The sequence below is a fragment of the Marmota flaviventris genome, chromosome 15 (genome assembly GCF_047511675.1).
Source record: "Marmota flaviventris isolate mMarFla1 chromosome 15, mMarFla1.hap1, whole genome shotgun sequence".
Taxonomy (NCBI): Eukaryota; Metazoa; Chordata; class Mammalia; order Rodentia; family Sciuridae; genus Marmota; species Marmota flaviventris.
This window is the reverse complement of record NC_092512.1, coordinates 13167166-13453804: the sequence shown is the minus strand read 5'-3', so window position 1 is coordinate 13453804 and position 286639 is coordinate 13167166. Positions and strand designations below refer to the sequence as shown.

The following is a 286639-nucleotide window of genomic DNA, read 5'->3' as shown; positions in this document are numbered from 1 at the left end:
ATAGTGGTAGTAACTGCACAACCTTGTCCTGCCTCCTAAGGGAGCCGGCACACGTCCTGCATTTATTTAGCACAGTGGCTGTTACGTACGCTCAGCTCTGTTAACCAGCCACCCCCATCCCCTCTGTTCTTTCCTTTGGGTGGCGTGGAAGGTGCTGTTCCTGACTCCTTGCCCGCTGCCCTCTGCTCCCCACAGTGCTGCTGGATGCTCCCTCCTAACTAAGTCCAGTCCTGCTCCTCATTTGAATAAAATCCCTCCATCAGTCTCCAGTACCTACAGGACAAAGCCCATGTTCATTGGCCTGGGGCATAACGCCCTTCCAAGACAGCTGTGTCACGGTCATGATCAGTGCCCACCCCATCCCACTCCACCTCTCTTGCAGCCTGTCTCCCACACTGTTCACCAGGTCCCCAGTGCCTACCACACCATAAGCACCTGGAATGTCTTAGTCATATGCTTTCAAAGTCAATTTCCTTGTCATATCTTAGAGTCTACTGGAAGGAGTTTAAAATATTGGGGAAAATATAAATCCAAATCTCAATTCCGCTGTGTGGCATTGGGCAAGCTCCTAACCACTCTGAGCTTCCGTGGCCTTAGTAGTAACATTATTTGTTGCTGAATAATGATGAAGAGCAAATGGAATTGCCCGCATGTTCCCTCCTATTACAACACCTGGCACACAGTAGGAGCCCCACACCCTTGGCTGCCTCCCCTCTCGTTATCTTCCTAGAAGCAGTGAGTAGAATTACACAGGAAGACCCAGAGGCCCGTGGCATGACTCCCTCAGCTACAGATTGAACCACACAAGTATTCACTGGGCAACTACGGAGCCCGGGCACTGTTGCTGGATACAAACGAGGAACACAGGCAAGTTCCCACTTTGGGGACTTCGGTCTCACTTGAGAACCTGCAGCTCCTCAAGCCAGACCTCAGGCCAGTCACTTAGAGAGGCGGGTTGTAGGGTGAGGGGGAAGAGCAGGGCCAGGGGCTCTGCGAGGTCTGAGAATCCAGCCCCTTCCCAGTTGAGGGAAATGAGTCAAGCTTGTCGTTTCCCTATTGAAAGGCAGTCAAGGTTAAGTGGACCATCTGACCCTGTGGCCGACTCTTAGACGCAGGAGAACACAAGGCCACAGTGACAGAGACCAAGTTTCAGGGCTTCGCCGTCCACGCCACCCTCCCAGCTGTGATATTCAAATATGGACCAACCACAGCGTCATGAAAAGGCTTCCCATCACTCTAGGCTGGTGGAAGCCAAGAGTGACAAGCTCTCGGGGTACATCATTAGTCACAACCTCCCCCCACCACCCACCCCCTCCCCCCACTGCATTCTAGGAAGATGTTTTTTTTTTTTGTTTTTGTTTTTGTTTTGTCTTCAGGGTGGATTTTTACACACATTTTATTTCACCTGCCAATAAATATTATAGCGGGGAAAAATGAGGAACATTTGTTTATCCATGTCACCATACCCAGCCGTGGGGAGTGTCAGAAACCCCCTTCCACAGCCTTTCCTGAGAAGAGCCTGACATTCGGAGAACAAGAGGGAGGGAGGAGGGAGAGAGAGCCAAGAAGAAAGAAGAATGGTGTGAAGAAGGGGAAAGGAGACAGGAAGGAAGGAGTTGGGAGTCTTTTATTATTATTATAAGCATTATTATCCATGAATTGTACAAAGGAATGAGGATTCTTTGAGGCATTTCATACATGCTACTATGGTCTGCATTTGAGAATGTTTCCCAAAGAGCTTGTGTGTTATTCACTGTAGCAATGTTCAGAGGTGAAATGATGATATTACGAGCTCTAACCACGTCAGTGGATTAATCCACTTGATGGATTAATAATTTAAATGTACTACTGGGTGGCAACTGGAGGCAGGTGGGGCGGGGCTGGAGCAGGGAGCTCACTGCAGGTGTCTCCTTAGAGATTCTATCTTGCCCCTGGCTCCTCATTCTCCCTCTCTGCTTCCTGGGTGCCATGAACTGAGCAGCTTCTCTCTGCCACACATTCCCACCATGATGCTCCACTTCATCTTGGGCCCAGAGCAACGCAGCCAGCCAGCCATGAGCCAAAACCACAAGCCCAAAAGAAACTTTACATCCTCTAAGTTGTTCTTGTCAGGTATTTTGGTCACAGTAATGAAAAATTGACTAACACACACACACGTAAACCATACTTTGATCATATCCACTCTCTGTCTTCCCCTCTCTTCCCCTCTCTTCTCCCCCAGTCTCCTTCCCAGGAAGAAGTTTTTGTAAAAGTTAAAAATATACCTACCATAAGAGCCAGCTATTCTTCTAGGCATTTACCCAAGAAAAGTGAAAAGACTTCTACATAAATATTTACAAAGGCTTTGTTCATAATACATACCCCAAAACTAAAGCAAACATGTCCATCCATAATAGATAAAGAAATCATGGTACATCTGTATAATGAAATGCTACTCGATGATAAAAATAAATAAACCCACAACAACATGGATAATTTTTAAAAATTACATGGGCGTGGTGGCACATACCTGTAAATCAGGAGGCCAAGGCAGGAGGACTGAAAATTCAAAGCTAGCCTCAGAAACTTAGTGAGATCCTGTCTCAATTTTTAAAAATAAAATAGAAGGGGCTGGGGACAAGGCTCAGTGGTTAAGCATCCCTGAGTTTGATTCTTACTATATTAAAAAAATATATATATATGCTGAGTAAGATACCAGACCAAAAAGGGTTCACACTGCATGATTTGATTCCATTTATATAAAAGTCTACAAACTTCAAACCACAGTGAGGAAGGGAGCAGGGAAGGGAAAAGAGATTACGAAGGGACACAGGGCACTTTGGAAGGCACTGAATGTGTTCATTACCCTGACGGATTCCTAGAAGCATACCTATGTAAAAACTTGTCAACTTGTCCACTTTCAACGTCACTTTATAGAGTGTCGATTTCATTTCAAAAAGTCGATTTAAAAAGAAGACACCTGATATCCTGAAAAAGTGTCAAGTCAGGAAAGAAATGTGAGGGATGAGATAAAGAAGGGGGGACAGGGGAGCCCGGATCCCAGGTGCCCTTCTCAGGGCAGAGAAATGGCTTCCCAGTTACTTTATTGCCCAAGACTGGACTCTGACCTGCCAGAGTTGAGGCAGATGGAAAGCAGACTGAGAAAAATGCTGAGAACAAACTGATACACTGTAGCCCTAGATAAAACCTGCAGGGTTCATGCCAAGCTAATCTGCTCAGAGAGGAATATGATTAAAAACTTGTAGTGACTTACATAGAAAGGAGCACACACACACACACACACACACACACACACACACACAGGCACTGAAATCCATGCCAGCAACTGGAAAGACAAGATGTGAACACATTTGAAGCCAACTGAATGCTTGGTCGGAAGCGTTCGTGCTGAACCTCTGATACTGCGAACGTGTCAGACGGCGGCAGCTGGAGGATTCCACAGGGAGCCCAAGGGTGGGACCTCCAAGGACCAGAGATGAGACCCAGCAGAGCTGTAGCAGGGACAAAGGCCGGGCCACCAGGTGTAAGACTGAGACACCGCACAGCACCACAGCTGGATGACCCACGGTGGCACTCGCTGCTGTGGGGCAGGGCCCAATGCGCACACCTGGGTGCAGCCCTCATCTTGAAAATGAAGAGGTCAAAGTCCTAAGAAAAGGGATTTTCCCAAACAGATCAAGTTTTCATGACTCACTGCTAAGTGAGTCCCTCTTAGAAGATCCTGAAAGGCAGCCGCAGGCAGACTCCTCAGGGCTGACTCCTGTTCCCCACTTCCAGGAGCATGGCCTCGGGCATGTTATGAAGCCCCTCATGTTCCTCCTCTGCCGGTGGACAACTAGTAATGCCACCTGGCTGTGGTTGTGTGGTCACGGTTCTCCAGACACGCGGAATCAATAGGACGTATAGGGAGATGGCGGATGGGGGGCTGCCTATTTTAAGGAACCGGTTCATGAGATTGTGGCAGCTGACAAGTCAAAATCTATAGGGTAGACCAGCACGCTGGAGAGCCAAGGAAAAGTTGCTGTTCAAATCTAAAAGTCTTCTCCCTTTGGGGAGGTCAGTCTTTGTCCCTTAAGGCCCACCCACATTATGGCTGGTAATGTACTTTGCTCACATCCACTGATTTCAATATTCCTGTCATCTAACAGATAGCTTCATAGAACATGTAGTAGTGGGGGTTGAATCCAGGGGTGACTAACCACTGAATCACATCCCCAACCCAGTTGCTTTTTCTTTTTATTTTTGAGACAGGGTCTAAATAAGTTGCTAGGGCTGGCCTTGAATTTGTGATCCTCCTGCCTCAGCCTCCCTGGTCACTGGGATTATAGGTGTACAATTCCACATCTGGAACAAATATCTGGGTATTCTGGCCTAACTAATTTGTTACGTAAAATGAACCATCACAGGGTGCTATGAGAAAAACCTTCACCCTCTGCCCTCTCATCCCTTCGTCCTGACTAATTTCACAATAGTTCTTACACTTAGATTCGGCCTGGGAGAAACTGTCTTCTCCATCTTCTCCCTTTTCTTTCCCTTCATGTTCTCTCTTTGGAAAGCCTTCCTAGAGACCTGGCACTTCTTCACCTGCTCTTCACCTACACTTCACCCTTGTCTGACCTGGGTCCCCTCGGACTTCCCCAAACAGACCCTTCCTAATAGTGCCCCATGCTCTACACCAGAGCCAGTCAACTTTGGCTGCACATGAGAGTTGTCTATGGAGCTCTTAAACATCCGTAAAACCAGGCCACATGAGGAGAAATTAAAACAGACAGGTCCCAAGCTTCAGGATTTTTTTAACAGCTGGGGTGATTCCAGTTATCACCACGCAGCCACATTTGTCCTGTGTCCCATTCTTTCAAAGTCCCATCCCACAGCAGATGAGTTATTATATCTCCCCTGCTTCTACCTAACGATGAGTTAAAGGTTTGCTTTCTCAAGCTTCTTCTGAGAGCAATGCCTTAATGGATACCTGACTTAGGGCACAAAGACCAGAATCCCAAACAGACCACGTGGGAGGCACGTAATTTGGGGCAGTATTCCTCTAACATTACGTGTGGCAAGAGGCTGCCTGCTTGAAGGACCAGCTTTGTTCTGCCATAGCTCCTGGGAGAGCACATTTCATGAGCCTAGAACACGCATGTGAAGCCAACTGAATGCCTGGTTGGAAGCAACCGTGCTGGACCTCTGGAGCATAGGGCAGCAAGAAAGAAGGGGAAGTAAACACACAACCGAGGTCAGCTGAATCAGTCTGGGAGGCCAAGTGTACAGCCAGTAGTGACAGGAACCGCCGTCTAGCCAGACCCGAGTGTCATGCTCAGTGCCACCACCTCTAATCCTCAGTGCTCTGAGAGGTGTCTGTTCACCTTCATGCTCAAGGGGAGGAAGCCTGGACTCAGAAGTGGTAAGGGACATGGCCAGGACCACACAACAAGAAGCCCAGAGTGCCTTGCAAAGCCTTTTCACATCCGTTGTCAAATTTGACCCTCAAATATTCTTGAATATTTCTCAGCAAGCTCCACTTCTTTCTGGCTGCCATTTTATTAAATATCCTTTTCACAGATAAGGAAACCCAAGTCAGAGAGACTTTGAAGGGTTCTTCCAGCCATAGCCCCAGTACTCACAGAAGCAGCCACGCCTCTGCTTACCCATGCAGCTCTCCCTTGCTCTCCTGCCTACAGAGGCTGTCTATCCACTCAGCTCCATATTCACAAGTTCCGCACCAGTGAGTTCAACCAGTCACGGATCAAAAGTATTCCTGGGGGAAAACCACATCTCTACTGAACACTCGTGGAGGCTCCAGATCCTCGTGTAAAAGTGTACAGTATTTGCACATAACCTGCACACATGCTCCTACATTCATGTTCACCTGCATGCTTTGAAGCCTCTCTAGATAATTTGCAATACCTAATACAATGTTGACGCTGTGTCAAGAGTGGTTGTACTGTATTCCTTAGGGGGCAATGACAAGAGAGGTCTGGAAATGTTTGATACAAATGTGATTTTTTTCTTGAATATTTTCAATCCAAGGTTGGTTGAATCCACAGATGTGGAACCCACAGCTTTGGAGGGCTGACTGTAATAACGGGGCACCCCATTTCCCTGGCTTAGGGAAGGGTGGGTCTGTGGAGCGCCATCTTTTCTAGCCCCTCCCCCACTCTCACCCTAGGAAGCACAACTGCTCTGGCCAGTTTGGGAGAAGTGAGCCCCTTTTCTTTCTTGGAGGCAGATAAATAGTACTAGTAGTTCATACTCTGGCTCCAGGCCTGGATTTGGCAGGCCTTTCCCTATGGGGGCAGTGACGTCTACTGACATTCTGACGCTCCGTCCAAACCAGCAGTAAAGAGAGTGGACGGGCCCTGTGCAGGACACTGAGAGCTGGGAGGCCCTTCAAAAGCTGAGGCGCTGGAGGATAGGGCTGAAGCAAGGGACCCTCACTCAAACCATAGCACTGGCTTTGCCACCTGGCTGCCTGCCCACTGACTGGCTCCCTCTCGGCCTCAGCTCGGTTTATAGGCAAACCATTTCCTGCTACTGACTGTGATTGTGCAAGGAAGAGGGTATGGGAGTCAGAGCTAGGGCTTTGATGGGGGGTGGGGGTAGGGGTGGAGCCTCAAAAATACCTGAAAGTATATTCAGCGAGAATTTGGTAGTGATGGTAAAGGGGTGGAAGGAATCCAAACGTAACTTGGAGAAATTGGGTAGATGTCAATTTCAATTATTTGAGTTAAACTCAGGGAGAGGAAAGGGGAAAGCATCAATTCAATTTGAGACATGTGGACCTGAGGTGTCCAAGGACTTCCAGGTAAATATGCCCAGCACTCAGGTACATCTCTGGGTCTGAGGTTTAGGGAATGAGGACAGGCTCCTGATAGCAACCTGACGCATCTCCACTGTGGTGTCACCATGGTTTCGTTGTAATGTTAGGTGGTCTATTTTCATGTAGTCATCCCCCTCCCAAATTTGATTTTATTGTCTTCATGATGTTACATCAAGGTGCTGTGTATTTTGCCTGGCATTTATCTCTTGCCTGTCTCCAGTGTGAACTGTAACCTTCATGAGGGTGAAGATAGCCACCTACTTTGATCACTGCTGCATCCCCAGTGTCTACAGTAGTTGCACTTCATAGGTGCTCAAATAAATAAATAAACGGTCCTACAATTGAAGGTCACCATTATTTTAGTTCAGGTATATAATAATGCCAGTTGCGGTAGTAAAGACATTTAAAATCTTGGAGGGACTGTGAACATTTGGGACCACATGCTATGTTTGTGCTTGAAGCTATCCCATGTGCTGCAGGATGCTCGGCCATCTCTCTGATCTCTACACACCAGATGCCAGGAGTACATCCCGCTCCCCAATTGCAACACCCCAAACTGGCTCCAGTTTGCCAAATGAGTGTCACCAGCACAGCCCAAACTTTGTTTTTCCCCATGTTACAGTTCATTGTGTGCAATCAAGAATTTAAGCCGTCTCCATCTGAGCCTTGACATCCCTAGGGCCTCAGCCTCCCTGTGAACCCCTCAGCCTCCACCAAAGAGAAGGAGGAGGACTGTGTGAGAGCCAAGCCTAGAAGTGGCATTCATCTTCTCCCCAATAACAAACCAACGAGGTCGAGGAATGTGGCCAGGCTCAGTGCCAAGAAGAAAAGGGACTTGGTTTAGGTGAAGCCTGCAAATAACCATTGAAAATCATTTCAGGGAAAGGGGAGGTACTGGGGAATAGAATTGACCAAATTATGTAGTTCCATTATGTGCACGTACAAACAGGTAACCATGAATCTCACTATTATGTATAATAATAATGCACCAATAGAAAAAGAGAAGAAAGCCACCTCAGGTTGTGAAGGAAATCAGTCCTCTAATAGGGCTATTAGAATGGTCCTTGCCTACTTCATTTTTAATGTTAAAATGTCTTAAACCAGGGCCCTGCTGGGTAGTACCAACTTTTACATTATTTCTTTTTAATTTTTTAAATTTTTTAGTGATGCATTCTGTATAATCCTACATGACAGTAGGGTTGATTACACCTTATCTGTACATACACAAAACAGCATTTGATCAGTCTCTTTCCCCAGAATAATCTTCTCTCTCCTTCCCCTTCTTCCTCTCCCAACCTAAAACTCTGCTCTATTGATCTCCCTTCCATTATTATGTCAATTAGTGCATTAAAATTATATATAAATAAAAGCAGGTTTCATTACATACTATATTACATTATATATAATATGCATAATATATTATATGTATTGCATTATATATTATATAATAATATGTTATATATATATATATATATATATATATATATATATATATATATATATATATATATATATATATAAGCAGGTTTCACTATTGTTTATTCAAACATGGACATTGTGCAATTTCCAACCCATATTTTATTTAGTAACCAAAACATCCCACTAAGTCAATGGGTGAGGGATATAAGTTATTTTACAAAATATGATAACATCAGCCTATAAACTGCAATGGCAAAGGATCAAACTTTTGCTCATTGCTCTAACTCCAGAGCCTATACCTAGCACATGGTAGGCACTCTGATGAGTTTCATAAAGATAGAAGCTTTGTTTTATTTATTGCTATATTCCCAAGGCCTAGCACACATAGTAGGTTCTCAATAAGTAATTGATGCTGGAAGAACTTAGTAAACACAATTCAAAGTCAACCCCCAGTATCCTGAGGTCCTGCCTCTGAACATTCAACTAACTGTGGATTTAAAAAAAAAAAATTCAAAAAACTGTGTCTGTATTGAACATACAACAGTCTTTGTATTCTTGTCATCACCCCCTAAAGAATACCATATGATGATAATTCAGATAGCATCCACGCTATGTTAGGCATTATAAGTAATCGAGAGATGGTTTAAAGTATCAGGCACATGTGAGTCGGTGGTGTGTGAACACTATACCATTTTCATTGTACATCAGGGATTTGCACGGTGGTGGGCTTTGCTATCTTTGAGGGGGTCCTGAAACCAATCCCCTGGAATGCTGAAGTCAGACATTGTGCAGGGCTCTGGAGGCCATACACTCAAAGTGTCCATTCTTATCTTCCATAATTCCACACGCTATAGTCGGATCAAGGAGAGCCATAAAACAAGACCTGTCCAGAGCTTCATTGCTACATTAGCACCCAGGGCAAAAGGAGGACCCACACTGGTTAACAAGATGCAGTGTGTTCTGCTCCAGCGTCTCTGGCCTTCACAGTTCAGCACTCACAGTATCCTTCCACCACCCAAGATCATGACCTGTCTTCAGAACCCTGGTGCCTTCTTCCCCACATGACTTTACCCCTTTCACCTGCTGTGTCTCTTGCCCCCTCTGAACATGGCAATGCCTGGTGTGGGGCAGGTGTGATGCCTGGTGTGGGGCAGGTGTAGAGCGGGGCCTATTTGTGCATTAAGATGTGATACAGTAGGAGGATCCTGGGCTCTGGAGCAGCCTGCTTGGGCCAAACCTGGCCCCACCACTTTTCTTTTTGTATTATTGTTTTTGTGTGTGCTGCGGTTTGAGCTCAAAACCTCGCTCATGCTAAGTACATGCTCTACCATTACTGACCTTCACTCCAAGCACCGACCCCATTGCTTGCCATTATATTGGATATTAGCAACTATTTCACAGACTCTCGAAGTTAAATGAATTCATTCAGCACTGGCACTTGGCACAATTCATGCCTGGCACTTGTTACGAGGCATTAGCCTTAATAATAAAAACCACAACCCTGAAAACAGATATGGGTATCTTCATGTACCAAATGAGACCATTCATACTGCTACATCATCCAATACATAGTAGAGGCTCAGTAAATATTTATTGAATAAGTGAGTATTTATTGTTCTCAGACCTGATTCTGGCTTCTAGGAATTTTGCTAGGGGGCATCTCCTACTTCTCCCCAAAATAAACACCTAAACATCTTCACATTCTTCTTTGGCCAAATAAATGAAGGTGAGCAATTCCCTCTGCAGCCATTTCCAATGCTGTGGTGGTAGGAAGGAGCTCGTTCCGCTAACTATGGTGGCGCTTGCTGTCATTTTTTAGCAAGAGATATTGTGAATTCCAGGGAAAAGGTGTTATATAAAAAGTCAACTGTATCATGAACTTCCTCCGCTGTTATCTATTTACTTTTAAATTGCACTCAGGTGTGTTTGAACTTGCCCCTGAACTCTTAGTCACTCAAAACACAAACACGCACTTTGCAAAGCAAGTTTGCCTGCAGTGAGATCCAGGGCAGAGGCATTTGATTTTGTTGTTGTTGAGACACACTTTCCCTTCTGTCACCCCTCAGCTCAGCTTAGCCGTACCTGTGCCTCCTTTTGAAATACTATCTCTATAAATCTCATCTTGCTCATTCTTTTAAGCTGCTGTCTTTCAAGAAGTATTTCAAGGGAAGTAAACCTTGAACTACATCGTGGAGCTTTGGTAATGTCTTTGATTAGGACGTTTGATCAGGAAGGACTCCATCTCTCTCCTCCACTGCCTCAGCACAATCACTGTAGTCTCTTCCAGTTCACAGCAACATCCAGCCTGACAGGGCCACAAGGAGCAGCACCTTTCTTGAGATTAGACCCCACATCTCTAATTGCTCTGAATCTCATTTCAAGCAGCAGAAGAAAAGAAGGAGGCAGGAGGGTCTCTGACCCACGCCCAGTGTCCTGACAGAGCTCACTTGCTTACAGATGAAGTTTGAAATTCAGCCTGGGTCCTTGCTAGGAACAGAGGAAGGGTAACCAGAGAGTACAGCATCCTAAGAAGCACAATCTCCATTACTGTCTCTTCTAAATCTGCTTCCCTAGGTAATTCTCAAAGATCAGCTGAGAAGCTAAGATTCTAAAATCTCCTTTTCTTGGTAATCCACCTTTCAGTTCTCGTGCTCCAACCAAAATGACTTTTTTTTAAGGCTTCTGTTACTAGTTAAATAGTGTCTCCCCAAAAGACACGTGGAAGCCTTCACCCCCAGGTCACCTGTAGACGTGACCTTATTTTCAATGAAGGCCTTTGTGGATAGAATCAAGTGAAGATTAAGTTATGCAGAATTAGGATGGGCTCTAATCCAACATGACAGCTGTCCATATGAAAAAAGATGCAGAGGCAGACAGACAGGGGAGAAGGTCATGCAAAGACACAGGCAGAGACTGAAGTAAGGCATCCACAAGCCAAGGAAGGTCAAAAATTGCCCGTAACACCAGAAACTGAGAAAGGCACTGAACCCTCAGAGCCTTCAGAGGGAGCGGGCCCTGAGAGCTTAGTCTTGAACTTCTACTCCAAAGCTGATAGAAACTAAGAAGTCTCCTGTAGTTGAAGCCTTTCTGGCTGTGGATCTTTGTTACAGCAGCCCTAGGAACCCAGGATAGTCTCAGACCTCTCTCCTGGCTCTGTTCCTCTGCCTGGGGTAGCTCACCGTCTTTTCTCCAATTTATCCTGGGTTCTGGGACAGCGGCCTGGGTCTCCCATAATCTCTGTCTTCCCCAACCTAACACTCTCCAGGGTGCATTCTGATTGTCTTTCTCCACTCACAAGATGATGCTGAGTCCTTTTCAAATGCTCTGCACAGAGCCTTGGTTTTGTAGTCATGATGAGAAAAGTGAAGGAGGCAGTAGTCAGATGGGTGGCTTCTGAAGATGAAGATATGGATAAGAAACAGCCCATGCCCTGGAGGGAAAGAGCAATTTTAAAAGAGAATAGTCAGTAAGATGACATAGCTTGACATCTTAACTCCACACCCAGTGTCCTGACACAGCTCACCTGCTTACAGATGTTATTTATGCAGGGTCTCTCAAGTTTTCACACCGCGAAGCACTTCATCAAGGGCAAAGACCATGTACCCCATCAGCAGAGGGTGTAGCAGTGGAAGTTATCTAGAGGCGTGGGGTCGGCTGGCTTGCAATGCTAGTGCATTCTTTTTACCAAATGTTGTGCATCAACTAATCATCTCTACTCATACCCAATATAACAGGAGGCTGAACTCAAGAGGACCAAGTAAATCACAGCTGGACAGTATTCATTCTTAAGTATCCTTCTAGACTCTTCTAAGATTTTTCTTCCTTGGTAAAGCCTTCTGTGATTCCCTGCTTTATCCAACAGGTGGAATTCCTTCTTTCCTGGGTTTTTCAGCGTGCCATGCCATGTCATCATACCCATACGTCTATGACTGAGCTTAGTCCTGCACCCTAAGCTAACTCCCCAAGGATGAGGATGGAGGCTTGGTCCTTGCCAAGTCTCCAGGGCTTATCACACTGACTGGCACATATAGACCCCCTCCCCCGAAGATCTGTTGAATCAAATTTGACTTGAATCCAGGAGAGGAAACTGCTTACCGGGACTCCAAGATGAAGCATAAGAAAGGCTTCCTCTGGCCTCAGCAGAAGTCAATCTGCTTTGAAAACGCCAGTCACCCTGAAAGTCATGGGTCAGCTAAAGGGATGCATTTTCTTTGTCTGAGCCATCAGACAAAAATGACAGCCAGCTTTCACTCGTCTGGAGTTACCCACCTGTGTGAAATTAAGTTCCCCACCAAAGGTAAAAATTAACTGAGTCATTCTTGACCAAACCATGGTTTCCAGTTACTTAAACTTCTCCCACAAAAAGATGGCCCATCATATGCAGGTTCCTAATTTAATAGATTGGCTATTGACCAGATAAATCATCCCTTAAGCCCTCCTGCTGGGCCTTGGCCCAGATCTCTTGCCTTCCTGCAGGGGACTGATTCATGCCCTATGACACCTGCCAGCAGGGCTCTTGACCTGGTTCCCAGGGAAGTACAGGGCAGCCTAAGAGAGCAAGTCAGAGGGGCAGGGTGGAGGCAAGCCCAGAAGCCAGCGGGGAGGGAGGCTTCCCTGGAAGACGGACGTAAGCACAGCTCTGGGCATACACACCGGCTGTTTACCTGGAGCCTGGAACTGCGTGTTGCAAGAGCTCCTTCATGGAGAGATTGCAGCCCTGCATTACTCAGCAACAGGGAGGCTGAGCCGGAGGCTGAGCCTGCCCAAGGAAGCCTGCCGCACCCAGGTTGCACCTTTTACCCCGGGAACTTGCCGGCGGGCTATTCCTATGGCAGCTGCCAAGAGAGGCCTTCTGGAAGCTGTGCGGGGAGGCAGCCTTGCCTGCCAACCTGGGAGCTGCTGAAGGCTCTGGGACTGGCTTCCATCCTGTTTCCTGAATTTTCCAGGGCATGCTGGGTGGGGTGTGTCCCAAAAGGGCTTCACACAGGGAAGATCCCAGGGGACTTCTGCAACAGTCTTCTCCCTGGGAGGCTGTCTCGCCCCGTTTGTTCCTTCTTCCTCCACATTCCACAGAGAGCTCTTGCTTGGCTCATTGGAATCTTTTGCTCACTTTCAGGAACCCTTTCAAGGGCTCCTGCTGGCCCCAGTGCAGCCGCAGCAGGAGGGACTCCTCCAGCCCAACCTGAACCTCCACACACTTTCCTCCACACTGCAGATGGGGCCGGGAGCAACAGGGGAGAGGTGATCCCCAACGCCTCCTCCAGCCGCACCCTCACTCTGATGTGCACTCTTGACCTTCTCCAAATTTTATGCAGAGGGCTGTGTTCAAGGTCCCTCAAACCTTCTCCACCAAGTCCCTGCAAAAGAATGTGGGGACACCATGCCACACTCTCGCCATATTTTAGGCTCCACATTAGAAGCTGACTTGCAGTTCCTCAAATATGCCGTGCTATTTTGTCCCCATCAAAGAATGATGCTTCTGGAGCCAGTCACTGGTAATCCCACCAGGGACCATGGTCAGATCTAGTGTCCTCAGATTTCCCAGAGGGGACGAAGCTACTGAGCAAGCAGGTGTGCCTCTCTGGGATACTCCCTCGGTCAGGAATGCCCTTCCTCTTCGGCTTCTTACCCATGAAGCCAACTTCCTCCCCAAGACTCACCCAACGGCTGTTGGCCTAGGGAGATCACTCCTGGCTCTGCTCTGGTGACACGGCCTCAGGGCTCTCATTGTATCTTGAGGGAGTTACATGCATCTGTTTTGCTGAGTGTCTCCCCCCACCCAAGAATGTAAACTTTGGGGGGACAAGAATCACACAGTGTCATCTCCACATCCTGCTGGCGTGAGCACAATGATGTGGGATGTAACACCCCACCTCAAAAGGACTTTGGAATTGCTTCACCCCAGTTCAAAATTTTCCCCACTTAGAGGGACACCCCAAGACCCCAACACAGCCCACAAGACCCCAGATGACTCAGAGCCTGCCCTGTCCTTCCCCACCTCCAGTTCCTCACACCGCCCTGCTGTCCTCGCAGCCCCACCTCCCCCACGTGGGCCCCGCTGTCCCCTCTGCACAGGCATGGCTCCCTCCACGGCGCCACGCCTGTCTCATCCCTTCTTCAGCTCTCCGCAGGTTTCCCAGGCCCTGGATCAGGCAGCTTCCTCCATCACTACCTCTGCTTTGGGCCATTTTTCTAGCCCCCTCATTGTTCAAGAGCACTGGGGCTGCCAGACACTCTCATCCAGTTACTGCTGTCTGTTGCCCCCGCTCTGTGTCTCAGGGTCTCTGGCTCGTTCCAGGACAGATGTGCAGCAAGAACTCCTGAGTAAGTCGCTCTGAAAGCCCCAGGTTTCTGTGCGACCAGCAGGCCCTGAGGGATCCTGGGCTAGTGCAGGGAGAGGGGACCACCTTCCTTTCTATCCCAGTCCTGACCGCTGCCTGGGTACAGAGAAATAGTCATGGGGCTGCCGGGATCACGACTGGCCTGCAGGAGCCCACACAAGGCTCATCTGGCACCTAATGGGAGCCTCATTCCTTTGCCCTGTATCAGCACCGAGGGTGGCTCACGAGGGAGGTGCTGCAGACAGACAGCCTCATGTTTTGGCAAAATCCCACTCCGTAAACCATTTCCCAGCAGAACATGGGGCAACAGGAAGGGCAAGACCTGTGCAGATTAACCCTTGTCTACACTGCAGCCATGAGCTACTCTGATTACAACCTTCCTCGGCTTGACATCCCTCAGAGTCCCCATTGCCTCTTTCCTGGGCTTTCTGAGATATACAAAAGCTTTCCAGACATGGGTCCTGGGTCCGCCTTAAAAGGACAGAGTCTGTCCTGCTGCAGCCCCACTGAACAGGGCTGTCACCCCCAGTCTGCCATGTCCTTCCGGGCTCCACACCTTTGCTGCTGCAGGTCCTTCTGCCTGGACTGCCTCTCTCGGTTCCTTGATAAATAGGGTCCATTTATCTTTCAAGCCTCATTTCAAAAGACACCACCTGTACGAGGTGTTTCCTACACTCCTCAGAGTCACCCCGAGCCAGGCACAAGGGCTCTCCTTGATGCCCCAGCCAGGGACACACATGCCCCAGCATCTGGAGCATTTCACTCCATTTCATGAACAGTTACAGGTCTTTCTCTCCCACTAGAAGCTGTTCACCCTGCTCACAGCAGCAGAGACGTTGGTCAACTGCAAGTCAGTGGGTGTCACTTTCTTGCTCACAGGCTTCCGCTGGCTCCCACACCCCCCAAAATCAAGGTCAAAGCCCTCCCCCTGGGCTACCAGACTGTACACAAGGGCCCCTCCAGTGGCTCTCCGGCTCTGCCTCCTGCTGCCTGTCCTTTTGGCTCTCCTCTGGCAACACCAGCGTCCCCGCCATGATTTCAACACGTAAGGCACACACAGTCCCTACTCGGGGCCTTTGCACCTCCGTGCTTGCCTCCAAGCTCTCTTCCTTCAGTTATTTACATACACACCTGCCTTGTCCCTTCAGGTCTTCGTTAGAATGCTGCACCCTTCCCCCGGCACCCCGTGATCTCAGCACCCTGGCATTTCCTGTGCCCTTCTCCACCTCACCTCTCTGTAGATCACTGGACATACTCTGCATTTCACCTATTTCTCTTGTTCTCCTCTCCCCACTGCAGTAAAAGAAGGCAGGGAGTTTTGTCCGTTTCGTTCATTATTATAGACTCAGTGCCTTGACCATGACTTGAGTAGTTGGGACTGAATATTTTATGAATAAATGAAGGGTGTCCTTAATATTTCATCTGTTTCCAGACACAGGATAGACTCTTCCCCTGTGAATAACTGTTGGATGAATCAAGGGAAAGAAAGTCAAAGAAAAATGGAAACAGATAAGGAGAGAACAGAGGAAGAAAAGAAGAGCACAAGGGACGGAGGGAGAAAAAATCAGGAAAGAAGAGAGAGAGGGAAAAAGGAAGGGACCAAGGGAGGAGCAAGAAAGAGCCACAGAGAAGCAGCCCTCAGGTAGCCGGAGTCCTCAGACACCTGTGTGTGTGCTGGGCTTAGGTAGCAGAATTTTGCAACCTAGAACTATCCATCTTAGCTGTCCTGGGAAGTCTACCTTTGGCTTCTTCCAACAAGACCTGGCCAGAGAAGAAAGCGGATGTTCTACTGGAGCACTTGGTCTTCAGTTTGTGACTCATCCTGGCAAATTACAAATTCAGACTGTCTACCTGTGATGTCTGTGTGTGGGGGGTTCATCAGAGACGTTGGTCAAAAGCTCTTCACTGAATATTTTTGCAGAGTTTTTTTTTTTTTAATACATTTCTAGCCAGGCACTGTGGCACATGCCTGTAATCCCAGCAGCGCAGGAGGCTGAGGCAGGAAGATCACAAGTTCAAAGCCAGCCTCAGCAATGCAGAGGCACTAAGCAACTCCGTGAGACCCTGTCTCTACAGAAAATACAAAATAGGGCTGGGGATGTGGCTCAGTGGGTGAGTTCCTGAGTTCAATCTCTGGTATGCTCTCCTCCAAAAAAAATACATTTCTGCAGAGTGCAGTGGCACACACCTACAATCTCAGCTACCCCAGAGGCTGAGACAGGACGATTACTAGTTCAAGGCCACTTAGCAAGAGCCTGTCTCAAAATTTAAAAAAAAAAAAAAATGCTGGGGATGTGACTCAGTGGTGGAACTTCCCTGGGTCCAATTCCCAGTACCATCCCTCCCCCAAAAAAGTACATTTCTTTATCAATATAAAAGTTACATATATGACTTGGGAAGCTGAGGCAGGAGGACTGTGAGTTCAAAGCCAGCCTCAGCAATTTAGTAAGGCCTAAGTAACTTAGGAAAACAATATCTCTAAATAAAATATAAAAAGGGCTGGGGTTAAACACCCCTAGGTTCAATCCCTGGTACAAAAAAAAAAAAAAGAAAAGTAACACACACAAAGGGGAAAAAGAAGAAAATAACCCAGCTTTACTTTATGTGTGTGTGTGAGATCTGGGTTCACAGATCATAATTGGATCATAATTTCTATCTGCCTTCCCACCGCTCCTGAGCTTGTGCTTGGGAAGTAGCCAGGGAGGCAGGTAGAGATGGTGAAAGGTACAGACTTTGGAAATGAACACATCCCAGACAGGTCCTGGCTCTGATATTGTGGCCAGGAGACCCCCAGTCAGGCCACTTAACTGACGTGAGTGATCACTCCTCGTTTTTTGGTGGGGCCCGGGATGCTGTCGCAGTTCACATCTGCTGTGCCCCGGCAGTAAATACAAATGGCCCTTGCAGGCTCCCGTGTAAACAGTATGCTCTGTGGTCCCACCATACTTAACCCTGTGGTCTTTGGTTCCTCACCTATAAAATAGAAAAAGCAATATTTGTCTCCAGCAAACTATTCTGGGAATTGCATTGGATGCCTTTGCTATGTTTAAAAACATTATCTCATAAAAACAGTAGCTGAAAACAACAAACACTTTTTATCTCACATGGTTTTGCAAAGATGGTGAGTCTGAGTGTAGCTTGGCAGGGTGGGTTCTGGCTGCTGGCTGTTGGGTCTTCCCTGGGGCTAGAGTCCAGGCCTGAGCTGGGCTGTAGAATCTGCTTCCAAGCTCACTCCCCAGGTACAGAGAGGCCTCCCTTCCTCTCCGCGTGCCCTTCTCCCTGAGGCTGCTTGTGACATGACTCTAAGTGTCCCACCGAGTGAATGATCCAGGAGAGAAGAGGAGGGGACAACACGGACACTGCAGAGACTGTAATTTCAAAAGTGACAAGCCATCGCTTCTGACCCAGACCCACCTTAGTGCAATGCAGGAGGGGCCCTCACGAGTGACTACAGGAGGCAGGATGCCGGGGGACGTCTTGAGGACTGGCTGCCACAGCACTTAAATACTGTTTTAAAAGTCCCTGGCCTATGGGGGCATGTAGTAAGCATAGGCTACTTCAGAGCAGGATCAGACAGGAAAGCGGCAAGCTGCCAAAGATGTCACTGGCCACTTTTCCACACTGAGGATTAAAATGTTGTGGGGTTTTTTGTTTTGTTTTGTTTGTCTATTTTCACTTAATTCTTGATGTTTTGTTTTGTGATACTGGGGTGCTCTACCACTAAGTTATACCCTCAGCCCTTTTTATTTTTTCTTTTGAGACAGGGTCTTGTTAAGTTGAGCAGGCTGACCTTGAACTTGGGATCCTCCTGCCTCAGCCTCCTCAGTACCTGAGATGACAGATGTGAGCCACCACACAGGGCTGCTGCATTTTGGAGGCGGAGGTGGGGGTGGTATATATAAGCAGATTTAATTCAGTTCAGCAGACATGTAGCACATAGCTATTGCTTGCTGTTATGTCCTAAAGCCAAGTACATTTACAGATAACTGCTGAATTGTGGTGGATCCCTAAACTCAGTACCCAAATAATCAAAAAATAGACTATTTTTAGAGTCAAGAATTTTCTTTATGTTCTTCATCTTCTGCAATCTTAGTATGTCTTTTGAGTCAGTCTGTCTCTCAGAAGCATTTGACATTTACTCCTAGAAAGTAAGTCTGACTGGTGGCTGGAGGTACTTGGTGGCAAAGTACATGCTTAGCATGCATAAGGCCCTGAGTTCAGTCTCTAGAATTAAAAAAAAAAAAAATTAAATGTAAGACTAACAGAGTTCTCCAAAGTCCAGGCACAAACAAGCTCATCTGCATGCTGCTTGAATATCTGTAGGTATTTAGGTGTTAAATTCAAGACTGCAATGCTAAGCATGTAAGAAGATGGAATGAGTTAGGAATCCATCTAGCATTACAGTGGGCACATTCTTATGACACTTAAAAACTCTGGCTTTTCATGGAGCATACAGAACCCACCCATAATGTGAGCTAAACGTGTTACCTCCACCATCTCCACCCTAAACCCAGTTATCATTTTATGAATTATTGTCATAATTTTTCAGCTGCCCCAACCCCGGCAGCTTCTTCCCTTGCCCCCATGTATTCTCGGCACACCATCCAGAGCCCATTTCAGTATATCCACTACATCGTTCCAGGAGTGTTACAGAGACCTTGGCACCTGGACATATGTATTCTGCATCCACCTTTACGAGTTTAAAAGGCCCTAGCACTCTGCCTCCAACCCCTTTTGCTTTTCTTTCTTTCTTTTGTTAATTTAAATTAAGTTTCTTTTTTAAACTGATGCATAAAAATTGTAGACATTAGGGGCTGGGGTTGTGGCTCAGAGGCAGAGCGCTCGCCTGGCATGCGTGAAGCACTGGGTTTGATCCTCGGCACCACATAAAAGTAAAATGAAGATGTTGTGTCCACCTAGAACTAAAAAATAAATATTTTTTAAAGTGTACACATTAATGGATACCACGTGAAGTTTCTCAGCATGTATGCAGTGTACAACCAGGTTAAACATACCTGTTTTCTCAAACATTTACCTCTACTTTATGGTGAGAACATTCTAAATCCTTCCTTGTAGCTCTTTGAGTTGCATAGTCCACAGCACTATCTGCAGTCACCCGACTACACAAGAGCACACCACAACTCCTTCTCCTGACTGAGACTTCAGAGGCTTCTTCTGCTGGGGACAAACAGGTAGCCAAGCACAGGGCAAACAAGCTGTGGCAGGTGGGTATTGCCCTTGGACATGGCCCTTGACCATCAAAGGTTGGATAGTGTTGATCAGCTTCCCCGGATGCTCAGCACTGGGCAGTGACACTGAAGACACTGTCCACACTGCCTCCCAGGGAGCCTGCTCTCAGTCCTGGTTTCAGGATATGTTGGGGGTGAACCTCACCCTAGACAAATGGCTTCCCCTTTGGGGAGAAGACCAACATCTGTGCAGTGATCCCCAAGACCCTGCACATTCTGCCTCCATGTTCTCTTATTCACTCCATTCCAGCTTGGTGGCTTCCTAGCTGTTTCCGGAACATTCTAAGCATGATTTCCACTCAGCACCTTTGTTCCTGCTCATCCTGGAAGAAACTTGCTTGTGTTTAAATGTTATATGGGTACGTGTTTATGGCCACCACAGCCACCACCAGCCCTCCAATCAGGACATAAACTCAGGGAAGTGACTTTGCTCAGTTTACTTGTTATGCTGCCTCCAGTAACTAAAATAGTACTGAGTACTTTGTAGCTGCTGAATAGACACTTGCTAAATTATTGAATTAACGATGACATGATTAAACCTGATCAGGTCTAGTAAAAACATTTGTGAAACACCTGCCAGGCCTTGGAACTGTATTAAAGTCCCTGTAAAAAACATTTTATTTCATTGTGATAATCCAATTATTTCACTTCCTACATGATAATGACCAGAAAGGGTAAAGCTGTTGCCTAACATCACACAGCTTTCTAGCTGCAGAGCCAGAAGCAAATAAATGCTAGCTCCATGTGGGTTGTAGAGGGAGGGAAATCAGCCAGACTAGGTTTACCCTCAGGTGGAAACCTGTAACTCTGAAAGAACTAGGGCAAACGTCTTAACCTTTCTGAATGGCAGTTTTATCATCAGTAGCATAGGAAAACACGTCTACTTCAATAAATTCTGATTATGTAAAATTATGTCTGTAAAAGAGCTTGGCATACCATGAGTATTCAGTAGGTGCTCATTGAATCCCAGGAAGCACCAACTTGAAGATGTTCAGAAAAGAGTAGCACCTGCAGTAGTAACAGCAATCCTTTGTTAAGCCTAACAATGTCCCATGATGAGACATTCCACAGGACTTCTCCATTTCATCCTGACCACACCCTCTGAGTTTGGTTCTAAGTTTATCCCTTTCTACAGACAAAATGACTGAGACTCTCCGAGGTTTCCCAACTTGCCCAGTATCACTAAGATGAGCTGCCATTGCTCTGACTCCAAACTCCGAGCCCATGACACTGAGTTAGACTGCTGTTTTTGTCCCTGGGGACGTTTTAATTCCAAAGGCTGTGAAATATACAGGGCACATCTGCTTCCCAGCAGGGTCAGGCTGAAGGTATTTCCAAAGTCTTACAATAACAAGCCCCTTTGAAATATCTGTTAAAGGAAGCTCTTGGGGCTTCATTCATGGGATAGTATAGGGTCTCACCATCCTAAAATGTAGAATCCAACTCACTATTATTGAAGCCCATCTTTACCCTAAGCTTCCCTTCAGAGGGAAAAGTCAGTGATGGGGAGGGAGTACCTCCTTCTCTCTCTCTCTCTCTCTCTCTCTCTCTCTCTCTCTCTCTCTCTCTCTCACACACACACACACACACACACACACACACACACACACACATGCAATCCCTCCCCTTCCTTCACTGCTTTCCCTAGCCCAGAGCTTCTCAGTGTGGTCTTTGACCCACAGCCTCAGCATTTCCTGGAAATTCTTTAGAAATGCAGAATCCCAGGTCCTACCCAGGACCTCCAAGTCAGCCTCTGAGGGGTGAGGCCCATTTTGAGCAGCCCTCCAGGGTGTCCTTAAGTCCCTGTTTGAGCTTGCAAAAGCCATCTTGCTCTTCCCCACCCTCAGCCTCTCATTCTCCCCACCCCTTTCTCCAAATCCAGCTCTAGAATAAATCACGGCTCCTGTTGGCCTTTAAATGTCAAGGATCCTGAGCTCCGAGACCGAGGACCCCCACTGGAGATGCTGCGCTGAAGCTTTGGCCCTGGGAGTAGGAAAGGCCCAGCCCTGGCCAGGCCCCGGCCAGGCCTCAGCAGCCCACTGCAAAATCACAGCTTCTCGGAAAGGCCCCTCCCTTTCCCTCAGAAGCACAATAAAATTCACGTTTGGAAAGGAAAAAAAAAAAAAAATAGAAAAATGGGCCTAATAGGGAAGCAGAGCTTCCAGCAGGACGTGCTGGCTTGGGGGGGGGGGGGGGGTGCATGGTGAGGGGACTCTTGGGGCCTCCTTGCCTCGCCAAAGTTGGGCCATAAACACTCCCTCTGCTCGGCAACCGGGATGGCCTCATTTGGTGCTGCTCACCCACTTCAGTCATATAAAGAGCGATAAAGGAAGACAAGGGCGAAATAACCTCTAAATAAAAGATGAGGTAATTTTGAAGGCACATTAGGATTTTATGCGTATTATGGCTTGTGGTTTTTTATTCAAACCCGGGGAGGGCCGGCCACCCGCCTGCGAGAAACTGTCACCCTCATAAAGCCCCAAGCCCACAGTGCAGATGGTCCAGGGTGGGGCTCAGCCACTTAGAGAAGGGGGGGCGGGTTTCACTGTCCCCTTGGCCTGGGTTTCATTGCCCCAGACATTGCCATCACCAGAATAAAAATGAAGCATCTGCCCATCCTCTCGGGCTGTGACCTCCAGAAGGGGAAGGTTGGATAGGCCCTCAAGAGGACAACAGAGACCAGTCCTGAAATGAAAGACTGACTGGTTGTGCTACTGCGGCCTGGGAGCTGCGCTGAGCGGGGGAGGCACTTTACAAGGCCCCTGCAGCTCAAAAACCTCTAAAGGGCACGGGACTGGGCGCACAGGAGAGGACTTAGGGTAAAGATGACCCACTGTGGTTTCTTTTCACAATTTATTTTTAGGCAGCTCAAGACAGTAAGGAAGTCCAACTGTCCTGAAAGACGACTGTCCTGAAACTAAGCAAGCCTCTCCACTGCCTTTGTATCTCATGCACAAATCAAGATTGTGCCGTGGACATCAGCAAGGCCACCAGCCTCCCCTGGGCACTTACTACCCTGCAGGATGACATCTACCCCCACGTCCCAGATGTGAAAATCAAGGCATAACAGCAGACACAGTAAAGGAGTCAGGATTCAGAGTGAGGCTGTCTGACTCCAGAATTCCCCTAGTATGGGGCAAATGTTTTGGCAATATTAAACATGTCTTCATAATACCAGAAACAGTTAACATTCACAGACTACTTTCCATGGACTAGGTATTGATCTACAGGCTGTAGTATCTCAGTTCTTACAAAAGTAGGTAATATAATGACTCTATTTGAACGATGAGGAAATCAAGGTCCAGTGAGACAAAATAAATGGCCAAAATCACCCAACTAGGAAGCAGAGCCACAAACCACAAGGAGAAGTACTGGGAGCCACACTGCATTCGGAAGTTTCCGCAGTCTTTATTTTATTGATGTGTACAGAGAACTATGGAAGGGACAGAAGCCTGCACACATACATGCCATCTGGTCCTTGCCTTCAGAGCTGCCTAGAGTCTAGTAAGGGAGTCAGGGAGGCAGATACATCAGGAAGCATTTACAGTCTTCGGCTGACAGTGGACTCTCCAGAAGCCTGTCTCCGGGGAGGTTTCACTGGCTTGTTCCCGTAAATGCATAGAGACACAAGCAAACTTCTGGAATGCACAGAGCAGACTAATTCCCTGAGTCAGCAGCAGCAAAGCACACATACTTCCTAAATCCTCTCAAGGACCAGGTAGCGCAACATTTTCTGTTTTGTTCTGTTGCAGTGCTAGTGTTAGGGATCCAGCCCAGGACCTTGTGCTTACTGCAAGTGCTCTGTCCCTGAGCTCCCTCCCCAGCCCAAGCCAAGTGGTTTTCAAATCCAAGAAAGGCCATCCCAGGTCTCCACCTCAACCCTGGAAAGCAATGAAGTTGCTTCAAGGTTGCTTGTCCATCTGTGAGTACCCACACCCCAGCCTGAATTACTTCACCACTCAGAAAAGGGCATGAAAAAATAAAAATAAAAAAAGGCCAAACTAGAAAGCAAATGTGTAGAATTGCAGAAGGAGAAAGACTATATGATCTGTAATTTTAACCACTCTGGACCTGTGTTTTCTCTTCAATAAAAGGAAAGGCTAAAGAGTGCTGGGGGTGTAGCTTGGTGGTAGAGTATTTGCCCAGCCCAGCTAGTGCAAGGCCCTGGATTCAATTCCTGGCAATCCCCCCCCCCCCAAAAAAAAAGAGAGAGATAAGGTGTAATGAGTGCACTGGCCCACTGTGTGGTCATAAGGGATAAGTAGATCAACACAAGCAAAGCTCTTAAAATAGTGCCTAGCATCTAATCAGCACTCCACAGATACTGCACACAGCTATTCAATTAACAGATATTTATGGAGGACCAGCCAGGATTAGGATCATTGGCAGAGACATGGTCCATACAAAGCACACCCCAGGGATCTGCAGCTTTGGATGGAGCATCCCCGGATCCTGATAAGATGGGCTTCCAGCATAAAGATGCCAATGTCCTCTTGGTAGAGCTTAGTGGCACAACAGGCCCTGGATCAAATCCAGATCAAATCCTGGGATCAAATCCTGACTCTTCTCTTAATAGCTATGAAACCTCACACAAGCTTATTATCTGTTTGAAACCTCAGATTCTTTGCCTGTAAGAGGGGGAATAATGATAGTACCCATTTCCTGAGGTTTGTTGCAAACAGATAAAATCTCCAGAAAGGATGGAGAACAGGGCACATAGAAAATGCTCAAATTTGGGGAGCTATTATTATTATTAATATTATTATTCTTATTAATTATATTACTTACCTCTTCTAAACCAGCTTTTATGTATCTCTTTCAGGTAGCCTTCAAAAAGGCTCCTGCCAAAAGTACTAATGCCTTCTGTTTATTTCTACCTCCCTCAGGGAACTCGTCCCTTTCCATTTTACTTAGATTATGTGTCTTTCTGTTGTATCCTCCCCACTGCACTGCGGGCCTCTGGTGGGCAGGGACTTGGCTATTTGTGATAGAATGTTCTCAGCAACTTCTGGCAAGCAGTAGTTACCCAAGAGTGTTTGCTGAAGGAAGGAAGGAATGCATGCTGAGGTGATTGGCTGAGCCGGGGGACAGTAGGTAAAGGTAGATGGAAACTAGAAAAAGGTGAAAGTGTGCCCAGCAACACAGAGCATGCTGGGAAATGGCGATATGGAACATGTCTTCTCAGTACCAGCAACAGTTAACTTTCACAGACTGCTCTCCGTGGACCAGGTCTTGGTCTACAGGCTGTAATATCTCACTTGATTCTTACAATAGTAGGTAATGTAATCACCCTACTTGACTGATGTGGAAATCAAGGTCCAGTGAGGCAAGATAAATAGCCAAAGTCACCCAACTAGGAAGCAGAGCATCCGGGCCACAAACCACAAGGAGAAGTACCTGGGAGCCACACTGCATTCAGAAGTTCCCGCAGTCTTTATTTTATTGACGTGTACAGAGCACCGTGGAGGGGTCAGGAGCCTGCACACACACATACCATCCGGTCCTTGCCTTTGGAGTAGCCTAGAGTCCAGTAAGGGCGTCAGGGGGTTGTTTTGCTTGTATCTCACACTTTATTCCAGGAATTGCTCTGAGGGCTTTACTTGCCCTAGGTCCCTGTGAGATGGTTCTGTCGTTCTCCCAGGAGACTGAGAAATCCAGGTTAAGTAATCTGCTGTCAGTGGCTGGGCCAGTGGGAGGTGGAGCTGCCCATGGGGCAGGTGGGCTGCAGGTACCACTCAACTGAGTGTCACAGAGTCCGACCTTCACTGACCCCCTTCTTCTCTGGCTCTGAGGCCCAGGCCTCCCATCACCCACCTGCCACCCCCTGCCAGACCCAGGGGTCCTCTCCACAGACCTACACGAGCCCATCCAGGCCATTCACTGGTCCAGACCCACAGTGCACTAGCAGCCCACCCTGGGCCCAGCTGGAAGGGCTTGGGAAATACCAAGCTTGGGCCTGCTGGACAAAGGTATGAGGGGAGTAGTACCGCGTGACACCTGGTTACTAGCTGCCCCCGTCATTTCTCATTGGGACATCTGAAATCCTGGAAGTGGAGCCTCACTTTAATCTGTGTGGGAAATCCTCCTTCTTGTTTGATCTCTCTGCTTGGCAAGGCCCACTGATGGATAGGACAGATGGCGTTGCGGGGGGTCGGGGAGGCAGTCACAAAGCCACCACCCTTACCTGAAAGACTCAAGAAAGACATCCAGGAGCAGGTGCATTTCATTCTTTCTCCTTAGCCAGACTGTCCTTTGGACATCCCACTCAACAAGTATCTCCTACTCATCAGCCTCAGGTGGGTGGGCCTCTCTCCATGCCCGGGCACACCCCCTCGTTCACCCAGGCCGCTCACTTCTCCAGGCTGCTCATCGGAGACGTCCGCTGCCCTGGGCCTGAAGTCAATTAGTCCACAAGCAAATATTTGTTAAAAGACTTCCAGGAGCCAGGGCCCCTGCTCGACATGAAGGACAGCCCACCTTCTTGTTTGGTGAGAATTAAACCAATGCTTACAAATGATTAATGACGAATGTGACGAGTGCTACAAGATGCAGAAAGAAGCCCGGGGAAGGGAAAAGGCAGCCGAGGCCCCCCAGGAGCCATGAGCCGAGCACTGCCGTGCTCCAGGAGGGATTGCTCTGCCTTTATGGATGGTTTCCTGAAGATCCCCACGGACCCCTGCGTACCCCCTCAGGCCTCCAGGAACATGTCCTTTCATTCCTCATTAACAGATGTGAAGGTGGCAAATGAAAGCCACTGGAGACTGTGTCAGCTTAGCAGGGGAGTCTGTCGTTGCTCTGGGAAGGAGTCCTGGATCGTGCTTCCTTGACAGCCCAGCACCAAGAATAGAGAGGCCTGGCAAAGAGCTGTCCAATAACTGAATGAGCAAATGACCAGAAGAACATCAGGACAGAAGTAGGGCTCTGAAGTGGATTAGCGAGAAGGATGACTCCTGGGGAGGGTGACAGAATGCCCTAGTTTGCCAGGGCTCTTCTCCATGTAAGGCCATGATCCCCGTGGGGTTAGGAATCATACCCCACTTACAGTTTTCAAGAGTCCCCCGTTAGATGATGCATTATGTGCCCACCTGCTCAGAGTGCATTTGGTAAAGAAATGCAGCTGTGATTCTTCAGATCACACGTGGATAGAGGTCAACTCCATTTGCTCCAGGTGGACTGGCAGCTCCAGGGACTGGGGGGTGCCCCCAAACCTGACCTTCAGCTATCAGCTTTCAGGAGCCCCACTAAGGATGGAGATGCAGGGAAACCAATGCACAGAAACCAAATTCAAACTAGACAGAACAAAAATGAAGTCAATATGTGTACTACTTCTCATAAAAACTAACTCATTTAATCAATTTATCTTTTCTGAACTTTGAGTCTTTAAAATGTGGACAGAAAGACTATTCCACTTCCTTGCTGAGCTATTATATTACCCAGCAAGCTAATGTACGTGCCTTCCGAGCTGTTAGATGTACCGACTCAAGGTCTCGTGAAGGAGTGTTAATCATTCCGCTGTGTCAGGTTGGGATGCATCTGGCTTCCTACCTGCCCCTCTCCCACTGTGTTCTGGAGACACACAGGAAAACTAGGTCACGCCCTCTTTGTATTTTTCTGCAAACACCTGAACCTTTATCTCCCCTAGTCCACAGGAGCTTCCTTTAGGACAGGGAACTTCTGCAGTCCCTCCTTCACCAGCCTGGAGCCTGGGGCTTGGCATCTTGTGGCTTTTCAGAAACAAAAGAAAGAATCCTCAGCTCCTTGCTGCCTCTGGGAAGCCTACCTCAACTTCGCCAGGAGGAGCCTCTTGGCAAAGCTTCTGGAATATTCTAGCTCTTTCTCCATGGGTTATATCAATGTCGATGTTCTTGTCGTCTGATGTTGATGGAATGTCACCTCCCACTTCTCAGCGCCAGTTTTTCATCTGGAGCCCCTCTCTCCTCCTGATACCTGACATCCGTTCTAAACAAGGGGTTCACAGGTGGTTGCTGAAAGAACCATGCTGCACCCCCTCCAGGTGGAGTGTTCGGCTCTGCTGTCCCCTCTGCTGTCATCCTCCTCCCTTTTCCCCACCTGCTATCCTCCTACCATCCTTTGGGTCCCAGATAGCATGTCACTACCTACAGGAGCCCCAGCTGGCCTCCCTGACCTATGGGGATTCCTTCTTCATGCCTCTCAGAGAATCACAGACCTCTTATTTCTACTGCTCAGCTCAGACAGAATTTTTGTGAGGGCATTTTCTTTTTTGGTGGCTGGTTCCTTGGACTATAATCCAAGGCGGAATTAGAGAACGGAGTCCTCGCCTGCCTTGTGCATCGCTGTCTTTCCCAAACTTAGCACGGCGCCTGGAGGACAATAAATATTGGTCAAATAAATGAGTCAAGGGGATGGATGGCAGGTCATTCAAGAGAAAATGTCAGGAGCCACTCAGAAGATCAGAGCGGCAGTTGCTCTGCTGGCCCCACTCCACTTATCAATACAACCCCCCTTCTCATGTGCTTCCCCCAGCCCTAGGGTCAGCCCCTGAGCTGTGTCCTTGTGTGCAGAGTGACTCATTTAATCCTCTCAAGCCCGCCAAGGGAGAGATGAAGAATAGGAAGCACAGATTTTTAAATCTGAACACATCTAAGAAACACTCAGCTAAACAATTTTCCCCATCACTTTGCCACGAGTCCCAGGAAACCATGAAAAGAGGTGTGTGCTTAAGAATATGTGGTGGGGGGTAGGTTTTAAAATAATTCAAAAGATTTTTTTATATAGAGAGAGGATTGAATCCAGGGGCATTTTACCACTAAGCTACATCCTGAGCCATTTTATTTTGAGAAAGGGCCTCATTCAGTTGCAGAGGCTGGACTCAAACTTGTAATCCTCCTGCCTCAGCCTCCCCAGTCACTGGGATTATAGTCTTGCACCACCGCACCCACCTAAGAAATCATTTTGGGGTGAGGCCCTAATTTTTCTTTCTTGTATGTATGAGGTTACAGACAAAAAGAGGGAAGGAGGCAAAGGGACCTAATTCTTTTTTTCTGCTTTCTCCTAAAACCAAATGTTTTGGCGATTCTAGAGCCAGCATGGAAATGGGCTCTCACAGCGAGGCATTGCCCTGGGAAAATCACCTCTCTTGGCGCCAGGATCTCCTCACCTAGGAAAAGTGGGTAAATGAGATTCACCTCACTAGGGGTGTGGAGGTTTAATTAACACTCGCAGAGCACTTTGAGATGGGAAGTGAAAGGGCTGTGAAAAGGACTATTAGTGTCAGCCACTGGCTCACTGCTGGGCTCCGAGGAAATTTAATCAGGATGGGGAAGTCAGCCCAAGCCCCGGGTTCTTCACTCCTCCCCCAGAGGCTTTCCTTGTTCCCCAGGCCTGGAACCCCGCCGTCCTGCTGCCGCCCAGCTCCGGGAAACTACCCCAACGCCTCCCTCCTCGATGTCACATATTAAATCCCCCAGGACGGCCCCAGGATGTTCTGCTCTGCAGTCTTCCCCAATCACTTCCTCTCACTCCCATTCATTCATTTATTTATTTATTCACTCACTCATTCAACAAGGCTTTGCAGAGTGTCCACCTTGTCCCAGGCTCTTTGCAGAGACAAGGGACACTCTGAATTAAGTGTTCTTGATCTCATGTGACAGAAGAGGAGTCGGGGCATGCAGACAGTTTACACAACATGCCCAGGATCACACAGATCATTAGAGACTGAATCCGAATGGAAACCCACATGTCCCAAGCTCCAAAGCCCAGAGTGCTCCTTCTCCTCTGTGCTACCTCCACCACAATCCAAGGCACCAGGTCCTACAGGCTAAGCATTCCTCTGAGTCACCTGATTGGAACTCACGAGCTCGGCACAGACTTGTGACGCCGTCTGACACACAGGTTGTCCATGAAATTCTTTTCCAAACCAATTTCCTCTCAATATTGTCACCCAGGAGTCCTTTGGGGGTGGGGTGGGGTGAGGGGTAAGAAAGTAAGCACTTCATTCTAAGTGGGAAAAAAAAAGAAAAAAGAAAAATTGTGCTTGTTGTGTAAACTGTCTGCAAGTCCAATAACCTGTACACCTGCCTAGATTTTTGCCCAGATTGCTCTCAAATACAATCTCAAACCCAACATCCAGGAAGAGAATCACAGAAGAGTGGGTAGAAGCATGGGCTCTGAGAAGATCCTGACCTGCCTCAATTTCCCTGTTGTTCAATTTCCTCATCTGCAAAATGGGAATGATGATAGCTTCAATCTCTTAGGGCTGCGCAAGGATTAAATAAGTGCCCTTATGTTCAGCCTCATGCCCGATGCACAGTCAGGGCTCTGTAATCTTACTCGCCTCTCTAAGATATGGACGTCCTGCAGTCATGTACCAGAATCTTTTTTTTTTTCTTTTGTAGTTATAAATAGACAGAATGTCTTTATGTGGTGCTGAGGATCAAACCCAATGCCTCACACATGCTAGGCAAGCCCTCTGCTATTGAGCTACATCCCCAGCCCACATGCCAGAATCTTGAACTAGGATAGCCAATGCTGGACACTGTCTGTACAGTTATGGCCTCAGAACTGCACACTGGGCTCACTGTCCACATGATTGACCTCATTACATTCTGCCATCTTGCTTGGACACCTTGTCCATAACAGCATTAGCCTGAGGCATTCTGCACGTATTAGCACTCACGTCCTCTGCTCTCAGGAACTCAGCACAACTCTGCTATGTGCCACCGTTTAGCAAATCACCAAGCCAGTTAATCATTGCACTGGTCATATGAGATTCGGGTGAACCAAGAGGCAGGGGACAAAGGTTTGTGGAAAGGAAAGCCGAAGTCTCCAGTAGCTAACCCACAAGGAGACCCTGAGAAAGGGGCTGAAAAGCAGGGACTTTGAACTCTATGAGGTTTGGATTGGCTGCCCTTTGAAAACTAGCAGATTGTATATTAAAAACATTTATCGGGCTGGGGTTGTGGCTTAGCGGTAAAGCACTTGCCTAGCACCTGCGAGGTCCTGGGTTCCATCCTAAACACCACATTAAATAAATAAAATAAAGGTATTGTGTCCAACTACAACTAAAAAAAAAAAAAATTGTCATCTACAACCCGAGCTGCTTGGGAGGCTGAGGCAGGAGGATCTCAAGTTCAAGGCCAGCCTGGGCAACTTAGCAGCTATATTCTGTCTCAAAGTAAAATAAAAGGGGCTGTGGCTGGAGCTCAATGATGGAGTTATCTAGTATACACAAAGTTCAATTCCCAGGACCTAAAAAAGAAAAGAAAAAATGCAAATTTCTGGATTCTCTTGATAAATTAAAAGATGTGGCAAATTTAGGCCTAGCCACTGATACAGAGCAGACTCTGCTGGCCCTGAGGGATGGCAGCCCCCGTGTGAAGAAATGGGCGCTCTGCTTCTCACTGTCTGCACAGTCCACAGCAGGCCTCCTGCGGCTGCTTCACTTCTCTGCACCACTTGCCTGGCCCCCGCTGGCTTTTGAGTTTTCTGCCCCTAACAGACCAGTCTCCAAATCCTGGAAAACACTGTTCCTTCTGCCTGGAAAGCCCCACCACCTGGCACTCTCTGCCGCACTGACTCCTGCTCAGGACTCCTCCTTTCCCTTCAGGACACAGCTCCGTTCTCACCTCCTTCAGGAAGTGTTTCCTGATTCCCATCTCCATTATCCCCTGACTGTGCAGAGTTCCAGTATGTTCTGCTGCATCATAATTTAACTCAAAACTTAAGTGGCTTGAGGCAACAATAAGCCATGATTACTTCCTGGTTTCTATAGATCAGGAGTTTGAGAGCAGTGTCCCTCGCTGGCTCTGGCTTGGGGTCTCCCCTGAGGTAGGATTCATCTGCTTCCAAGATGAGCTGCTTGCATACTAGGCAAGTTGGTTCTGGCCATTGGTAGGAGGTGTCAGTACCTCGCCTCATGGAGCTCTGCACTGGGGCCATCTCCATTACTGTTGTCTGGCAGCATGGCGGCTGGCTTCTTCTAGACGGTGTGATCAAAAAAAAACAGAGGAAGAGGTTGCAAAGCCCCTTATGATCCAGCCTTGGAAGTCATCACATCACCACTTCTGCAATATCCCATTTGCTGCACAGTCAGGGGACTGACTCTACAAGGGCGTAAGGAGACACAGGTGAAGACCATGGGTGCCATCTTGGAAGCTAAGTTCCGTGGCCTCCTGCCTCTCTCACAGTTCCTCTCGTGCTAGACCGTAGCTCTTCCTTTCTAGCTCTCTCCCAGTAAAACTGATTTATTGAAGGACTGTTTCTTTAATCCTGATCTCCCAATACTGGCAAATAGTAACCGTTCAAAAAAAGTATGTAATGTCACTCCCTGTTTTCAAAATCTTCCACTTTATCCCTATTTCACTCAAGTTCTTAAAATGGTCTGGAAAGCCCTGGGCCACCTGAACTGCATCATCTCTCCCGCCTCCTCTGGTGTTTCCCTCCTCACTCATCCTACTCCAGCCACCTGTGGTTCTCAATCCCCCCCAAGCAAACTCCTCCCTTAGGCCTTGACTGGCAACTCCCTTTTTTTGGAATGCTTTTCCCTGGATATCCTTAAGATTCATCCCATCACCTCTTCCAAATACTGACAAGGATCATATTCAGAGAGACCCATCCAAAGGTGCCTGCACCCCCAGGACTTCTGACTCCTTTTGACTTCCTTGATTTTTTATATAGCACTTAGCACCTTGTTTACTGATGATTCTCTGTCTCCTTACCACAGTACATAATCTCCCTGAGAGGAGAAATCTTTGTCTGCCTTGGTTAGCTGATGATGCTCTAGTTCCTAAATCAGAGAAGGTACTCCAAAACACAGTTCATCACCCCAAAACTAGCATTTCACATGCAGAACAGATGAATAAACCAACTAATTTATTGGCAACCCCTAAGACAAATATTAGAAAAAAAAAGTCACCATATTATTTAAAAGTATTAGTTAATTCAAGATTCTCTTTTGGTTTAGAGAGAAGGTTCTAGAGATGCCCAGAAGTTCATTGAGCATTTGTTCTGGTTATAAAATAAGATCGTGCAGGAAAAGTTCTACCCCAGGGCTCAGCAAGCACCTGCTAAGGAAGAACATGCCACGTGATGACTCTCCCCTATCACTTGCAGGACGGCATCCCCATCATTCAGCACAGTGTGACAACCAAGTGCTTAACCTCACAGAGGACAACCTGGCTTCCATCCCCAGTGACTCCAGCAAATCGCAGCACTTCTCCGTGCCTCAAGGTTTTCATCTGTAAAATGGGAGTTGAAATAGATGTCTTCTCATGCTTTCATGGAGAGAATTTATGTGTCACTTAGCACAGTGTCTAGCACCATCCTGATAAGCATTTAATAAATGCTAAATATTCAACACTTATTTCACAAGGTCTCAATGAAATATATTAAAAATGTCAAAAAGATAAATTTAATAAACAGTGTTTTCAATGCACCATTAGTGTTGTTTAGAGGATTATGTGTATTCCAATTCCTGATTCTAGGTAACACGCCAGCCAGGAGTCTACACATATAAAATGGCTTCATCTACCTTTCATTTAAGGAGGAAAAAAAAAAAAGAAAAACTCAATGCAGTTTCATTCTCATTCTCCTCTCTTCTCCTCTGCTTATTTATATGCCCAAATAAGGTTACTGTACAAAACACATCGTGTGGACTATAAATAATGAACAGCTCCGCTGTGCAGTCGGCATCAACACGGGAAAGTTCTAAATGGATTTCTTTTTGCCTGAGTCTTTTTTCTGCCCTAGACCTGACCCTAAACGTAAATATAAGCAGCCTGGTTGGCATATAAAAGGCCCAATTGACCTGTTGACCCAGTTTGTAGAGACGGCTCCTTGCAGAACCACATTAGCAGCTGCTGTAGGGAAACATTTGGCCACACAAGCCAAAGTCATTTGTCCTTGAGCCCCCACTGGGTACCAGGCACAGAACTCAGGAGCTTGGAGGCCACGTAGAGCGGGCAACTCCCCGACTTTCTTGCTGTCCCTAAGACTAGCGGCTGAAAATAACGTAGCAAGATTCTGTGAGAAAGTCCACCTTCATCTCCTGCAGCCCCGGCTCTTTCTAGTAACTGAGAAGATCTCTGTGTAGCAAATGCCCACCATCTGGTTTGTCTTTCTGTGGCCCTCATTTGCCACGTTGTTCCTGCTGAGTGGCACAGAAAGACAAAGCGGTCCTCCTGGGCATGGTTACAGGACACAGGGACAGGAGGCTGGGAAATAACAGGGATGGCGCATCACCCCACAACTAGCACTTCACACACAGAACTTGGGTGGAAACTGGTGGTCAGGTAACAGCTTTTCTCTCCACCCCCACTGAAACTAGAGTCCCCCAGTCAGGGAAGGAAATGACAGCCCATCCTGCACCTAGCATTTTCCAGTAGACAAAGAGCTAGCCAATGTCATGACGAGATGGAAGGCTGTGAAGTGCTTTCCCTGAGGGACTGAGAGCCACCCTCCCAGGTCAGACACCCCCGGCTTAGCACATGAGTGAACTTGGGCGATGAGCCTCTGACCTCGCTGGCCTTCATCTCCCTAGTCTACAAATTGGCAATCTTTAGCAGGAATTAGATAAGGACTCCAATACCGAGTCATTATTAGTAATAATGCTGAGGTTGCTCGTGTTGTTTGTCTTAAGCCTGAACTCCCCAAGTAGCCCCCGCATTTGGAGACTACAGACAATTTCAGGACGAGGTAGGAGGCATAGGATGAAAGGACAGGGAAGCAGCAGCCTTGAACTCTGCGGTAGGTGAAGGTTATCATGAAGGCTTCCAAGAAGAGGGGGTCCTCCAGCTTCAACTTGAGGTCGAGGAGGAATTTGATGACAAGGACAATGGAGAAACCTGCACTGTGCCTGAGGCTGGAAAGGGCAGGCCACCTGGCTGGGAAAGGGGGCATGATGGAAGAGGCCAGACCCCCTGGGGCAGAAATTGGGCCACCTCAGAGGCTGGAGAGAAAGTCACTGAGTTTCCAGGTTAGGGGACGCATGGACATGCTGGGGAGTCAGTGCACCCACAAAGGGCAGAGGAGGCCCAGAAACCACCCCATGCCTCCTTGTGCAGCTCCTCCATTTGGCAGTTCCTGGGGTTGATCCTTTAGAATCAAGAGGTAAATAAATAGAAGAAGGAAAGGAAGGAAGAAAAGGAGGAAGGGAGGAAAGAAGGAAGGCCAGCAACATGGGTGAAAGGGAGGGAGGGAGGAAAGAGGGAGCATCCTACTGAGGTAAAGGGTATCCTTACAACATTGTATCAGTCATAATATGCTGAGAACCAATTATATTTCAGGACTCTCACATCCACTCATTACTTCATTGACTCTTCTCCTCCATCCTATAGATCTTAGAGCCCCCCATTTGATAGGTGAGAACCCCACAGACAGCTCAGCATCCTGCAGCTAGAGGCAGACAGGGCCTGGCTTCACACTTTGGTCTTTCTCACGCTCTCCAAAAATCGTTAGCTGATAACCACCTGGCATTGACCTGAGGGCTTGAATCTGTATTTCTGCACTTCAAAGGATCCCCGGAGATTGGTCAAGGCCTCGAATTTCTTCACAGGATTCCTCCTAGCATTACTTCCTAAATGTTTCCCCCACCTTAACAGGCTGACAGTTTCATTAAGATACGAGACAGTATCCACTCATTATCAAATTGCCAAATTACCGTGCAATTTCTATAGAATTAAATTATATATTCAATGAATAAGCAAATAATCCATCAAGACTGATGTTGCTTCCATGAATGCCAAAGTGAAATTTGGACCATATACTCATCAAATGCTGATTTAAAAAAAAAAAAAAAAAAAACTCCCAATGAAATAATAAATAAATCATCAACTCAAAAGTTTAATTTGGTATTCTGACTCAATCAGGATATGCATAGTACCAGGTACCCTCCTAAGTTTCCAGATAAGGTAGCACTTTAAAAAAATAAGTCTATCGTTTTCATCCAACTGTGTGATCCCCTGCCAAGGCAATATGGCTCACACACACACACACACACACACACACACACACAGCCAAGAAACACATCTGTACTACTTGAAAGCAACCATATTCCAGGACAATTAAGAAAAAATTCAGTATTGTATTGAACTCAGGGATGCTCTACCACACAGCTACATCTCCAGCCTTCTTTTAATTTTTGTTTTGAGACGGGATTTCACTAAATTGCCCAGGCTGGCCTCGAACTTGTGATCCTTCTGCCTCAGCCTCCTGAGTAGCTGGGATTACAGGCAGGTGCTATGACACCTTGCAAAACCAGTAAAAAAATAAATAAATAAATAAGGCAAATATGCTGTTTTAAAGTATCTGTTTGTCCCTGGAAACAAGTAGATAGGTAAGGTTTTGGATCACCTTGCTGCTCTAGGGCTCTCAAAATGCAGTACTCGAGCCAGGCACAAGTACACCTATAATCCTATGACTCAGAACGCTGAGGCAGGAAGATTATAAGTTCAAAGCCAGCCTCAGCAACTTGGCAAAGCCCTAAGCAACTTAGTGAGATCCTGTCTCAAAAATAAAAAGTGTTGGCAATATTGTTCAGTGGTTAGGCAACCCTGGGTTCAATCCCTGGTATCCAAAAATTTATATATATATATTTCTAATAAAATAAAAGAAGTGCAGTACTTGGACTGTCTGTCTCATCATCACCTTGGAACTTATTAAAAATGAAATCTTGGTTCCCTCTCATCAGACCTGCTGACTTAGAAACGCTGGGACTGGAGTGATTTTTTTCCAGGTGATTCTGATAAATCTAAAGTAGGAACCACAATTTTAGATATATAAAATACCAAAAGAGCCCCTTATATAGACCCAAGTTTAAATCCTAGTGGCTAAATACTGTTGTAAGATTCTAGACAAGTTATTTAATGCTCTTTCTCACTTGTATGACTAACAAGAAAAAGCTGGAAGATGGATGCTCCCTCCTTCCTGGCTAAGCTGAGCTAACCCAGTGATGCTTCGTGGGCCGGTGCAGAGAGCTCCCTGGGCGGCCTGTGCTCATGTGCGTCATCCCCTCCCTTGACAATTCTCCTGCACAGGGCTCCTTCTCCAGCACCCCTTTCCCTGAGTGGTTCCCAGGGCAAATCTGCCCATGAGAACACTCAGGCCAGATGGGTAGGCTCAGAGGCAGTAGGACATGGGCTTGAGAGGCAGGCGCTGGCAGGCCTACAGGATCACGGCACCTTCCAGAACCTCAGACCCACCAGCTTGCCCTGGATGATCTGAGAACCATCAGTGGGGAGTCCAGGGCATACTGGAGAGTTAGAACCTCTGTGTGGGGCTGAGATCAGCTGGGGTAGTGTCTCTGATCTTCATTTAGCTGTCCCATAAGTCCCGCATGGCCCTAATTAATTCCTTGGAATAAAACCCCTGTTTCCCATAATCAATACAGTCACTCTGTCCTCCAACTAAACCTTATCTGCTTGTCTTCTTACCTCTTATTTAGAAAATCTTACTCCTGTATTAAACAACAGGGTTCCACTTCCCTCAGACTTGGATTCATCCTTGGCACCTGAGGGCCCCCTCCCCTTCCTTCAGAGACCTTCCTTCAAAGCATACAATATATTCGCTGTCAGGTTCCATGAATACCCATGACCTATTTTGGTATTTTTAATGATTGTTAAAGATTTTCTACACTTCAGAGTGTGATTTTGCTTCGTTGCAAGCCACCTGCCCCCATGGAAACCAATCATCATTTTTTATGCAAATCAATGGGGAAATATGATTCAATTAACAGAAACTTACTTAACAGTCTTCATGCATCGGCTTGTTTTTAATTTGACTTTTAATGTTTTTATAATGTCATATAAGCCGTTTTTCTCCCCTCTTCCAGAAAATGACTAAATATAAAAGACAAAAATAATAGTGAAACCTCAAACAGGTAAAGCATTTACAGCACTTCAAAGCCCTCTGATATTTTATCTCTGGTCAACAGATATTCTCAGACTCATTCAGAGGAAAAGAATGAGGCATAGAGAGGTCGTATATGTTACATCGGGCACGTAAGTTGTTAGAGAAAATTAATAACTAGTACCCTAGCTCCCCAAATGCTCTAGCAAACCCCAGGTCTTTCTTGGGTGGAAATAAGTCTGTGATTAAATGCTAAATAAATTATCTAGTCCTTAGTAATAAATTCCTTATTAGCAGAATTAGGTCAGCTACAAAAGTGGATCTCTCTCTCTCTCCTTCTCCCTCCCTCTCCTTCTCCTTCTCCCTCCCTCTGCTGAGAAGAGACTGTTTTTGGAATTTTACCCATGCAAATCTGAACAGGGATTTGAATTCTTTGGCTAAAAGGTTTTTCTCAGAGCATGGCAGCTTTCCAAACTTCTGTTTTATAATGAATATTCCTACTATTTTTGACTCCTCAGTTCTCCAAGGCCATGACTACCCAATCTGGCTGTGGTAAGGATGTCACTACATTAAATCAATTGAGTTCTGCACTGCAGAATTTTTCTCAGAACCAATTCACAGAGATGGTATCACTGAGGTTACAGAGGAGGGGAATGTCCTGACCAAGACACTGGTGCCATTGACTTGAAGTTGGGTAAAAAATATATATATATAACTGTGAGAAGGAAAGTTGAGGCATATTTTTAAATGAGCTCTTAGAACAAGATGCAGAAAAAGAAAAAAAAAATAGGTGGGAAAGATCTATATCAGTTTTTTTTTAAATTTCTCATGCCAAATTGAGGATATGAAAAGGGAATGAGTGCCACCCAGAAATCAGCAGCTTTTCTCTTCCAGAGTTGGTTGGTTGGTCCCTTCAGGAAGCCCTGTTGGTCAGGACCTAACATGACCCCCCCGAAGCAGATTCTCTCCAGAGTTGACCATGCACATCTGGTCCATGGGAAGTCCGAAAATCTAAAGATGAGACACTTGAAGATTCTTTGAAGAGATCTATTTCTCACCCAAAAAAGGCATGTTTCCTAGTACTGTATTACTTACCCTTTGCTGCATAATGTACCACATCACAACTCAGTGACTCAAAATAATAGCACTCTATAATTCCTCCTGTTTCTGTGCCTGAGGGATCCAAGAGCAGTTGGCTGTACAGTTCGTGTTTGAGACGGCAGTCCAACCTTTTCCACGACTGCAGTTATTCAAAGGTTGACCTGGGCTGAGGACACACTCCACAGTATGTGCACACCTGGTGAATTGCTGCTGACTTTTGGCTATGTCTCTCTCATGTTGTCTCCATAGTGCTACTTGAGTATCCTGACAACATGGTAGCTGGCTCCCCCAGAGCAAGTAAACCAACAGCCACAGCCAAAGCCAGAGTGCCTCTTATGACCTACTTCCAGAAGTTGTACACTGTCATTTCTGCAGCATTCTGCACAGGTCAGCCCTAACTCTTAACTCTATAGAGCTGAGTAAGTACTCTTCTGCCCATGTCCTCCCTGAACCCTAGACCTGGAGGGTTCTGAAGCCTAGGGGCATGACATGGGGGAGAAATAGCTAGCAAAGATAAAAGAAGCCAGCTCTACCCTTTCCCCCACCACAGGCTTCCCTCTTGAGCTATAGAGAGGCAAAAGGCTCATCCTCAATCCTTTTAAAATGATATAGCACCAGATGGGTTAATTTCTCCATGAAATGCTGTGTTGTGATAAAAAAGGAACTAGAAAAGTCTGGGGACCTGTCCAGTTTTCTTATAGGGCCCTGGGGATTAATAGGTCCCTATAGTGGTGTTAAAAGGATTGGACAGTGATGAGTCAAGTAAAAACACCTCATGATTATCTCCTGTGAGTCATGTTTGCTCAACAAGACATTGGAAACATCCTGAATGTACTTGGTAGAACAAGAAGACAATGTCACAGGGGGAAATGTGTCAATATATGAATTTCTCTTGTGACACTGAAATTGAAGCCAGAGCTCAGGTCCAACTCACAATTTTTTTGCTTTCATATATATGCTGTTTACTCTGCCTGGAAAACCTTGCAACACCATCTGATTCACCTCCCCGTTATCACTTGACTCCTTCTGAGATAGGGAGGGGAATACACACACACACACACACACACACACTCACACACATTCTGCCTTATACCAGAAATACTCAAGGAGATGAAAAATAGAGCAAAAATGACATAAGTTAAAAGGCACTAAGAAGGAAAGAAAATTAAAAATAAGGACAGGAGATTACAGCAGAAGGTAGAATGAGATTCAGTCTATAGCTCTCTTCATTCCTTCAGTTACTGACAGGTGCTCTGGGTGGACCACAGTTGGGGCTCTAAATTCACCAGCAACCGATGTGAAAAAGGAAACCTGATCCATACTCAATGAACATCCATATGGCAAAAATTCACCACTGGTCAGGAAAAGCAGTCACTCTGATTCTCAGGCCAATAGACATTTGCTTTAGGGTCCTCCTAAAGAGATGCACAACGTGCAGACAGTCAACAACATGCCCCAAAACATCTTTTCAGGAGACACTCAACCTGGAACCAAGATGTCACAACCAGGCAAGAACCACCAAGGCCCGGGTTTATCCCCAACCCCTTGGGCCACCATGCACTCTTCACCTGCCATTTCTTTTTGCACTCAGTTCTTCTTGTGTCTTTCTCCCTTTCAGGCTGTGAGTGTCTTGAGAACTATGAACCATGCCTCATTCATCTCCGTGCCACCATTGCCAAGCATTGGCTTGGTCTGTAAGCCAGACATGTGAACGCATTTTCTGCATAAGTGGGGAATTACAGTAAATGCTACTGTATTATGGGAGCTGTCATACAGGGATGGAGACAAATGGGTGAGTGTCATTTAGCCTGGACCTCTCACATATGCAAATAATACACAAACCAGATCAGCTAGCCTCTAAGGTGAAGCAAAGCAGGATAGAATACTCTTGGCTTCCTAACAACCTGTAGGAAGCATCAAAATACATAGTGCAAAGATAGATCCTAGCTACAAAATATCTCTAAACTTGTCTGCAACACCCATGTTGGTTATTTATTTGTCCTTGCCAGTATCCCATAGGGATGAGTGTCAGAATTCTTTCAAAATAAAAATAGCTTTTGTGTTCATCTTGAGGCAATGAGCAAGAACAAACCACTTGAGGCAGACATCCCTGTAAGCCTCTGGGGTAGATGCTGTGCATGAGGGTGGTGTCTTATCTCATTCCTTCAATGGTCACCAATTGAACACTATAGTACTTGGTACAAAAGAAAACTGGCAAACAAACAGAGAGTTCATCTCACTCCCGTTAGACTAGCAGCCATCAAGAATACAACAATAAGCTGAACAGACACTTCTCAGAAGAGTATATACATTTGATCAACAAATATATGAAAAAATGTTCAACATATCCAGTAATTAGATAAATGCAAATCAAAACTACTCTAAGATTTCATCTCATGTCAATCAATCAGAATGGCAGTTATCAAGAATCAGACAACAATAAATGTTGACGGGGATGTATGGGAAAAGGCACACTCATACATTGCTGGTGGGACTGCAAATTGGTGCAACCAATATGAAAAGCAGTATGGAGAGTCCTTTGAAAACTTGGAATGAAACCACCATTTGACTCAGCTATCCCACTCCTCCATCTATACCCAAAGGACTTAAAAACAGCACACTACAGTGACATATCCATATTGATGTTTATAGCAGCTCAATTCATAATAGCTAAACTGTGGAACCAAATTAGGTACCCTTCAATAGATGAATGGATAAAGAAACTGTGGTATTTATATACACAATGGAATATTACTCAGCATTAAAAGAGAATAAAATCATAGCATTTTCAGGTAAATGGATGGAGTTGGAGAATATCATGCTAAGCAAAGTAAGCCAAAAACCAAAGGTCAAATGTTTTCTCTGGTAAGAGGATGCTGATTCATAATAGGAAGAGAGGCATGGGGAAAAAGGAGGAACTTTGATGGGGCAAAGGGAAGGGAGAGATGGGAAGGAGCAATGGGGGCAGGAAAGATGGTGGAATGAGATGGACATCACTGCCCTAGGTACATGTGTGACTGCACATATGGTGTGATGCTACATCGTGAATAACCAGAGAAATGAAAAGTTGTGCTGCAATTGTGTACAATGAATCAAAATGCATTCTGCTGTGATATATACCTAATTAAAATTATTTAATTAATTTTTTAAAGAATACAAATAATAATAAATGCTGGAGAGAATGTGGAGTAAAGGGAACACTTTTACACTTTTGGTGGGATTCAAAATTAGTTCAACCACTATGGAAATCAGTATGGAGGTTCCTCAAAAGACTAGGCATGAAACCACCATGGGACCTAGTTATACCACTACTTTATATTTATCCAAAAGAATTCAAGTCATCATTCCATAGCAATAGATGCATACTCATGTTTATAGCAGCACAATTCACAATAGCCAAACTATAAAACCAGCCTTGTGTCCATCAATGGATGAATAGAAAAAGAAAAAGAGGTTTATATACACACTGGAGTTTTATTCAGCCACAAAGAATAATGAAATTATGTCATTTGCAGGAAAATGGTTGGAACTTGAGAAAATCATAATAAGCAAAACAAGCCAGATTCCAAAAGTTGAGGGTAGTATGTTTTCTCTCAAATGTGGAAGCTAGAGAGGTAAAAGGAAAAGAAAGGGTGGGGGTGTCTCATGAAAATTGAAGGGAGGTCAGTAGGGTACGGGAAAGGGACCAGGAAGAGGAGGAGAAATACTGAAGAATGATATTGGCCAAATCAGATTGTTATATTGTATGCATGTGCCAATCTGTAGCAATGAATCCCACCACAGTACAACTATAATGCACCAATAAAATTTTTTTTTAAATAATGAAAAAGAAAGACACAGGCTTGACATGTTTTTTTAAAGATGATCTAATTATGTTCAAATTTTAATTATTTCTTTTGGCAAAAAAAAAAGAAGAAGAATACTATCTACTACACACCTAGGTCAAAGCCCCACCAAGCCCTATTACACTCGCTTTACCACAAGACCAGTCAGGGTGAACATCAGGGATGGCAGGAATTCCCAGAGGAAAAGCAAGCCTCCTGCAGGCTGCTAACTCCAGGATAGGGGTCCACAAACCGGGCTTCCCCAGTACATCCATGGGATGAGCCTTCTGTACTCTCTGACAGCGTGTTGAATGACTCCTGAGACATAGAATGAAAGACCTGGCAACAAGTTTCAACAGGTTGCTCACACTTAACTTTAATTAGGGGAAAAAGCACAAGTCCCTTGCTCTTGTCACTCATACAGGACCAGACCCTTTTTCCATGAGACTACAATGTTATTCCTTACTCCTGCAAAGGTGAAGTGCAGGTTTTCAGAGCCAAAGTGGGCAAGCCTGCCCATCTCAATTCAATGTGTTTTATTAAGTATTCACTGTGCAGAACCCAAAACACATCTAAATGTGATTAAAAAAAAAAATCACTAGGCTGGCTTAAAATATTCACAGAGTCAAAGCAAAATCCCCTCTGGAACACTGGAGACAGACTGCCAGACAAGGCCCATTGCTGGCCAGTGGGTATCTGAACACACATCTTACTGCACGTATTAACATAATTTGAGAAGAGTGGGTCCCTTCTAACTCTTGTTTTTTATTCACTCAGAAGAAAATGTTCCTTTCAACCTTAAATCTCTCTGCGTTGGTCTCCAGTCTGAAGACCACATCCTCTTTGAAGACTTCGGCAATTTCTGTGGAGCCACATTTAAACCAGGAGAGTGAAAAACTAACTCCCTTTAATAAGAGTGGCCTTGTTCCGCAGTCAGGTGATTCCCAGTGGGTTCACTTTTTACTTTCCGTGGGAAGAGTCCTTGAGGAAGAAAGAGCCTTTGTTGAGTTTTGTTTTGTTTTGAGAACAGCCAATTGGTTCTTTCTACCTTTCCTTTTGGGGTGCCAATCTTTCTGAAGACAACCACCAAGTTCAAGCAGAAGTTGGGAAAAAAAGAAAAGAAAGAAAGAATCGGCACACAACCCAATTTGTCACTATCTGGGGCTCTTCAGTGTCATGTTTTCCCTCCCCTGTCCTCCAGTCTGGTGCAAAGAAGACTCTTGCATAAAAGTTTCTCTTATCCAAGCCCAACTTGTGTGCACCAGAGACAGGAGCAGAGGGGAGGCCTCTTTCTCCAGTGCTGCACTAAGAACTTAGGTGACTTCTCACCTTCAGACTCTCTGAACTTGTTCTTATTTGGCTCCAGATAAGTCACAGAGATTGTTCCTAGTTGGTCTGTTTATCAGTGCAACTGTTCAGTTTTCTTCAGAGCAAATGATTAGGCCCTCCAGGCTTTATCAGGAGATTGCCGTGTGTTCTTCAGGTGTGGACTTAACTTTGTCCTCCACTTCCGGTGGCCGTTGCCTTTCTATAACTAGGGCATCAATCGCATGAACACACACGGGCACACACACACACACAAACAAATGCACTCACACAGTCGCAAATGTGCTCAGAGTTGTATTTGGAAGTTTCTTCTTTATGTACCAGTGACACCAAGCCGACCACAGAAAGAGTATGTGGTTAAGAAGATATCCACTGGCCTTAAGAAGGAGGAGAAGAGCTGTACTGAAATGATTTGGGAAAGAAAGAGAAGGAAAGAAAGGAATATAGGGCTGGGGTTGGGGCTCAGTGGCAGAGCGCTTGCCTCGCATGTGTGAGGCACTGGGTTCGATCCTCAATACCACGTAAAAATAAATAAACAAAAATAAAGACATTGTGTCCATGTATAAATGAGAGATATTTTCAAAGAAAGGAAAGGAATGAAGCAGAGAGTGGTAGGAAAAGAGGTGATCCCAGTGGGTTAGAAATACAGGAAAGGAATAAAATATATTAAGGGTCTACAGTGGGCCAAGCACAAGGACAGGTTCTTTATATTTTGTTATTTTATTCTTTGGACAGCTTTGAGAAGAGGAGCATAATTTTTCTCTTTTAACAGATGAGGAAGTTAAAGTTTAAGCTTGCCTCAGGTTGCAGACAGGCAATGAGTGGTAGAATCTCCCAGTCATTTTTCAGTCTTTGACCAATGAAGTACTGGAGTTGGGAGATGTAAAGCCATGTGCCCAAGGATAACAAGAGAATCAATAGCAGAGCTGCGATTAATCCAGGCCTCCTGCACCAAAGGAATTTCAAGGTAATACCCAAAACACAGAAAGTGAAACATGAATAAATACACACAATGACAATATCTTGTCTTAGTTTAAGTACATCTCAACCAGAAACCATTCAGGGAGTGTAGTGGAAGAGAAATCAGGCTTCTAACAGTCAAGATAGGCTAAGCTATGCTGCAGTAATAAATAAACTCTGAAGTCTCAGTGGCTTAACATAAAAAAAAATTGATCCTTATTTACTCCATATCCATCGAAGGTCAAGCAACTCCCTAACTCCCTAGTACAGCTTTCTTTGGAGACACCAATATCTAAGGCTCTTCTATCCTGTGGTCCTACCATCTCCATAGGTCAATTCCATGATGATCCTAAAGAAGAAGAAAAAAAATAGGAAAAGCACAATATCCTAGTCTTGGAAGTGACACAAATCATCGCCACTCACAGTGCATTGGCCAGAACAAATCACTGAGGCCAGTCTTCCTGCCAGAGAAGCCAGAAGACCTGGGAAGTCCCTGGATGTGGTGAGCAGTAATGGTCCATGCAACATGTCCCAACTTTCGTCGGCACCACTGCTGAACTTTTAGAATTTCTATGAAAATTGAATACTACTGAATTTTTCTGCACACCTCTCAGGGTTAAAGCAATTGCAAAATACTTCCCACAACCCAGCATCTGAAAGCTGAGTCACGGTGGGAATCTTGAGAAGGTATTCCTGAGAAAGAAATTCAATGGCCCTCCCACCTTCCAAAGCTGATCATCCTCAGAAAGGGAAATTCTAATGTAAGCTGTTGAAAACAAACTGAGCATACACCACATAAGGCCTTCCCATAGGAGGCGCTATCCTGTCAGCGCATGTTGCTGGGTAAGATGTGACCAGGGAGCACTCAGGTCTTTGGACCTGAGCTTAGGACGAAGGTGACAGGTGAGCAGGATCCAATAGAACCCTCATCATGTTGATTCATCGTGTTGATTCGTCCCAACTATGCATCCTTTCAGGCTCTGAGAAAGAGTATTAGTGCTTTCTATTTTAGCAAGGGACAGCAACCCAACTCAAACTGGCTTCAGCAAAATAGGGAATGCTTTGGTTCAAGTAACCAAAAGGTACCATATGGACAAGAGCCTGCCTAGGAAGGATGCCAACCCAGAGGAAATAGGTCAGAAAGAAGGAAAAGGCAGAGTTTGGTATTGGGGTCTTTTTGTTTGGTTGGTTTTGAGGGGGTTTCCTGGTAGGAGGATGGTGAGATGCAGTCTCACTACCTTGCCCAGGCTGGCCTTTAACTCCTGGAATCAAACAATCCTCCTACCTCAGTCTTCTGATTAGCTCAGACTGCAGGCACCAGCCACCACATCCAGCTGAGAGGGCAGAGTTTGGAAGACTTGGCCATCTCCTTGATCAGCTGTTCCTGAAGGAAATATGCAATTGGACAAATACATTTGAGAGATTTTTCTAGTGTGTTGTCTAATGTTTTATTTCCTTAGGTTGGTGGGGTCTTAGGTTCTATTGTGCACAGCTGAAAGAGCCCAGACCAACGAACATGCTGAAGAACTTGGTTTACAGACAAGGAGGATCAGTTCAAAGATGAGATTTTGAAGCAGAGGAGAAAATCTCATTTTCCTGTGAAAGAGGTCACTGATCTTGGTTTCTTGGTCCTTCCTGAATCAGTGTTCACTCACTCATTTCATTAACTCACTCATTCCATTTTGTACTAAGTGCCTACAAAATAACCAGCAATGTCCTAGGTGCTGAAGATATGTAAGATGTCTGCCATTGTGGAGTTGATATTGTGAAGGAAAACAGACACCAAAAAATGGATAGAAACGCCGATCGTGGGTCAAATGAGAAAGTTTGGTGAGTGCTGGTTTAATTTGGGGAGATCTGAGTCCAAGGGAGACGACTTGATCCCCATATCTCCCATTCTCCCATCCAACCCTGAGACAATAGCTTTCTTCTTGCCTTTGAGTTTAGTGGGCCATTCATTTTCATTAGCTGAGACAGTAGCAGACAGAGTGAGGTGTGTGGACCCAGGTGGGAGTCCAGCTCTGCTCTGGATTCATAGTTTAGCAATAGAATGGATTAGATGAGCAGCACTTTCATCATTCCAAGAGCTGCCCGAGAGATCCCATCACAGATGTCCATTATAATTCCTGGTGGTGGTACATGCACAATATATATCCACTGAGTTCATTCTTAACTGATGGGTTAACGGAGATGCTTGGGAAATTATAATTCAATATCTCTGGCACATGAGTGTGGTTATCAGAGAAGGCTGATTTTTTTTTTCTTTTTTCTTTTTTTCTTTTTTTTTGGTACTGGGAAGCAAACTCAGGATCACTTGACCACTGAGCCACATTCCCAGCCCTATTATGTATTTTATTTGGTGACAGGGTCTCATTGAGTTGCTTAGTGCCTTGCCATTGCTGAGGCTGGCTTTGAACTCGCAATTTTCCTATCTCGCCTCCCCAGCCACTGGGATTACCAGCGTGCACCACCATGCCGGGTTAAGGCTAATTATTTTTTAAACTATTTGACTACGGGTTTGTTGAGCATATTCTACAGACTGGCTTTACAAGAGAAGGAATTTTACTCGGTTCACCTCTGTAGCCCAGGGTCATATTGGGCTCACTAAAATGTCGAATGAGTAAATGATTTTGTAGCATGATCCAGGGAAGGTTTATGAATGTAGGAGCATTTGACCAGAACCTAAATGCCAGAGATCTGCTGGAGAGGTCAACTGTGAACAGCTTCCAGTTCCCCCTGGGCTTCCAAAGGACCAGAGTATCTTCTGAAGGGTCTGCATTGGACGTCATTAACTAGGCCCCGGGCACCACCTCTTTTTCTTCTTGAGACACTCAGTGGCCAGTCTAGCTGCATGGAGAACCAGGCCTGGGGAGCTATTGAATTCCAAAGCTATGGAGTGAGAGAACAGGGATTACAATCACGCTGTTGGACCCCAAGCCCAAGTTGGACTACAGCGTATTGCCCCTACTCTTGCCAATGTTATCCTCTGTTACCAGCCCCCATTTAGTAACAGGTTCGATTCCTAAACACTATAGTCCTAGATGGGGATTTGGTTGCCTGAGGGACAAACTCTGTGCAGCGTTTGGTCACTGAGGTTCTAAATTAAAAACTCCAAATGCCTTTCACCCTCCCCAGTGGAACTATTTCCAGTGTTGCCACTCTAACCCCCTCCTCCAAGAACTACAGTTGTTTAGAAGCAGAACCTTAGGGAATAAGATAATGAGGCTTTGAAATTACCAACATTATTCAACCCCAAAGCTCAAATGGAAGCTTTCACAGTGTTCTATCCTCCCCTGCTGCCAATGTCTCCAAGTCACCATGAGGGACAGAGAGATGTAAAACCCTGTGCTTCCAGGGCCGGAAGGGAGGCCAAGGCAGCTGATCCAATGCTTTCACACACAGATGTGAAGAGTGAAGCAGACCGAGTCCAAGTGACATGTCTGCAGAGCTAGCTAGAAATGGGAGAAACCCAAAGTGCTTTCTGACCAGTAGGGCATCCCACCACAACAAGGCTACCAAGAAGCAGTGGAAGGAATACTGTGGCTTTGGAGAAGAGAGGCAGAGTTCCCAGGTCAAAGGCATTCACAGTGTGGGAGAGAAGCTGGGCCTGGAACCACCTCTGACTCCTGGTGTATCACCCCAAAGCTAAGGACCCCAACTTGTCCTCCCTGAATCCAACTCTTACTTGAGCATCTGCAGGTAAATCTCAACTTCTCTGAACCTTAGTTCACTCATCTATAAAATGGGCATAAGATAGTTAGAAGAGAGATTTTCATAAGCTCTCTCCCCAAAGAAGTGGTGAATTCATAAGGTAATAATAGCCAGGTTCGATCAACATACAATGTACACATGTATGGAAACATCATTATGTATCCAAAAATATACAACTATAAATTGTCAAATAAGGAAGTATATAACAGTCATGAGAAGGATCACAAAACCCAAGCTGCAGAAAGGATTAAAATGAAAATCATAAGCATCAAGCTCTTGAAGCAGAATTTGGCATATAGCACCTGAAGCAATGAGAGCTATTTAAATAATGATTTTAGATCCAAATCCAATATTTTTTTTAAAGATTTACTTAATAGGATGCCTTGTTTGGAGCTTAATGGGGTTTTGATTGGCTCTTTGGCTTCCATTCAACTCTTTCTCTTTCTTTCTTTTTAATCACAGAAAAAATGATACAAAGTGTCACTCCAGAATCATGAAATTTTTGTTTGCTGATATAATATTTAGAGGATTTAGTCACAAAAAGTGATCTGCTAATTCAAGCACCTGGTTTCATGACCCAAATTCTTTCCAACTTAATATCTCAACTGAGCTTTAGCTAATTTCCCAGAGTCAAGGTCCAAATGCTTTATATGACAGAGATCTTCACTCCGATCTCAAGCAGCAAAGCAATGGTAGCTTTGGTCTTGCTTTGTTTTGATCACTGCAGGCAACTCAAAGGATCATAATCATAATCCATATCAGAAGGTCTTACTTTGAATCCTTCTTACTGTGTTTTCCCAGTGGATTTTGTGTTCATGCTCTTGAATTATCTTCATCACAGGTAAGTTATATCATCCCATCTCTCAAAAATTCTTACCTGTAAATGCATTTCATGACAAGGGAGTTTTACAACTAAAATCTCCAGCCTCAGAATTTTATCTTATCTCTTTACTGGTCATCCAAGACATAGCCACTGATCTAGTAGAAAATAGGGATAAGCCAACATTCACTGAAAGAAAAAAAAGTGACTAAATATTAACCATAAGCATTTATTGAACTCTTACTCTGTGCCAGGCACTATAAACATTGCAGGTATTATCATATCTACTCCTCCTGAGAATTCTACAAGGTAAATACCATACTGTTGTCACTTTATCACATTGGTGAATGAAACCCAGGGGCACTCTAATATTGAGCTACATCCCCAGCCCTTTTTGTCTTATTTTGAAACTGGGTCTGGTGAAGTTGCACAGGCTGACCTTGAACTTTCAATCCATCTGCCCCAGCGTCCCCAGTCACTGAGATTGCAAGTGTGTGCCACGGCATTCAATTTATTATCCTCATTTTAAAAAGAAAGAAGAAAGCCAAAGTTGTGGTTTGTGGACAGCAGGATTGAATCCTGATGGTCTCTGTGCTCTAAATACTACACTGCCCAATTCAGGAATTAGGAATGTGAGGATGAGAAAGTGAATGAGCTGGCCAAAGGAGTATCCCATTGATTTTTCTTCACATTCTGACCCTCACATGGCCAACGGAGGGTCTACTGATCTGTGTCATTTGCCTCTTCTGCCTACTTCAAATGACTGATTTAATCGATGTCTTTCAGGAAGCCAAGATTAGTTAATCCCATTTTAATTTTAAGAAATTAGTTTAAAAAGAAAGAGAGAGAGAGAGAGAGAGATAAGGGGAGGGAAGAAAGGAGGAAAGCAGATGACCACCATGGACCACAGCTTCCCAGTGACTACTACTAAATCATAGCTCATTCTCTCAGATTTCAACATCTCCATCGCAACCTCTCCAAACTGCCTGGATTTGAATCCCTGTTCCACTATATACCACGTGTTTGATTCTAGGCAAGTTCTTTAACCTCCCCATTCTGTAGTTAACTCTTTTGCAAGATATAAAGGAGAAAGGTATTTTCCTGGGGGATTGCTGTGCACACTCACTGATGAATACCCTCAGGTACCTGGAGGAATGTCAAAGGCTGGAAATCTTCCCATCCTAGCAGCATGTCTCTGGAACTGCACTCTGGCACTGTGGTCTCATCTGGAGACCACAGCCAAAATCTCAAGACCTGTGCATGACAGCATGGACCAAAGGGTTCTCCTGCTTCTCTCCTCCACTCTCCACCCCAAGTTCTATGTTAAGATTTGATAAACAAACAAACAAAAAAAATGTCCCACTGGTAGAATAAGATGAAATATAATATTTGAAAAACCCTAAGCTCCCGGCATTCCCCAAGGCTTCTCTGTAGCATCTTAGGTCCTATGTGACCTGCCCCCGGAGCTGTCTCCAGCTCTTATTGTCCACCTGCAGTACTTTTAATTATACTGCCAGGTATGGCTATCACTTAGAGGAGGCCAGACCTCTAATTCTGATAAGGCATAAAAAAAAATGAGCTACAGAGGGATTGTCCAGTCAAATGTCTTCCTGCTTTATCTGCAAATCCCACTATCAGCAATTTACTGAGGCCATTCAGACCATTCCATTCTCTTATCCTCACCAACAAATGCTCTTACTCAGTCTTTCTTGGGCTCCTCCAGGAAAATGTACCTATAATGCAGTATCTACTTTTTAATCAGCATATCAACTAAGATGTGCTTCCATGATTTGTGTAATTAGTACATTTGTCCCCACTGTTAATCAAAGAAATGCAAATTAAAGCACAGCTTTTTGCAGGATGATAATAAGCCCAGGGTTGACATGGGTCTGGTTAACCCAGCATTCTCCTGTATCCCTGGGACAACCTAACTCCCTTCAGCAAAGGCCTTACAAATGCCTCTGACTCAATAATTATTCATCTGGACTCGACCCTAAGAAAAGAATCCTGAACATAGAAAAAGGCTTTATGCCCAAAGATGTTCATATCAGTATTATTTACCATAGCAAACAAATAAAACAATTCCAACTTCTTTTTTAATAAAAGAAAATGGCTAAATAAGGCATTTTTTTAATTACTTAACAGAATATTTTGTAACTATTTAAAATGTGCTTTGAGGGGCTGGGGCTGGGGCTCAGTGGTGGAGTTCCATTCTCAGCACCACATAATAAATAAATAAATAAATAAATAAATAAATAAATAAATAAAGATATTGTGTTCATCTACAACTAAAAAAAAAAAATTAAATGTGCTTTGAAAACTCCTAATCTCCAAATGAAGAGAGAGAGAGAGAGAGAATATAAATGTGCATGTGTAGCAAGATTAGTAACGCATAAAACAAAAATTTCCATTTAAAAAAAAGAAAAATGCTGATGAATAAATGTGACTATGGTAAAGTCCAGACTGGTGACAGAAAGAATGGGTCCTGATGTAGGAAGGAAGGCTAGGAAAGCCTCTCAGAGAATCTTGAAAATGAACAAAAATCAGTCAAAGAAAAACTACATGAGGCAAAGAGCGAGCATGCATGAGATTTTTTTTTGGGGGGCGGGGGGTATAATTTCTCATTTTTCTGATTGTACAGGTGGCAGAATCACATTGGTCATACAGTCACCTATACACATACAGCAATAATAATGTCTATTTTATTCAAGCATGCATGAGATTTTGAGCCAAGAAAATATGGCAGGTAAGGAACCCTGAGATGTTAACTATTAAGGGCTACCTGTATATCAGAAAGTCTTCTGAAGGGCTGGGTATATAGTTTAGTAGTAGAACTCTTGCCTAGCATGAGCAAGATTCCAAGTTTGATCCCCAGTACTGCTTAAAAAAATAATAATAATCTTATTTTGAGATTTTCAACCCTATCTAAAATGAGGAAATAAAACATCCTTATATAGAACAAGAACTAATGTCATCTCCTAAAAAAAGAAAACTTGCAGCTGAAAGTCAGAGCCTGGCCTACAATTGGGAAGGGTGAGAGTTATCAGTACTTTCCTCCTAAAATTTATGCAGTAAAGAATTACTACCCTTAAGCCCTTACAGCAGGGCTGGCAAATGACCAATCAGTACATGATCCTCCACACCGTCTAACACAACTACAATGAGAAAGACAGGTAACAACAAGTCCTGGTGAAGTTCAGGGAAAGTGCTGGCCCTCATGTGCTGTTGCAGGAACAAAAAATGGTGCAGCTATTTGGGGATGCAGTTTAGCAGTCCCTCAAATGGTTAAAAATAGTTACCATATGACTTAGTTTTTAGACTCACAGAATCAGATGGATACATAGATAAAGAAAATAGATATTCATACAAATATTGTTACAGCCGTGTTTGCAGCTACATTATCCTTAATAGTCATAAAATAGAAACAACCCATATGGCCATCCATAGGGATAAATAAAATGTGGTAGATGCTTGAAACGGAATATTATTTATCAATATAAAGAAATGAAGTACTGATCATGCTGTAGCGTGGATAAATCTTGAAATGAAAAAGGTCAGCCACAAAGGACCACACATGGTCTAAATCCATTTATATGGAATGGTCAAAATAACCCAAATCCATAGGTACAGAAACTAGTTGATGTTTTCCTAGGGTGGGGACATGGAGAGGAAATGAGACGTGATTGCTAATAGGTCCTGGGTTTCCTTGAAGAATGGTGAAAAAGTTTAAAATCAACTGTGGCAACAATTGCACAACCCTAAAATACCAAAACCATTAGACTGTACCCTCTCAATGGGTAAACCATATGGCATGGGAATTTTATCTCAATAAATCTACTATAATGGAAAAAGGGGGCCAGGTATATGGCATATAGAGGCCTAATGTTAGTTAGAATCATCGTTATTCAATGTTTCTTCAATATCTCCTTTCTGAAGGTGAAGTTTTGCTTTATAATCAGAACAATGAATGCACCAAGAAGTTGTCCCAATCAGGGTCATGAGCTCATGGACCAGGCAGAAGCTAGGAAGGGACCATTGATGAGCTAAGTGAACGTAGCCTAAGGGAGCGGTGGAGACTGGGACAAACTGGAAGCTCCCAACTGTTGAAAAGGCAGTCTGAGCCGGCACAGTGGTGCACGCCTATGATCCCAGAAACTGGGGAGGTTGAAGCAGGAGGATTACCAAGGTCTAGGCCACGCTGAGCAACTTCGCAAGACCCTGTGTCAAAATAAAAAAACAAAAACGAATGGGAATGTAACTCAGTGGTAGAGTGGCCCTAGGTTCAATCCCCAGTACCAAAAAAATTTTTTAAAGATTAAAAATGGAAAATTAAAAATAAAAATAAAAAGCAGTTGGCTGGGGATGGTAAGAAGGGGGGAAAGGGGGAGGTTCTGGAGAAGGAAACTGACCAAATTATATTATTATATTATGTACACGTTCAAATATGAGTTGGAGATGTAGCTCAGAGGCAGAGAACTTTCCTAGTATACCTAAGGCCTTGGATTAATCCCCAGAACCACCACCACAATAAAAGAATATGTAACAATGAATTCCACTACTGTGTATAATTATAATGCACCAATAAATAAAAACAAAAGACAATCGAGTGCTTCTCACCTCCATCCACATGGAAATGGAGACCCAAGATTCCTAAGAAAGGAATTAGACTTCTACTGTGCAATCTACCAACTTTTAAATGTTGGCACCTATTTTTAAATGTTACAGACACTGAGAGGGTCCAAACTTGACACTTGAGCCAGAGTACAGCTGGCAAGATTTGGTGCTCAAGCAAGAAGGTTGCTTTAGCATGATTCCCAGAACAATCCCCAGCCCTTTCTGCCACCCCACTTCCACCTCAGCACGTGCTAACTCAGATTTTCAGCCCTCACCACCTCCAGCAGAATTTATCAAAGCAGCAAAGAGAGACTAAAAAAATCCATACACAAAGTGTCCCAAAACATCCTCAGAGATGCCAATGCAAGGGATGGTGTAGAAAGGGATCTGGTGTGCAGTTTTGGGTTCCTAATCTACTTAGAGAATTCTATCACAGATTCTTTGTTCAAAGACCAAATTTAATTTACAATTTTATATATCTCCAGTGAAGCCAGTTTTTATTAATTTCCAGCACAACATTTGGCTATACTGGCCAGAACGGCAATATGTTCTTATTTAGTGTTTAAGCCTCTAAAGCATTCCAATTAATTATTTCAGTTTTATGGCAAACTGACTTCAGCCAACATCCTAGCCCAGCACCTCATGCCTCTCCACCCACCCAAACAGTCAGCTCAGGAGGTGTCAATATAATTACTTAAGGAGTTGAATGGTACAGGACAAGGAATGGAAGGAAATTGCCCCTGCAATTATTCAACTTTGCCAGAGAAGCAGATGGCATTCCTTGCATAAATTATTATCTATCCATGGAATTCCCCTCCGCCTATTACCAAATCAACCCTTGAAAAATATTCTTTGTTGGGCCCGTGAAGTCCCCTGGCCAGTTTCCAACATCTAATCCCTCCCCCACATCCCACCCTGCAGAGTTACTGCAAGGGTAGAACCCCAAGGTGACCCACAAGCTGCAGGCAAGGATTTCCCAATTCATTGGAGTTCCCAGTGCATTTGGACTGAGGGGTGCAGAGAGAGGCTTTTGCAAAACATGATCATTTAGTTAGACAAGCAGAAAATGATGACAGTCACCTAATCTCAGCTATACCTTTGACGATAAGCTATACTCTCCGCTTATAAATGCCACTGGGATGCCCACCAAGGCACGGGGCTTGGACCCCACTGTGGATTGTCACATGGAATTCCTTGAGTAGAGATTGAAGTAGGTAATGATATCTCAATCTGAAAACAATGAAGAACAAGAAGCTCTGAAATAAAGCATGCTACTAATCCTAATGAAAACCAAACAGCTTCCATTTCTGAGGGTGTGCATTCTCGTTTAATCTTCAAGACAACTCTCAGAAGCAATTATGGTTGTTACCATTTTCTACAGATGAAGAAACTGAAGCTCATTTTAGTAAAGTAGTTTCTCCAAGGCTCCACACCCAGTCAATGTCGGTGACAGGATTTGAACTTAGGATGGACAAGGTAGTACCCACCTGCAAATCCAACAGTTGGGGAGGGGGAGGCAGGAGGATTGCAAGTTTTACGCCAGCTTGGGCAATTTATTCATTTTTAAAATATATTTAGTTATAGATGGACACAAATGCCTTTATTTTATGCATTTATTTATTTATTTAATGTGTTACTGAGGATCAAACCCAGTGCCTCACACATGCTAGGCAAGCGCTCTACCTCTGAGCCACAACCCCAACCCCAGCTTGGGCAATTTAAAGAAACACTTCCTCCAAATAACAAATAAAAAGGGTGGAGAATGTAGCTCACTCGTAGAACACCTGTGAGTTCTATCCGCATTACTACACACAAAAAAAAAAAAGCCGGGGGGGAGGGGAGAGGAGAAGAATTTTAACTCGGGCTCATAGGGATTCATACAACTGCCAAGGCTCATCAGATTGCCAATCTGTATTTTTTGCCCTGTGTGTCCTCTGCCCTCATCCCCTTACCAAAAGAAAAGTCTATTTGACACACACAAATATTGCTAACCTGTCTTATAAAATATTCTGGAAGAGAGAGAGAATGTGTACCTTAGCAAACCCCTTGGGAGATGAGGATGTGTCTCTTGTATCCATTCCTGACACTCACAATACTGTTGACCCCTTGGCGTTATGTGCCAGGAAAAGGGTGGTAGTCAGAGGGAAAGTCTTGTATTTTGCTGCCTTCAGAATGTCCCAAAGGACTTGCCCTGATCAGCAGCATAGAACTAGCAAGCACCTCCCAGTCTCCATTCCATATCCCCACATCCCCATTCCTTCCTTCCTTCCTTCCTTCTTTGGTTCCAGCAGGATTTCCTCCTATGTGGGGTTCTAAAGCAGTGAGAAAAGTGGCCTGCAGGGGGCGCTGCTCAAAGACGTTGAGTGTGGTTTGGTTTTTTATCTCATTGCATTTGCTTTAAGGTAAATAAATCCAGTTCTTCCCATCTGGACAGGCTCCCACCTTCATCCCCTGCATTTCATCTGTCTTGAAGCCTAGTTCACCATCAAAGACAGCCTGTGTGGTCAGGCACTTTGTGAATGGTCCCTTGGGGTCATGTGACATGGAGACTTTCTTGGCAGATGAGAATGTCAATGAGCTATCCACTGGACCTCAGAAGCCTATGATCAAGGTGTCAGACACTAAAACCTACAGAAGCGACAAAATGTCATATTACCTGACACAAAATGAGGGAATGGTTAAAACTCAGGGGAAGGCAGGGGGAAAGGCTACAGGGCTAGATTCCAAAACCTAAGAGCAGAGTTCTCAGGCCGGAGCCCAAGGGCCAAATATGTCTCAGAGACGTGCTTTGCTTCTCCATACAATTGTTTTATTAGTTGCTAATATTTTAAAACCCAGAGTTATGCCTTCTCTTAAAAACCTGGAAGCACCGCCGCCGACAGGGTCAGATTTCAGGGCACCTACCAACAGGCGCTGAGCGCAGCTGCCAGCCAGGCACGGGTGAATGTTCTCCCGTTGATCTTTCCCCACACCATTCCCTACTGTGTTCCTAGATCACATTTTCTCTGCAAAGCCTCTGTAAGCACCTGAGTTGACAATCCTTGACCTTCAATGAAGTGGGGGGAAACGTGGGTTTTCTAAGCTTGAGTGTTGGTCTATACTTTAAAGGAAATTTTTTCTAATGCACAGATCAGCTGGCCAGCACAAGAAAAGTAGACACAGATGCCAGGAGAAGCTTTGTCCAGCCAGAAGCCAAGGTGCCACCCTGTCCCCGGCCTTCCAAGACCATACTTGGGGGTCATCCAGTACTACAATTTAGTTAAAGAAGGAAAATCTTAACATAATGCCTTGATCCATTATAACAATGTCTAACTGTCCCTTCCAGAGCTTCCAGAATGCTGGCGTTTCTGAATGGAGCAATCTATACAGTGGCAGACATTTGGAAGAGTAAGTAAGTGGAGACAGAAAGTGGGTTGGTTAGAAATTGTCACCAAATATTAGATCATCTGTTTGTGATTCTCTGTTTCAATTTCTCATCTGTCCACTGGAAAGTTTGTATTAGTCCACAATCTTTCCTGTTCAATGACATGGCAGAGGACATAAATTTTGTGCAACTGAAAAAAAAAAATTCATGCAATTGACTATGGAATATCATGGAATACTAATACATTCAACTTAAAATATCTTAATACATAATTTTCTGCTAAATTTTGGACCTATATTAACAACTGTTTACATTTATTAAGGGCATGCCAAACACCAGGCACTGTGTGAAATGCACCATCTCATTTAATTTGGCATTACCTTCAATAAGATAGGTGCTGTAATTATGATATTCTCATTTTTTTCAGATGAAGAAAAATGAGATTCAGAGAGCTCAGAGGTCTTGCTATATTTAGCAAGTGGTCATGATAGAACAGGCCACCAGGCAGGCCGATCTAGCAACCTCTGCCTATGTACTGGTTCTCAAGTAGACAAAAAATAATTGAGACAGTCTACCGATCTACTAAATTCTAGCAGTGAAGAGTGAGCACGCATTCATCCTCTCTGAAAGGAATAACTGAGCATCTGCTGTCGGCTGCACCTGATTCCTCACCTTGTGACATTCATAATCTCATGGAAAAGCCTAAAAAGGAGCCTTTCTCTGAGTAAGAAAGGTCACAGTTAATCCATTTTAACCAGAAATACCCTTATACCCTGAGAACAAATACTTATGTTTCAGAACAGTTTAATTAGTTGCTTTCCAAAACTTCAGACTCCATAGTTTCATGGTTCTAGTGAACATGGAGTAGGGCAGAAAGGGAAGGCAGGCTCCAGGGAGAAAACCAGGCTACATCTCCGTCTGCAAGAAGAGGAGGAGGCAAGAGGGCCGGGGAAGCTGGCTGAACAAAAGTGCTGAGGTGGGAACTTGCATGTCCTTCAGAGTGACTGTAAATAGATGTGTTTCTCTGAAGTGCAGAGTTGGTGGGAAGTAGGGGAAGATAAGGTGTCACCAGATGCATGAGGCTTAAATTCCTAGCTCATGAGGTAGAGCTTTGTTTCGGACCACTGGGGACCATTGAAGAATTGTAAATGAGGAGGAAAATGAATCAGTGCATCATGGTAAATGCAGCAGGGGTGATGGGGAACTCATAGGAATCTACTGCAAGACGATTTTAGCAGCTACATGGAGAAGGTAAAAGAGGAAAGATAGCCCAAAAAGGGGATAGAAGAACAAGCCTAGTACACGGGAACAACATCAGGAGAGCACAGAGTCACCCTAGGGATGCTCAACTTCAGCACTGCTGACGTTTGAGGCCCAGCAGGTCTCTTGTGGAAGTCTTCCTGTGAATTGTAGGGCACTGGCAACATCCCTGACCTCTACCCACAAAATGCCAGCAGTAAGCCCCCTCTGCAGCCCTTCTTACAACCCAAAATGTAATCGTAGTTGAGAACCACTGATTTATAAAATTAAAAGTGTATGATCATTTTCAGAAGCCTGACATCAAGCAGCAAAGTTAAAAAGGAAAATAGCAATGAGGCCATTGGCTTGGTGTTTGACATCCACTGGATGCCTTCAGGAAAGCTTCTGTAAAGAAGTCCACTTCAAAGGAGTCATGGAGAAAATCGACAATCTAAAGCAACAGCAAGGGGCTGGGGGGTACAGTGGCAGAGCGCTTCCCTGCCATGCACAAGACTTGGGTTCCATCCCCAGTGGTACAAAATAGAAAATGGAAAATAAAAATAAAAACAAGAACAAGCAAAGGTGAGCTCCTCTCAAAAAGCCTGACTTTGAAAACTGTCAGAAGTCACAGTTTAGAATCCCTGCATGGGCTCCTCTTCTGTCGGCTCCCAAATGAAGGCTGAGGTTAAAAGCAAACATTTCCCCCCACGTGTCTGCCTTGCAGTCACCTCTACCTCCAACCCAGCAAGGGTCCATCCTGAGGACAGATGCTGCCCAAAAGGACAAGAGCAAAGACAGGCCAGTGAGCCAAAGTGTGGAAATTTCTGAGATTGGCTTGGGTTTGGCACTTAGAGAACAATAAACCTAGCCTTTGAAGCAAAGCTAAACAAAGGAACCATTTGTCTATTCTAGGAGCTACAAAGTAAAGCAAGATTATAGCAGAAGACTAAAAAATAAGAGGAGAATGCTAAACTGCAGCGCAGCTAGGGTTAACCAGGTGCAGCCTAGAACCCTCTGCCAGGATCTGGGATCTGGAAGCCGGTGGATAAGAAAGCAACCCAATATACTGAATGCAACACAGGAAATGTTGGCTCTGAGGTCTTTTGTTAAAAATATCTACTAATTTTTTCTTCTCAATTCCTTCAATTTATGCAGCAGACTAGAAGAAAGTAGGGGAAGGGAAAACAGTAACCCAAGACATGTATTTTTTTAAATGCACAAAGATTTTCTTCACTGTCTTTCTTGCTGTCATTTGTTTGAGTTAATGATGTTGGACATTATTTATTTCTTGTCCACTGAAGACCTGGCCTGTGCTACTCTGGGATATATGGTTGGCATTGACATGCTTGTGAGACGTCCTCTTCCTTTGGCATTCCCTGGCTAGGTTTTCATCTGACTGGCCTTCTTTAAAAATGATCCTTCCACCACACACTCTTATTTGCTACTCTCCTCCCCCACCCCTCTCCTCAACAGGCCTCATGTGACTGGAAGAGATTTTGAAGTAGCAGCCCAGCTACCCTGGGGGCTTTCTACCTCTCCCCAAGTTGCAGCCAGCTTTACGATCACCCCAGTCCAGTTTCTTTCCATATTAACTGTTCTTTTCTGGGAGAAGGTGGGTACTAGGGATTGAACTCCGGGGCACTCAGTCACTGAGCCACATCCCCAACCCTATTTTGTATTTTACTTAGAAACAGGGTCTCACTGAGTTGCTCAGCACCTCGCTTTTGCTAATGCTGATTTTGAACTCACGATCCTCCTGCCTCAGTCTCCCAGGCCACTGGGATTATAGGCGTGGGCCACCACACCGGCTTAGTAACTGTTCTTGTCTGTGGAAGATCATCTATATAGGAAACTTTTTGAAGGCTGGAGGAAGAAACATTCAAAGAAGTTAAGGAGGAAACTCACTCGTGTTATTTTACGCAAGTCCCACATTCTGAATCTCCCCTTTTGTGTCTCTGGAAAGAAAGGAGAAAGTTTGATGAAACTGCTCCTGGCTGAGGGTACAGCTCCATGGTAGAGCATGTGCGAGGCCTGGGGTCCCATTCTTTCTTAGCAGAACAACAACAAAACGTTCTTTTTGCAGTTTCTTCTTATTTCCTAAGTATCAGAGCAGTATAACTACTGTGAGAACATGTCATTGGGAGAATTAACGATTCTGAGTTGTACCATCCTGTAGGAAAGAATGTCCTCTCCCAGGAGACAGTGTCCTCTTGAGGGCAATCCTGTGGGGCTGCCCACTGGGAGGCCTGTCAGGGTGAAGAATAACACAGCGGCTCTTCTAGAGACCTGACTCTTCTCAGGAGCCCAACCCACTCCAGCAGCATCTCCAAAAACAGAGACCCATCAAGATACAACATCCAGGAAGACACCTTCAGCTGTCTTCCAAACAGAAATTTAGCACAATGGGGCTGGGGCTGGGGCTCAGTGGTAGGGTACTTGCCTGGAATGTGTGAAGCATTAGGTTCAATTCTCAGCATCATGTATAAATAAATAAAACAAAGATCTATCAATAAAACAATGTTTAAAAAAGATTTTTTTAAAAAGGAAATTTAGCATAGAAAGATGAAGGATTGTTCCCCCCATCCCCACTCCTTTTTTTTTTTTTTTCTTTCTTTTTGGTACTGGGAGTTGAACCCAGGAGCACTTTATCACTAAGCCACATCCCCAGACCTTTTTATTTTTTGTTTTGAGATAGGGTCTCACTAAGTTGCTGAGGTTAACCTTGAGCTTGTGATCCTCCTGCCTCAGCCTCCTGAATCACTGGGATTACAGGCAAGCACCACTGCACCAGGCAAGACTTCCCTTAAAAGACAAATTCTAACACCAACCTTTGGGCAACCAGGATTAAAAACTCTTGTAATTTTCTTGTCCCTTTCTTTTTGTACTTTACAATTTATTTTTATAATGATTATATATCTCTTGCTCAGCACCATTGATATTATTAACTGGAATCTCCTCAGCCATTTCTCAACCCAAATATCTACTCTAGGTCAACTGTGGCTTAAAATATTCTAAAAGAAAGACAGTGATGTCCCTTGACCTCTCCAAGATCTGCTTTCTGTTCCTTTGTGGCTAAATGGGGATGACACCTACCTGTCCGCAGGCATAAAACTCCTAGCTGCTACTTGAAAAGTAACACCCCAGCTGATGTCACCAGCCTGGGGGAGAGTGAGGTTGAGTCCCCAACCCACAGGCAATACCTCTGCCTGGCTTCACACACCCACAGTGGTCTGCCATAATTTGGGAGGCAGACCTTAAAACACATCTGCCATTTTTACTGACTCTAAAACTGGCCTCTGAGGTCAAACTCCAACTACTCCAGTTTATGCTGTTGTAGCTGTGATCATACTGTCAAGCATCTTTGGCACAGTTAAGACCTACTTGACCCTGGCCAGGTATCCTGGGCCTGTAATTCCAGCAATTCTGAGGCTGAGGCAGGATGATCCCCAGTCCAAGCAACAAAGCAAAACCCAACTTAAAAGAAAAAAAGATCCCCATTTTTTTTAACATTCATACACACAGACCCACTGAAAGCGCACTATATAAATCCGCACATTTTTTCCCCATTTTTGTTGGTTGAACCCAGAGCATTCTACCACTGAGCTATACCCCCAGCTCTTCGCTGAGATTACAGATGTTCACCACTGTACCCTGCAAAAAAAAAAAAAAAAAAAAAGTTTTTAAATTTTTATAAAAGGTCCTTTACACTATTTTTTTTCTGTGAAATCTCAAATGTTACTCGTCACGTTCAAAAAATCTGGCTATCATCACCAATCCAATTTTTTAAATTGAAAACAATAATAGGCAAAACCCTCTTTGCTCTCCCTTGCCCAATGAAATCCAGTATCTTGCTTTCAAAGTTGGAGGTTTGAAGACAACAGGTTTCTAAAAAGTGAAGGCTAAAGCTTTTTTTGGTTCTTTTGGGGGGGTGTTGGAATTTTTTTCCTGTGCGTTCCGTGAAATAGTTCACGGAACTATTTCCCATAAATTAGCTTTGGTCCCCCCCCCTAGGGTAATGCTTAGTGTCAGTAAGCAGTGATGGGTTAATTTTCACCACCTCTTATGCAGTCCAATAGCCGCCTTTCAACCACTTTTTCCTCCTGTAATTCCTCTACCTTCGGCCTTTCTGCAGCCGACCTGACCTGAAAGAATCGTAAAGCGGGTGGAAACTCGTTTCAAGGAGCCGCGCATCCTACCTCCACCCAGAACCGGGGCGATCCGGACGCCCTGCCCCCACCCGACCTCTGCCCTCCGCCCTGGTTGGCTTCCGGACGCGGCGATTTCTGAGGCCAGTAGAGGGCATACTTACTTTACTTTCGCAAAGCCCAAGGCGGGTGCAGCCGGGGAGGGGGCGGGGTAAAGACGCTTTGCTGCAAAACCGAGCCCAGATCGCTTCCAGCGTTTGCGGCAAAGGCTTGGAGGCTGGAGTAATTTGCAATCCTTAAAGCTGAACTGTGCAGTGAGCTTGATTTGGGGGAAGTTACTACTCATTTAACAATTGAACGCTGAGCTGCATATTCAACGGGTAATGACATCGTGAACTGGGTGCGCGCTATGCAGTCGCCTTTCTCTCCATTTTTTTTTTCCTTTTCTAAGGAGGAGTGGGAAGAGTTTACTGAAAAATGTCTTTGGGTGAGGGACCATGGGTAAGAGGATTGCCTTTGTTTTTGATGCCATGAAAGAAGGCAAAATAGCAAAACCCGAGGGAATATGCACTATATATTAAATATAGAACCATTTAGGGAGCAAAAAATCATGTTTCAGATTGAGCAATAAACTGGGTCGACGTGTGCATGAAATGTGTATACATATGTGCGGATTTATATAATGCGCTTTCAGTAAGATATTCAGAAAAAAAATAGTGAACCAAGAAATGAAAGCTTGAAATACATCCAATTTTTAATTAGCTCAAGATCTCCCCTAAAAAGGCATAAAATAATACTCCTTTCCTCTCACTTGATAGGATCGATGGGGTTTTGTTCGTGATTATGATTCCAAAAATAAAGGGGAAAGAGTACACAGACAGGAATCAAACGTCCAGTTTATCCGAAGAGGAAAGAGTTAACGGTTTTCTTCACCAGTCTCGGCCGACTCCCCAGGCCGGGTCCACAAGCGCTTCCCTGCCTCCCCCCCCCCCCCTTCTGGGAAGTCCAGTCGGGAGGTTTGGGTCCCCCCAGTCCCTCCCATATTCTGTCTAGCGCCTTTGATTTCCCCCCAAACGGGAATCTCGTGCAAAACCGCGCCATGGGGCTCAAGGAGGGTTTGTCTCCTCTGGAACCTGGCTGCGGAATTGGGAACTCCGTAAGAGAGGCGCCGGGGTGGGATCCGGCTGTAGACTGGCAAAGAGCTGACGGGGGAGGATCCCCACCCCCCAGGCGCGCGCCCCCAACCGCGCTCCTCCTCTACTCCAGCTGGTGAACACGCAGAAAGATCTCAGCGATTAGTGCGTCTTGCGGGAATAGCCGCTTCCCACACCCGGCCGGGTGGAAGTCTGAGCCGGCTGGGCAAAACGAGCGATATCTGCTGTTTTGGCAGCAAACTAGGGGATTCATTCTGGGTGGGAAGTGCCCAATCTAGATAGCTGTGCATACATAATGCATAATGAATTACACTCACACAACCTCAAGAAATGTAATAGGTATGTATTCATAACACTCTCCAAGTATACGTGGCAAGGCATTGCTGCGTTATTTTAATTATTCCAGAAATCATTTTCCTCCCTACCTCCTCTGTCATTTATCCCTAACACTCCATATACTGAATGCGCACTCATAAATATTCCTTCTGCCCGCCTGTCTTCATAAGACTTATTTTCAAAATGCTGCTCTTTCCCCAGCCTTAGGGAGGCGCCCGGCCGCCCGGGACGTGCGTGGCGCGGCCGTGGGTACATGGTGTATTCTCAGTGTTGAGGGTGAGGGCAGCTGTTCCACCTGTGTTAATTGGAACACGCAGGACGAGAATGCAGTTTGTCAGAGTACTGCGCCAGAGGAGCAGCAGAGAAAGGGAAAGGATTTAAACAGGAGCAAAAGAAAATGGTAGGCGCGCGCAGTTAATTCGTGCTGCGCCCTTATACTGTTTACATCCGATAGCTGGAGTGCCGGGCTGCGGGGCTGAGTCTCCTCCCCTTCCCTCACTCGGCAGTGCCCCTCCCAGGTTCCCAAAGCCGAGGGCGGGGGAGAAAGAAAAAAAAAAAGATTCCGTCGAATCCCCGCCCACCAGCCCTTTATAATACGAGGGTCTGCGCGCCCGAGGACCCCTGAGCTGCGCTTCTCGTGGCCGCCAACATCGCCGCGCCCCGGCGGCCGCCTCTTGGCTCCCCTCCTGCCTAGAGAAGGGCAGGGCTTCTTAGAGGCTTGGCGGGAAAAAGAAGCGAGGGGGAGGGATCGCGCGTAACAGCAGTATAAAAGTCGTTTTCGGGGCTTTATCTCACTCGCTGTAGTAATTCCAGCGAGAGACAGAGGGAGTGAGCGGGCGAACCCGTGAGGGTGGAAGAACCGAGCAGAGCCGCGCTCCGGGCGTCCTGGGAAGGGAAACCCGGAGTGAAAGGAGGCTTAGTCTTCTGACCAGCCGCCCCCACCCCAGCCCTCCCGCGGAGCCCCACCAGGGGTCCGCAACCGCGAAACTTTGCCCTTTGCTGCGGGCGGACACTTTGCACTGGAACTTAAAATACCCGATCGAGGACGCGACTCTCCGGAGCGGGGAGGCTATACTGCCTATTTGGGGACACTTTTCCCCGCCTTTACCCAGGACCCGCTCCTCTGAAAGCGCTCCTGGCTGCCGTTTGAAGGCTGGATTTCCTTCGGGTAGTTGAAAACCCGGTAAGCACCAGATTTGTCTTTTAATTTATTTTCTCTACAGCTTTGGGGTTGCGATGAGTCCGATTGCCCAAGTCTGGATGTCTTTTCTCCCAGAAAAGACACTACTGACACTTTTCTTCGAGTAGTTGGGGTAGGTCAGGGTGGGGTGGGGGTTAATGAGGATCGGGGTACAGTGACTTGTCGAGATGTGAGGGGAAAGGAAAAGGGAAAACGGGGTGCATTTTGCTTTGGAGATTTTTTTTTTTTTTTACTATGTATGTTGACGCTAACCCCTGCCGGTTGGATATTCTATTCCTGTCTTATTGCATTAATTGCTGCTTGGCTTTTGCTTTGGGGTTTTTTTCTTTGGAGAGAGTGCCCCGGTTCGCGTTAGTCGAAACCCTTTACATCCTGAGCTCTTTGGAGTATGTATCATATATTGCGTGTTAAAGAGATAGCTCCGCAACCGCTGACTTTTCCCAGTCTCGGAGAGGACATTTAAATTTCGGCTTACCGCATTTTTGACAGCCGAAGCAGACACTGTGGTGCATTGGGACTGCCTGTGGATCCCCACGGCGATTCCAACTCGCCCCCGCTCTTTTTAAGAAGTTGGCGTTTAGCTTTGAAAAATAATGATAACTGTGAAATTTAAAACCTGATCAAATACCTGGTCTCCAGAGGTGTTAGGACTCAGTGTTGGGGAGGCGCAGGGTGGGAAAAGGGAGTCTGGATCAGGGATATGCCCAGGTCGTTGGTGGGGGTAGGGGACACCAGGGAGAATTTGCGCACTCAAGGCTGACTCCCCCGCCGCCGTCCGCGGGTGTCCCCGCGTCCCTGAGATGCGAAGGGAAGACTAGGAGCCCGGCTCTGGGCTGATCCAAGAACAGCTGCTACCCTTGGTGGGGTGGGGTGGGGTGGGGTAAGACGCCGGCTCCGGGCGCGGAATCGCTGCGGGGTCTCTGGCGCAGTTGCGTCGCCTTACTGAGTGTTGAAGGGAGGTGCCCCTGTTATTATTTAACACCCCTCTTATTTACGAGGGGGTGGGGAAATGTTGTTAAAGCCCAAGGCTGAGCTCTCTACTCCAGCCGGAGAGAGAAAAGAAAGCCGGCAGAGGAAGGAAGGGGGGCGCGCTGGGGGCGGGTTGGAGGCGGCGGAGAGGGCGGCGGCGCCGGCGGGGTAGGAACGCTGCAAGGCGCGAGTAGGGCCGAGCGGGCGGCGCGGACTGGCCCGGCGCAGGAGGGGGCCGCTCCAGTCAAGGCGCCTCTCGCCTTCTCCTTCAGGTGGCGCAAAACTTTGCGCCTTCGCTTTTGGCAGATTGTATTCCCCACCGCCACCTCCCGCTGCCTCTTTATGGAGGCCAAGGCCGATTTCGATTCCTTGGGCGGATGCGGAGCCCGTTCCCGGGCTTCGCCCTCCCGACTTCAATGAGGCGGGGACTCGGAGGGCTCTATGCAGCGGGGTCGCCGGGGCGAGTAGAGATAGTAGGGGGTCGCCCGAAGGCAGTAAAAGGTTGTCTGACTCCCTCTGGCCCCTTCTGAGGATAGCGCTCTAGAGGGGAGTGGTTCGGCACCGTGGTGCTTGCTGCGCCGGTTTTCAGCACCAACACCAGCCCCTCGACTCAAGACTGCCCCCCTTTGTGTCCCCCTTTCAACAGGCTGCTGCGACGATGCCCCTCAACGTCAGCTTCGCCAACAGGAACTATGACCTCGACTACGACTCGGTGCAGCCGTATTTCTACTGCGACGAAGAGGAGAACTTCTACCAGCAGCAGCAGCAGAGCGAGCTGCAGCCGCCGGCGCCCAGCGAAGATATCTGGAAGAAATTCGAGCTGCTGCCCACCCCACCCCTGTCCCCGAGCCGCCGCTCCGGGCTCTGCTCGCCTCCCTATGTTACGGTCGCGTCTTTCTCCCCCCCGGGAGACGACGATGGTGGCGGCGGCAGCTTCTCCACAGCCGACCAGCTGGAGATGGTGACCGAGCTGTTGGGAGGAGATATGGTGAACCAGAGCTTCATCTGCGACCCGGACGACGAGACCTTCATTAAAAACATCATCATCCAGGACTGTATGTGGAGCGGCTTCTCAGCTGCTGCCAAGCTCGTCTCGGAGAAGCTGGCCTCCTACCAGGCTGCGCGCAAAGACAGCGGCTGCCCGAGCCCCGCCCGCGGGCACAGCGGCTGCTCCTCCTCCAGCCTCTACCTACAGGACCTGAGCGCCGCCGCGTCCGAGTGCATCGACCCCTCGGTGGTCTTCCCCTACCCGCTCAACGACAGCAGCTCGCCCAAGCCCTGCGCCTCGCCCGACTCCACCGCCTTCTCTCCATCCTCGGACTCTCTGCTCTCCTCCACGGAGTCCTCCCCGCGGGCCAGCCCCGAGCCCCTAGTGCTCCACGAGGAGACACCACCTACCACCAGCAGCGACTCTGGTAAGCTGGACCCCTCCAGGCCAGTTTAAGGGAGACAGGGTGTGACCGGGCATCTTTTCCTGGTCTCATGGGCAGCTAACTAAACTAGCCACTTTGTCAACCCTGCCTTTCTTTTTTTTTTTTTCTTATTTTGGGAAGGAGATATGGTAGATCTTGGAGCTCCAGTCTGTTTCCCTCCCATCCCATTCCCCTGGACCGTCCTTCGCCTTCCCCTCCCACCCCTCAGGAATTTCATTTGAGTTTTTAAACCTTCTGGCTTATCTTGCAACTCAATCCACTCCCTCTTACCACTCTTAAGCATTTTAATTGCCCTAAGGGAGGTGTGAATGAGGATAAGAGAGAGTTGATCTCTGGGAAGGTGAATGAATTGCCTCCCTCTTCTCTTCCCCTAACTTCCGAGAAATGGTTGGAATTTAATGGGCTAGGCATCTACAAAACTGCAGAGAGGCAGTGACAGGCAGGACAGCCTCCTGCCTGAGCGCCAGGAGCTAGTGAAAGTGCCTTAAGAGTAGATGGGCTAAGGAGCTGGCTTGATTCCAGCCTGTTTTGAACACTTGAAAGCAAATCCTTGCCAAAATTGGACTTCTTTTTTTCCTTTCCCCACCCACAGGACTTTTGGCAAAGCTAAAAGATTTTTTTTTTCTTTTTACACTTCCAGTAAAATAGGGAGTTGCTAAAATCATACCAAGAGATTTGCAGCTATCATTCGCAACACCTGAAGGGTTCTTAGTAAAGTCCCCTAAAAAGAGGAGGTGCTTGGGAATGCAGTTGAATTGGGTGTGCCCAAAGCCTCATTAAGTCTTAGGTAAGAATTGGCATCAATGCCATATCCTGGTGAATTGTAATTTTCTTGCCTGTGCCATAACCCCAGCTGTCCTCCTCCCTTTGAAACTCCTCCTTTCTGGGAGGAGGAGAGGAGATAGCTAGGAGATAAGAGTCCTTTCTAATCTATGAACCCTTTGTATTTATATGACACTATTTTAATCTTTATCATTGATTGGTTCAAGGAAACATTGCTAACCCAGTGATAATCTATTTCCTTTCTTTCTTAAAGAGGAAGAACAAGAGGATGAGGAAGAAATTGATGTCGTCTCTGTGGAAAAGAGACAGCCTTCTGCCAGAAGGTCAGAATCGGTGTCACCCCCAGCAGGAAGCCACAGCAAACCTCCTCACAGCCCACTGGTCCTGAAGAGGTGCCACGTCTCCACACACCAGCACAATTACGCAGCACCCCCCTCCACTAGGAAGGACTGTCCTGCTGCCAAGAGGGCTAAGTTGGACAGTGGCAGAGTCCTGAAACAGATCAGCAACAACCGCAAATGTGCCAGCCCCAGGTCCTCGGACACGGAGGAGAATGACAAGAGGCGGACACACAACGTCTTGGAACGCCAGAGGAGAAATGAGCTGAAACGGAGCTTTTTTGCCCTGCGTGACCAGATCCCAGAGTTGGAAAACAACGAAAAGGCCCCCAAGGTAATAATCCTTAAAAAAGCCACAGCATATATCCTGTCCGTCCAAGCAGAAGAGCAAAAGCTCATTTCAGAAAAGGACTTGTTGAGGAAGCGGCGAGAACAGTTAAAACAGAAACTTGAACAGCTGCGGAACTCTTGTGCCTAAGTTGAACTGTTGGAGGGAGGAACTGGAATCTCCTAAATTCTCACTCCTTACTAAGGGAAAGCAAGGAAAAAGGTTCCTTCTGACTGAACTGCAGCAATCCATTACCATAAAATATGAACTTACTTCAAATGCATGTTCAAAGTGCAACCTCACAACCTTGGCTGGGTCTTAGGACTGTAAGGTTTAGCCATAAACTGCCTCAAATAGGACTTTGGGCATAAAAGAACTTTTTTTTATGCTTGCTATCTTGTTTTTTTGTTTTTTTCTTTAAACAGATTTGTATTTAAGAATTGTTTTTAAAAAAAAAATCTTAAAAGTTTACTCAATTTTCCTATGTAAATATGGTATCAAATGTAAATAACTTTAATAAAACGTTTATAGCAGTTACACAAGATTTCAGGCATCATATTATAAACCATAATTTTTTTTTTATTTAAGTACATTTTTCTTTTTAAAGTTGATTTTTTTTCTATTGTTTTTAGAAAAAAATAAAATAACTGGCAAATATATAAGTTGTGCCAAATGTTAAGTTGTGTTTTGTTTCTTTTCTCCCCTCCTACCCCCACTATTTTCATCAATTACAAATTAACAGAATTTTACCTTAAAAGGGCAGGCTTACCAGCAATTTGGAGGCTGAGACAGGAGGATCCCAAGTTTGCAGCCAGCCTCAGCAACTTTAGCAAGAACTGTCTCAAAAAAATAAAAAGAACTGGGGATGCAGCTCAGCAGTTAAGTGCTCCCCTCCCCCAAGTTAAATTCCCAGTACCCTTTTTCTCCAAAAAAAAAAAAAAAGACAGGCTTCCAAAGATGAGAAAAGTTACTCTAAGGAAAGCAAGGGTTTTTCTTTGTTAAAATGCGGCTGGGAGCCTTAAGGGCTTTTAAGTTCTCAGGGTTATGAGTTGCTGCCTGGAGATGGTTGATATGAGCCAGAATGGATAGTTAGGAAAGGGCAAAAGGCAGGTCAGAAGGTTAGGGGTAGGGAAAGGGGATGCAGGGGGTTCAAGGTAACACTTAAGTGTTAAGTATACAGAGAGGGAGGACTGGGGGCTGGGAGGACCATAAAGGAACTCCCTTGAGTTTGGTTAACTCTAGCCATTTCCCTGGTCCCTTAGCCAGGGACTCTACCCAAGGAGGAAGGGCAGGAGCCATCTTTTGCACCTTACCTACTGCTCCAGGTGCCAGCCCCTCCTTACATGGGCTATTTATGCCTCTGGAGTCCTGGAAGGAATGTTAGTATTAATACTACAAACAGGGAAATGTAAGAGCTTGAGGGTTATGTAACTTATGACAAAAAGCAGAATGGAGTCCGTTAAACTTTTGCCCTATCACCATGCCTTGGCTCATCTTAACATCTGAAGTCCTCAAGTCAAGAACGCTGTCTTGGGGCCCGACAGACTGATGCAGTGATATCAGTCAGTGCTAGACTCTTAGCTAGGTACTCGCAAGCATTCAGCTTAGAACTCCACAGCAACCCCACCAAGGAGGGACTTGGGTTTTTTCCATGTTTCAGAGTGGGAAACAGGCACAGGACTCAATCATGTGCCCAAGGGATTGAAACCAGGCCATCTACTAAACCTGCCCTAGATGGTCTCTGAACTGGCCTGTCGGTCAACAAACTAGCCATTCATGAGAATGGGTATTAGTCCAGTGGAATACCCATGTTACGTTTCCATATTTAGATTTGGAGAGGACAGCAGTTTCCTTGTTTATTTATCTTGCTTTGCTTTTTTTTTTTTTTTTTTTTTTTTTTTTAATCTGTTTAATTTCTCTTTTCACATGGAAAAGCCTACAGCTTGCTCACCCCTACCTTAGGCATTTGTTACATCAGTTTCACTGCTTGCTCCTGGGAGGAAGCCAGTTTGGAAACGCTACTGTTCTGATCATAAAATAAAACATACTTAGCCTCTGTCATGTGAGTCATTATTTTAGAAACTGCAAGCTCTCCTTCCTTCCAACCGCTTTCACACACTCATGACACATGCTCATCATTACTCCATAAGAAGGCACTTCTGAATAGATGTCTTATTAATTATAAGCTTCTGAAAACCCACGGCCCAAACCAGAAACTAGAACAGTGACTATAGAGAAAGGAAGTGCCTTTGCTGTTCTAATTACTTCATTGTCTCAGATCCAGAGAAGGTCTTCAGCTCCCTGGACGATCTTTGGAATTTTAATCCATCAGCATCCGTAAATCAATAAATAATTACTGTCTTTGACCCCTAGAATAAACTGTTCAAGCTCTTAATGTCTTGTTCTTGATCTTTCTTTTGGGTACTTAGTCCCAACCTCAGCTTCAAACTGCCACACCCTATGTCCTAAATTCAAAGGAAAATACAATCCACAGACGTTGAAGAGTTCAAAGTGTTAAAAAAGCGGGGGCGCTCTTAAACGGTTCTCTCTTTGCCCCTTTGTGGCCCAGGGCTGGAGTGCAGTCCTGTTGTGACTCACCTGGGAACTGGGAAGGTGTTAGGTTGAATCACTAAGTCCAGGCAAGCCCGAGGAATAGGAGAGTGCTCCTCATTAGGAAAACAACTCCCCATTCCAAATGATCGGGGAAACAACTTAAGGATGCCGAACTTGGCTGTGGGAATGGATGGGAACGATTCCAACCTCCCATTAGGCCACCTCTCAGCTTTACCATTGTCAGTCCCAGAATGGTCTGAAAACAGGACAGATGCCAACTTCTTTCCAGAAAATCAGGCAGATCTTGACCACAACACTTACTGTCCCTCTGAGCTAATCCAGAGAGTCCCAGGAGCCTAAGGCCATTGTGCAATCTGTTTTGTAGATAATGATGTCAATGATCAGATTTGGGATGGAAGGCAGGAGCTTGTAGTTTGTTCAGGAATATACAAGATATAAGCTAGCCAGGTGCTGTGGCACACATCTGTGATCCCAGAGGCTCCAGAGGCTGGGGCAGGAGAGTCGCAAGTTCAAAGGCAGCCTCAGCAGTTTAGCAAAGCTCTAAGCAACTCTGTGAGACCCTGTCTCTAAATAAAATCTAAAAAAAGAAAGGGGCTGGGAATATGGCTCAGTGGTTAAGCGTGCCCCCATCCCCCAATTCAATCTCTGGTATTAAAAAAAAAGAAGGAGGAGGAGGAGGAATAAGTCAATACTGATTGTCTTTTACCCAAGACACTTTGGAAACAAGGGCTCCCCTAGGGGATTCCTGGGATGATTTTGTTTAAAAAGGAAGGAAGTGTTATTCTATGCTGCCATTTGGAAACAACAAAGGAATCAACATTATAAAAACAATCAATCAAACTTTATAATGAACAAAATTTTCACAATCCCAGAGTAATACTGAGACTGCTCATAGCTTGGACATGTAAGTAAAGTTTTCTGCTGATTTTTAAAACAAATGAACTCTGGCACAAAACTTGGGAAAGGGGACCAAAAAATGTCACATTAAGGGGTTTTCTGTGGTTTGTTTGCTATAACCTGTGATTAGCTCAATTATTTTTTAGCATACATGCTGAGGGCCCACTGAAGCATTTCCCCCCAACAATAATCTTTAGGCTGGAAAGTGCTGGAGGAAGTCCCTAAGTCCTAACTAGGAATTCACCACTACACAGTACAAAAACCTTTTCCTGCCCGGCTTGGTGGCACATGCCTGTAATCCCAGCCACTCAGGATCCTGGGGCAGGAAGATCACAAGTTCAAAGCCAATCTCCGCAATTCAGTGAAACCCTGTCTCAAAATAAAAAGGGCTAGAGATGTAGCTTAGTGGTTAAACACCCCTGGGTTCAATCCCCAGTACCAAAAGAAAAAAGAAAAGAAAAACTCCTCCTTTTTAAAAAAATAAAACTAGGGCCAAAAATGTAGTTTAGTCGTAGAGCATTTACTTGGCATGTTTGAGGCCCTGGATTCTGTCTTCCATACTACAAATAAATAAATTAAATACAACTAAAAAGACTATCGCTCACCACCATAGCCATAGCATTAGCCCTGGGTTGTTCTGTCTCCTGGTGGGAGTTTTGAAAAACTGAAAATTTAAAGAAAACACCCAGGGATTCAGGCTTTGCCAAACTGACTAGAGGTGACTCTAAACAACTGTGAGTGGATTTCACTTTTAATTTTATCTCATTCAATATTAGTATATGCTGAGCACTCCAGGAAGAAGAGTGGAGGGAACAAGTGTTAATGGCATGTAAATATTCCCAGGCTGAAAGGAATGTTCTTTGTTTTTAAACAATGCCTGGGAGCTGGGCCATCACCCCAACACTTTCTTCCAATTATCGCCTCATCACCCCATTACCAGGCAAACTCTGGAGTGCACTGGGGTCTGTAGGTGGGGGAGGGGAGAGTACAGAGTACACACATACTTTCTGCCTTACCCTCCTTCTCCCAGACCCCCAGAGCAGCCTAGCTCCCTAGCTAGTAATAGTTGATTGGGACAATACCTTACATTTAGACAACTCAAATAACTGGCCTAAAGTCACAACCATAACAGTAGTTAATGTTTACTGTATGCTAAACACTTTAAGTGCATAATTTTATTTCTTCCTCAACAAAGGGAAATTCTTTTTTTTTTTTTTAGCCCAAGAATGCTTTACCACTGAGTTACATCCTCAGATATATATATAAATTTTATACATATATATATATATATATATATATATATATATATATATATATATATATTGTGTGTGTATGTGTGTACCAGGGATTGAACCCAAGGGTAATTAACCACTGAACCACATCCCTACACTTTTCATTTGTTTATTTATTTGTTTTCATTCAAGCCTGATCCCATTAAGTTGCTGAAGCTAGCTTTGAACTTTCCGTTTTCCCACCTCGGCTTCCTGAGCCACGTGATTACAGATGTGCATGACAGTGCCATTATGGAAAATACTATTTCTAAAGTTCATTTTACAAACGAGAAGCCTGAAACTTTGAGAGGTTAAGTAATTTGCCTGCATTCACTGAACTGACAAATAGGAAAAGTAGGAGTTATTCCTTTAGTCGTAAATATGTATTAAGCTCCTACTGTGTGCTCACACTGTCCTAGGAGTAGGAACAGATATTGAGATAAACAAGATAGAAAAGATTCTGCGCCAGGCACTTATGGACTAGTGGAGAACAAAGATAACAGGCATTTGAATATTCTCTCTCTCTCTCTCTCTCTCTCTCTCTCTCTCTCTCTCTCTCTCTCTTCCTTTGTAGCACCAGGAATCAAACCCAAGTCTTCATGCATGCTGGGTGCATGTTCTTCCACTGAGCTCCATCACCAGCCCAAGACTGAGTCATTTTACCAACACTAGACAATTGCTATGTAGCAGCGGGGGTGGGGGAGTTAAAGCACTGGGAGCTGTAGCCCCCACCTCCTGAGAAATGAATCAAGAACAGAGTCTAGGAAGTACTAAAAGAGGAGCCACAGGAGAAGATATCCTCAGCAGGATGGAGGGAAGCTAGAGAGGATGGAACCCACCTGGGGAGGAAGCTCCTCTGCTAAAGCCATGTCAAAAGTGGCGAGTGTGCAGTAGGACAGCCAGGAGCTCCACTGGGCTTGGCAAGACCCAGGCTCTTCTGGGACCCACCTGTTCCCCCTACCCACAAAACAAGGACAAGGAGAGTCTCTTACATTCCCTTGTCTAATCCACCACCTGTAACAGCTGCCCAGCATACCCCAACACCCTGCCCTCTTGCAACACTTTCTCCTGGATCTCCCAAAGATGCAGACCCATAATCTAAATTAGAATCTCAAGAGATGGAAACTGTGCTTCAATAAACCCTGGAGAGCTTGGTGAAGCTTCAGAACCTCTGTCTCCTCCACCACTGAAACCCCAGCCAACTTTCAAAGATTACAGATTCTGCTCAAAACCCTCCAGCTGTTCCTCCCATCCAAAGCCATCCTCCAATCCCCTGTGCTCAAGGCACTCTTCCCTGCTACTGGCCTGTCTACCAACACCAGGCTCCCATAGCTGACCATATTCATTCTTCATGGCTCACTTTCTACTGTTTTTTGACCAATCCCAGAGTTTCCAAGGAGGACCAACATTGCCTGTGATAACACTCCTTGCTCTTTATTTAACATTTTTTTTGGGGGGGTACCAAGGGTTGAACTCAAGGGCACTCAACCACTGAGCCACATCCCCAGCCTTATTTTGTATTTCATTTAGAGACAGGATCTCACTGAGTTGCTTAGCGCCTCACTTTTTGCTGAGGCTGGCTTTGAACTCATGATCCTCCTGTCTCAGCCTCCCAAGCCACTGGGATAACAGGTGTGTGATACCAGCCTGGCACTCCTTGCTCTTTATGACAATCAACTCTTTGAAAAATAAAAACTTCATCGTCTTGTTCAACAATGGATCGTCAGTGCCCACATCAAAGTCCGGCATCTAATAGTGACTTAGGAATGCTTTGGTGAATAGCTCAGTGAAGAGCCATTTGGTGATGTGATGGCATGAAATGTCAGCAGGAGGGTAAGTGGAAGCCAAGTTTCCATGTCACCTTTTCAAGAAGCTTAACCAGAGCCCGGTGGCTTGGCACCCTGGGGGGTGGAGGAGGAAGAAGCTTGGCCGAGAAGGCAAAAAGGAGATGGATGCATCAAGTGCAGGCAAAAATTAAGAAATTTACTTTGTTTTGATTTGCTTAAATAGATTTTTAGTTATCTATTGGTGGATTATACTGGGGATTGATGCCAGGGGTGCTGTACCTCTGAACTGCATCCTTAGTCCTTTCACTGTTTTGTAGAGACAGAGCTTGCTAAATTGCTAGGGCTGGACTTGAATCTGCTGTCTTCCTGCTCGGCCTCCTGGAATTCCAGGTGTGTGCCACATCTGGGCAGATTTTCATTTTATTTTATTTTACTTTATTAGGCAGAAGAGATCATTCATTTCCACACAGTGGGACAAAACTGAAAAAGGAAGAATTGAAGACCCAAGTGAAAGAGAGATGTAGCCAGATGTAGCCTGATCTGATGTAGCAGCCAGATGTGGGCATCTCCAGGGCAGCTTCTGTCTCTTCCCTCAGGGGTTCTGTGCGTGGCTCTGTGTCTGATGGAGGTGGGAAGGAATGTGTTCAGCACTCCAGGGAAGGGACCTTGTAGGTGGTGCCTTCCCAGGCCAGGCTGCCCTCTTGCCCTCTCCTGGACCTTGTTCATAGGGCATGTTGATCTAGGAAGGAAAATCATCTGTTTACTTCTCTTTCTCCCTGCTAGACCCCTCAAGGACAAGGTGTGGATCTTTTCTTTCATCATTGTGCCCTGAAAACCATGCACAATGTTGAACATACACAATTCTGTGTAATAAGTGAAAGAAGCATAAGCAAATGAATAAATGTATACTTAAGATTCTGCCTGCTGCTGGACATGCACGCCTGTCATCCCAGTTACTCTAGAGGCTGAAGCAGAAGGATCATAAGATGGAGGACAGCCCTAGCAATTTAGCAAGACCTTATCTCAAGGTAAAACTTTTAAAAAGGACTGGTGATGTAGCTCAGTGGTAGAGCACCCCTAGCATGCCAGGGCCTTGAGTTCAATCTCTAGTACTGTGCCGCAGTCTGGCTGGGCACAAATCACAAGTCACTCAAGCAGGAACAAACTTTATTTCTGAACTCCACCAGCACACTGCACACATGCTCCCCCCCCCCCACTCTCCCAGCTCTACACCGGCTCCGTGCCTACCCTCTCGGACCCCTGGAGTAGCAGGCGCCCGAGGCAGCAAGAGCCGCCCTATTGCCAGACAGTAAAGGTCTATATACAATTGAATACACAGCTTAACATAACCATCATCATCTCAATGGCTCGCTGGCGTCAACTCTCAACCACTCCCTTCTAGCAAAATGCCTTGGTCATCCCGACTTGGCTGTGGCCCTTAACAGTACTGAAAAAAAAAAAAAATCTATCCTAAGGTTGTCAATCTTTTTTTTTTTTTAAACCTCATTTACTCCTTTGCTCTGCACTCAGCTCTTGCCAAATCTCTTCTCTCTTTGGTTGTTATTCCTGGCAGCAGAAGCCTCAACAACAGTTTCAGTCAGGGACTCTAGGTTTCAAAGGGCAGAAACTCAGCTCAAACTGGCAAAAGCAAAAGGAAGGAAGGAAGGAAGGAAGGAAAGAAGGAAGGAAGGTGTTATGTAACTGAAAAAGCAGGGGTGAGTCAATCCAGGGGTTTATTTATTTATTTATTTATTTTTAAGAAAGAATGAGAGAGAGTGAGAATTTTTTTTTAAATATTTAGTTTTTCGGCAGACACAACATCTTTATTTGTATGTGGTGCTGAGGATCGAACTCGGGCCACACGCATACCAGGCAAGCGCGCTACCGCTTGAGCCACATCCCTAGCCCAATCCAGGGGTTTAAATAAGAACTGCAGGATTCTCTCTATAGCTTCATCTCAGACAGCGTCTTCCCACCTGGGGCCAAGAAGGGCAGCTATAGGCTTATGAAAGTTCCTCAAGAATGAAATCCTCTCCTTCCCTCCCTATGCAAAAGCTCAGAAAGGATTCTCACTGGTCTCCTGGAGTCACCCTAAGACCCAACTGATCAGCCTGATTTCCAGCCCCACCTCTGTGATGGACAACCCATCAGGTAGGGAGACCTTTTCCAAAGGGAAAAGATGTGCACTCAAAAAGAACAGATGTTAGTGGGAGTGATGTTGCAGGCTTGTAAACACAGTCACCAGGGAGGCTGAGACAGGAGGACAGAAAGTTGGAGGCCAGCCAGGGTAACTTAGACCCTGTCTCAAAAACTTTTAAAGGATGGGGCCTGGGTAGGTCAGTGAGGTGATACAGTACCCTTGGTTTCAGTTCCCAGTAGCACAAACATAAAAGAAAGAAAGAAAAAAGAAAGGGAAAAGGAAGAACAGATGTTCGCTATTTTGTATTCTTTGGGTAATTGTGGCTCTAAGCTCCTGAGAGCCACATGGAAGGGCCCAGATGTTTTTAAAAATTTCTCCAGAATCATCTGAGAACAATTTTTTTTGTTGTTGTTTTGTTTTGTTTTGGGAATTGAACCCAGGGACGCTTCACCACTGAGCCACATCCCCAGCTCTTTTTAATTTTTATTTTGAGACAGGGTCTCACTAAGTTGCTTAGGGCCTCACTAAATTGCTGAGGCTGGATTTGAACCTGTGATTCTCCTGCCTCAGCCTCCTAAGTGGCTGAGATTGCAGGCGAGTGCCTCTGCGTCCAGCTTGTCAGACCTTTTTGTAAAACACAGATTCCAAGTCCAGCTTAGAGTTATTCAACCAGAGTATGCAGAGAGGTGAGGCCTGGGATCCTGTACTTTGTGAAGTTTCAGGAGTGGGACAAACAAAATAGGTTCAGCAACGAAGGCCTGCGGCTTCTGAAGGCCTGTGTTGCATACTGGCTGTGCCCCCAACTCGCTGCACCATCCAGAGCAAACTTGATGCTCGGAGCCTGACTCTGCTGATCTGCAGGGAGAAAGCGGTGTGCGGGAGAGCCAGAGGAATGCAGACGCCATATCTCTGCTGGGCTTTGGAGAGCATTAAATGAGATAAGATACGAGAACTCTTCCTGCAGAGGTTCAGTAAATGAGAGAATTTTCCCTCCTCTCTCCCCTCCTCCTCCATTTTTGTGCATCATCCAGCCCTCTACATACTGCTCCTAAAGGCCTCTCTGCTCCGTCCCCATGTCTCCCTGCCCACTGCCAACACCCTCTTTCCACCCACAGATGTCTTTTTCCTGGGGATTTATAGGCTTCCTGCTTCTCTCATCTGGTTGCCTCAAAGGCCCAGGAATGGTCTTAAAAAGATAACTCATCAGACCCCTCCCTGATTATTTAGAGAATTTAGTGGCCCTCCTTGATCTGACTGTAAAACACAAATATCTTCCTACTTGGGGGTGGGATGCCCTGACTCATCTCCTGCCACACCAGCCCCTCTGATCTTGGTCACCAACTCCTTGAGGCGATTTCTGATTTTCCTGAAACGCTAGGCACGCTCTGCGCTTGGATCTGGTTCTAGCTCTTCCCTCGGCCTGAGTGCCGTTCGTGGCCCTCCACCCGACTCCTGACCCTCCAGGTCTCATTTGGAATGTGACGTCTTCGTGGAAGCCCTCCCTGATCTCTGCTTGCCTGCTTCCCCTTTCAAAACAGCTGGGGAGCAGTGGCTCCCAGGGAAGCCTTCTCATTGACCAGTCCTTTACCTGTTGTGTTTTATTTCACAAGGCCCCGTAAGATGACCACACTCACTTCCTTGTTGTCACACTGCAGAATGCTGAGATTTAGTCAGCAGATGCCTTTCTCAAGGTCAGCTAGCCAGGCAGAGTCAGCAGGAATTGGCTCTTTCTCATTCACCAGCTCCTCTACTTCCTGTGGCTTCTTGGCTACCACACCATATTGAAATTGACTGCTTCCTCCTCTTGCCTCTGCATTGGAATTGGGCTACTTGATTCCATGTGGGGACATCCCCAGCGCTTAGCACATACTGGGGCTCGAGTATTGTTGAATAAATGCAGTCAGTGTGTTCTTACACATGGCATGGAAGGCTGCTTAAGTGTGTGTCCAAAGGAGTTGGCACCTACCATGTTGCTCCAGGGTTAAACTGCAGAACATGTGACACACACAGGGACAATCATAGCCTTAATGTTTGAAGTCACTCTTCAGAGAAGATACAGTCTTCCTGAACTTTCTCGGTTGTTTCAAGATCTCAGATCTTCTGAGACAGGATTTGTTTCCTTGTCATCCTGGAACGCAGGATGATCTCCTAAAACTAGGGGCAATTTGCCTTGCAAATTAGGCTAGTTCCCAGTTCCACACCAATTCTTGTCCCCACACACAGACTGCCCCAGTCAGCAAATATCTATTGGGTACTTCCTACAAATAAAGGAGGCACCAGTGTGGAAGAACCAGATTCAACCATCTGGTTGAGAAAAGGGACATTGAACAAGTGTTTACTCAAATATTTAACTGAATAAATTCAAGGGAATAAATTAGAATAAAGAAGTACAGTGCTGTTGGGGAGTCAGTCTGGAGGTGGGCAGGGGTTCAGGGAAAATTTTCCACCCAGATCTGGAGGATGAGTGTGGGTTAGACACACCACATATTCTGAGACCTAGTTCTCGGAGAAAGGGCGACCTGCTCAGGGAACCCAGAGCCAACTAGAAGAGAAGGAAAAGAAAGTACAAAGGAATTTTCACCTCTGGGTGAGGTCCACGGGTAGGCCCCTAGCCAGATCACCCAGGGCAGGATACAGGGATTTGGACTATCGCCTAAAGACAGCCACAGAGTGGGGAGGTCCACATCCCTCCACCATGATTGTCTGGGTCTGTGGCCGTGGCAGCACCATCCCCTAGCTGTGTGCCGTGAACAAGTGTGAAGTCACGGTGCTTAGGCCACGACCCTGGGCTTTCTGCTCTAATGAGTACTTGTCTGTAAACTGGTCAGTAACACACCAGGTAATCCTAAATATTAAGGTCATTTAACTGGAAACGTAACAACAATAATAAAAGTAATAGCACTTTGATCCAGTGTTTTCTACGTGCCTAGTACTAGGCAAAGCACTTTAATACTTTTTCTCATTGACTCTTCATGACAACCTATGAACAAGGAGCTAGGATTCTGTCCATTTGGGGTTTTCTCTTGGTTTTGTTTTGTAGTATCAAGGTTTGAACCCAGGGTCCCTCTACCACTGAGACACATGACACATCCCCAGCCCTTTTTTAGTTTTTATTTTGAGACAGGGTTTTTCCAAGTTGCTTAAGGCCTCGCTAAACTGCTGAGGCTGGCCTTGAACTTTCTGTCCTCGCACCTTAGCCTCCAGAGTCGCTGAGATGACAGGCCTGCACCATCTCGCCCAGCCAGCCTCATATTTTTTAGAGCCGCCTGAACTGCCTTGAATTTTTCACAAAGCACCCTGTGTGACGCTGGGAGGCTGCAGGAGGAGGGAGAGCAAACACATTCCTTGAGCCAGGGCCTAAGGGCACCTCAGTGTGGGAAAGGCAGAGCTGGTAGACAAACACCAGGTCTCTGTGCCTCAACCCTCAGCTATCACCCCATTGCCCGGTCCGCTGGGGATCCTGAGGTGGCTTTTCCAGGAGCCTGGCAGACCCCTCTCTGTGTTCAACAGCCCAGACTGTCACTTTCCTTACCTGGCAGATCTCCCTGCAGAAGCACAGTCCCGTCAGGAATGCCTCTGCCCGGCCCCTCACCAGCATCTGCCATTCAGAAGCCAGTGTGTTTACTTCCCCCTTCTTCTCCACAGGGGTGGGAGGCTTGGGAGGCTAACTCCCCCACACACACCGGGAAATGGGAGCAGCCGTGGGCTGGAGCACACTCTGATTGGAGAGACCTCTAAAGTCACACTGAGGAACCCATTTCACAGATGAAAGGGCGGAGGTCCCGACAGGACACAGGCCACACAGGGAGCTCACAGTCCTCCAGCAGCTGGCTGGGACCGTCCCTCGTGCCACTTTCAAGGGTACCTGGGGTCCTCTTCTTTGATAACGCCCCACCTCCTTTTGGTGTTCCCTCTTGCTCTATGTGGGTGGGCTTCGCAGGTTCACAGGTACCTTGACCTCCTCTTGTCAAGGAGATGCCCACAGCAGACCACGTAGATTCTCAGTCTCAGGATTTTGAATCCTTATCTCCCAAAGAGAGTGCAGTGGGACCAGCACATCCCTTCTGGTGTCCTTTGACATAGTTGGTGTCCGGTAATTTCAAATTCGATAAGTTAAAGATAAAAACCAAGTCCCAACGTTTTAAAAATATTTTTAGTTGTAGATGGACACAACACCTTTATTTTCTTTCTGTATTTTTATATGATGCTGAGGATCAAACCCAGTGCCTCCCACATGCTAGGCAAGTGCTCTGCCACTGAGCCCCAGCCCCAGCACAGTCCTGATGTTTTAAAAATACAAAGCAGTCCAGCCATGAGAACAAAATGCTGTGAACTGGTCTGCATTTGCCTGGGCAAACAGGGGCATCTGATCTCACAGGGGAGGAAACTTAGGCTCAGGCAGATGAAGACCAAAGAGCAAAAAAATGTTGTATGATAGGTATTAGAACCCTGAAGGAAATAGCACGGTCCCTGAAGGAACCCTGAAAAAGACATGGTCATATGACTCTTCCCACAGCCCCTGGTCTTCCAATCTTTCAAATCCCTGATCAAAATTCAGTGATGCCAGGAAGCTCTTCCCCATTAACCTCAGTCAATTCTGCACCCTTGAAGCCTCTGATAGAAGACTTGTGCTGCTCTGTATTAGTTTTCTCTTGATTCTAAAGTGTGTGTGTGTGTGTGTGTGTGTGTGTGTGTGTGTACGTGCACGTATACAGTCTGTTTTGCATGGGTCTGTGTTGCTATGATTTGGATCTGAAATGTCACCCAAAAGCTCTTTGTTGAAGGCTTGGTCTCCAATGCAGCAGTGTTCAGAGGCAGGACTGGATCGTGAGGCCTCTGAACACATGAATAGCTTCCCCCATTGATGAACTCAGGGCTTATAGGGTTATTGGGAGGTGGTGGAAACTTCAGGTGATAGGACGTAGTTGGAGGAAGCAGGTCACTGAGGGGAGGTATGCCAGGGTATATTTGGTCCCTGATGCAGAATAATACCTATGGTATTGATGTTGGAGTTACTTCCTTTGGAAATTGCTCAACAGTACAGAATTATTCCTCACCCACCCCATCTCTTTGTCCCCCCAATGGCACAGTTTTTATGTGTGGAGGAAACTCAGCCTTCCCCAGGCTTCCAGCGAATTGGACCGGTGGCTGTGTTCTTGCCTTATTTCTCCCTGATATAACTATTGTCCCAGGAGATGAACCTCTACCCATTCCTAGCCTAGACACCTTAGTCAAAAGACACAGGCGGGCAATACAGGCCTTACCACTCCTTGCCAGCCTTGGAATAACAGCTGCTGTGGGCACAGGTATAGCTGGCTTAGGCACGGCTATACACTCTTACCGTCGCCTATCTCAACAACTTATAGATGATGTACAAACTCTATCAGGAACCATTAAAGATTTACAGGACCAAATAGACTCCCTGGCAGAAGTGGTCCTTCAAAACAGATGAGGCTTAGATTTGCTGACAGCTAACCAGGGAGGTATTTGCTTGGCCCTAGGGGAAAGATGCTGCTTTTATGCCAATAAATCAGGCATAGTACGCACTAAAATTAAGCAGCTTCAAGAAGATCTAGAAAAGAGAAGAAGGGAACTATTTGAAAATCCCCTCTGGACTGGGCTTAATGGATTTTTACCCTACCTTCTTCCCCTATTAGGCCCTTTGTTGGGTTTACTTTTAATGGTGTCCATAGGACCCTACATTATAAACAGGCTGGTACAATTTATTAAAGAACAGATTAATATTTTGGCCTCTAAGCCCATACAGGTCCACTATCATCATCTGGAGATGGAAGACCCTGCTACCAACATTTAAAAGGATGTTCTACCCTTCTCTCAGGCTTATTTCTTAAGTTTACATCCCCACAGATCTCTCTTTCTTATATAAAAGTATAAGTAACAGCTCTGACCAACCATCTTCTGCCCTTGCCATAAGGGTTCACTCCTCCATGGGCCCCTCCGCTTGGGGGAGGACTCACCCATGGAGTGAGGACGTTACGCCATAATAACGGAGGGTGCAGGAAGGACTGCAGGAGGATGGATCCACGGATCCCAAAACCCAAGACCTCTGAGTGACATGCTCTGGTGCATGGCGGTTGGCATGCTCCCCCTCAAAGCCGTCTCCTCCAAAAACATGCCAAGGCCACCACGAAATCTCCTAGTGAAGACGCTCGCTCGGATCAGGAGATATTCTAAGGCCTCCTAGAGGAACAGAGCCTCTATCACCCCCTAAAAACATGGCCGGTAAGGTATGGTCAAATATTTTATATAAGAAAGGGGGAGATGTCGGGGACTAGAAGGAAATTCTCCTTCAAAGATTAGCCTGACAGCCCCCTGGGAGACATCCTGGGGGGGGGGGAACCTGCAGCTACCTATCTCCCTGGAACATCCTGCGGTTATCAGGATCATCAGACATCTTGCACCTGGCAGTTTTACCACCCACATCCAGCAATTGCTGATTAGAGAGCTTCCCCATCCCCAGCATATAAATACCCCTGTGTGAACAATAAAAGTTTGCAGCTTGATCAGACCCCTGTCTTGCTGTCATCCTTCTGTGTCTCTTGTCCCTTCATTCCTCCCCATCTAGGTTCGCTGCCCACGTTGATGTGTCCTCTGAGCAGCCAACCATGCCCAAGCCCCCTCATTCCATTTTTCTGACTCTTTGTCTTCATACTCCCCAGCCACCTTCTCCTCCTTCCTTCCCTCCTGGCAGCCACACACGGCTGGGCTGCAGGCCTTCAGGAGGCTGGGAGTGTGCAGACTCTAACACCCACAGGTGAGTAATGTCCTCCTCTCTTTAGACTTCCTACCCCCATCCAAAGGTTTCTGTGCTCTGTTTCTAAGGCACCAGGTCATCAGGATCCCCCAGAAAGCTGAACTGTGTTCTCAGCTTTTACTCTAACATCTTAACACGCACCCATCAGAGTCCTCTTAAGTCCCAAGTGAAAACTTCCTCATGGTCAGCCCAGCCACTGCCTTCCTCTTTTTTTATTTTTTTCTGGATGCAAGGTCACTTTTTCTGATGAAAAAGTGAAAACATGTTGTCACTTAAAAAGAGTTTCGCTATGTGCCACTGTGTCAAAGACACACATTACACCATTCATTCTGTACATGATTCTTTTAGTGCAGATGACAAGACCAAGATCTTAAGCAACTGCATAGTTTGTTCAAGGTCATGTGTCTACTTTAAGATGGACTTGGAATTTGAACCTAGGTCCATCACAGATCCCAGAGTGCATTCCTGTCATGATGAGATGGGGTTATGAGAGTGACCTTGAGAATATTATTCCTTCAAAGAACTTCCCAGACAAGCATTCCCAGAAAATGCAAGATCACCGGAGCCAGGCATAGTGGCGCACGCCTGTCATCCCAGCAACTTGGGAGAGTGAGGCAGGAGGATCCCAAGTTTGAGGTCACACTGAGCAGCTTAATGAGACCCTGTCTCAAAATAGAAACTACAAAGGACTAGAGAGGTAGCTCAGTGGTATAGAATCCCTGGTTTCAATCTCCACTGCTGGGGGGGTGGGGCATTTTGTTTATGTGATCTCGCATCTTCTTTAAGGAGTTAAGCCCAATAGATTCTTCACATTTCCCTTCTCTCTGAAGTCAGTTAAGTGGGGTTGGGACTGCTGCTCCCTAAAAACATCTCCTTAGAATGGGTCTTTCTCACAGCAGCTGCTTTGGGCTTAAGGGAGCAATAATCTAAGCCCTAAAACAAAACTGCTCCAAATTGCAAAATGTTCCTTGTTGGCAGATTTCCATTAAGCTTGATTCAGCAAGTTTGGTGCAGAGACAATTACAATCCATCCTGAAGTCAGGATGCACAGCCTGTCTTAGGGACACCCCAATCGTGGTAAGCGTCTGCAGATCCGTGAATAAGCCCTTTCTCTGCTGCTGCCTCTTCACACCTGCAGCTCCCTCAGCCCAACCCCTCTCCCCAAACCCAACCATTGGACTGTTCCTTCAAGGTGCCACAGTATTGAGGAAGACATCAGACCATCCTTCTCGCCCCTAGAGGAGTCCTGATCTGGGCCCGGGATGGTTCACCATCAGGGAAGTGGAGGTGAGAGCAGGAGGTTGGTAAACCTGGGCCTTGCCCCAATTCTTCTAGGTCAAATTCTCCAGGGTGGAGCCTCGGAAAACCGGATGTTAACATGTTCTCCAGGTACTTGGGAAGATCCCAGGCTGAGCTTCCCAGAATTGAGGCATTGCTTCATTTTCACAATTTTTAAAATTAACAAACACCTTTGTGGTGCTTACCACGTCCTAGGCACTATATTCATGACACATGCTCAGCTCATGCAGGGCTCCCACAAAACCCTAGTGAGAGCTGGGGATCTAGCTCAGTTGGTAGAGTGCTCGCCTTGCATGCATAAGGCCCTGGGTTCAATCCTCAGCACCACACACACACAAAAAAAAAATCCTAGTGAGGTAGACACTATTTCCCTATTTCAGATGAAGAAAATGAGGCACAGAGAAGTTAAGAAACTTGTCTGAGATCACCTATCAAGTAAGAGGCAGAGCTGGCTCCAAATGGCCCCTTACATTCTCCTATTCTTTACATGTGGGAATTTCTTCCTTTAAATCATCTCACCTTCAACACTTGTACATATGTATTTTAATCTAATGCAAAAACATATGAGGGCAGAGACTTTTAGCTGTTTGCTGACTGAGGAATATCCAGGGGCTAGAATAATGCCAGGCAGAGTTGTGGCCTCTAAGTATGTGTCAAATGAATGAATTGATGAAAGAAACCTTTAACGTGGAGCTGAGGTACTGTTATATTTTCCCCCAATCATCACTAAAAATACAAGGACAAGCCAGGTGCAGTGGTGCACACCTGTAATCCCAGCAATGCAGGAGGCTGAGGCAGGAGGATTGAAAGTTCAAGGCCCTAAGCAACTTAGTGGCACCTTGTCTCAAAAAATAGAAAAGACTGAGGATGCAGCTCAGTGGTAGAAAGCCCCTGGGTTCAATCCCCAGCGCACGCACGTGCACGCACACACACACACACAATTATCACTACTAAAAATCTGTGTTGGAGGGATGGGGTTGTGGCTCAGCAGTAGAGCACTCACCTAGCATGTGTGAGGGCCTGGGTTCGATCCTCAGCACCACATAAAAATAAATAAATACAATAAAGGTATTGTGTCCAACTACGATTTAAAAAAATAAATAAGTATTTTTTTAAAAATGGGACTAGGGTTGTGGCTCAGTGGTAGAGTGCTTGCCTTGCCTGTGTGAAGAAGCACTGGGTTTAATTCTCAGCATCACATACAAATAAATAAATAAAGGTCCATCAATAACTAATGAAATATTAAAAAAAAAAAAAGTCTGTGTAGAGTTGGGGATGGAGCTCAGTAGTAAAAAGTCTGTATAGCACCCAAAATTGTTATGTCTTACTCCCTCCTAACCTACACCCCAGCTTGGGACGCCCTGGGCTAGAATTTAATGCTGTCATTGCACTGATCATAGTTCATTATAACTTCCTCATCAAGACTGCAAGTTCCCAAGAATAGGAATTGTTATTTATTCATCTCTTCCTGTGCTGAGGACAAAGACCATGTATGCCATTCTTCATTCTTGCCAAAGTAAACTGGTCTTAGGTTGGATTGTTCCTTTAAGTCTTTGACATCTGAAAGGAGGTGATAGGTTTTAATGGATGGCAAAGAATAACGAGGCTCAATTGGCCTGGACTGGAGTCTCCCCAGAGGAGAACTTTCAGGTCTGAGCTGTTGGGCATCAGGGCTCTTGACCTCTCCGCCCAGCTCATGCTTCATGACCCTTGGTTTGAACTGATGGCTGTTCTGAAGCGGTAAATGTCTCGCAGAGAACGACCATGTCCTTCTCATTGCTCACCAATGGATCTTCAAACCTGGCACATAAAAGATGCTCAATAAAAATAAATGAAGGGGGGACTGCGGCTGTGGCTCAGCGGTAGAGCGCTTGCCTAGCACGTGCCAGGCGCTGGGTTCGATCCTCAGCACCACATAAAAATAAATAAATACATAAAATCAAGGTATTGTGTCCAACTGTAACTAAAAAAAATCTATAAAATAAATAAACTAATAAATGTGGGTTGCTGGTTACGGTGGTGTGTGTCTGCAGTCCCACTTACTTGGGAGACTGAGAAAGGAGTATTGCCTGAGCCCAGGAGTTCAAACCCAGTCTGGGCGACTTAGGGAGACCCTGTCTGGAAAAAATAATAATAATGACTTTTTTTCAAATGCAGGTTAAATGAATAAATAAGGAGAAATCACTAAATGTGTTCTACTGAGAAAAGTACAACATTCCTTCTCACTCATTTTTTTTCCCTTACTAGGTTTCTTGTAGATAAGACATGTCCATAAATATGTCTTGGTGGAGGCCATTTATTTGGAAAAGCTGACATGGAGTTGTAGGAGAAAAGCATTTTACCTAGCTGGAAAAATGATAATTAGCTACACAAAAGAAGACAGACAATGGGTACTGCCAAGGGGAAGATTATGTGTCCATCCCAGCCCCACCCAAACACATACCAGGGACCTCACTGGGGGTCCCTAGTATGTTGCAGACTCTGGGACCCGTAAAACAGCCTCAGCAGCAGGCACAAACTCCAGCTAATTATTCAGAACACTGGTTGGCCTTGGAAGGAGATGCCCATGAGAGTTTCACATGCTAACAGCAGGGAGGCAGGCAGGAAGGAAATCAGGGGTAATTAAACCTTGTTTCCTGGGTACACAGCAGCCAACCCCAAAGCACACAGGAAAGATACAGGGCAGAAGCTGCCAAGAGCCGGGCAGCAGAAAGCACAGAGGAGTGGAGTCCAGAAGGCACCCAGGGCCCATCTCTGTTTGCCTAGAAAACCTGTTTCCAGAGAATGTCCTGGTTAATTGATAGGAGAGAGAGGCTCCTGGGTAAAATAAAAAAGAAGGGTGAGAGTCACACATTGGTTCAGTAGATGGAGTAAATGATATGTCTCAACCCCCCCCCCCCAGACTCTCAAAAGAGTGGCAAGTATGTCCAATAGCATTGATCCAACAGCTTTGCCAGTTTCATTACATCAAAAAAGAGTCAATGGTGGCACGTGCCTGTAATCCCAGTGACTTGGGAGGGGGAGGTAGAAGGATTGCACGTTCAAGGCCACCCTCAGCAACTTAGCAAGGCTCTGTCTCAAAATAAAAATTAGGAAGGACTGGGTGTGCTAATGTAAAATAAATAAATAAACACATTTAATTAAAAAAAAAAAACATAAGAAGTAAAAAAGAAAGAAAGAAAGAAAAGACTGGGTATGTCGATCAGTGGTAAAGCACTCCTGGGTTTAAGACCAAAGGAAAAAAAAAAAAAAACTCTGTATCTCCATATCTCTATCTCTGACTCTATCTCTATCACTACATCTGGCCTCACAGAGAGTCAAGAGAGAGGAAGGAAGAGGGAAAAGACATAGAAGAAGAAATGAGCTGGATGTCGTGGTACCCATCTCCAGTCCCAGCAATTTGGGAGGCTAAGATAGGAGGATTGAAAGTCAGAGGCCAACCTCAGCAACTGAGTGAGGGCCTGTCTCAAAATAAAATAATAAAAAGGCTGGTGGCAAACTCTGGGACCTGTAAAGCAGGTGATGTAGCTCCGTGAGAGAATGCCTCTGCTTTTCAATCACCAGAATATCAAAACAACAACAATGAAGGTGTTGTGACTGTTTATTACCAGCCAGACATAGTCATGTGTACTATGGAATGTTAAATGATATGCACCCAGTGGGTTAGCGTTACTACTATCTGGTTACCAGGTGCTATTACATATGAGAACACACAGGCAGGTGGCCCAAGTGAGAATGGACTATGTCCATCATGGTAAGCAGTTTCAACAATAGGCCCCATGATCCTTACCTCCTGCAGTGCACACTCTGTGAAAGCCCTGCCCCAGAGTGTGGAGTAGACCTGGTGATTCACCAACAGATTACAAAATGGTGAAAGTGAAGGATGTTCCTTCTGAGGTTGGATTTCAAATACTGAGGCTGCTATCTTACTTTCCTACATTGTCCATGTAGCACTCACCCTGGGGAGATCTAGGGGCGCACGCAGTTAACATAGGATGCTTCTAAGACATCACTCATCTCGGGGCCTAGCTGACATATTGGGGGTTGCACTATAAAGTGATCCATGTGGCAAGGAACTGACATTCCCTCCGATATCAGCAAGGACCTGAGGCCCATCAGAAGACATGTAAGTGTCCCTGAGAGGGATTGCCTTCCTGCTCAGCCTTGAGATATCTCAGCTTTGACTCGTACCTTGATTGTAGCTTTTAGAGAGACCATGAGCAAAAGGACCAGCTAAGATGATCCCAGGTTTCTTGCCCACAGATACAGAGATGATAAATGATGGTTGTTTCTGCAGTGTGGGTGGGGTGGGGAATTGTTACAAAGCAATCGATAACCAATATGCTCATTTTAAAAATTACTCCACACGGGCTGGGGTGGAGCTCAGTGGTAGAGCGTTTAAGTGAGGCCCTGGGTTCCCCCCCCAGCACCCCCCCCACACACACACACACAAAACAACTCCATAGAGACAACCACTGGTTCTGGTCACTGAATACCTCCAGCTCTTACTCCTAGGAACACAGTACAGTTAACTTCCTGGCACCTTTAATTAGGCGTGGCCTTCTCACTTCCTTTGACCAGTGAAATGTGAGTATAGTAGTGAGATGTGACCCAGAGGTTTTCAGATCTAATACACAGGTCACTTTGGACATGTGCCTTTTTTCCTGTCGGCCCTCCTGGAAGCATGGAGCTGGAACCTCCTCATCTGGATGGAAAGACTCAGCCAACCAAGAGGGGCACCCACTCAGTACGGACTAAACTTTTGCTCCGGGCAGTTGCTGAGGTTCCAGGGTTTTGGGTGCAGCATCACCTCCCCCACCTTCACTGATAGAAACCACAGTGTCTGATAATTATAATTTACCTCAGACTTCAGTTAATCAACAGACCACAGTATCATTTGTCCTCCTGTGTTATTAACAATTTTTGCACCTAAACCAAAATTATCCTTTGGTCACATGTTTGCACCTGGTAGGGATATCTGTCAGTATCACCAATTCAGCATGATCACTTTTATAAGAATTCCTGAGAGAAACTTTTCTTCTTAGTGCCAAGACAGCTCTATCTTTTTGGACTCAGAGCTTGCAAACATTGTTTATTTACAAAATACTTTTTTGGGGGGAAGGAGCGGGGACTGGAGATTGAACCATTCAGCCATATCCCCAGCTTTTTTTTTTTTTTTTTTTTTTTTTTTTGAGACAGGGTCTCATTAAGTGGCTTAGGGCCTTGCTAAGTTACTGAAGCTCACCTTGAACTTGTGATCCTCCTGCCTCAGACTCCTGAGCCACTGGGATTACAGGTGGCCCTCATATCCATTTTTATATGAAGGAAGAAAATTAAAATAGAAGCAGACCAATGGACAGAACAAGGTCAAGCTCTAAAACATTTAGAAAACATTTGGGTTTCAATCATAGCTTGTCTACTTTCTAGCTGTGTGACCTTGCGATAATTATGGGGTCTCAGTTTCTACCTTTTTAGAAGTGGGGGTAGCTTTACTAATGACTCCCTTTGAAACTCTGTGTCAAGGGTTATCATGGGGAAAGTGCTTAGCCCTTAATAAGAGTTCTTACCAAATTTTAGTTCCTTCCTTCCTTAACCCCAAATCCCTTGAGCAGCTCTTTGCTCTTGAACTTGCTCAATCATGTTCCTGGGTAAACTCAGAAATATCTCCTGCTGAGGAAATGGATTTCAGCTGCATCAGGAGAAATGCATGCAGAAGGAAGGCAGCAATAGGGGCTGGAGGAGGGGGAATCACCGCTGCTTGGTGCTCACTATGGAGTCAAGAGAGCGGAGGGATTGGGGCTGGTGGCGCTGCAATGTGCTGCTGGCTTCCTGGAGAAACACCTGGTTAGTGAGGTCCTGGGAAGCAGACCAAGGATTACACCAAGTGACTATCAATCCCTTTTTAACTTTGTGACAGGGACTTGGTAAGTTGCTGAGGCTGGCCTAGAACTTGCTCTGCTCCTACTTCAGCCTTCCCAGTGGTTGGGATCACAGGCATGTGCCACCACACCCCGCTGCCATACTTGCAAGAGGTAGAGCAGAGCTTTTCACCCTGAACACCATAAATAGGGGGACCGGAGGCTGTTTGGTTGTGGGGGCGGATCTGTGTATGTTAGGATGTTTCCATCCATCTCTGCCCTCTGCCCACCAGATGCCTCAGCCCTACCTCCACCTCAGGTCATGACAATCAGAACTGCCTCCAGACATTGCTTACACTCCATGGAAGGCAAATCGCCCCACCTCGTCACCCTCTGTGAAAGCCACCTGTGCAGAGCAACACAGCATCCTGACATCGGTGTTTATTAAGTACCCACAAAGAGCCCAGGAAGACAAAAGGGCTTATCACACAGTCTCACCCCGAGATGGACCCTCTGCACATAATTGTCCTGAAGTGTGGCTGGCACAATAACAGAGATGCCAGCCAGGAGCCAGGTGCCCCTGGTCCCATACCTTGGGGGAGTGTCCAGCTCTGCTGAGAGGAGAGAGTGGGGGGATCACTCCACTGACCACCCTCCCTGAAGAGACCCCATTCCAACTTTCCACCAGCTCGTCTTTGCAGCACTCCGTGTCCCTGATAGCAAAGCCTGTGACTTATAAATGGTTGTTTTTATCCCCTTATGACTTTGTGTGTCTGCCTCCTTCTCTAGATGATCAGCTAGGGACAAGGGCTGTCTTTGTCTTGTCAACCCTAGAATTCCTGGGTCCTATTCCTGGGTCCTGGCAGGAAGTAGAGCCTAATCACAGATTCAATAACTGTTCTGAGAAGGAAGGAAAGGAGGAAGGAAGGAGGGACGGAGAGACAGAGGGAGGGGGAAGGAAGGAAGGAAGAAGGAAGGAGAGAAAACTAGAGATTCCCCAGGCAGCTGTGACGGGAAGAGCATTATGGGCCAGGAATAGTGTGTGCCAAGGCCCAGAGAGGTCAAGACGACTGGCTTTATAATTTGCAGGGCTCCTTGTTCATATACATTATTAAGAATTTCAAGACCGGGCTGTTGGGATGTGGCTCAAGCGGTAGCACGCTCCCCTGGCCTGCGTGCTGACCGGGTTCGATCCTCAGCACCACATACAAACAAAGATGTTTGTTGTGTCCGCCAAAAACTAAAAAATAAATATTAAAATTCTCTCTCTCTCTTTAAAAAAAAAATTAAAAAAAAAAAAAAAAAGAATTTCAAGACCGCTATGTCAGAGCTTTAAACGGAATGTGGGCCTTTTGAGTGGGCAGTCCTGTGTCACTGCGCAGGCACAGCGCGGGACGCCCTCCCTGGAGACAGGCGCCCCCGCCAGCAGCCCCCCAGCTTGCCTCAGTCTGCACGTTGGGTCCCCTGGACCTCAGGCAACCACACCGTGTTCTCTCACAGCAGAAACCAGTCTCCCAGGAGCAGAGAGCCCATCGGAGTGTGTTCTTCCAAATTCCATGTTGACATTAAGAAATATTGCAGGACGAGGTCGGTGGGCACAGGTCCTACCCAGCGTTGTTTGGTGAGATCTCAGGAAGCTCACCAGCCCCGAACAAAGCTGCGGTGTGCAGCGGTGTGCTGTGGATCAGTGCCGGCTAGCTGCAGGCCGAGTGGACAGCCTGCTCCTAATGAGGCTCCTTCTCAGTCCAGTCAGCCCTCCTGTACCGTGTGTGCCTGGGGAACTGGACAATTTGTTATCAGCCCACAGTAAGAGTGACGGAGAAATGCTCTCGAGGCTGGCCCTGGTCAAACCTATCATTCATAGGCTTTCTTGGGGAATTACCTTAATTAGGACTTAGATGATCTGTTTGACTTGCTGTTGCGATTACCTCAGTCTTTTGCTTAGATGCATCTAAAAGACACCTGTACTTGGGCAGTTTATGAAGGAAAATTCTGGCTTGCAATAAATAACTTTGCATGTGACTGGAGGGCATGTGAGCGTGTGTGTAGGTGAGTGCATGTGTGTGTTGGTGCACATAAACATCCCCTCTCAGGAGATTTTCACCTACAAGAATATGAAAAGAATAATCTCTTCAACCTAGAAAAATCTGATAATCTAAGAACCATTGGGAATGACCTTTTCCTATATCCTGGTTTCTAGGACTTTCTTCAGAAATGGAAAGGAAAAGGGGCAGGGGGCAGCTCATTTTCTGGGCACTTTCCATCAGGTTAGTTTCTTTCATGTACATGAGGTCATAAATTTCTGGGAGATGGACACCCTGATAGTACATTGATGAGTCAACTTTCTTGGACTGCAGGATGCACAGAGAGCTGATTAGACATTATTTCTGGGTGTGTCGCTGAGGGTGTTTCTGGAGAAGATTAGCATTTGAATTGGTAGACTGAGCTAAGCAGATCCCTCTCTGATGTGGGTGGACAGCCTCTGGCCTGTTCAGAGCCTGGTGAACAACAGGCTGAGGAAGGTGGGTTCACTCCCTCCTCTGATCACGGCTCCGTACCCCTGATTCTCAGGCCTTCATTCTGGGATTGGAACCTATATGATAGCTCTCAGGCTCCCAGGATTTGGGCTCACCATCTACTTTCCTAGGTCTCTGGCTTGCAGGAAGCAGCTCCTGGAACTTCTCAGCCTGCACACTCTCCCAAGCCCATCCCTCCGTCTCTAGCAGTCAGACTCTTGCTTCTGTTTCTCTGGAAAACTCTAACATAGATGCTAATGCACTAATTTTACACATTAGGAAACTGGGACTTTGGGGTTTTGATGATCCCCTCAACTCTAACACCACATCAGGATTATAATCTTGGACTCTGAACTAAACCCATGTATTTTCTATGAACCCACCCTGCTTCTCAAAGGGAGTAAAAGGATGATGGAAGAGAAATGGAGGGTTATTTTCCTTTCCTTGGGGATTAAAAAGCTCATTTACAGCTGCCCTAGGGACTATTAGAGTAAGGAAGAGGATTATAGGGAGGGGAGAAGGGAGGGCAAGAGAGAGGGAGGGTGGGTATGATCAAAGCATTATATATGCATGTATGGAAATGTCAGTAAAACCCACTAATCCACTAATCCATATAATTAATATGGGTTAATTTTATATATATATATATATATATATATATATATATATATATATTTTTTTTTTTTTTTTTTTTTTTTTTTTTTTTTTTAATTATCCCATGGTTTGGGAACTGGCCTAGACTCAATACCCTACTTGCTGGCACTTAATCCTAACTTCCTCCACCTGTTGGACCTCTGAGAGTCAGAAGGGCATCAGGTAGGAATTGAGGCTACTATATTCCATGGTAATACAAAATCCGAAAGGATAGCAGCCTATACTGTATCTGACTTCAGAAGAGATCTTTCATACCTGCTGGTGTTGAGAATGCCTTGAGACTGGTCCCCACCTCTTGCAGCAGACTATGGATTGAGTCTACATGATCCTCCAGTTCTGGACACACTAATCACTCTGTCTACTTTTGCTCTTTGATTTTCAAATGACAAGAAGCAATGTCAGCTATCTCCCCTCCCCACCTCCAGCTCAGAGGAAGGAATAAGAACACAGGGGTCTGGCTGGAGCCAGGGAGAGTCATTTGCTCTTCGCTGCCCCCCTTCTTCTGGGTGTCTTGCAACATGCCTTAGGACTTGCTATAGCTGAACAGCAACTAGACTGCAAGTCCCAAAATGGGGGTTGGAGTGCCAGCTCTCTTATGTGTCTGCTGTGGGACAGAGAAGTCACTTAAGTTCTTTAAGTCTCAGCTAGGCATGGGGGCACACACCTGCAATCTCAGCCACTCCAGAGTCTGAGGCGGGAGAATCACAAGTTCAAAGAGAGCCTCAGGGAGTTAGCAAGGCCCTAAGCAATTTAGCAAGATCCTGTCTCAAAATTAAAATTTAAAAGGACTGAGGATGTGGCACAGTGGTTAAGTGCTCAGTGGTTAATCCCCCCCCACCAATAAATAAATAAATAAATAAATAAATAAATAAATAAATAAAAACAAATACATACAAAGTTCTTTAAGTCTCACTTTTCTCATCCATAAAATGAAAAATAATATTCAAACCTTTTTCATGCTTTTGATGAAGAAATTCTGGAATAGTTGGACATGCACATCTGTACCCTAACCTACCCAGGATCCTGAGATAGAAGGGTTACAAGTTTGAGGCCAGCCTGGACAACTTAGTGAGAGATGTCTCAAAATTAAAAAAAAAAAAAAAAAAAAGAGCTGGGATGGAGCTCAGTAGTAGAGTGCCTATCATGCACAAGGACCAAGGTTCAATCCCCTGCATCCTGACCACACTCACAAAAAAGGCCAGAGATATAGCTCAGTGGTAGAGCTCCTGGGTTCAATCCCTGGTACCTAAAACAACAATAGAATAATACATGTGATACTAGAGACTAGGGGATCATTGAAAAATATGATGCTCTCTCTGCTCTTTGTGTTGTTTTGAGCTTATGCATGTTGTATTTCATTGTAAACTTTTGTCACTTATTATAATTTTGCAATAATTTTTACATGTTGTCACCTGGTTTTCAAAGATTTTTTTTTTTTTTTGTAGCGGGGATTGAACTCAGGGGCACTTGACCACTGAGCCACATCCCCAGCCCTGTTTTGTATTTTATTTAGAGACAGAATTGCCGCAGTCTGGCTGGGCACAAATCACAAGCCACTCAAGCAGGAACAAACTTTATTTCCGAACTCACGTGAATGCCACCCACACGGCCCTTCCAGGAACACCACACACCAACCGGAACTCCCTCCAGCAGAACTTCACCAACCAACGGGAACTCTCCAGGAATCCCCGGGAGAGCTCAACCGAACTCAATGGGAATTCAGCGCCCAAGGCAGCAGGAGCCGCCCTATTGCCAGGACAGCAGGGGTCTAATATACAACTGAATACACAACCTGTTTCAATCCAGCATCATCCAGTCACAGCAATTATACACACCTTAACTTAATTATCATCATCTTAATGGCTCCCTGGCTCACCTCTCAACCATTACTTCTGGCAAAATGCCAGGGGCCATTCTGACTGTGGCTCTCAGCACAGAATCTTACTAAGTTGCTTAGAACCTTGATTTTGCTGAGGCTGGCTTTGAACCCGCGATCTTCTTGCCTCAGCCTCCCTAGCCACTGAGATTACAGGTGTGCACCACCATGCCTGGCTCACAGGAATATTTTCAATGTCAGCATAATATTTACCCAGCCATTTCCATTTTAAAGAAAGATTTTTAAGGTCTTTCACAATTTTTAATGTTATATATCACATATGATACTGGATTTTTGCATAAGATTAGTACTCAGGATTGATGTTATCAGTCCATGGACACCATGAGTTCAGGATTCTTTTTATTGATGCGTAAAGTTTAGGTCTCTTTTCCCTTCCTGTGAGGTTTATACTTTTTAATATCAGGGATCATGTGTTATTCTCAGTAGACAGTGGTGTGTGACAGTAAAGGCCATAGATTTTAGAACCCGACAAGGCTGAATTTGGATTCTGCCTTTGATACTGGGAAATCCAGCATTCTCTACAATAGCATAAGAATATCTACATGTATACGTTGAGATTCACATCGGCTATATATTGCTGCATTACAAATCATCCTAAAATTAAAAGCCTTAAAACAACAAAAATCATCCATTTGACTTAAGTATTGGCAATGTGGACAGCACTCCACAGGGACAGCTCATCTCTGCTCCAGTGCAAAGTGTGTACTTAGGCAGCTTGGGGGGTCCACTTTCAAGATGGCGCACTCACATGGCTGCTAAGTGGGGTGGAACCAGCTGTCCGTTGGGAACTCTGATGGGATTGTGTGCGGGAGGCTTCCATCTCCTCCACATGAGTTTTGCCATGAGTTCGTGGATTTCCTCAAGCATGGTGGCTTAGTTCCAAGGGTGAGTATCCCAAGAGCTCCAGGTAGCAGATGTGCTGCCTTTAATGATCTGGCCCCCGAAGTCACACAGTATACCACCTCCATTGCAGTCATATGCCCACCTAGAGTCAAGGAGAGTCCACTTCTTGATGGAAGGAATGCCATACCACACTACAAAAAGAGTTGATTGTATGGGGGATTTCCTTGTGGCCATTTTGAGTAAGTACAATTTGTCACACAGAGTTGTAAGAATTTAAAAAGCAAACGGATCGTATGTGTCTATATGCCCAACAGAGTAAATACCTCCCAGTAGGTACTTAATCCACAGGCATGGGCATGGAACCAAGAAGGTCAAAATCCCAGGAGAAGCCTTCAACAGGTGTTCAGGGGTCAAGTGGTTTTCTGATGGCTCATTTTTCTTTCTTTCTTTCTTTCTTTTTTTTTCCTTTTGTGGTGCTGGGGATTGAACTCAGGGCCTTGTGCATGCAAGGCAGGCACTCTACCAACTAAGATATATCCCCAGCCCTCTGATGGCTCATTTTGATGCTATCTGAATCATCCCTTTGCACACCACACAAGAATAATGAAGAATGTGTCTGTGCTGACATTTTGCTTTCTCAATTGCTCTCCTCTTTCACCGGTTTGTAACCCACGTATTTGGTCAATCGTGAAAACTGCCAGAGACCAGCAACACTGTGTGGCATTGTTTAGTCACATCCCATTTGTCCCATGGGTGGGTCTTTCAAAACCACCCTGCACGGCTTGGCCCTAACACAGTGTATCTGTAGTATGTGAAAGAGCATGGCCATGATAAGACAGGATGTGAACCTGACCTGTTGTCATTTGAATGGGAAATTTTGGCATGGCATGTTCCTGAACCACTCTGAATCAACTGCAGAGAAGCCAATCATGAAATAGAACTCTCCTCTGCCCTACTAGGTTGAAGCCAGAAAGAATCATCAAAAGGAGCCCAGGGACAAGATGGCACTTTTCCGAGGTCATTGAGCAAGTTGATGTCAGAGTCATGGATTAGAGAAGGTTTCTCAACCTCAGCACTGCTGATGTTTTGTGCCAAACATTTCTTTACAATGGAGAGCTGTCCTGTGCACTGCAGTTTCAAAGCACCTGTGGCCTCTGCCCACCAAATGCCAATAGCATCACCCTCTGATTTGTGAAAACCAAAAATACCTCCAGACACTGCCAAATGTTCCCTGGGAGACAGTCACCCAGAAAGAGTCACTAGGCTAAAATTCAGATCTTCCAGTTGCCTGTGAATCTACTTAGCTAAAACATCATTTCAACAGATGTCAAGTTGATATGTAAAGACTAAATTTAGGGACTGAATTAGTAGGTATTTTACTATGGGAAAAAAAAACATAACAAAAATAAATCTGGATTTCAGAACATTTTACAAGAAGCCAGGCTTGGTGGCACACACCTGTAATCTCAGTTACTCCATAGGATGAGGCAGGAAGATTGCAAGTTCAAGGTCAGCCTGTGCAATTTAGTGAGACCCTGTCTCAAAAAAAAAAGTAGATAATAGGCCTGATTTCTTCATAAAGTCACAAGGAAATAGAGGAGGTAGAGATAATCCTTACAGATCAAAAGAGACTCATGACCTTATCTTCGATTGGGTCTAGTTCTAGAAAAACAAAACTATAAAAGATATTTGAGGGAAAGTTGAAAAAATGTGAATATGCCATGATTGCTTAAATTTGTAAATGTGCACATGGTATTGTGGTTAAGAGAAAGTCTTTGTTTTGGGTAGATGCATGGGGTAAAGAGAATTACATGTATAACTTACTGTGGGATACTCAGCCATAAAAAGTAAGCAAATATGGCAAAATGTTACATATTTATGAGCCTACATGACAGATGTGTATATGATAGATTCTTAATTATTTTCTTCTATAAATACATATATATTTTAATTGGAGACAGGATCTCATTAAATAGCTCAGGCTGGTCTTAAACTTGTCATCCTCCTGCCTCAGTCTCCCAAGGCACTGGGATTATAAATATGTGCCACCAAGTCTTAAATTCTCAAGTTCCTGTTGAATTCAAGGGCACTCAACCACTGAGCCCTATTTTGTATTTTATTTAGAGACAGGGGCTCACTGCGTTCCTTAGCGCCTCGCTTTTGCTGAGGCTGCTTTTGGACTCACAATTCTCCTGCCTCAGCCTCCTAAATCACTGGGATTATAGGTGTGCACCACTGTACCTGCCTCTTCTGTGTCTTTGAAAATGTTATTAAAATGATTTGAAAAATAAAGGGAAAAAATTGATGTTTCCTGAAAGCACAAAGATGTTCATTACAGCATTGTGTCTAATTAAAAAAAAAATTAAAAATCAGAGGCAGCCTAATTATTCATCCCTAGTAACTACATATGACAGTCTAGATGATATGGCATATTATGCAATATTTGCCAAAAGGAAGGCTCAACCTGCTGACATCCCCACCCTGCTCACAAAAGTGAAAACACCCTGAATCAACAATGACTGTCAGAGCCTCCCTTTCTCAGGGATGTCCATGGCTCATTGACTACATCTCACAATGGTACCCAGCACCTTGCAGGTTCTGAGCAATCCATCATGAAAGCCTGAAAGATGGAGATCTCAGTCCAGGAGTGGAAATGCAGCTGGACATGCAGCCTTCTTCATTTTCTTAAAACTTACTCTATACTTTCGGCTCCCATTTCACTGGGATGATAGGAATTCCACCTCGGACAAGTTGGCATTTCCCCTTTCTCAGTAATTGTGGCTAATTCCTGCAGGAGGATTGGGGTTGAACCATCTGAAATGGTCAGTATTTTTCACTTTCAGAAATGTTAGCTTGTGCCTGGCGTGGTGGCACATGCCCTTAATCCTAGCAGCTCAGGAGGCTGAGGCAGGAGAACCGCCAAGTATGAGGCCTACCACAGTAACTTAGCCAGACCCTGTCTCAAAATAAAAAATAAAAATAAAAAAGAAATGTGGATGTGGCTCAGTGGACAAGCACTGAGTTCAGTCCCCAATACCAACCACCCAAAACGTCAATTTCATGTAGTCACCCTAAAGCATTGGATCATGTTCATTTGAATGGATTTGGAGAGAAGAATGGGGAGAGGGAAAAATGAGATGGATCTAAGGGTTCTACATGAATGGCTTCCCATACATGTCTATTGTTACTGTGTATGTGTATGTGCACAGACAAGCTGCCAGCTTGTAAAAAGGACTTTATAATAATATGATAAAATCAAACATATGGAACAAGGCTGTACATACATTTTCCTGTTTTTGTACCTATGTGTGTGTATTTTTTATGTCAGGAAAATATAATTCAAATGGATACAATGGCTGCTTTTGGAGAGCAGGGATCTGTAGTGGGTGCAGGGCATGCTGCTTACATTAGCCCTTTGTTTTCTTTCTTTGTTTTCTTTTTTCTTTTTTTGGTACTGGAGATTGAACCCATGAGTGCTTTACCACTGAGCCATATCCCCAACCTTTTTCAATATTATATTTAGAGTCAGGGTCTCACTAGGTTGCTTAGGACCTCACTAAATTGCTGAGGCTGACTTTGAACTCCCAGTTCTTCGGCCTCAGCCTCCTGAGCCACTGGGATTGCATGTATTAATACACAGGTCTGTGTATATTAATACATACGTGCCTGGATTATTGCTTCATTCTTAATGTCCAGAACCATACCTGGCAGAGGGTACTTGCTCAATACATGTTTTTTGAACAACTACAAAGAAGGAAAGAAGTCAATTTCTCACCTTTGTTCTCACTGTTTTGACATCTTGCTGAGTCTCAGTGCTAAATAAGCCCACAGACTTTGAGGCTATTAGAGCTTTTAAAAGGATTTGAGTCAACTTGTGCAGTTCTCCCATTTCACTGATGAGAAACTGAGATACAAAGGGACAAGTGTCTAATTCAGCAACACAGGAGGAGTAGAAAGCAGAAGTCCCCCTTCCTGGTACATTTAAGCACAGCGCTGTCTTTAGAATATGTCATTTTCTCAGGAGCCTGGAAATTCCATGATGTCAATTTAAAAGCAATCAACTTCTTTGTGTTTGGCCAATGACAGATGGGCACATGGTTCTGTTTGCTGTAGATAAACTGAACTAATTGAGACATCAAAGACTTAGTACCTGATAGGCCAGTCCAACCAGCTTAGGATGCTCAAGGTTAATGTCAATGCATTAAAACAGTGATAAACTAACTCCATTAATCTTGGCCATTTGTAAGGAAATACTTTGGTTTGGGCAAACCTGTGCTTCTGGTTCAGAACTGACAATTGCTCAATCTGGACCATACCAGGGGAAAGAGCTCAGAAAATCTTTTATACCCCTGGGTGAAAAGGGACTTCATCCTCTGGTTACAGCTGGAAATAGCTAGCATCATACCTGGTACATAGTAGACTCTCAAAATATGTCAGCTTCTTTTCAATTAAAAAAAAAAAAAACTTTAAAAAATGCTTTGCCCCATTTACCTTACAATGTGGTGGTTATAATTATAGACTCTGAAAGGAACTAAGTGACCCTGAGCTAACCACTGAAGCTTTTGGTGCCTCAGTTTCCTCTACTATTAAGTGGGGTTAATAATAGTTTCATCTCACCCGTTGTTATGAGAATTCACTGGGGTAACCCACAGAAAGCCCTTAGAAAAGTTCCTGCACATCACAAGCTCTGCATAAGCTTTGCTATCGTTTCTTCCTCAGTTGGCCTGTTCCTTTTCTCAACCGAGGACTACTTTGAGTTCTAAGCTCTGTGTCAGTCTGGGTAACCTAGTGAGACCCTGTCTCAAAATTAAAAATAACAAGGGGCTGGGGATGTAGCTCAGTGGTAGAGTGCCCCTCTGGATTTAATCCCCAGTGATTAAAACAAACAAACAGAAACAAAAAATGGTAAGTAAAACTGGACATTAGTTAAAGTAGTGAAAACAAATGTCATTCAGTAACTACTGACAGTAGAGAAAGAGCTGGGGTGACCAGGTATTTTTAAGTGAGAAAGGGAAGTAGGAAGGAGAAATAAGTATAGGGGAGGGAATATAACAGAAAGCAGAAACTGGAGAGGGGTTGGCCCATGTACCTGAGACAGGGTCGGGGACGCAGAGGCCCTGTCTTCAAGTCCTGGCTGGAATAATAGCAAATTTTTTTGATAGTCCTGAGTTTTCTCAGTAGGTTCCTAAGGTGTCCAGGGTCATGCTGGGCATTTGGGGTTGTCCTGGGATTGTGCTGCTAGAAACTATGTTAGTGTTATGGTTTGGTTCTGGAATGTCCCCCAAAAGCTTGTGTGTTAAAGGCTTGGTCCCCAGCACAGTGATATTCAGAGGTGGGGCTTTGGGGAAGTGATTGGGTCACGAGGACTGAGCACTGTGACCTCATCAGGGCATCAATTAATTTGATGGATTAAAATTTGAAAGAATGCTGGGAGGAGCTGAAAACCGTAAGCAGGTGAAGCCTGGTTAGAGGAAATAGATCACTAGGGGAGTGCCCTTGGGGGACTGTATCTTGTCTCTGGTCCCTTCTCCCTCCTCCTCCCCCCACCCCTTCCTGCCTGTCATGAGCTGAACTACTCTCCTCTGCCCACCCTTTTGCCATGTTGTTCTGCTCCATCTCAGAACAATGGAGCCAGACCAGCATGGACTGAATCTCTGAAACTGTGAACCAAAATAAATCTTTCCTCCTTTAAGTCGGAACCCTCTTGTTATATAGATTCGTTGCTCTTGTCAGGTATTTTGGTCACAGCAATGAAAAGTGGACTAACACAGTTAGTGCTTGTTTGAGTTTTTGTAGGCTAAAACTGAGGACCAGTGAGAGGACGCAGAAAAGCCTTGCTAGAGATTGGTCAAGGACAGAATCTGTGTCATTTCCTCTATCAGGTTTGTTCCATTAGTTTACAAATAAAACCCAGGAAACACTAACACAGATGGGTATGAGCCAAGAGGTTAAGTACTGACAACTCTTAACCAATGTTTATTAGGCGCTTCCTGTGTACCAAATGCCTTATCACACGCATACAACCACAAAACGTCATTCAGTCTTCTGTACAACCCTGTGAAATAGATGCTACTTTTACCACTTTTAAAACATGTAAATACAAGCAAATCAAGGATCTGCCTGGTTAATAACTGATGTATGGTCATGTGTCTGGAAGGACAAAAGAAGCAGATCAAAACCAGATTATTTGGGCTCCAAATTCAGTGTTGTGACCACACGGCATTGATCTCCTGTGTTCAGCAAATTTGAAAAGACATCACGGTGCCAGGAAACCTGGTTTGACCTAAAAGCCAAGTACAGAGCCCTAGAACACAGAAAAAGATCCTACTTCTCCAGGGACCCTGCCTTAGAGACCACTGAGTCTTGACATTTGGGTGCATAAAGTGTGGAGGAACCAGGAAAGGCAGGAAGGTGGTGACCCCCATAATCAGGACCAGCCAAGCAGTCGGAGAAACTTGATGGGAACTGGAACTTGTGCGTAAAAGGGTCTGGTTAATATTTAATCATGAGTAAGCCATAGATTCCCACAAGATCATTCATCAACTTTCTTAACTGTGCTCATTGGAATGCCCCTAATTTTTCCAAAAGCAGAAGAGTAATGCCTGTGCACTGAGATGGGCTGAGACCCAGCAGACAGGTAAGGGACATGAGCAAAAGCAGAAAGTGATCTAGTGCCCTGGAGATGTGCACAGTGCGGGAAGGAGACACTGGGGGAAAAGAAACTAATTTTAGTCTTGACTGAGACTGTAACTAGCTGTGTGGCATTGGGCAGGCTAATTTCACTCCCAACAGCCTATGTGCAGGCAGAGGGCTGGGCTGGGGACTTCCTGATGTCTTTTTTAGCTCTGGCAGCCTGGTCATTGGCAGTAGTTCATTTAGGCCAGGTTTCAAGGAGGCAGATCTCTATTAGGTGCTCTCTCTCCTCTGGCAGTAAAAGCAATTATAATGTATAGCCTTTTTTTATGCAAAAGTGCTGCCACTCACCCAGAATCCCTGCAGTGAGAGCTAGAAATGATCTTCACCTCGGGATCCTCCTATTATATACATAAAGAAACAGGACAGAGGAACAAAGAGGGGAAGTCATTTTATTAGAGACCCACAATTCTGCATCAAGAATGCTATTTTCGGTGTCTGTTTATTTTGGTACTGGAGATTGAGCCCAAGGGCACTTTACCACTTAAATCCAACCCCAGCTCTTTTTATTTTATTTTTTGTTGTGAGACAGGGTCTTATTAAGTTGCTTAGGGTCTCCCTAAGTTTCTGAGGCTGGCCTCAAAGCTCCCAAATTGCTGGGATTACAGGTATGCATCACCACATCTGGCAAAAGTCATTTTTGATAATGAGCAGGGAACTTATTCCATCAGCCTGCTGCCTAGGTACTGGAGGAGGAGTAGAAGGACAGTTAATAGATACTTGCAATGGGTGTCAGATCCCACCTTAGGTTCAATGTGAATGCAAGTTTTATTAAGTCCCTGCTTGAACATGGATGGTGGCTGCATCTTCACGTTACAGCTGCAATGAAAAGGCCTAGAATAAGCTGTTCTGATGATATCAAGCCTCTGAATGAATGTTCCTGGCCTCCAGACCACTAGTTAAAGATAAATATAATCCATGTTTTTTAAGACCACATTTAGGAGATTTTTGTTGTTGTTGTTGTTGTTACCTACAGCCAAAAGGGTAATCACCATCTCAAGCAACATCAAAAATATTGTTTGTTTGTTTCATAAAAAGTATAGAAATGATCTCTTCCTTTTTCTTGCATTCAGGCTCCTTTCAGTAGTCCCAGCAGCTTTCCTATAGTCTTCCTCTTACATGCTATTGGCTAGAATTGGATCAGTCAGTCCACACCCGAGCTGATTGCTAGCAAGTGAAGTGGAATTATAGACTAGGCTGAGCCTGATTCCCAGGAGGAACAGATTTGGGGAAACAGAAGTGATCATAAGATAGATACTGATACTTTGAATATTAAAAAAGGAATAAATCACAAATTGCAGAGTGGGTAGGAAAGAGCTTATTGAAATTAAAGCCTATTTATTAAACCCCTCGTTATAAACAAAAGGAAAATATAAGTAAGACACCAGGGAGAAATGTTCACAATTTATAACAATTATATGGCAAGTGAAGTGTTAACATTCCACAAATCACTTCTGAGAATTTGCCCTAAGGACATAGGCAAAGATTTAGTCACAAAGATGTTTGTAGTAGTCCTATGTTTAATAATGAAAATTTGCAAACAAGATGAATTTCCACTAATAAGGTTCTGCTTAAGTAAAATATGATACAGACTCAGAGTGGCATGCTACAGGCCCATTAAAAACTAATGTTGCAAGAATATATGTGCTGTCATGGGGAGATGATTGTGATGTATTATTAAGTGACAAAAGCAGAATATAAATAATGTATATGGTTTAGTTCTATTTGCCTAAAGGAAAATGTAGTGTGTGTGTGTGTGTGTGTGTGTGTGTGTAAGTATCCAGAAGAGATTAGCTAGAAGAGTAGATATTCCGGAATAAACAATGTCTATTTCTGGTGGGTGGTATATTTATTTATTTTTCATTTTCACTGCTTTCAAGCAAAAATAATAAATAAAGGAATTTTAGTGTGGGAACAAATACCAAAAAGTGAAAGAACACCTCAACAGATGGACTTAAGCAAAATATGTTCATAAAAAATGAGCAATGAGGGGCTCGGGATGTGGCTCAAGTGGTAGCATGCTAGCCTGGCATGCGTGAGGCACTGGGTTCAATCCTCAGCACTACATAGAAATAAAATAAAGATACTGTGTCCATCTTAAAAAAACAAAAAAAAAAAAAAAAAGAGCAATGAGCCCCAAACAAATGTATGGGTATTCATTCTTGTTAATAAACCAACATGCAATTGAAACAGGGAGCGGGCTGGGCACATAGCTCAGTGGTAGAGAGCTTGCCTAGCATACACAAGGTCCAGAGTTCCATGCCCAGCGCTGCAAAAAAAGAGAGAAAACTGAGACACTTCTTTTCTTTCTCCTCCTCTATCATTGTACTGGACTATTTTCCCCTTATGAAAGGAGCGTACCTTGATTGGGAATGAAGGGAAATATGTAAGCTCACAGATAACTTTTCTGAAAAAGAGTGTGAGGCCCTGGGCTTGATCCCTAGCAACACACACACACACACACTCATTTTCTCAGGAGGCTGAAGCAGGAGGATGACAAGTTCAAGGCAGCCTGGGCAGTGTAGTGAAATCCTGTCTCAAAACTACAACCAGAAACCAACCAACCAAAACTTGAACAGTTTGGAGGGTTCCTCAACAAATAAAACATTGAATTGCTGTCCATTCCAGCAATGCCACTGCTGGGTAAATACCCAAAAGACTGAAAGCAAGGTCTCGAGGAGGTATACGTATACTCACATTCACAGCAGCATTGTTGGTAATAGGCCAGAGGTGGAAGCCGCCTGAATGTCCACGGATGGGTGAATGGATAAACAAAACATAGTATATACGCACAAAGAATCTCATGCAAATTGAAATAAGAAAGAAATTCTGACACATGTAGCAATATGGATAAACCTTATGTTAAGTGCAATTAACCAGTCACAGAAAACCAAATACTAAACAATTCCACTCATGTAAGCTACATAGAGTGGTCAAATTCAGAGATAGAAAGGCGGGCTGGGGATGTAGCTCAGATGGTAGAGTGTTTGCCTCTCATGCACAAGGCCCTGGGTTCAGTCTCCAGCAACACACACACAAAGAAAGATAGAATGGTGACTGTCTAGGGCTGGGTGGAGGAGGGGAGAATAGGGACTTTTTTTTTTTTTTTTAGAGAGAGAATTTTAATATTTATTTTTTTAGTTTTCGGCTGACACAACATCTTTGTTTGTATGTGGTGATGAGGATCGAACCCCGGGCCACACGCATGCCAGGTGAGCGGGCTACCGCTTGAGCCACATCCCCAGCCCAGAGAATAGGGACTTTTGATGGGTACAAAGTTTCAGTTTTTCAAGATAAAAAGAGGATTCTGTCTGTTTGTTTGTTTGTTTTTCTAGAAATTGAACCCAGGGTTGTTCTACCACTAAGCTACATCTCCAGCACTTTTTATTTTTTTGTTTTGAGAAAAGATCTTGCCACGTTGCTGATGCTGGCCTCAAGCTTGCAATCCTCCTGCCTCAGCCTCCCAAGTCACTGGAATTACAGGTGTATGAGTTTTGCAGAAGAAAAGAATTTTGTAGATGGAGTGATGATGGTTTTCAAATCAATGTGAATGCAGTAAATATCACTGAGTTTAAATGGCATTTAAAATTGCAAATTTTATGTTGTGTATATTTTAATATAGTTAAACAAATAAATGGGGGAAAAATCTGAGATTTAAGTTCCCCATCCAGGGTTACATGGTAGCAACTGGATTCAAAGGAAGGTCCATCTGACATCAAATTGGACCTCTTTCAGAAACCCTGCATTGGGAGGTTAAAGATGATTGGGGGGTTCAGAAAGTGTTCATTCATTGAGAGCTGCCTGTCCTGTCCCCACTGCCTGAACTTCAGGAAGGCCTGGCTGCATTTCATCTCTGGGGACAGCTCTGCTCTGGAGCACACAGTGGACTGGCTATCAAGTGCTGGTTCTGCTACTTGCTGTTGTTGGAGCTTAGCCAAGACTTCTCAGGGCCTCAGCTTGCCTGTGAGATGTGATACCTGGGGGTTATGACAGTCTTTGCTTGAGGGCTGTTCAGAGAAAGCTGGGGCTTGCTTTGGAGAGGCTGGGGAGGTGGGGGGCAGGGCTGGAGGAAGGAGAGGCTGCCTGGAGAGCATTTGATGTGCTCTTGGAAGAAGAGACTGGGGCTCAGCCACTGAAGACAGAGCCCCAAAGAAGGATATTCTAAGAGAAAAGAAAAACCCAATGGAATAGGACAGTTAGATACCAAGTGCTTAGGTTGGGAAGAGAGAGAAACCTGCCTGTTCATAGGGTAAACCTAGGGAGACTATTGAGAGGCCTTCAATGGGATGAGAACTGAATTCAGAGGAAGTGACTCGCTTGTTGCAGAATCCAGAGGGAAGAGATGGAAGTTTATGTCAAGTAATGCCTGTGAGCAGAAAGAAAATGGGTGGGTGAATCATGGACCTGGTCACGGGATAGACATTGGGAGGAGGTGGGATCTGTCATGACGACTCCTAGGGCATGTGAGGTCAGCCAGAAAGGACAGGATAAACTTCATAGATGTCAAGCAGACATTGGAATACAGGCAATGCCTTCCCCTTTCTGCTGGGTAAATGTTCATTCCTCGGGGTTTGGTCCTTGTCCCTCTGCAGATATGCTCCCTGCCTGGGTATGCTCATGATTGCCGGGTGCATCTACCAGGATTTTATAGGTTGATGGCTGCTAAATTTTTCTGTCTTCAACTGGGACTCCTTCCATGAGACAGGGTACCTATAGCCTGCTAGCTCCTTAACCTCAACTAGTCCACCATCAAGGACATCCTAGACCCTGCCTATGTCAGCACTTTCTCCTTCTGTTTCCCATCCACATGACCAGTATCCCCGATCCGCAGTTGCTTAAACCTGAAACCCGGCCATCAGCCTTAACCCGTCCCTCTCTTCCTCTGGTGGGTTTACCTAGTGGGTCTGTTCTCCTGAATGTTCTTTGTGTCCAACCCTTCTCTGCCTCACCCAGGTGAGCCCTACTCCAGGCTATGGGCACCTTCTGACTGGACTTAGCTTCCTGTCCGGTCCTATTGAAATCCACTCCCTGTGACAAGCAGTGTGCTCTTTCTAAGGAGCAGGACAACTCCGTCTCAGCCTGTTCATAGGTCTTCTGTGGCTGCCTCCTTTCTTCGGGATAAAGGGGCCAAGAGCGTGGAATTCAAGGCCTCTCAGGAGTCTCGCTTGACCCCCTCTGTGCTGTCTAACCTTTCCCAATAGTGATTTTGTGTTCCCATCATCCCTAGCTGTCAAGCTCCACATGGACACATACTATCGCCTTTGGTCAGCTGTTCCCACTCCTTCTGGCAAACTAGTAAACTCCAACCTAATTTTCCAAGTTTCAGTTCAGATCCTACCTCTCCTGGGGAGCCTTTTCAGCCTTTGCCAAGTGCTTGTCTGTGTCCCTACCACTCAGGACACTAGCCCTCTCCTCCTGCTCTCATGAGATCCAGGATGCCCACTGATTGACTGATTCACTCACTCACTCACTCACTCGTGGGCCCTGTATGTGTGGGAGCTGATGCTGGAAATACAATGGCTAGCTCAAAACTGTGGTTCCTGACCCAAGAGAAAATGATGACTGTGACTGCTGGCCTGTCTGATCAATGAGCCTTTGTTGAATGACTGATGACCTTGTTCTGCTGGGCCTCCCAGGCCTTTGCTCTTGCTGTTCCTTCTTCCTGGAACTCTCTCTCTAGTCTCCTTTTCTGGGTCAGATTATCTAGAATCTGATGGCTTCTGGCTCATCCTTCTCTAGTTCTTCCCCTGAATTTACTGTCTCACTAGCATTGATCACTGTGGAAATGGTCTTGCCTATCACTTACAAGTCTGTTGCTTCTCACTAGAATGCAGTCTCCCAGGAGCAGGGACCTTGCTTGTCTTATGGTGCACAGAGTCCTGAGGACTAGCACAAAGCCTGGCACATATAAGGAGTTCAATCATGTTGATAAAGGAATGGATAGAGTTTTTAGAAGAGGAAGCAGATAAAGAGAAGAGAGGGACTGGTACTGAGCTTGAAATTATTTAATTATAGACCCAATAACAACAACCGAGGGAATTCCAGTTATGGGATGCAGAGTAGAAATTGAAGGACAATAACACAACAAATAGAGGAGATAAAATAAAGGGAGGGGGGAAAGTGTGCTAAAGTTACAGCCGGAGTTGCCTGCTCTCTAAAATGGCAAGCCAACACATGAAATACCACTCCTGCAGTTTTTTTTTTTTTAATTTATATTTTAGTTGTAGTTGGACAATTTATTTTATTTAATTATTTTTATGTGGTGCTGAGGATTGAACCCAGGGCCTCCCACGTGCTAAGTGAGCATTCTACAGCTGAGCCACAATCCCAGCCCTAAAGACTATTTCTACTTTTTTTTTTTTTTTTTTTTGTGGTGCTGGGGATTGAACCCAGGGCCTTGTGCATGCAAGGCAAGCACTCTACCAACTGAGCTACATCCCCAGCCCTCCTGCAGTCATTTTTTTGCTTTTTCATCTTTACTTTTCTGAACCTTTGTAGGATTATTTAGGAAAGAAAAGTATATATCATCTGGGTAAAGATGTTCAAAATTTAACAATTGTTTGGCTTCATGTTAGTCTACTTTTCTTCTATTAAGAAAAATTAAGTGGTGAGTGCTCGCCTAGCATGTGTGACCCACACCCCTCCCCCACCCTGGGGGAGATCCCCAGCAACAAAAAAACGAAAACAAAAACAAACATACCAAAACCCCAGAAAATTAAAGATTTTAAATTAAAAATAGCAACTATGGGTAAATGACATTGCAAAATAATTTTATTACATTGTAAAATACATTTTTTTCTATTGATCTGTCAACCCTACATCCATTCATATATCAATGTCTATATCTACCTCTGTCTAGAAAGATGTCTAGGATTTATTAACATTCATGAGTTATTTCTGACTAGTAAAATTTATTTTTTATGTATTTTCCCTATTGTTTAATTTTTTTCCTTTTTTATTTTTAATACGATGCACATATGTGTTGCATCACTTTGGCAAGAAGAAAAATGACTTAAAAAATTGGAAGCAGATATACCAAAATATTTGTTCTGGGTGTAGGGATATTAAAATATTTTCTTCTGTGAATTTTTTACTGGAGGGCTGGGGGTGTGGCTCAGCAGTAGAGTGCTGGCCTAGCACTGTTGGAGGCCCTGGGTTCCATCCTCAGCACCACATAAAAATAAATAAATGAAATAAAAAGGTATTGTGTGCAACTGCAACTAAAAAATAAATATTAATAAATTATTTTTTTTACTGAAAAAATATTTAAAATTTTAAAAAAGGAACTTTTAAAAAGAAGAAGAAAAGAATATACAATTAATGTAACAGAGACCCAGACAAAGCAATCAAGGTCAAGGTCAAAGTTGAATGAGTCTCCGAGAAGACAAGTTTTTGAGTCAAGAGGGCTTTTCTGCGCAGACAATGATCCAGAAGTACCAGGTGCTTAGCGTCTGTAGACACCCTTCGGGGGAGCCTAGTTGAGTCTGCCATTGGAAACTGGGCCTCTCTGGAGGAGGTTAGCTCCCTAAGGTCTTGGTTCCTAGAAAAAGTTTAAGCTGTGAAGGCAATCCGTTCTGTTTCTACAGACTCAGAGGTTTGTGATCATCTTCTCTCACTATTTTGGAAGGTAGGGGCCAACTGTAATTCTGAGACCTGTCCAGCCCCTTTGCAAGGAGCTGAAACAAAGCAGGTGCTCCGTGATTCTAAATAAATATGAGAAACAGGCGGTACAGGGCCCTCCGCTGAAGGCGGTTTTTCTCCTTCAAGAGAGAAGTATTCGCTTCGTGAAGATGCAGTTGGAAGAGGAGCAACTGAATCCGGCACCGAGGGACGGAGGAGACAAGACCCGATGGGGCGCTCAAAATGACAGTGGATGTAGTGTACTGGGCGGAGAAGAGAGGGGCCACCTCCTTTTTCATAATCCTGAAAGCACCTGTGTGTGTCCAACTTTTCACCGGCCCGTGTCTTCTTTCTGTAGGGTCTGTGTTGGTCTCATCTTTCACACCTCCGCGCATCTTAGCAGGCGGCCTGGCTCCGCGTCAGTGCGCATAAATGTCGAACCAAACGGAGGTAGTTTCTCTCGTGTGTCTAGTATTGCATTTTTATGGAGAAAACGAGACACTCGCATCCCAGGAGGGAGGCCAGTGCCCTTCCTTTGGAGGGATTATTGGGCATTCAAGGAGCTAGTTTAATACAGTGTGGGTCTGCCTGGAGTGGAGGGGGAGCTACGGAGACAGCTGGACTTTTGCACAGATTTGCAATTTAGGCCCCCGGGGAGAGTGGCAGACGTCTGAGGATGCGGGAAGATGTGTGTGTCCCTCTCACCAGGTCCACAGATGCTGGGTGGTACCCATTCAGACCACTGGAGATGGAGCTGACCCGGGGGTCTTCTGTGGGAACTGCATCATTTCAGAGCATCTTGATCCTTGTAATTCACTGAACTCTATTTCCCCATCTGCAAAGTGGGAGGACTCCTTGCCTCCAGAACGCTGGGGGAGGGGGTGGTGGGGAGGCGGGCATAGAGGAACTGCGGGAAGCTCAACACGCACGCTAGCTGGCATCACTGCTGCGTGCTTGTGGGCTGCGGGGTGGGTGGTGAGACTGCGCCAGCGCCGCCAGGACCCCCAACATAGAGCGGAGCTCGCTCTCCCCCGCGCCATCTGGGCCCTCTGCAATCGCAGTGTCCCAGGCCCGCCCCGCCTCGTGCGCGGCCCTCTCTGGCTTGGTGCCCAGCACTGCCCAAGCAGCGGACAGAGGGGCGCATGGGACAACGGCCTGGGGCAGGGGATTGCCGGGCACGCGGGGATCCGGGACGCACGCGGCGGACCGGGAGGCGCGCTCTTCCCCCTCCCCCGCGGCCGGGAGCTCGAGCCGCCGTGACGTCACGGGCCACCCGCCAGCCCCTAGCTCCGCCGGGCAGAGCGCGTGCGGCCGCCGAGCACATGGGCCCACGGGCCGGGCGGGCTGGGGGCGACCGGGTAGAGGAGGAGCAGTCAGGAGCCGCGAGCAAGGATGGACACCCGTACCTCCCGGAGCCCCCCAGTGGATTTTCACTTGGAAAGGATGTTGGCGGTCCTGGTGACCCGTGGGACAAGGCTGGATCCACCCTCCAGTAAGTTCCAATTTGTCCTCTGCGTTTCTGGAAACTCGAGCCTTGCTTGGCATTGCGGGTAGGGATGCGCAGTGAGTAGTTGAATGGAGGAAAGGGGCTTTCGGATTCCTGTGTGTGTGTATTAACCGTGCACTTTCCTCATCCCGGGACCCAAGACTGGCAGCGAGTTTGGGCGTGGGGAGGGGGAGGGGAGAGGTGACACCGAGTGGCTCGTGCCTAGAGGTAATTCTGGATTTATGCACTTGATCAAAGGCGTATTACCTAATTTCTAAAAATAGACCCCTCTCCAGTAGCACAGATTTGGGGCCGCTGATGTGGTTTGGAGGCCCCATTTGCAAAACTAGAGGTCTGTGAACTGTATGATGCTCTCTCCATCCTTTGACCGGTCCTCCCTCCCACTCCCAGACACCCCCTCAGGGCTGAGTGAAGGTGATTTCGAAAACTCAGTAACTGTGTTTTGAAACTTTCTCTGCTTTTGCACTGGCCTTCCTGGGTGTGCTGGGTGCCCTGGCACTCTCCTCATGGCCATTCTTTATGGATGGGTTGTTGATTTGATTAGGTTTGCCTTCCCTTGGCTCATGTGCTTTTGTTTGTGTCAGTGTTTGTGGTCTGCTGTAGACTTTCAGGAAGCGCAGCCATGAAGCTGCATGTGCCTGGCGTGTGGATACATATTTGCAGGAGTGGAATATTCTGTTAAAAGAGTTCTGACTTCAGGACATTCTACATTCACTTGTGAGGGGTAGGGCCAGGATAGTGTTTTTTTTTTTTTTGTGTTTCTTTTCCATGCTTGTATTTTCCAAGTCCCCTCTCACCGACTCTGCCACTGTCAACCCCACCTAGGGGAGACCCTGGAGAAGCTTGTTTGTGTGGTGGGTGGGTGGGGGCCCTGAGGACGCAGGGACTGTATCTGCTGAACCATATTATAGGATGTTGCAGGCCTATTTTGCATATGGGCAGTGGCAAGTCGAGGCTTGTTCAGTTGCCACAGTCCTGTGGTCACAGTTAGTCTTTCTGAAGCTCTAATCAGCCGAGAAGGAGTTGCATCGATCCTCGGAACCCGATTGGGACTTACTGAAAGATTTATCAGGAGAAAAGCCTTCGTTAAAGCTGAAGAAGGACCAACAGAATCCATTCCTAGGGAAAACCTAGCTCTCCGATATTTGAAATGAGTTACATCTTGGAGGTGAGAATGTGCCTCGTGGTGTGGGGCGATGGCAGGAGGACCCAAAGAATTCCACTTACGGGTCTGGTGACAGAAAGGCTGGGTGGGACCATCGTGGGCTGTAGTGCTGGATCAGCTGACCTGGAGGAGACTTGTTATGTGATTGCATTGATTTTTGTCTTTTTTTTTTTTTCTTGGTTAAGAGTGGATTCTTGTTGCTTTACCTGCCTTAAGTGCAGAATTTTACATAAGCTGGCTCTCTTGAAAAGTAGAAGTAATCATCTTTTTTTGATTGATTTTCCTCTCTCACCTCCCTGTCCCCCCCCACCCCCACCCCATTTCTATAGCTGTAGCTTTGCAGGGCAGGAAAGAGGGAGTTTTTTTCTAGGTTCTCAAGTATCTGGTTTGTGTGATTGCTGGACTAAAAACCTGGTGAATTGACACCATCTGCATCAAATCATTCCTTGGTTCTTGAGTTTAGTTTTTTCTTCTCCCTGCATGGCAGGCCGGCAGGCAGGCAGCCAGCCATACTAGCTGAGTTCGGCAGTGTGTGTTTACCATGCCCAGGGCCTCTGCCTGCCCAAGAAGGACACTGTCCTTGGACAGCTCAGCAAAGGAATCTCCTGGACCACAGACACCCTCCTTTCTTCCTCTGTGACAGTAGCCCTGAGTTTGCTCAGACCAAGGGCAGATAGATGGTGATGGTTTTCCTGGGGAAGCCGAGAACCTGTACTGGGTGCTGGTTCTTTGGAGGTGGTGCGGCCTACTAATGGTTGTACTTCCCTGTGCTGTAGATGCTATGGGGCTTTTTCTTTTGTATTTCCAGTCCTCATGGTTGTGGACATGATATTCTTTTTTTTTTTTTTAATATTTATTTTTTAGTTTTTTTTTTAAGTAGACACAATATCTTTATTTCATTTTTAGGTGGTGCTGAGAATCGAACCCAGTGCCTCATGCACTTGAGCCACATTCCCCAGCCCAACATGATATTCTCTGTGTCTTTTCCCTGATGCCAGTTTGTGATCTCATTAAGAGGCTCGACCTTCCCTGTCTATACCCTATGTCTGTCATGGGACCCTGACCCCAAGAGGGAGCCAAGCAACAATCTGAAATAAGATTAGCTACTGAAGAGTCCCGTTGACAGTCACATCGACATATTTATTTCCTAGGAAAAAAATCTCAGAAATTCCAGGCCTTATGCACACTGCCAAGTGAGCTCTTTAGTTGGAGCCTCCTCTGTTTCTTTTGTTTTTCTGGCACCAAATAATCGAAATAACTAGAAAGAGTAGTAAGAAGAATTAATAATGACAACAATAGTAGCACAGGTGGTGACTGAAATCGTTGATCCTGAGTAGCCCTCTCTTCACATTTACTTTCCCCATAACCTCACAAGGCACTTATAAATAAAATAAAATGTCCAGCAATGACCGAGTTCTTTTGGTAGGCCAGACTTGAATCTAAATGCTCTACAAATATTCTCACTTAATCTCCCAGTAATCCTGTAAGATATTATTATTATTATTTTAAATATTTTTAGTTGTAGATGGACACAACACCTTTTATTTATTTATTTGGTGCTGAGATTCAAACCCAGGACCTCACACGTGGTAGGCAAAAGCACTGTACCAATGAGCCACAACCCCAGCCCAAGATAGGATGATTATTATTTCGAATGGCTCAGGGGTTGAGTGTTGCCCCAGGCCACATGGCCAGGTATCTATGGAGCTGATTTGAACAGGGCCACGTGACTCCCAGGCCCATTCTCAGAAGCCAGAGGATGGTGAATTTTTTAAAAAAATATCTTTATTTTGTTTATTTATTTTTATATGGTGCTGAGGATTGAATCCAGTGCCTCATATGTGCGAGGCAGGCGCTCTCCCACTGAGCCACAATCCCAGCCCGAAGATGGTGAATTTAAGAACAGAGGATGTTAATTGGCCTTGAGCAGGGTGTCAGAACCTGTCCACCTGGATTGGGCATAGGTGGAAACCTTAGCCCCTTGCATGAAGATACCATTTGCTCGATCTTACTGTCGGTTTGTGGAGCAGGCTGAGATGAGACAGAGGGGCCAAGAGGCCTAGAGTGATCTACAGTGCTGGAAGAGTCCTGTGCTGTGGTGTAGAAGGGGCCCTTTGGGGCCTGGGCAGGAGCCTTGTGTGGATAGAGGTCAGAAGCCTCAGTCTTAGTGCAAAATCTATGATCATTTGCAAAAGACTACATCCAGACGTCCTGCTTGGCTTCATGACCAAAACCCTTCAAGGACTGTTTTCAGAATTTAATTACTATCATCTCTCACAGCAGATGGGAGATAGAGCTCTTTTGCCGTGATTACTACCCCCACTTGCAAACTGTTCTGAGTATCCACCTGTAAACTGGGGGTGTTTATGCCCTATAGAGACCTTTGGTGGCCCTTCCCAAGCCCTGTCATTAAGAACAAAAAGAGTAGAGAGGTGTGGTGGTGCCCTCCTGAAGTCTCAGCTACTCCTGAGAATGAGGTGGGAGGATCCCTTGAGCCCAGGAGTCAAGATCAACCTGGGAACATAGTGGTGCCCTGTCTCAAAAACAAAAAATAGAACGACAAGAATGGTTCATAAGGCAAGACTTAAATATATGATGCCAAAATGGACTCATTCTTTGTGTGTGTGTGTATGTGTGTGTGAGTGCACACGTGCACACGTGCTCTGGGGATCAAACCCAGGGTATGGTAAGTGGTCTACCCCTGAGCCACACCTGTAAGCCATGATGTCATTCATCTTTTTTTTTTTTTTTTGCTCCCAGGATTGAACCCAGAGGTGCTTAATCACTGAGCCATATTCCCAGCCCTTTATTAATATCTTATTTAGAGACTGAGTCTCCCTGATTTGCTTAGGGCCTCTCTAAGTTGCCGAGGCTGGCTCTGAACTCCTGATTCTCCTGCCTCAGCCTCCCGAACTGCTAGGATTACAGGCGTGTGCCACCGCACCTGGCTCATTTTTTAATTATAGGATTCCGAGTTGTTCTTTTTTCCTCTCATTTATTTATTTATTTTGAGGTTGGGATGGGGTTCAAGTGTTGATTTTTGTTTACCTGCCTCTTTTTTGTCATTGACCCTGAACTCGAGGACAGGGGCACCTGGTGCCTACATAGCTGTGGCGTTTGTTGAATCAGGTAGCTGACAAGATCTGCTTCATCTTCAAAGAAACAAACAGCCGATGTGTCCACTGTCATTGTCTTTTTAGGTGTGAAACAGCTGACATGGTGGGAAGTTGGGGCTTGCCCGCAGGGAGAGAAAAAGAAAGAGGAAAGCTAGACAGCAGTGGGGACATCCAAGCCGAGGGACTGAGTATGGACCCGGGTTACTTATGAGCAAACTTCCCCTTGGTCTCCTGGCTGTAAAATGGGGCTGATAAAGCAGCAACCTCACAGGCTGCTCTGAGGAGGAAATCAGTGGTAAGCAGAAGGCAATCAGCAGAGGGCCTGGGGCGTACCCAGCACTCAGTAAAAGTGAGCAAATATTATTACTGTCACAATTATTGAGTTTCATTACTTCCTGTGGCTTCATAAAGCAATGGTTTCTGAACACGTCTTAATGTACAAAGGAAATGTTCTGGACATAGAACATAGATCATGAGATGGCAGTGACTTCCCCAGAATTCTTTGCATGCATCAGAAAGAAGCCCTGGCCGATAGAAGCTAGGAAGGGAAGAAGGCCAGTCAGCTGCAGGAGTGGGTCTCAGGAAGCACAGGAATCAGAGGGCACATCCAGCTGCCCTTGCACATCGCCCACACTCCCTGTCCCTCCATTTCCTCAGCTGCTGAACAGGGAGGACAGTAGTTACCCCCTCCCAGGGATGGTGTCCAGCACTTAGCATAGCCGCCTCTGAGGAAGGCATAAAACCAATTGCTATTGATTATTATTTTTTAGGGCTCTCATTTTCCTGGTGAATTAGCCCAGACATTTGCTGCTCCATTCATGATGGATCCATCCATTCATTTATTTACTGAGCACTTGCCGTCTGGGAAGCCCTGTTTTAGCTGTTGGAGATGCAGCAGAAGCAAAGAGACAAAATTCCCTGCTCTCCTGTAGCTTCCCCTGTAATGGAGGCTACAGAATGGGTGCAGACAGTGTGGTCTTCTGAGTCAAGGACAGATGGAATGAGTGTGGGCAAAACTAGACCAGCGTCAGTGCAAGATCAGCCTGGCCCTGCTGTGCTACTGGTGCCTGGCACAGAACATGGCACGTGGTGGTTACTGTGGAAGTGGTAGTTGCTAAGCTCATCATCATTATTAGTTTTCTTTGGTAGCTGCCTTGTGAAATGACAACCTCCCTTTCTCCCATTTCTCAAGTTTTATGTTTCTCCAAAGCTTTTACCTTCCTGGATAGACCCTACATATTATTTGTCTTTTCCCTCTAAATGGCAAGTTCTGACAGGTGGAGGACCACCAGCCTCTTATTCATCCTTTCTCATGATTTCAACTTATATATTTTATGTGTCTGTCCTGTACCAGCATCATTCTAGGTGCTGCGGATGCAGAAAAGAAGGACGAAGGACAGACTTTAATTAGAGTAGAACTTAACATCGTAGCTGGGTCAGGTGGGTGAGGAATAGTAGACATGATAAATAAAGACATCCACAATGTATTGGAGGGCCGTGAGTTCTATGGGAACAAGCAGAGCCAGGTGACACCTGGAGGGCTGGCGTGGGGTGCAGGCTTAGGTTAGCTAGTCAGAGTCAGCAACATTGAGAAGCTGATGCTGGAGCTGTCCTGGAGGAGTTAGTCTGCAGTCGGGTGTTTGGGGCCCCAAGACAGAGGCCCAGGGCAGGAGTGGGCCTGTGAGATGTGGGAACAGCACAAAGAGTGAGTGAGAGGGGTGTGGGGAGAGCAGGTGGGCAGTCTTAGGAGCACTGCATGCTGAGAGAGACCTCAGAGAAAGGTTGTAAAGCTTTTGTCTTTCACTGGGTTAAATGGGGATCCACTAGAGGTGTTTAAGCAGAAAAGTGAGGTGATCTGATTTAGCGTTTAAAATCATCAGTCTGGCTGCTGTGTTGAGAGGAAACTGAATCAGGGTTTGAAGCCAGTGCACCCCGGAGCCAGTGTGCTGCAGGTGCTTGGTCCTGGCTGGAGGCAGGAAGTGTGGCCATGCCATGGGCTTCTGGACCCCTCACTCCAGTATCCTCAGCACCTAAAGTGCTGTCCAGCATGGTAGCCACTAGCCTATGTAGCCGTGGAATACTTGAAATGAACTCGGGATGTGCTGTAGGTGTTAAATACACATCAGATTCTGAAGTTGTAGTACAAAAAAAAGAGAAAGAAACATTTCATTAATCCTTTCTATTATTATTTTCATTAATCCTTTAAAACGTTGGTTATATATTGAAATGATAATGTTTTGGATAAATGGGATAAATATAGTATATTAGGAAAGTTAATTCCTCCTACACCTTAACCCTATTTATTATGGCTGATAGGAAATCTCAGTATCATCCAAATCATGTGCTTGGATGATATTTCCACTGGTCAGCACTGCTCTGGTTTCACTCCTGAGGCCTAGTGGGTACTTGGTGAGTTGCATGAGTGAGAACCAGGCAAAGGGGATTCTGCAGTAAGACACCATCTCTATCTTCAGGAAGCTTCCAGGAGGGGCGAGGGCAGATGGCTGAAGCCTGCTGGAAAGGGGAAGGTGGGTTGGAGGGACCATGGCCAGTTGTGTCTGCTGTTGCTGAAAGCCTCATCTAGGGCAGGGTGGATGACAGACCTCTTGTCTCAGCAGGGTCTTGGTGACAGTATGCAGCCACCAGGCCCCAGTGTCCTGGAGAGGAAGGCAGGGTGGGCTGGGGCAGGCTGCCCTTGGAGTCTCAATAACTGACTGCGTCCAGTCAGCTGAGCACTTTTCAAGGATTCTGAGCAAGGAGAGTGGGGAAAGATGTCTTAGGCATGTGGAAGGTGGATTTCAGGAAGATAACCTGAGTTCGGGATTCCAGTCCCATGGTGGACACAAATGTAACTAGGGAAATAAATAAATAGATTTATTCATATACACAAGAACATACATACATATATATATTTCTATTTTAAATTGGTGTATTATAATTATATATAATACTGGGATACACTGATATTTGTACATGACTAGGGAAATTTAAATGATATTTCCTCAAATGAAATCTGAACCTTAAGAATCCAAAGGAATAATCTATTAAAAAATGTTATTTCTGGGGTGGGTTCGTGTATCCGTGGTAAGTGTTTGCCTAACATTTGTAAGGCTCTGAATTGAATGCCAAGTTTTTTGTTTTTTTTGCGGGGCCAGGGACAGTACTGGGAATTAAACCCAAGGGTACTTTACCACTAAGCTAGATCCCAGGCTTTTCAAATCTTATTTAAGAGAGGGTCTGGCTAAGTTGCTGAAGCTGACCTCGTACTTGTGATCCTCCTGCCTCCATCTTCCGAGTAGGTGGGATTACCGGTGTGCACCACCATGCCTAGTTTTTTTTTTTTTTAAACAGTATCATGATGTGCATGTTGGTATCTTGATTTTTCCCATTGCTGTACTGCTAGATCATACCTATTTCTGAGTATTATAAATGAACAAAACATTTATAATATTTATAATATTATAATATCATAATAAATGTTATAATATTGTAAATATCATCAGTGGCCCCCAGTAATACTATAACATTATAAATGTTACATATAATATTATAAATATTATGTATTATAAAGATATATTATAATATTATGATACATATTATAATATTTTATATTATAAATGTTTTGTTCATGCCATTTTTATTGAGCAAATAATATTTCTATTCTGTGACTGTTTTCTTGTTGACGTCCGTCATTCCTTTGATTTGGATGCCTAGCTCCCCAATAGACTGTTTACATAGACCAAGTTTTCTATTTTTAAATTTTTTCCTAAATCTCCAGTCTTAGGATTTTCAAATCATAGCATCTTAATATTTGTAAGGTTTTAGGTAGGTATGTGGTCACGAGGTTTGCACAGCTACATTTGCTGTTCTCTGGTGAGATGCAGAGCTTGTTGCTGTCTGTGACCCGCTGATGTCCCCTTCGCGTGCCCTACGGTACATGCTAGCCACATGTTGGCATCTATTGCAAGCCCTTATTCAGCAGAGGTTTGTGGACCACCTGTCCGGTGTCAAGCGCAGTGCTGGGCCTGGGCTGTTCAGTGGTGAGAGTAGATGTAATGCCGCTACTTCAGGGACTTACAGGTGGGGAGACAAGTGAGCAAATCCACTCACAAAAACAGCCTCATTGTAGAGAATATTGGATTGACAGAGAGGGATGGTTCACATGGGAGAGGGCCTCATCACTGAAATCCTGGGTGAGGACCTGGCGTTTGTAAAGACCAGGAGGGGTTAACCAGGGCAGAACCAACAGGAAGGGCAAGATTGAATAGGTCTATATGCTCAAGAAAAAAGCTCATCTAAGCAACAAAAACCAGAATGGCAGGAAATCCAAATAAAAGACTCATATTTGCAACATATGTAACATTTTAAAGCGCTGACATCCAGAGTGTGTGAAGAGTTCCCCAATGTCAGTGACAAAGTGACAGACAGCCTCCTAGCAAAGAGGGCAAAAGCTATGAAAGAGCAGCTCCCAGAAGAAGAACGCAAAATGGAAACTAAATGTGAAAAGTTCCGGATTTTGCTAGTTAAGTAGCTTTATTGAGGTAGGATCTAAGATGAAAATTTAGTCTTTTTTGTGTATGGTGCTGTTTTGATAAAATGCAGAGAGCTGTGTCATGTCATCACCACCCTGAGATATAGAACTCTTCCATCACCCCCAGATTCCCTCCTGTCCTGTGGCTTGCGGGCCCCTTGCCTTCTTACGAAGGCGTTGGCTTTTCGAACGTGCAGGCCTCTGAGTTGATCTCCTCCCTTGGCACATGCATTTGAGATTCTTTCTTCACCTGGTTGTTTCCATCAGGGGTGTGGCACGGTGTGTTGGAGAAGTGGAATTTTGTGATCTGCATGTATCATGTGTGTCCATCCTCCCTTTGAAGGGCCTTTGGGTTGTCTTCAGAGCTACATGCTTCAGATTTTAAAATGTGCCAGAATTAGGAAGCGCTGGTGGTCACCTGAGCAGTCAGGATTCTCCAGCTCAGCTAGGAAGCAAGTTGGCAGCATGTCATAAAATTGGAAGCACATGTGCAGCCTCACACCCTGATGAATTTGCAGAGCCCTTGCTCATGCTATGTGTTACTTAATGATGTGAACCTTTTTTTTGAGGAGCGGGGCAGGGGTACTGGGGATTAAATACATGGTGTTTTACCACTGACTGAGCTACATCTCCAGACCTTTTTATTTATTTATTTTTTGAGACAGGGTCTCATTAAGTTGCAGAGTCTTTCTGCTAAATTGCTGAAGCTGGCCTTGAACTTGCAGTCCTCCTGCCTCAGCCTCTCAAGTGGCTGGGATCACAGGCATGCATATATATAAAATTGACAAATATTTTACTTACTTTTGGGGTACATGTGGTATTTCAACACATGCGTACACGTAATGTTCAAATCAGAGTAAGCATATCTGTTTCTTCAAACATTTATCATTTCTTTGGGGGTAAAATCATTTATCTACCTTTTTTGAAACACGTAGCACATTATTGTTATCTGTAGTCATACCTACTATGCAATATAATACCAGAACTTATTTCCCCTCTCTAATTTTAACTCAGGCACAAGCGCTCCTCGTCTCTGAGTGCTTTTTAAAAGGTTAATATAGACACCTATACACGTTGCTTAAACATTTGTCAGATATGTAGAAAGGGAGCCGGGCATGGTGGTACATGGCTATAATCCCAGCTATTTGAGAGGCTGAGGCAGGAAGATCACAAGTTTGAGGCCAGTGGTAGAGCACCCCTGGGTTTAATCCATCCCTAAAAAACAAAAACAAAAATAAAATCAGTTTGAGGAGGGCTACCCTAGGTAAAGACAGCAGCCTGTGTGAAGGCCCTGGGGGCAGGGAAAACTGGGCCGTATTCCGTGGCAAGAGGCTGGGGTAGCAGGAGCAGCGTGGCCAGGGACCTGGTCTTAGAGGGCCTTATAGGCTCTTCCGAGTCTTTGGGGGCTGCTCAGGGGTGTGGGCCTGATTTGATTGGTCAGTTTGATGGGTAGATAATGAATTGGACAGTCAACCGGGGCTGGCCCCTGTTAGAAGCAATTTGGGGAGAGAGAGCAGGAGCCTGCTCTTGAATTGGAGATGGAGGGAAGAGGACGATTTTTGCATGGTGGGCCTGCTGAGGTAGCCAGGGGCCTTCCAAACCTGCAGGGGCACTTGGACTTTATTCCACAGGCTTTATCCTATCCATAAAAACCCCTGCTAAGGCAGGGTTTGAGCCAGGGCAGGGGAGAGATGGGAGTGGGGTCACGTCTCTCTCCCTGTGATGTAACCAGCCTGGAGCTGGTTACGGTCTAGTTAATGTGGCTGAGAGTGGTTGTCCTCTTGCTGGCTACTTGATTTTTCGCATTTTCAAAAGGAAATAGAAAAAGGAAGAGGTCCTCGGTGTGGAAAGTCCCCTGGAATTTATGGGAGAGAGGCTTGGAAGGCAGAGGTCCCTTCCGGCATTCATAGTGACGGGGTTTGTTCCATAGCTCCCGTCCCTGAAGTCATGACTCATGCAACCGGGGCAGGCAGCAGCTTTGGGATCTGGATCTCCAAGCCAGTCCTCTCGGTTCCAGATTTTAAAAGAAAAAGATCATCTCTGCATGTGACACATCACTTTTTACAAAACAGATGACAGCATCGGGTCCATAAAACGCCAGCGGAAGGCCAGACTGTCTGAGCTGGACAGACTGGTTTATGGCCAGAGGATGCAGCTGGTGAGGACAGACCCCTCACAGGACTGCCTTCCCCTCAGAGCACCTGGAGGTGATGGCTCCTCATAAGCTTGCCCTCCGAGGGGTCTCCAGCTGGACCGGGTTGAGGGCTGTCACCGCCTGTGCTCTGTGCAAAGTCCCCGACTGGCCTGAGTCCTCTTCTGTTTTCCGTCTGGTGCCTGGAGGTTCCAAGGCAGTATCTCTTCCCTATTGTGACTCTGGACATTCCACACATGCTTTCTCCATTAGAAACACATTTCCTGCACATTCATTCCCTTTAAAAGCAAAAGCAAAGGGTTTAAAAAAAATAGGAGTGGAGACAGTATTTCAGTAACTGTGCCATATAGACATTGGCCCGGCAGCCACCACTTAAGTCAGGTTTTCGGTTATCTCTGAGAGACTCCTGCCACCCTTGGCCATGACTGTGCACCCAGGGCACATCCAGTCCAGTAGTGGGAGATGCCCCACTGGCGCCAGAGCCCCCTCTTCTGAGCATCAGCTCCTTTGTATGGCAGGTCCTGGCAGGAACATCCTCCTGTCCCCCGAGGAGAACCACAGGAGTGAGTTTCCAACTGGGAGACAGGATCCTGAAGCTCAGGCACTTAAAAGCTTTGAGCGACTTCCCATCATTAGTCGAGAGCCTGCTGCTTGGGGCGGGTGCACAGAGCACTGAATGGCACTGTCAGTAGTGGGGCTGGGATAGGAATCCAGCCCTCGCCGACCTTGGAGACTGAGCGCTTTGGCCCTGTGGACAAGTAAGGCTGTCAGGTGGAGCCCGCTGGCCAGGGTGGGCATGATTAATTTAGAAGGTTTGGAACGATGTGATTCTTCTAGAGGATTCGTGTCTGCAAATTCTTTTCTAAGATTCACTTTGGACATGGTGAGAGAATCAGCCAGCCAGGCCAATGGATTCAATCCCTTCCTCCACTTCCTCTCCTATGGAGCTTCTGCTTACACTTTATGACTCCACGGAGGGCTCACCTCCTCCAGGAAGGACTCCCAGAGGGCTTCTGAGAGCAGTCCCTTCAGGTGTCCTGCCTAAGTTATTGTACGTCATACCCATAATATCAGATTGCTGCAGTGGGTTCCTGGCAGGGGCTGCAAACTCAGCTGTTTAGAGGGACGAGCAGATTATATATAAATACATCAGGTGTGCTCAAAGCATCCTGTGCAGTAGGAAATGTGTAAGAACAGCTGGCTGCTAATTACAGCTCCCTCCTCACAGCCTCCCCAAGCCAAAAAGCAGATCCAATGTTGCCAGAACGTCCTTTTTTTTTTTTTTGGTACTGGGGATTGAACTCCGGGGTACTCAACCTCCAAGCCATATATATCCTCAGCCTTATTTTGTATTTTATTTAGAGACAGGTTCTCACTGAGATGCTTAGTGTCTTGCTTTTGCTGAGGCTGGTTTAGAACTTGCAATCCTCCTGCCTCAGCCTCCCAAGCCACTGGGATTACAGGCATCTACCACTACTGGGCCAGAGTGTCCGTTTTTAAAAGAGAAGTCCAGGTTGCCCTGGTTTCAATCCTGAACATGGTGGTGGGGGGGGCGATAAGAAGTTGGGGGAAGGGACCTTTTTAAATATAAAATTTCCTGATTTCAGGAGTTTTCAATTCATATTTTTAAGGAACCCTCCTATGCCAAAGGAAACACTTGTGGGCCAGATGGGGGCCAGCAGTTTGCAACCCCTGGTTGTATCTGTCTCCCTCTTTCATGAGCAGCTCCCAACATGACAGGCCCTCCTGCCTGAACCTAGGCTCCTGGCAGCAAGCCACCCAAATGGTGGCTTCTCCCTCCTGAAGTGGCCCTGAGAGAGCACCCCCACGGTGTAAATGTATTTCCCTTACAACTCTTTTCTGTCATGTCACTCTGTGTTGCTCTTCAGTTTCTTCTGTGCTTTAGCAATAGGCTCTGTGTTTCTGGATAAGTCCTCATCTTTAAGGTTCTAGATAACGCTATTCTTCTCCATTCCCTCTTCCCTCTCCATTCCCTCTACATGTTGACTCTTTTTTGGGGTGATGAAGTCGAGGTGGGAAGAGGAAGCATATCCTGCTGGTTAGCATGGGTCTCCGTAATGTGTGGGTCTCTGTTACTAAGCAGCCATGGTTTCCGGCCAACCCACTGACTTTTGCCCTCTGAACTGGGTTGCCATTCATCAGGGGAACAGGCATGATATTCTGATTTCTCTTCATCTGCTGTGAGTGATCACAGCAAAATTTAAGAAACAAACCAGTCAGCTACTATGTCAAGAAGAGCCCTATCTCCTTTCATTTGGCTTCTCCCATCTTGTGCTCTTTCCCAGGGTGCGGGTGAGGTCGGAATTCCATCAGGCCATGGCTGGGGACATAGGAGCTCCACATGGGTGTGTGCCAGAAGTCAGGGGAACAACAAAGAGGAACTGTAGATTGCATAAGTGGAAGTCTTTGGCTTTGGGAGAGGCAAGGAAGCGGAAGAGCAGAAGGTGGTAATGCATGAAGGCAGCTACCCTCCAGGGCCACGCTTTTTACTATTGAAGGTTTGGAACGATGTGATGCTTCTAGGGGAGTATTGCTAAGATACTCTTGGCAAGTTTGAAGAACTTTTCCTGTTTCAATTGATGTGAATATGAATTCCAGATTGAGTATCACTATCTGAAATGCCTGGGGCCAGAATTGTTTCGGATTTCAGATTTTGGATTATGACTTGTATGCAATAAGAAGTTTTGGGGATAGGAACTAAGTCTGAACATGAAATTGATTTACGTTTCACATACATATCATATTCATAGCCCAAAGGTAGTTTGATACACGATTCTTAAATAATTTTGTGCATGAAACATTGTTTCCTGGTATGGAATTTTTTTTTTTTTTTTTTTTTTTTATTTGTGGTGTCATGCTGGTGCTCCAAGGGTCTGAGTTTGGAGCATTTTTGGTTTTAGATTTTGGGATTACAGTTGATCAACACGTATTAACCAGTTACACATGGAAACCATGGATGGACAAGCTCCATTCAGTCACCCGCTGTTTACTGAGTTCCTCGCAAGCTGAATGAACAGGCCTGCAGCTGCCCCCTTGAGAACTCTAAGGTCCCTCTGAGCCCCTCCCCCGCCCAGGCTACTGCAGTTCCCTCTGGTCTGCAAATGGCCATAAGAGCAGAGTGACATGGGGGTCCTCAGAGGTGGACAGGGCAGTAAGTACCAGGGCACAGGAAGGAAGCAACTCATGACAAGGGAAGGCTTTAGAGAGGTGGGGATTTAAGAAGGTATTCCACATAATAGGATGGCTGAGATCGGTGGTCTGGTGGCTGCTAGGGGAGGTGTCTTGAGACAGGGTCAGTAGACAGGGCTGGTGGGGCAGGATGCAGGAGGAGATGAGGGGCAGGCGTCCCTGATTCTTCTCTGCCTGCATGCGTGTCCTGCATCTGGTTGTGAGATGTCCCGCATCTGGTTACTGCTCGCACTGTAGGCAGAACTGCTCTCAATCACATTTTGCAGATGGGACATACTGAGGCTCAGAGAGGTTAACTGACTTGCCCGAGTTCACACAGTCGTGAAAGGATATAGCTGAACCCAGGTCATAGTGCAAAGACTGAGTTTGGAACTGATTTGTTGAGTCCGAGTCTGGAGCCTCAGTTATCCAGGTATATGGTCCTTTGCCCTAGGTCAGGGTTTTCTTGATTTGCTCCCCTATTTCCCTATCTTACCCACTTCCACACCCCAAAAAAGGCAATGCCGTTTTGACTTTAGCTTGAAATGTTGATATCATTATCCCAAGTCTCTAGTTCTAAATCTCTGGATAGATTGAGAAAAAAAATTCAATTTATAGTTATGCTAAGTGCTGTGAATTACAGCACAGGACTTTGAAGTTCTTTGCCTTTGTTTTGATGTTCCATACTCCTTTCTAAATTCATAAATAGAAATCCAAACTCTGGCTCTGAGACTGGGGCAGCGGAGATGAGCAGACTCACGGGAAGTCTGTGGTGGACAGACTTCCCAGGTCTCTGGCCTGTTCCTCCTGCCTTCCTCCTCGCTGCCTGTGCTTTCTGAGCAGGAGAAACAGTGCACACTTCACTCGGGGCCCGGGTCACACTGTCCGTGGCCCCCCATGCCAGCTCTGTTTGGGCAGTGTGGCTGAAGGTGAGGAGGGCCTTGGCCTTCTTGCATGGTCCCTGCCCCAGCTGCTCTGCTCCTCAGACTTAATGACAGACCTGGCTCTGTGGACCTTCAGATCCCCGTGCCTCAGTTCCTCCCGTGCCATGGGAATAAGGCCGCCTTCCTGCTCTGGGGACACAGAAATAAGTGAGTAAATACCGAAAGCCATGTCTTCAGAGCCATGGTCCTGACCAGGTCATGGTGTGTCCCTAACTGCCCCTTTCCCTGCAGTGTCAGCCTGGACATTCCTGGAGACTCAGATGGTGACAGGGTCACAATGGACCCCTTATCCTTCATTAAGTTCTCACAGCAGTGGAAGCATCTTGGTAAACTCTAAGTCCCATTGAGTCACCCCTGCCCAGAACCACCCTGTGGCCTCAGGACAAGGCTACACCTGCACCATGAGCTTCGTGTCCCTCTAGCCGTGCCCCTTGTCCCTCTGCTCCAGCCACACCACTCTGCTGCCAGGCCCAGCTCGCCCCACATCTGCCTGCCCCACTCCCCTGGAGCCTCTTCTTGGCTTTGCCTCCCAGCTGAACGTGGCTGCTCTCTGATATTCTGTTGAGTTCCTTATCTCGCCTAGGATCTGTCCCCCCCCCCCCCCCCCCCCCCCCCCCCGGGAGATACTAAGCCCTTGGGCAGAGGCTTTTGTCTACCCTGCTGCCTGCTGGATGCCTGGTGCCAACCCAGAGTTCATTTGCCCCACAAGTGGGTGGGAAGAACCCTCGCATTCCAGTCTGTAGCAGACTTGGGGATTAGGGGTCACTCTCCAGGGTTGCTGCCCACAAAAATCAATGGCTCCTGCTGTGTTTGAAGGTCCCCCCTAAACTCATTGTGAAATTTCACCCCCCCCCACCCTGAGAGGATAAGAGGGTGGAAACTTAATCCGCCACGGCCTTAGGAGGTGGGACCTTCTGAAGATAAAGTTGAATGAAGCCTGGAGGGTGGGTCTCTCTGTGGGGCTGTGGCTTTATAAGGGTGGGGGAGAGCTGGGTGTGGTGGCCCACCCTGTAATTCCCCGCAACCTGAGAAGTTCAGGGCCAGCCTCAGCAATTTAGCAAGGCACCATCTCAAAATACATGATTAAAAAAAGAAGAGCTGGAGATGGAGCTCAGTGATGGGTTCAATCCCCAATTTTTTAAAAAAAGGGAGAGACCTAAGCCAGCTGCTCAGTTTCTCTCACCATGTGACACGCCCTCTGCCACCTCAGGATTTTGCAAAGTCCCCACCAGCAAGAAGGACCTTACCAGATGCAGCCACCGGATCTTGAATTCTCAGCTTTCATAACCATGAGGAGAAAACATCCCTTTTCCTTAGAAATCGTCTCAGTTGGAGGTGTTCCGTTAGAACCACATGTCACCTCTAAGGTAGCTGGCAAACATCTTCAGGGTGACGGAATTGGGCAGTGCGTTTTGTGTAGCTTCACAGCCTGCATGTTACATATACTATTGATACTTACAGGAGAATAGGTGCTATGAGGCATGCTCATAAATACCTAGAACCTTCCATCCTACTGAGAACAGGTTGCAACTGCCCAGGGTCCCCTAGAACCGCTTCTCTTTCCAGGGCCCAGAGACAGACCCTGAATGAGTGCTCCTGCTGGTGGCCTGGAGCCCTGTGGGTGTGTAAGGATCGCTTAGCCAGGATAAGCCTTTCAGGAACTGATAACCTAATTGCAGCTGAATACAAGGGGCTCAATAGAGGCCCCACCCCCGCTCCCCAGACCTTCCTGAGTACTTACATGGTTGCTTAGTTCCTGTGTAGGCTGGCCTGACATTCCACACTTGAGGCCCAAATTAGGGGAGGAGGGATCAGGCAAGTTTCTCTTCCAGAAGAGGGACATCGGTGATTCATCAGCAAATACGTTTTTTTCTTTGCAGTACTGAAGATTGAAGCCAGGGCCTCAGGCATGCTGTACAAATGCTCTAGCGTTAAGCTATACCCCCAGACCTTTTTCTTATTTTTTGAGACAGGGTATCACTGAATTGCTTAGGATCTCAGTAAGTTGCTGAGGTGGCCTGAAACTTGCTGTCCTCCTGCCTCAGCCGCCCAGATGGCTGGGATTACAGGTTCCTGGCCACCAGCAAGATTTATTCACTTCTTTATTGCATCACACCTAGAGTCTGAGCTTTTTAAAACCTGGGCCTCTGCCTGGGAAACTGAATCATCCTGATGGTGAGAGAAACAACAAAACTATTTGTTGTCCACAGGCAAGGGGCTGTGTGTGTGTGGACCCAGAGCAACATGGGTGAAGTGCTGGCTTCTGGCTACCCTGTGGATTTGAGTTCTCCTTTTGTGCTGCAAAGTTCTGAGATTTTCTTGGGCGAGTTATCTACCCATCTGTGTTTCAGTTCCTTTATTTAAAAACTACTAGATACTTGAACAGAGGGGATAGAGTGAGATTCAGAGCTGTGAGCACCACCCTCGCAGCCCCGGGCTCCGCAAGCGCTGGTTGCTAAGGTCCAGCCTACCCCTGTGCCCTAGGACCCGCCCACTGGGTCTGTGTCAGGCACAGTGGGGCTTGGTTAATCTGTGCCCCACAGTTTGCAAAGCCCATGCATGGTGCTTCCCTTTTGTCCTTCCCAGCAGTGGAGTTGGGGACAAGGGCTTGAGCCCATTCTGCAGAATGTTGCCCATGGCTTCCCTCCTCCTGGACCTTGACTTCTCACCTGTGAACTCACATAAGGGACGGGGTTGTTCCCTGGCTCTGTTCTAGCACACTGCGTCTGTATTTAATCTGTGTATTTCATCCTTACGCCTGTCTGGGCAGTTGATATTGATTTCCCCGCTTTACAGACGGGGATTAGAGGCAGAGAGCTGTGACTTTCTAAGATGAGGACTTGCAGCAGGGCCAGAGGCAGCATTTGAAGCCAGGCAGCCTGACTCAGGCCGGTGTGTCTTCCTGGTATGCTTGACTGCCTGGAGGCCATCTCTAGGTTCCAGGTGGCTGGACTGGGGTGGCACAGCGGAAGTGCCCAGGACATCAGATACGTTTTTTGGTGGTCTTTGCTGGGGGGGGGGGGTTCAGAAGCTTAGTGCAGCCAGGGAAAGAATCCCAAGGTGAGATGAAGGGTGGACATGGGACTGGAAGGTGGGTGGCCCTTGTCCTTACACATAGGTCATATTGGGTCCCCTCTGGCAGCTCCAAGGATCATCTACATTCTTTCGTCCTCTGGAATGTCGCTGGATTGAGTATGGTTCTAAGGCTGGGGCTGATATTTAGGCCTTGAAACTCTTTGCCTTTTATAGAGATGTTCCTGGTGTGGGCCGCTTGCGTGGGCTCTGCGCTGTGCCCCCAGCCTGGCCTGCTTGGGGTCGAGTCTGAGTTTCGAAGGTAAGTTCACGACCCGTTGTCCATGCTCCATCACCCCCAACCCCTCATGGGGAAGGGGTACCTCCGGGCTGGTTGGGGCTTTGGTCCTTTGGTGTGGGGGAGCAGACTGGTAAGGAGGCTCATTCCATTTCCCTTAGTAGGCCATGGGCCACGGCAAACACACCCTCCCAGTCCAGAACCCGTGATCCGTGGAGCTGCACACTCCTTTGGCCACATTGACAGTGGTTTTCATTGCTGCAGTAATAAATTATGCTTTTTAAGGATGAGGATGTCACCCAGCTGTTGAGTGGTTTCAACTTCCAGATGTTCCTCTGGAAACAGAGGGGGTGCATGATGGAATCACTTTAAAAGTTGAGGCACAAGAAGATCTCATTGACTTTTTTTTTTCCTGGTACCGGAGATTAAACCAAGAGTGCTTAACCACGGAGCCACATCCCCAGCTCTTTTTATATTTCTTATTTAGAGACAGGGTCTTGCTAAGTTGCTTAGCAAGAATCAGGGCCCTTGGTGAATTGCTGAGGCTGCCTTGAACTTGCAATCCTCCTGCCTCAGCCTCCTGAGCCATTGGGATTACAGGTGTGTGCCACCGTGTCTAGGAGCTTTCAGTGACTTTGCTGCCATCCCTAGGGGAGGTGTGGTGTGTCTCTGTAGGGAAATGGGCAGCCACTTGCTGAGGTGACTGCATGAAGAATAGTTAAATGGTGAGTGAAGCAAGAGAAGTTCACCAGGTACCCTGGGGTCCGAGACCCAGAGAGGTTGGGATTAGTTTGGATTTCCAGTGCTGTCCAAGTGCTTGAAGATTCTTTTTTAAAACATTTGTTAAAAGTTTTTTTTTTTTTTTTAAATATCTTTATTTTATTTATTTATTTATGTGGTGCTGAGGATGGAACCCAGCAGTGCCTCACGTGTGCTAGGCGAGCCTGCCACTGAGCTACGGCCCCAGCCCTTGACACTTGATAGAGCAAAACCTGAATTGAAATGTGTTGTGCGTGTAAAATGCCCTCCATATTTGAAGACTTCGTTAAAATGAAGAGATAACATAGAATATCTTAATTTTTCTACATTGATTACATGTTGAAATAAAATTTGTATATACTAGGTTAAACAAAATCTATTATCAACAACCATTTCACTTGTTTCTTTTTAAACTACGTATATGTGGTTAGCATTATATTTCTTTTTTTTTTTAAATATTTATTTTTTAGTTGTAGATGGACACCATACCTTTATTTATTTATTTAATGTGGTGCTGAGGATCAAACCCTGGGCCTCAAACGTGGGAGGTGAGCGCTCTACCTCTGAGGCACAATCCCAGCCCTAGCATGATATTTCTATGCAATGCTGCCAAGGCAGACCCCAGTGGTGGGCTTTAGAGTTGTGTGGTGTGCAAACTGTACAACCATGTGTGGCAGACCTCCCATGTCCAGATCAGACTTCTTGGGTTGAATCTTGACTCTACCAATAATCACCTGTGTGAAACTGGTGCGACTGTTTCACTGAACTTCAGTTGTCTTATCTGTAAAATGAGTATTGTAATCGTACCTACTTCGAATGCCTATGAAGTGCTTGGAACGGTGTCTGGTGCAGCGAGTGTTGGTGGTCTCATTGTTATTGTAGTGGTGGTTGCTTTTATAAACTGCAGACATGTAGCTACAAAGATGTAGTCAATGGGGAACCAGAAAAGGGAAGGAAGCAGAAAATCGATGCCGTGATTATCGGAGGGCAGGAGTCGGTCCCGGCAAGACAGGGTGCACTCCAGAGCCGCAGGGCTCCAGCCCTGGGAGTGGGAGTCGGGGCTGCAGGCAGTCGGGAGATGGGAAGGAGGTGGTGGGCAGGTGGGACAGCACCTGGGGGGCTCACCTGGGTGGGAGCCTGGCTCAGAGCAGGTCGCAGTGTGTGAGCAGGAAGGGAGCCCAGCTAAGGGGACCAGCAGCAGGCGTGGGTGGGGCTTGCAGTTCAATGGAGCCAGGAGGCTTTGGGCTGGAGAGTGACGTGGCTGGAGTTGGGGATCACGTTGGTAGCTGCTCTGGGAGGCTGTACTGGTAACAAGGATAAGAGGAGATGCTGCTCCGAAGACCGTGCATTTTTCATTGTTCCTGTTGAATCTTCACCTTCCAAGTGCCATGTGCCCTGCGCCCACGTCTGCAGCCCCTCTGCACAGGCCCCACAATGGGAACGGCCCGCACCTCAAGTTGGCCTCCGTCTGGCCGGCCTCAGGCTCTTGTGCCAGCCCCTGGCCGAGGCTGCCTGCCAGTCCCCTGCCAGTGACTTTGCATCAACGGGGACTTCCTAAACATGAGAGAGGGCGGTGAGCGGGCCGCAGGGAGCTTCTTCTGCTCTTGGTGTGTTAATTCTGATTCTAATTCCTTTAAAAGAAAATTAGATTTCTAGTGAAAATAATACCTGCATGTATTTTAGATCAAGTGGGTAAGCTTATATGGAAAGTCAGAGTCCCCTGGCCCTGACAGCTTGTCTGTAGTTCTGTCCCTGAGTGGAGCAGGGGCAGGTCCGTATCTCTAAATAACAGGCTCCTGCTGCTGCCTCTCAGTTGACTTCATCCTCTGTGCCTGGGCCCTCAGCGGTGTCCTGTGACTCAGCCCTGTGAGGCAGAGGTCCACGTGCCTGCCCCTGCTACACCCACCTTGCAATTCCAGCCTCTGTGCCTTTCACATTGGCAATAACACAGCTATTCCCTCGCACACCTACAGTGAACACTCTGCTCCTCATCGGCCAGATGGTTTTTATTGATTTATTTTTTTGCAGTATTGGGGATCGACCCCAGGGGTGCTTCACCCTGAGCTACGTTCCCACCTTTTTTTGTTTGCTTTAGGTTTTGTGTTGGGACTGGATCTTGCTGACTTCTGAGGCTGGCCTCAACCTTGCAGTCCTGCCTCAGCCTCTCGTGGCACCGGGATCACAGGGTGGAGCACCACGCCCGGCTGCTAGGTTAATTCTGGAAGTTGGAGACTTCTCTGTGGCCTCTCCACGGCGGTCACTGCACATCTACGCAGTGGACTCTGGCCAAGTGTCCGTTCTCTCCAGCCCTTCCTTTGTTCTGGCTTTTCTAACTGCCCGCACTTCCCTTGAAGTCCTGTAATTTCTTGAGTATGACAGTCCCCTCTTTTTTCCAAGGTTTTGCTTTCTGTGGTTTCAGTTATCCATGGTCAGCTGTGGTCCCACAGTCTTAAAGGGGAAACTCCAGAAGTCACCAATTCCTGAGTTTCCAATTGCTTGCTCTTGTGAGTAGTGCAGTGAAACCTTGCCGGTCTCTTCCTCGGGCTCCTGGGACGTGAATCCTTCCTCTGTGCAGCATATCCTTGCTGTATGCGCTTCCCGCCCTTTAGTTGCTTTGCCGGGTGGGTTTATCAGATTGACTGCCCTGTCACAGGGCTTGTGTTCAAATAGCCCTTCATTTACTTAATGATAGCCCTGAAGTTCAAGAGCAGTGAAGCTGGCCATTTAGGGCATTCCAAAGAGTAGCCATAAAGTGCTTCCTTTAGGTGAAAAGGCAGAAATTATTGGCTTAAAAAGAAAGGAAAAAGCTGGGCACATCTTGGGAGGCTGAGGCAGGAGGATCACAAGTTCGGAGCCAGCCTCACCAAAATCAAAACTAAAAGGGGCTGGGGATGTGGCTCAGTGGTTAAGTGCCCTTTAGCTCAGTGGCGGTGCACTTGCCCAGCGCGTGCAAGGCCCTGGGTTCAGTTGCCAGCACCAGAAAAACAAAGAACCAAACAAGTTTGCACGCTGAGATCCCGGGGTGAGTTTTTGTTGTTAATTTCCTACTGTTTCTAATTTTTAAATTAAACATGATCACAGGTATGTATGGAAACACGTGGTGTGCGTAGGGTTTGGTGCTCTTCAAGGTTTCAGGCATCCTCTGCGGGTTTTGGAATGAGTCTCCAGGTGGTTTTGAGTTCTGGGTTCCCTCAAGGCCCTCAGCCCGGCCCCTCAGGTAACTCCCCGGGGGCCCTCTAGACCCTGCTCCCCTGCTCTGATGGCTGTCGTCCGGCTCAGTGTAGACGGATTCTAGGACTAGTTTCTGGTCCTCACTGCTCTTCTGGGCTGGAGCCCCTTCCTGCCGGGTCTTCTATCAGTCTTTTTCTAGGTTTGCTCTCTGAATTTGCAGGATCGTGCACTTTGTTAGGCTCATCATCTGAAAATGACAAGAAAGCTAAGTGGACGCTTCACCTGGTCTCAGATGTTACTTGTTGCTCATTTCATCCAGTGGCACAGGTCATCATTATTATTTCTTTTTCAAATAATGCTTATATGTCTGAGGATGTGTGTGTGTGTATCCTCACGTGTGTGTGTGTGTATGTGCGTGCGTGTGCACATGTTCCATCTTTCAGATTTTTTTTTTTTTTTTTAGGATAGGTTGCTACAACTGGAATTACCAGGGTAACGGTTCTAGAGATCTTCAGGCCCTTAATGCATATGGTTTAGTTGTTTTCCCCTTTAGTTGTGTCAAGTTCCGTGACAAGGCATCTCCTGCATTCTTCCTCCCTGGAGCTGCTTTCTGGTGAACTTGAGCCTGTGAGTCCAGGGAGGAGTGGCGTTGCTGAGGTGAAGGAGACGCCTCTTCCGTGTTTGTCACTGCTTCTCTGTATGCTTTTGGCTTTGGAGCAGTTTCACAGGAGCCTAGAAAGTTTTTACCTCGAGGTTTGCTGTGGCTGAGTGGAAGGAATCCTGTCCCGAGTCAGTCTCATCGGAAAGTTGCTTGGCTTCCGTTTGCCTTGTGCTCTCAGGCGTGAAAGAGTGGATGACAGTGGCCACTTTAGGGTGGGTGGAGGGTGAAGTGAAATCACGTAACTCTGACTGCTAAGTGTAATATTCCATTTCAGGATGTGATCATGGAAGTCAGAAGTATGGGTCTTGGATATAGAATCAAAGGGCTCGGCTTCCGCCCCTGATGCTTTTTCTAACTGGATGTTTGTACTGGTAAGCTTTCCGTCACTGAAACAGAATACCCGAGATAGAAACTTGAAAAGAGAAAAGGTTGATTTTGGTTCACGGCTTTAGAGGTTTCATTCCATGACTGAGGAACCTTGTTGGTTTGGGGCCTGTGGGGAGGTAGCACATCACGGAGAGAGTATGGAGGAAAGCTGCTCACCTCATAGTGGCCAGGAAGCTGGAGAGACAGAAAGGAAGGAAGAGCCCAGTGGCCCTTTAAGGGCACATCCACAAGGACCTAAAACCTCCCAGTAGGCCACCTGTTAAGGTTCCCCCACCTTCCAGGAGGGCCATGCTGATGACCAAGCCTTTGATGCCTGGACCCTGGGGACCACACACTATAGCAGTGTTCTTAGCAGAGTCCCAGAGACCTAGGTGATATGGCTTGCAGCGCTTCCCAGCCACGTTCCTGTTCCCTAAAATGATGAGCAGGAGAAGAGTGCGTCTATATCCTGTTTCTCAAACCTTTACCAGCTATATGATTTTGGGTAAATTGCTTCTCCTCTTGACCTTATTTTTGTTTTCTGCAAAATGGGAATAATAGGGATTGCCCCTAATTCCTAAGAGAACTGTGCAGGTTACACAAGGCGGTGCCTGGAACTTGCTGGGCCTGGTGCCGGACCCTGGCACATTCTCAGCAAAGGCCAGTTATCCCTATTGGACACAGCAGATCCGGTGATTCCCTCCACCACATCCTAGCAACCTGCGCTTTTGCTTCATAAGCTGCTTGCTTCTGGCCTCTGGCTGGGCGGGTTCATAGTTTGGAATCTTTACAGTCAGAGGGGACCCGTCCAAGCCTGTCATTTGATGGATGACAAAGTTAGTCTCCAGATGGCAAGTGACTATTTTGGAGTCTCCTAACCATTCCCATTTGTGAATATGTATGTGCAAGCACACACACACACACACACACACACAAGCATATATGCACAGGCTGGCTCTGGAGGGGTTCACCAAGAGTGCTTGCTTCTGAGGACAGGGGCCTCTGGGGGGCCGGAAGCTGACCTTCCCTGGGTGTCTCTGCATCCAGTTGTGGCCCTGACCCTGTGTACCTTTGAGTTCTTCAGTTATAAGAATCAAGTTCTCATAAGTCCACCAGGTAGTGAAAAGCCTTGGAGTGCCCTCCTGCTTCTTAATGCAGGCCCAGAAGCCCTAAGAGGATTCCACAACCTGGTGGTTTTATAGCTGTCCATCTGAAGCCCCCTGATGTGCAGCCAGAGTCCTGGACATCCATCCTTGGCTCCTGGGCAGCTGACCACCCACTGTTCTGTTCTGGGGTGGCCTGGGTGAGGGAACTGTGGGCCTGACCCAGAGTCCTGAGGCTGGAGGCCTGGGCCACCCCCTGTCTGCTCCTTTCCGGCCAGGGACTCCTCATGCACAAGGCAGTGTCTGGGCAGCTCCCTGTCCTCCTGTGAACCAGGGCCTCTCCCAGGAATTTCAGGGCCGCCCTGAAGTCGGGTCTGAGCTGCTCCCCCAGGCTCTATGTGCCGAGTTGGCAGCTCCCTAGAAACATTTCCTCCCCCTTCTTTCTGACACATGGGGTGGATTCCCTATTCCATCCCTGCCCATGAGTGTCAGGGGTCATGTGAGTTGAGTCCTGCAAGAGCATCGTGCTTGGTGACCCTGACGGGACAGGGGAAGAAAGGCTGAAATCCATCTTTCTCTCAAAGCTTTTGATCTTGATTCTGGTGCAAAGCCCCGTCCCTCATTTCTCCCAGCCCATTGTCACATCTGGTGACTGGGCTGTTAGGGCCCAGTTACTGACTTTTGGAGGCCATCTAGTTCAATCGTAAGTCTTTTTTTTTAACTCAGTGACCACTTCAGGAAACATCAAAGTGTTTATGGGACCCCCTTTTGTTTCTCCATTCAAAATGGAAAGAGGCATGTTGAGCCACGGCGGGGGCAGGTGGGGGTGTATCTTCTTACCCCTGGGATGTCCACCCTTTTGGACGGAAGGCTGTGGGTGGGTGTTCTGAAGCCGGCTTCCGCCTCTTCATGCTCATCAAGAGCTTCTTACTATTCATCTAACTCCTTGTTCCCAGGTGAGGGAAGCTGAGGCCCAGAGTGGACATGGAGCACGTGTGGGAGAGGCTCTGTGGAGTGGGCTTCGGGTGAGTGAGACACTGTTACTCCCAAACAACAACAACCACAACCACAACAACAATCACAACCACAACCACAACCACAGCAGTCATCACTATGAGAGGCGGCTGCTGCCAAGTGTGGGTCTGTGTCCCGGCTGCCTTGGGAAGGCCCAGTGGCGTCTCCTCTCTGCCTGATGGCAGCACAGGCCTGTGGCCTTTGTATTTCTCCTTGGCTCCAGATGTATTTTGAAATTTAAATGATAAAGCAAACAAGCCCTTTAGAAGCTGTAGAAGACTTGCGTGAAACCTCTCCAGGGTGGTTTTGGGAACCAGTGGAGGCTGGGGTTCCTTTTAAGCACTGGGAGAGAGGGACATTGAGGAGACTGCGCCGCAGAGTGAATGGCTGCATTCATCCCACGAAGCTCAGCGGATGAGCCGGAAGATGATGCCCGTCCTCCCGGGCTCACCCTTTTATGGATGTGCTTGTGGCCAATTTGTCTTCCCTCAAAATGGAGAGCTGACAAGATGGGCTATTTTTTCCTGTTAAAAATAATTACGCGCCATTCCAAGTTCCGCGCCTCAACCAGTTAAAGATTTTTGGGTCTTTTGCCCAGAATGTCTTCACAAGGTGAGCTTGTTTGTGTAGGAGCCCAGTGTGACAATGATGACTCAGGTCAGGGACTACAAAAGACTCTGTGATGAGCAAACAAATAATTATTGCATATATTGTATATAATAAAACCTTTAATATGTATATTAAAAGCATATCTCTGTATATTAGATGGGTGGTCCCAGCAACAAAAATGTACAATGCAGCTGCAGAAGGAGGCCTTCCTCCATTGCTTTTAAGTGTGCTCTTAGAGCGATTGGTAGCTGGATCCTTTCTCCTTGGTAACCAGAGCTTCCCAGAAACCCTTTCCAACAGAAGAGCTGCCGACGCCTTGTAAGCAGGAAGAGCTTCCAGGTGTTGCTTCTCAGGCCTTGCTTTAAAATTTTTATTTTTGTTTTTATTGAACATCAGTTCTATTAAAAAAAATAGTGGCTGCTTAGTCCTTATCAAGAACTTGCTTTTTGGAGTCCAATGAGGTTTGAATCTCTGCTGTGTGCCACGTATCAGCTTTGTGAACTTGAGCAGGGGGCATCTCTTCTCCCATGCTTAGTGTCCCATCTGTAAAGTTAGAACAAGAATTCTGTCTTCGTGGGGTGTGGGCATGGACTGGGGAGAGTGTTTATAAAACGTGTGATAGTGTCCTAGGGCTGCCATTGTAAATAGCCACAAAGTGGGTGGCTTTCAATAGTGACGTTTAGCAGGGCATGATGGCACACACCTGTAATCCCAGGGACTCCAGAGGCTGAGGCAGGAGGATCACAAGTTCCAGGCTAGCCTGGACAGCTTGGTGAGATGTTCAGCAACTTAGTGAGACCCATTTTCTCCCTGTCCTCCTGCAAAAAAAAAAAAAAAAAAAAAAAAAAAAAAAAAAAAAATTTATTCTCTCACAGTTCTAGAGCTAGAAGTCCGAACTCAGGGTGTCACGAGGGCCACGTTCTGAGGGCTCTCCTTGCTCTGGTGGTGGCCGGCCACCTTTTGTGCTCCTGGGCTGGAAGCTGCATGGCTGTAGTTTCTGCCTCCATCATGGTCTGACCTCTCCCCATGGGTGGGAGTCTCATCTCCTCTTCCTATAAGGGTGCTAGTTGTTGGATCAGGGCCCACCCTGATCTAGCGTAACCTCATCTGAACTGTTTATCTCTGTGAGGAACCTATTTCCAAATATGGTCACCTTCTGACGTTCTGGTTAGACATGAATTTTGCAGAGAGTTTATTTGACCCCAGTATCGAAGCCTAATGGATAACATCCTAGCCCGTGCCAGCATTTGATATTTTTATAATTGTCACTTGCTAGAGGCGTGGATAGACATTTCTCAGGTAGTATGGGAGCAAGCCACTTATTTGAGGAACAGAAGGAGGGCCAGATGGAGAAGTGGAGTTGTAGGGTGTGGTTGGGGCAGTGGTTGGAGAGGAGCTTGCAGTGTGGAGGGTGACAGTGGAGGGGGGCAGCATGCTGATTAGTTACCAGGGAGAGGGGTGGTGGCCTGGGCTGGGTGCTAACCTGGCAAGTGAAGAGACAATAGTAGATTTAAGTGTTTGGGGGTGGGGTGCCTGGAAGGCCTTGCTCATGAGTTGGATTTGGAGAGTGAGAAGAGTGAATCAAAGATGACTCCATGCTTGGCTTCAGAGACGGGGTGTCTTGAATGGAGGTGGAAGGATGGGGAATAGAAAGTTCTGCTGGAAAATGGTAGGCCATCAGCAAGAGGCTTTTGGAATGACGGATGAGCATTCATTCTCTGAAAATGGCCGTGAATGAGTCTGCTGCAAGAAGAGGTGGGGGGTCACACACCGTTGGATGAGATGAGAGAATTCACATACCGCGTTGACTCGGTCCAAGATTGTTTGACATCCATGGAGTTATTTAATGAATCATGGTGTCCGTTGACATTCTGGAACACAAATACAACCATCTTGAGCAGAACCTGCCCCTCTGCTCTCTCTGTAGGAGGGCCAGGGGCAACAGGATCGTGAGCTTGTTAGCTCCCTTGGCTGCTTGGGCCCTGGTCTTTCCTGGTCACTGTACTTGATGGGGGTTCCTCCGGTTGAGGAGAGGTGGCAAGCCTGACCCCAGGCTTGTGAAGTGAATTGGGCTTTTATGGCCTTTGCACAGGAAGTTCTGGCTCAATTACCTGCTGTGTGCACATAATCCCTTGGGGGAATAATAAATGGGATGGTACTCCCAATGGCTGCTGAGGGATTCAGCTGGATTCCGCAGGTCAGCTTTGGTCAACAAGCAGGCATTCTGTAATCCTCTCTACCTTGCACAGTCCTGCCTGGGGACTTTGAGGCATTGTCTGCATTCCTGTCATGGAATTGCTAATGAGGCTGGTTGGACAGTGACTGCAGGGACGCACCACTCCCTCTGCTGTCCACTCCAGCTCCACCTTTGGGGTAACACCATCCTCCCTCCTTTTTGTATGGTGCTGGAGAGAGGACCCAGAGCCCTGTGCAAGCACTCTACCATGGAGCTGCATCCCCAGGCCTGTGTCCCTCCTGCTCAGCCCAGGCCTCTCCTGTCTGCGCTAGCCTGGCTAGAGCTAGCCTGGCTAGAGCTAGCCCAGCTGGGCAAACAGATTTTGACCAAATGGACAAATTATTTTCCAGAAACCACCTTGTGGATCTCAGGATCTTGGCTTTGGGCTTTGGCTCTGCCTGGCCCTAGAGGTATACGAAGCTGAGCCCTGAGGGCCAACTCGTGTATCCTACTCATTTATCAGCGGTCTAGTCCAGGGATTCTGAAATCTTAACGGACATCAGCATCACCTAGAGGTCTTGTTGAAACCCCCACCCCTACCCCCAGGGGTTAGGGTGAGGCCTGAGGATTGGATCTCTAATAGCTCACAGTGACCCTGAAGTTAAGGACCTTGAAATAAAAGGTTGGAATTTGAATGCAGATGAGACCGGCCAAGATGCACAAGGAAACCCCAGATCAGTCCTGAGGCAGTGGAGTCCCTCACAGAGGCTCAGCTGAGGAGGGTCTAGAGGAGGGACCATGGACAGAGATGGGGAGGTGAAGGGACCAACATGGGAGCCGGTGGGGGCAGGTAGTATGGCTAGAGCTAGGGAGGATGGGCCTCCTGTCAGGGCAGAAGTGTGGAAGGAGCTGGCCCTGCCGCAGGGAGGGTGCCCCCAAAGTCCTACTTTTGAACTCTTCCTCATCGGCCCTATGACTTCCTGGTGTCTCCCGTGGACTGCACTCGTCCAGCAGCCAGTTCTGGGGCCTGCAGGCTTCTGCTCTCTGGGCACTGAGTGGGCAGTGGGCTGAAGGTGGGGCACGGGGTAGCTGGAGGGTAACCCAGAGTTAGGAGGGGAGTGAGCCAGGGAGGGAAGGCTGGGAGGGGAGGCCACACCACACAGGGCCTTCTGCTTTATTGGGAGGGAGTGTGCAGCCAGTGGAAGGCTAGAACAGGCCTGTTTAAATAGGGCTCTGCCATCAGGAGAACCTGCCTCCATGGTGGGTGTGGGCAGGTCCCCTTCTCTCCCCTCCTCCAGGCCCCAGAGCCTGACCTGGGGAGGAAAAGGCCCTTTCCAGCCCCTCCCCGAGCCTCCATGAGCTGTCTGCCTGAAAGACAGGAAGGGAAAGGAGCATCTGCCTCCAAAGAGGATATTCTAGAAGACTTGAGAACCCTGTTTGATTAGAGCATTTAACTCTTTACCCCAGGCTGTCCCCAGAGACTGGCCAGTCCCATTAGGATCTCTGAAAGCTGTGATATTGTGTGGGATGCTGGGAGACAGGCTCAGGGGGGCCAAGGGTGTGGTCTAGTCATGCTGGCCATCTTGGTGGACTCTGTCACTGTCATGGCTGTGCTTCTGCAGAACAGGATGCCCAGATGCTCTCTTGTCTGGTTGGGTTCTCTGGGAGGTGGTACCCAACTGGCTTTGCCCATGCAGGATGCTGGTCCCCGTGGTGTGCCCAGGAGAGGCCCACATGCCCACCGTTTGTTAGGCAGGGGTGGGCTCAAATGTTGTACAGTCCCAGCAGGTTCTGCTGCTGGGTCCCAGGTGACCAAGTCACCCAGAAACCCCTGGCGGGTGGAAGTCCTTTGTCACCATTTTTTTTTTTTTTTTAAACCCCTGAGCTTGCTCTGGGATGGATGATTTGGGACACAGGGGTTGATATCTTTGAACCTCAGTCTCTATACTTGTCACATGAGGACAATGTACAGAAAGTCATGGATTTATGATCTTTAAAATGTTAAGATCTTCAGAATTTAAGATGGTGCAAAACCCATACACACTCAGTGGAAACCATATCTGAGTTGTGAGCCCTTTCCTGGGCCAGTGATAAGCAACACAGTCCTCTGGTTTGGGCTGGGCAGCAGCAGTGAGCCACCCATCCATCAGGAGCTGACCTCTGGTGGTCCATTGGTGGGGGATTGGATGCACTTTGACTTTTTTCAGTTTGTGAGGGTTACTGGATGGAAGCCCATTGTTAATGGAGATGGATCTGTACATCAAAGGTCCCTTGGGAGCAAGGGGAGAGGTTCTGGGCCCCGGCCTGACACAGTCCTGCTCAGTAAATTCTCCTCCAGCTCAGGACTGGATCTTCATGTACCTCTCATGGTGGGAAGGAAGGGGCGGCAGGTGCTACTGTCCTCATCCCATAGGAGGGCAGATTAGACCTGGAGACGCTAAGGAAACACTGAGACTGAGGTGGGTCCCCTGGTGGAGTCCAGGTCTTGGCTCAGGCCTCCTGATCCCAGAGGTGTACACCTGTATTTCTAATTTCAAAGGCACATGAGTGCATTTTAAGTTGTTACTATTTTTAAATTGTTCTATCACTTATTTATATTTGTTATTTATTCATTTGTGATTTATCTTTTGCCAAGTTTTTGTTATCTACCTATTTAGTTAAGGTGTGTGGCCCTTTAAACTATTATGAAAGCGGTGTATTATCAATTCCTGTTATTTGTGCTTTCCCCGATTACCTTGTGTGTGTGTGTGTGTGTGTGTGTGTGTGTGTGGTGCTGGGGATGAACCCAAGGCCCGTGCAAGGCAAGCACTCTACCAGCTGAGCGGTATCCCCAGCGCCCCGGATCACCTTTTTTTTTGATTTTGAATTTCTAAGACAAAACTAAAGATCTGTTTTGCTCTTTGATGGGAGCCTAGTCTGCAGAAGGGACAGGAAGGACCCTACCTACCACCCAGGGTCGGCATAGGGTGAAATCAGGTATGCCCCAGCAGAGACGTGCCATGGGCCCGGTCTTCATAAACCAGGCAACTCTCACGAGGACCTCACTGTTTTCTATGAGGTCCTTGCTGTTCTGGGCAGATATGGTATGAGGTGCTGAGGTGGAATTTGGGACAGATTCCCTAAGAGAAGCCCCCGTCTTTTCAGACAGTGGCTGCCGGACCTGTGCCCTGGGAAGCTGCTGCCCACCTCCCTAGCAGGGGCTCTGGGTATTCTTCACGGTTCCTTGGGGACCCTGCTGACCTCTGAAATATGGACATCTAGGGTTACGAAAGGACCCCACTGGCATTGCTTAGCTGTGAATGGGAGAGCTACCCAGTGAAGGCAGGCCCCGTGTCCTCTCATGATGGTGTGGCGGAGGACTTGTGGAGGCGGGCAGAGCTGGGGCTCTGGGCAGCAGCAGGGTTTGAGCACCTGTGCTTGTGGTTGTGTGTCCACTCACCTGGCTCGCTTCCCTCCTCCACCTTGCCCAGGGGCCTCCGGTGCCTCCACAGCCCGCACGACCCTCTTGCAACCTTCTGATCCTCAGCTTCTTAGTGATACCTCTGGCACCACCTCCTCCAGGAAGGCCTCCCGACTTCCAGCTTCTCTGAACGGGGCCTTTCTCATGGCCTTGCATCTGGTTGTATGTCTTATCCACCGGCTTAACTTCTTGGGGATGAACCTGGGTGTTCTGTGCTTGTCGCGGGCTGGGACAGTACCTGGAACCCAGCAGGTGCTTCTGCTGGGGTCACCTGAGTAATAAGACCCAGAGCTCTTCTGGAAACTGGCAGGAGCATAATTAATGCATCACGTCAGCTATGCAGATGAACGGTCCGGTGTTTTGGGGGAGGAGTCTCAGTAGACTTGATATGTGTAGAGTGGGGTGTTCTGCCTGCCCCCCGCCACAAGGCCTCCTGAGGATTTGTGTGTGAAAGGTTTTCAAAGTGGACGTCTCTCTGGCACCACGGTTTTCTCTCTGAGCAGAACTCCTAGGAGTGGTCCCTCCTGTTTGTCGCAGTGTCCCCTTCCCATCCAGCCTGCATTTTGGAAAGCCTGGTCCCCAGCGGGGCTGCGAGGCTCCAGTCACTCTTGGGACACAGGGGTGGTCCTTTATCAGCCTTTCCAGGTGCACATGCCCCATCCACCCTGGGTGGCACAGGGGGGAGCTCTTCAGAGCACTGAGGCTTACAAGCTGTGAACAAGAGGTCATGAGAGCAAACACAGCAACTGGTCTCACAGTCAGTGGCTCCAGAGAAAGGACACAGAAGGGCATTTCCTCTCTGCTTGCACCATGGACCCGGATCCTTGGCTGGGCTTCAAGGCTGTGGCGGGCAACTATGCTGCCCTTGGTCTTCCCTCTGCTGTGCGGGGCTCCTTCCCTCTCTGGTCCTCTCCAAGTAACAGACAACACTCTCTTGGAGGCTCTGGTTGTGTCTAAAACCTTCTTTCAACACTGCAGCACAGCTGGGCTTTCCTTTCCCTTTCTCTTACCCTTGCATCCCTACTGTGTGCTCCCTCAGGCTCCCCTTTCACGCGGGCTTTCTCCTGGATGGTCAGCTGTGTGAGGACTGGAGTCCGAGTCATGTGTGCCCAGGTAGCAACATGCAAAAGCACTTGTGTGTGTGCGTAGAGGGAGGGATGCCCAAGAAACCAGTGCAAGTGGCGACGCGTGCACATGGGTGAGGGACAGCAGGAGGGGGGGAGACAGTGGGCCTAGGAGGGGCGAGGAACCTGGAGAGGAAGGCCACAGAGGTGAAAGGCCCGTTCTCATCCCATCATTCCAAGGTGCATACTGTCGGCACACCACGAACACATCCCGGTTAAGTCTCCCCATGAAATACTTGAGCCGTGAGGAGGTGAGGAGGCAAGGTGATTCCCCTGGTTCCAGCCTGCTTGGGTTTGAATCCTGCTGTGTGATCTGGAGGGTGATATTGATCTCTCTGGGCCTCAGCTCTCTCATCTGTAAAACAGGGAATCTTGACCTACTTCATAAGGTTGAAGTTTTAAATGAGTTCCCATATGTCAAGTGAATAGTGCAATTTTGGGCCTACGCTGTCAGGATTAAGGGGGGTAAAGCCCTGTGTATCTGCTATGGCTCATCACTGAGTCGACGCTCTCTCCCTCTCCTTATCCACGCTGCAGCCCAGCACCAGGTTCTGGCCCCTTGTAGCCATGTCTTCTGATGACTTGGCTGACCCTTTAGGTGGTGGAACCCATGAGGGGCTTGGTCCTCTGTGCCTATGGTGTCCAGTCAACGTGGAGCCCGTTCTCAGTGAGCTGTGACCTGGGGCGGCTCTGGCTGGCATGCAGCAGGGTCTTCACTCAGATCAGGAGAAGTCTGCCCAGTGAGGTTCTTGAGCATCCCCTGAGGGCCAGAGGTCAGTGGCCAGAGCCCTGACTCTGCTGTGGAGGGAGTGTGGGACTTGTGGGACCTGGGCTCCAGGTGAGGAGGCAAGGTGTGACTCCTCAAAGAACTCACAGCAGCACTGGAGAGGAAAGCCCTGCCCAGTGGGAGGCCCTCAGGGCTTCCGGAAGGCTGCCTGGGGGAGGTGGACTGGGGGTGGGGGGCAGCGGGGCTCTGGGCTCTGCTGGTAGGAGGGCAGAGAGTTCCAAGGGGATTAGCTTGACACCAAGCGCAGGGACCGGGGTGTGACTGACCTCTAAGCTGGTGGGGGTCACCGAAAGCTCAGCGATGACAATCCAATAATGAGGACACGATTTTGAGAAAAAAAGGAGAAAGAAGTTTTATTGCTTTACTAGCTAAGGAGGAAAACACAGAGGACTCCTCTCCCAGAGGCGGTGATTCCGGCCATCAGGGGAACAGGGGGTTTTAAAGGGGGGAATCAAAGGCTACCCTCCCTGTGTTCTGTGTCCAGAGTTGTGATCCCCTTGTTCATTTGGGAGATGGTCACTTCTGAGATCTTCTGGTGCCATCCCCAAATCTGAATGACCCCGTTCCTGTGGTGGGCGTGTGCTCAGGGACGGAGGACTCAGCCTAGGACGGGGAAGAAAGGTGATCCTACAGAGAGAGATTAGGAAGGGGAGGGAGACAGGGAAAGAAGAGAAAGAAGCGTCTGTTTCAAAAATAAGCCGCGGTGGCCGAGCAGCAAGGGCTATGGTCAAAGCATGAAGTGGACCTCTGTTGGGGGCGGGGGTTGGGAAGAGCAGCAGGGTGCCATTTAGGTCTGTGAACGTCACACAGAGCACTTTACGCCACAGTCCCCTTTGCCCCCCGGGGCTGTGCCTGGCCCTGCCCTTGGCCGTCCTGCACTTTTCTTCCTGGGTTCTCTCTCTCTTCCTCCCCAGAAGCCAGTGCGCGGCAGCCTGGCAGGGCGGCCGGCTGGTATCCAGGCCGTTTCCTGCCCCCAGGGGCCACCCACCCTGTCCGATCCTGCCGCTGCCTTCCTTGCCCTCCACCCTCGCAGGCATGACCTCACCCACAGCCGGGAAGCCGGGCTCGGTTTCCCGCCTGCTGTTTACCCTGGCGCAGCAACAGGTCCGTCACTTGGCACTACTCGAATGCCAGGCGCGTGAGTCGCCCTCAGTGGGCACAGGCGGGCGGGCGGGGGCCATTCCTCCTGACTGAGTCTCCTGGCACGGGACCCCCTGCTTCTGGAGGCAGGCAGGCGCTTGGCACAGGGGTGCTGAGTCATCTCCCCGGAGTCCAGCTGGCCTCTGAGTCACCGTGCAACCCTGGCCTCAACAGTGAGCCCTTTGTGGGACCCTGGTGGGCTTTCTTGCTTCTAGAAGCATTTAAAGGGGATACACTGGCATTTGAACCTCTTTGCTGCCGGCCACCCTCGAGGTGTCTTGCTCCCTGATCCCTCTCCAGGTCTGTGCCTGGGCTCCAGGAATTCACCCCCATCTACCTTTTGAATAAAAAAGTTCAGTTCAGGGAGGAAGCCAGGGTGGTGACTGAGCCTGACAGAGGCAGGAGCGAACTGGGCAAGATCTCTGCTGCCACAGGAGCTGCCTGCAAATCTCTTTCCTATTTTGTGAGCATCTTGAGAACCCTGTTCCCAGAGGAGCAGGTGCAAGAATAACATCTGTATGTGGCATCCTGCAACCCCCCTGAGCACGCACTGATGCATTCATTCCTTTCTGACCCAAAGACTTCATACCATCTTCTACCCAATTCATTGAAGAAACTGAGGATCTAGCAGGAGAAGATACTGACTCAGAGTCACAGAGCTGGACAGCAGCTTTCTGGAATTTGAGGATGTCTCCTCTGACTCAGTTACTATTTTAATCCTCCCCCCATTCAAGTTTGTCTTTCCCCCCTCCCTCTTTTTTTTTTGAGTGGCTGCTGAGATCTTCCCTGAGGACAGCAGCTGTCCTACAGGAAGATGGCTATTAAGGGAAGACAAAAGTGTCATTAGGAGACTGCTGGCACTGTGGATTGAGCTGCATGCTGAGCCCTGAGGCCTTCTGGGGTGAGGGACCTCAGTGCAGGGTTGCAGAGAGAGCTGCTGGGGGCCTTGGCAGTGAGGACCCGGAGGCTTTGTCTTGGGTGGGGGTTGGGTAGGTGGAATTAAGGCCATTCTTTGTCCCTGAGGGGGAAGCTGTGTTGGATTTGTTTCTGCTGTCCTTGGTGGTCTCACATATCAAGAGAGGAGCTTGGGCTAGATCAGTGTTTCTAAAGCACAGCCCCTTCCCTTCCTCCCTTCCTGGGAGGGGCATCTGCTTAAGGCTTAGAGCTGGTACCTGCCTCTGTAATGACCTCCCCAGGCCAGCTTTCCTGGTCAAGCCCGGAGAAGCTGTGAAGCCTTAGGGCTCTTCAGTGTGTGTGGAGGGGAGAGGAGACAGGAGGACGGGCTACTGCTCAGAGCTGAATGGACGGGAGGACAGGGATTTGTTGGACCTGTGTTCAAAGAAAACAGTTGGCCTTTGAATTAACCTCTAACCTGAAGCTGGTCACTAAGTAGGTGCTAACTAAGGTCACTAAGTAGGCCTCAGGTTACCTTCTGTGGAGGTTGCACCTGTGAGATGGAGAGAGGTCATAGAAATGGACACTTTTCGGGGTTGGGCATTTTGAATATTAGCGAAAATTTGACCGATGTGGGAATAGTTTGATTTTGATGGATGCTTTCGAGTCTGATTTTTGGTAAAGGAATGATGGTGGTACCAGGGTTTCTGGGACTGTGGTTGGCATATGGAAGGTGGCCAATACAGTAGTTTTTAATGAAGTCTAATGTAGAGCAAGGCTATGTCCTTGAGCTTTACCTGGCTCCTTTCTCTAGTGACTTCACCCAAAAATTCTTTTTTGGGGGGATACCGGGGATTGAATTCAGGGATACTTGACCACTGAGCCACATCCCCAGCCCTATTTCATATTTTACTTAGAGACAGGGACCCACTGAGTTGCTCAGCACCTTGCCATTGCTGAGGCTGGCTTTAAACTTGCGATGCTCTTGTCTCAGCCTCCTGAGCCACTGGGATGACAGGCGTGTGCTACCGCATCCAGCCTGAAAATTCATTTTTAATGGCACTTTTAAGTGAGAGAAAAACTTGAGCTTGTTGGTAGCTGACTGCCTCATTTGGGGCCATTTCCGAGGAGGGCTTGGCTGCTCCAGCCTGACTGTACCCTGTGTCACTGGAACACAGCGAACCAGGAGCCGTGCACTTCTCACCTTGTTAGGCAGGAGAAGAAAAAACAGGAGCAACCCACTTGGTGCCCACCCGCTGCCAGGCACGATGGTACCCAGTCTGGATTAAGGAGTAGTGTGTCACGAGCACCTTGCTTGGGGTCACCCAGTGGCCCAGGCAGAAGGTGTCTTTTGAGTTTGCTGTCTCTCTTCTCAGTATAGGAGAGGCTGTGAGGTTGGGATAGAAATATCCATTGCCAGTCCCCAGACTCTTGGTGCAGATCCGAGTCCCCACTGAGATCTTGGCTGCCCTGGTTCTGTTGAAGTCCGGGTGGGCCCTCTCCGAATGAGCCAATCGTTATGAAGAGTCAGAGCTGGGCTTTTGAGTCCCCTGGAGTTGCCTCTTGGGCCTGCTGATGAGTTAACCTTCCCTGGCCTCAGTTTTCTTGCCTGTAAAATGCAGACAACACCTTGTAGGTCAAAGTTGGTGAGATTCTCATGCACGCAGTCTGGTACCCTGGAGGCCCTCGGCAATCATTTGTTCCTTTGTCTCTACAAGTAGAGAGGCTGAGTCACAAGTCCTGAGGGAGATCGCTTTCTCTGTCCTCCTTAAATGTGTCATCTGGCCCTCCATAAGCTTGTATTATCTGGGTGTGGTACGCCCCAGGAGTAATGCCGCTGTACAAGCTGATTGGTGACATAAACCCCTGGGAACACCTCCGCTCACACTGGGAACACACCTGGCTCGGAGCTGCCCTTGGTGCCCAGAACTGGGGATGCTCCAGGGCTGCAGGGAAGGGCAGGCGAATCTGGGCGGGGCCACTTCCTGGAACCGCAAGGTTGCTCTGGGAAGGGACTTGGCCCTGGGCAGCCTCAGCAAGACAGGAGCTGGTTTGGCGCCGGATGCCAGGCTGCAGGACTGCCTTCCAGCTGTGGGCGCCGGGGTGCGGTATGGGAACGGAACGGGCGACTCTCCTGCCCACCGCCACCAGAGCAAGAATCTCCCTGAAGGAACCTTCAGGGAGAGGGCTGTGAACTCCAGACCAGCACCTTTAGGGAGAAGGACCGAGGGAGTTAGGAGCTGGGGAGCACTGCCACCTCGGGGGACCCACAGGCCGTCACACAAAGAGCTGGACAACACACACGATGAGCTCTCTGTCCTGTCCAGCTGACCGCTTTGCCGGACGGCCGTTTCCCTCCTCCTGTGTGACCTTCTCACCGGCAGGGAAGCTTCTCGCAGGGTGTCCTTCACCTTGAAACACACACCAGTGCCCTTGGATGCCCCACGGGCGGGATGTGACATCTTGGGATGTCACTGTGGATGTGCCACCCAGCCTTCCTTCTCTTCCCTCAGCTGCTGTCGTGTTGCTTGGGAAGGAAGCTCTTCCTTCTTCCCAGTGATTTCCCTTTAAGATCTGATGGTCACCATCCTACCGCTGTCCTGGGGCACTCTGCTGGAGATGTGGTGCCGGGAGCCAGCCTGGTCCCCTCTGACAGCTCCTTTTCTGGTATGAAGCCAGGCATAAAATCGAGTCACTTTAGCGCAGTCTGGTAGGTGCTGGAATCGACATACCGTCGGGCACACAGGCGTGGAGGGCAGCAAGGGGTCAGCTTGGGGGGCCTGGGGACAGTTTCCCAGGGAAATTGCCTGAACTGAGTCTAGAGGCTGAATTGGTTTCTTGGAGCCAGAGCAAGGAGACAGAGGCTCCCAAGAGGATCTTGGGATGTATTCATAAAGCGGAGAGGCTGGCTGGTGGGCCTGGCGGGAGGCCCCACCTGCAGATGCTGGTTAAATCATCGTCACCTTGTCAACTCAGTGGCCCGTACTTAGTGTGGTCTTCTTTGGCTGTCCTTCCCAGGAGTGCTTCCTTTGAACCCGTGCCCTTGTCCAGGGTCCTAGTCTGATGGGGTCAGCAGTCAGGGCTCAGGACCGTGTAGAGGGTCACCCCTTGGTTGGGAGTTCTGGCTGTTTCCCTTCAGCCTTAGGCCCATCGATGTTCAGGTCACTCACAAAATTAAGGGGGACCTTAACAGGGAGATGATTTTGTTTCATTTTTTGGCAGAAACAGAAAACACAGGCAAGTGGAGATTCAGCCGTGCACAGCCCCGTGCTGGTGGTAGCAGCTGAGTGCCTTGCTCTCTTGCTTCCCGAGGCTTTTGAGTTGATTTTTTTAACTTAATGTTCTATCGTGACCTTCTCCTGGTGTCATTGGAAGCTTAAAAACTTGTTTTGAGTGTCTTTACCATATTCTGTTGTGTACCCGCCCAGGAAAGTGCTGCAGAGCTGGTTTTCGCTCCTCTGTGAAATGGGGTAAGAACCTCTCCTGGGGGGCTGCTGTGAGGGGAGGGCAGGGAGGCCCTGCCTGGAGCCTCCCTAGGATGGCCAGTGCAGGTGCAGGGTGATGGCCAGCTTCTGCCGGTCACTGTTGTCATCATCCTTGCAGTGGCTACGGCAGGATCCTTTTCTTGGCAGAGTGCCACCCCCCCGCCCCCCAACAGGAACTTGATGGTCTGCTTCATTCAGTCAGATTTATTTTGAGGCTATTTCACCAGTAGCCACTTTAGACAGTGCCTGGGGGGGGGGGGGCGGTCCTGGGAGCCACCTCCTGAAGTTGGAGATTCTAATTAATGCAAAATTCTTAAGGCAGGAAGGGACCCAGTCCTTGGCAGACCCAGCACAAGAGACACCGCAGGCAAACAGCCACAGCTAACAGATGAAGAAGCACAACCCAACCAGTATCTGGTTATAAACTTAGGGTGACTTTTCTGCCACTCAGGGTGTGGCTGGCCAGCTCTTCCTGTTTATCACCTGTTTGTGTTTTGTAAACCTGGTCATTTCCTATGGAGCTGTTAACAACTTTTCCCCCCTCATTGATTTGTAAGATCCTGATTAACTTTGGAATTTTGCGGATGTTGGGGAGAGGGCAGCCCAGGAGTCCTCTTTGTTAGGCATGCTGTTGCAGGATTGAGGCTCCATTTCCATGGGGGACATTTTTTTTTTTTTTTTTTTACAATTCTGGATCTGTGGGAGCAAAACCATGTTTTGCAAGTGAATGCCAGGACCTGCCCATCCTCCTGGGAAGCTGTCACTTTTAAATGTTTCTCCAGTGAGTCGCATTTGCACAGTTGCTCTCTTCCTCATAAACACACACACACACACACACACACACACACACACACGCATAATCCCGCAAACTTCCAGTCGGTGTAAATATCACCTGACTAGTCAGGCAGTCAGATCCCTAAATTAGCTTTGGAGGAGCCCACTTCTTCAGTATTCTGACTTGGAGAAGTGATTTGAGAGCAGATCACGCTGCGGTTTATAGTGTGGAATGGATCAACATCCAGCGATGCTTAGCAGCTGAAACCCAGAGTGGTGCTGTGTCCTGCCTGTGGTCACTCAGATTGAATGTGGCGGATCCCACACTTGACCTGATGTCTGGGCCTGGGCTCTGGTGGTGGGGGAGGGGAAGGTGTGGGGCAGGTACCCTTAGCACCTGGGTCAGGGCTTTGCTTTAGCGTCGAGGTGAGTAGACACCGGCCGCCTTGCTGGGTGGCAGGGCCTTGCTCCTGTGGCCTTGGCCATTGGTCCTTTTGGGTTAATGAGAATGAGGTGATATCCAGGGGGAGGTTGGGACTGTCTTCCAGGTGGGGGCCCAGTGACTGCTGCTGCATTCTCTGATGGGGCATACCTAGGCAGCATGGCTTCCCTGGGCCTGCCTTTGCCAAGCCAAGGGACGACACCAGCAAAAAGCTCTGGTTCACCAGCTCCGGGTCCTGCCCTGCTGGCAGGAGGAGCACAGGTATCTGGTGGCTGGAGAGAAAGTCCACAGTGCTGGTCGGGTAACATCAGTGTGGGTTGGAATGCTTGGTTCCTGGGTGGGCGAGGGCAGAGGAGGCCTCCTGGTGGATGGGAGAGGCCTGCTGGCTAGAATCCACGTGCCACCAGTCCCCTGCTGTGTGAGTTTGGACATGCTACTCACTTCTGGGAGCCTTAGATTCTTTTTTTTTTTTTTTTAATTTTTCAACATTTATTTTTTAGTTGTAGTTGGACATAATACCTTTATTTTATTTATTTATATGTGGTGCTAAGGAACCCAGAGCCTCGCACGTGCTAGGCGAGCATTTTACAGCTTTACAGCTGAGCCACAACCCCAGCACGCCCCCCACCGAGCCTTAACTTCTTCTTTTTTTTTTATTGGTTGTTCAAAACATTACAAAGCTCATGACATATCATCTTTCATACATTTGATTCAAGTGAGTTATGAACTCCCATTTTTACCCCAAATACAAATTGCAGAATCACATCAGTTACACATCCACATTTTTACATAATGCCATATTAGTGACTGTTGTATTCTGCTGCTTTTCCTATCCCCTACTATCCCCCCTCCCCTCCCCCCTCATCTTGACTGTCAAATGGAACTCATGAAGCCAGAGTCCTGTGACTGACTGCCTCTTCCTGGCCTGGCAAGGTGTCGGGGGATATTGGTTTCTTTCACAGCTGACCCAGGGCTGGATGCAGCAGAAGATTTCTAATATTGGGAAGTCCTCAGTGGAGGCAGTAAGATCTGAGATGCAGATCCTCCTGTCCACCAGAGCACCAGATATGGGTCCCAGAGGCACCCCTGGGCTGGGAGGGACCCCCCAGAGACTTAGTACACAAGCCCAGAACCACACTGAGTTCTTGGTCCATGTGGGGCAGTGGAGCCTGCTGACTTGAAGACCAGATTTGTGTCCATTCTATAGGGATGGGTGGCCCAGGCTTCATCCTGAAGTGGGCATCTGGTCACTCTACCCCAGTTTGGGTGAGAATCCTTAGGATGAGGAGGGAGTTAGAACCATCTGGAGTGACTGGATCAGGGTGAGTACCAGTCCAGCAGGGTAGGTTCCAGTCTGGGGGCTGTGCAGATATTAAACAGCAGTTCACAGACATTGGACTATATGTGGGTGTCATTGGCAGAATATTCATTGGCAGGCCCTCCTCCTGGGCCTGGCAAGGTGCTAGTGAATGCAGCCTTCCTGGAGGAGCCCCTGAAGGTCGCTCCTGCACACCCCTGTGTGGGTACAGATGACACTGGCCACTCAGGCTACACAGGCGCTACGCTCTGTGCTGCTGACTGCACCATCCCGGCGCCCTGGGCCATTTTAAAATAGAAGGCACATAGTGACTGTGCAAATACAATGTGCATATGTGTGACGTTAAACATCTCTTTCAACCCAAGCCAGTCAGCTCACCCATTTTCATCCCCTGGCCCTGAGTGTGTGGGCTGCTCACCTGATGGTGACTGAGGATCAACACCGTTCTTGATCCTGCTCACAGCTGCCTGCAGCCTTCCTCAGTCTTGTTCACCTACAGTGCTAGGACTGACTGGCCTGGTCGCTGCCTGGGCTTGTTTTTGTCCTTGGCCAAGGTCAAGTTGTGCAGAAGGAGGAAGGGGAGGGACACCTGGCCTAGGAAGCAGCCAGAGAGGGTCCTGGCTTCAGTAGCCCTCGGGTAGCCAGCCTGCCTGCCGACCTTTTTTTTTTTTTGTGCAAACTGGACTCACCCACTCCTCTACTTGGAAATTCCTCCCCAGGAAGAGGAGGGAGGTGCCAGGAATTTTGTGGGGGGCCTTGTCTGTGATGTGATGTGCACATTCCTCTGCGGTAGCCTGGGGTCTGCCAGCATGTGACACCTGGCTGGAATGACAATGAGGGAGGATGCTCTGCAGGCCCGCCCCCCTCCCCTCCCAGGATGCGCTGCTGATCCTGCACTTCCTTCCTGCATTTCCATCCTCTCTCCCTTCCTCTCCCACAAAGCTGGGCTATTGGGATGGTAATGCCCTCTGGCTTAGCCCTAGCCCCACAAGAAAAATGGACCTCTGGGACTGTCCTTGAGGCTGTGCAGACTCATTTTTTATGCAGATGTGTTGGAGGTGAGTTGGGGAGAAAGAGACCTGGAAGCTAAGGTCCTCTGACATGTCACCCATCCCCTCACCCCCTAACAAAATCACCCTGTGTTGGATATCTGGAGGCATTATGTTTATGCCTCTCTGATCCCCTCTGTTCTGTTCCCCCAATTTTTTCCTTGGCTTTTAAAATGATTTTTTTTTTTCTCATTCTAAAGTAATACATTTTGTTTAATAAAGAATTATATAGCACTAATATCAACGAGGCAACTGTTCTAAACCCTTTGCAAATATTAACTCATTAATTCCAAGCAGCCCAGTATGCCTGCTGGTACTGAGACACAGAGGTCAGGATGCTTTTCCAGAGGTCACACAGCAGCTTCCTGGTAAAGCCCATGCTGCCCTGCTTTATGGTCTCTGGCAGGCTGTCCTCCCGGAAGAGAAGACAGAAAGTTTGCTCTAGCACCCAGACACTAAAGCGCTGCGTATTTACAGTATCTGATGTGTAGTTATGTAGCTATATGGACAGCGTTTCATCTTACAACTGTATGATAGTTTATTTTATCAATGCCTTATCATCTGAATGAGTAATGCATTTTTAATGGTCCTGAATATCTGATTTCGTATCCTATTTCTTCTCTGAGCATATTTATCTTTACTTTTGAATGTTTAAGAAACTTTAAGAATGACTTCAAATTTCTAAAGCATGCCCACAGGCCTATTGCGCTCTTCATGCACACTTGGTACTCAGGAGTTGCTTCTGCGGGACTGAAGTCAGTAATCTACAGCTCAGCACTGTGTTGATGGCAAGATGGTATTGACCAGGGACTGGGGGCTGGTTCAGTTATTGAGTCCACAGGATTATAATTGCATATTCCTTTTTTTTTTTTGTACTGGGGATTGAACTCAGGGATGTATTATTATTATTATTATTATTATTATTATTATTGAGACAGGATCTCACTAACTTGCAGAGTGACTTCAAACTTCCAATCTTCCTGCCTCAGACTCTCAAACTGTTGGGATTACAGGGATGCGACCTGACACCCGGCTTTATATTATCATGCATTAAACAGTCATAAGGAAATCATGACTCGGCATTCTTATTTCCTATTATTCAATGACAAAATGATAGTAATGCTATCAGGTATTATTATTTATGGTACTGGGGATTAAACCCAGGCCTTGTGCATATTAGCAAGTACTCCACCACAAAGCTGCATCCCCAGCTCGGGTATTAATTACTTACATCTCATTATTCAACATTAAGCTCTGTAGTATTTGGCTGATAAAACAGATGGACAAATAAGATGCTAGACAACACCAACCATTTTCCATTGGGCTCTTTCCTTCTGGTTTTCCTGAGAGCTTAAGGACCTGGCTGGTCTTACCATTACCTGTGACTTCATGACCTTCGAGTTGAATTCCTCCCAGTTCGTGTCTGTGGAACCTCAGAAGATGGCATTGCTTGGACACAGGGCTTTTGCAGATGTACTTACTTAAGATGAAGTCCTGCTGGATTAGGGTGGGTCCTCAGCCCAATGACTGGTGTCATACAGAGACCCAGGGAAAAGGCCAGGTGACTATGGGGACAGAGCTGGGCATGATGTAGTGACAATCCAAGAAATTCCAAGGACTGTGAGGAGCCACTGGAGGCTGGGGAGAGGCAGGGAAGGCTCTTCCTTAGAGAAGACACTTTGAATTTGGACTTCTGGGCTCCAGAGTTGGGGGAAATACTCTTCGGCTGTTGTAAGGCGCCCACCTCGTAGCAGTTAGTTATGATGGCCCTAGGAACTAAGCAGTCAATGCAGGAGGAAACTCCTTTTGCAGGGGTGGAGGTGGGAGGGGGTAGGTGAGGGAGTAGGGGGCGCCTGCCCTTTACGCATGGGCACTCAGTAAATATTTCCGAATGAGGGAGGGTTGAAATGTGCTGTGGAACTGGGCATTTCAGTTTGCATTCCCTGCCGCACCGCTGGCGTGTCCAGACAAACACCCTCCCAAGAGGGGAAGTTCCTCCTCCTCCTCCTCCTCCTCCCCCCCCCCCCTCCTCCTCCTCCTCCTCCTCGCAGGCCAGGGATCTTGGGCAGGTGGCTTGACCTAGCGGCCTTGCCTGGAAAATTCAAAATGCCAAATTGCTTCGTGGTGGCCGTTACACCTTCATGGCCACATCTAATTCTGATTATTTCCCAGAGGTCCCACCTCCAAGTGGCATTGATGTGTGTACTTGGAGATTGAGTTTTCAGCACGTGAACTTTTGGGGACACAGTTAAATCATAGCAATATGAAAACCTTGATGATGGAATAGTACATACACTGCCATCTTGCCACTCCCGTTCCAGGTCTTATTTGCTGGTTCAGGCCCTCGGGTGGGAGAATTGTGGGGGAGCTGAATATAGCTGAACAGCAATCCTGTGTCACAGGTTAGGAAATCTGGTCTCAGAGAGATCCTTTTGGTTCTGTGGCCACTCTCAAAGGGCGGAGGTGGAGGGGTGGAGGGTCAGGGGAACTATACTCCCTCCCTTGCTACATGCTTGTCTCTTCCCTTCCTGGCTCCTAAGTTCAGGTTGGGCGGGGCAGGGCCAGGTATATTCAGGTGAGGTCAGGCACCTGGATGCAGCTGGCTGAAGCTGTGTTTGCTATTCTGGGTGCTGGACTCCTGGTGCCCAGGGACCACAGGCTAATCTGTCCTCAGGAAGAACTTGTCAGGAGCAGGTGCAGCTGGCTGCCCTCAGCATGGGGTGGGACCTCTGTTGTGAAGGGGAATGGTGAGAATACACCTCTTTGGTGCTTTTTGACTTACAACAGGAACTGACTGACAACATCTGCTGCCCCAGAGAATATCTGCAAATTTTAGCACAGATACTGATTGAGAAACAAAATCCAAAGTGTGTGTAGTTTCTTTTCTGATGACATTAAAAATATATGCTCATTAAAAATAACTTGAAACCCTACGGAAATGTAGAAAGATAAAGGTGACCTCCCCACTTCTTCTCTGTCCTGGAGTCCTGCCTGAGTTAGGGGAGGATACTGAGCAGCACACATTAGGCCTGGGGTGCCTGAGGTGTGTCCCAGGCCCTGGTCCTGCCTCCAGCAGGAGGGCCATGTCCTCTGGAGGGTTTCAGAGAAAGTCTGGGCAGGCTCAGACTGTCTGTGAGCAAGGGTTCCTGCGACACGGGCCTGGCCTACTTCACGGGGCTCACTGTTCAGCACACACTGGGCTGGCATCTTGGAGTAAAACGATGCACTTCTCATCCTTCTCTTATTTGGAACATGGATGGAAAGAAGCCTCCGTGAGTGCAGGGAATAGCTTTCTCCTCCAGGTGCGAGAATTCCCAGTGGTTAGCATTCCCGTTCCCGGAGGGGCTTGGTCTGGTGGTAATAGAGCTGAAGTCTACTGAGCATGTTCTGTGTGGGAGGGACTTAGGCGGACCATCCTCCCAGCAGCCCTTATCTGCAGGGGACGCCATCCAAGCCCCTCAGCTGATTCCTGAAATTCTGGCTTTATTAAACCTTTATTAAACCTCTGATGAGGTTTAATTTATTAAGTACAATAAGAGATTAACAGAAATAACTAATAATGAAATAGAACAATCATAACAGCATAGTATAAAAAAGTTGTTTGAAGTTTATGAAATTTTTCAATTTTTTATTTTTCTGCAGTATTAGGGATTCAGCCTCCCACATGCTAGGCCAGCACTCTACCACTGATCTACACCCCTAGGCTATTAATTGTTTATTTCTGGAATTTTCTATTCAATATTTTTAGATTGTGGTTGACCAGGGGTCACTAAAACCCCGGAAAGTGAGATGATGGATAAATCAAGGTAATTGCAGATTTCTCAGGAGAGGGTGAAATGTAGAGATGGTGGACAGCCTTCCTGGTATATACGGTAGTGGAGGTGGATGCAGATCTGCTCTTGAGGGTCCTGAGCCGGGCCCCACGGGGAGCCCTGTGCCTGCAGAATCTTCTGCACATCTCTGCTTCACTCCCTCCCGGATCACTGACGGAGCTCAGTCCGCCTTTCCTCTGGGATATTTTGCCATCTTTTCACTAGACACGGTCTCCATCCTCCTGGCCCCGCACAAAGGCGACCACATGGTGGGTTTGCAGCTGTGTCCAGTGGATGGACGCCAGCTGTTAACATTCACTGAGCACAAGGGGCTGCCTCGAGCTGCACATCTGGGAGATGGGACATCCAGGGCGTGGTGGCTGACCACAGGCTGCCCCCCGGCTTCAAAATGGAGGGAGCTGTGGCCGGGGCCCTTCCCATCTTGGCATGTGCTGCGGGTCGTGCCTGCTGGAGGAGGAGGGGTGTCGCCCCCTCTGAGTATGCTCTGGGGCCTGAGTGCTCACAGTGGAGGAAGGAGGCCCTGAGAAGCGTCTTGTCACTGTGCTCAGCCGTCTGTGGAGGGTGGAGAGAACGCTGCGTGCTGGGTTTGAGCTCCCTCTCTCACCACCCCACCCAGGACAGTGGAAGTCTTCGTCCCTCCTTCGCCAGCTCGGATCTGTGAGGCTGCCTGCTCCGTGGGCCCAGCCGGGGGGAGGCAAGGGAATCCTGTCCCTCCCTCCTTCTCTTTGCCCCACACTTTTGACTTCTGATTACAGAAGCAGCGCTGTATCCATTAGACACCTTCCCAGGCTGGCCTCCGTGTCCGCACCTGTGCAGTGGTCATCGTCAAGGACCGAGGACTGAGACTTGGCCAAATTAGCAAGTAGCATGCGCTCAGTCATTTCTTTTCCCCATTTCCTTCCTCTCCTTTAAGCCGCTCTGCATTTCCACAGTTTATGGCATGTTCTCATCCTTCGGGACAAACAGGCATCCCTGCTGCTTCCAAAGGTGGGTGGGGACCAAGGGAGACCCTAATGTCAGGAGGTAGCCCTGGCTCTGGACGGAATAGTGCTCGGTGGGACAGCTGTGGCCCCTGGTGCCCTTTGAGCAAGACGGTGCTCACCCTCAGGTCTGTGTACAGAGAGATCTGCTCCCTGAGCTAACCCTCCCAGGGCTTTGCCCGTGAGCTGTGTGGCTCCCCCTCAGGGTGGGGGAGGGCCTGCAGAGCAGACACCCAGGTCCACTGCTGCGCTGGCCCTCAGGGGTCAGCTTTGCAGCAAGGCCACAGTGATTCTTGGGGACGCTCAGGTTTGAGCCCCACCGGCCCCAGGATAAGACTGGGAGAAGCTGTTTATGAAGAGTGCTGACCCTTCCATCCAAAGGTCCCTGGGAAGTAGGGAGTGATTTGCACACACCCCTGTGGGGTGTGTGAGCTCGCATGCCCACACGCTGTCACACTTGGCTTGCCATGAATGCTGCAGTGCCACCAGTTCCCACGGAGCTCTGGGGAGCTCCAGTTCCCCACGGTGGGGCCTGTTTTCTGGAGTGCTTTTCTGGCAGTGAGTTTAATACAGTGCATTTGAATTTCTCCTGCCTATTTTAGTTTTTTGGTACTGGGGATTGAACCCAGGGGCACTTTACCCTCAGCTCTTTTTAATTTTTTCTTTTCTTTTTTTTTTTTTTTAATTTGAGACAGAGTCTCACTAAGTTGCTTAGGGCCTCACTAAATTGCTGAGGCTGGACTCGAACTTGTGATCCTCCTGCCTCAGCCTCCTGAGCCACTGGTATCACAGGCATGCACCACTATGCCCAGCTATCCTGTTTATTTAAAAAAATTTTTTGATTTCCCCCGTGTCTTCCCTTCCCCCAGATCAGGTTAGTGTTGCGGGCACTCTTCCCTGTCTCACCAAGGTTGACGTGGGCCACTGAGGGCAGGAGGGGGAGAGGGAGCACTGGGCTCCCCAGATTGCTGGCTGGAAGCTTTAAACAGCCCCCTGCCTCATGGAGGGACGGGTGCCAGCAAAGCAGCTGCCTGTCATTTGGGGGTTTGTGCCAGCCTTCCTCCTGCCCCAGGCCATTGGGAATCTGTGGGCAAGGCTGATTGCTGCTCAAGTTTACTTCGTGAAATGTGCCTATGTGACTTCAGGTAAAAGGGCCTGTTTCCGTGACAGTCGTGCCCTCCAAAGTCAGCATTGTGACCTCTCCGGAAGCCAGCTAATCCAGGTTTTAAAGAAGAGGGGGGACAAAGGTGGTGACTGTGGAATGTGTGGAGCTCAGATTCAGCAAGGCGCCTCTGTCCTGCTGAGGAGGCCAGCTCCCAGCCCCTGAGCAGGGTACTCAGGAGGAGCCCTGCATTCTAGAGAGGCTGGGGGAAGGGACTGGTGGTCAGTGGTTCTGCTTCAGGTCCAGGGGCAAGGGGCCCATCCTCCCATGCTGCCAGTTCTATAATTTGGGGATCTGAGACCTGTCTGTGAAATTGTGAGCCTTCCCGGGAGGAAAGGGGGAATTTAAGGGACCTCTTCTGAGACTGGTGTTTCAGGAATGCCGTTTCCTTCTGTCCCCCTTATTTTGAGTACTAGTTCCTCCCTTTGTCCTCACCCCTACCTGGAAAGTCTTTCACCTCTTTCCCACTGACCTGTCTCTCTGACCATGTGGCCTGTCCAAGAAAACAGCTCCAAACGGGGTACAGAGCTTCTTTGAAGCCAGTGTGGCTATTTCTCATAAGCCTGTTTCTTTTTTCTTCTTTTAAGTTTTGAGACGGGGTCTTGCTAAGTTGCTGAGGCTGGCTTCCAATTTGTGACCCTTCTGCCTCAGCCTTCTGCTGAGTAGCTGGGATTTTTAGGCACATGCCACCGTGTCCTATTTGGGCCGATTTTTTAAAAAATGAGATTTTACATTCTTGGCAGGTAGAGAGACCAGTGTGAGCGCTTGGGTCTCCACTAAAATTGCTTTCTGGAACAACGTGTGTACTTTAGACTGTGTTTTGGATCTTCCAGGGTAGATCCTGCTGTGAGGCACTGTCTCCCTAAGCGCTTACATGGTCTGATGGTTCAGTGTCTTGACACCTTGTCCCTTTGTGCATGGGGAGTTGGCCTTTGCTGACCTTTCCCTGAGGGATGTCATGGGCGAAGGCAAACCACACTTAAAAAAGCTTTGAAGGTTTGATTTGCGGAAGAAAAGTGTTCCCAGCTTTTCTCAGCCATTTCAGTATCTTAATCACCTTCAAAGTTAATGCTAAAGGAAAGTGAAAGCCACTGACTGGATGGACCCCTTCCTTTATGGAGGACCTACTGTGTGCCAGGGCTTTATGGAGCTTATCTCTGTTCTTCCCCTTCGCTCAGATCCATTCTGCAGTCATGGCTGTGGAGTCAGAGCCTTTGTGAACCTCGGGGCTGACAGTCTGGCCCTGGTGTGTCGGCCCCTGAAGTGCTGTTCTTACCTGAGGTGACATCCCTTCTTTAGCCCTTTCTCCTCTGTCCCTTCCCTTCTCTCCTGGTCCTCTCAGGGGCCTCAGTCCTGCTGGATCTGTAGGTGACCTTGAGAGGAGAGCCCGGGTCCTATCTGGATGCTGCCCACAGGTGTCTCTGAGAAGGATGCACGTGTCTGCTGTGGGGGCTGAGGTGGGGAGGAGTGGCCAAGGGTCAACTTCTTGGAGATTCCAGTCCCCAAGCCTGCTGGGAATTATGTCGTGGTCCAGGCCACAGCTGGATGCACTGTGCACTCTGATGAGGAGCCAGTCTGGATGACCTGAGGGGACGATGGGGGAAAGAGCAGGACTCCTTACCTGTTGGTGGCCTGTTGGGCCATTCAGGTCAGTTCTGGCATTGACGTGGCCAATACCTCTATCGCCTCTGTTCCTGCTTTTCCAGCAGCTGAGCTCCTGCCCCCTCATCTCTTTCTTCCAGAAGCTTCTTAGCCTATCTTTTACCATCAGTCCTTCCCACCACATAATCCGTCTAAGGCAGGGCTGACGAGTGGTGAAGCCCGTGGTTTCCAGAGGTAGCGTGCCTGGTTGCTACCCTGCTGTCTCTTACTACCTGGTGACTTGGTCCCCTGGCTGGCTGTGCCCCAGCATTCTCGACGGTCCGTGAGGTTCCACCTTGCACCCTAGGGGTGGTTCCCGGAATCAGCACACCCACACTGCTCTTGGGCTGAGCGCTCTGGAGATGTGGTCACTGCCTCCTCTGCTGGGCTTCGGGTCACACCACCTCTGGCTGACAGTGCCCTGGCCCCTGCCGGGTTAAGGAGCCACTTCCCCTCCCTTAGGCCTTGTGTGCCGACCCGCCTGTCTCAGTTTGCTTCTTCCTGCACATCTGCAGGTCTCACCTGGTGACAGTAAGCACGTCACTGCTTTTCTGCACCTTGTTTCAGCTCTTCACCGAGGAAATTGAGCTTGACTGTCGCCAGGCTTCAGTGCGTGCTGATGTGCTGGGCCTCTCTTCTCTTCAGCTCCCTCCCACCTGCCTTGGCAACTGGATGTCGCCACTTATCCTTTTTCGCAGGCACGCATGGTCTTCGTGTTTGCTTTCTGGGTTTCTCACAACAGCCTGCAAGTCCCACGGGGGTCAGGACCATGGTTTTCTTGTGGACGTTCTTCCCAGCCCCCATCAGGGAGCCAGTCTGGATGATATGAGGGGACGATGCGGGGAAAGAGCAGGATGCCCATCAGGGGTGGACATCACCACTTCCCATCATGCAGCTGTGACCCATGGCTCACCACCCGGGCATCACCTGCTGGGCACTTGTTGAGCCTGAGCGCTGTGCAGGAGGTGCCCAGGCTCCTGGGAGCTGGCAGACTGGATGCCAGTGCTTTCAAAGAACGGCTCGGAGCCGTGGACTTTGCAGTTGTAAACAGATTCCCTTACGTAAGGCAGGGGAAGGTGCTGGCAGTAGAAGACTGGTCGCCCTCAGTGTGGGGTGCAGTGTGGGGACCTCACGCCTTTAGTCATATGAGGGAGTGGGACTGGGTTTGGCTCACATGTCTCAGGGGACTGAGCTGCCGAGGGTGACATTGGCACTGCTAATTGTGAGCCACCCTGGGGCGGGGGCACTTTGTCCACCTATTCTCTCTTGCACAGATAACCCCAGATGACACAGCATTTTTCTCCTCCTCCTCCTCCTCCTCCTCCTCCTTCTCCTCCTCCTTCTTCTCTTCTTCCTTCTTCTCCTCCTCCTCCTCCTCCTTCTCCTCCTTCTTCTCCTCCTCCTTCTCTTCCTTCTTCTTCTCTTCTTCCTTCTTCTTCTCCTCCTCCTCCTCCTTCTCCTTCTCCTTCTTCCTCTTCTTGTGCTTCGATTGAACCCAGGGCCTTGTGCATGCTAGGCAAGCACTCTTGCAACTGAGATATACCTCTAGCCTTCTTCTTTTTTATTGAATGCTTTCAAGGAGAATAAAACATGTGCCTGAGGCCACAGGGCTTGACCCAGCCTGGGGATTCACACCTTGGTTTATTGGTGCCCAAGCCCGGCCTCATCCGCAGCCCTGAACAGGTGGGAGTGAGGGGAGCCAGGGCTGGAAGGGCTGGGGACTCTGGAGCTGGTCAGCATCCGAGCGCATGTTAGGAGGGGAATGGAAAGCAGCTAAGGTGGGGACTGGCATCAGGGAACAGCTGCTGCTTTCTCTGGGAACACAGAAAGTTCCTTCATTTATCTTCCCAGGTAGGTGAGTGCCCGCTTTCGGGGTACCAACAACTAAAGTGACCATGGTCTCTGCCCTACTTGGAGAGGGTGGAGGAAACACCTTTGTGGTGCCAGTTACAAAGAATTCTCACCTCACTGACCCGAGAGAGAGGGGGAGAGAGAGAGAGAGAGAGAAGGCACGCCAGCACCGTGAGGCCTTACGGACTCTGCTTACCTCCCAGAACTGCTTTCCTCCTGGGGCTGCCATGGGCTCCCTGCGGCTGCATCTTGGAGGTGTGACTATCAACATCTGCAGACCCAGGCTGGAAATTAAAATCATCAAGACAGATGTTTGTGCAAGAGAGGGAAAGAGCAACACACACACACACACACACACACACACACAAAGAATGACACAAAGCCACACACACTGACCTGGCCTGTGGCTCCCACTGCAAGCCATGTTCCCCTCCCAACCTTGGTGCCGGTGCTGTGCCGCACCTTGCCCACACACCATTTGCTGGCCTGTGCCAACCTTGGAGACTTGCAGTGTTTAGTCCCCAAGGCATCCATCTGTCTCCCCCGTATTTAGGGGGAGTCGACGGACAAAGAAGCTCTGTTGGCATTGGGTAGAAAAGAGAAGCTGTTTTTCATTTTTCTTCCAGATGGCCACTCCAAGGGGTCAGCTGGGGGAAATACTTGGTAGGGAGGGTCAAGAAGGAAGTGACAAATTTGGGTCTGACAGTCTGGGAGGCAGAGGAGAGAGGCTTAGGCTGGAGAATGGGTCTGGGGGCCACGTTTTCTTGTGGGGAAATTCTCTTGTCAGTAGCCAGCGTCTTCCCCTCTGGTCCTCCGGGCAGGGGCAGCTGGGGACAGTGGGGTGTGAGAAGCCCGTGCAGCAGGGAATCCTGGACGCTGCAGATTTCCCAGCTGGAGGGCATTTCTCAATGCCTTTCTACTTCCACAAACACCCTTTCATAGGAGGAACTTTAAAAAAAAAATGTGAACTACCTTTTTATAGAAGTAAAGTGCACACACAAAGGTGGCCAAGTCATATGTCACAGATAGCTTGATAAATGTCCACCTCCTGAACTTGCACGGGAAGCCAGCGCTCGGATGAACACGTGACCCAGCATTTCAGAAGCCCCTCCTGAGTCTTCCAGACATTCAGGATGACCTTGTTCTGACACCTAACGCCAGATAGTATATACACAGATAGTTGTATATACCTAATATAAATAACACCCTCACACACTCCTTGGTGTCTGCCTTCTTTCACCCAAAATGACATTTGTGACATGTATCCATAGTGCACTGGCCGGTCTTTTTTTTTTTTTTTTCTTTTTATATCAGGGATTGAACCCAGGGGGACTCTCAACCACTGAGCTACATCTCAGCCCTTTTTAAAAAAATGTCATACTGGCCAGGCACAAAGTGGTGCATGCTTGTAATCCCAGCAGCTTGGGAGGCTGAGGCAGGAGGATCGTGAGTTCAAAGCCAGCCTCAGCAATTTAGTGAGACCCTAAGAAACTCAGCAAGACCCTGTCTCCAAATAAAATATAAAAGGGGCTGGGGATGTGGCTCTGTGGGGAAGCGTCCCTGGGTTCAACTCCTGGTGCCTTCTCCCCCCCAAAAAATTTTTATTTAGAGACAGGGTCTCTCTGAGTTGCTTAGGACCTCACTAAATTGCTGAGGGCTGCGGCTGGCTTTGAACTCGCCAGCCTCCTGGCTTCAGCCTCCCAAGATGCTGGGATTATAGACTGAGCCACCGCGCCTGGCTGGCCGGTCATTCTGTTGCTCATTGGGTGGTACCATCTTCTGTCCACAGAAAGAGTCCCTCCTGTTTGGCGGTTGGGAATGGCACTCTGAGCACCTCCGTCTTGTCTTTTGGGTGTCACATGCACATGTTTGTGTGTTTGTCCCGAGGACTGGGGCCGTTGGGTCACAGGGATGCATACATTTCATGTTTGGGGGTCCCTGTGTGGTTTTGTCCTTCCTCAGAATGTCTGTCCACCAGCAGGTATGACTTCCTGCTCCCGATGGCCTCATCTGTCTTTCCTGCTTTAGCCAGACCCTTCTAGAAAGAATAAGTGACTGGAAAGGAATCCCGTAGCCGGTGAGCAGAAGAGAGGAGGAAATGCTCCCTGTGAGAACAGCAGTGGTTCGGAGGGTCTCCCAAATCCAGGTGAACCAGACCTGGGAGGGCACATTCTTGCAGGTGGAGAGTGTGTGCTGAGGCTGCTCACGTGAGCCTCTGTGCCGCCCCTGCCCTTGGCCAGGGACCACCACTTGGCTGCAGTAATACCCAACAGACCATGTAATAACTCTTCCTCAGGTGACAGAGCTTTAATGGACCCGACCCCAACAAAATAAACCTGGCTTCAGACTTGCCTGGGGGCCTCAGTAAATATTTAACAATGTCTCCCGTTACCTCCCCTGCCGCAGCCAAGGCCGGCACCGTATATCACAGCTCCCCTTCCTGCTGGCCGGGGCCCCTCCCAGCTGATTGGCCTCCAGTCCTGACCTTCGCAGCACTCCTGGCCTCTCCTGACTGCTTTGCTGTGCTGCTGGTTCTCAGTGGAGCCTGTAGGGACTGAGCAGTGGAAGAGGAGGCACTATGATGGTTCTGGGGGACTGCCTTGGACTTGGGGGTAGCTTTTTCCATTTGATGCATGGATGATAGCCAGAATTGAGGTTTTTTTTTTTTTTTTTGGGGGGGGGCGGTGTGTACTGGGGATTGAACTCAGGGGCACTCAAAAAAAAAATGAAATTGTATTTTATTTAGCGACAGGGACTCACTGAATTGCTTAGCACCTTGCCTTTGCTGAGGCTGGCTTTGAACTCACGATCCTCCTGTCTCATCCTTCTGAGCTGCTGGGATTACAGATGTGCACTATTGTGCCCGGCTTAGAGTTGAGCTCTTAATGTGTGGTCAGCCATCTGTTAAATGCTTGATGCTGATTATTTGAGGTCAACCTGTCTTTGTCCATTTGGACTGCCATAACAAAATACCTTTGACTGGAAGCTTTAAACAACAGAAATGTATTTCTCATGGTGCTGGAGACTGGGAAGTCTGAGATCAAGGCTCAGGCAGATTTGGTGTCTGGTTAGGGCCTGTTTCCTGGTTCACAGGTGGTACCTTCTTGCTTGTCTTCACATGGTAGAAGGGGCAAGGAGGCCCCTTGGGTCGCTTCTGGATGAACACTTAGTCCATCCTAAGGCCTCCACCCCCATGACCTAATCACCTCTGAAAGACCCTGTGCCCAAAACCTACCTTAGGAGTTAGGATTTCAATATATGAATTCTGGAGGGACACAGACATTCAGACCATAGAACAGCCTCACCCGAGAACTCTAGGTGCATGTTTTTACTGCTATTTACAGAGAAGAAAAATCTAAGGTTAAAGACATTTTCCCAGAGCCAGGCACAGGGGTGCATGCCTGAAATCCCAGATACTTGGGAGGCTGAAGGAGGAGGATCACAAGTTCCTCAGCAAAATATCATGACCCTGCGTCAAACTAAAAATAATAATAATAAAAAAAGGGCTGGGGAAGGGCTGGGGCTGAAACTCGGTGTCAGAGTGCTTGCCTAGCATGTGTGAGGCTCTGGGTTCAAACTCAAGTAGTGGGGTGATGGGGGGGAGAGAGAAAGAAAAAGAAAAAAGTGTTCCTCGAGTAACTTAGCTAGTGCATTTGGCAGTCTAACTTCAAACCATGATATTTTACTGCTGTGCTTCACTTTCTCTTCTTTTGTAGGGGTTGATACTTAGACACCTGAGCTTCCTTTTATATCCATTTTTCCCTGGGTCATATAATGGGCTTTCATGCTGCCAGGTGGATTGAGGATGTCCCCTGCAGAGTGCCTGCTGGGTGCAGGTGTGACTTTTAGTCTTTTCTCCGTCTCTTCTCAAGACTTTTCAGTCACTGGTTTCCTGCAGCATGTCCCCGGCACCTTCACGGGGTCTGTCTGTGTTTCTTGTGTGGGATTCACGGAGATTCTTGCATCTGTAAATCCATGTCTTTTATTGAGATGGTGCCTGCCATTTTTTCCTTCAGTTATCAATCCTGCTCCTTCTCTTTCATTTTTCCTTTTGGACTAAAATTACCCGTCTGTGAGGCCTTCTGATATTGTGCAACAGGCCCCTGAGGCCCAGTGAGGCCTTCTGATATTGTGCAAACAGGCCCCTGAGGCCCTCTCCAGTTTTTTCATAATGTTTCCTCTATTTTCTAGATTGAACAATTTCTGTTGATCTCTTTGCAAATTCATTAGCGCCCCACCCCCTAATCTGCTGTTGAATGAATTTAGGGAATTGATTTTGAGGTTTTTTTTTTTTTCCCCCAATTTCCATTTTTTTTTTTAAGTTTTCCTGTTGAGACTTCCTGTCATTTCATTCACTAAGAATATATTTTCCTTTAAGTTCTTCAGCATAGTTATAATAGTTGCTAACTCCAGCAACCGGGCATTTTGAGGACGTGGCCACAATCATCTGTTTTTCCTGAATGGGTCAGATTTCCTCTTCGGTCATTTGTTGTACTGAGCTCTTTTAATCCTGGTGGACCCTGTGGATGAGAGGCTGTAGGGTTGAGTTCCACTCTGTTCCTCTGAAGAGCACTGCGTTTTTGTTTCTGTGAGCAGTAAACTTAGTGGCTTCGAACTGTGCCTCTTACATGGGCCACTATGAAAATCTCTGTTCAGTTCTTTGGGCTCAGGGGTCACTCAGTGGGACTGGGAACATTTAGACACTCTTAATTGGGGCTATCCTTTTCTGGATTTTTCTTTTCTAGGATTTCACCTCTCATTTTCAGCTATTGTGAAAATGAAAAAAATCTTGATCTCTCGCTCTCTGTCCTGATTCTTAAATTCAGCAAAACTAAGTTTTAGCTCCCAGTATGTACTGACCTGGGCCTGACCTCAGGCTAAAAATGACCAAAAGGAGGACATCAAGGAAGTGCTGATCCATAGAGTGGGCCTCCTGCTGCATTTGGTCATTCTGGTGCCTTTAGTGAGGTTTCTTTGTGTTCCTGCCCTCCCATCTCTCCTCCCTCCCTCACTTCTCTTCCCTCCTGTCTCTGATCTCTGCCTATCTCTTTATTTCGTCTCTCTCTGTCTCTCCTCCTGGTTTTCTTTTCTTTTTTTTTTTTTTTTTTGCAAAAAATATTTTGTACAGGGTTTATAGTTATTATCCACAGGAGCGCTTGTCCAACAGGAGTTACTTGAGCACTGCCAAATGCAGAACTTTCTAGAAACGGTGCCTCATTTAATAAGAGAGGGTATAGCTCAGAATGGAGAAGACACACTTAGGAGTCAGAGCCAACTAGGATGCAGAACCCGACTCTGCCTCTTCAAGCCTGAGGCTTGGGAGTGTGGTCTGTACCGTGGGTGAACACACGGGCCTCCACACGCCGTAGCAGTTGACATGAATAAAATAACACGTGCTGAGCACCTAGTCCTTTGCATCTCCTAGAATGTCCTCGTTAACTGGTGGCCACTGCTGACCCTGAGGAGACCACAACCCTGGTGTAACCCTGTGTGGTAGGTGCTGTTTTCACCTGCACAGGTGAGGATATCAGGGTACCCAGGTGTTGTGAGGGGTGGTGGGTGTGTGGAAGAGAACCTACCTTGCTGTTTCCTTGGTGCTTGCTTTATTGACTGAGCAAGTGTGTGTGGCGGTGGGGGGTCAGGTCAGGTGGATCTGGAGGTAGCTGGCTTGATTTCCATTTGGAGAATGGGCGGCTTTTCATCTTTCAAGGATGCTTAAAAACGGGATGAATGCCCTTCTGGTGCAGGTGCTGCGGGAGGCAGAGAAACGGCCCCCCAGATGCCCTAATCTCTTGAATCTGTAAGTACATTACAGTTACATGGCAAAAAGGACTTTGCCAATGCCATCAAGGCTGGGGACCTTGAGACAGAGGGGTTATCTTGGATCATCTGAGTGAGCCCAGCAGAGTCACATGGGTCCTGAAATGTGGAAGAGGGAGGCGGGAAAAGAGCCTGACAGCAGAGCAGGGGCAGAGAGGGACCGGGGGTGGATTTGCAGATGTAGACGGAAGCTGTGAGCCCAGACATACCTGCAACCTCTGGGAACTAGAAAAAGCGAGGGAACAGATCCGCTCAGAGCCCCAGCAAGGAACAGCGCCCTGTTCTGCCTGGGTTTTTGCTCAGTTGAGACCCATGCCAGACGGCTGACCTCCAGAACTGAAAGAGAACACAGCGGGGCTGTTCTAAACTGCTAAGTCTATGAAGATTTGTTTTGGTGGCTGTGGTGGCTGTTGATTGAGGTGGAGTCATGGTCAGGTTCATGGACCTTTGAGCAGACGCCTGGCTTCTAACCTGTGTGACCTTGGGGAAGCTGCTCAACTTCCGGGCTTCAAATTTCTCATCTCAAAAACTGAAAAAAATAATGATCTATAGCGCATAGCTGCTGTGGTTCTAAGATGAAAAGAGGATTCGTTACATGTGAAATGCCTGGAAGTGAGTTTGGGCTGTAGCCTCTCGGGGGTGGCAGCCCTCAAGACACCTCGGATCCGTGGATCAGAGCTCAGACCTGGGAGGCAGTCTGGCTCCAGAGTCAGGCCCCCTCTTACCAGTGTGAAGTAGTCCTTGTGCTCCAAGATTCATCTGGGAACCTGGGTCAGGAGTTGAGGGGATCTTACAGGATGTGGGGGCCAGATCTTCTTGCAGGGTGGCTAATAGATGCTCTTCTGTGAGGGGCAGTGAGTGCTTCGTTGGTGGCTGGGGAATGCTGAGCCTTGGGTCTGGGCATTGTGGACCCCCTTTTTCTGTCTGTGGGGTCGTTTGAGGATGGTGGTGTAAAGATACCAAGGCCTCACCTAGAGCTGGAACAGTACTTGAAAGCTCACAGGTGCTGCAGGATTGCTGAGTGAATGAGCAAGAAAGGAACAGGCCTCAGGCCCTGCCCTGAAGAAGCTCACAGTGCAGGACAAGGTCTGGAGCCACGCCAGGGTTTTGTGGTTGTCTTTCAAGAGAAACAAAACAACTACTTCCCACCAGCTGACCCTCAGCCTCTCAGCTCACTGCTGGGACCTTGCAGCCCTGCAGGGAGCCCAGGCCTGGTGCCAGGCCTGGCTTTGCTGTGGCTCTAAGCCAGACACCTAACTCTCTCTGCTTTTATGCAAAATAGATGCACCTCAGCTCCACCCTCCTCCCAGGGCACTTCTGAGGACCCCCCAGCAGTTGGAAGGCCCCTATTGGAGGGGGTCCTCGGTGCATTTTGGGAAGCGACACTCAACCACCAGCCCCAGGTACTCCTGACCTCCCTGGGCTTGGGTGCCAGAGTTATGGGAAGTTGTTTTTTTGTGAGTTCCTCTCTGAGAATGTCAGGGTCAATCATGAGGAGGGAGGGGTGGCCGACTGCTGTTCTGGATCGGTGAGTGTGACAAGATTGTTGTTCCTTCCTCCTGTCCCAGGCCTGATCTTCGGACCAGAAGGAGGTTAAAAACATGCTGCTCAACACAGCTGTGCTGCCAGTTGCAAGGAGCCTCATTCTAGATCTTTCCTGAGCCTGATGGATTTACAGTGATGTCCAGTCTCCTGGGGAATAAGGAGACCACTGGTGGAAGCTCGCCCTGGAATTACACACACCTGGCACATTTTAGGATGGTACAAGGGATTTTAAGGAAGACCCTGGCGGAGGGCTCCGTGGTTTCTTGCAGCCTGAATGCCTTCAGGGGATGCACAGAGGACCTCAGCTGCCAGCTCCCTCTGGCTCCCTCTGAAACGTAAGTCCCCATCTCCTCCCTGTGAAGCATCTCTTGCATATTCTGTCCAGTGCGCTTGGGGCTTTAGGCGCGGCTGTCCTAGCTAGTGGTGGCTGTCCTAGCTCTGATGTGCCTGGTCCTCAGAAGGAGCTGGTATTTCATGAGCTCATCATCTATGAGTCTGGCATGGTGCTGGGAGCCTGGGACAGACAGATGCAAATTGAAAGGTCCTTCTTGGGAGCTGCCCCTGTGCCTTGTGCTGACTTGTGCTGTCCTGCCTGTCACCCTTCACTGATCTTCCTGGTTCTTGTATCGAAGTCTTCCGGGGTGTACGTGCCTTGAAGGCCAGGGTCTCTGGAGCATGTCCGTGTCTTTAAAACATCGTCACATGCCTGTCACACCATCCTAAATTCTGTAGAAAGGATGAAGGAAGACATGATGGTTAGTGAATTAGGACACCTGAGGTTCAGTGGGGAAGATGTGCCTGGGGGGATGGTTGTCTGGCTCCACGCAGACACCTGGAAACAACGTTAAGTCCACGTGGCTGATGCTGAGAGAGTCGGATGTCCGCAGGCGCCTGTCCTGAGTGTCAGCCTCCAACATGTGCATCCTATGTAATTCGGGACAAGTGGCTGCTGGGTTCCTTTCCCTGTTCTCTTCAGTAGGGGCGAAAGATCATCCTGCTTGACAGAGTCAGTGTTGAGGATCACAAAATAGACACTGGTGTCAGGGACATGTTGGACCCTCTGGACAGGGTCTGGACAGTGCTGAGGCTTGGAGATGGTGGGTGTCACTTGGTCCTTGAAGGTCACTCTGAGCAGAGTCAGGTAGGCAGTGTTAGACTTTGAACTGGGCACTACCGGTTGGCATGGACAGCTGATGACAGGTCACAGTCCCTGGAACCTGTGAGTGGATCAAGTGGCAGGTCATTGGTAGGCAAGGGAAGAGAGCCTCATGCCAGCTGGAGGGAGTGGACAGCTGTACTGGCCAGCATAGGCCTACTGTGCTTCTGCAGCTGATAGGCAGGATTGGCCTCTCAGGTCTGTTGGTGGCTTAGGAAGTTGGTAGCTCCAATATGTGTTGGCCTTAGTGCTGGGCTTCCTGAAGGACAGTGGCAGTTCCCATAAGCACTCAGGTCACCTGGGGCCACCAGGGATTTGACTACCCAGAAGGCACTTGGGTAGGGCTTGGGGTCTGGTAGTGGTAGGCTTCCTGGTTGCGTCCTGCCAGTGGACCTTCCCAGACAGGCTGTCTTTACCTCCTCGTGTGGTAGAGTCCTCTGGCTCTCACACGCTGCTCCCACCCACGGCTCCTGGATGCACAGCATCTGTGCAAGTGACTGGATTCGACACATACAGCTAGTGCTCTCTGAGGCAAGGAACCGGGCTCTGGCTCCATCTGGGACATAGGAGACCGTTGCATTAGCAAGATGGCGGCCCTGCTGCGGTTTGCTTTCAGCTTTCCTGAGAAGGACTGAGGGAAGGACATCCTCCTTTGGAGCATCTGCATAGTTTAGCCCAACAGTCCAACCAGGCGAGCTGACTGGGAGCCTACCTTGTGGTCGGGAACCTTGAGGCTGTTCGGCTCCTTGCTCAAGGGTATTTTTTCAGGAGAAGGCAGAGCAGGAGACCAGGAACTCCCTGGTGTTTTATCCAAACTAGGCCACTCCAGCTGAAGGGCTAGGACTTCTCCAGAAGAGTGTGTGGAGCCAGCACTTCCTGCTGTGGAATGCTTGCTGGGTCCTTAGAACTGGGGGGTCTTTCTTGTCCCTCAGGAGGCATGGACTAGTGCTGGTCCCCAGGAGATATCAGAGTCAGGGTGTAGGACGTGCCCTTGGGGACAACGGGGCTTACCACCCAGGGTGATGGGTGTTGTGCTGCTGTGGCTGGCCAGGGAGGGGGCCGCTGAGGATCTGGGGAGACTTTCTGGGCTGGGAGATTCCGTTGGGTCAGCAGTGGTGAGCAGAGCTATCCTGGATGGGAGGACCTCTGCCAGGAAGGTGAGCGTGGGAGTGGAGGTGCCTCGTGGACCCTCTCCTGCTTTCTGCCTTCCCGGGCCTTCTCTCCCCAACCCTTCCATGGCGGCCCTGTGGTCGCTGTGCCTTGCTTATCACATGGCCCATGGCTCTGTTTTTCTCCTTTTATCAGTTACTTCCTAGAACAACACCACCGTGGTGGTCTGGGTTATCGCCTGCTCCCCATGGTCGGGTGAGTGTGGGCTCGGGGACCAGAAGACACACAACGGTCACAGACAAGACTCCCCCAGTGTCTGTGAGGAGGCTGCTCCCTGTGGACGTGAGTCTGGCAGCAAGTCACCATTTGTTAAGCCAGGATCTGTGCAGGGGTCATGGCAAACATGGTCCCATGCAGACCTCAAAACAGAGCTGCTGGGTAGGTGCTGTCTTTGTGATCTGTTTACTGCTGGAGTCACTGGGCACACAGAGTCAAGGCCAGAGAGTGTCCCCAGGGACAACAGGAAGCATTTGAACACAGTTCTGTCTGCCTACAAGGCCATGGGACCTGGACCTGAGAGGCACAACCTCTTATTGCTTGTTGGAGGGCCTCCCATCCCACCCTGTGGCTGTGACCTTGGAGAGATGACCTCTCTTCTCTAAGCCTTAGTACCCTCACTGGAAGGGAACTGACTAGTTTCTCTTCTAAGCTGGGACCCTGGGGGTTGTCAAAGGGGCATTGTCACACTTACGTTGGGTGACAGCTGTGACACGGGGAAACCAGACATGGCCATCAGGACAGCACCACGTTTAGTGGCCGCAGGACTCACCAGTTAGATGGCAGGTCCTGCAGCTGCTGTTCCCGTGGCTGCTGGGTCTGGTGTTGATGCTGCCTGTGCCCAAAGCAGCTCCCGCGGTTCTCCATTCACACTTGCGCAGTTCGCATCTCTGCTCGGAGCCCACGAGCTTGTTGGCCGGTCCCATCTGAGCTGCTTGACAGGATGTCTGTCTTGCTGAGCCCGGGTGTCTCAGACTGTGCTTTTCCTCAGTGGGTCCCCATGGTGATTGACAGCCCATGCTCTAGTCCTTGGGGCTGCCCTCCTGCCCATGTGGACCCTCAGCTGCTGTTATCAGACATGGCTCAGTGCCCTCCTGTTTTCCCACAGCGTCCACTCCTCTGGGGTTTCAGTGACCAGCTTAGGGCTGCTTCAGAGCTGCTGTATGAACACCTGGAAGGAGCCTGCTTACCTCCCAATCTGGTGAGGTGGATGAGACCCTTCTGCTTACATTTGAAGAAACCCAGGTTCAGAGACATCCAAAGCTGTCACGGTTGTCCCCAGAGAGCTCAGAAGCTGTGCGTGCACATGGACACGTCAGCCTTCTGCCCCTGCTTGGCCAGAGTTTCTTGGTGCGCTGATGAGGTGTGAAGGTGCTTTTAGTGGACAGGCAAGCTTCTGTGAAACAAAATAATTGTTTTATATTATTTTGAGAAGTTCAGGAAAAAATCCCACAAATGCCTTTGATTTTGCAGATATTACTGCTTAGGATGAAGATATTTAAGAAAGAATATCTTCATCTTTGTAAAAATGCTACGTAACAAAAGTGGCCTTCGCCTTCCTGAATAGGACTCAATTTGAAGCCCAGGTCCTTGATTAGATTTTGCTCTGTTGGCCAAGTGACCCCTGCCATGTCATGGGGGCAGGGTCTGTGAGTCTGTGACATGGGTAACTCTATATCCTGCGCAGGTCAGCTGAGACTTTAGTTCATTGTGATTCTGGAAGATTTGTGAGAAGTGACTGTACCCCTTGGTCTAAAGCTAAATTAAGGACCACAAGAATCCCAGAGCATTAGTGCTTTATAATCCCATAATTCTGTTGGCTGCAGCTACTGATCTTGGCCCTGCCTAGTCTACATAATGATCAAGCACCCATATTTCCCCATCAACCTCTGTCATGTTCTCTGAGGTTGAATTATGACAGTAAATATCACCCCTATGCAGTCAGTGGATGACATTGTCATTACTTTTCTTTCATTAATTTCTCCTTAATACATAGGGGATAATTTTACCTCTGCCATGAGTTTATTGTGAGAGTTAGAGAAGGGTATACGTTCAAGGACTCGATTCAGTGTCTGACATATAATACACACTGAAGAAATATTAGCTATTTTTAAGTAAAAAAGCTAAAGTGCAATTAGAAGATCAAAACAGACAGGCACAGAGAAACAAAAAATAGTGAAGATGATTGAGGCACTAAAATTTAATGTTAAGTTTTTATCTCTGAACTTGCTAGTTGGCATGTGCTGAGTAGGTGATATTTATGTCTAAATTAAGGATTGGCAAACAATTCCTATGGGGCTGGGGAGTAAATGTCTTCGGCTTTCAGAATCTAGGTAATATGTAAGTTAGTGGGTGTGGCCTCGGTAAGCTGTAGGTTGTCTTTGGTCTAAAGGAAGGAGCCTGTTTGCTTTTGAGAGACAGGAAGTTCTTCTGGATCATAAACATTGAAAAAAAAAGTTTATTGCAAGATGTGAATTTACCTGAGACTTGTCAAGCAGCTTATTGGCAGTGCTTTCTCGAGGTTTTATAGGAAATTTAGCAGAAGGCCTTCCCATGGCTCGTTCACTGAGCACACGTTTATTGAGGGTGTCCTACGCTCTGACATTGACAGATAATAAAATCTACAGGCATTGCATTTTAGCAGGAGGTGCAACAATGGCAAGGGGTGATCTCAGTGATGCTATGGGGAACTGTTTTCAGTGCTGGGTGAACTGTCTCCTTCCAGAATTACACTCTGGTCTCAGTGGTCATTTGGGATTTGGGTCCTACAGACCTGGGATCAGGCATGGTCATTTAGCAACCTGCCCTTGGAGTGGCTGTGTCAAAGAGGTCCTTGCCCTCTTGGACATCCACCTGTAACTATTGGAGGATAGAGCCAAATCACTCAGGATTTGGAACTTGGCTGTTTTATAGCTGCGAGACCTTACTAAGTTCCTTCACCTCTCTGACCTTCATTTGGTTCATCTGTAGATGTGACACCTTCAGATCTCTAGTTCATACCCAGCACTGGCCAACCAGCATTTGCTCTGTAAGTGTTAGCTCCTTCTCCAGGGGCCCAGGAGGCTGCTGGCCTCACCGTGGGAGCTATCTCCTGGCTTTCTCCTTGAAGACATGTGGGGGTGAGAATCACAGCCCCCTCCTCCTGAGTCTTCAGTGTAAGAAAGCTTGAGAAAACACGGCCTGTGGAATTCCAGAGTTAATGGCGGGAGCCACTGCAGTGGGGTCTCTGACCTCCCTGGTCACCCCCCAGTGAGTTTGGAGGCAACGGAAGGTCTGTAATCACTGCAGGAAGCAGTCTCACACTCTGAAGCCAGACCCTGACCTTGACCCCTGGAAGTCTCAGGAGGGTGGGTGTGTTGGGCCTCTTCCCTACAGGCTGCCTACAGGCTAACCTGAGCTGCGCTGGGCAGGACGTTTTGGGAGAAGAAAAGCGTGTTTGCAGAGTCTGAAAATGGTTCTCAGCTGCGCCTGGGAGGGGCGGAGTGAGGGGCTATGAGAAGTTGAAGGGTGACCTAGTTACCCTAAAAGACAAGGAGAAAACATTTTGTTATTCTGACGTGAAGACCCCCGTGAAGTGTTCAGCCAGGAGCACTGGGGAGGGATCAGAGGCAGAATTGTCGGCTGACACTGTCTCAGGACACATCCTCTGACGGTGGCTCATGGCATCTTCAGGGACAAGGCGTTTGCAGGCTAGAGCTGGGCAGTGAAGCACCCTGTTATGATGTTGGGGACCAGACTGGGGCTGTCATCCATGGGCCACATTGGGTTGGACTCATGTCAGGCAGGTGAGCCAAGTGTGGCCCTTTTCCTGCCCCTCTGGGACTCGGAATGGCTGTGGTGAGCCTGTGAGGAGCTTGGTGGCCCTGACTGGGCGTGGGTGTCCCTGTCACCTGCTGGCTGTCTTACCTCCTGCCCTGCCAGAAAGTGGACTATTTCCAGTGGTGGAGGGTGAGGGGTGGGCTGGGGGCTTCTTCCCCCTTTTTTGTCGGACTGTTGGCTGCTTGCTGGGGCCGGGTGTCTTTCCCTCCGTCTCTCCACCTGCCAACTGTCCGGCACTGCTGGGGGTTCTTCCTTCCAGGACGTGTTGTGACCAGCGCTGGGGACGCTGAGGTGCTCCGTCCCAGCTCTGTGCTTCTCTCCCTCTGCCTTCCACTGTCTTTCAGAAAGCCTTGTTGTGTTCCGGAATCTGCTGTAGATTTGGGACAGTTTCTCTGCATAATGTGAATTGTCTAGATCTGAAACACAAGCGTCACTGCACCAATGCCCTGTTTCCACCCCCAGGATTGGCACCTGCTTGGGATGTGGCTTGCTTGCTTTGGATCGTTGCTTTTGAAGGGGAATAAAAAGAGACGTGGCACTGTCTTAGACATGGGGACACTTACAGTTGGGTGCCCAGGACTTTTCTGGCCTTGGCAGTGGAAGTCCTATATTCTGGGAGCCCCTCAGTCCTAGGCGTCAGGGTGGTGGTTCACCCTACCTGTGCTGAGATGGCACCCTGGGCTCCCACCTTTGGACAGCTCGCGGCCCTCCTGTATTTACTTGGCGGCCTTCAGACTGTGCGTGGGCTTGATGGGGGGGGGGGCACTCCAAGCCCAGGTCCTGTGTCCTGTCCTCCAGGAGTTGACAGCTCGGCTTGGTGTGAAGTGGGGGCATTTCAGTTCTCACCTTTCCACGGTGTGTGTCTATCTCTGGTCTTTTTGGCCCCTTAAAAGACCTCCTTGGTAGACAGTTCCTGAGTTAGCACCCCAGTCGCCAGGTGGCAAGCTTAGGATCTCATCAGTTAGGAGGACGCAGCTCACACTGGCCAAGGGCTGGGTGCACAGGGCCTGGCCAGCTTTGGCAGTTCTGGGGTAGGGGTGTGCCCCCATTTCACTGCTGAGAGACTGAGGCCAGGAAGGGAGGTGGCCCTTTTGGTTCATCCAGGGTAGGTAGGATGCGATCTGTGTCAACAGGATCTGTTTTCAACAGGGTCCCTGTGTTTTGACTTGCATGGTCCCACTATGCAAGCATGTGGGACTAGGCAGATCAAAACACAGGGCCCCTTGTTGAAAAATGACTAAGGTTTCTATACAGCGTCAATGCTAGCTGGGGCCCTTCTGAGCCAGGGCCCTGTGTGCCAGGACTGGGGAGCAGGCCTCGCAACCCTTCCCTGGCCCCATCCTTCTGGGCCTATGCTGTGTTGCGTGTATCTGCAGAACCCAGGCACTTCTCATGGGCGCCTGGCTTCCTGTCCTTCCCCAGAGTCACACACCTCCTGCTTTATCCTCTTTTTTTTGTGGTACTAGGGATTGAACCCAGGACCTTGTGCATTCAAGGCAAGCACTCTACCCACTGAGCTAGATCCCCAGCCCATCTCCTCCTGCTTTATCACCCTGGCAGATGACAACAGCCTGGGCCCTTTCACCTGCTCTTTGGTGTGCTGAGCTTCACTGTCTTTGCTGGGGGCTGATTGGTTTCAGGGATGCAGATCACCTGTGTGGTATCCGGGGTGACATCCGTGGAGCCCCACCTGGAGAAGAGACTTGTCCCCTAGTGCCTGTCTTTGGGGTCCCGGAGTGCCGACGGTTCTTTTTTTGTACACCTTTTATTCCTTCCGACACACCTGTAAGGTTTGCACATTCATTGGTCATCTCTCCATTCAACCAGTGTCCACTGAGCACCTGTTAAGCGCAGGGCTGAGACATCGAGGACCCTTGGGCTCCGTTAAGTTCACGTATTTGCTGTCTCCTGACATTTCGCATGGCTTCATCTCATTTAATTGCGGTCGCAATCCTGCCAGGTTGCTTCTGTTACCCATGGAGGTCCAGTCTCCCACTGTAGATTTACCCAGCCTAGTCGGAGTCTTCTCTGTCACATGCAACCAGGTACAGTGGTTTCAGGGGATCTAATTGGGCCCACCTGATTTGAATCCTGGCTCTACCATTGGTGAATGTGGCTTCAGGCAAGTTGTCTGACTCGTCTTGACCTCATGTTTCCCTTTCTGTAACCTAAGGTTCTAATCTTTCCTCGGGGTGGGAAGGTTTTGAGGTTTAAATGAGATACATTTAGCACTGCACTGAACACATACCAAGAGTGCCATGAAGCCTGGTCATCGTTCTGACCACCACTTCACAGGGGACCTTACAGCTGTTGAGAGAGGATCAGGACCTTGCTGACTGTCATGCAGACCCGGGTCATTCTTCCTCCAGATGGAGCAGCTTCCCCCACTCTGCTTTCATGACCAGCGCCTGATGGCTCCCTGGGTTACCTTCTTGTTCCTGTAGGTTCCTTTGTCCTTGTTGGTAATCTGAGGGGATCTGGAGAGCCTAAGCAAGACAAGAGGGGGGGGGGCGGGAATCCTGGCTGCCATTTGCAGACTTAATTACGGCATTCCTGGGGTTTCATCTGCTCTCTAGTTAGCACCAAAATAAATCCTCCAGATGGCTGTGAGGGGTCCAGGTGACGCTGCATTTTGAATTTGATGGCCCCAGCATTCTGCATCTTCCTGAGGATGATAAATGTTTAGATAGCAACATTGTGGTAGAGGGGCAAACTGGGAGGAAGTCTGGCTTAGGCCCAGCAGATTGTGTCCCTTTGGTGTGACGAGTGGGTGACAAATGGCTTTAAGGACACCTCTGATGTCCCTGGAGGGGGTGGGCTCTGTTCTGGGGACTAGAGATGCCTGTCACCTCTGTGGTCTGATGTCTGAGCCTGGTTTTGATCAATTCTGTCAGATGTCAGGATCTTGAACTTTAATAACGGCTGGGGATGTTGAAAGGCAGGCATCCATAGCTGGGTTCTTATGTGAGTTTTTCCTACACACTTTTTTTTTTTTTTTTTGTATTGGGGACTGAATCCAGGGGAGCTTTACCACTGAGATACATCCCCAACCCTTTTTATTTTTTATTTTGAGATGGGGGTCTCAGTCAGTTGCCCAGGTTGGCCTTAAACTTGTGATTGTCCTGCCTCAGCCTCCCCAGTCACTGGGATTATAGGTACTCCACCACATCTGGTTAGATTCCCCCCCCCCCTTTTTTTCTGCATCCCTGGGGATCAAACCTAAGGTCTCATGCCTGCTAGGCAGTGAGCTACATCTCCAGCGAGTCTTTGGCTTTACTGCATACCCGCTGTGTGCTAGGATCTAAGTGATTCTTCCAGCAACCCCAAGGGGTGAATGCCTCGTGGTCTTCATGTGGCAGGGTTCGACAGGCTGAGAGAGGGTCAGGACTCAGCTGGCATCCCACCCTCCCCTGGGCCTCCTGGGCACAGGTTTCCCACCCCAGAAGTCTCAATGTTCAGTGCCCTCAGTGTGGGGCCTCTGGCTCCATAAGGACAGCAGCAGCCCTTGACCTGCAGGAGGCTCTTGTGCCTGAAGGAAGTTCCAGGAACCTGCTGTTTACAGTCCCGGTTCTCCTGCGGGGTCTCCGGAAGCCATAGCCAGCCGCTGGCCAGCACTCTGGAGGATGACAGGAAGTTATACCGCAGCTCTATTGGCCTGCAGGGTGGACACTGAAAGGGGGCGTGGCAGGCCGTGGGGTGGAAAGGAAGAACCTACTCCAAACAGCTCAGAGGATATGGATGGACTCCTGGCGTTTTACACGGTGCTTTACAGGAGCAGATTGGATCAGGAAGCCCGGGCTGCGGTGATCATGGGACATATTCATATTTTTCCATGTTGTCATCACCATCTTAAAGGACCCTGTTTTCTAAGTGTCACCTGGTGATTGTGGATTCGGGGTTTTCTGAGCCAAGATTTTATGGACGGTGGGAGGAGGGAGCGACTGGGCTGAGGGAGGGGACAGAGCTGGGGGGGGTGTGTGTTGTCTGACCAAAAGGAAAAGTGCTCCTTGCCCACCAGCTTGCTCCCCGATCTGTGCGCAGGGCCCCTCTGGCTCAGCTCTGGGACCTTCCTGGTCTGGCGTTGAGGTCTCGCGCCTTGCAGTGACTAAGGAGGAAATTCCTTTAGGGTTATACCGCGGCCGTTCTTCCTCCGCAGCCTCCTCTGTCTCGGTTTTGTGACTGCTGCCTCATCTTTTTGGAATCTTCCTTTCCTTTCTTCATCTGGTGCTAGATCAAGGCGAGCTGTGGTGCGACTCCACCATAGAAACCGCAGTTCTGCTCCACGGGCAGTCACTTTGGGCGTCCCGTTTGGAAGACGCTCGGCTGTTGGGATGTGGACCCCCGTTCCTTGTTCCCGCATTGGCAGCATCTGCCCTTCCACATAGGGTTCGTAATGCCCAGCGGGACTCGGGGTTAAATGTTCCCATGGTCTGCGACCCTGAGGTGGGACCTGTCAGGACGGGTGCAGAGGCTCCTTGCTGTGGCTGGAGGGGGGCAGGGGGCCACTGTCACAGCCGCCAGGCAGCTGCGGAGGTTGGCAGAGGCAGGAGCTGACGCACGGCCCCCCTCTCCTGTGAAGGTTTCTGACCCTGTTTCCCTCTCCCTGTCTTCCGTCCGTCTTGACCTTGAACCAGCTGCAGGGTCTGCAGAGCCCCCTCTGACTTCCCTGGCAGTTATTGCTCTGTCCTCTCAGCTCAGGGACACTTTGTCCTTTTTTTATCCAGGTGGCTCCTGCATCTCCTTGGGGAGCCCCTGAGCATTTCTGGCCAAAGCACCCTTTTGGGGTCCACCTTGTATTTCAGATCCCTTAATCGGAGGCTGGTTCGTGTTTGCTGATGGACCAAGGGCTCTCAAGAGACCTGGTTGAGGCTTTTAGAAATTAAAGGGCCCAGGGTCAGGCAGACCACTGTCTTGCTGTTGTCTGCTGGTTGCCTTGGGAGCCTCCCAGGTGTGAAGGGCTGGCCGCCTGCTGTGTTCTCGGGGCAGTTACTGGAAAGCAGGGCCTGCCTCTCCTCCAGTTGGTGGAAGGAGAGGAAGACAGTCTGAAAGTGTTTCATGGGCTCCGCTCAGAGACAGACAGCCTGGGTTTGAATCCATGGCTTCATGTGACCCCAGAAGGGTTACTTCTAAGTGGCAGTTTTCCCAGCTGCAGGATGGCCGGTGATTTTGAGATCAGGCGGAAGCAGGATGCTGCAGGACCACAGAGGGACAGGAAGACAGTTTTTCTGATGGAGGGCGGGTCCTAAGGCGCTGGGCGTGGGGTGCTGGGGAGGGTCTCTGCACACTGTGTCCTCTCCTACCTGCTGGGCTGTGGCTGGAAGAGCCCTAAGCAGCGTCCCCTGCAGTGGGTCCATCAGAGGATGAGGAGCGATGGTGGGAGCAGCCATCTGTTACGGGATGGGGTCGTGGGAACGTGCGTGGGGAAGTGATGCTTTGGAAGCCTGTTTTTGTCCCTGAACAGATGGACTAGCTTTGGAGAGCAGTGTGTCACCTTGGCCCCTCTGAGCTCTGATGACCTCATCTGCCAACTGGGGGTCAGAATCTCTGCTTTGAGGGGGGAACTGTGAAATCCTGACCGGAATGATTGCTCCTCTAGGAAGCTGACAAAGAATGCTGGTTTCCTTCTTGCTTTTCTTAATGGCCTTTTGCTGGTAAATCTCTGTCCAATTTGACAATACATGAAGCTCTCACCAGTCAGATCTGCTAAATTAAATGGCTTCCTGATCATGATAATTAGATTAGTAACTAATAATCACAGCTGACATTTATCTAGTGCTTATTAACTCTTGGGCCATTCAAATTAGGCCTCATCTGTTATGTGATTTAATTCCTGTAACAATCCTAGGAGGAATAGAGCTATAATTAGCCCCATTTTATAAATGAGAAAAAAAAATTGGAGGCTCAGAGAGGTTAACTATAGTCTCTGAGGTCGCACAGCTAACACTGAGCTCACATTCCAGTTGTAACAGGTTGGCTCGAGAGCTTGTGAGAGCTTGTGCTGCTGTTAACCACTGTGCTGGCCTGCCAGTCTTGGTGGTGGGGGAGGGGCTGCAGTGGGGGCAATGGTGGAGACATTGAGTGATCCTGTGTGGTAAAGGAAAATAGAAATCATTGCTAGGCACTCCCAGCACTGGAATGTTGGTGGGCCAAGCCTCCATGATGGTAGGAGGTTGGGGAAGGGAGGGAGAAGGACTTGGCTTCAATTCTCCGGAGTCTCTCAGTTCCAGAGCCTGTGCTCAAAGTCTGGAACGGGCTGGACCACAGACACCCTCTCCTCTCCCTGCGCTGGACCATGCAGAGGTGCAGAGGAAGCCGGGCAGCTCAGACTCCCAGAACTGGGTGCCCTGCTGTCTGCATCTTTGAGTAACTTCTCGTTCACAGCCAGTCTCTGTTCTGCACATTGGATTCCTGGACCGGGTCAGTTGAGTGGATTCAGGTGGGTCTGTGTTGGCACCCGCCCTGGAGTAACCGGGGTAAGCATGCTCCTGAGCGCTGTGTCTCTTACCTGCAGAACACAAGGGGCCGCTGGTCCCCAGCTCCCATCCGCTAACCTGACTGGCTTTGCAAAGGGCCAGCCTGGGACCTGGTACCCTGCATAACTGAAGCTGAGTGGTTTGGCCCTGCAGGGTGGACTGGGGGTCCTGGTGTCTCTGCAGGGTGGACTGGGGGTCCTGGTGTCTCTTCAGGGTGGACTGGGGGTCCTGGTGTCTCTGCAGGGTGGACTGGGGGTCCTGGTGTCTCTGCAGGGTGGACTGGGGGTCCTGATGTCTCTGCAGGGTGGACTGGGGGTCCTGGTCTCTCTGCAGGGTGGACTGGGGGTCCTGGTGTCTCTGCAGGGTGGACTGGGGGTCCTGGTGTCTCTGCAGGGTGGACTGGGGGTCCTGGTCTCTGCCAGCCCTATCTTCATGAGCTCAGGAGGGCAAGGAGCTTTTTCAAAACCCAACCGTGGAGCTGGAGCTCAGCCCCCCTGGGTGTAACCATGAGCCCTCCTTACATGCCACTGAACCCCCCTCTGCTTTTTGGGGTGCTGCTTAGGAATGTTGGGGGTTTCTGTCACGGGCTCGGTTTGGTGCTGTGTGTGACATCCTGGCTCCTTTTGGCCTCAGACACTTTATCTTAGTTGTTGGTGGGGGATCGACAGAAAGAGCTCCTTGTGTCCCATAAACTGTTTTAACGGACCTCACCGCAGGTCCTTGGGTGGGGCTGGTTGGTCCTGGATAAAGAATGGGTGCGGTTCAAAGTGGGGGAGTTGGTGGATGGGGCTGGGGGCCGCAGGCTTTTGGTGGAGCTCTGGGTCTGAGTGGCCTTAGTGAGGTGAGCCTTTGGGTCCCTCTCTCCACGTCTTAGAAGGCACAGTGGTCCCCCTGTTAGAAATAACGAGGAGTCGCAAGAAACCAAACACGTGCTGGAAGTGGGTGGGCAAGGCAGACCTTTACTTCTGCCAGAAGGGTGGGCTGTGGAACCCCGCTAGCCAGCGCACCTGGGCGGGCAGTCCACCTGCGTATCTACCTACCTAATGCAGCACTCCCATGGCCTTGATTGGAGGACTCAGGGGTACAATCTATGCGATTGGGTCATTTTAAAATTGGGGCGGGCAAAGGGGAAGGGCTACAATTAAAAATGGCTACAATTGGTTCCAACTAAGGCTGAAAACTATATTCTGAAAATGGACCCCCAGAATTTCTATTTCTCACCGCCCCCTTGCCCCCAGCCCACGCATTCTTGAGCATGCCTTGCTTGCACTTGGTTCACAGTGCTGAAATCTGTACCAAACACAGAGCACTTTGGAGAGAGACATTCCTTGGAAAGTTCCAGAATACCAGCTGGGTGAATTTTTGAGCACTTCCCAAGCATCTCCTCCGTGGTCTGCGTGTTCATTCACGCAGTGCACACAACAGCCCTCCAGGATCTCTGCTGTTATCACCTCTCCATTTTGCAGTGGAGGAAACTGAGGCTCAGAGAAGGAATCTGCTGGAGGTTCCTCAGCAAGCGAGTGGCTGCGCACTGGGCTTGCACCGGGCAGAGCTGCAGATGTGAGCCGTGAAGCACGCTGCGCAGCCCCCTCTCTTGCTGCTTTGAGATTCAACTCTCCTCTGTACCCTGGAGCCTTGTCTTCTCCTGGTTTGGCATGAGTGGTTTCCCAGTGACCTTGTCAGTTGTGAACCCCTCAGGGTGGGGACAGCGTCCTCTCAGTGTCTGCTCTTAGCACCTGGCAATCACACTAGGGTCCCCTCTTCACCTGGCCCAATCCAGGGAGTCAGGTAAGATTGCTTGGAGTGTCCTGGCTGATGCTGTCCACATGGGACCGCGAGTGTGTGGTGAAGGGTTTTGATGGGGAAGGGGCAGCTAAGCTGGGGTCTGGGGGAATGCTGCAGGTTGGGCAGGCCCAGGCTGCCCATGGGTGGTCTGCAGGCCCTGCAGGTGTTGGCAGACCCTGCCAGGTAAAGCCTCCAGTTCAGAGTGCTTCCTCTGGCCCAGCCTGCTCCCTGCTGTTCCCATTTCCTCCTCACTGTCTGCTGGGGAAAATGGAAAACAGCTGGCCAGAGTCCTTGACACCACCTAGCAGGCACTCTAAGAAGGGCTCAGTGGAATTAAGTCCACAACAGTCTTTCCTCCGCTCCACGTGCTGTGTCCCCGGCGACCTCCAGTGTCTCCAGAGGCTTCTATGAGGGATGGCTGGGGTGCACAGGGGCTGTCATCCACTGTGTGCACTTCCCTGCAGTCCAGGGGTCTTTAGGTGACCCTGCCTCTCTGTGGCTCCTGTTACCACCAGATGAACAGACTTGAGACAGCATTTGTTATACCACGGCTCAAAATGATAGTGGCGAACAGCAAACAGACAAAATTTAAAAGTAGGCAAACAACTTGAATACACACCTTCAGAGAAGGTAAATCTGCTCAGCATCATTGGTCATAGGGAGATGTGAATTAAACCATGAGATGTGTTTCCCTGTATATGCATTTGGATGGCTGTGATTTAAAAAAAAAAAAAAAAAAACAGCAGTGACAATTAAAAAAAAAAAAAAACAAGAACAAAAAAACAAAGCAAGTGTTGGTGAGGATGTGGAGAAATTAGAGTCCTTCTCATGGCTGGTGAGAATGCAAGATGGCACAGCCTTCATGGAATGCAGTTTGCTGGTTCCTCAGAAAGTAAATAGAAAATCATCTTCTGACCCAGCGATTCTATTTCTAGGTGTGCACTGAAAATGTATGTCCAGACAGAAGCTTGTGCACTGGTGTCCATAGCACTATTCCCCACAGCCAGGAGGTGGGAACAGCCCCACTGCCCTTTATGGGTGGAATATTAGAAATAATGAGGAGCTGCAAGAAACCAAACGCGTGCTGGGAAGTGGGTGGGCAGGCAGACCTTTAGCTCTGCAGAAGGGTGTGCTGCAGAGCTGGGCTAGTGAGAGCGCACCTGTGCAGGCAGTCCCAGGGTCTGTACACCTAACAGTGCTGTTTCACCCTGATTGGATAACTTTAAAATTGGGACGGGCAAAGGGGAAGGGCTGCAATTAAAAATTAAATTAATTAAATTAAAAGGCTGAATACTATATTCTGAAAACGGACCACCTCCATTCTCCCAGGAGGAATGGGTAAACATTGTTCAGCCATAAAAGAGAGAGAGGCGCTGACGCAGGCTGCAGCGTGGATGAGCCTCAAACACTGTGCCGGGTGAGAGAAGCCAGACCCGGTTCACATGCATGATTCCATTTCCAGGAGACTTCCAGAACTGGCAGATCTACAGAGATGAAAAGCAGATTGGTGGTTGTGGGGGAGGGGAGAAGTGCGTGCTCCACGGCCACAGGTTTATTTTGGGTGGTGAAGGTGTTCAGGAGTAGCAGAGGTGTTGCTTGCACCACATTGCAGATGTGCTAGATGCTGCTGAGTCGCATACTTTAAAATGGTCAAGTTTGCATCACCTGAATTCACCTCAATCAAAGCAACCAGCGGTGGCATCAGAGGTGAAAGGGGGAGTGTGGAGCATTTGCTTCACACGGGACTGTCTGGCACTTAATCCTGCTGCGTGTTACAGAGATGGAATGGGTGCCCCTTGAGCCACATTTTATGGAGGAGGAAGTCAAGGCTGGGGCAGCCCACGGTGCAGCCCACGGTGGGGAGGCCCAGGTGGGTCTGCTACTCTGCCCATGGCTCTCCATCTCTCAGCACCCATGGCCTGGGCTTGGTTTTGCTTTGCTTTAGGTTCCTGACTTGTGCTGGGGGCTGTGCTGGGCACCATGGGTGCATCCCCTGGTCCCCCGAGCTCCATTCTACAAACTTTTGTGCAACTTCCACATTTCCAAGTCCTCTGCAATCCGGCCCACCCTGGCCACTGGGCCAATAGACTCTCATGTCCTGTTCACAGGAGGAAAAGATTTGTAGCTGAGAGAGAAGAGGGTTTTTGTTACTGTCCTGCCACTGGAGAAGAGATGTCTCCCAAGCAGGGCCCAAGGGTGGAAAGGAATTTCAACATGCAACAGTCAGTGGCACAGTCAGAGGTTTATTTAGGGAAGTAGGTACATATTAGAGGGAGAATGGGGCAATCAGGGGATACACCTTTGGGATAGGGCAAGGAATATGCTGGGGGCCATCTCCAGAGCGGGAGGCAGCAGCCCACTGGTGTGGGGCATTAATATTTTTGGTAGGGTGGATGGTTGCCAGTTTGTCCAGTGCTTGCAAATTGCCCTGGGGGAGTGTGGGTGGGTCTCTGTTACAAGGGTAGGGATCAAGAGCATGGGCCAAGGCATGTTGCTCAGGAGTTGCAATTTTCATGGGTGCTTTTTGCATTTAGTTGTTTATGGGCACTTCCTTCGTCACTCAGTGTTTCTCTCTTTGTTCCCCACATTCCTATCTCAGGTGTAGGGTGTGCTCATGGGTGAATCTCTCCAAACCTCAGTACCTTAGTTTTCTCAAATGTCTGGTGAGTGAACATGAGAACACTCATCTGGGGTCTTCCCTGGGGTGGTTGTAAAGTTTAAATGTATCAGCATCTGGGAGAATGTGTGGACACTGGGGAAGCACTACACAGATGTGACTGATGGGCACGGTCACCACAATCGGATGTCCCTTCCTGGAATCAAGGTCAGGCTTCTTGCATACTCTGCGGAGAGCAGATCCACACACAGGCCTAGCCCGTGGCCTGTGTCTGTGGTCAGTAATGATGTGCTGCGGGAACCAGAGGACAAGTGTGTAGCAGACGGTTGAGGAGCTGACTGTGGGCTCTGGCAGGGATTTAGACTTACTGTCCTTGTGTGTGCTCAGCCCAGACCAGAGTGTGCAGTTGGTTATCAGGAAACAGCTGTGGACTGATTTGTCTGTGTTCTCCATCACCAAGCAGGAGATGGGCAGTTTCATTCAGGTCTCTGGATATCCAGTGCTTTTCTGCTGATAGGAGTCATTGCAGGAAGTTAGGACAGAGAAGATCTGATGCTCAGCGTTGTTCCCTGGGTGAGGTGTGTGATCCAGGGCCAAAGCAGGGTACTGGCTTTCCTGGTGGGAAGCTGTGGGTTGCAGTATTAAGTTTGGCCTGTAAAGACAGGAGATCTGCATTCCTCTCCCTGTGGCTGGCTTCCTCTGGCTGCCATTGCAATCTTAGGAGGGCTTGTAGCAGCCTCAGGGTTGCAGGTCAGAGCAGGCTGTGCACAGCTGGGGGAGTGTGGCTCTCTGATTTTGCTAGTGGAGGGTGTTGTCACAAGGCTGTGCGAAGGCCTTGGTGTTACTGTGGATTCTCTCACCTTCAGTCCTGTGACGGTGGACAGGGCAGCTTGTGCTGGAGTCCTAGTTATCTCAATCTACAAAATAAGGACTGGGGTGAGACTTACAGGGTCTCTCGTATTCCTTTTAGCCCCAGAGTCCCTTGCTTCTGGCATGTTTGACAGCTCTTAATTGCCATCCTGCTCAGTCTCTTTTTTTCCCTTTTCAGCCTGAATCTACATTCATTTGTCTATTCACACATACACCCATACATTCACCTGTCCATCCATCTACCCACCTACCTACCCACTTATCTGTCCATCCATCCATCCTTCCATCCGTCCACTCGTCCGCCCCCTCATCCCTCCATCCACCCACATGCCCACTCATCCACCTATTCTTCCACTCCCTCACATTTACTAACTAGCAGACTGGGCCTCATGCTCCATCCTAAAGACACAGAGAAGATGAAAACAGACCCTGGTCTAAAGAGCTCACAGCCATGAGTGGAATATAGATATTGGAATTACAAAAAAAGGACAATCCGATGTGACAAGTACTGTCATTCAGAAAGGTTCAGGCTGTTCTGAAGGCAACGAGGTGGTCTGCAATCTCTTGGGACCTCTTGAGGACACAGCTTGGCTTCTGCGAGGACTCTAGGACAGGCATGTCTTCATGCAGGGGAACAGTGTCATGACCTCAGGAGACGCCTTTGAGCCACAGGAATCTGTAATGTGGAGCTCTCAATTATCAGCTTTGCTGGAGAAAGAGAGAGAGAGAAAGAAGGAAGAAATAGAGCAGCCAGTCGGCCCTCCTGCACATTTGGTTTGCGGTCCCAACCCTCTGTTTCCTGGAGCTGCAGGCTGTGTGTGGGAGGTGAGGGGCTTGGCAGTCCTGTGCTCCTGCAGTTGGCACTGGGAATAGCATCCACTGGCAGAGCCTGCCATGTGCATGGTGACTGCCGGCCTAGACAGACCTCCTCTATGTCCTGTTAGCCAGTGTCCGGTGGCCAAGGGCAGAGTGAAGCCTGTATTTTTGCCAGCCCAGAGCACCGGAGTGAGGCAGCACCAAGATTCTGAGGGTAAGGCTGGCATGAGCCCCTCCACCCCATCCCCCACAAGGGAGAGACAGACAAACCACCATTTCTAATAAGCAGCCTCTGCTTGCCCTGTAGCAGATGAAAGGCTGTGTGCAGGAGTGGGTCTTTTGGGGTTTTCCTGATGCAAGCACTGACATCTGTGGGGAGACGGGTGCCCTCCACAGCACTGCTCTAAGAGCCTGGCGGCCTTTGGCATGGTGACTGGTACCCCTGCAATCGACTTGTACCCATGGCAGAGTTGAGAGGAAATGGTGGAGGCTGTGGATGGAGGGATGGAGACAGAGGAGGCCAGTCTGGCCTTCCTGGTGGAGGGGTGTCCCGTGGGCCATAGAGAGGGTGCCAGTGGAGCTCGTGCCGGCTGCCTGCAGGTGCTGGCTTCCCCAGGAACTCCCTGAGCGAGCATAGGGGGTCGCCCATCCCTCCTCATCTGCACGTCACTGTTGTCACTGTCGGTGGGAATAATGGATAATATCACCACCCACAGCTCTGCCTTTCAGCTTGTCTTGTGTGTTGCCTGGAGTGGATGGGTCCTCAGGAATGTTCTTTGGCTTCTACTGTAATTGATGATCTTGACCTCTTGTGTCACAGATACTAGGGGACAGGGGTGGGGGACTTGTGTTATTCACCTGAATGCCCCACACTGTGCCTGTGTATAGTTGGCCTTCCTGGCAGATGGCTTGATGAAGAAGGTCGTGCCAGCCCCTCTGGGAATGTGGAGCGCGGTGTAAAGGAGCTGGATCAGGTTGGGTTCCTGCAGTGGCTGACTCTCCCATGGGCATGCGTGACGCAGTGAGCCAATGCTGAAGACGCCAGTGGTTCTGGAAGTCCCTGCTGCAGTCTCTTCCAACCACCTCCAGGTAATTCTCAGCCCATTTGTAGGAGGCAGCAGCTCAGGAGGCCCTGGAACACCTCTGCCACTGGTCCTAGCTCCCCGGGAAGGTGTGGTGCTCCCGGTGTTCTTGGTTCTCCTGAGTCCAAGGCGCTTTCTTGCAGCCATGGGTTTGGAGCCTTGGGGCCTCTTGGCAAAGCCCTTCAGCACCACGACAGCTCTCAGGCTGTCAAGTTCAGTGTGTCCGTCTCCCTGTCTTGTGGTGGGATTGCACGCGAGGTACTGGACTCCAGGCAGCCCCCACCTCGAAAGCACAGGGCCGAGAAGCCAAAGATGGCTTGTTCGTTTGTTTATTTGTTGGTTCTGGGGATTGGACTTGGGGTGCTCTACCACTGAGTCACATCCCCAGCTCTTTTTATTTTTTTATTTTGAGTTGGTGCCTCTGTAAGTTGCTGAGGGCTGACCTTGAACTCGTGATCCTCCTACTTCCATGTCATGAGTTGCTGGGAGTACAGGCATGTGCCACTGGGCCGGACTTTGTGTAGTTTTTAACGTCATCTGCCATCACCCTTCAGGTGGCATCCGGGCTGCTGGGGAGCTCATGGGTCCCACAGGCAGAGGGGCCTTGAGTTCCCTGGATTCCTGTTTGGTATTGATTATTTCGGGAGGCAAGATGACTTCCGCCAGCACAGGGAAGGGATGCAGGGAACAGCCACCTCCTGCTCTTCACCCTCTGAGTCTTCTGCTCAGGGATACGGTGCCAGTTTGGGCTTCAGGAGGGGGGCTCTGCAGACTGAGCCCTTCTCCCTCCTTTTGGGGACTGTGTTCACCGTGTCACACATGTCCTCTCCTGCGAGTAGGGTCTGCCAGAGTGCTCGTGCCCCCGGCTCCGTTGGCTGCTATGGCATGGGGCAGCAGAAAGGATGCTGTACCCTGAGCCGGGAGACAGGATGTCTCAATTCTGTGCTGCCTGGAAGAGCCGCTGACTTCTCGGCAGGGCTCCCCCTTCTCACGTCCTCGCCTCTGGTCAACCGTCCAACGGCGTGGGCACCCTGGGGTCCTCGGGATGGTTGGGAGCCCTCCCCTGTGGGCCCACTGTCCCACGTTCAGCCTTCCTCCCCGTCTGCCAGCAGGTTGGGGATTCCCTGAATCTCAGCCCATTTGTAGGAGGCAGCAGCACGCAGGCGACTCTTGCTGGCCAGTCACGGAACATGAAGACACCTCCACGGCCACCCCAGGCCCTCAGCAGCTGTCCATGCTCCTACCACCCAGAAACTGCGGGGTCCTTTATATGTGTGTTCCTGCAGGCAGCGGCTGCCCAGGGAAGCCCAGTTCCCCACCTCGTGGAAACACACACTCATAAACCCAGTGCTCAGGTCCAACCCACCCACCCCCGAGATGCTCATTTGCTGATTGCCAGATGTAGTAAATATCCATCATTTCACAGCAAGAATAGCACAGACTCGTAAATGACCTCCATTTGGCTCACTTGCTGGATTAACCGATGTTGCAAATTAAGGGAACAAGCTCACCAAAGACTCTGGGCTGGTGGGCTACTCAGAAACCCAATTTTCTAGATTCAAAGCTTTGTTCTGCTTCTTACTATGTGAACTTATACCAGTTAATAAACCTCTCTGTGCCTATATGCTTCATTTATAGAATCCAACTAATACTAACAGCTGATTTCTAAGGTGATTAAGAGCCACTAAACAAATTAATACACGTGGATGCTTTGAACAGCGTTTCGCGAGATACAGTAGGCGCTTGTTAAATGTTAACTACTGATATCGGTGTGCCTGGAAAACTTTTTTTTACCATCAGTTAATTTGTGTGCTTGCCAAAAGTTAGTTGTATTTGCAATTAAATATTATGGAAATTGATGAAAATTGAGTTTATTTAGAGTCATTCCATGAAAACTAAGTTTAGTGCTTTAGGAAGAACAGATAATGTCGATTTGTACAAAAGTTTTCACTAAATTACTTAGAGGCAGAACAGCTGTAAAAAAAAAAAGTATAACATTGTAAAACTTGAAAGAGTCTGTATTCCAGATGCTTTTCAGGCAGCTCAGTTTTTTTTTTTTTTTTTAAGGATTATTAATATTTTATTATGAAATTTCACTGTTTTTACTATATTAATTCACATGATCAGTTTTATAAATTGCCACCCAACCTGGTTTGCCCAAGAAAAGAAAATTAGTAATTGACCTTTAAATAAGTTATTACCAGTCAATAATTTTGATATATTTTAATTGTTAATTGTCTCTACTATTATCCTTTAAATTTAAAATGCACTGATATGGTTTGGCATAGAGCTTAGTTACAGGCCCTAAGCAGTAATTGATAATTCATTGCTTAAGACTATTTATCTTTCATAAAAACTATTTACTACTTGTCATAATTAGTAGTACAATGTTTCTAGGGAAATAATAGCTAAGATAAGAAATCATATTTATTTTTTAATAATGAAACAAGGCAAGGAAATAGTACTGGAGGTTCTAGAAACATCTATAAATTTCTATAAATGTATGTAATTTGTTATAGTAGATAAACATCCAAACAAATCTCATTACTAAAATCCATATGATTTGTCTATCAGGATGGGTGGAGGATTAAATTAAATAACATATCTCAGCACATTCTTATCAGGGTACAGTTTCCTTTTTGCAGTCTGTCCTTGGTTTAGTTTTATTTTTTTTTTATTTTTATTTTTTTTTTAATTTTTTATTGTTGGCTGTTCAAAACATTACATAGTTCTTGATATATCATATTTCACAATTTGATTCAAGTGGGTTATGAGCTCCCATTTTTACCCCATATACAGATTGCAGAATCACATCAGTTACACATCCATTGATTTACATATTGCCATACTAGTGTCTGTTGTATTCTGCTGTCTTTCCTATCCTCTACTATCCCCCCTCCCCTCCCCTCCCCTCCCCTTTTCTCTCTCTGCCCCCTCTACTGACATTCGTTTGTCCCCCTTGTATTATTTTTCCCCTTCCCCTCACTTCCTCTTGTATGTACTTTTGTATAACTCTGAGGGTCTCCTTCCATTTCCATGCATTTTCCCTTCTCTCTCCCTTTCCCTCCCACCTCTCATCCCTGTTTAATGTTAATCTTCTTCTCATGCTCTTCGACCCTACTCTGTTCTTAGTTACTCTCCTTATATCAAAGAAGACATTTGGCATTTGTTTTTTAGGGATTGGCTAGCTTCACTTAGCATAATCTGCTCTAATGCCATCCATTTCCCTGTAAATTCTATGATTTTGTCATTTTTTAATGCAGAGTAATACTCCATTGTGTATAAATGCCACATTTTTTTTATCCATTCATCCATTGAAGGGCATCTAGGTTGGTTCCACAGTCTAGCTATTGTGAATTGTGCTGCTATGAACATCGATGTAGCAGTGTCCCTGTAGCATGCTCTTTTTAGGTCTTTAGGGAATAGACCGAGAAGGGGAATAGCTGGGTCAAATGGTGGCTTCAGGCAGCTCAGTTTTGCACTATTACAAAGAAGTAGAGATCAGAAACTGGATGTCAATGTGTTTTTGTTTGTTTGTTTTTGGTTTTTGCAAGAAAGGCAATTTGCAGCTTCAATAAGTGGACCCAAGAAGATTGGTTGATACCTGTGCAGCCATAATAAAGTGTTTTGGTTTTGACGCTTTTTATGGTTGTCTGCTATTTAAATGAAATGACGGTGGTGAATTGGGCTGTCCTCTCCAGGGCAGGTCATCTGTTAGAAGATGCACATATGATGCCTACTGCAGGGCTCCTGGGGTAGGCAGAGGGCTGGGAGTGGCTGCCTGCTCCCCAGGAACCTGCCTCCTACATGCCTGCACTGATCTGGACACAGCCCGTGGGGCTGGGGGCAAAGTAGACACTTATGGTGCCCTGAGGGGGGCCTTGTGTCCTACTTGGGGGAAGTATACTGTAAATAGGCTACAGGACTCCAATGTCCAGAGTGATGTGCTCACCCCCTAGGGAGAGAGAAGAGGAAGAGACCCCAGAGACAGGCTGCAGGGAGATGAGACGCTTGGCAGAACCAGACCAGTTAACAGCAGAGGAGCAAGGAAGATGGTGGATCGTGGCAAGTCAGAAGAAAATGATTTAAAAGTCACAGATGCATACAGCCAGGTGTGGTGTTGCACGCCTCTAATCCCAGCTACTTGACAGGCTGAGGCAGGAGGATCACATGTTCAAGGTCACCCTAGGGAATTTCATGAGACCCTGACTCAAAATAAAAAATAAAAGGGCTGAGGGTGGAACTCAGTGGTGGAACTCTTGCTTTGCGCGCATATGGCCCTGGGTCAATAAAGGAAAGGAAAAGTAAAGGCACAGAAACCAAGAGTGGTCTTGGGGACAAGCAGTGAAGCCTTGAAATGTGTCTTGCAGAATGAGCCTTTTTAAATGATGGAGAAGGGAGGCAAAGGTGAGTTCTAGTTTTTGAGAAAATGGGTGCTAAGAAAACTTTAGGGGGTAAGAGTCATCCTTGCAAAAACGGTGCTGAGAGTGTAGTCTAAAATCAGGACTTCAAACTTCAGTTGTGATTTTATGGCTTACACATATTTACGCTATAGATACTTCCATTGTTACTTTGTAAGTCTAAAGACACCATCTTTATAATTCTTTGTTTCTGTTTTCAGGATGGAGGTACCCCAAGGAGGGCTTGGGTACAGTGGGATCACTGGGGTTGGCTGTTTCTTTTTTCTAGACAAAGTGTCCAGCCCCATGACACAAACACCCACTGCTTACCCTGAGTATCTGGACCTTATTTTCCGTGGCTTCACGTCCCGTGGCGTAGCTCCTGGAGTGACACCTGTTTTCTGTCCCTGCCACACAGCTTCTGTCCTGCTGTTCCGCCGGCCTAGGTTTCTCTTCCCCCCTCATCTGTACCTCTCTGTGCCCCACCCTGACCTGTCACTGCGCTTGTGGTATGCAGATCTGGGAAAACTGCTACCTGACCCAGCTGGTGATAAGATCCTGGTGTGTAGCTACTTTCATCGTCTCCAGGCCCCAGAAGGGGTCATGGAGGTCACAGAGCTGCGGGAAGCAGTAGTGACCAAGTTCCCCACCAGGCCCTTTGCCAGCCGCGTGGAGAACCGTGACCCGTGTTTGGGGCTGTCCTTTATGGAGTCAGGAGAGCACTTCCCCACGCTGTCTCGCCTGATCCTCTTACGTACCTCCTTTTTTTTCTCAGTCTATCTTAATCTCACTTGGTGATTAGGCCATGAAGAGGACAGATGGCCGTAATTGTCCAGGGTGACAGCCCGGTGAGGTTTAGAGCTGAGAGTCCCCTTTGGGTCTTCGTCATAAGAGGGACATCATGCTCCATGCCTGAAAGTACCCTCTAGTTTGAATCTTGAGCAACTGTGAATGGCAGGAGGGCCACTTGGGGGGAAATTGAGTCCGAGCAGGTTGATGTGACAGCTGTTAAGTGACAAAGCTGGGGCGTGAGGCCACAATCAGGGTTCCAACAGTGTAGTATCCTCACGTCTTGGCATGGCATGTGCTCAGACATGGACCAGGCCAGTTCTGGGGGTGTCTCTGGTCTCTGTTTGCCCCTCGCTGTCCTGTATGGGCCCCCCTTTCTGGGTGGGATCCCTTTGGCACCCCCATGAAGGATGCCACCACCAGGACCTTCCCCATCTCTGGAACTGCTCTTGGCACATTCAGAGCCAGCAGCCCCTGTGGGTTTTGGTGTCCAGGGCTATTTAGCCTCAAACCATGGGCGGTGGGGAGAGGCTATTAAGCACAGGAGCCTCTCCCCACCTGGGCACTGGGAGAAGGAGGACAGCCCCCCCGAAGACAAGGAGAGGGACAGGGAGAAGGCAAGGGCCTGTCCTGGGAACCCTAGGCCTCCCGGTGTGCTCCTCCACGCTGTGTGATCAGCTGTCACCTAAGCTGTCCCTGCACCGGGCTTCCCAAGTGCAGATTGAACATTAAACAAACAGTGACTGCTCTATAAATATTTAACTCCCACTGTTTAGGAATCGCTCTGAGCAGGAGATGAATAGGAGTTGCTGGCTGCCAGCCCCATGGCCCCTCTGTTGGGGCGTTGGGGATTGCAAGTCCGGGTTTTGGGGGCCTGGCAGTAGCACTTCTCTTTCCTTTTCTGGGGAAACATGTTGGGGATACATGTCTGTGGGTTCATGGGGCCGCTCAGGCTGTCCTGGAACCACCTCACCTGGCCGGGTGCTGTGTTGTCACCTGTTCACACGATTGCCAGCCTGTTTCTGACTCCTTCTTCTGAAGGTAGCTGCTCTATTGAGACGCGGTTCACATACCCTACGACTCGCCCATCTAAAGTGTACTGTGCAACATTTTTAATGTATTCATGGAGTTGTGAAACCACCACAATCCATTTTAGAACATTTTCATCACCTCAAAAAGAAATCCTGATCTGTTAGCATCACCTTGTCTTCCACTCAGTACCCAAGGAAGTCACTAGTCTACTTCCTGTCCCTGGGGATGTGTCTATGCTGGACATTGCGTGTAAAAGGAATCACGTCCTGTGGACTTTTGTGACTGGCTTCTTTGAGTTAGCATGGCATTTTTCAAGTTTGTCATGTAGTGTCTCTCGCTCCTTCATTCCTGTGACTGACTGACGTCCTGTTGTATGGAAATATCACATTCTGTTCACCTGTCCATCTCCCGATGGACCTTTGGGGACCACAGAACTCTCATTGAGAAATCAAGATGCGACTGGTTGAGTACGATCCTGTGATTAAGGAAAAACTCGACTTCATGAAGGAAAGCCTCTGATAAATGGGAAGAGGTCTAGAAAGTTATATGTAAGCACATGTTGGATGTTGTGTTCAGTGGACAGACCATTAATTTCATTTACACTAATTGTATGCTAGGCGCTGCAGTAAGCCTTCTGCTAGTTCAACAGCATGTGATGCTATGATCTCATGAGAAGATTTATCATGGATATTTCTGTGGCTTTGGCAGGTGAGAGAATAAGAGGGTGTTCTTAAGCCACTTTGGTTTCAGATGTTGACTGTCCCTGGCAGAGAGGAGAGGGAAGAGGTGGGCTCTCCCAAGTACCACTCTTCTCTCCACCGTCCACGGGCTGCTGACCTCGGCCTGGCTGTCTTCTCCTGGGTTGTGCTAGTCCAGACCTGCACGTCCCTCCAGGTCCAGATGTCCCCAGAACTCAGTGGAGAGGCTGATGGCTCCAGGCGGGTTTTGGCTTGGGGGGCAGAGTCAGCAGGAGAGGTTAAGAACTCAGCTGGTATCGCATCTCATAGTTGTTTAATGGGACTCACGGTAGGGGATACTGCCTGAGGCCTGCGCTGCCCCTCTGCCTGACCCGCATGCTCACCTCCAGCTGCCCTAAGTTCCCCTTCTCTGCAGAGGGAGCAGCTCTGTAGTGCCCTTCATGCTGCTGAGCTCCCCCGGAGGCGGGTCGCTGCCCCTCCCCGGGCTGGTTCTGTGGAGTCCCTTCCTTTCTCCAGAGGACACTCCCCAGCACGTCCCCGTCTTAGACTTCTCCAGGCTGCCCCACCTCAGACCTTTCCTGGGTCCCCTTCGATGCTCTCTCTGTCTCAGAGACCCCCACCCACTTCTCTTTCTCTACTCCTGTCCTGGAGAATAGGAGCTTCCTGGGTTGGCCTCTTGGGCATTTTGTCCCACTGGTTTTGATCTCCAAGTCTTCCACGGTGAGGCCCGCGAGGGGGTCTGCGCTGAGTCACGGTCCTGGCTGTTCCCCTCCGTTCCTCTCTCCTCCCAGCATTCCCCTCGAGCACCCTTCCCTGTGTGACAGTGACCTCAGCAGAAGGGAAGAGGGTCTTGGGAAGGCAGCCTGGGAAAACTGCTGGCTTTGGTGCTAAGTGACCTGGGTTCAAGTGCAGCTCTGCCTCTCGGAAGCCAGGAGGTGACTAGCAACGGCTTCTGTCTTGGACTTGTCTCCTAAAAAGTGACCAGTGACTTCTCTGCCTCTGCACTGCACCGTTGTGAGGATCAGGAATAACAACTCGGGTTGTTGATGCAGCCTGAGGACCAGCACAAGTCCACGCCTTGAGCGCACAGAGGCCGGCGAGACCCCCCAAAGGACTCCTGGACCCCCTCTCCCACTCAGGACCTCAGCCGCAGCAGCCAGTGACTGTCCTCTGTCCAGGCCCTTTCTGGGCTCTGCTCTCATTGTCTTTCTGCAGGATCGCGGGATGAAACCCTATAGGCACTCTACCACTGAGCTGTACCCCCAGCCTCTCTTTAAAAATTTTTCAAAACTTTGACAGAGGGTCTTGCTAAGTTGCAGAGTCTGGCCTAGAACTTGGGCTCTTCCTACCTCAGTTTCTGGAGTCTTCGGGGTTGCAGGACTGCCCCAACCCCCCACCCCCACCCCCGCCCCTTGTTTTCTTTTATGTTGTACTTTTCTCTCTGACCTGTCAAAAGTGGCCTTCAGGCCACGTTCAAATGCCTCCTCCTCTGTGAAGCCTTCCAGGGGCCACTTGGGTGGGATTGATGCTATCAGCGTCACCCTGTAGAGGCTCTGGGGCCTGCCTTTACTGCTCAGCAGACGTCACACATGTGGGCACGTGTGCAGCGTGTGATGCAGTGGACAGTGTGTCCTGTGCCTGTGTGGCCCTCCCTCACTGGCTGAGTGAGGGGTAAGCACAGCATTCAGTAGGCACACACGTCAGCCCCTGGCTATGGTTAGGCACTGTGGTTGGTGGGTGAAGGGTGCTGTCACCACTCTGGCTGCTTTGTAAGGGGGTATGGGAGCATCCTGCTCACTACTGACGGATTCCTTACTTGAGCAAATCTTAGGTTCTGGAAACTTCTCCCAGCCCATCTGTGTATTTTCTTATGAAATCCAGTAGCAAAAAACCGCTGCTGAGTCAGTTTGGCAAAGACACCCTCTGCCCTGATAGCAGATCACCCTCAGTATCTGATGGGGTTCCTTGTCCTCTGCCTGTCCCCAGTGATCTCTGATCTCCACCTTCCTCCGGTGATGTCTGATCGGCTATCTTAAGGAAGAATCCCATTAGGTCAGTTTAGCCAGAATTCTTCTGATGTTTCCTCTTTGGAATTTCTCTCTCTCTCTCTCTCTCTCTCTCTCTCTTTTTGGTACTGGGGTTTGAACCCAGGGACATTTTACCACTGATCTATATCCCCAGCCCTTTTGTACTTTTTATTTTGAGAGCCTTGCTGCATTGCCCTTGCTGGCCTCCAACTTGCCATCCTCCTGCCGCAACCTCCCTATCGCTGGGATCACAGGCGCGTGCCACCACACCTGGCTGTCGGGAACTTTGTGTGCTCGGCCTGCTCCCTGGCTGTCAGTCTCCCTTGCCTGCTGTGTACAGGGTTGAGTCCAGGTCCTCCCCCTTGGCGGCAAAATCCCATTGAGGGGCTCCCCACCTATCACAGGGGTCCTGAATACCACCTTCACCAGGCTTCAGTGACTTCACTCCTCCATCTCCTCCTGACGGAGCTTGCATCCAGGGAGATGAGGTGAAAGGGGGACAAAAAGGACTATTGTTGCCCCCCCACCAATTGGGACCTAGGCTCAATTTGGAGGTTGGATCAAGCAGCGAGTTGACTCTGTTAACCACCAGGGTCCCGCCCCATCAGGAGGGGACAAGCCAGTCACTTCACCCTTCATCTCTCCCCAGCCTTGCCTCTGTGTCTGGCCCGCCTTCTCCTCCCTTTGGAGGGACACAGAGCTGCTCACAGCCTGGCCGGCTGCGGTGGCCGTGGAGAGGGGCCGAGAATCAGCCTGTGTCCAAGGCAGCCCTCCAAGTGCAGCAGGGCTGGGCTGACCTTTAAATAGACGGGCTCTGGGCCACTCAGTTCCTGGAAGTTTGAAGACAGGCAGCCTTTCAAGGGAGGCGACGTCCAGCCTCAGGAGAGATCCCTGGGTCTGCGAAGGCCATAATTTACTGCTGCCTTTGCGCTCGGCGATCTGTGGCCGTGCGGCCGGTGGGAGCCAGCGTGCCAGGGTTAGGAGGGGAAAATCCTCAAGCATTTTAATAGACCCCTACTTAGAAGCCAGATAAACATGTGTATTGTACTTTGGGACACGGGCAGGGGTGGGGCAGTGGGAGCGGCCTGGCATCGCATGAAAGGCCTTTTTAAGCCCGACTCTGAGGGTTTTCTTTTCCTTTTTTATTTGTAAGCAGGGCTGGCGAGAGCCGCGGATGCCAGGCTCCACTCTGCTGCCGTCGCTCCCCAGACGGCAGACGGCTCGGTCCCTCCCTAAGCCATAAACGACCCTCCACCAGCCTCCATGGCCTGGCCCAGTAAGGCAGACAGCTCAGGTTGTCACCAGGTTGACTTAGATGGCTTCCTTTCTTCCAGGAAGTCTTCCCCCGACTCCTGCTTTGTCATTATGTGAAAGGGCGGGGAGGGGGGGGGCGGGGGGACTGTTCGTGGAGAGGCACAGTGTGAATCTAGTCGGGAGGAAATAGCAGGCAAAACTCCAGTGCAGGGACCGCTCTATAACACCCAGAAGTGTCAAGGTCAAGAGAGCTGAAGGAAGACCGGGGGACGCTCCAGACAGGAGGCTGAAGGGACGTGACTGCTGGGTGCAGGCTTAAGTCTGGATGTTGTCAAAACTTGGATGGGGAGGAAGAGTTTGATGTGAGTTATCTACTAAAGGTCAGTGCCTTGATTTCACTGTGGAATGTGGTCCCAAGCGGGAATGTCCTTGCTTTCGGAAGTGCACACGGAAGTATTTTGAGGCAGCGGGACATGGTGGCACATGCGTGAAATCCCAGCAATTCAGGAGGCTGAGGCAGGAGGATGGTAAGTTGGAGGCCAGCCTCAGCAACTTAGCAAGATTCTGTCATAAAAATAAACTAACAAATAAATGAATAGGTCTGGAATTGTACTTCAGTGGTAGAGCACCCCTGGGTTCAATCCCTAGTATCTCCACTGCCACCCCCCCAAAAATAAGTATTCTGGGTTAAGGAGCTATCTGGTCAGCCAGTTTCTCCTACATGGCATTGGGACAGGGATTTGCCTGTACTCCCTCTTCTACGAGCCTGTATTTCACAGATAAAGCCATAATAATGAAAGTTCAGCTAACTAACAGAGGGAGAAAATCCCTTACTGAAGGGAAGCCCTTTAAGTTAACTCAGAGTCTGACTTTGGCTGGAGAACTTAGCTCCTCCTCTGTGCCTCAGTTTCAGCTCCCTCACCTTTTTTTTTTTTTTGTTTGTTTGGTGGTGCTGGGATTGCAGAGCAGTGCGGACTCCACAGAGACCCCCTGGCAGCGTGTTCCCTGTGCCTTAACTGTGACATCAGAGGCTGTGACTGAAAGAGTTGGTTAGAATGAATGACTTTTAAGATTCCGTCACGTGGCTCATGTCTTTCCAGCAGGAACCTAACCTTGCTGAGGTCCACACCCGTTGTCTTCGAGCTGCTTCTGGGGAGGGTCCTTGGCTGTTTTCGTGCCCAGGATGCTGGGGGAGGAGCTGCCCTGCCTCTGCTTGCACAGCCACTGGTGGACTCCCCGTAGTTTACTTTCCACTTTGTGGTAACTCTGTTGAAGGCTGCCTTGCGTAAGGTGATCTGAGCACTTGGTGTCAAGGACCCCAGAACATCCCAGGTAACCCTGGGACGGGGAGCAGGGGCCACCCTGTTTTGTGGAGAGGGCAGCTAAGGCACAGAGCAGGTGAACGTCTTGCCCAAATTGTACACCTGGAATATGGTGGGCTCTGCTGACAGCCTGTCTCCGGAGCCAGGGCCTAACCACTGAGGAGCACTGCCACCCAACGGATAGGAGCTGAAGGAACAGGGCACCGAGCCAAATGGAACCTCCCTCCGCCACCCTAATAAAGCCAGTGTTTACGCAGACTGGAGGTGCTCATCCGATGTGTGTGCCAATCCCCAAATACGGCCATGGCAGAAAGTGAGAGGGTGCCTGTTATGTAAGGCCCTGCATGGTCCCCAGACAATGCCACTTCCTCGCCTGGCCATGTGTAACTGCACAACACCAGTGACTCATTTCCCCTGGCAAACTTTGGCAGGGCTGCTTTGCCCGTTTCCTGCTCCCGCCACACGGATTCCCGGGAACACCGTCTTGGAAGGACTGGCCTTGGGCTGTGGTCAGTCTGGGGCTGTGGGTGGGCTGGGATGCTACGAACAGGGCCTGCATCTCACTAGAGTGGCACACACTCTCAGCCCACCTGCCCGGTGCCAGCACTCAGGTATGGTGTAGGAGACCCCGGTGGGGGAATCCTGAACCGGCAGCTTGCGTTTCTGCCTCTCCCCATCCTAATGCACGTGCGTGAGCTATAGGTCTGCTTCAGGCTTTACTTCCTTTCCTCCTTGCTCCTGGCAGAGGGGAAACAGCAGCCCTGGGACATCTAAGATGCATTATCTTGACAGGATGTGAACCATGTAGGTTACTTCAAACATTTTGTGCTACTATAACAGAATACCTGAGACTAGGTTGTTTATAAAAAAACAGAAATTCATTTCTGGAGGTTAGCAAGTTGAAAGGCCAGGGCCAGCATCTGGTGAGGGCCTTCTTGCTGCATCATAACATGGTGGAGGGCAACCCAATACAAGAGAGGGAGAGGGGAGAGAGGAGAGAGGGCCCAGCTCACTTTTATAAGAGACCACTCCTGATAACGAACATAGTCCCAGATAGTGACTTGCTTCCTTGTCACTCATTCACCTCTTAAAGGTGCTACCTCTCAACATGTTTCTTAGAATTCCATTTTAACACAGGAACCTTGGAGAGCAGATTGCATGCAAGAACTACTGTCCTTCTTACCTGCCAGTCTTAGAAGATGAACGTTTAAGAGAATCAACCCTGTTTGCTCTTCTCTCTGGAAGGAGAGCCAGACATCCCTGGTCTCCTGATTCATTCTGTGCAACTTAGCTGTTTGTGGGCACAGCCACTTCTGACGGAGAGCAAGCTTAGCTTTGCCATACACACCCAAGGCACTTTTTCTCATTGCCAATTAAAAAAAAATCAGGTATTTATATTTTTATCTCAAGAAATAGACATGGAGGTAGATATTCACATATCTGCATACACACTCACACTGGCAGGCGGATCTGCGCGGGTACCCACCCCCAGTGCGTGTGGAGTGTTGTGCCAGGTCCTCTCTACGTTTAATTTTTCTCTTCATTAGCCATAATGGTTGTCAGGAATCGGGGATTTTTCTATAATGATTTGCACCTTAATTAGCCATTCTCTTCATGGGTTATTTTAACTTACCCTTCCAGCAACCCTGGAGAGTCGTAGCATTATTCCCCCTCTATCGATGGGGTGTTGCTACTAGGTTTAAAGTACCTTCATGGGTTGTGCGCAGCACTGTCCCGGGTTTAGCCAGAGGCCATTCCTGGGGTGTGACCACCCACCAAGCTAATAGAGAGTGGCTTTCATGTTTGCAAAGGACAGAGAAGCTTCACTCTCTGGTTAGGCATTTCTTCAATAGAGATGACTCCATTCCATTCTTCTTCTTCTTCTTTTTTTTTTTTTCTATGCATGTTCAGTTATTTAACAAAAATTTATTGGCACTGAGGGTGTCGCTCAGTGGTAGAGCATTTTCCTAGCGGACACGGGGTTCTGGGTTTGATCTCAGCATTGTGGGAAAAAATTTGAGCACCTCCTTTGCCCCAGCTACCTGTTTTGGCAAAGGGGAAACAGGGCAGCCTCATCTGGGTCTTTATGAAGTCTGTGTTGGTGGCTACAGTGGAGACTGGGCCACTTGAGGCCTTCTTCCCTGGGAGGGTCTGGGCCATGGATGGAAGGAAGCTGATCTCTAGTTCTTGGACTGAGCTTGCCGAAAGATGGAGGGAGCAGAGATGGCCACCTTTTATACAGAGTAACCCAGAGTGGTGTCAGAGGAAGACACCCAAGATGGACGTGTTTCTCCTGGCTTCTGGGCTGGGAATTCTGGCCTGACACCCCCATTCCCTCTGCACCGTCTACAAGCACCCCCAAAGATTTTCAATGGGACTGTGACTTGTTCTTTGGGGTAAGAGTCTGCCTTGGGTGATTTGGGAAGGATGAGGAGCCGCTCAATTCCTGATGGTTACTGGTCAGCTGTTGATTGGAGACCCTGGGGCTGGGGTGGAGTTGAGAATTATTGATAACGGCCTATACATTCTCTAGTTCTTCCTGGGTCAGACAAGGTTGGGGTAAAAACACCTGGAGAATTCTGTTTAACGGCTGCACCAGGGTACTCCAGTATCCAACCAGGCCCTCTTTAGTTTTTTCTTCTTGTATACTTCTCTTCTCCTGGAAGCAAGAGTGCAGCATTATCCACGGGCTGGCTGGCTCCATGCAGCTGTGGGACCTGAGGTCTTTCTCGTCTGCCTTTCCTTCTGAAGGTTCACCTGTTCCTCTTTGGAAAGGTCAGCTCCGACGGTCTCTCTGTGCGTGTGTTCTTCTCCAAGTGCCCTCCCAGCAGACGACATTCCTAGGGTCTGCCATGTGCCAGATGCTGAGGTGGGCGGTTTCATTCATCAACATGAAGTCAACATGGAGCAGGTGGTGTTCTGATCACCCCTGCTGTGGAAGAGGAAGTGAAGTTTCAGAGACGAAGTGCTTTGTCCCAGGTGGCACAGCTGGTAAATACCAGATTCACACACAGACCCAAGAATCTGGCTCTCAGCACAGGGGCAGGCGAGGGTGCATGGCCCAGGGACACAAAGTGTGGGCTCAGGGGGGGTGCAGCCAGGGGTGGTGCTGCGCCTTGCTCAGCTGGCTTGTTACCTGTAAAATGGGACAGTGATCGTATCACCCCGAGAGTCCCTGTGAACCCAGCAGAGGCGGGGGTGCAGGCTGGAGTGTAGAGCCGTGTCTGTTCGGTGTGAGTGCTCGCTCCCACAGTCCTGGCCACTGTGCCTGTCCTGGTTGGGGTGGTTTTGACCAAGTGTTGGGTGACTAACTGGTAGCTTCATGCTTCTGAAAGGTGTTGATGGGACTGGTGGGCCCCTTCGGGGACATCTCGCCCAGGGTGCCCGGGCTGCCAGGGTGGTAGGGGTGTGTGTGGGGGAGTGGCCTTGCCCAGGTGCCCAGGGGCAGAGTCCCCTTTCTGAGCCCGAGCACCACGCCCTGTCAGCTGCCCTTGTTTTGTGTTGACAGTTTCTTTCTCAGAAAGGAGGAAGGTGATGCTGGCTGTGGCTTCTGGCTTCCTATGGCTGCCCTGATGCTGGCCCGCCACGCTCTGAGCCTGACTTGTTGGATCCGTGCAGCCTGGGCTTGGAGGCGCTGCTCCCTTCCCCCAGCGTCCCTCCCCCGGGGCAGAGCTGCAGCCCATAGGACAGTCTTCTTCCTGTCCTGCACCCAGCCCGTGGCCTGCTTGCTCATGAGCACCTGTGGGAGGGAACCTCTCCCTGAATGCAGGCTGAGGACAAGACCTGAAGGACCAGGCTGGGCCCCACTTCTGCAGGCCCAACAGCTTCCTTCTGGACGCCCTCATGCCTGTGGGTGGGTTCTCCAGGAGAGGTGGACCCGGATAGCTCCTCGTGCATTTGTTTACGCACAGTCCCTGGGAGAACTTTGTGCAGAAGGGGTCAGGAAAACGTACCCTTGTCCAGCTCGCTGCCCCCAGGTTAGGTTCAGACTCAGCCACCACCTACCCAGTCCTGCGTCATGGATGTGGGGATTATCCTGAATCACCTGGTTCAGCTCTTTTGCACCCACTTTTCTTCCCAAAGTAAACTGCACCCACTTGGAGAGCAGGGACCAAGTCTTAAGTTCAAGTCATGAGGCCCTTGACTGCATTGTTCAAGTCAATCTTTGTCATCTCTGGGCAAGGTCATTAGTACCCTGGGTTTACAGAGGTCAAACTCAAGCCTCTGAGAGGAAAGACACCTTTTAGTCTCAGGGAGAAAGGGGTAGAGCTGGATGTGAACTCTGGGGCCTCCATCACCCCAAATCATGACCTTTCCCATGTCCTGTCGAGTTTGTAGCCGGGGTGGGCACAGCACAGCATCCTCTCCCCTGGGTCTTTAAAGCAGTGTCTTTTTCTCCAGACTGAAGCCAACTGTACATGCCTGTCCTGTGACCTTGTCACTTAGCCTCCCTGGCCTGTGATCAAGAAGCAGAGCTGTGGAGAAAGGTTGTGTATTTGCACAGGGTGGAGTGGGGGGTGGAGTCCAGTTTTCTGCCTTGGTCCCTCACATGGGTCATTTACCAGCTGGGGCGGGGAGAAGATGATGATCCCGTCACCTGGGAGGGAAAATCTGTGGCCAGGGAAATCTGTGGCCATGTAGATGCCAGGCCACTAAGAAGCTTCTGTCCTGAGAAGGAGAGAGCCAAATCACACCGTGTTTCCGTTTAGCCAAAGATGAAAACAACATCCCTGGCACATCCCCTGAGGGATCCCCTGCTCAAGATGACAACGGGAGACTCTGGAGACTCGGAGGAGCTGGGGTCTGAATGAGAGCCGTGCCCTGCGGTGATGTCCTGTGGCTCTACAAATACATATATTTGAAAGCTCCCAGCGATTCAAATGACACAAGAGCTCACTCAGAAGGTCCCTTTGGGGTTCTGACATTTTGTTCTTCAGAGTGTGTAGAGTGCCATTTGTTTGCAGGGCTTCGAAACCAGGATACATAGAAGAGAAAGATTTAAGTTTCCCTGGACACAAGGGAAATTTCCAGACTGTTTTTGCAAATGTCCAAGATTGCGCTTATCGTACTTTTGTTGCTTTGCCCCAGGATCCATAGGTGGTCAGTCGCAGGTGTATGGTCTTTTTTGTTGTTTTGAATCCAGGGGTGCTCTACCACTGAACTATATGCACAGCCTTTTTTTTTTTTTTTTTTTTTTTTAAGTTGTAGACAGACACAATACATTTATCTATATAGTTGTTTATTTATTTATTTTTATGTGGTGCCAGGTATTGAACGCAGCGCCTCACGCATGCTAGGCAAGTGCTCTACCACTGAACCACGACCCTGGCCCCCATAATCCCTTTTATTATTTTTATTTTGAGATAAGGTCTTGCTAGTTGCAGAGGCTGGCCTCAGACTTGCCAACCTTCTGCCTCAGCAGTTGATGGCACCTCAGTCCCCCCAGAGCGAGCTTCTCTTGAGGATCCTCATGGATCAGCTCCTCCGGGAGGTGGACGGGCAGGCATCGTGCCCATTTCAGAGTCTGAGGGAACTGAGGTGGGAGGGGCTGAGCAATGTGGGACTGTGATGCCCAGGGAGCCCCTCTCCCTTTGTGGTGGTTGCTCTGTCTGTGAAGTCAGGTGGGTGCTGTGGCTGGGCTCAGGGTCTCACTTCATCTCTCCAGAACAAGGCCTTATTGGTTACTGAGGGGGAAAGATGGGGGTCTGATCGGCTGCTCGGTGATTCTCCCCCGTCCTCACTTAGCCGCCGTTCACCAGGGTCCCCGTGCCCAGGGGCTGGGCTGGGGCTCCACACCCCGATATGGGCCGGGTGAGGCGCATGTGCTTCATGGATGGGGGCCTGAGACTGCAGAAGGAGCCCAGGTTGACAGGATGTGGCCTTGTGGGCAGAGGCCTTGATAAAGGCCCTATTAGGAGGAGTCAAAGCCAGGCGTGGTCCCCAGGACCTGGGGCCCTGGGACGTGCTGTGCCCTCTGAGGCCCGTCTTGGATTCCCAGAGCACCACCTGCACTCCTGGCTGTTGCTCCCACTGACGATCACCCTTCAGGAGCTGTCTCTGTGCTGCCTGGGTGTCCTTGGCACATAGTCATCCTTGTGGTCCAGGTCAGTTAGGTGGGGCTGAGATTTGGAGGGAATCGGCGGGCCCCGGGCCATGTGTTAATAGGAGATTGTGGAGCGGCTGGAGGCCGGGTCTGGGGTCTGCGTGCTCTCCACACACTCCCCGGGTCCTCAGGGGTGCAGCAGAGGCTTCCTTCTCCTAAGCCCGGGGTTACCTACCTGCTGGGCCCCCTGTGTTTCAGTTTCTGGTCGTGCCATTGCATACTACTCTTCTTTTTAGCAATTTTAATTGTTTGCAACAGTAGCTATGTGGACGGTTCCCCTCCTAGGATGGTTTGGCTCACAATTTTTGGACTTTACTTTGGTATGAAGGTGGTGGGTGTCCAGTAGACAGTGTACTTTGAATTTCGATATTTCCCTGGGCTGGTGACATGTGGTACCACTCTTTTGCAGTTACCAACGGTGGGTTCAAGGTAAGTGTGCTGGGCACGGTGACGGCAGGCCAGGCTAAGCTATAGTGCTCGGTAGTTTAGGTGTGTCGCATACACTTTAGGGTACTTGCAATGTATAGTGGGCATATCTGGACATAACCCCCCTGTAGGTCAAGGACCATCTGGGTTTAAAAACAAGTCCTGCTGTGGTGGAGGTGCTCCAGAGCTCAGCCTCTGTGTTCCAGGGATCTTTATTTAGAAATGCTCTTCCACGATAGCGTGGAACAGTGTCAGGTCTAGGAGCCACCAGGTCCTGGCTGTGCATCTGTGGGCTGTGTGGTCTCAGTGTTATCATCCATCTCCTTGTCTGTGCCACAGGTGTGGGACGAGTGCTTTTTATCCAGTGTATTAGTTTTCCCTGGTCTCATAGCACATTACTGCAGGTTAACCCATACATAACCCAAATAGATCATCCTACAGTCCGTAGAGCAGTGTCCCGGCATGGGTCTCACTGGGCAGAAGTTGAGGTGTCTGTAGGCTCGTGATGGTTTGGATATGAGGAGTCCCCCCAAAGCTCCTGTGTGAATGCAGGGATGTTCAGAGGTGCAAGGTCTGGGTTGTGAGAGCTGTGACCTAGTCTGTCCATCCTACTTTGAATGGACTGACTGGGTGCTGAGTGTGGTCAGGTGGTGTGTGACTGGGGGAGATGGGTCACTGGGGTGTGCCCTACAAGGGAGCATCTTCCCTGTGGCCCTGTCCCCCTTCTCTCCCTCTGCTTCCTGACCCCACCATGAGCCCAGCAGCTTGTCCTTGCTGGGCCTTCCCCTGTGATGCTCTGCCTCGCCTCTGGCCAGAGCAGTGGACTTGGCTGCCTGTGGACGGAGACCTCTGAAACCACGAGCCCCAAATAAGCTCCCCTTGCTCCAGGTTGTTTTGTCGGGTCTTAGGTCACAGCAGTGCAAAGGCGACTAACTCAGGTCCTGTCCCTCCTGGAGACGCTCGTGATGACCTGTTTCCTTCCCTCGTCTCGGCACCTCTGCAGAGAGGGTTCACTGACGTTATTCTAGGGTGGAAACGTGCTGGATTTTGCTAGCTTGTTGTTCTGCTCGGTCCTTGTGGGTGTGCCTTTACAAGTCATCGTCACTGTCTTGGTATTATTTATTTATGTGGCATCCTCACATCTTGTCTCTCAGCAGTCCTGGCTTCTGGTTTTGAGATGCACGGTCTTGCCATGTATCTCATAGCTATAAGCTTGGGTCCCTGCTGCCCTCTGGCCTGGAAGAATGCCCCACCCCAGTGTCAAGTCCCTAGTCTAGTCCCAGTCCAGAACAGCCTGACCCTGGAACAAGGGTATGGGTAGGGCATTTCCCCTCTGAGAAGCGGGCTGTCCTCTAGGGACTGTCCTGCCTTGACTTCATTGGGGCCTTTTGCCCTTTGAATCAGGCCTACAGGGGAAGGCCCAGCAAGGACATGTTTGGAGTCAGAGATGTGACTCCCTTCCCAAGAGCATCCTGAGGCTCAGCCCCTCCAGCCTGCAGATTTTTTGGTATCTGAATTGTGTGTGTGGTCCAGTGTCCCCAGCTCCGTAGGTCTCAACTCCTGGCTGTGTTTGGGCTGGAAAGTGACACTTTGACCTGTCAGATGCCCCTTCCAGATGGGAGGTATCATCCCCACCTGGAGTGTAGAGGGGATATGAGACTTTTCATGGCTTGCCTGAAGTGTCAGAGCTGGCATGTGGACTGCTGGGTTTGTGTGCCCCTTGGACTAAGGGAAGGAGGTCAGTGCAGTTCTGTGCTTGGCTCACACCACCTCCTCTCAGCACTTTGTCCTCTCCTGCTGGGAGGGACTGCACAGCCGTGTGAGGGGCAGTTCACATTTTTGTACATTGAAGCTGATGTCACTCATCTTCTCCCCTGTGACCCATAATGGCCCCTGAGGCTGCCATGGGGGTGAGCTGACCCATTGTACAGTGGCTGAAACGGAGTCCCAGGATCGCACAGGTCCACATCCTAGTAACCAGAATGATTCTGGTCCCCAGGTGACTGAATGGAAGGTGGCCGGCCAGTAGAGCTGGGTTCAAATCCTGGCTCATCCTAAGTGGTGCCTTATGTCACTCCAGGTATTGGAGCTCTAGTGCCAGCATCTTTCAGCAGAGAAGACAGGACCAAAGCCGGCTGCAAAGCCAGGCAGCCGCTCTTCCCCTCTGGGTACCCTCTAGGTGGTGGCTGTTCTGGGGTGACCCTGACGGAGTCCAACAGTGAGATGTGTAAGCTGTCCTTTTAACGGGGTTATCATTCCCTAGGATCGGTGGATAAGACACCAGCTAAGTGCCGCCTCTGCCAAGGGCCTCATCTCCAAGTTCAGTGACCACCTTTCCAGGTGTCCTTTCCTTCTTCCTGGAGCCTCTGTCCTCATGTTCTGAAACAATAGAAAGGACTATGTGGGGCTTTGGGCCTTAGGGACCTGGGAATATCACCTGGACCATCTGGTGACTGACTCCATGACGTGTCCTCTGGGGAGAAGACACTCCACTCTTGGGTTCACAGTGGCCCTGTCTCTGAGCACCATCCCCTCATCTAGCATGAGGTCTGACACGTGGTAGGTGCACAGTAGAGTTTTGTGAGAGGACATGTTTCTCCGGCAGCCCTGCCTTCATTTCATGGGGTGATCTCAACCCAGCCCTCGTTTCTGGTGAAGCTCTTGTAAGACTGTGGGTCTGAGTTAAGCCTAAAGCAGCTTGATTGGATCCTTGGCATCAGGATGAGGCCTACAAAGACATGCAGGGTCCCTAGTAGAGCTTCTCAGTCTTGCACTCTTGACATTTTGCACCAGATCATTTGCTGTTGGTGCCGTTCTGTGCCCTGGACTTCTACCCCCCAGCTGCCTGTAGCACCGCCAGCATCAACCTGCACTGCCCAGTTATGGCGCCCAGAGATCCCAGCATTGATGGCCGTTCCCTGGTTGGAGGTGCAGGGTGCAGATCCTCCCTTCCTGGGGGGCCATTGTTGTACGTGTCCATGTGTGCCTCCCCTTCCTGGTGGGGTTGGCCCAAGCTCTTCCGCAGAGCTTTCTTCCTGAAGGCAGCCTGACAGGTCAGTTGGCTTAGGGGAAAGAAGAGGGAGTTAGATGTTGAAAGTGGACATTGTGTTACCAGCTTACGATGACTGTTCTTCTGTCTCGGGCTGTGGGACCTTGAGCATGTTACTTGACACCCCCCAAAAAACTAACCCATGTCCTCTAGGATGTGCACGTGGCGAACAAGGTGGTCCAGTGCTTCCCTGTCCATCAGCCCCAGTAAGCCGATGGCGTGGCACCTCTGGCTGGTAGCACACAGCACCCTGAGGAAGGCCATTCTGGGCTCTTGTGAAGCCTCCTCTGACCGCTGTTGTGTTTAACTGTGTGAGGGGATCTGAGCCGGGGAGGCCCTGGCCTCTCCTAAAGCCAGCGTGGCCTAGAGGCTGACCATGAGTTGTGCTCTGTGTCTGCCACCCTGGGCCTTGCTGGGTTTTGTGATCTCATATGTCTGTCTGTAACATGGGGACCACAGAGCACTGGCTTCATAGGGATCTGGGCTAGGGGCTGGGAGGGGGCCGTGGGTCTCCGGGGGGCTGAGCCGCCTGCCTGGGTCCTCCTTAGTTTGAGTCTCTCTGCCATGGTTGTCCCGAGTGTGATGCTCTGAGCTCCATTCTGGAGGTTCAGGCATGGGGGGGAAAGAGCCCCCCTTCATCAGGTACAAAGGCAGGCAGGCAGCTCATCCCTCAGCCGCTAAGCCTGGGAGGCGGGCGTCCTGGCCATATGGCCGGCAGGAGGCCTCTCTGGTAGCAGCCAGCCAGGCCCCTTTGAAGTGGTTTTAGACCAATTTGGTAACTTGATTTGGAAAGTGGTATTGATGACTCTGAGGGCACAGGCCTCTCATTAGCTGCTGTCTGGCCCGGCAAATTGGTTTAAGTGGGATGAAATCGGCTCCTCCCTCCCTGGGCTCTGGCTGAGGGCCAGGCCCTTTGTCAGGGAACCTCTCTGGGCAAGGACACTGAACAGCTTTCTGGGGAGCCTGGTGCTCTTCCTCCGGTGAGTTCTCTTTCCCCCAGGGGCCGGCAGTTGGCTGATACAACGTCCCCAGGAACTGGAGTGGCTGAGGGTGTTGGGACCAGTGGGTCAGGAGAGATGGATGGTGACATGATTCCGGACGGGCTGTCTGTCCTGTCAGAGGTTCTGTGCATGGTGTCCTCCTGTCCTCCTTCTTTTGCTCATAGTCTGAGCTCTGCTGGAGACCTTCCCTGGACATGTGTGTGTGGGGGTTCTTCGGGGTGTAGACCCCGAGGTGGGTGACATTGCTGTCTCTGTGGCTGTGGACATCCTCCCCTTGACAATCTGCTTTCCAGAGCAGCTGAGCTAGCTTCCGCGGCCACTCACTGTGCCCAAGAGCCCCTCTCTCCCGTGTCCCCACCCACGTCTGACACATCATGGCCAGTCCAGTGGGTGACATGGGCAGCCTTCCTGGTTGCCAGGGGCTGGGCCTCCTGTCACCTATACTCAAGTGCCAATACAGTAGGCACCTCACTGGCAGCTTGTTAGGGCTTGGATCTGGACTGTCCCCGCAAAGCTTGTGTGTTGGAGGCTTGGTCCCCAGTGCAGCTACCTCCAGGGTGGGCCTAGGGGAGGTGACTGGGTCATGCTGCTGTATGGCTTAACTCTGGTGGGCTGCTGGGGGGTGGTGGGAGCTGTAGGCAGGAGTTGGAGGAAGTAGGTCACTGGGGGTGTGTCCCCTGCACCTTCCTCACTCTCTGACTCTTTGCTGCCTGCCTGACATGAGGTGAGTGGCTTTCCTCCTCCATGTGCCTCTGCTGTGATGTGCTGTCTTGCTGCAGGCCTACAAGCAACTGAGTAAAGTGACCCCTGACTGAACCTGACTAAGAAAGTTGGGAGCCAAAATAAACCTTTCTTCCCTTCAGTTAATTTTCTCAGGTACTTTGTCACAGTGAAGGACAGCTGACCAGCACATAGCTTGAATCCTCATAGCCCTCTGACCGCTGGGGAAAATAGATATTCAGGTCTTGCCCGTTGATTATCTGAGCTGCTTCCTTTTTCCAGGTCACTGTTGCTGCCAATGAGTGCCACTATTGGACCCGCCACTAGGCTCTTTTCTCGATACTTAGACAGGACAGAGTTCTCTGGGGAATATTGTACCTTTGTTCCCATTTGCTCCCATTTGGGCTTCAGCAGACCCAACATTATTTTATATTTAATACAGGATGGAAAGCAAAAGGCCTGGGTTTCTTGTGCTGTCCCTTGTCAGTTATGTGGTTCAGGGAGACGCCCAGAGCTTTCTGGGATGCATTTTGCTTGTCTATGGTAAGAAACCAGAGCTTACCACTTCCACCGGGGACTGGAACAGAGAGAGGTCGCAGTGCCTGCGGGTGTCCAAGGAAGCACTGGATTCTGGCAGGGCATTACTTGGGGCAGGGCTGGCTGGGATGCTGGTATATACCCAATTGCCGTCTGTCTGTCTGGTACAAGTCACCTGTGCATAGGGGAGAACTCACAGGGATTGGCCTCTGTTCTCTGTTATTCACCCAAACTAGTCAAGCAATTGTTATGCACCAGTCATTCAAAATAATTGCACTGGGAACCTCACATCGCAGACACTGTGCAAGGTGCCAGGGATGTAGTACCAGCAAAACCAACCTGGCTCTGCCCTTGTGGGGTGCAGAGTCGAGTGGGAGGTGGGGGAGAGGGGTTAAGCATTTGTAGGAAGGTGATCCCAACGAATGCCGAGAAGGCATCTTCAGTCTCGTGGGTGTTTCTGGGTAACTTGTCACCCGCTATAGAAAGGAAAGGTGGACCTCTTTGTTGCTTTGGTAATTGTCCTCTGCCTATGAGAAAGTGCTTGATCTCCACGAAGAGGAGAGAGACCAAGAAGGGAGGATGGCAGTACTGTGGAACAGGACTACAGAGAGAAGCTCCCCTTTATGGAGCGTTTACTGTGGGCTGGATCCTCTGGTAAGAGCTTGGTACCAACCAGGAGGGAATGTTGTTACTGCCATGTTCCCAACAAGGAAACTGCGTACAGAGTCATGATCTGTCTTCAGGGCCTGTGCCCAGGCATCAGTGTCTGGGAACAGTGCCTTCCTTTAATCTTAAAGCACCTGTTGTGGCTCCCACGTTGCGGGACTTTCTAGGATCCCAGAAAGTCGGTCCCAGTTCTTCTCTACCAGTACTGGGCAGCTGGCCTTGAACCTAAGGTCCTGTCTCCCTTCTTCCTGCTATCTTGACGTTCTTTTTGTTTCCTTTCCCCCATTTTCCTCCCTGAGGCAGAGCCTGGTAATGATCCTGTTCATCTGTACAATGCTTGTTAACATTTATCGGAGACTTAGTTTCCACGGTGTCCTGATAGATGGAGACCACAGTCCCTTCTCCATGACAAGCCTCTTCTCCATGATCGGAGGTGGTTCCCATTGAACCTTTTAACCCTGGAGCTCCTGCAGCAGGTTCTGGAGCTGTCTAAGCATCCATCCCCAGGTGTGTCTTGACGAAATCATGAAGGTCTGGCTTTCAGTATCTCTCCTCTTATTCTGTAGCATGTTGAGAAAGTATTGGGTGCGGATGACCAATGGAGCTGGTGGGAGCAGGGAGATAATTATGGCTCCCCAGACGTTGACCAGGGCAGTTGGGGCAGCGGTGCTTGTCCTGGGACGCTAGCGTCTAACCTGCCCTTTCTGACTGCCTGCAGCTCTCTTTTCCTCTCCTTCCCTGCTCAGCTCAGAGCCAGGTGCACAGGGAGCCTGCAGGTGTCTACAGGGCCTCCGTTCCCTTGGGTCTATGGTGCATGTAGCAGTCGCTGCTGGGCTGGGTAGTGAGCACAGTGGGGTGGCACAGCTCGCCCAGGCCTGCTTCTGATGAGCTCGGATCCCCGCGGCAGGCTTCTTCTTGACTCTCTACCACGGCAGAAGTGTTGGTAGAATACTGACAAAGGGAACTGGCACTGTCTGGTGACCCATTTCCCAAGCCCCTATGTTCTCTTATCCCTATGGAACCCGGGCCTTGTGCAGGCTGTGGGACATCCTCCATGTCACTTTCATTCTCTTGGGAAGCTGTCACTGAGTGATGGACACAGGGTTGGTGTGTCATCTTCCTGCAGGGGAGGTGTCTGGCGCAGGCCCAGCACTGTTGTGCCTCAGGTTTCGAGGTGGACCCAGGCTCGGGGGTCCTGTCTGGTTTCTTGGAGAAGGCCTGCATTCGCGACCAGTTGTAGCTCAGTGCGGGTAGAAAGGCAGAGCCCAGGTCTCCTTCAGACTTGAGTTCTGATCTTCGTTCCCTGTGGTGTGTCCACTCCAGACCAGGAGAGCTCAGGAGGGCACGGTGATGGCCGTGGGTTGAATTGTGCCCCCCAAAAAGTGTACATTAAAGTCCTATCCCCCATGCCTCAGAGCGTGACTGAATTACAAATGGGGTCTTTAAAGAGCTGATCATTGAGGTCACCAGGGTGGCCCCTGCCCCATCTGACTGGTGTCCTTACAAGGAGATAATAGTGGGACACTTATGCTCCGAGGGAGGGCCACTTGAAGACCTGGGAAGACGGCCATTGCCAGGGCGAGGAGAAGACCTCAGAAGCCAGCCTGCCTCACGCTGGCTGCCAACATCCAGCTCCAGAATGGAGCATACAGATTTCTGTGGCGGAAACCACCTGGTTTGTGGTGATTGGTCATGGCAGCCCCTCCAGACGAACCCAGTGCCCCTGAGCAGGTCACTCCCCCTTCCTGTGAGCCTCCCACCTCTGCAGTGATAAGGGCATTGGACTGTGTGCTTCTGGCCGTGGGAAGAGCTGGCGGAGCAGCCTGCACCGCCGAGGCTCCGTGGGCACACTCTACGCCCTCTCTGGGTCTGAGGACGCTGCATCCCCTTAGGGACCCTGGGGCCTGGGCAGCAGGCATTATTGTTCTCATTTCATAGAAGAGGGAAATGGGGCACAGAGCTGTTGGTTGACTTGCTTGCTGTTACTCAGCAAAGAATGGTCAGTCGGTACCTGGACCTTTGTGTTTGGTCCCCGCACGTGACTACTGCAGATGCTCCCAGCCTCGCCCAGGGACACCCTGAAGGGAGGGCCCTGGGACCCGATCTTCCGACTTCTGCGTTGAATGTGTGGAATGTCTGGACACCAGGAGCAGGTGTGTGTGTGTGTGTGTGTGTGTGTGTGTGTGTGTGTGTGTGTGTCTGTCTGTCTTGTATCTCCTCTCTTCTCCCCTCCGTTTTGGTTTGTCTCAGCCACTCCTGCACTGTTACTGGCCACCAAGCTCCTTTCTTCTTGTCCCCTCCCCTCTTCCCTGGTCTTCACTGACTCTGGCTCCTGTCCCAGAACAGCCTGGCACCCGGACTTGCCGTGTGAGCCCAGCACCTCACACGGCGGAAGCAGCCCCTGGTGGACGGTGGTAAATGCCACGCACCTGCGGCCCTTCTCTGCTCCCCAGCTGTCCCGTCGTTCTCCCTGTTGGCAGTTTCCAGGGCCCTGGAGTCTCTGCCTCTTTTACGAAGCATCTCTCATGGTTGACCGGTGAGTGTCAGGCCCCAGGGACAGAGAGGCCCTGCGGCACTGGCTCTGCAGTTAGGCAGACCTTACAGTAAAAATGCATCGCTCTGAACTGGGGCCAGCTGAGGTATCGGCCCAAGCCAGTCCCTCCTGGGCGTCAGGATCCCACTGCCTTAGTCACTGGCTAGAGAGCCTCCTGTTCTGAGCTGAGGCTGTTCCGCCTCCCTGATGGCCCGGGTTCCTGGATTCCTCTCCCACCTAAGTAATTAGATCTCTCACTGACTGAGCGCTCCCTCAGCGTCAGGGGCTGTGCGGAGCCCCTCACAGGCATCTTTTCATTGAATCTCGGTAAAGCTGTGGAGCAGGTCATCTTCTACTCTGTCTCTACTAATGAGGACGCCGGCTTAGCAGCCCGGGTGCTACAGTGCCAAGCAGCTCACCTTTTTGGGTGCCACATGCGCCAAGCCCCTGGGTTAACTACTCATAACCCTGGGGTCACATGCTGTTCTTTTTGACCCTTTTCACATGTGGGGAGCCTGAGACCTGGGCGTTCCTGGGTTGCTGGGCTTGAGTGTGCCATCTGCCTGTTGAACTCCTAGCCTCAAAGCTGTAGTGTCACATGGGAACATGTGACCACTGCTCCACACTGTCTACCCATGAAGCGAGGGGTGGCAATTTCCTATTTTCTCAAATGGTCACCAGGGCAGGGGCTGGGATCGCCAGGCACAGACAGCAGATTGACTTAATGGGCCTTTGGGAGAACTGACCTCAGGGTGGGAGGAGATACTCGTCATCACTTAGGGTGAGGGACAGATCATGAGAACTAGAGACGGATCTGGGAGGAGCTGACCTTTACCCAAGAGACCCTGGGTCTGGATATTTCTTTGCACACACCCAAGACTCAGGCTGCAGCCAGGTCCCCTGTAGTGGGCTCCCTGGTATCACAGTCCTTCCTCTCCCCTGTCCCCCACACTGACCCAAGAAGCAGCCTGCCCAGGAGGCTGGGGAGAGGACGGCTGAGCCCCGTCTGCTCAGCACTTCTGCACAGCATCACGGACATTAGCTCAGTCCATTGAGCAATCACGTGGGAATCCAAGCCCCCGCTGCACCCAGGGGGAACTGGGGCTTCCTGAGAGAGGGGAGGAACTGGCCCGGTACTTCCACTCCACTCCTCTGCCAGTAATCCTAAAGCAAAGGACAGAAATGCCCACAAGAGTGTCCCTGTTACCCCAGCCTGGCAGGGTGGAGTTGGTGCAGCCTTAGAATAATCCAAAGGGAGACTCTCTGCAGAGTGGGCTGACATCTAAGGGACACAGGGAGATCACAGCCTTGAGAGGAGAGCTGAAGGAGCCCCTAGGAGGAAGAACCAAGAGGCTCGTGACAAAGGGGGAGGCCACAATGAAACAGCCCCCGGCCCTCCACGGCACCCGTCTAGTCTGTGAGGGAACCTCAGCTGTCCTTGCGTTGGCCCTGGTGTGGCCCTTCCCGCAAAGAGCTGTTTGTCCATCTCCAGACCTGGATGCACGTGTGGAAGCAGCAAGGATATGGATTCCCCTCCCACCTAAATGATTAGAGCTCTTACTGACTGAGCATGCCCTCAGCGTCTGGGGCTGTGCTGAGCACCTACAGGCTTCTTTTCATTGAATCTGGATAAAGATGGATCTGGGAGGAGCTGAGGAATAAGCGCAGGCAGACCCTGAAACTTTCACACTATCACTTGGTACCTTAGAAAAACAAAACCCGAATTCCTTTAATGTTCTTGTAGAAGACATATTTCTTTTAAAAATTAATTTCCTTCTGCGACGCCTGGCTCGTGATGGATCAGATGAAGACACAGACCATGGTCTTGGCCGCTCAAAGCTCAGAGAGGCTGCCCTGGCCTCAGCCCATCCAGGGCAGCGGGGAGCCTGCAGTTTCGCGGTCTCAGCAGAGTTGCAGGAACCTGTTAACCTGTCTTAGAAGCTAATAAAAAAGTCTCAGTGAGATCATGTCTGTTAAAGCCCTTTGAGCTCCCAGAGTATTAACAGTGCCATCATTGCTTACTCAGCAGAATTGTCCCCAGGGATGTGCAACCCATCCTTCCCCCCCCCCCCTTTCCTTAGGCGATTTATTTGGCACTTCCTTTGTAGCCTGAAGACCTGCTTTTCTTCTTCTTCTTCTCCTTCTCCTTCTCCTTCTCCTTCTTCTCTATCCAAGAATGAATCGGCACATTTTTTTACACTTACTTTGTGCTGGCTTTGTTTCTATATGAACTCCTTCAAGGCTTAGAGTCATTCTGTGAAGCAAAAGACGATGTGCATCCATCCCCATTGTCAGATGAAGCAGCTGAGGCTCAGATGGAGGCGCTCGGGGAGGTCACAGGGTCGGAGCACACGCTGTGCCTGCTCCTGCATCGGATTCCTTGCTGCAGTTCCACCTGCATTTTCTAGACTTTTCTCTTCAGTGAGCAGTAGCTTCTCTGCGCTTCCTCCATGGGAGGAGGAGAAGGCCTGCCTGGAATATGGCCATGAACTAATGGTGATGGCATGTTATTAATTTTTGCTGTGAAGGCTGGGCCAGACCAATTCTGTCCTTTTTGAGTCATTGTGGAGAATCTTGGCCTTGCTGGGCTGGGAGTCTCCCCACCGCAGTCCTTGGGGGGAGGAGGGGACTTTGACTGGACACTGTGCATGGCATGAATGAATAGATGGGCCTGAAATCGGAGACACCGGGCTGGGCTGTCCTTGCCCCGAGAACCTGACCCAACCCCAGCCCTCCTCTATCAGCAGCTATGAAGCTGTTCAGATTCCTTGGCTGTGGAGATCCCTGGAAGAGGAGACGATAATCTCCAACATTTTTTTTGAGTATTTAGTATGTGCCCACCATTTCCAGAAGCTACTCTAGTGTCTGATATGGCAGCAACAGCCTTGCCTGCATTCCTTCCAAATTCACCATGAGGTCAGCAAAACAGGTAATTTGCTCTACTTTTAAAGCTCAAGTTCAAAATGGCAGAATTGAGGCGGAAACCCACAACTCCTGAGACCAAAGGCAGAGAGAGGTCACTTTCTTCCTGCTCGAAAGAAATCTGTTGTGAGTTCGTCTTATGTGGACTTTCTAGATGATTGGCACTTTTTTTTTTTTTTGCTACAGCCCTGGTAGATGGGCCAGAAGCGCCCCGACATGTCGTTTCTCCTTCCCAACAACACTTCAGCGTAGAAAATGCACATATGAAGGCAGAGCTTGGCCAGGGCAGGTGGGCTGTAGGACTTTAGAGAAAATACTTGCAAAACCTCAAATATTAATAATTTTGACTAACTCTTAGTTACTAGGGCACACCACAAACACATGCAAAACAGAACAACAGAAAACATGGTATTCTGTCATTTCTTGGCAAGGACTTGCCTCTAGGGGTCAAGCTGACCCTCGGTTGCTCTTAGCCTTCTTTGTGGACCTCAGGATATTTCCTGAGAATCATTCTTGAAAGTGAGAGAGGCCTGGCCTGCCAATGCCTATATCTTAACTAGTACAGATGATTTTGATGAAATGAAGTCTGGGTGTGGTTATGAGCTGGCTGTAACTAGGCTCAGGCCCACAGTCCCCCTCCAAAGTAGGAGAACCCTGCCTTGTACAGTGGAGCGAATGCGCCCAAGGAGTTGCATTAGGGCACATGAGGTAACCAGTTTTGGAATAAGGACTCAAACCTCTGTCTGAAGTCCCCTGATTCCTTCATTGGGCCCACAGTTGCTGAGTTGCTGCCCTGTGGTTGGCATTTGGCTTGGTCCTGGGTGCCAAGGGCTGAGTCTGTACCCCAGGCCAGGGAATTCTCCTCTGGGCCCTGCATCCCTTATCAGAATGTTTGGACGAACCATGCTGGGGACTTATGAAGTTCTGATTTTAGCAGGACAACTGAGTGAGTGGACCTGTCATACCTGTGCTCTGGTGGAACCGTATCCTTCCAGACGTCTTGTATTGAAGCCCTAACCCTTGCTACCTCTAAATGCCTCTGGATTTGGGAGGCGAAGTTAACCAGGAGCCATTGGAGTAGGCCCTAGTTCAGCTGCACTAATGTCTTTGTCAGAAGAGGAAATATGGCCTCAGAGACACCAAGGAGGAGTGTGCACAGAGGCAATACCTTGTAAGGACACAGTAAGAAGGTGGCCCTGGGCATGCCAAGGGGAGAGGCCCCTGAAGCAACCTGCAACACCTTGATCTTGGACTTCCAGCCTCCAGCAGGATGAGGCAATAAATTCCTATAGTTCAGGCCACCCCACCTCTGGAACTCTATAAGTGACATAAATGAAATCCATAAACAGCCACCGGCTAATTCAAGTCAAAGCTCCAATTTACTGAAAACTCTGGCCCCGAGAGCTTAGATTTGGAAGTTATGCACCGGAGTCTTAGCATTTTTTTCTGTTTTGTAGATAAAATGCCGAACTCATAAAGAGGTGGAGAAACTTGCCGCGGGTGCCCAGTCTGTTGTGCAAGTGCTGGGTTTGAACTTGGTTATTAGGCTCCAAGGCTGTGAATTGACCCATCCTTGACCGAGGTGGTTGGGTGTGTGTCCTCCCAGCCCACGGCATGTCACAGTGGTGTACAAGAAGAGTGCTTGGGACCCCTGGAGTGGGGCAGAGCTCTGGCTTTGACCCCAACAGGCAACTGCTCCAGGCTGATCCCTCTTGCTTGTCCCCCAGGATAGTGTGAGCCAAGCTGGTGGGACTGTGGCCGTGGGGGGCCCTCCCTGCTTCCACCCAGCACCTTCAAAGGTCATCCCTGGGCTGGCCCGGAGGGAGCATGAGCCACCGTGTTCGCTCAGGACAGCGCTTACTCTGTCTCCACACTGTGCAGGGAGCTGTGGCAGGGAAGGCTTGGCCTCTGCTGTCCTGTGGTCTCTGGTAGAGGAAGCCACGCGCCTTCAGCTTTAATTGCTGAGTAAGTCCCCCTTTCTCGGTAAAGATGGAAAACAGCCTGCTGCAAATCTGAGCCAGAGCCCCCCTTTACTAGAAGCTTGTTCTTGTTTATTTATTTGGCTTTTTATTTTTTGTCTTTGCTTTTAATCAGTAGGTTGTTTTGTTGGTTTGTTTTGTTTTTGTTTTGTCGCAGTGTTAGGGATTCAACCTGCAAGGCAGGTGCTCTACCCCTGAGCTTCATCCCCTGCAGCCATTGGATTTTGGAGTGCCCACTCCATAGCCTCGCTGTCTAGATGGGCATGATTTTTAGGGTAGTCCTCACCAACGTTATTGCTTTTATGCTTCTCTATAGAAATGACCTGTCACCACTCGCCTAGCTTTTATGGGGTTTTCATACTTCCCAAGGAAGTTTCCAAGCTCTGGGGTCCTCGGCCTCTGCTATTATTGCCAACCCTGTTCTGTAAATGTGGACTCTAAGGGTCAGAGATGCCAAGCAACTTCCCCAAGGTTACACAGCTCGTGACATGAACCCCTCTTCACGCCCAGATTTCAGGGTGGTTTAAACGTGTTTTCTGCAGGCTGCGGATCGTGCTCTCCATTCTGTGGGTGAAGAGGCTGAGGCTTGGAGCAGTGACTTGCTTTGAGCCACACAGCCTAGTCCTTCCTGTGGCTTGCCTGGAGGCTGGCGGCAGGCATTGTGTGACCCTGAGGTGACATGCACAGGTGTGTACGGGCAGCCCGCTTTGCAGGCAGGATGTGGGCTGTTGTTCCCAGGTGCCTGTTCCTGTTCCATGGGATGAGGCCCCAGGGCAGGGGATGGACTGTGTGGTTTGGGGACAGTTGTATTTTCAGGTCTTGGCCCTGGTGTGTAATTCCCTGGCATCAAAATCCAGCCGAGTCTTCAAAGCTGAGTACCTTCCAGGAAGGGGTGGGGGCAGGCAAATGGGAGACACGGGGTGGGTGGCGGCGGAGAGTGAGGCCATGGGGAAGGACTGGTTGGCTGGTTGATCTAAGGGTCAGGGAGGTGTTAATTCATTCATTTAAATAATGTAATTATTGAGCACCTACAGCACCAGCCTTAGAAAGCTTTATGCTTTCTGTTTTATTTGATCCACCTTTTGAAGAGAGAGAACAGAATTAAAGATGGGTTTTCCAAATGAGGCTCAGAATGGGAAAGTGAGGTGCCAGAGGCCACACGGATGGGAGGCAGAATTTGACCTCAGGATTTAGGATTCCTAGTCTCAACTTCAAAGGGTATCATGACACCTGCCATCCAGGGTCATGGCTGTGTGCCTTCTGTTGTTCAGAGTGCATTCTGCTTCCCTGAACACCACTGTGGCTGTGACAACCATATCCCTGTGGTCCTGGGACCTTCGTGCCAGGCCCGGTTCTGAGTCACATTGTGTCCTTTATGGCATGGAATCCTCATAATGCCGCAGGAGGTGGGTTCTGTGGAGACAGGGATTTCTCCAGTAAGTTGTCCAAGGTGCAGAACCTCACAAGTGTCTGGATCCTCATATTCTGTTGTTTTTAAGGCTGGAATTCAGTGGGGGTAAGCCCAGGCCAGGGGCCACCTGTGTGCCCTTAAGAGTGGAAGGGCGGGAGGGGGACACGGGGCATTTTCCCCGTGCTTAGCCACACAGTGTATCTCACTAAGTTAATCGATGGCTGTTTATCAGTCCCGATTGCTTCCTTTCCCCTCATCTGTGCATTCAGTGAGCTTTTACAAAGCCACTCCCATGTTCCAGAGAATGCCAGAGTGTGGGCACAGGAAGGAAGAGACCCTGGGCACCCTCGGGAGCTCTCACTGCAGACTCCTTCAGGACAGGGCAAGACGCAGGCATGTTCTGGACGCTGCTCAGGCTGTCCCATGGTTGGCTGTTAGTGGCTCAGTGCCTGGGGTTCAAGGAGGCCAAGAACTAGCTGGAAGGGCAGAGGGTGAGGACCTAGAACAACAGCCCCCCAGGGTTTCATGCCAAGCCCTGGCAGCCGCCAGCCCTGTGCATAAAGGCCCCTGCAGAATTCTCCTTGGGCTGATCTCCACCCTGGGATCAGGGACCTGCATTCACTAATGGTCCCCCTCCTTAAGGGTATCAGCCCTGGCCCCTGTCCTTCCCCACATGCACTGAGTGGTGTCATCTGCAGAGCAAACCAGGATAAGGCAAGTCCTGGAAATATCCCCCATTTCTTTCGGATTAAGTCTCACCCTCTTGCTAGAATGGATCAACCAAGGCAGATAGGGTGGCCATTTGGTAGGTCCAGCCCACCTCTTATTACTCAGGTTCCAAGGTGGAGGGCCTAGAGCCCCTGCAGGTAGACTGGAGCCAGCTCTTGGGCCGTGGAGGCCCAGCACTGTCTCCCATTGGCCTCCCTGAGTCTGGCCTCCTGGAGGGCTGGAGATAGGAGACACCCTTCCTGGAAAGAGCAGCTGGGGGACATTGCTGATAAGGCCCTGTGGGCGAGCCCAGAACCAAAAGGGCTTGCCAAAGAGGTCATCTAGGAATCTAGGAATCCACCTTCCTTGAGGTGGGTGCTGCAGATAACAATGCTTTTGAAGTTCCGTTGTGGGAGATAGGATCTTTGTGGCAGAGCCTGCCACCAGGGAGCCATCTGGATGGATGCCCCCTGATAGGAAGATCAACAGGCTGAAGATAGGGAGAGCACTTATCACTGAATGCCTCGGCAGGGCTGGCTCTGAGGCACTTCCTTCCTGTTAGCCCTTTTCTGGAGTCTGTCTCCACTTTGCAGATGCAGAAACTGAGGCCTAGATCACCATTTTGTAAGTTTTAGTTTTTAAGAAATATCCCCGATGAGGAGGACACTGTCTTAACTTACAGGAGTTTAACCGAGCACATGCTGTAGGTTGGCTCAGTGTTGCATCCTGGGAGGACAGAAATGAGTAGGATGCTCTTTTTTTCTTCCCCGTAGGGAATTTGGGTCTCTTGCTTGGGGGAGGAAATTTAGAAGAATCAGGTAATCAGTTTAGCCAAGGTCCGAGTGCTGTGGTGGGGATGGGGAACACTGTCCACATACAATGGGCCCTACTGCGTGGACTTGGGGTGCTCAGGGGAGGAAGGAGTTAGATCAGGGAAGAGGCAGGGGGAGGCAGGAGAGGTGAGCAGAGACCGGATGCTGGTCACTGAACACAGGACGTCTGCTCCTGTTTCATCCTGCACCAGATCCTTGGGGTGGGTGCCGCACTCACGGTGCACTTCTAGCTCCAGCGACATGGAGGACTGAGGAGCTGAGAAGGCTGGGTATGCTTGTTTGTTTGGCTACTGGGGATTGGACCCAAGAGGTGCTTTACTACTGAGTCGCGTCCCCAGCTCTTTTTTGGTTTTATTTTGAGACAGAGTCCAAGCTGGCCTCAAATTTGTAATCCTCCTGTCTCAGCCTCCTGAGTTGCTGGCATTACAGGCGGGCACCACCACACCTGGCCTGTGCTTATGTTCTTAGGGAGCAGGGCTGAGAAGTCCAGCCTTCTTAGGGCTGGGCCTGCGTCTTCTCACTCCCAGGTTGAGCTTTCTTCCTGTCTAATGGGAACACCCCTCCATTTTAGCATCCCTGTTTTTCAGAGGAGCGGGTGGGGATTTTGAGATGGGTAGTTATTGCCTCATCCCCCTGGGGTGCTTGGGAAGGGCAGTGGAGGTATTTGGGACAGGACCCTGAAGGGCTGTGTGCTTCATGTGGGCAGGAGTAGGGTGTGCACATTGGGTCCCCAGTGTGTCCAGTATCTGGGTGACACATGGCAATTGCTTGGTGTGTGATTGAGGGCCATACTGGACAGCATTTGATATTTAATTCCTGCTCCTCTTACCTCTTCCTGTCTTTTCTATGGAAAACTGGGGCAGAGAAGTTTCTAGAAGTATGAGCCCAAGGGGATTTAGTACCCTTAGATTATTTTATTTTCACACAAGACAGTTGCCATCTGTTTAAAGCAGCTTAAGTTGCAAATATTAAAACCAGCTCTGCACCCTCTGCCCTGAGTTCTGGGCACCCTTGGCAAAAGTTCGCTCAGCACCTATCAGGCTCTGTGCTGGGCACTATTTTCAGCCCGTGAGACAATAGGGAATGATCTGTGGAGTGGGGAGCTGGCTCAGGGAGGCATGGGGTCCTCTGTCCTGCGGGGCCTCTGGTCTGGGCACCTTGGAACACCATCCTGACAGTTCCCTGTTCTGCTCTTGACCCCCAGTTCGTTCATGTCAACTGATCAGTTGGATTAAAAATATCTTCAGAGTCTATTTCCAGTTCTGGGTTAGTTCTCACCTGGTGACTCTTGTTGGGGGCTGGGTGTCCTGTAGGGATGTCCCTCCCTTGGGGGACTCACTGCAGAGGAGCGAGCCCAGCCTGCTAAAGTGCACTGAGATGCGAGGAGCCCTGTGACAAGAATGAGCTCAGAAGGCCACAAGGATGAGCAGGGGGTGGGACAAACAGAGGCATCTCAGCTGGTCCTGAGGTGGCAGCACCCGCCCACAGCCGTGTCCTCCAGACTTGAGGTGGCCCATCCCCCACAGCAGAAGGCCAGTGGCTCATTCCTTCACGTGTTGGAGATTGTGCCTGTCGTGGGGCAGGCGCCTCCTTGGCCCTGAGGTTACAGGCGCCTTCTTGGCCCTGAGGTTACAGTAGCTTGTAACCCCAGCCACTTATGGGACCAGAGCTGGTGACCTCTGTCTCCAGAAAGGCACCTGTTCAGCACCAGGCTTCCTCCTGGGGCCCGAGGCGAAGGCTCCCTGTTATTTTACTGGAGCTGCTGTAAAAAATGACGCCCCACGTGGTGGTGGCTTCCAACAGCAGAAGTGTGTCCTCGCCCGGCCTGGAGGTTGGCGAGGCCCTGCGTCCCCTGAGGGCGGGGGCGGGGGGGAAGAAACTCCCTCACCCCCTGCAGCCCCTGGAGCCTCTGGGTGCTCCTAGCTTCTGGCTGCCCTGCTGAGACCTGCCTCCTCCTCCACTGGCCTTCTCTGGGCCTGTCCCTCCTTCTCCTCTCTTACGAGGGCTCCTGTCATTGAATTTAGGGCGTCTAATCCAGGGCCACTCATCTCCAGTTCTTTAACTCAGTCACATCCGCAAAAACCCTTTTCTCAAAAAAGGCCACCTGCATTCGTTCCATGGAATGTCGTTGGGGTGGACACCCTTCAGCCCGCGGCAGGGCCGGCATTCCTGGGGAAGGTCGGGCTCCCTGGGCTCTTCTCCGGTTTTCCAATTTGTTCTTTTTTTTTTTTTTTTTTCTTTTCCTCTTTTTAAACCTAGACAATTAAATATAATTTTTTGGATATGATTTCACTTTCACATGAGTGTAAGTCACAAAAATAGCACCAAGGGCTCCCACAGGCATTTTACCCAAGTTCACCAGTTCCAACCTTTTGCCCCTAAGTAGGTGAAACGCGCCCATGTCCTTCAGGCTGAGCGGTGGGTACGCTGTGAAGCCCTGCCCTCCCCCAGCCCAGCGGCCCACGGGTGACTCCTGGGGCTGGACAGTTGTTTTGTCCCTTAAGGCAGCTGGTCTGCCCAGGTTCAGTGTTGGCATTGGTGTTACCCCATTGGGTAGTAAGAAGAGCGTCTGTTCCTGAGAAGGTGACACTGACCTGGCAAAGTCACAGCAAGGGTGAAGTCGCAGTGTGCTCACCCCACTCTGAGCCAGGGGCCACCCTGGGCCCTGTCCACTTCTCCCTTCTCTCTGATGTTCCAGCTGCAGGCTCCTGTCACCCAGTGAAGGTGGCTCCCTGCCCGCTGCACTTTGGTCCGTTTCTGCCCCACCCCAAGCCTTTGGCTGCATCTGTTTCTGCCCCATTCATCTTACTGGGGCGTCCTGTTGAGGGCTTCCCAACACCAGGCCTTCAGTGTGGCGAAGGGCCTCATGCAGTCACCTGGAACTTGCAGAGAGGAGTCACTAAGGAGGAGGATGATGAATTTGGGGTATTTCTCAAAAGAAGTGACAGCTGCTGTGGGTTAGAAGGCCACCTTGGGGGCATCACTCAGGTGAAACAGGTAGGGAAGCGGGTGCAGGGCAGGGCCAGACAGGTAAGCCGACTGCTGGCGTGACCCAGGACGGTGCTTCAAGCTCTGAAGAACTTCCATTGTACCCTGAGGTTGTGGACCTGCTGCGAGGAGAAGAGGCAGGGGTTACTGGATGGCCGCCATCCAGAAAGCTTACCCTGAGTTCAGGCAGAGTCACAACCGGAAACCAGGCAGAGAGAGTGTCATAACGCAGAGACTGTGTTCAGGGCACAGGTGGGGACGGTAGGTGGGACAGGTGGGGAGGGTAGGTGGCTGGGTTTGAATTAAATTACATTTTATTATTAGGAGTCCCAGTAAGTGCCAGCAGGTCAGCGTAGCTGCTGCTGTCATGATGAGAGGGAAGGGTGGTGATGGCATGTAAGAGAAAACCAAGTGACAGGCCTGTTGGCATCCCTTCACAGTCCTAAAAGCTGTGGGAAGGGGCAGGGACAGTACCCTACCTCGACGACATGGATGGGGATGCAGAGGTGCTCAGAGGTGACGTGAAGCGCATGGAGTTAACACGCCGGGGAAGTGGCAGGGCTGCTCCGGGGCCCGAATCTGGGGGCTCCATGCCAGGGTCCCTCTCTTAACTTCTTGAGCACCAGCCTGTTTCTCTCCTGTGCCGGAGTTTTCCACATCAGTCTAGGAAGTAAGCCTTTGTTGAGGCCCAGGATGGCCGCGGGGATCGCCCCTCTTCTCGGCAGCCAGGGCAGGCCTTGGGAGCAGCGTGGAGCTTGCTGTGGTGTGGCAGTTTTCTCTCACCTGCCCTGCTGGACGTCACCTCCGGCCGTGTGGGGCCGGTGAACACCAGAAGTGGGGCTGTCGTGACTGAGGGATTGCAGTTTTACTGGGAATTAATTTTAATGGGTGGAAATTTCAACAGCCCCTTGGCCAGTGGCTGCCCCACATAGTTCTGGAGTACTGGGCCACCTGATATACTTGGCTTTCCATGTTGTGCCACTAGAGAGCCTGGTTCTGAGCCCAGTTAAGGGCCAACTGGGCTTCTGCGGGCTTCCGGGTGGATCTCAAGACGGTCTCTGCTCATTATCCTTTCTGGCTCTGGGCTCTGTTGCAGGTGGACATGGGTCAGCTTCAGGCGCTTGTGGAATGTTCGAAGGACCTTTGTGGATGCCCCTTTCTTGCTGGGTTGCCCTCCCATCCTGCAGGTATGCAGAGGGAGCACCTGCTGGTGGGATATCTTTACCCTCCCTGGGGTTTGTTCAGACCCTGTCCCTCTGTCACAGCGGAAGGAGCTGTGGCTGGGGTGCCCGCTGCTGAGCTAGGCCCTGAGCCGCAGGCCCCTTACTCCTAGAAGGGAAGCCCCCCAGGAGTCCCTGATGCTCAGCTCTGGGAGATCTTGATAGCAGAGCGACCTTTTGGATAATGAATGTTTGTTTCTGGAGACTCCTGGGACACATACGCAGGCTGATTGCAGGTTGGGTGTTTTTTACAGGAACGAGTGTCCACCCGCTGATCACAAGTGGTCAGGTCAGAAGGTCAGGGCCTCTGCTTGAACTGAAAGCCACACCTAGAACCTCCTGTTGAGGTAGGCGATGAATGAGGTAGGCGATGAACTGGGGAGAAGGGGAGGTTGGCTCTGGAGAGCTTGGAGAAGCGGGTAGAGGGAGGGCATAACCTGGATTGGGTCACTGAAGTCCGAGTCCTCATCTGCCGAGTGCCCCAGATCCCCACCCCAGCCCCAGTAGTGGGTACAGGTAGGCTTGTGAAATGCTGTTGGCCGAAGGAAACAAAAATGGCAGAGGCCAGTGTCAGGCAGCCCTGAGGACACTGGGGTGCTTCATGGGGTGCGTATTCTGGGCGGGACTGCGAGGTCTGTAAACACTCCTGCCCAGCAGTGGCTCAAGGCTTGGGCCGGCTGTGAGGCCACTTTAGGAAGGCTCACCCTGTGTCCCTGGTAGCTCTTCAGCAAGGGACAGCTTAATGGGCAGTGCTTCCCCCTGTCATAAAGAGGGAAGGGTAAAGTATTTCAGGTATTTGAAGACTCCTTTTAATCTCGGCTTCATACATGCAGATAAGGAGAGGTGCTCATGGTGGTTCTAGAACTTGCCCAAGGCAGATTTGTTGAGAAGTATTCCATCACACACAGGCCTCATATGTACATGGGAAAGTCCCTCTGGTCAGTTTACCTCCTTTGACATTTATTGAGTGCTTGTAGTATGCATGGGGCTGCCTGGAGCGTGCACTTTGGATCTGAAATTCCTGGAATCCCATGGCTTGGGTGTTGCTTCCTCTTGGGTCCCTGTTCTTGGTTCATGGTGGTGCCCAGCTACCAGCGGCATGCAGGAGGAGTGGAGCTCAAGGATGGCTCTGGAAGGACCGCTGGCTCGTTCCACAAGCGCATTGCGCTGAGTTTTCCAAATGGCAGCCTGGGAAATTCTGGATCTGTCAGAGCAGAGTGGGAGATCTTGAGAGATCTTGCAAACACCTGGGGTTACACAGATGTCTTTTCTGTCTGACCTTTTAGGAACAGGGTGTGCACTGAATGGTCCCTGAGTGTGACTCACTAACAGTTGCATGGTTGGGATCTCTGTCATCAAGACGACACTGGCCTGGGGTTGTAGCCTAGTGGCAGAGCGCTTGCCTAGCATGCGCAGGCCCCTCGTCTACTCAGACCACCCTTGAAAAGCCAGCCAGAGAGTCATTGTGCCTTTTCTGCACTTAGAGCCGGGAAAGGCAGGACATCTGGCCTCAACCTCCCTGGACGCCTGCTGCTGGGGGCCCTGCAGATTGCTCAGCAGTCGCTGCTACACTCCATCCTGTAGGGGCTGCGGCAAGACCTGGAAACTGTGCATTGCACCAGGCTTCGCCTGTCATTGTCACTGCCATGTTGATCAGTGCTTCCCACTGGCCTCTGCGGCACGTCGCTCCAGGTGGCCCACTTGACTGCTTTGCAGGAAGTTGCTGGACTGAGCAGCAGGGCAGGATTTGGGGAGCCAATCACCCCTGGCCAGTCTCTCAAAGATTGCTGAGTTGTTCCAAAAAGAGCTCCTGAACCGTGGCTTCTGTTCATTTAGGAAGACCTCTGCCCCGTGCTGTCTTGGGAACATGAAGGAGAAATTGCTGGTTGCTTTGCCCGTTGTACTCCAGCCCAGTGGCACAGTGGGCTCAGCTATAAGGAGGAGCCATCCCAGGGGCCCAGAGAACCAGCTGATTGTGGGAAGGACAGGAGCATTGGAGCCTCTGGAAGCTTCCAGATGACCCTGATGCCAGCCAGGGTTGAACCTCACTTGGCCATTTGATTGGGCACTCCCTGGCCACCTGTGTACATGTGGTTCATGAAGACACGGGAGACACACCAGTCAGGACATCAGGGTAATGGAGACAGGGAAAGAGGTCACTGTTGCCCGCGGGGCTTAATCCTCACGCCTCACGCCTCTGCAGGAGGAGGGTTCTGAACTGGCCCTGTTTTATGAATGTCAAACTAAGGACACAGGGTCTGCTCGGAGGCAAAAGGCTGACAGTATTGGTGTCAGGATAAGCTAAGGTCCCTGAGGTTGCAGAGCGCTGGCCCTTAATCTGGCTGTCTGTGCTTGTAGTGTCCTTGTTAGGGTTCCTGTCCACTCTGGAATTCTACCCAGGTTCCAAATGAAAGGAAAATAAAGTTCCTCATAACATGTTGCTGACCTGAGTTACCTTTTTGAAAAATACTTAGTTTAGGAAACTCAGATTTAAATCATCTGTAGGCCTCTCCATAGGGCTTTATGTATTAGGAGTAGGACATTTGAATGCACACAGATCTGGGATTCAACCCTAAGGGCATCCTGGGGAGGAGGAAAAGGACTGAATCGTGCCTACATTTTCCATTCTCTGCCTAGAGATCACATTTCTTTGACTTAATCCTCAAAAGCCTCCCGAGTTGATCTTTTCTCATAGCCTGAGTTCTGTGTTTAGTGCCCCAGGGTTCTGTCCCAGCTCTTGTCCATACATTATTGCAGTTTTACCAGTAAAATGTCACCACCATGGTTGCTGTCACATATTGCACCAACAGCATTGTCGTTGCCAAGAATGGAATTGGAGAAGACAAAATCAATAAGCAGCCCCCGTGACTAATCACGATGCTTCAGATATCCAATATGCTCCATTCATACACTGAACAGAGAATTTACACAGGCATAGATATAGGGGGGAAATAATCTGTAGCCATTTTTTTTTATCCGATGTTATAAACATTTATCTATTTTATTAAAACACTTTGTAAATTATCATTTTTAAAGCATATGTAATGGTTCTTTGATAAATCATATTCAAGCCAGTCCTGTTGTTGAAAATCAAAGTTTCTAATGAGTTTCTGTTACACATAAGGGTTACATAGTAACATTGCTGTTACTGTGAACATCTTTGTGCACATGCCTTTGATGGAAAATCCTTCCGACAGATTCTTAGCAGAAGGATCATTGAGTCAAAGGGTATGGCTTTATGATTCCAGATCCTTATTACCAAATTACTTTCCAACAGGATTGCTTATGCTTCCTCTGTTAGCACGTGGACATGTCACTTTCGCTACAGTGGCATCAACCCTGGGTGTTATGAGCTCAGAAAACCCAATGGTGCAGAATGGTCCCTTGTTGGGTTGTACCTTTTCCCCTTAGTGAGGTCCTGTTCTTCTTTCCATCTGCTTGTTTACCACTCTCTTTGGGAGTGCTAACTTTGGCTGCTTCTTGAACCAAGTTGGTTACTTTCCATGTGGACTCTTTCAAGTTGAGCCAGTTACACTGCAGCCTTCACTTAAAACCAGTGAATTTCAAAATTGAGCCTTTGTGTGGAAGTCGATTAGCCCGTTGGCTCCCCTTGGAAGGCTGGGACTCAAACAGCCGCGCCTCACATCCTCGAGTTCTGCATGAACTCACTGGACGGACTCGGGGTTTTTATGACTTTTAAACTTCACACTTTTACCCTTAGGATTTTCTTATGAGCAAGGTAGGGTTTTTCTTTAGAAATAACTTTGAGACACACCTCCCTTCAATTATTTTTGGGCTTCCTAACTCAACAACAACAACAAAAAAAGAAGAAAAGTCCCTGTGTGTTCCTGTTAAGTCTCTTTATTTGTGGGTTGCTTGCGTTTCTAGATAGCTTTCTCTGATTTTCTCTTGCTGCCTCACACACCACATCCTGTGGGGCTGAGGCTTCTCCAGCACCTTGTATCTCTGCTGACTGCCGTGCCGTGCCTCTGGCTGGAGCCTTCCTCCCCAGGAAGGCTGAGGCTACTTGGAAGAGGCCGGGCTGGATTTTAAAGAGCCAGTGGTGTGTGCTTGGATGTGTAGAAATACCCATATTCAGCTGAGCAGGAATCATAGGATGGGAATTGGAATTTCAACTTAGAGGTACAGAATCTTAGGGCTTATGTATTTATTGGTGGTAATGGGGATTGAACCTGGGGTCTTCACATGCTAGGCAAGTGCTCTACCGCTGAGCTACGTGTTCAGCCCAGAATCTCAGCATTTGAAGAACCTCAAAGGTCACCTCTTCCATCCTTCTCTAGAGCAGGACTCCCCTCTACAGCATTCTGGTGCGTTGGCTGTTGCCTGCACCCCTTCCAAGAAATTTATGTCTTATTGAATAAAACCATGTTCCTACAGGCTGATTTCCCTTTATATATATTATATATTTTATATATCTATGTGTGTGTGTATTAAATGATTCCTAATTGAGAGGATGTGAAGGAAAGCAAAAGGGACACCGGAACGCCCCACATCAAGCAGGTCTTTCTGTGAACCCATGGCGCTCTCTGCAGTGTGCTTTCAGGTCCAGCTGTCTCAAGTAGACTCCCTGAGCCTCAGTTTGCCCATCCTGGGACAAAAAGGCTGCCTTTCAGAGCTGGTGTCTAAGTGATAGCCCCCCCGCCCCAGGGCCCTGCACGGGGGAGGTGGAGATCCCGGCCTGATGAGTGATTCCCCTGTGCTGATCTTCTCTCCGATGCTCAGGCTTCCTTCCTTTGCCTGGGCTGATTCCTCGGGTGATAGTTGACCCGGGGTCACTCGAGAGCACTTGCACTTGAGAGAAGTCATTTCTTTTTTTGTCTTCTCTCCTTTCTGCTCTGGGAGAAGTCAGGAAACTGCTCAGAGGGGACTACTTTGGGGGCAGATGGAGACCCACAGGTGACTTGGAACATGACAGGATAGTCCCCTGGGAGCTGTGATTTCTAGACAAGGAAGGGGCTGTCCTGCTCTTAGTCCCCCCCCCCCCCCCGCCTTCTCAGTCCTGGCATTTGTTAACCTGGGGTTCCCCTTTCTGACTCTGGGAGCTCTGAAGCTGTAGCCCTCAGGGACCCTGGGCTGGTTCCCAGTCCAGCCAGCCTGGCTCTCGAGGATGTGGGAGGGGTCACTCTTCCTGTGCCTGGGGTTGGCCTCCACTGGACATCTCCTTTACTCTTCCTTCCACAGGCTTTAGCAACGAGGCCTTGTAATCTTCTTTGGGACGCCAAGTCCCCCTCCCTGGCGCTCCGGCACTGTAGGCCTCTCCCTGTGTGTACCAGCTGCAGTGTGAGCCTTGGGGCCTCCAGCTTCAGCGCCCCTGTCCTCGCCTGTGAATTGCCAAATGAGTTCAGAGGAGTCTTTTTTTTTGCTTTTTTGAGCCTTCAGCGTTTTCTTTAGAAAAATGAAAGGCTGAGACTGGGAGCTTTGGTGCTTTCTTAACCCCTCCACCTGCTTTGACAACGGAAATCTTAGGCACCAGCCTTGTCCAAATAATTAACTCGTTAAAGGAAAGCTGCTAAACCAGGCGCACACCTGTAATCCCATCGATTTGGGGGGCTGAAGCCGGAGGATGGCAAGTTTGGGGCCAGCTTTAAACAAATTAGTGAGACCCTGTGTCAGAGTAAAAAGTTAAGAGAACTGGGGAGGGAGCTCAGTGGTAAAGCACCCCTGGGTTCAATCCCCAGTATTCCCACCCCCCCGTACCCCCCCCCCCAAAAAAAAAAAAGAGGAGAGCGGCTTTGGTCAAGATGAGTGGCTGTTCTCCTGCTGTCCCCACCTCATCTACATCAAGTCCTCAGAACTGACCTGCAGGAGAATTGCCTGGACCCCGGGGGATTTGTGAGCACAGTTGGGAAGCAGCACAAGGCCACGAACCACGGATCTAAGACCAGCGTCCGCTCAGTGACCACTAACTGTGTCCACCGCTTCACACAGGTTCTGTGATTCCTGCGGGCGCTCCAGGAGCTCCATATCCTCCACCTTGTATCTCAGAAAAGGCCCCAGGCTCAGGGAGGTGCTGGGCCCTGTGTACCTTGGCTGTGCAGGAAGGAAGTGGTGGAGCCCCATCCCAGCGCAGGTCGCTCTCAGCACAGCCCGCCTGCTTGCTCTCTGAGCTTCACTGCCTCCCTGCGACGTGGGACTCCATCCTCGATGGCCCAGCATTTTTGAGATGGCTTCAGCTTAGGGACCTGTAATAACAGGCCAGAGGCACTGGTGTTTTCTAGAACACACCACAGCATTTCATAATGTGCCTCCGTGAAGTCACTGGTTCCGTGATGTCTCGGGCCCAGTCCACCCCTCCCTCCCGCCGTTCTCAGGACTCCCTTGCACTCACCGCTGGCCTCATCCCTTCTCCCCTCAACACCCCCATCTCCTTTTCCAGGCTTCACCATCCGCAGTGAGTTCCTGGGGGGCCCTGAATGAGCCTAGCCTCGGGGTCTTGTCACATCCAGGAGGGAGACGGAGGCCACATCCAGGTTTCTCCTGGCCCAGGTCTGCCCCTGAGGCTGCTTCTCAGCATGGAGGTGCCAGCCCCCAGCTGCTTTAAGAGAGTGACAGAGCGGGGGAGAGAAGCCCCTGTGGACAACCCAAGGATGGCTTCTTCAAGAAGTCTCCCTTCGTTCTGAAGCATGGGCTAGCAGCTGTCACCCATCACGCGGGTCCCAGGAGCGTGATGGCTTTTATCACTATAGGATTAAGTCTGCAAGCTGCAGTGATGGATCTTAGTGCCTTCTGTCAACTGTCTCCACTGGTCAAAGGCAGTCGGAATCCACATTCACGGTGATAGATGTTACAGGGACAGACTGTCCCCTTGCCGTGCCCCTTTGGGCTGTCACAGTGATGAGGTGGTGGTGTTTACCTGGTAGCTCATGAACAGAGCCAGGACTCAGCTTGCTAATGCCAGTGCTTTTCCTGTATGTTCTCTCCTTTCTTTCAGGCTGCAGGGCACAAGCTGCCGATTTCTTCCAGGGAGTTCTCCATGAGTACCTTAGTCATCACCTTCATGGCTAACGGTACCTGAGAATCATGGCGAATCACTAATTAAATGCACACGAAGTCATCGTTGCCCTTCATTTATTGGGTAGCAGTTTCAGAAGTGGCTTTCACGTTCAGCAGCCGTATGGGTCCATCATCCATTTGTTCGTACGTTCACCTAATCTCTAGAGAAGCTTTGCCAGCCATCATGCCTGTACAGGGTGTTGGGCAAACAAAGATAAAGAAATGGGTGTCCACCTCAACCACCGGGACGCAGCCCCGTGTTAGAAGCAGCGCGAGTGTTTGCACGCTCTCCGTCGCTCACACTGATCACGGTTGTGAACCCGGGCGGCTTCGGCATCCTGGTCAACATGGTGCTCCAGGGAAGCAGCTCGCACCTAGGAGTGCTGCTCGCTGTACTTACTGGTCTTCATCCTGGTGCCACAGGACCTGAGCACAGACCGTAGGAACCTTCTGGGTGCATGCTGGGTTCCCTGGGCAGCAGTTGTGGAGATGTAGACTAGTGAGCAGAGTTTATCATGGGGTGCCTTTGGGATCAACAGCGGGGTGACCAGGAGGATGAATCCAGGATGAGACAGAGGGAGAGGTCAAGCTGTGACGGCGTTACAACAACGGACAGTCCTACAGGCACCCAGGAAAGAGAACAACCTTTGAGAGTTGCCCTAAATCAGGGTGAGGTTTATCTGTCACTGCTTGTAGCCTTGCCTGGAAGGATAATCTACCTTGACCCGAGGTAGTGATATCCAGATGGCCTCTCGAGAGGACCGGCAGCTGAGCATCATCTACCTGCGCTTCCACCCACTGCCTTGAGTGATGGCCAAATGGATATGTAGGTGCTTTGTTCCCATTTTGTCCTCTGGACCCAGCATGTAAGAAGCACTCAGTGTATTGTGGAAGGGAATTATCTAAGCTTCGTAGGAAGCAGCAAATATTTACTGTTTTGGCAGTGGTTTATTTTGATCCTGTTACACATCGGGCACCAGTGCTGTTCCTTCAGAGTTTACAATCTAGGGGTTTTGAGGTGGGCGGTGGTTCAATCTGGCTTCCTGGAAGACTCGACCTTCATTCTGGGGGTGTGACTTCCTGGACTGTGGGCTCTGGGCCAACTTTGGGCCCAGTGTATCCTTGGCTCTCTAGAAGATGGCTTATTGAGAACGGAGAGTTGAATGGGTCTGGGATGTTTTCTCAGGGAGGGGAATCTCCATTGAACTCACCAGTTGGTGCACCTGTCCACCGTGGGAAATTCCCTGCCGAACTTAGGTTCACTGGTGTTTTAACTCCCAGGAGCCTGGAACTTCCCCTGGGGTCCCATTCTCAGTGATTTTACATCACTTGAGTAATTAGAGAATGGAACTAAGTGGAAACACATACGCGTGCACATACGCACACACACACACATATACACGTACATACACATATATATTTTTTTCTTTCTGTGAGTCACCAAAAACTACAGTATATACAAAACCACTTAGATTTTTTTCCTGTATGCAAATGAGCTGTCATTACAGTTCAGGAAGTAGAGACTCTGAGCAGCGAGAATGAGATGAGATCAGTAAATTCTAGATATGAAAGAGGCATAGAGATTGCCTGATCCAGCCTCCTTCCTGTGCAGGAAGCCCCTGATGGGGACAGGGCCGCGGCTGGGTGCTAGGAGAGAGGCGCAGGGTGTGCGGCTCTGTTCCCAACGCCCTGGGCTCCCCGGGAGCAGGAGGAAGGTACCGGGGCATGGTGGTTGTGTTTATCTGCACAAGTCACCCAGGTGATCAGAGAGGCTTTTACTGAAAGCAGTGGCTTTGATGTTCTAGGTGACAAGACCCAAGCATGCTGGCAGGAAGGGAGGTTTTTGGGGTTGGAGAAATGAAACTATTTACTTTTGGTGGTGACTTAATCACTTGACACCCCTAACTACGGTGGGAGGATGTTTGTGAGGGAAAGTTGAATGCAAGAGTAGGTACATAAAGGAAAGTCTGAGGTGGTCGAGGAGGTGACCCTGCCTCCACGGCTCAGGGAAAACCTCCCGTCACAGCGGCCTTCCAGTCTCTTTGCTCCCACACCCCTAGGTCCTGGTTTCAGTGGTGAGATTCACAGGGCACTTGATGGTTCCAGAGCACCTCGCCTCCTGCAGCCCCCACAGGAGACAGTGCTGCTGGGCGCTGCTGCCTGACTCACCCATACAGCCCCCCAGGCCACTTGGCTTGGAAACCAGTGGTCTCCAGCTCTGGACCCTCTTCCACAGGGCCTTGGTGGACCTCCCTGTCCCTCCTGGGGAAGGCGCAGGCTTCCAGAGCCTGGTTGCTGGGGCTCAACTTTCTCCCCCTCCTACCACCCTTTGTCCTCTGTGGACACCGTGGGCGCCTTTCCTGGCCATTCTTGCCCTGGTTTCTTGAGCTGTCAGATGGGGATGGGAAGAACCCTGCCTGCCTCCTGTGTTGTCGGGAAGCACCGTCCGCTTCCTGGCAGGTGCACTGTCGGGGTTGGTAGCTGGGGTCAGGGTTAGTGGGGGCCAGCTCCCTTCCATGGGTTTCGCAGCAGAGCTGGGATTTCAGACACACACAGACTTGGCCTTAGCCACGCCTGATCCCCTGTGTCGCTGCTGCTCCTGAGTCTTTAGTCCTTCTAGACCCTCTGTCCTCACCCAGTAGGAGGGTGTTCACTGAGTGACAGCTGGTGCCAGAGACCAGGCCTTGCACAGCAGAGCACAGAACAGGCTCACATGGTAACTGCAGTCATTTATTGTTTGGGGTTCAAACAAAACAAAATAATTTTTTTTTTTAAGTAGAAAATAAATTTTGCTATTAGAAGGAATTAATTAAAATACATTTTGAAAAAGTGGTCTTATTCTTTTGCTGAAATTGGAATAAGCCTCTTAGCACGTTTCCTCTTGCTATCATGGAACACCTGAGATGCTGATTTGAAAAGCAGTTCATTTGGGCTCACTGTTCCGGAGGCCAGGAAATCCCAGATTATCAGCTGCCTCATTCTGCTTCATAACATGGCAGAAGTCAGAAGGACAAGACAGCAGGTGCAGAAGAGGCAGAATACCAAGGGCAGTTTTGCTTTTTAACAATATGCTATTTTAATAACTAGTCGAGCCCCATGAAAGCAAGCAAGAACTCACTCATCCATGAGAAATAACCCAGGCCTAAGGAAGGCATGAGTGCCTTTGAACAACTTGCAGCCCCACCTCCCACTATGACGGTCACTTCGACATGAGCTTCAGTGGGGACAGACTACTTTCAGATCACAGCAGTAAGACACAACATCCAACAGGGAGAAGCACTTCATTGAAGCCTCCTGCCTGTGTCCCCAGATTACTGTCTCCCAGATGACCTGCCTGTCACCAGTTTATTGGGTCTTCCAAAGATAGTCTGTGTATTGTTGAAAAGATGGATGTCAGTGACTGTGTCTACTAACAGTATTGAGCACCTGCTGTGTACAGTACTGTGCTCATACATAGAGGGCAGAGAGACATGGGCTGGGGCCCCTGCAGTCCACCTTTGGGTTTCAGGGTCGAGTCTCTGAGGCAGAGGAATGCTGGTCTTGCTGCCGTGCTGACCTGAAGTACCCACCTTCCCACTGCCTGTGGAATCCCTGTTTGGCAACCTGGGTTCAGATGCCAGCTCACCCATGTACCTGGCTGCCTGATGGGAAGACTGTGTCCTGTTTGTTTCTGTTGGTCCTGTGAAAAACTGCTCCTGGGTCACATTAATGACAGTAATGATCCACTCTCCTTTGTTTTCCTTGGTGGGACAAAGTGGTGGTTCAGTTGAATTTCAGTTTTATCTTTTGTAATTTTCTACACCGTGAATTGCAACGTTTGTAAGTAGGTAACATGGGTTATGCTAGAAAGATCTTTATTTTTTGCTTGCATGAGCAAGGTTAGTTCTCAGCTCCCTAGACCTGTGTCTCTCCTTGTCTTTAACCTTTGATCATCTTTTATTCTGATGACTTCATTCAAACTAGCAGAAAAAAAAAAAAATCACAAGGGTGATACAAAGAACTGCTGTATACCCAGATTCACCAGTTGTTAGCTTACACTGCAAAAACTCTCCTCTCTCTCCCCTGTTTGAATAAGGTGCAGCCATGACCTTTTATCCCTAAATATTCAGGATGCATTTCTGAAGAACAAGGGATTCTCTTGTGTAACCACCGTGGGATTGTCAGACTCAGGAAATGTAGCATTGCTGCAACTGAATTATCTAATGCACGGACCAGTTTCATCCGGCATCCTGATGTCCTGTTGGACGACTTCTTCCTGATTTTGAGTCCCTTGTCCATGGCAGCCATATCCCTTCACCTTGCCTTTAACCTGCAGCATCTTCCTTGGCGGTTCCCCAACCTTGACCTTGTTGCAGAGGTCTGGCCAGTCGTTTGGTAGAATGCCCCTGGTTTGGGTTAGGGCCTTCGTACTTGAAAGCTCATGTTCACCACTTGTTCGACGACGTCCCCTATATCCTTGGTGGTCCCCTCCCCTGTGGCTATCAGTGACTATGTCCATCGATCCATCACGGTGCAACCCTGATCTGGGAAGGTAGCCACTCTATGCCTGATTACAGGCAAGGACCAGAGAGGTTGTTAAGTTGACTGCCCGTGGTGACACAGCAACCTGGTGGGGACTAGCTCTGGCCTGGCAGCCTGTACCTGTTGGAATCTGGTGAGCATGGGAGCCGGGCTTGCTGACCTCTGGGAGACGTCTGGCCATATCTGGGTTTGTGTCACTTTCTGAGGCTTCCTTCAGGGCAGCGACATATTCCCAGGCTGGCCTGTACTCAGAAACTTCCGGGGCAAAGTGGTCTCACCCTCTGCCATCCAGAGCTGCTGTAGGGGCCACAGTCCATCCCATGGTCTACTTGCAGTGGGCAGATGGGGTTTGGCTGATTTTGAGGTCAAAATTGTGTGCCAGTCTTATTTCATGGCTGGCTTTCTCCCGCTGTCCAGGTGGCTGAGGGTCCTTGCCTGGGGGGCAGCTGGTCCTGGCTGCAATCTGTGTGTCCAGTTGGCTCCACTACCTGGGCCACGTGTAGGTGGTGTTCAAGGTTCCTGCCCCAGAGGAGAGGCTGCTTGGCTGCAGCGGTGGGTGCAGCCTGGGTGCTGTGTCTCACCCGTGCGGTGGGTGCTGCTTTTCTTCTCTTTTGACCTTTTCCTGGTCCTAGGGATTGAACCCAGGGGTGCTTTACCACTGAGCTACATCCCTGGCCCTTTATTATTTTGAGACAGGGTCTTGCTAAATTGCTGAGGGTATGAGTTGCTGAGGCTGGCCTCTAACCTGTGATCCTCTTGGCCCAGCCTCCTTAGTCACTGGTATTACAGGTGAGCTCCACTGTGGTGACTCAGGCCCTGCCTCCCCTTCTGGGTGGAGAAGGGAAGATAATACAACCCTGCCTTCTGGCTTACGAGAGGAATAGAGGACCCGGCACTGGTGACACAGTGGGAATTCTGCTGGCAGACCTCGAAGCAGAACGGCTAAGGGGTTGGGCTCTCTCTACCTCTCTGCTTCTTGTGTCCTGGAGGTCTTGGGGGCCTAGATCTTCCTGTCATAGTGGCCCGGGTTCCTTCGACAGCAGAGTATGCTGGAGTAGGGCTCTTGCAATCCTGGAGACATCAGGGAAACTTGTGAGCATCCTTAGAGGGCCCACAACTTGTTGGAACAGGTCACCTGCAGAGTCCTTTCAACCCAGAGCGAGTGACTTTCCTGTCCTTGAGGGCTGTGTTGAGGGGAGATGGCGGAGGCCTGGGTGGCGGCCCCCCAGGCCTAGGCCCTGGCTCATGGTACACCTTGGGCCTCTCCCTGTTCCCCGTTCTTCTGCCGGGCTCCCCAGACATCTGAGCGGGTTCCCCATGGCCGCCCCGTGCTGCACCACTCTCCTGCCCCTGGTTTGTCTTGTGTGGGAGTGACCCCACTGCTGTCCAGGTTCAGAGTGTAGACAGGATGGGGACCCTCCCACTTTGTACCAGGCTCTGGGCCCCCAGCTACCCTAGGCCTCTCTCCCTTGTGCCTGCAGCCCCTAGGGAAACTTAAAAATGAGCCCCTAGTTTCCCTGGGACATCGCTCCTTGCGTGTGGTTAACACATTGATTAAGAACATTAGGCTGCCTTGGAGAGAGGTTCTTTTTCCTACAGGAGCCAGTGATCTGTGTTATCACTGTTCCCACAGCTCGTGCCGACACGGGGGTGGGGGGCAGCTGGCAAACCAATGGTTCACCTGCACATTCTGCTAGGGGTCCCGCAGCCTCCTTAGCTGGCCTCAGTGTTAGTTTCCATTTTAAAATGAGAATGTACCTGTGTCCTGACCCCCCAGGATCACCGTGGGTGTTCAGTGGGGTTCCATGGGACGGTCCTGAGCGGAGCATCCTTGGCAGGGTGTGCTGGTCAGTGGTCGTGATGAAGGCACCTGTAGTTTACAGAGCCACTCCTTCCTGTGCTGTCCAGTGTCGCCCACGGCACACCGGGAGGTGGGCAGTGCTTCAGTCCATCCCATTTCACAGATGGCTGAACTGGGAAGTGAGGGCCACAGCCTGGCTGCAGCTGGGGACCTTTGCCCCAGCCCTGGTCTCTTCTGGACTCTCCCTGCCTCACGTAGTCTCCCCAGCCCCAGGGGCTGAGTCCCTGCGCCGAGGGAGTCACCCAGGAGCTAGGAAGAGGGGAGACTTTATTTTTTTTCTTAGGAGTCATCTAAGCAGTGAAATCTCAGGCCTCCATTTAAGTGACAATAAGAGGTGCATGTCTAAGTGCTTTTAATTTTATGCTCTGCGGAGATTCTCAAGGCTAGGAACAAGTCTTCAGGACAACCACCTGAGGCTCAGGGTTTAACTTGCTGAGGCCCCTAAAAGACCTTTGGAGCAGGAGGGGTGGGTGCCAGCCCAGGAGGTCTGATAAGAGCCACTGTCAGCCAGGAAGTCCTGCTGTCCTTTCTGGGCAACCAAGAGAGTGTGTCTTGACAGCAAGGCAAAAGGTGCTTTCCTTGCCTAAGTGCCCGGGGAGCCCGGGTGGGTGCAGAGGCGCCAGGGCCGGTGTCTGAGTGTGCGGCGGCCAATAGTGCTTTTCCTCTGGGGGGATCCACCCTGCACTGCTGAGAACCGGGCTCTGCACGCTGGGCGGGTGGACCAGCACTTCTACAGGAGGAGGCGCGACTGTGCTGAGCTGCTGCAGGTCTGTCTGGGGTGCTGACCCCCCAGGGGAGAATGTTGCCTCGAAGCAACAAACATGGCCATGCCCTTCCCAGAGGAGAGAGGGGGATTCATCGTGGCTTGGGAAACATAAGCTGCCCTGCCCACTGCTCCCACCTGTGGGGCAGAGATATTTGGCCAGTATTCCTAGAACTGAAGGCAAATCCCCCTTCAGAACTTTCCAGTGTCCTCTGTCCTGAGCCTGTGCCGACAGCCCCATCCCTTTAACCATGTCACTGCCAACATGTTGGGTTGCTTTAGGGACAGGGGGCACCCCGCTGTGAATGTGATTGTAAATGTACAATGTGGCTTTCTGTGGAGTCCACACTGGAGCATCACTGTCCTCGAAGGACAGAGACGGTATGTGCCCGAGCCCCCAGACAAACACCAGGCCAGGTCTGGGGTAGCCTAAGAGGGTCTTCCTGAGCCATGAGGCCAGGGGCCTCCATGCTCCTTCCTGCAAGGTCCCATCCTTCTGGCCACCCCATGGAACCCTCTCAATGATCAGTTAAGATAGCAATCTCTGATGACACTACAATTTTTGTTCCCTGAGTAAGTAATGCATGTTGACCACAGATCACATGCTAGATGATTGTGTGGAGCTTCGATAAAATTTCTGACAAAGTTAATCTGATGCAGGTGCCTGGCTCACACAATCTCCACCATCTACGGGATGAGCCGGGCCTCCAAGGACGAGCCATTCCCAGCATGAAGTTATTGGGTTGTGTCTTGCTCCTCTCCCCCCATAATTCTTGCTATCAGATGACTGAAAAGCTCTGGTAGGAAAGGAGACAGGATTGATGGGCAGGGACTTGGGAGTCAGGAGGACCCAAGTGCCAGTTCTGGCTGGGCTGCTTGTGTGCTTTCTGAAACGGGGATATCGGATCCGATCTCCAAAGGTATAGAAGGCATCCCATAGGACTTGGCACATAATAGTTGGCAAATAAATGTCTCTTTCAGGGGGTTGCTTTTCACTTGGCATATAGTGAATGTGAAGTTTTGATTTTATAATTGAATGAATCATCTTTTTATCAAATCCATTCAAGAGAAACATTGATATTAATAATTCTCTTTTTCTTATGTATTTCTAGAATCTGGCTACACCTGGGATCTAAGTGCTTTTCATCTGAGAAAATGCATCTCTATTCAGCCCCTCAGGACTTCCCTGAAGGAAAGATAGGATATTTGAGGTAAGGGATGTTCTCCTGAGCCTTGTGGGAGCAAATGTGACTTTCGGAATTGGTGGTCTCAGCAACAGAATGTGGGGTGTGGCGAATGGGTGTGGCGGATGGATGTGGCGGTATAAAAGCTCCCACTGACACCCAGGTGTGAGGGGTCTCCCGCCTGGAGCAGCGAGTCCCCTCTACCCTGTCTGTGCCTGTTTCAGGCTCCCCTGACACCCAGGTGGGAGGGGTCTCCTGCATAGAGGGGCAAGTCCCCTCTACGCTGGCTGCAGTGGTAATTGAGCTCCCACGACACCCAGGTGGGAGGGGTCTCTTGGTTCCTGTGCTGCCCTCGACTGCCCGGGAAGCCAGTGTGCTGCGGCTGCACTGCCCTGGTCCTTGCCTTGCCCACAGTCCTGTGCCTAGGCTGCTCTCCCGGTGCCTAGCTGAGGGAGAGCCCACCACCGTCTCTTGGCTGAGCTCCCCACTTCTATGCATCTGTCTTGCTCTGACGTTGGAGACTTCTCTGGGGAGAGGAGGAGCAGGTGGGTCAGGTATCAGGTCACAACACCTGGGGGGGGGGGGGCGGATTGGGAGGTCTTCCTCTGCCCAGTCGGATCATTGCGTTTCCTCCTTCCTCCTTTCCCCTCCGTCACGTGCTCCAGCTGTGCTACGTCTGTGTCTGCCTGGAATAAAGGGAGCTGAGGCCGGGGCTTCGGCAGACCTCAGTCTTCCCACTTGGACTCTTGCCTTACCTTGGGCAAATCACTCAGCCTCGCTGAGCTCCAGATTCTGCATCTGGAGGCGAGGGACGGTATCAGTGCCTGCTTCATGAGATTGCTGTGGGTGTCCCATGAGGGTGGACACCCAGAGCTTAGCAGACTGCCCGTGAGGAGGAGGAAGTAAGTGCTCTGGGATGAAAGAGGTCTTTTCGTATTGATTTGTTCCTTTGATGTGCCAGACCATGTGCTCTCTGCCCTTCACCCACCACCCAGTCAGCCTGGGAGCTGGCTTGTGAATTTCCTTTGGGGCTGTGTGCAGCCCTTGTCCCAAGCAGAGCTGATGAGTCCCTGCACTCGACTGCAATGGGCAGCTTAAGATACAGCTCCAGCTGGGCGCCGTGGCACATGCCTGTGATCCCGGCAGCCCCGGAGGCTGAGGCAGGAGGATCGCAAGTTCAAAGCCAGCCTCAGCAATATCGAGGCACTAAGCAACTCAGTGAGACCCTGTCTCTAAATAAAATACAAAATAGGGCTGGGGATGGGAGTCAGCCGTCAATCCCCAGTGCCAAAAAAAAAAAAAATTAAAAAAAAAATACCCCAAGATGTTGGAAAGAATTAATTGCCTGGTGAAATAGAAACAGTGTGATCCCACCACCAATTTGAAAGGTGTGCAGGGATGGAGAGGAGGTGAGAGAGTGGTGCTGGTGAGAGGGCTTTGGGAAGTGAGCCCAGACAGGTGACTGCAGAGAGCTGCACGATGTGGTGTCCCTGATATGGTGTCCCTCGCAGCCTCCCTCCACACACTTGGGACCTGGTCTGCCCTGGTGTTCAGCATTCCCGGGACATGCAGAGGTGGAGCGAGCGAGGCTTTGTCCTTCAGTCAGGTGAGGGAGACGGGCAGCACGTGGGGTATGAGCACAGTCATCCCTCGGCGTTTTCAGGGGAATTGTTCCAGGTGCAAGGATGCTCAGGTCCCTGGCAGCTCTGGAGTACTATTTGCCTACAGTCCATGCCCATCCCCCCGTGTAGTTCAGATCATCTCTAGATCGCGTATTATAGCTAATGCCCTGTAAGTAGCTGTCACACTGCATTGTCTGGGGAACAGTGACGGTGTCTTTACCATTCAGTAGAGATGCAGGTTTTCCCCCAAGTGTTTTCCGTCTGCAGTTGGTTGAATCTGCAGATGCAGAACCCGCGGATGCTCTAGAGGGCTGGGTGTGCATGGGAGGCAGGGAGGGCCCATCTCTGCACAGGGAGGCCTTCAGGAGGCTGCTGCCCCGTGCCCTTGAAGGGTGCCCGTGAGTGGGCCTCCCGGGAGCCAAGCTGCTGAGTGGCGATGCAGCTGCCTTCCGTCGGCTGGAGCGGGAGCGCAGGCGCCCGCGTGTTCCCACCCACGGCCGTTCATCTTCATTTCATGATCGATTCCCACGTCGGGGGAGGAGGCTCATCTGCAGTGTGTACAGCTGAGGTCCTTCCTGCTCGCGTCACGGGCCTTGCTCGGCTCCGGCAGTCCTGGGGGGGTGTCTCAGGAGCCTTGCTCCTGTCCAGCTGGGGGCTTGGGGAGCAGGAGCGTCCTTTTCTGAGGGTCTTCATCCCCGGCTGCACCTGCAGGGCTGTCCCGGGACGGGAGGAGAGGGCAGGGGACTCCAGGCACCGGGGCAGAGGAGCTGAAAGCGGAAGAACAGCCCTTGGTGCCGGGCCATGAGGCAGCTGTGTCACCCGCCTTCTGTGAGCAGAGAGGCAGGGCCAGGCCGTCCGAGGGTGAAAGGAGAGCCGTTTCCCGAGATCCAGCTGCTGGGAGCAGGGGACAGGGCAGCCGGGTGCTGGGATTCCTGAGCGGGTCCTGGAAAGGGCCCCGCATCAGCTCGCGGGCTTGTGGCTCTGCCTGTGCCCCCCCCACCACCACGGAGAGCCTGTCTACTGCACCCCACTGAGATGTCACTTACCTGGGCGCCACGCCAACAGGAGGTGGTCACCCCTTCCTCTGCAGGAGCCTGGACTGTGTTCGGTCCCTGCCGTGGAATAGAGGTACAGGAACACGCTGGGTTGTCCCCCGACTCGGCCTCCCCTCCCCATGTAACCCTGGCACGTTCTTCAAGTGACCTGTACCTGCTTGGGGTGGCCAGGAGGATGGCAGAAATGCTCAGTGAGTGAGAGTCCTTGACTTGCCTCTCCTCCCCCCCGACCTGTCAGGCTCCCGGCGTCCTCAGCCTTGCTCTCTCTCACCGTGGCCCTCCTTGGACAGCAGCAGGATGCTCTTCCCTGTTGGTTGGTGCTGTGCTTGGAGTCTCTCCCCCAGAAGTTCATGTGCCAGAGCCTCAAGTCTGTTAGGCACAGCGCTGGGAGATGAGGCCCCGGGGGAGTGTTTGGGTCAGCGGGGTGGAAACCTCAGGGATTGCTGGATACTTTTTTGGTGGAATGGCTTGGTTATCCTGAGAGGCAGCCTCCTCTTTCCTCTTCTGAGTGCAGCCACTTGCCCTTCTGCCATGAGGCCCTCACCAGAAGCTGATCAGACACAGCTCCTGATCTTGTGCTTTCCAGCCTCCAGAACTATAAGCTCAGATGAACCTTTTTTTTTTTAAAGTGTCCAGCCTTGGGTACTCTGTTATAGCAACAGAAAACAGGTGAAGACAATGGACTACTTTGCTTTGGACATCCCCTGCCCCCTTGCTCTTTTGGGCTCCTCTCCTGGCCTTGTCTGCCCTGGTGGCTTCTCTTGTTCCCTGCCTGTATCCCCGCCCTGGCCCCCTCTGGCCCTGGTGAGAGAGCATCAGGTCATTCCTGCCCTCCTCTCTATGGACACGAGCCAGCTCTGGTTTTTAGCTACCAGGGCGTGTGTAAAGGTGACTTCCTTTATTCAGTTTTTCACAGCAATAAAAGAACTCCTGGCCCACTCGCAACTCCACACTTGAAACAGAAACGTCTTTTCACACCACCTCGGTATTGGCCCATTTCTCTATTGCTGTTTCTTGTGGTTTCATAGTGAGGTTTCTGATGCATTGCGTTTGACCTGAAGTTTATTTTTAGTAGTGAAGACAGAGTTCAGCTAATGTCAGAGCACGAGGGCAGATGCAGAGGAGGCATTCATAAGTCTAGGGGAAAATGTGCCTAATTCTATTTCTTCTGCTAATGCCTGTCCCCCAGCACACACCTCCCTGATGCCTGCTCTGCCCCTGCAGAGGTAGGGAGCCATGTCTGGGCCGACCCCTGATAACAGGCGTTCCTGGGTCTCTTTCGGTCCAGCTGTCCAACAGCTGGCCACACTGATGAACACCCCCCACAGCCATTGCTGTGGTGGTCATCAGTACCCTTATCGTTAGAGTAAAGGCCAGGCTGTTGCATCCTCATTTTGTATTATCTCCCCAGAGGGGTTCATTCCTTCTTCAGAAGCAGCTGGGGACTTCTGTGATCACCAGCTCTTCTTCCTGGATGGGGCATGTCTATGGGAAGGCTCTGGGTCCTGTCTAGCTCTCTCCAGCCTTTGGCCTTGTGACAGGTGCATAGGACATGCTCAGGGACAGTTTTCCTGGGTTGACTGAATTTCAGGACACTGACTTTGGCCTGGAGAGTTAAGGAGATGTAGAAGCCCTCCTCCTTCAAGGGCTGGCAAGTCTCTGAGAGACACAGTGAGCCCTGCCATTTGCTGAGGACTTGATAAAGTTCTCTCTCCTTTGCTTTACTGCTCAGGTCTTTATTTTTTATTGCACACATATTTGCTGAGACCCCATGGTGTGCCACTGTGTGGGGTGCCTGGGATGAAGAGGAGGAGCCATTGTTACTGCCCTGAGGGAGGTCCAGACAAGGGGGCAGCCTCGGGGATCCTAGATCTCACGGGGGAAGAAGCTGGAGACTCCGGGACATTGCGCTGCTGAGCAGCAGGTAGATCTTCAGTGAGATTATCTGAATCCAGCCCTTGAACTGCCCCGCCTGATCTCAAGCCTGTGTCCTGGGCTCCAGCTGCTCCTTGTTCCCCTCCCTCTTCCTCCCCTCCCTCGCCTCTCTCTCTGTCCCCTCCTGGCCCTGCCTTCTGAGGACAAGGCTCTTTCTCTCTACAGCAAGGGATCTGATCTGGGGGCTGTGCTGGGGGTCCTGCCTGTGGCGAGGTCTGTCTGACTTTCCCTGAGACCAGCCCTTTCCCTCACTCCACCTCCCCGGCAGGTTTTGTGGCGATGGGCAGGACATGGCCGGCTCCCACTGTCCTCCCTCCCTGTCCTCTTCCACTTTCCTGCTGGGAGCCAGGTGCTGAGACAGGCTGCATGGAGCCAGGAGAGTGGGTGAACGGTCTCTGTCTTTAAAGGCTTCACAGTGTACTGGCCTTTACCGTCAGGGTCCTCCAGAGAACAGGACGGGTGCAAGGCACAGACAGGTGCATATCTTTATGCGTGTCTATGTCCATATCCCCATGGAGCTCTATAGTGGGTGTGGAGAGAGGCGTATTTATCACAAGGGATGGGTGGGTTCATGCCGTTTTAGAGGCTGTGAAGCTGGACAATCAGTCTCTAGAGCCCGGAGATCTAGGGGGTGTGTGGTGTGGCTGGAAGGCCAGCGAGCTGGAGAGGGGCAAGTTAAGTCCCAAGTTAAGGCCTGAGAACCAGGAAGACCAGGCACAGGACCAGACTGTGCAGTTCCAGCAGCAAACGCAGAGCCGAGCTCTCCACCTTGTGCTGTACTCAGCATTCTGTTTGTCTGTCTGTCCTGATTCTCAAGATATTGGATGATGCCACCCACACCAGACAGGGCCCTGGTTTTACTCTCTGCAGAACCAGATGAAAATTTCATCCGGAAACCTCCCCACCGGCACACACACAGTACTGTTTAACCAGCTTCCTGGGCATCCAGTGGCTCAATCAAGTTGAGACATAAAATGGATCATCAGGCTAGGCGCGGTGGCGCAGGTCTGTCATCCCAGCAACACAAGAGGCTGAGAGGCAGGAGGATGGTAGGTTAGAGGCCAGCCTCGGTGACTTAGTGAGGCCCTAAGCAACTTAGCAAGACCCTGTCTGAAAATAAAAAGTGAAAAGGACTGTGTTAAAGCACCCCTGGGTTTAATACCTGGTTTAAAAAAAAAAAAATGACCGCCACACCAGGGGAGACACAGTGTATCTAGACACCTGGATTTAATGTTGGTCTCAGCCCACAGGCTGTAGGGCCCATTCACGATCTTGGCTCCTGTTCTCATCCTCCCTGACTTTGACGTTTCCCTATGCTGAGCTCAATGCATTGTGGCTATTCTTTGTCACCTCCTTGCTTAGACATCAGTTAGGCTTTTACTGAGCGCGGCTGTATTTATAGCATGAGACTCCTGGGACTGGGGACAGTCCTGGACTCCAGGTCTTGTGCCCCATGGGCTGCCTCCCTTTTGAGATGTAGGCATTTATCCACTTCTTGGTTCATTTCTTCAGTTGTCTGTGCACTTTGTCAGCCAGTCCTGAAGTATGCTAAGCAGGGAATTCTACCAGATAGCACTAGATAAGCCACTGTCCTTACCCCGGTGGTGCTGCGGGTGCTGGTGGAGATGCAGGTACTAGTAGGGATGACAGCGATGGTGCAGGTGAGGCTCCCAGGGGCAACAGCAAAGATCATAAGCGCTCAGGTGCCTTACGCACCGTCCCAGGCACTGTGCATGCATTGCCTCATTTAGTTGTCACAGCCTAGGAGGAAGTGGAAGTCGTTAGGTAACGTCTCCAAGATGAAGGAATCTTCTCACGGAATGTACGGCTCATGAAATCGGAGATGTATTGGTGCTCTGGGCTTTTGTACAATTTCAAATTCCATCTATTTTTTTTTTTTTTTTAACTTTAGGCGAATGAGAGGACCTCTGGCTCTACTGATGGAAGTGCGGCCCCTTGCGTGACCACCATCCTGGGTCTCTGCCTTCTCCCACAGCAGATGCCTCCCCCCCCAGCAGGGTCTCCACCTCCGGCTCATTCCTCTTCCACTGCTCCCCCTTCCCCTTTCTGTTCCCTTGGGATCCAGGTTTATCTGAGGAACAGGAACAAGTTCACCATCTGGCGGGTTAGGACAGCCACCTCTGCTTGCTGCTTACCCATCCTGGGGCTGGGAAGAAGGCTCCTGGCCCCTCTGAGCCTCCTTTCCTCCTCTGCAGAGTAGACTGTTCTCAGGACCAGATGATGTTATCGTCTGTGACCCTGCAAGACCCAGAAGATGCTCCAACCGGGGGGCGTGGGGATGAAGCATGCTCTGAGTGTGTAACCTGAACACTGTCAACTGTCTCTGAAAGCCGAGCACTGGGAGTCTCTGCTGTGCCCCGAGCTTCACCATCCCACATGTGCGCAGCCCGTTTTCCAGCATGATAAAATCCTTAGGGTTTAATGGGAACCAACCGAGACCAGTGACCATGGGAGCAGAAACCTCAGGCAACATCCCGGGTGCGATATTGCTTTATCTGCACCCCCACTTCCACCTCATCACGAACCATCATGAACTTTTTGAAAATAAACCTCCATATGCATTTTAAAAACAAACTTTACTTTGAGGAGAGGTTTAGGTGTGTGGAATTGTAAACGTCCTGCACCAGTGTTCTCTATTGTTAGCCTACTGCTAATAAACCAGCGTTGACACATTCTGAGAGCTGAAGTTCATGCTTTTTTGGAGATTCCTGTCGTTTTTACCTACTGTCCTCCTTCTGTTCCTGGGTGCCTGCTGGGATCTCTCGGGACATTTAGTCACGTGCCTCCTTAGGGTCCTGTGACCTGTAGCAGTTTCTCAGATGCTCCGTGTCTTAGGTGACCTTGACAAAGTTTTGACAAAGACCTCTTTTGAAATTTGATTTGTTTCTTGCTACTAGACTGAGGCTGTGGGATGGGGAGGTACACCAAAGGTAAAGAATGATTGTAGCAGGGTATGGTGGTGCATGCCTGTAATCTCAGTGACTTGGGAGGCTGAGGCAGGAGGATCACAAGTTCAACGCCAACCTCAGCAATGGTGAGGTGCTAAGCAACTCAGTGAGACCCTGTCTCTAAATAAAATACAAAATAGGGCTGGGGATGTGGCTCAGTGCCCCTGAGTTCAATCCCAGGTACAAAAAAAAAAATAGTTGTTATAAAATATGCCGACCTGACTTATACCTTTGATCACCTGGTTGAGGTAGGGTTTAGCAGGTTTCCTCATTATTAAGATGATCTTTGCGTCTGTTTTTTACTCTCCTTTGCATATTTTAGTTTTTGGATGGGAGTCACTATGTATAGCCAATGTGTAAGGAGTGGGGATTCACCAGGTGCTGTGGTGCACACCTGTAATGCCAGTGACTCAGGAGGTTGAGGCAGGAGGATCTCAAGTTCCAGGACATCCTCAGCATCATATCAAGACCCTTGGCAACTTAGTGAGACAGTGTCTCAAAATAAAAAGGATTGGGCATGTAGCCCAATGGTAAAGCACCCTAGGTCCAATCCCCAGTATATACCCCCCGCAAAAAAAAGAGGGAGTGGGGGGTTTATGCTCTCCCATCTTTATGGGGAAAGTATCTACATAGACTTTTTGGAATTTTTTTACGTGGGAGATTTGTCCCATTTCTCTCAATTATTTATTTTTACTGCTAGGGACTCACATGTTTATTTTATCTTTAAGGTTTATAATGGTTATAATTTCATTTGACTTTATTTTATTGCTCAAAGTTTTCCAGCTTTGTCTCTTGGAACCTCTTTCAGTTAAGCCCTGTGTTCCCTTGACGTACCTTCTCATTGTGCGTTTTTGTACATTTGTTTTGAATATGTCCATGTTTTCTGGCACTACAAGATCCCTGGGCTTATCTTGTATATTTGCTTAGAATCATTAATTTCTCCCAATAATCCTGGTTCATTTTATTGGGAAATGGTATTAGAAACCCAAACCCGGGTGCTCGTCTGCTTGTTGCTGCCGGGTGTCATTTGGTTTTGACCACCTCAGCCGACAGACGTGGAGTGGATGCTAAGATGTGTCCGTGCCCACAGGAGTGAGTATTTCTGTGGTGCCCATCTACATGGACATTAAGCCCACTCTCAGGTCACGCCAAGGCCCCGTCTTCACCTGTTCCCACACTTCAGCAGACTTCTTGCTTTTGCCTACCTTGGTTGGCCAGGAAATGCAATGAGTGGAGAGGTCAGAAAGGCCACCTTGGGGCAGAGAGCAGTGGGCTGAGGACATGAGACTTTTCCCTGTTGACAATGCGGCCTCACTGAATAGAGGTCAAGAGGAGTGGGACACCTTAGACAAAGACTCTGAGATGTGTGGTGCCCGGAATGTTCGCAAGCTGGGCTGTTGTCACACTCACGGGCCTCCCTGCTCATGCCCCTCTCTTGGCTGCCTGGCCTCCCGCCACAGCCTTTCCTATTGCCCCTGCCCTCCCTCTATACGACCCGCCCCCTTCCCTGCTCCCGGAGCCTCAGAGCTGCCTTCCTAGAGCCCGGGGCGCTCCACATGGGCAGGATGGAGTTGGCACCTGGCACGCAGCCCCTCACCCTGTGTCCTTAGCCAGGGGTTTCAAACTCATTGCCCCCGGGGGCCGGGAGGGCAACAGATAAGTGCTGTGGTGCACAGGAGGACTTGAGGGGCCCCAGAGGGACAGAAATTCAGGAGCCCTGTCCGATGTGCTGCCCTGGCTATAGGCTTATCCTCTCACCTGCTCAGAGTGGTCAGGCCCCTGCCCATCACTCCAGGTCTGTGCCTGACAAGTTGGTCAGCAGTGTTTGACCACTGTTCCTGGGCATGCCCAGCATAAGGGGGAGAGAGGCCATCTGTGGACAGTGTCTGTATCCCTGAAGGACTGCAGGCCTGGGTAGCCAGTTCTGCTTGTTCAAAGGCAGATGGGGAGCTGAGGATTGGGGGCCTCACCCCTTCCTCTTTGCCTTCTGCCCAGGGTGCCACCACAGCCCTGTCTCTGCCCTGACGGCACTGCCCAGGAGTAACAGTCGCTCTGGTTTAAAGGGCTGTCATTGCACCCTCCTGAGCAGCTGCACTGTGCTGCTCTCAAAGATAACCCCCAGCTAGGGCTTTGCAGGCTCCCGTCCCCATTCTCAGTTCTGATAACCCCACCCCTGCCTCCCACTCTAAAGGGTGTATTACTGTCTGCAACTACTGCTTCTGCCGTGCCTTCCCCTGGCCCCCCTTTAGCATTTTCGGGCCCAGTTCATGGTTCATTCTTGGTCTGAAATTTTGGCTAAGACAGCCAGTGGCTTCCTCTTCCCTCCTGAGCCCTGGAGAACACACATCGTGCGTCTGGACTTCCTTCCCTGCCTCCTTGGCTCACTTGAGCATGGAGCGGTTTTCCAACTTATTGCTGGGAGGCTCAGCTGCTGCCACCCCTGCTGCCCCCCTGCAGTCCCCCTGCACCCCCCATGCCAGGAAGCCCTGTTTCCCGAGCTCAGAGCGTCATGCTGCTTCCCCACAGCGGGGGGTTCACCAGCAGCCCCCATTTCCACAACCTGTTGTGCACAGAGGTGTTGCTTTGGGTTTTCCACCATGAACTGCAGTCCCCAGAGTGGCAGGCCTCCTTGTGTCTGCAGGGGCGGGCAGCCGTGTATGGTGGTAACAGGTCAGAATAGCCCAGGGCACTGCTGACAGGGGAAGTGAGGCAGCCTGGGGAGAAGGCGTGGGCCCGTGCTTCTTGGGGGGTTTCCTCTGCACCAGGGCCTGCTGCTCTAGGGCTCCCAGCCAGTCAACTGACACTGTGACCTTTCAGACTCCCCAGGCCCCAGCAGGCCTTGTTAATAGGGCTGCCGGTGCAGAACCTCCTGCTTTACCTTCAGCCACTCCTGGAGCTTGTGGAGAAGACATTTCTTTGTCCATGTCGTCACCCTTTCTCCTTTCTTCTTTTGTGTGGGCTGCCGTAATGAAATATCATTGACTGCGTGGCCCTCCAGCAACAGAAACTGACTTCTCCCAATTCCAGAGGCTGGAGGTGTCGGCAGGGCCTGCTTTCTGGTTCATTCATACTTAGGTCCTGCCCTAGTGGGCGTGGTGAGGGAGGGGCCCGGGGGCTCCCTTTGTAATGGCACTGATCCCATTCAGGAGGACTCACTGTCATAACCTTGCCGCATCCCTAAGTCCCCACCTTCAAATACCATCACCTTGTGGGTTAGGAGTTCAACATATGGACTTTAGGGGGGACACAAACATTTAGATCATTGGAGCATCCTCCCCTGTCCCCATATCACTGGACTGAATTCACCTTCCTGAGAGCCACAACCTTTGTGTCACTCTAAAAAATGAAACTTTATGTTTCTCAGGGTGAAATTCAGCTTCTTATAACATGATATTCTTCGAGAATTCTCATTGATCGTGACCATTATGATGATCCCCTGTATACAGAACTGGTCTTTTTACTTGTTATGATTTTCTTATGTGGCTTTACACCTTACTCTTTCTTATCCAGGGGGTGTGAGTATTTATTGGGGGTTAGTATTAGTCTCCTGAGGCTGCTGTAACAAGCAGTACATGTCAGTTTGCTCAGAACCACAGACGAGGAGTATTCTCCCTTGGCCATGTGGGCTGGAGGTCTGGGTGAAGGTGGCAGCAGGACTGCATTCCTGCAGAAGCCATGGGCCTTCCCTTATCTACTGTCACCTCGTCTTACTTTGTTTCAAATAGGGTCACAATTACAGGTACTGGGAGACATGGTTAGCCCTAATAGGGTCTGAGAAGAAACTGTTGTAACTTCCGTGTTTCTTTTTTAAAACAAGTCTTTGTTTCTTATGTCTTTTTAATAATACGGGTGTTTGAGTGTATACATTTTAAGTAAATAATTATAGTGATTTTGGAGGCTTTGAGCTATGAGAACCCACTCAGAAGGAAACACTTGGGCCTCTGGTCTGGCTCCTTGCTCCAGCCCAAGGCGTCTGGTGTGGGTTGTGCTGAGTGTGGGTGGGGGAAGTGGTACTTCCGTGCCCTGCTGGCTGCAGAGAGGAATGTGTTTGTGTGTGTGTGTGTGTGTGTGTGAGTGTGTGTGCACGCGCGCACTGTGTTGGACCACCTCTTTGGCAGGACCTCTCCAAGGTTAGGATGTGTGCACCCTTTGGCCCTGGAGTCCAAGAATGAGTCTGTCTGCTAGGAATTGTGAGGGACCTTTCCATGGACACTCGTTCCACACCATGGTCCAGTAGCAGAACCCCAAGGACAGCCAGATCCGTCAACAGCATCCCGCTCAACAGTCACCAAAATGCCAGCGACGCTGCATCCCCCTGGCTGCTTCGATCAGCAGGTGCAGAGTGGGTCTGTGCCATCTCTGAGGATGTCCACTCTCTCCACTTGGTGACGGTGTGCAGCGGGCTGCTTCCCTGTGCGGTTGCTCCTGTCTCTGTCGGTGCCTGTTGGGAGAGACCTTAGAACTGTATAAATATCTCTGTGCTTCATTCTTTGACTGAGCTCATTTTCATACCCATTGAGAATCCATGATGGAAGTGCTGGTCACCCTGGTGTTTGCTGAACAGTGAGTTTCTCTTTCCCTCATCTCTTCTTTCTTTCTTTATCAGTTAGAATTCTGTTGTAAGGAAGCATTTTCTTTTCTTTTCCATTAAAAAGAATCAATTATTTATATCAGTGTGGACTCAGGGATTCTTATTTGATCGATTTCAGTCCATGGCCAGAATTCTTCTGATGCTTGGAGTTTGCTGGTTTGGCTAATTAGTGTGCCCTTGGAGCTGGGTTCTGTGTCCTGGGTCCTGACAGCTCCCCACTGGGTTGGGAGCTGTGCCTTAGGCTTGTCCAGGGCTCATCCTCCTCTCTGCCTGCTCCAGCCCTAGACTCAGCCATGGCTTTGGAGGGGTTCTTGTTAGAAGTCGGTAACCTGGATTTAATAAGAAAGAAATACCAGGCAAACCCCAATTGAGGGACACCCAAATAACTGCTCAGAAGAAAGAGTGACTGAGAAACAATTTCAGATTAAGATAGACGAAGGACGTGGCGAGCCAGGGCAACGTAGGGCCCTGGGTCTGATTCTGCTTTGGAAAAAGTCATTCGTGGTAGAGTTCGAATGAGGCCTCTTGAGGAAGCAGTCGTATTGTTCAAAAGTTAATTTCCTGATGCAATGTAGTAATTGTACTGTGGTCTTGTAAGATGTTGATGTTCGAGGAGTCACAGGCTATATAGGAATTCTCTGTATTTTATAAATTCTTAATTTTGTAAGAGTTTGTGTGAGATTATCTTTAAATGAACCGTAAAAAGATGACCTAATACAGTGAGTCAGATTTTTGTGGTAACATGAAATACTATCCATCATCAATTAATTGAAAAAGATAAATCAGCACTGTTTGTACCGAATTGGCCCATTTTTGTGAAACTAGAGCAGCATAGTACACATGTATATTTATCTGCATGTGGGAGAAATTCTAAGAAGGGTCTGTATTTCCTGTCAGCAGACATTTCTGGGAACTGTGATTGGAAGGCGTGAGACAGTAGAGACTTTTACTTTTTGATTATTTTTTAAAACAAAGAGCATGTGCTAATATGGCAGTGGGAAAGTCCTCAGACTGTGGGTTGGGTGAATGGGTGTGCTTCTGCCCAGGAGAGCTGGCTGTGACGCCTTCACGCCCAGCTTGTCCTCTGGGCTTTCCTCCACACGGGTGCCGTTATAGAGGAAATATTTAATAGTCTTCTTTCAATATCTCTTTCAGGCCCTCCCTGTTAAGTTGCACCCACAGGGGAAACGTTCCTCCAATGGTAAACTTTTGGTCTGGTTTCAGGGCAGACCCTTCTTGATCTGCCAAGTGACAATCCCTTTTGCTCTGTTAGGAGCAACGATTCATTCTCATTCGATGGTGCTGGGCATCTCAGCCCAGTTAACAGCATGGTTCCTCCTAGGAATTTCCACTGATCACTAGGCTCTTAGGTGGGTTTATTCTGTGAACAGGTTTGGTTTCAGGTGGGCCCTTCTTGTCTGAGAAGGAAGGAGCAAAACAGAAGTAATGGCTCCTGAGCGGGGGCCTCCTGTGTGCCTTGAGCTATTGTAACCTGCTTCTTGGTGACATTCTTACCAGCGAGGAAACTGATGCTAAAAGCCTTGTCCCGGAGACTCTGGGGTGTCCAATGAGTCAGATCCCGAAAGAACTGCCACCTGCTCTTGCGGACCCTCACTTCTTCTAGGGCTTGCTCTTTGGAATGGTTTTGGTGGCCTCCCTCAGCATTCTGGGCTGCCCCATCAACCTGCTCCGTTCTTGTCTCCTGGCTTCCCCTGCCTAGCAGGGCGTCTCCGTGGATGGAGCCCAGCAGTGACCGTAAGGGCGGTGGTGACGGTAAATAAGGAATCCATGTTTGTCTTTGTCAGACTCCACAGTGCCAGGCACCGCCTCCTGGCTTCTCTCCACGGGGGCTGCAGGTGCTCTGTGGGTGGCCTGAAATGCAGAGCCAGGCCTGTCCAGGAAGCGGAAGCTAAGGGGGCTCAACATTCTCTGCTCATTTCAGGGCTTATTTGGGTGGGTAAGCTCCAGCAGTAGGTTCGTGCCAGCTCCTGAACTCGGACACGCTGATTCTCCCCTAGAATTGGGGCCATTTGTTCCCGAATGTGGTAAATACATGGTTGAACCCGCTGTAATCCCGTTACCATTATATCAGTGACATTATCAAGCCAAGTATGGAGAATCCAGATATTAAGCTGCACAGCTCAAAAGCATATATGACACATTAGATAGCATCTGTTTAATTCATCACAAAAACACTTTCAGGGGATAAAGAGGAAATGGAGGGAAATCCGTTTTTTGATGGGAATAATTGTCATCGTCTTACAACTCTGGTAAAATAAATGATAAGATATGATAAAAATTTATTTTGACTACAGTCAATAAAGCATCACATAACAAAGTGTCTCTCCTTTTAAAAATATTTGCTCCACCAGGGGCCTTTTTCTGTCTTGCCTAAGACAGGTGCCATCAGAGAGGAAGTATTTACTACTTTGCTCTTGTCTCTTTCAGGACCTCCCTATTAAGTTGCACCCATCGGGCAAATAGTCCTTGAATGGAAAACTTTTTGTCTGAAGACATTAAAGACATGCAGATGTTATTAAATGGACCTTTTCCCAGAGCTGTAATTTTTTTTAAATGATTTTTTAAAATAATGGTACAACTTTAGACCTTGAAAAGCACATTGAAGCATCTTCTACCATTTGGCAAGCCCAATAAAAGTGATAGTAATAAGGATATGCATATCCTTATGTGCCCTCCTGTGAATGGGACAATGTAAACATAAATGTAAACAGGCAAAGAGCCCTATGGTCAGTCTCTGTCCCAGTGTTTGAGGTGACCAATGGGAGGGCCACATGGTGGCTAAAATGAAATGCTACTTCTGCTTGAGTGAAAAATACACACGTATCTTTCTGGGTATTTTGGCACACAATCTTTCTAACTTATTGATAAGATTCTAATATAGCAGGGCTTGGTGTAATCCCAGCAGTTGGGGAGGCTGAGGCAGGAGAATTGCAAGTTCGAGGCCCGACTCAGCAACTTAGATGCTTTCTCAAAATAAAATGGGCTGGGGATGTAAATCATGCCAGCACCCCCTCACCCCCTGCCCCCTGCAAAAAAATTGATTCTGACTTTGGAAATCATAGGAAATAGATACCGATAAGAATCATATAGTTCAGAAAGGCATGATTTCAGAAAGTCAGCTGGTAAAGGTGAGTATTTCCATGGCTGAGCAGCAAGAATCTTTTGTAAAGTGTTGAACAGATTGACAGGAACCCAGAAACAGAAGTTGCAGTTCTGCTGACCTGGGGCCTATCCAGTTGCTTTCCAGTGTTCCAGCAGACGCTTCCCCGGACTTACTGTTCACCAAGCCTCCACGTGACCAGTGCACACCTTGAACTATGTCCCATCTCATTCCGCATCCACTGCAATGGCTTTGGGCAACTGGTTTTACTGAATGTAACAGTTGTTCCCATGACTACGGGAGTGCAATTTTAGGAGAAGACTTGTCTGATTGTTGCATCCTGTTAAAGCTCCTTGGTGCTTTTATCTTATGAACTGTAAAAGCTCTCTATTTTTTAATCCCACTTCCCGTCAATGCTAGGGCCACACTCGCTGAATTGCTCTCGAGACTGGCTGCACTTTGGATAGCCAGCTTCTCCTCACCAAATTCAAGTTTTTCAAGACTTAACTTGTCATGAAGACCTGGGACTTTGGTGGTGAGTCATCCTCAAAAGGCCAGTCTGGCCTCCGCTTACTCTCTTTTCTGCATACGAGCAGTGTCACCTGTGGCTTTGAAGGCTGGAGTCTCCAGGACCATCGCTGGCTCTCCTTAACTGTCAGCACGTGGGCCTCTGACACTTAGGAAAGACATGTGGCTACTCTTCAGCAAGTACTAGTTATCATCTTCAAATGATACACGTCGACAGGGAGGGGTCCTGGCTTTTACTTGTTCTCCAGGCTTTTGTCCTTTGGCTTGTGCTGTGCTGGGCACGGGGGTGGGGGTGTGGGGGAGTGGGGTCTCGTATGACCCATCCTGCCTTGAACCTTACTCACTAGATCTCACTCCCTTAGCAGAAGACAAGTTCCAGTTTCACAAAGCCTGATGTGTTTGCCTCTGTGTGCATTGTGACACAGCACCTGGTCCAGAGAGGACAGGCCAGCTTCACTTCTCTGTGCCTCTGTCTCTACATCCGCCTTTGCAAAATTGAGACCCTAATATTAGTTCTTATAAGGCTGTTGTGAACATGAACTTGGGATTGCACCTGGCTGGCACATGTTGGGGGTTCATGAAATTCCTTACTTACCTGAAGATTAAGCCATCATTACCTTGGGTTTAGGAAAAGTGTGTGTGTGTGTGTGTGTGTGTGTGTGTGTGTGTGGAGTATGAGTCATTCAGTCCCTGTGCTCAGCCCAGTTTCAGCAGCATATTCTAGACTCTGAATTGATGTTGGAGTCCCACAGATGAGAGACCCTTCTAGAAGTGTTTGCCATCCTCTGGAATATATGGAGTTGTACATGAGCATATGTTTGGCCCATCACAGTTGCTATGAATAGGGACTCAAGGGTTCTTAGGTCCTTAAAAAATGAATGGATCTCTGAAATAACCATGTCTTATCTCTCGTTCAACCTTGGCTTTGCAAGGTGAGGGCTTGTGTCTTTTTTGCATCTACACCTCCCAGGGATCGGGTCCCTGCCTGGCACACCGGGGCATAGGGACACACAGGGCATGGCTCTGGTTTTTCTCTGGGAGCTTGTCCTCCTCTCTAAACAGGAGGTGAGCCAACATTTTGAAGCTGTCCATCAGCCCTCAAAGTCTGGGATCTTCTGACAGGTGCCAAAATGGATCCCTGTGTTGGAGCTGCCCGGGAAGGTCATGACTTTTGGGACATTCTCTGACTCTCAGCATTGCTAGAAGCTGACTAATTTTGAGCGGGGAAGTGAGTGAGGGTTTGGAAATGCCCCTGTCTGCACATCTGGCTTCCTGGTCAAATCAAATAGTTATTTCTGATAAGTTCTTTGGCTTCTGTGAAGCTGCCTGGCTGCGTCTGGCTGTGGGTGGTGCTGACGATGAACTCCACAGAGAACTCAGACTGGAAGGCAGGGATAGGAGCCGAGTGGGTGGTGAGGATGGGCTTTCTAGCCCATTTCAAAGTAAAAAGAAGGTTTTGCAAGCAGTTAGCAATGACTGCTACCACATTTCCCCCCCCCATTTCCATTGAAAATGAAGTTCTACGTGGACACAAGTGACCAAGAAACAGGGATTCAGGCAGGACATCTAATGACATGTGCAACTTAGTGATTTCTAGAGTGCTTTTTTCTTTTCAGAGTATTTCCCCTAGAGCTCTTCTTCCAGACTCTGAGCATTTAAGCTTTACGATGTCAGCAGGTGAGTATTCTAGAAAGATCATAGACTTTCGAAACTTTCCAAGAAACTGGTGGGAATCAACTGTTTCTAGTGGTATATGGTCATTTGATTTACCAGTTTTCTTAAAAAATATTTTTTAGTTGTAGTTGACACACAATACTTTTTATTTATTTATTTATATGTGGTGCTGAGGATCAAACCCGGGGTGTTGCACGTGTGAGGTGAGCGCTCTAGCGCTGAGCCACAATCCCAGCCCCATTTAATTTACCATTTTGAGTGGTTTCTTCTTCCAACAAAGAAAAAAAAAACCCCAAACAAAACATGGATTGCTTAGTTAGAATAATTCTAGGTGCTGTAACTAATAAACCTCAATATTTTAGGTGCCTAAAAGATGACATTCTCATGCCACTTCCACTCTGGGTGTTCCTGGTTTGTAGGTGGCTCTTCTTCCATGTCATTCTGCCACCCCTGGGTCTTGAAGACCATCCCACTGACAGAGCGGGGAGCGACAATGGAAAGTTATGACCGCTTCTTTAAAAAAATTATTTTACCTTGTATATACATAAAAGTGGTTTAGGTCTATAGGGTTCGAGGTGATGTTTTGATACATGTATGCATTTGCTTAATGCTTAAATTGGAGTAAACATCTCTAACTTTATCATTTCTTTATAATACAAGCACTTAAAATCCTTTCTTCTAGTATATGGTAGGTTATCACTTTCTGTAGTCATTGCACTGTACAAGAGCACCCTAGAATTGCCTGCAAGAGCATCCCAGGACTGCCTGCTCCTATCTAATGGTAACTGCACATTAATCAGCCTCCTCTTCTCCCTCCCTCCTCTTCCCTCCAGCCTCTGGTAACCACCATTCTAGTCTCAACTTCTATGGGATCAGCCTTTTTAGATTCTATTTAATAAGTATTTGTCTTTCCGTGCCTGGCTTATTTCAGTTACCATAATGACCTCCAGTTTTATCCATGTCATCACAAGTAACAGGATCCCTTCATTTTTTTTTTTTTTTTTAGAGAGAGAGAGAGAGAATTTTTTAATATTTACTTTTTAGTTTGCGGCGGACACAGCATCTTTGTTTGTATGTGGTGCTGAGGATCGAACCCAGTGCCCTGCGCATGCCAGGCGAGTGCGCTACCGCTTGAGTCACATCCCTAGCCCATGCCTTCATTTTTAAATGATCGAGTGTGATTGCATTGTGTGTGCACCGCATTGTCTTTATTTATTCATCATTTAATGGACACTAAGGTTGCTTCCATTTCTTGACTATTGCAAATAGGGCTGCAGTAAACATAGGTGTGCAGACACCTCTTTGACATACTGATTTCATTTACACCAACGGTGTGCAGGGGTCCCCTTTTTCCACATCTTTGCCAGCACTTGTTATCTTTTGTTTTTAATAATAGCTGTACTTACTGGAGGAAGGTGATATCATTGTGATTTTGATTCACATTTCCCTGATGATGAGTGATGTTGTACATTTTTTCATATACTGTTGGCTGTTTATATGTCTTCTTTTGACAAATATCTGTTTAGGTCTGTTGCCTATTTTTTGTATTGGATTCTTTGAGGGATTTTTTGTCCTTATACACTCTGGATATTAACCCCTTGTCAGATGTGTAGTTTACAAACATTTTCTCTGGTTTTGTAGATTGTCTCTTCACCCTGATGAGTGTTTTCTTTGTTTGCAGAAGCTTTTTAGTTTGATATAATCCCATTTGTCCGTGTGTTTTTACTGCTTGTGCTTTGAGCATCTCGTTGAAAATATTCTTGCCCATTCCAAAGTTCTGAAGCATTTTCTCTAGGTTTTCTTTGGATAGTTTTAGGTCTTGCATTCAGGTTTTTATCCATTTGTTAAAAAAAAAAAGTATCTGTTGGCTGTAGATGTGAGGATTTACTTCTAGGCTGTTTATTCTTATTTATTTTTATTTTTGTGGTGCTGGGGATAGAACCCAGGGCCTTGTGCATGCAAGGCAAGCACCCTACCATCTGAGCTATATCCCCAGCCCCTTTTTAAAAACAAATTTTAAATCTTTAAATTTTTTTTTGTTCTTTTTAGTTACACATGACAGTAGAATGTATTTTGACAGATTGTACATACATAAAGTATAACTTGTTCTACTTAGGACCCCACTCTTGTGGTTGTACATGATGTGGAGTTACCCCGGTCGTGTATTCAAATGCAAGGCTAGGAAAGTTGTTAATTAATTAATTCTGTCTTTCTATTCCACTCCCCACTCCCTTTTCTATGTTTCCCTTTGTCTAATCCAATGGATTTCTATTATTCCCTTCCCTAACCACCCTTGTTTTGGATTAGCATCTATAAATCAGAGAGAACATTCGGCCTTTGGATTTTTGGGATTAGCTTATTTCACTTAGCTTGATATTTTCCAGTTCTATCCATTTACCAGCAAATTAGGCTCTCTGCTCCGTTCCACTGGTCTGAGCGTCTGTTTGCCTCCTTACTGTGCCATTTTGATTATTATAACTTTGTAATGTAGTTGGTTCTTTTTGCTGAAGACAGCTTTGGCTATTTAGATTTTTTTCTTGTGTCTCCATATGAATTTCAGGATTATTTTTTCAAGTTCTGTGAAGCAAGTCATTGGTACCTTGATAGGGATTGCATTGGATCTATAGATTGCTTTGGGTAGTAGAGACATTTTAATAATACTGACTCTCCTAGTCCATGAGTGTGGAACATCTTTCCATTTTTTGGTGTTGTCTTCAGTTTCTTTCATCAGTGTGTTATAATTTTTAATTGTAGAGATTTTTTACAACTTTGATTAAATTTATTCCCAAGTATTTTTTTTTTTTGTAGATATGGTAAAAGGGATTGCTTTTTCAATTTCTACTTCAGTTAACTTGCTCTACATGTATATAATATCTACTGATTTTTATATGTTAATTTTGTATCCCCAAATTTTGTTTACTAGTTCTAGATTTTTTTTTTTTTTTTTACTATAGTCTTTGGGTTTTGTATGTATAAGATTATTTTTTCTGTAAGTAGTGACAATCTGACTTTCTTGTTTCCAGTTTGGTTGAATTTACTTTTCTTTCTTTCTTTGTGTCTTTCTTTGCTGATGCCGGGGATCCAACCCAGCATGCCTTGCACTTGCCCCTGAGCTCCATCCCCAGCCTTGAGTGGCTTTTCTCTTTCTCTTGCCTGATGCTCTGGCTAGGATTTCTACTGCTCCAGAACTACATTGAATTAAATTGATGACAGTAGGCATCTTTATCTTGTTCTAAATCTTAGAAAGTTTCAGCTTTCTCCATTCACTATTATGTTGGCTGTTGGCCTACTGTATATGGCCTTTATTCTGTTGGGGGATATGCCCTCTATGCCCAGTTTGCTCAGAGTTTTTATCATGAAGTGATGTTGAATTTTATCAGATGCTTTTTATGCATTAATTGAGATGATCATGTGGATTTTGTCCTTTAATCTGTTGATAGGGTGTATCACATTTATTGAAACTTCTTATATCCCTGGGGTAAATCCTACTTGATCGTGGTGAACAATCTTTTTCTTGTGCTGTGGGATTCAGTTTGCTAGTATTTGTTGAGGATTTTTGCATCTGTGCTCATCAGGGATATTGACCTACAGTTTTGTTGTGTCCTTGTCTAGTTGTGTCCTTGTCTAGTTGTGTCCTTGTCTAGTATAGTATCAGGGTAATGCTGGCCTTGTAGAATGGATTTGGAAGAATTCTCTCTTCTTCAATGTTTTGAGATAATTTAGGAATAATTAACAATAGTGTTTTAAATGTTTGATAAGACTCAGTATTGAAGCCATCTGGTTTTAGTCTTTTCTTTAATGAGAGTCTTTTTGTTATGTGTTCAATCTCATTATTAGTCTGCCCATGATAGTATTTCTTCCTAATTCAATCTTCGGAAGGTGAATGTGTGAAGGCATTTTTCCATTTCTTCTGTATTATCAGATTTGTTGGCATATAAGGTGTTCATACCAACTTCTTAAATATTTTGCTCTGGATATGGTGTACAGTCACTTCACTTCCCGGAATTCAGCTCTAGAAGAGCTCTAGAAGGCAGACATTGACCATTCTCTGCCATAACACATTGCTTTAGAGTTGGATACAAGTCAGTGAAGTTGGGTGGGCTATGAATACACCCTAGGGTGGTGCATGCCACAGACACAGGCGTTTGTTATTTATGGATTTTTCTCCTACTCTTTCCTACTATAGCTTCAGATAGTTATTAATTTTTGTGTCCATATATTTTTATTTATAACCTAATCTGTAAAATTCTTAAATTGACATCATGTTTGCCATTTGGGGATGGGATTAGGGAGAGGTCAATCTTTTTTTTTTTACTGGACTTATTACAGGGCTTTGCCAAAAATTGTTGATTGATAATTTTATGATGGTTCTTCCTGGGCTGTGTTACTTCTTATTTTACCTTTTTAAATGTTTCTACTAAGAACTAAGCAGAATCTGAAAGAGGGTTTTGGTTCAATGCAGGGGCGGGGATATTTGTGAATGAGCGTGTTTGAGCACAGGGGCAGTTTTCTGAAGACCGAAAGGGGGGCCTCTCCCTTGGCGGTTTCCTCCAAATCGTATTAGCATTTGCAATGTTTGCTGGGGGCCGGGAGCCAAGTGCTTACCTGTATTAGCTCACAGAGTCCTTTCAGCAACACTGGTGATCTTCCTTCTCTAGAAGAGGACCTCGAGGCCACAGAGGTCAGGAGGATCCGAGACCAGGCAGTGGGCGGAAGCGTGGAGCCACAGCCAGCTGTGTATGCCCTCTGGCCTCACCATGAGGTTTCCGAAGGGTGATGGGCTTCATTCCCGACTCTCTCATGGGTGTTCGAGATATAGATGTGAGTCATAGTCTGGGTCCCCGAGAGCCTCACGGTTTGGTAGGGGCTATAGTGGTGGTAAGATAGATTTTGAAAGTGTGTATAGTTGACTCTCATTATGAACCATTATTAGTTTTGTCCTAACAAAGCTTCTGTGAACATTGAATCAGCCACAAAATCATTGACCCAGAGGAAATACAGGGTTCTGTTCCTGGACGCTCTGGCCACAACATTTTTGTCAACCTATGTATCCATCCATAATCTTGTTTCATGTGTCTGTCAATATTTTTTTCCTTCTTCTTCCAGGGATTGAACCCAGGGCCGTCTACATGCTAGGCAAATGCTGTACCACTGAGATACAGATCCCAGCTCTTTATATTGTTTCTGGAGGCAGGATCTCACGGAGTTGACCTTGAACTTGTGATTCTCCTGCCTCAGCCTCCCAGGTCTCTGGGATTACAGGCGTGTACCACCGCGCCCAGCTCTATGTGTCTGTGTAAAGGCACCTTCTTCAGTATATACTGTTGAGTCATTAACATCCAACTTATGGCCAAAAGTAGAGGAATTCATGCCTGAACGAAGCTTCTCCAGTGTGTGTTTTCTTTCTAAGGCATATCGCAGCCACTCGGCTTAGCATTTCTGTATGACACTTGGGAACCATCAAAAGGCACAATAATGGAAGAAAAAGAGGTGACACTAAATCGACCATGGGGACTTTGAAAAGTGTATGACCTGAAACTGGAAATAGAGTATCGCTTTTCATTTGGCCTTGGCTGGGGATACGTATGTCTGGAGACTCATAATTTGCCCTGCTCTGCAAATGAAGAGGAATGACCGTGAAAACACCAAGAATTTTGATTTGGAGATTACAAATAAATCTTAACTAGTAAGCAAGTTTGCAAATATAGAATCCACAAATAAGGAGAATTGACTGTACCTTACAATCAACTGAACTAGAACACTGTCCCAGGAGAGGCAAATCTGCAGAAGGATTCATGCAGAGGTTTCTAGAGCAGGCGATGCCTTCAACCAGGGTTTGATTGACTTTCTCTGACAAGGGCCAGAGCGAGAATATTTTAGGCTTTGCCAGCCACACAGTCTCTGTGGCAGCTATTTAACTGTGCTTTTGTAGCACAAAAGTAGCCACGGATGATGCAGAACAAATGGGCATGGCTCTGTGCCAATAAAACTTTATGTTTGCATACTGACATTTGAATTTCACATAATTTTCACGTCACAAAATAATCTTTCTCTTCTGATTTTTTTTTTGTTCCAACTATTTTAAAATGTAAAAGCCATTCTTAGCTCATGGGCCAAACAAAAGCATATGGTGGCCAGATTTGGACTGAAGGGTGGGGTTTGCCAAGTCCAGTCTTAGGCGCTCTTAGGTGGGGAATGTGTACTAATTAAGGAAGTACTAGTTTAGGAAGACACTGAGGATAAAGTTAAAACACCTCCTGAAATCCCATGACCCATGGATTTGTGAACTAATGACACATAAATAATCCTGCATAGGCACATCTGGCCACATGGGGTCATTCCTGTAGTCCTGTAATTCATTTACCCCCTGTGATTATGTGATCGTGTTGAAATCTGCCTGCCTCAAGGGTAGATCATCATCATATGTAATGGCCAACCATGGCTAGACTGTGCCTTACGCTGCAGTCCTTGCTTTTATCCCGTAGCTTGTCAGGAAGGATCCAGGATAATTTTCCCATGCACTCACCCCGGGCTGGTGCAGAAAGGCAAAGATGAAGCACACCAGACCGTGCCTTCAGACACTTAGGACTGAATAAGTCACACGGGCTACATGCATGACAGGGCTACTGTGGCCAGAGTCATGGCTTCCCTGGTCAGAGTTCCAGAGCCGTGCAGGTTTGGAAGTGCAGAGGGGCTGCTGTCTCAGTGCAGGTGCAGCGAGTTCTCTGGCTTTCCTGGGTCAGCAGCTCTCTTCTTGGAGTCAATGACCAGGGATAGCATCAGAAGGGGCCCCTGAGGTCATCTCTGGCTGTCATCATCCCACGTCAGGGCAGTGGAGGGCAGTGGAGAATGGATGAGATGAGATGAACCATGGAGGAATAGATGAGTAGGTGTTTTTTTTTTTCCCTGACATTCTTTATTGATGATGATAGTTGTACATACTGGTGAGATTTGTCGTTACTTAGCTGTTCATGCAGATAATATAACAGTGTAATTTGGCCACTATCACTGCCCAGCACTTCCCCTCCATCTCCCACCCCTGGCCCCTCTCCTCTGCTGATCTCCCTTTGATGTTCATGAAACTGCTCCCCTCTTCCTGTTCCTTTTCCTCTCTAGCTGTCACAGAGAAGAGAAAACATGTGTCCTTTGACCTTCTGAATTCGACTTATTTCATTTAACATAATGGTCTCTAGTTCCATCCATTTTCCTGCAAATTACGTAATTTCATTCTTTTTTATGTGGAATAGAACTCCTTTGTGTATACGTACCACGTTTTCTTTCCATTCATCCACTGATGGGTACCCAGCCTGGTTCCGGAGTTTGGCTACTGTGAATTGCTTTGCCGTAAACATGGGTCTCTGTGCGTCACTGTAGTATGGTGACTTCAGGATAAATACTGAGGAGTGGTACAGCTGGCTCACATTTTGGTTCCATGCCTCATATTTTGAGGAACCTTCATATTGATGTCCATAGTGGTCATCTGAGTCTACAATCCCACTAAAAGTGTAAAAATGTCCTTTTTCCTCCACATCCTCTCCAGCATTTATTATCATTCATATTCTTAGTAAGTGCCTTCTGACTAGTGTGACCTGAACTCTTGGTGTAGTTTTCATTTGCATTTCACGGATTGTTAAGGAAGTTGAACATTTTTTCATGGATTTATTGGCCATTTGCATTTCTTCTTTTGAGAAGTGTCTGTTTAATTCATTTGCCCACTTATTAATTGAGTTATTTGATTTTTTTGGTGTAAAGTGTTCTAAGTTCTTTATGTATTCTAGATATGAATCCTCTGTCAGAAGAGTAAAGATCTTCCTCCATTCTGTTCATTCTAGATGCGTAGGTTTGGGCAATACCAAGAACGCTCCTATCTGGTTCAGGAGCCGTTCAGAATTGCAGCGTTCACACAGCAAGTTCCGTTAGCTGCCTCTTCTTAATTTCTAAACACAGATAGATAGGACTTGGACACCACCTGCCTCCCTCAGCTTGTCATCCGTCAGACAAGGGCCTTGTCTCTGGGGCTTTCAGTGTCCCTGAATCAGAGATCACGCTGCGTGTGCCTGAACCGCGGGTCACATTCCACTCCCGTATTTTCCAGAATCAGTGGTATCCTAGCACAGCTCACCCTCTGCACCCCAGTGTTTGTAACGATCTGAAAATAGGCAGATGCGTCTCAGAGATCCTTTCCAGGGTCCTGTTGTGCACGAGCACAAAGACGTTGACCTCAGTCATGTTTATAACTGAACAAATCAGGATTAGCTTTAATCTTTGGTCTCAGGGAAGAGGCAGAGGCTCTGTACACATGTAAAAAGTCCATGTTTTAGTCATTTAAATGTGAAAACAATGGTTTAAGATGGCTACATTACGGGGGAAAGGATAGGATTGTCCAAATGGTATGAAGACAGGAAAAGGAAAGGAAAAGATGCCGTAAGATGTCAGATCTTATCAACCACAGGTCAGTGGACACGTCTCGATCACCTGCTCTGTGTCAGGCACCCCGGATAGAAGTCAGCAGAGGGTCCCTCAAGGAAATGGGCCGCTGCCTCTGTTTCCCCTGAAACCCTGATCTGAGCTGACCCCGTCTCCACCCCACGAATCGGCATCTTCATTCCACAGAGCATCGCCATGTGGGATGGCTGCCCATCGCTAGAAGCAGCAACATTCTGCGTGCTCATCACACTGAGAGGTCACAGCAAGGGAGTCCTGGAGAAATGCCAAGGGGGAGCTACCAAAGTGTTCCACGTGGAAAAACCTTTGCTTCAGGTGCCATCAGTGAAGCAGTGGGCACCTTGTTGGGGACCTCAGCTCTGCACCAGGATGAGAGGGTTCCAGTTGAGCAAGCCTCACATCCTCAGGACAGGCTGCTAGCGCTCTGTCTGGAGCCCGCAGGCTCCTCCCCGCCTCTTCCCCCACTTAAAATTCCCTGGATCTGACCTCAGGAGGGACGGGCTGGCTCTGGAGACCTCTCCTTGCTCCTGGACAATCCAGTCTGGTGCATAATGATTATAGCAGAGGTCCGTGGCTTAGTCTGCAGCTGCGGACGGTCAGCCTTGAGAGAACTTGGCTGTGCAGCTGGCCTGGGCTGCCCAGTTCCCAGCAGTGTGGTCAGCGATGAGCTGCCCCTGGTTGCGCAGCATTTCCAGTTTATGTGCGCGTCAGTGCTGCTGTCCCCCGACCAGCTGGAGGCAGGCTCAGAGTTCAGGGTGCTGCAGCCGCCTGCCAACTGGAGAGCCTTGGAAGGGGGGCCATATAGCATGGGGGTGGTCCTTTTATGTCTTTTTTTAAAAATATATGAATGATAGTGGAAAACATTAAAAATGCTATAATCATAATTTTAAAAACTAATAACATGAAGAAGGGAGCATCATGTTCAGTACCAGTTTGAAGCCCACCTGCCCCTTTTCGAGATAATCCCTAGCACTGGGTTGGTAATTCATGCAAACCCATTGGCGTACTTTATGCCTTTCAGGAGAAGGAAGAGCCCTGGGTTGGGGGGTTGTTGATTTTTATGGTGAAATTCTAACATGATGGATTTGAGGCTAACAAAGTCTTAAAACACAGTTTGCGAAATTCTTAAATATTTAACAGTTGGCTTTGCCACGCCTGTACAAGCCCACGAATTTTTGTTTGTTTTCTCCTTTTGGGGGGGAATTGAAAACCTATTGTATTGGCCAGCATTCCCTTTCCGTCTCTTTATGTCACGGGCATCTTCCAGACCAGCACACGCACTCCCATTTGGCTCTTTTTCCTCCTAGGATGGGGTTTCCATAAGGGCACACCATGTCGTTTCTGGAACATTCTTGGGAGGGAAGAATCTGTCCACCAGGAAAGGGAAGGGTGGCCTTGCTCTTGGCATTGATGGGCCTGGCTCCTGCAGTGCTGTCCACATCTGCCTTTTCCTTCGAGTTCGGCTTCTGGTCTCTTCTAAACATGTTCTTCTAACAACCCGTGGTCCCGGCAAGTCTGCTGTGCCTCTCCCCTTGGTTCCGGCTCATTTCCAGTTCCATGAGAGAATCTCCTGTTTCTGGTGGGAAACTTTGTTCTCCAGGTTCCCTCCCAGTCCACTTCTCAGTGGTTCCTTAGGACCTGGGCATGCCTCCTGTAGAAGAGACCACGCACCATATCAGCTGTTGGGCGAGGTACGTCGTTTCTTGTTGAGAAGCAGAGAAGCTCTGGAAGGCACAGTGGGCCCTGAAGATGCCCACCCCGACCCTAGAGCTATACCTGTGTGTCACTTTACACAGCAAAAGGGACTTTGCTCATGTCATGAAGGTTACTAATTTGTTGGCCCTTAATAAGGAGATCATCCTAAATTAACTACGAGGCCCATTGTAAGCACTTTTTCCAATGGATCGGAGAGTCTTCTGGAAGAAAGAGTCAGAGAGACTCGAGGTGGAGGTGGATTCCATGGGCCACGCTTGCTCGGCAGTGCGGGCCCACCAACAGACAGACAGACAGAAAAGTAACAGGGCCTCCGGCCCGCAGCCGAGGGGACTGAACCCCATAGCAACAGGAGGAATTGGGAAGTGGATTCTCCAGAGCCTCCCCAGAGGAGAGACACCAGCTGAGCCAACCCACATGCTCTGGCCCACAGAGCTGCGAGGTGATCATGTGTGTGTTGCTTTAAACCGACCACTCGGTGGTAATTTGTTAGAGCAGTTGTAGGAAACTGATACAGGATCCTAGTGAGTGTTTGCTCCCTCCTAGGGGACACTCACATCACCTGCCCAGGGCTCCTTTTCCTGTGTCCCAGCCCAGCTTCCCCTGGAACTCAGAAAGAGCAGGTTCCCCCATCTTCCAAACCTCATCTCCCTGGCTCCCTGATGGTTGCTACTGGGTGGATTTTGTTCTCCACCAGGTGGGCCTCACTCTCTATTTCAGACCCTCTGGGGAATTGTGGCGGCTTCTTCAGGGGTCTCCCACCTCCCTGACTCCCTCTTGCCCACCAAATGCCAGCTCCCAAGGGCAGCGTTGCTCACTCCCGGCTGTGGGCAGCTGTGGTCTTCCCGTTCCGTGCGTGGGATCCAGTGGGAACCCTCGGTCCAGAAGCCCAGCCTTTAATTGAGGAGACAGCGAGCGTCTCTCCTGACTGCCGGGCCTCTGGCTGGTGCACTGGCATTCATCCTTCATTGTCCCTTGATGCCCTCGCCCTCCCTGCCTCAGGCCCGTCTGTTCCTTCAGCCCAAAGCCCTCTGTTCATGTGCCATGGCGTCCTGCAGTCCTGCAGGGACCCCAGAGGTGCTGCGGATAAGATGTGCCATCCCACACACTCGCCCCAAGGGCCCTGAGGACGGCTCACCACCCTCCCAGCCACGCAGAGTGCCATGGACACGCTGATCTGTGTCACGTGTGTCACATGCCAATCAAGGGACATCCAGAATGAAAGAGCGGGGCAACCAGACCATGAAGGCCCCTTCACCATATTAGGCACAGGGCTGATGCTCGCTCATTAAAATAACTCTCAAAAGCGTATTTAGTAGATTCCTTTTGCCCTATTTTAAAATGGATGCCTCTAAGGACTTGGAAAAAAAAATCTCAGTATTTTTAGCACATTTTTCCTGTAACCATTTCTGTTTGTAGGAGCTGCTTACACTGAGCTCAAAGATGGCGTACACATTGGCAAATAACATTTGGCTCTGTTTGACAGAGGACTGCTATTCTGTGACTAAAGGCTAGCACATAATGAACACCTGTGATCACCATTGATTAGCCCTTTTAATCCTTATGACAATGCTGTGGGGTTGGGACTATTTGCATGGCGGAAGAAATTGGAGAGCTGAGTGGTTAAGTGATTTATTTAAGGTTGAACAGCTCATTTGTAGTACAGCCCGATTTCAAACTCAGGCAGTTTGTCTCTGAAGGCTGTAACCACATGCCCCGCTCCACACCCCGCAAGCAGTATGCCTTTCCTCTACTGCTACCGTTTTGGTTCACTCATCAAAGGTAGGAAAATCCTGTGTTTCTGGGGGAAAGTCATGGTCATTAACACGGTTGCTGCAGTTCTTGAATCCTGTCTCTCACCCCTCCTAGAGCACAGGGCTGTGAGACGTGGAAGCCCCTTCCTTCCTTCTCGTACTGGGTAGCCTAGACACTGGGGGCTACTGGCAGGAAGGATGATGCTCTCTCATGGACGTGTCCCAAGCAAAATGACCAAATCCAGAGTCACTGTCCCACTAGGCCTGGTGGACTTCCAGCCAGGGCCTTCCTCTCGGGCTTATGTTCCCTCCTTCCACGAGGATGCACCTGCCTGGCCCCCGTTCCCAGGCTGAAGGCTGACCCGAGAGTTCACCTTGAGATCCCGTGTGGGCCTGAGTCAGAAATTACGGGATTTTGGTTACAGTTTTAATTTTGGCCTGTGAGTCTTCCGTTGGTGACTTGGTATCCTCAGTTGTGATAGAGGCTCATTTTCTTCTATTTATTTTCTCTGAGTGGGGAACCATGGAGTCGGAGGGGAAAATATCTCTCTGCATTACATCCCAGGGAAGCTGGCCAAGCCGTCTGTCCCGAGGCCTCTGGCTGGAGGCCCACTGTCCTCGGAAGGAAGCCACGTCCACAGTGAGCACGATGCAGAGGAAGGGCCAGCGGAGGCCCTGGGCCTGATGGCCATAGGCAGGCTTTCCCTGCCCTGGAATGTGCCTTAGAAAACACTGTGTCCTTGGCCCTGAACACTCCTCTGCCGGGAAGCAGGCTACTTCCCATTCCGGATCCCCCCAGGCATTACTTTAATAACCACTCGGGAAGTTCCTTTTCCTTCATAAAGATGGTCATTGACTTTTTCAGCCTGGGTCTCCACTTTTTCTTCGAATCCCCAAGGGCTTTGATACGAGAAGTTCAAATACAGGGCTGGGCCTCAGACTGTCTGTGGGGCTCTGAGCAAGTTCCTCAACCTCTCTGAGAAGCCTTCAGTTACTTACCAGAAGGGGAGGGAGTTGTCCCAGCACATTCTGTGGACGGAGGACGACTTGTTCCTTACCTGAGTTCCCACGAGGCCTGGAGGACAGCCGCCCTTGCTTTCCCATCAGCCCCACAGCTCCGCAGACCAGGAGGTTTTTATTAGGGCTGTGCACTCCTTATCCAGGAAAGCCAGGGCATTTGGGGTGGGAAGGGGGTGGAGTCTTAGTTTGACCTTTACCCTGGTTTATGGAGCTTGGACATAGAGGGAAGGTGGCACTCCTTCCTGTGGAGCAGCTTTGTCCACAGCACCATCCCAGGTAGGGCTGCTGGTCATTTCGAGCTGTTACTCTCAGCTCTTTGCTTCCATTCTGAATTGGGTAAGGAGGGCTTTGGGTGGTCAGACTTGTGCTAGCTCTCACCGGGGCCAGGTGGGCATTTCCCTGGCCGTCCATCACTCAAAATGCAAAGAATTCCCTAGCAGGAGCCAAAGCTGATGTCAAGTTCATGGTGTTGGTGTTCAGGGTATTGCTGGCTCTCCTTTTTGACTCTTCTGTAATGGCAGTGGCACAGGCCTTAGTGCTGACCAAATAGCCAGAGGTCAAGGAAGTGCTGAGCACATGGAGGCCTTGGGTTCAATCCCCAGGACTAAGCTTGGGGCAGGGGATCCCCCAAAATCAAAAACAAAAACCCGCGTATAAATTCTAACTCAGACACTGTCTTCGGTTAACTTGTTTTCCAGTCACATAATTGTATGGACCCTCCCTTTTTCCATCTGTGAAATGTGGTGAGTTGGTTATAGGAATGGGCCAGTTCTTCCTTCACCCCTTCCTGCACCTTCTGTGGGGTCTGGTGGTGTGGCTGACTGTCTCATGTGCTGTCAACAGACACGTTGCCAGCTGAGCCTTGGAAAAGTGTCTCTGTTTGCAGGGGTGAGCCTCTGCCGTCACCAAGGAAGGGATGTTTCTGGGACAGCCATTTGGTTGCAGGGGAGGGATGGCTGACCCAGGAAATGGGACCCGGGTGCTTGCTCTGTCTGATCATTGAGACCAGCTCAGACCAACTGGCATCCAGCCAACCCTAGACCCCTGAGCCAGCCAGACAAATAACCACCCAAGCTGCCTGTCTGGCCCCCACCGTGTTCACCCAGACACTAGAGCATGCTGGCCTGGGAGCACTCGCTCCATACCGGGCACTTCCCATTCTCCTTCACTCGCAGGGAGGAGCTGCTCTCCTGCGGTTCCAGGAGGAAGAGGAAGAGATTCACTCAGAGGCATCAAAGGAGCAGACAGCTCACAGCTAAGGAGGTGGCGGAGTGAAGGTTTAGGTCCAGGCCACCTGACCTAAAGCACAGCCTCTTGTAACCCCATGAGGCACGGAGGCAGGCATCCAGCCAAACGCAGCATGTCACCCAGGGAGGAATCTCACCTGGCGAAGGAAGTGCTGCCCAGAGCTACCCAGTAGTCAGCGTGACCAGGTTACTTGACACTCCTTCTAGCAAGCTTTGTGTGACTGTTGAGTCCTCCACGGGTCAGTGGTCATCACTGAAATGCCTGGATGAGCTTCCCATGACCGCTTTCAGCTCCTGGGTGTCCATCCACGTGAGTGTGTTAAAGACGCACCGCCCCACACGAGAGCCCGTGTCCTCTCACGCAGACTTCACGGAAGCCGGGCAGAATCCGGGGAAGGCGTGTGTCAGGAGGCAGTGCCAAGGCTGGCCGGCTGTGGGGTGACGTGTCCAGACCACCTCTCCGAGCAACGGAGAAGGAAAGCCCCCCTTCTGGCCACCTGGCACTGAGCTGCCCTTCCTCTGGCCTGCCGGCTCAGAGGGAGCAACGGGCCTGGTGCCAGGGAGGTTCTCGAGCTTCTGTTCTTGCTGGCACTGGCTGGACAGGAGTCCTGCTTGGCCAACAGCCCTGGGCACCTGCCACTCTTGTGTGTTTGCTTGGCAGGTCAGAGGGAGGAAGCAGGATGCCTTCCGTTGGATCTGGGTGTTCCGGGCCAGCTGCTGGGGAGGGGAGGCCCTTTCTCTGAGGACGTAAGTCTTGCCCTCTCTGTACCTTCCTCCCTCGAATACCTGGCAGGCAGGTTGTAATCCCCCCACCACCTGGTGTAAACCTGGAGGAGGGGCTGGTTGACGTGCACAGAACAAACCCTGGCAAGTGCCTCACTCAGAGCTCTGCACAGACACCTTCCGGCCAAGGGATAGAGGCCCCCGGCACAGCCCAGCGCCCTTCTCCAAATGCTCCCAGACCTTTGGGTCACATCAAGGGTATTTGCCAGAATTCTTGAGAGCCTATACTATCTGCTGTTGATGTGAAGAAACGATTTTAAGTCACCCAGGATTTCCACATGCTCCCCTCCTGCTAGAACCAGGCAAGAGGCTATTTCTAATAAAGAGAGGATTTCCGCCTTGGTAGACAGAGTGTGGTGGGGATGACGCTTTCCAGAGCTTTCTGGCCAGCAGAGCACTCTCACCTGCTTTGGAATCGTCTGCACCAGGTGCACGGGGGCATTCTCAGGGGACAGGTGGGACAACTGAGGCCAGAGCCTTTCAAGTACGGGAAGCACCAGAGCAGAGGGAGCCCAGGTCTCCTTTCTCGAAATCCAGCCTTCCTGCGGGTTCTCTCTTCTGTAGAAGTGGACACTCAGTGTGGTCTCCTCTCTGGGAAGAACCTCAGGCCTCAGAGGCAGGGGCCAGGCCATAACGGAAGAGCCAGGCTCTCGGGGCCCTGGACCTGGCGTCCTGTCCTGCCTGCATGTCACCTCTGAAGCCTGAATGACTCCTCCCTCCCTGTCGTGGGCTCTTGCCACAGTGGCAGTGCTCCCCTTGAGTGGACTCTGAATGAGCCAGTCCCTGTGCTAGCAGGGCACTCCCTGTGACCTCCAGAATGCAGATGTCTTATCGCACACCATGGCGACTCCCTTGGGAGTCCACAGGATGCAGTTAGAAGAGAGTTTGGCTCAGGGCAGCAGCCCCATGTTGGGAGCCCACCTCCACCTACCAGTGTGCCCGTGTGCTCGAGGTGTGCATCTCACCTTTAGTGGACACAAGGCTCAGAGGTTGAAGTCACATGTCCATGGTCTCAGTTGGTGATAGGCTCAGGAGGGGACCCCGGGCACTTGGTCCAACTCCTGTGCCCTGGGACAGGACTTGCCCTGTCTTCATCCCTGAGTGACCCTGGGGTCCCACCTGCCTGGACTGGGGGAGACGCCATCCTGGGCGCCAGTGAGGCAGACTGCCAGCTGGGCCCTCGGTGCTGCAGGGTCTGGCTCATGGTGGGCCCGAGTTGGGAGATGCGGGCAGGTTCCTGGAAGGCACAGACGCCTCCCAAGACCCTTGAACCCCTCAAGGTGGGGCGGGGCTTGCTCTCTGCTGGCCACCAGCTGCCAGGCCTTCCTGGGTTGGAGGCCCACCTGTGGCCTGCTGCTGGCCTGCTGCTCCTCCGGTGGGTGGGCACAGGCTGCCCTGCTGACTGCACCTTGCCGCTCCCCCAGCCCTCCCTCTGCTGCCTCCCGCTTCCCGCCCTCCATCCCGCCACGGGCTCCCGCCACAACGGCCTCCTTTTGTGGAGCCATCTCAGTTTCAGGCAGACCTGTCCAGCCCGGTCCCCCAGCCTGCTTCACACACCCCTTTGAAGCCGTGACAGGCAGCCGGCCAAGCTGGCTGAGTGCACAAGGCGGGGTGCTGGTGCCAGAGCCCTGGCAGCCGCTTCCCGCCTTGCTGGCTCCTGGGATCTGGCTGCTCCGAGGCCCATTCACAGGGGGCAGAAATGCCCGGATGTTCGCCTGGGCTGGCATGGACAGGCCATCCAGGGCTGCAGGCTGGGGCTGTTCCCACAGGCCTGAGAAAGACCCCACTTCCCACACAGGGAAGCCCTCTGCTGTCTCCCAGGCCACGCAGCCCACAGCCCCCGTCCCCCCAGGGGAGGCCCTGCAGAGGAGCGACCTGGCCGGGTGGTGAGCTCTCTGAAGGACAGAGCACAGGCTTCGGCTTCACACTGTATTGGCCACTTGGCTCATTCTGCCATCTCTAGCTGTGGGACACTGCGGTGTCCCTCAGCTTTCTCTTCTGTAAGTAGGAGAACACAGCACGCAGGTCCCGGGTGTCCCTTATATAAGGGCTGAGGAAGCTGAGGGTCAGCATACTGTGAATCCCATCAGTAGATGCTTCGAGAATGTTGTTACTCTCGTTGCCGAGGGCATGTGGGTGCCAGGAGGAGCAGGAGGTGGCACATGAGCCCAGCTTAGCCTCATCCCGGGCCACCTGGGCGCCGGCCACTGTTTCCAGTTACAGACCCAGGTGAGAAGGAGTGATCTTTCATCCTGCTTTTTGATTTTTTGGAAAGTGATGCATGCTGAGTGTATAATGTAGGAAATTCAGGTAAGCAAAGGGAAATTAAAAACTACTTGTTATTCTACTGACACATCTAGCCAGGGCTACACAAATGCACACACACACCTACACAATTTATAAATTCTTCCTCTCTCCTTCTCTCTCTATATAATATATTTGTTTATGTGTTTATTACCATTCCGACATGTTATGCACCCATATAATGCAAATTGTGTGCATTTAAGTTTATATTACATCCATCTTATGTATGTATTGTTGCATATACATATGTTTGAAAAACATGAAGAATGGGATCCTGTGGTTATAATAACCAGCTTTTGCCATTTAACCTAAGATGAACTTTTTTCCTGTTAAATTTTTCTTCAGGGAGAATTCAGAGGCCATGTGGCATGTCATAATGTGAACATGCCACACCCATTTTGCAGATGACAAAATTGAGGCACCGAGAAGCAGCGCAAGATCCTGAGATTACGCTGCCATCACCTGTGCAGGTGACCTTCTCCATGCAGGTCTTTGTGGTTGCTGCAGGCAGATTCAGCACGAATCCAAGTCCCTTGAGGACAGGGCTGAGTCTGTGGCTCACGGTTCTCCTGGTTGTCTCTCTGCAGGGCTGTGAGAGGGCCTCCTGTTATTCGTGAAGAACGGGGGCGAGTAGTTAGTCCTCTACCTCTTGGTCCATTCCTTGCTCAAGCCCGCTATGGCACTGGACATATGGCCTCCTCACTAGCCTGTGTACCCCTCAAAGCTCAGAGATGTCACATTTTCTTTGAATCCCTCGACCCCTGGCCCGGGGCCACTCCGAAACTGTGGGAGCCGAGGTCTGGCGGCTCTGGATTCCAGCAGTGCCTCCCTCCAACCCTCTCAGGAACCTCTCATCACTCGTGAGTTAAGCTCCCGGGACCCGTGGTGTTCCAGTGATCTGCCCACCACCGTGGGTCCAGAGGGACTGGGAGGTTGGCCCCGGCCTGTCACTGTGGGGTTGGCACACCTGGGCTCTTCCGGGACGGATCTCACGGTCGGGGGTTAAGTGACACCTGGAGCGGTTGTGGGCCGGGCCCCTCCTCCTGGTGAGTCTGGGCTGGGTGGCGGGTGGCGGGTGGCGGTGGCTGGCAGGGGAGGGCCCCTTGGCACTGCTGCTCCTCCATATCGGCTGTCAGCGGGGCCTTTGATGAGCCCGGGGACGCCCGCGCAGCCAAGGGCTCCAGGGAACACGATAGCTGCAGAAGGAGGCACAGAGGGAATGAAAGCGACCCAGGAACTGCCCGGGGCTCGTCAGCCTGTCTCCCCGTCCCAGATGTGGGATGGGGAAGGGCCCAGGGCATATCCTGGGCCCTGCGAGGGCTGGCAGGGTGCACAGGCCTCCTGGGAGCTCAGAGGAAGGCAGGGCCCTGCACACTCCGAGCTTCTGCTCTCTCACGCTCAGTGGACGCGTGGAGTCCAAACCTACTAGGTCCTGGGAGGGTTAGATGAGTCGACGTGTGTACAGTGCCTGCGGTGGGTGTCTAATAACAATAACAGCAGTAGCCAATAATGACTAAGCATTTATTATGTGCCATACACTGTTTTAATTGCTTTCTATGTATTAACTCGTTTCATCTTCATAATGAGGTCGTTCTGACCATTATTTCTATTTTCTAAATGAGGAAACTAAAGCTCAGAGATGTTAACTGATTTCCTCTGGGTCACACAGCTCAACCAAAGCCCACCCAGAAGTGAAGTCTGGTTCACAGCCTGGTTATGAAGCACAGGCACGTCACTGCTTTGCTGACTATTTCTCCCCCTCCTCTTTTGAGCATTACGATTCCTGTGTATTCTGATGGTGATGATAGTCACCATGGCGGTGGTGGTGATGGTCACTTTGTCTGGCTGTTTCTTGCTGGAATTTCAAGTTCATTTCATAGGTGGTCCTCAGACCAGGCTGGGAGCAGGGAGTCATTTTAAAGTCTGAAGAAACTCTGGGCCTTAAAATGTGGCCATGCTGTCAGATCTGAATGTCAGACCAGGGGAGAGGTCCATGGTACAGGGGCTCTTGAGGCCCACAGAGCTGCTCTGGGTCTCTGGGTCCTGACTGTGTGACCATTTGTTGCTGCAGGACCCTCTGAAGCTATAGCAGGGTGGGTGGGGGGAGAACCCCACTCCTGCTGCCTTCAGGACAGTGGCCCTGTCCCTCCCTGTCCAGACAACCCCGCGGTGGCCGTGGGCCTCTCATGAGCATGGAGGAACACCAGCCCCACTCAGTGCACACAGAATCAGTGGCCCCAGAAGGTCCATTTTATTCTTTCCCTCAATCCACAGACATTTTATTAGGTGTACCAGTTATTTATTACCACAGTCAGGCCAGGTAGCTAACGACAGGATCCAGGTGGCTTTTGATGGTCAGTGTGCACCGTCCATCCACCTGGGGCCTGGCCACGCAGCCCTGCTGATGAGGGTGTCCTCCGTCCACACCTAGAGCTGGGCAGCTGCCTGGGTGATCCAGTTTAGTTGGCTGGAAGGGGCTCCTCATCTCCTGTCTACCTGTCTTTCGTCTCCTCCTGGACTGGCAGGCTCCCAGGAGAATGTCCTTCTCACAGTGGGAGAAGGGGACAAGAAGAAGAGCTTGGGTATAGTATGGAGCCCGGCCTCCACAGACGTCTGCAGGATGATTGTCTATGGACGGCCCATGGGCCCGGGCATCACAGAGCCCGAGGGCAGCCTGCAGGGAGAGGGAAGGAATTGGGCCCCGTTTTCCGTGGACCACAGATGAGGACATCTCAAGTTTCCTCCAGACGTCTCTGAGCTTTGCTGTCATTCTTACTTTAAAATAATTCCACCATTAGAAAGAGAAAGGAGACTCTCAGGCAGCTAGCAGGGACTGGGAACCAGGACTTAGGGAGGTCAGCAGTGTGCCCGCCTGGGCTCTGTAGGACTGAGCCTGTCTGACTGAGAGGCGGCTCAGGCAGCCTGTTTCCTGGGTACCTGAGTGTGTGACAGAGCCCCACCTGTGCCCAGGTTGCATGAGCGGGAAACTCCTCACTGCTTTGCCGTCCAGTACCGCGTGGGGGCTGGAGGCCATAGCATCAGAAGCTGTAGGACACAATGATGGTGACATCTTCTTGCACGGCTTGTAGAGTATTGCTTTCCCAAACATTTCCCTCTGAAGCATGGCTGGAGCATAGCAGGGGATTCCTCTGGAAAGCCTGGGAGTCTTCAGAGCAGGGTCGTCTGAGATGGCAGTGTCCAGGAGAAACGAGGCGCGAGAGCCACAGATGAGCTCCAGCATGCAGGCTGGGGCCTGCCAGGTAAGAGGGTCCAGGCTCAAGGACTAAAACTAAGCCAGGACTCTGCTTGTTGAACCTGGCCTCCAAGGAAGCCCTTGGTCCTTGCAAGATTGGAACCATTTCTCCTCCTCTGCTTCCCTTCACCATGGTGGAGCTCCAAGGGGAATAAATGCCCAATGAGTCTTTGACTCACCTCTTGGGGGCCACCCACAGGAACACGGTTCTCCACTCGCTTGTCCAGGGCCCTCTGCACTCTGTCTTGTTTTCTCAGGTCAAGATGATGCAGCTGGAGGTGCTTCTAGGGTGGGCAGAGGTGGGAGGTTGGGCAGCCTCTGCTTTGCCGGCCCTCTGCCCAGCCCCGCTGAGCTGGGAGCTAGAAGGGGGCTTCATGGGCACCTCTTGTGTCCTGACCTTTGACCCGATCCAGGCAAAGGGTAGAGCCTTGAATAGAGGAGGGAGAAACGAGGTGTCCCCTTCCTCCCCTTCTTTCTCCACTGAGGGCTTACTCTTTGCCAAACTCCAGCCCAGCTATTGACTTCTTTTTCCCAGTAAATGTAAGATTGACAGGGAGGATGCCCTTCCCTCCACACAGCCTGACATTCCCTTCCTCCCAGAAATCTCCTGTTCCAGCTCATGCACCTAGTGAATGAGCCCATTTCCCAGAAGCCTCCTTACACTGCCCCCGTCCCCCAGTTGCCAACCGTCTGCCGGGATCACCACGTCTCCAGGGCTTTGATCTGATCCAGGTCCCATTACTGTACTCTTCTGTCCCATCAGGGTCAACTGAGCCCCTCAAAGGCAGCGTTGTGGCTTCTTTTATTTATCTTTATGACTGGCGTACCCCACTACGGTGCTAATGCAAACCCCAAACTTGTGTTCACAGGATGGATAAACGCACATGTGAGTGGGGATACCCTCAGGCACAGAGAGCCTGGGCTGCAGGCTGCAGCCTGGTAGCTAGAGCACCTGGCTCTGCTTCAGGGTCCAAGGCCCACACCCACCATTAACCCCTGCACTTAGCATATGTGTGTGAAAGTGAAAGGGCCCAGCCTTAGAGTTCAACGGACTCAGGTTTGAATTCTTACTCGGCCCCTTCCCCTCTGGTGAAGTTAAGTTACTTTACTACTGTTCCGTGCCCAGTTTCCCCATGTGTAAAAATGAACACAGAAACATTTGCTTCTTCTGAATTGTTGGAGAGTGTAGATGTGATATTTGCAAAGTCCTGGCATGAGCAGTAGTTGATACAGTGATCATCTTCTCGGAAGAGACACTGCTCTTACTCTCTGGGCGGGTGGGCAATGAAGGCTATCATGACAAGGATGTGGGTGTCCCCAGGCTTTTCTTCTGCCTGATTTTGTTTACTCTTGTAGGAAAAGCGCCTTCAGTAGGACATAGCAATAAGGCTGAGGACTCTGTTCCTACCCTTCTTCCTTCCTCCTGTGTCTTGGACACCTACTGTGGGGCAGGCACCTTGCTAGTTTCTGGGGATAAGAAGAGGAGGAAAACATGGTGCAGAGGACAGACCCATTGGCACATGTGAGATGTCCATATCCTAATCAGCAAAAGGACTCTGTGGACGGGATTAAGTGGAGGGTGAGAAGTGGGGAGAGCATGCTGGATTGTCCAGTGGGGGCCTGTGTGACTGCAAGTGTCCTTAGAAGAGAAAGCAGAGGTGGCATGCCAAGGAAGAGAGGTT

The 286639-nt window shown here is 49.0% G+C and overlaps 1 protein-coding gene, 2 long non-coding RNA genes and 1 other non-coding gene across 11 annotated transcripts; 2 read left to right on the top strand and 2 right to left on the bottom strand.

Moving 5' to 3' along the window:
- The first annotated feature begins 64875 nt into the window (after positions 1-64875).
- On the top strand, positions 64876-71354 carry Myc (MYC proto-oncogene, bHLH transcription factor). The gene is made up of 3 exons (XM_027950100.2): positions 64876-65426; positions 67060-67828; positions 68883-71354. The coding sequence occupies exons 2-3, from the start codon at positions 67072-67074 to the stop codon at positions 69443-69445; spliced, it is 1320 nt and encodes a 439-aa protein (XP_027805901.1). The 5' UTR covers positions 64876-65426; positions 67060-67071; the 3' UTR covers positions 69446-71354.
- A 39513-nt stretch (positions 71355-110867) lies between these two features.
- Trnaa-ugc (transfer RNA alanine (anticodon UGC)) lies at positions 110868-110941 on the bottom strand. The gene has a single exon. It is a non-coding gene; the product is annotated as a tRNA-Ala (tRNA).
- Positions 110942-113437: 2496 nt separating this feature from the next.
- LOC139702066 (uncharacterized) lies at positions 113438-254254 on the top strand. 8 transcript variants are annotated; one of them, XR_011704651.1, is made up of 6 exons: positions 113438-113611; positions 136899-136995; positions 139050-139118; positions 173221-173532; positions 246872-246970; positions 253468-254254. It is a non-coding gene; the product is annotated as an uncharacterized lncRNA (long non-coding RNA). The 8 variants fall into 8 exon arrangements; XR_011704652.1 differs by lacking the exon at positions 113438-113611 and adding an exon at positions 114607-114794; XR_011704649.1 differs by lacking the exons at positions 113438-113611; positions 136899-136995 and adding an exon at positions 114611-114794.
- On the bottom strand, positions 147590-148506 carry LOC114104144 (uncharacterized). Its single transcript, XR_003584795.2, has 2 exons — positions 148352-148506; positions 147590-147890 (listed from the first exon to the last, which is right to left on the bottom strand). It is a non-coding gene; the product is annotated as an uncharacterized lncRNA (long non-coding RNA).
- Positions 254255-286639: the final 32385 nt, after the last annotated feature.

Bases quoted from the DNA above. Each gene is read 5' to 3' on its own strand.
- Myc (XM_027950100.2), top strand. From the start codon at position 67,072: ATGCCCCTCAACGTCAGCTTCGCCAACAGGAACTATGACCTCGACTAC. The intron at 67,829-68,882 runs GTAAGCTGGACC...TCTTTCTTAAAG, and splicing joins TACCACCAGCAGCGACTCTG to AGGAAGAACAAGAGGATGAG.